The sequence below is a fragment of the Bactrocera dorsalis genome, chromosome 5 (assembly GCF_023373825.1).
Source record: "Bactrocera dorsalis isolate Fly_Bdor chromosome 5, ASM2337382v1, whole genome shotgun sequence".
Classification (NCBI taxonomy): Eukaryota; Metazoa; Arthropoda; class Insecta; order Diptera; family Tephritidae; genus Bactrocera; species Bactrocera dorsalis.
The window spans coordinates 19736805-20025162 of NC_064307.1; the positions used below are offsets into that span (position 1 = coordinate 19736805).

The window sequence follows — 288358 nt, forward strand, 5'->3', positions numbered from 1 at the left end:
GCAAATAATGACGGAACAGTGAGATCTGCTTTGTTGTGCGGCGCTTTAATCGGGGTGAAGTAGACATGACTTTCGGAAAATGACACATTTTCTTGTAAAAAGAATTTGCAAGCAGTGTTCTTATTGTCCTAGATTCAAGCCTATAGTTTAATACATTTTTTATTTATGCTATTTTTCGGAAATACACTTTAACTTATTGCTGCCTTCATTCAATATTTCCTATACTTCTCAAACATAATTCACCGATTGGAGCAATATTTTTCTCATTATGACCTATTTTGATATTTTCAGCTTTGGTGGAATGAATGGAAGTATTAGGCCAATGTGATGAGAAAAGTTACTAGTCCTCGACTACACTCAATTGTCATCTCAGAACTTGAAAATTATGGCAATGGAATCGCTGCTAAGGTAAATATTGTTTTTGTTGTTGTAGCAGTTATCTAGTACTCGCAGTCCTACCTCCTTGTAAGGCTCACTTTGGTGTTCATCAAAGTTATCTAATGTTAGACCCAGAAAATCTGCGCTTGTGACGGGATCGGAGCATACTAGACTAGTAGGGAGAGAAGTGTTAGTGGAGTGGAGTTCGCAAAAAGAAGGTAAAAGTTATACTGGGACTTAGATTTATAGACATATAAGTATATGTATAGATAGGTAGGAGTTAACCTGCTACAGTATTCAGAACGAAGTTGCGCAAGTGTTTCTATAGATTCTCGGAACAACTTGAGCTCTTCGACTGAAGTGGATGATGTTTTTACTTCAAGTACGAATTTCACTGAGGTGTTGATAGCTCCATTGTTAATGGCGGGCAGTGCGTGTCTTAAGTTTGTCGCGTCCGAAATGTCAATCAAGAAAAGACACATCATTAGGTCTAGGATGCGGCTTTGCGAAAACATTCCAGAAGGAGCTTTAAGAGAAGTTCACTAAGTAAGCGGTAGCAATCGGGTCTAAGTAAATGAAAGTACAACGGAGATATCTAGAGGGAAACTGAAATCGTCCGAGGTGTAGTATTTTAACACATCTGACATGCGTCTTCGTATACGGCTCACTACATTCTGACGACCATATCGATGTGGCGTCGTTTATGACTGGCCGACCGATTGTCTAAGTTAATCCATTCAGATTAAGATTGCAAAGAGAATTTGTCAAGTCTAAAAATAGACACCGATATTTTTGTGCCCAAAATTTTTTTTAGAAATATCCTCTAAGGTTCAAAGGGGAGAATCATAAATAGTTTATTGCTTAAACTTCTCAGGTATAGTTTTAGATGAAGAATTTTCTCTCAAGAAGTAAAGAGTTTCTTTCTTTGCTCTATAATCGGTAAATGAAATCTCTTCCGAGCAGAAAAAATCTTTGATTTCATTTAAGTTTTCATTGAAAAACATTGTCTTGAGAAAACCTTTAAGCTATATAATAGTACGATTCGGAGATCCTAAACCGGAATTGGTATAAAAGGTTTCCATTCTCCCAAAAAACCTTCCTAGTTCACCAATGAGTTCAAACTAGAGCGCATGAACTCCTGATTTTCGCTCTGTGCGTTCAATATATGTAGGCTGTGGCAAAAGTAAAATGATCTAGAAAAAGACGCTTCTATAATCGACTATATATATGTGATTAGATCATTTCTAATTTACCACTGAACTTTGTGAGAGAAATTTTTCTTAGAAGATTCATCAAATGTTCGGTCTCATCGCTTTGAAACTGATAGAGTCGTCAATTCTTATCTTTCATAAAGTAAAAGGCACTAAAAATAAACGGAGAAATATGTCAACCAACTAGGAAGAATGGGAGCACCAACCATCATCAGCCATCTTGGTCCATATTGCTTAGAGTTCTTCATTGAGAACTTCATATCGTCACCTAAAATGCAAAAGAACGTAACATCACATTTCATAAGTTTACAGTCGAAGGAAAAACGATATAACACAAGCCACTCAGATTGAGGAAAAAATAGTTTTGGTTATAAAATGGTTATGTATTGGTATGGTATTGGTTACATATTGGTTATATAATGGTTACATATTGGTTACACATTGGTTATATAATGGTTATATATTAGTTATAACTGACAGCGACAGCTGAAATTTTGTAGTAAGGAAGCGCAAGTAACAAAAAGACTCAATTTCGATTTTTTGATGATACATTGTTTTGCATTTTTGCTGACGATATGTGTTCTTATTGTTATAAAATTAAGTATTTAGCCTTTCATAAGCTTCTCACACAGTTGTGCATTGAGATATCAATTCATATGTTCATATGCGATTGCCTTTAAGACTTGACTATTTAAAAGTCCGTCCAAATATTCATCGATAACCTGACGCTGGCTACCTGTTTGCCGTCGGTCGCCAAATCAGCGCATTCGCCAAGCATACTCATGCATTATTTCATTCAACGCCAGATTCTAATCAGCGTGTTATTGCAATTTATGCAGTGGGCATTGTGTGTCGCATCCCAACGTAAAAATGCACACATATATATGCAACTACACATACTGAATACTAAACTTAGCCGCAGGCGATTAGATGAACAGTGCGCATGCGCAGCATTCGGCTCATTCATACGCGGCCTCTGTGACTTTCGCATGTCTCCATAGAATACGCCAGCATCGCAATCGTGATGCGCCATAACTTAACCGTTTGCCGGCTGTCTGCTGCCAGCTGCAGGTAATTTGGCTGCAAGTGCAATGTGTTGCGCGTTGTTGCCGCTGTTGTTGTTGCGACCACATAATCGTAAAGTGTGCGATCTCGCAACTTAAATTATTGCACAATTACGGCGCATACCACGCTGCTGGTCAGAAGCATCTCGAGCGCGTCGCATCTGATGGCGATTTGGTGGACCGCGTCACTGTCGCCAAGCTTTGCGCACCGCGATATGTGGAGACGCGCGCACGCCACTGCCGCCGCGAGATAGATGACCAGCAGCCGCGCGGCTTAAACGCTGGTCATAGTAAAAGTGAAATAACTTTCCACTTATTTGACGGAATAATCTGCCGGAATGACTGAATGAGCGCATGAAATGAACGGTTTTATGCGCCAGACGGCATACATGCGCGCGCACACATACATGAATACATATGCGTATATATGTTTGTGTATGCGATTTATTATGTCGTGGCAATCTGGCGGGCAACGAGCGCTGCGCCATTTAATGAGTTTATTGGCGATGCGCTGCAGTTCATCTTGTCGTCTTGCCGTCTCACATGGCATGCCACTTGCGATCTGCCACGGCGTTTGGCATAATTCGCTCTTTAATTTCGGACGGCATGTAAATCGTGCGCTGACATTTGCGTCGCGATCAGATCGTAATTTCCATAGCGGCGCTGTGGCAGTTGCTTTAATATTGCTCATAACTTTTTGCGGTTTATACTAATCTGGCGTTTCATTGGAAGCGCGTTGTTGTTATTTTTGCAAGCGCTGTGCGCGCCGCAAATGGAAATATATCGCAGCTTCCGACAATTGTGGGAATAATGCAAATTAATGTGGCAATATCACGTTTGTTGGCTTTTAATTGGCAAAATTTTTCCAAACCGCTCAAAATTTTAATTGCCAGTTGGGCAATATTATTGACAGGGTGCACTAACGATGTGGAGTGTGGTGGCTTAGAGTCAATATTTTATTATTATTTCAATTATTTCTCTAATAAATGCAGTAAGCAATCTTCCCTGAAGGTTTCTACTTTGTCATAGATTGAAATGTGGTGAAGAGTGTGAAGAACTATAAGTACATATATACAGATATGCATGTACGAGTATACTAAATATCTTAATCAAAGTCCAAGCACGAATAAAACTTATATAACTGATATTTTAAAGTATTATTGAGAATGCTCTAACTTTACTTGATTAATATTTCAAAAATGAATTATTACCGGCACAACAAGCATTCTATTCAAATCTGGAGAATTTCCATTTTATTTGTGCATTTATTAAAGCAAAGCAATGCATCCGAAATGAGCTGCAGAGCTTGGAATAATAAGAAAAAAATTTAATTTTAATTTCTTAATAATAAAATTTTCCATGCTTTGCGCATTTCCGACGATTGTGCACACAAACACATATATAAATATACATATACATGCACAGCTATATACATATGGATAAACACACAATTATATATACAGCAACGGTACTAATTATTGCCTAAGCGAACTAGAAAATTCAGCTGCAAATCAATTTGACTGACACATCCGTCAGCCATAAGCAATATGCATGCGTGTGTGTGTGTGTGTAGCAAACAAACATTTTAATTATATGTGCATACACATAAGGCATAAACCAAATGCATTTTGTTGTCTTGACAGTGTTTGCCGGTTGTGACAAATGCGCATGCGCGCACCAACGCCTTGACATTAAGCATGCAGCGGTGTTTTGTTTTGTTTTTTTTTTTTTTGTTGTTTCTTGTGAATAAGTGACATTTACCAGCAATGATTGCTGAGACTTATCGCTTGTTCGAGTATAATTAGTTTGCTTTATTTCCATACACATGTATTAGCATCAACACAATCGACGACAAGCGTGAAATTAACGCTCACCAAGGGGCGGCGCATGCAAATCCCAAGGTGCGGAGCTAAGAGGTGACTGGCACTTGGTGCGGGCGGATATGCGGTGAGTTGTAAGTGGCAAAGCATCGGCAATTAAATCGATTGTATAGTACTATATTTAACATTTTCGCATAAGCAGCAACAACAATGGCAACAAGCAGCTGCCATACAAAAGCTGTGATGTGAATGCGCGCTCCCAGGCTTTAGTTTAGCAAGCAAGCCAAAGTCGAACCAATTATTCAAAATGAATATAGTAACAATTCACATGGATATTTGTTTGTACATATGACTCCATTTCATTTTGACTACAGTGAAACTCGGTTGGAAGAAATTAAAGTTTATAATAAGTAAATTCAATTTTATCATTTCGATAAATTGTTGTTAGGCGTCCACACAACATTTTTTTTGACTACAGTGAAAGTCAAATACATAAAAAAAAATTTATAACAAAAAATTTTATTATTTTAACTTCGATAAATTATCGATAAATTTCTGCTCGCAATTTTTTTATTATTATTTTATTGCACCTAAATATTATAAATTATAGTTTATAAGAAAAAATTTAAATTTTTTGGCTACGATATATTATCGATAGCATTAGAATTTATCGAAAAATTTTTACTCAAATTTTTAAAATACTTCTCAAATCATCGCTAACATTAAAAATTCCAGTTTATAGTAAAAAAATTAATTATTTTTACTTCGATAAATTATCGATAAATTTCTTGTCAAAATTGTTTTGACTACAAAACCCAAATATAAAAAGTTATGGTTTATAATAAAATGCAAAAATTTTTCACTTCGGAATGTTATCGATAAATCTATAATCAAATTTAAGATGAAAACTTAAAGTTTATAAAAAGAAATTTAATTAGTTTGAAATCGATATGTTCATACTCAAAACATGTTTTTGACAGCAATGAAACTCAGATTTGGAAAATTAGAGTTTATGAGCAGAAATGTAAACATTTTTCACTTCGATATGTTATCGATATATCGATAATACATTTTTTTCTACGTGAAATCCAAATATAGAAATTTTATGTTTATAATAATAAACGTAAAAATTTTCTCTTCGATAAATTATCGATAACTGCCTCTCAATTTTAAATTTAACGAATATCTAAGCTCAAAAATTCAAAATATGAATTTAGTTCCTCAGATAAAGATATTGAAAATATTCTCGGTAAGCAACTACTAAGCATTCCAGCAAGTTCTGCGCTACTTTCAAGCACAATAAATCTGCGCAGCACTGTTACTGCTTACTTAAAATATATCGGTGGGCAACAATGCTTACTTGCCGTTGGCAATATAATTGTCGGTGTTTGATTTTTGGGCTTGATATCGTTGCAGTTGTCGGTTTTGTTGTTGTGGTGCCTCAAGTTACGCTGCAAACAATGTGTTGACAATTGCTGCAACAGTTAAACTCAGGCATGTTCGCGCTACAAAACGCTTAGCAGGTGTGTGAATAAAATTATATGTAAATAAAATAAAAATATATAATAAAATAAACTGAAAATATCTTAACCTTAAAAAAAATCTAATTTATATGATATTATTAATTAAATATTAAAAATTCGAAAAAATATTTTGTTTTAACATGCAAAGCAATTACTCTTATGGAGGCGGCTTGGGAGTGCAAAGTAAACTGGTGTGCATTTGTCACTAATTTTAGCTCTGATACTAAATCACCATAAAGCTTTACAGGCTAATGGGAACAGTTTAGGTATAAAATTGCTTTGGAAAGAAATATATTTGGAACTGTGAAAGAATTATTTCAAGTTCAAATCCGAGAAAAAAATATTCCAATGAATATGAAATCATGTTTTCAAATTTTCGAATCCGAATCCTTATATATTGGAATGGCACTGTGGTCTCTATAACTTTTTTCGAAATTTTTGTTGTCCATTCCGCTTACGTAGACTCGACTGTAGTGGGAATTTTTTCTCAATTCTTAGAAAAAATTGTTTTCTGATAAAAATATAGCCGCTTGCCAAAAATGACTTGCATCGGATCCAATAACTCTCTCGGTGCCCATAATCTTAATAGAAAATTTTCGATCTTCAGGCTGACTTAATAACTCAAATATCGGTCAATATGTGAGTTATCTTAATTAAATTGAAAGTTCGGTCAACAAACATGTCTTTCGCGACACATTTTAATATAAAGTTTTGCCACCACCTGAATGCATTTCGCCGATTTTGACCTTTGAAAGTTCCAAGAGTATGAAATGCTCGGTTACACCCGAACTATTATTGAACTTATAGGACTATATTCAGAATTAATTAAGGAAAAATTTTATTAATGATCACTCAATTACACTTATTTTTTCTATTTTAGATGCGCAAACTTCGACAAAAACTGAAATCCGAAAATTCGAAATCAGCGTGCTTGAGAAGTTCCACGTCGAGACAGTGCCGGTAAGAAGAGAGCAGTCAACGGATTGATATAAAATCACTTAAAGAGACATGTAATCATGCTAGTATTAAGAATTCAAAGATATCTTTGGAAGAATCACCAGAAAATGTATATATAATTATCTCTTCACCTATGTATTTGTATATAATATACAAATTTTTATATGAAAAATATATTATTAAATTTATTTTAGACACATGCATATCCACTTAAATTTAAATCCTCGAATCTGCTAGCTATAAAACCAAAAACCAAAAAACAAAAAAAAAAAAAAACAAAAGCAAACTCTTCATCAATATTCTTATTAGCTTAATCGCTTAGTCAAAGTGGCGCCATGTTTTTCCTGCCGAGCGAGTGGCAGGGCAGCCAATGTAAGCAGCAATCCGCCGCAGAGCCAATATTGAACGAATAGCTTCGATGTGCGTCAAATGCATAAAAACCAAAAAAGCCAAATTATACACAAGCACACACACACACATACACATACTCACACATACAGGACATTTTCAGATATTCAGATTTTTCTACGACTACTCGCTTACTCGGTACACTCACTGGGCACACGCTGGTAAGTACGAGTATATTGGTGATTTGCTTTGGCTAAGCACATATTGACGTTTGGCTGCTTACACTCCGCTTTATGTGCGCGCCTTAACGGTATTTCGCTTTGGTTTTTGCCTTTTAACTCCCATTCAGTGCGCACACATTTCCTCGCATTGATAATATTTTCCGAAAGGATAATGTGCATATAAAATTTTAAGACATCGTTTTATGGTGATACACAACATGTTTATCGCAAAATATCCACAAATTCAGCAGGCAAGGTACTCAAAGGACAACACACACACATGCGTACTCATACAATCACACACACACATAAATATGTATGTATAAATCTGCAACTGAAGTCCTCCGTCTGTGTAATTTGTACAACTCAAGAACGAAGCTTAAAGCTCATAAATACTTGTGTTAGTGTTAGTGTATAAGTGTGTGTATATTTGTATTTGACTTTCAGCTCATAATAATTGAATCGACAGCAGCCATTTAATGCGGCTTAATTACATTATAAAACTTGAATAAACATCCCAACAAGCGGAGACCTGCGTTTAAGTGTGGAGGAGAGTAAACCACCCAAGCCAACAACAACACGCTGGCTATATGCAGAAATCACCGATTTGCACTCAAGTCTCGGCTGCATTTTCGGTGATATTTTACTTGTGATAAGGAGAGAGAGAAGCGACCTGCTCGCATACTTCGCATGTGTTTCAAGTGTTTCGCATTTAAAGAACGCCTTAAAGCCATCAGCGAGGTATAGAGTTCCTACGTGACATTAAAGAATTGTAGGAACTTAATACCGTGCTCTTGGAGGGCTGTTGATCAACAAGCAAACTAAAAAGTTTTTTATTAACTCATACTGAATAAATGAGTAACGTGAAATTTAGTGAAAAGTGAAAAAAACTGTATGAAACCGAAAGCTTTAAAAAGCTTTGGAGGCATTAATACAAGTAATTTAAGTATATTTAAGTGTTTTATAAACTGAAGGTGAATAAATGAAGTGATGTCTAGTGAAGAGTATATAGAACTCAGTAAAACCAAAAGCTTTCAAAAAGCTTTGCACCATTAATATTTTAAGTATGTTTAAATATTTTATTAACTCATGGTGAAAAAATGCATAAAAGGAGTAGCGAGAAGCTTAAAAATTTGTTTAAAACCATAAGCTTTCAAAAAGCTTTGCAGCCATTAATATTTTAAGTGCAAGTTTGTGCGGTTTTAAAAATGTTTGTTTTTCAAGCCTGGCGACTTCATTAGACTACAAGTGACGTTAGGAAAAAACCTTTTTTATAAACTTATTTCGCAAAAAAGTTTTCAGGTAGTTTCGAAGCCATCAACGCTGTAAGTGAAAGTTTGGTCGATGTTAACAGTGATTTATTTTTGTTTAATGAAATCTGTTGGTACAATATAGTAATAATGTTTACATCTGAGTATAATGGAACATAGAGAAGAAAAGCTTTCAAAAGCTTTAAAGCCGTTAATCAACACTTTAAGTGAAATTTTGACTGATTTTTACATTGTGGTTTTTGCGTTCATTCATTAAAACTGATTCCAAAATATGGCGACTATTGGTCAACAAAAAAATGTTATTAAAAATTTAAAACTTGTTGATAATGGTGATTAAAAATGCTGTTGTTGTTTTTTCAAATAGTCTTAATAAAAAATGTTCGAAGAACATACTTCAATCCACCCGTGACAAACCTTGCTTTCGAACTTAGCAATATCTTCGTCTGACTTTGGCAGTGGTTGACTACGTAGCTTGGTCCTGATACGAAATACGAAAATGAAGTGAGATTGGATGTTCAGTTGACACCCTAAAGATACAGCTATCTGTCAGTTAAGTTCTGGTTAACTTAACCAGGACTCTTTTTCTTTCGGTAAAGTACCTTTTTTAAGTAGAAATTAACTTGCAAATGGCTTTTAATGAAAACAACAAAGGTTCCCCAAACGATTGGCACACCGTTCGTACACTTGGTTCTTACACTCGAATACTTATTGTGAATATTTCGCACAATGATGAACAAAGAACAAATGGTTGAGAATAAATTGGAGCTCGTTTGAAACAACTTATAAGACCATTCTCATGAGATCAAGTTATAAATTAAGTTGTAAGATATTGACGAGAAGAAGGTGAGCAAGAAGGCCTTAAAAAATGCCAACCAATAGAGGTAAGGAAACTAACAAAGTATTAAATAAGAAATAAACCTCTGTCTGAAGTCGTTCAGGTTGTTACTCTCAACCCGTTAAACTAGATAAGTCTATTTAATCAGCATTTGATGGTATATTGGTGCTAGTCCTACGACAAAAGAACTCGAAGCGGAATGCCGGAACCGTATTAATTACTATGTATATTGTCTCATTTATCATAAAAATAATATGACGCCCAGAACAATTGAAGCTTGGTTTTTGAAATAAAATAGTATGAAACCAATAGTTTGATTCTTTGCGATACCAGATGGAGTTCAGTTGCCAAGTCCGAGTGGAGTTAGTCATCGTATAAGCTGCCTACGCTTGACGCGAATATTAACCGACTCTGCGGCCTCACTATGAACACCTCCTCCAGTGTATCATACTGTGGAGACCCTAGATGCTTACAGCGTAGTCTTGCCAATGCGGGAGGGGCGTCGCCATCAGACAGTGACTAGTTAGTATCCATATCATCTTCTTACAGTATCTTCTATCGAGTGCCAATAGGAATTTTGTGTATTTCCAATCTACCGTTTTGCATATGACTTTTGGTCGATCCATCGGGTTTTGTTTTTCTTTAACATGCTTCCCTCAATATCGTCGTATAGACAATGAAGAGTGATAAGTATTTAGTATAAAAAAAGTTTATTTTAGTTTTATCAAAAAACACAAGCCTACGAGTGGTACAAAGCCTTCAAAGGCAGTCGAGAAATCGTTAAAGATCGTCCTTGTTCTGGACGACCTTCGACACCTTCAACTGAGGAAAGTATTAAAAAGTGAAGGATGTGCTTCTTGGAGATCGTCAGGCAAGAGTTAAAGAGATGGCAAGAGTGCTCTACATTTCACGCAAGTCAATTGGACTGATTTCGGTGGATATTTTGGTTGTGAAACGCGTTCTTTGCTCGACTCGTCCCAATAAAGCTGAATTTTTTTCAAAACGAGTACGATTTTGTGACCGAATTTAAAGCCAAAAATACAATGAATACTATTGATTAACCACCTTATTTACCAGACTTGGCTCCGTGTGATTTTTTCTTGTTCCTCAAACTGAACTTGCCGCGTTCCGTGGAACCCGTTTTCTATCGACCGAAGAGAGAAAACAAAATTCGCTGAAGAAGCTGAAGACCCCCCCAAAAAGTGCTTATGAAAAGTGTTTTGAGGACTGAAAAAATCATTGTTTTACATCTGGTGGGGATTACTTCGAAAGCGACGAAGTAAATATTGACGAATAATTAAATATTTTTTTTTATGTACTATTTGCGGAAAATTTTTTGTACCAATATATATTAACGATGGAAGAATTACAGGTTTACTTCTTAGTTTACTAAGTTTTTAAGAAAAAGTTCAACAACCTTTTCGATACTATAATAATGAATACCTACATGGTTTGTGTAATCTCTACAAAGACAGAAGTAGCAGCCCTGCAGTACTGACTATGGTTAAACTACAACCATAAAAATATATCTGTGTACAAGGAACGTTCCAAAGTAAACAGGACTTTAAGAAAAAGAACAGAACGAATGGTTTTTTGGCAAACTCAATTTATTTTCTACAAAATAGTCTACTTCTCCTTCAGTACAGCTTTTTGCACGGTCCAAAAGCATGTCGAACGAGTGTTTTAGCTCGTTGCCCGGTATGGCCGGTGCAAGCCTTTTGAATGGCCTCTACGTCTGCATAACGCTTTCCTTTCATGGCAAATGCATTTTTCCGAAAAGGAAGAAGTCGCACGGTGCCATATCAGGTGAATACGGGGAGTGGTTAATGGTTAAAATGTGATTTTTGGTCAACTAAACTTCTTTAATGATGTCCGAATGTTCGATTCTGAGCAATTTTTGCTCGGTAAAAGTTTTATCAATGGAATGGAATGGAATTACATCAAAATATATGCACAAATTACAATTAATATATGTGTATAACAAATAAAGTTACTCAAATGCGACGGTAGCTCAGCAAATGTCTTCTTTAAATAATTACGAATATACAAGAGAGAGAGAGAGAGACACAAAAATTTGACAACTCAACCTACGTTACTCAGGATCTAATGTTGAATCCTGCTGAATATGCAGGATCATGGAAATATGCAAATGTGCTTGTAAGTATGTTAAGAGACCTTTTACCGAATACAAATACTCAATTCATTACACGGTAGAAATTAAAGAGGGTTGCAAATTCTACACCCATCTCTCCTTCACAGACGTATTATAAATTTTAAATTTTCCGCCAGGATATCACCATAAACGGCAACCCTCATTTGAAAATCTCGTCACTTTTCCGTTAGATGTCACCTATGCTTGCGTTAGAAACATATCCTGCAACATAATGTTACCATAAAATTTATAGGAACGTATTTCTAATTAGAAAATTTGTCTAGGCAGGAGCAAGGACATGCAATAGAAACATGTAATAGAAAACGATATACGAAAATCTCTATCAATATGTTAAGCGAGATTATAAAAGGATATTTATTTATATGTGAAATTGGCAAGAGAAAGTTTGGTCAGCTTCGTTTACGGCTTTAATCCGAAAATTCATGTTCTGTAAAGACCCATTGCTGGCTCAATGGGTATGTAAACAAGCAAAATTTATGCATTTGGAACCTGCTGCCATTATTATTATTCCAGTAAAAACAACAATTTGGTGTTTGGGTCGGTGGAGTAATCGGTCCATATTTCTTCAAAAATGATGCCGGTGAGAACGCAACCGTCAATGGCGACTACACTTCACATCAATCAATGGATTTATTAAGAGAACACTTCGGTGAGCAGATAATTTCACGTTTTTAACTAATCGATACCAATAACGTGTGATATAACATCGTTAAACTTTTTTCCTGTGAAGATATATAAATCTAAAGTCTATGCGAACAAGCCCGCTTTGGTTCAGACCTTGAAACAAAACATCACACATGTCATTCGTCGGTTACAAATGCTCGAACATCAATGGATGGACAATCTGTGACGTAGCCGCGGCCAAAATTTGAAAGCGATAATATTCAAAAAATAAATGCCAGAGAACGCTTTTTCGAAAGATAATAAACATTTCCCCTTAAATTCGAAGTTTCTAAGTTTCTTCTTAAGAAAAGCAGAGAACCTTTCTTTTATCCCAAATATTCTACATAATCCAATAAGAGCCCAGTTATTGAAATAATCTCAGCTCTGAGCTATCTAAAAGGTCAGTAACAAGGAGAGTAAGCTCTTTTTTTATATCTTTATATTCATATCTGAAATAGATTATATAATATTAGAAAATGCATACAATAAAGGTATTGTTGAAGGAAGAATGAGGAGAATATTTAGATTAGGAATTATCAAATAGAAAGTTTTAAACATTAAGTTACTGCTCGACTGAAGTTACCTTTTATAGATTGGAATGCGAGGAATTGAATGAGAAAAAGTGAGAAAGGTCTAAGTTCAAAAGTAACCAAACACTTCATACTCTTGCAACTTGCAAGGTTCAAAGCTGGAGAGATACATCAGATGTTGGCAATAATTGTAAATGTAGCCAAAGGGTGCAACTTCATTGTTCGATAAACTTAACAGAAGTAGCAAAATTGGGAATTGATGATAGTGAGTCAGTATAATGCTAACCGAAAGTTTTAAAATCTGTCCATGGAAAATAGGTTTAGTATTGACTCGAATGACTTCAATAGGTGTATTTTAACTCGCCAAAAATAGATCGGCATTACTACATAAGTATTGTTAACATAAACAGATGCTCCTGAGTTTCATTAAGGTCAAGGACAAGTTTACTTCGTTAGGAGAAAAATACGTCCACTAAATTTAATCCAGGTAATTCACATAATCACATATTGGCTGATATATGGGGTATAAAGTCAAATCTTTATGTTAGGTATTTGTGGCTCAGAGAAGAATTGACCCGATTCAACCTATTTTTGATATACAAGATGATTCCCTTTGAATTTCATTTGTATATCTCATACATTGACTGATGTTTTCAACAAAAAGTCAGCCATAGGGGTTCAAGTTTCCGGTATCTGGGGACTTGAATAGGTATTTAGTTCGATCGATTTGGACTACTCGCAGTCATAAGGTGGCAGACTTAAAAGGCAATATTTTTACCAAGTTTTATGCGGATATATCTGAAAATAATCCTGTATATCAAGTTTAGTTGAAATTGGTAAAGTACGTACGGGACATGTGATTTCACATAAAGGTTGGCGCCGTTTCGTTCGATAATCTGTTTTCATCTAGACGGCAACTTCATAATACCCCCCCTCGCAGAAGCCCCCTCCTTATTTGCGAAGAACTCGGGCAGCCACTTTTCACAAGTCTTTTTTAAGTTCAACTTTACACCAACAAGGGCGTTCGCCATGGACAAGAACAGGTGGTAATCACTTGGCGCTATGTCCAGGCTATAAGGAGGATGCGACAAATCCCATCCGAGCTCCCGTAGCTTCTGACGAGTCATAAACGAAGTTTGTGGTCTGGTGTTGTCCTGGTGGAACACTACACTCTTTCTGTTGGCCAATTCTCGACGCTTCTGGTCGATCGCCTGCTTCAGGCGGTCCAGTTGTTCGTAGTGAAAGGTAGAATTAAGCATCTGGCCATATGGGAGCAGCTCACAGTGAAGAATACCCATTTTTCGTCGCCAGTCACTAACCGCTTCAAAAATGGGTCGAGTTCGTTCCGTTTCAGCAGCATATCGCAGGCGTTGATTCGGTCCAGAAGGTTTTTTGTGTATGCAGCCTACTGCAGATAGTTTAAAATGGTTTGGTGACTAGCTCCCAACTTCTGGGCGATGTCACAAGATGCCACATGCCGGTCTAACTCGATGTTTTCCATGATTTGATCGGTATTCGTCGACACAGGTCTTCCGCCGGCTGGCTTATCCATGGTGTCGTCTTCCCCCGCTCTGAATCGTCGAAACCATTCCTATTTATCTCAAATAGTTTTAGATGAAACGCACAACCGTTAAGCAACGTCTTGAAAGACTTTAAAAACACGTTGCTAAGAGGCTATACTGGTATAAAGGAGTTCCGTTTACTGAAAGATATTATGAGTAGCGCTAAGTAAATAGTATATAGTAACTTTTCTTGGATACCAGAGTGTCAGGAGTTTAGTCAGGATTTTTTGGCACTTCCAATATGTTGCTAATTTACGAAGCCTTACAGCCAAAAAACAGCTGCATGCCAAAAAAATATATATATTAATATAAAATAGTCAAAATATTGGGTTTCGACCCAATGAGGGTGCATACATCTGTCTATAATTACATCTACTCAAAGCTTTCTAACATAAAAGCAGCAGGATATGCAGCCATAAGCCCCTTAATTGAGTTATATCCGCCAAACATATGCAAAAACTCAACAAATTTCCCCTATATCATTTCAGTTTTTAACTCAATTATAGAATTTCTTCAATTACTCAGGGGTTGCCTTTGCAGAACATCGCAAACGGCGGCAATAAACTGTTCTCACTCGGCAGAACACTCATTGATGATGAGCAATTACTGTTGATTGAGCAACGCGCACGCTATCAACCGCTAGAGGTCGCCCATTTTGAGTAATTATTGCTTGCCGTCGCATACCACAACAAATCGGCAAATGAAAAAACAAAAAAGAGGCGGAGCTCTCAAGTGCGCGCTAACGCCAAACAATACGCGCTCAAGAATTCAATGCCAACGCTTAGCCACACACAAATTGATTGACGTATGAAATCACTCACATTCGCTAGCGCTCAAATGCTGCAAATAAACAATAAAATCAAAGCGCTCGCTACGAGAAGGGGCGCTGTCGATTGCTGTTTCGTGTTGGTTGACTCACGCGCTGCCACCAAACTGTTTATTGTTGTTGCGGCGCTGGCTGCGCGTTGGACCGAAAGTGAGTGCTTTGCGTGCGATGCGGTGCGCGTTGACACAAACAGCTGCCCGTATATGTGAATATATATGTGTTTGTAAATATGTTTATAAGCAGATCCGTTCTAGTTTGGGTGGTGTCGTAGATTGCGCTTTGCAGCCGCGTTTCCCAACGTGTTAATTCAATTGTCTGTGGGGTGTAAGCGCGCGACCAATGCTCTACTCGCCGCATAGGCATTGAAAGGACGCATGAATGACCTGACCGTCGGTCGCGGTGTCGCATCATGACGCAGCGTGTCTTATCCAGCTGGCCATCTGCCGCTAACCCAGTAATTGTTGTGCGCGCTGTTTTTGTTTGCGGCGCGTGATTTCACGTTGTCCAGCCGTGCACCCTTCCAACCCTTTAGCGGCTAGGCCGCCAGCAACCCTTCCGATACAACCCTTTCGCCCGGCCGTGTCATAGATAGGAATACGTTAAATTTCTAACAGGTTTTCACTTGTCAAAAAAAATGGGTTTCGAGAATTTTTCAAATCCAGTTTGCGCGCACATACAAATTATATATAAAAAGTACAAACATACTTTCAATTATGTATTATGTACATATACGCATGTACGCTTTTGTTTTTGTATGCGTATTTTGTTGTTGTGTTTTCGCTTTATTTTCGATTTTCGAGAGCGTAATTAAGTGACTCCTCCGTTGCGCCCTTTCGCTGTTGTAGCTGCTGTTGTTGTACGACAAGACGCGGCGCCTCGGCCTGTCCTCATTGTCGTCGCGCGCTCGCCTTTTGGGCCCGTGGAGTGTCGTCGCTCCTCGCGTGTGCCTGGCCAAATTGTGGCGATTGTGGCGCGTTGGCCAACTACCGCTTGCCAGGCGACGCATTCGCCCAGTTACGCAATGGGCAGCGTTCGTGTTGGAGGTGCGTGTAAAAGTGCGTGGTCAGTCAGTCCATTCGTGAGTCTGTGCATACGTACGTACGTGTGTGCTTAAGTCCATCCCATGACTGGTCAGTGCAGCAGGCGTTGCATTGCTTTTGTTTACAAAATAAACTGTTATATTTTTTAGCCATTATGTACACATGTTATTGTTGCTATTGCTTTAATTTTTATTGCTGTGATTACTGTGCTGATTATTGGCGTGTATAAAATGCATATCGATTGCCATAAATCCATAAGGATGTGAGACATTTGTGCTTTGACGCTTTTTGTAGGTGTGTGTTGTGGTCATATGATAACTATATATACATATGTAGGCTATATAGCTTGATTCATTGGTATGTGAATGTGAGGAAGTGCGAGCGCTTAATATAAAATCGATAATGAGCGTTTAATTTCAACAATAAAATTTGAGCTTGAAACAAAGCAGTGAGTAGCTAACATTTTATATTGTATGTGTGTGTGAAAAGCTCTAAAATTAATTGACTTCGTTGTTTTAGTGACCTAAAAATATTTATATAGAACATACGCACATCATGTAATATACAATATAAAACAAAAATAGATATATGAGTGCAAATATATATGTGAGTATGACATATGTATTTAATATGACCACTGCTACAAGGGCTATATATGCGTGCATCAAGCATTATATATCTATAAATGTAGACATATGAATATGGCATACATATAGCAGTATATACTATATATGTATAATGTGTATCCAAAGCAGTATATATAATTGGTGATGTCACTGTGCATAACTTAATTAACTGGGACAGTGTGGCATATGAGTAAAATATTTGTTGTACTCGTAGGGCATTTTTTTTGACATTAAATACTAAGGATGGAGGACATGTGTATAAAGTTTCACGCAAGTGGAGGAAAGTTCGCTGATCGCCATTTCACTTGGGAGTGGCCAGAAAACACGATTCTTTTGCATATGAATCAAGCAGGCTCACGACTTACGGTCTTTGACCAAGTATCCTTCTGGGTAGACTAAGAACATCCGTTTTGAAGGCGAGCTAACAGTGAGAAGGCTAAACATCCCCTGAATAGGGGTTGTGCGCTGGGTTTGGGACCCGCCACGTAAAAAAACACCCCCAGGCGAATATTAACAACAAGGGCCTCGGATGAGTGACCCACCTTTTGATGATCGGACGCATGGCAAAACGAAATAAGAGACTACGAATTGAGGGCATGCAGGCACCTGGAATGTCCCGGTCCCTTTAATTGGGAAGGTGTTGCCGCTGCCCAGCTGGCTGATGTCCCTCGTGAAAATAAAGGCTGACATCACCGTGCCGTCCAAGAAATGCGATGGGACGGACAAAGGACAGAGACGAGTAGGTCCTTGTGACATTTACTACATGTGGCCATCATAAAGGAGCGCAAGTTTGGTGTTGGATTTCGTGGTGGGAGAGAGACTCCGTCGCCGAGTACTATCATTCACTGCGGTGAATGAACGTCTATAGCCACAATCCGCATCAAAGCGAGTGTTCTTCAACATATCGCTGAATTTGCGCCCACGCACCGACGGAAGAGAAGGACGAGGTGTGACCAAAGATGCCTTTTTATGAGTGCTTGGAGCGCACTTATGCGATGCTGCCCCCCTCCACGATGTCCAAAATCGCTACTTTGGCGACTTTAACGCCCAGGGTGGGCAAAGAAGGTATCTTTGGCACTACGGTCGGTATAAATTCAGCCTCCACGACGAAACATCCCCAAATGGGTTGAGGCTGACTCGACTTCGCCGGGGCCCGAAAATATGGTTTACTCTGCTAGTACTAGATTCCAGCATAAGAAGATTACATCAAGCTACCTGGCTAGTCTCCGGATCGAAAAAAAAACCACCAACCAAAATCGATCATGGGTTGGGATAGGACGGAAGACACCGTCCTCCAGTGGTGTTTTAGGATGTGCGTTGCGCTCCGAGGTGCCTAACATCGACTCGGACGACTATATGGTTGCAGCCAAATTCCGCAACCCGCCTCTGGTGCAGCAAATAAACCCGCAAACGCCAACAACAACCAAAGGAAGGTTCGACGTCGAGAAGCTGCAATCACAACAGGACAAGACCGCCGAACGTTTTTTTCTTTCTACTCGGCTTCGACACTCCTGCTCTCCTGAGAGGCATTCATCAACAATTCCGGTATAGAGGGAAACTGTGGGACGGGCATTTTCAAAATTCCTTAACGTACAGCTGCAACCGAAAACCATTGGTTTCGTGTTGTAAAGTGCAAAAGAACAGCTGGTACGGACGAGGAGTGCCGTGTCGCAGCGGAGAGAAAAACCGGCTGCCTACCCGCAAAAACGGTTAACGATCGACCACAGAAAACTACGTGCGGGATGGGATAGATACTAGAACCGAGAGTTGAAGGAGGGAAGCGAGGGGACGCATTTGCAGACAGAAGAAGAAAGAGGCCGAAATGCGTGAGTAATGAACACAGCTCGATAAGCTGGCCGACAAGGGGTAATGACCTCGAAAATTCCTACGAAAAAGATTCGGCGGCTTACAGAAGGTTTCAAGACCGGAGCATACTCTCTGGTAGAACCCCCCAAAGGTGATCTAGTTAACCGATGCCCAGAGCATACTTAAAATTATGGATGGGAAAACTTCTCTAGCCTGACTGAATGGGCAGTGAAAAAGCACAAACACCTGGGAGAAGGCGAACCCGATCCCCCAATCGATGGACGATGGAGCCGACTTTCGCATTTCCCGACCCATGGAAGAAGTTCGAATAGCAATCAACCCGCCTGAAGAAAACAACAAAGCCGGCAGGGGCCGATGGATTGGCCGGCCGAGCTTATTCAAAACAACGGCGGCGAAGACCTGATAATGGAGCAATCGCATCAGGCTTCTTTGTAAAATATAGGTCGGACGGAAAGCATGCCCAACGACTGGAAGTTTAAGTGTGTCTATGGCCCAATCCATAAAAAAAGGAGACCCCAACAATCGTGCGAAAATACCGTTGGATTAGCCTCCTTCAACATCGAATATAAAGGTTCTATCGAAGCGTGTATTGTGTGAAAGATTAAAGCCCACCGTCAACGAAAAACATGATTGGACCTTATCAGTTGTGGCTTTAGTACCCTGGGGCGAAAATAAACAACTGAACCAGATATTCACCCATGCGCCAAATCTTGGAAAAGACCCGTGAAAGGAGAATCGACACACACAACCATCTTAGTCGATTTCCCAAGATGCTTTCGACAGCACGAAAAGGGGCCTGGCCTTTCTGCCGCGATGTCCTGAATTTGGTATCCCCGCAAAAACTGATACGGCTGTGTAAAAACTGACGTTGAGCGGCAAAACCAGAAGCTCCGTTCAGGATTCGGGATGAACCTCTCAGAAAGCCGTTCGGATACTCAAACGAGGTTTCAGGACAAAGGCGACTCCCTATCGTGCGAACTTTTTCAATCTGCTGCTGGATAAACATAGTTCGAAAAAAAAGCAAAAAACCTTTTTGGGCAGACTCTTATCGAGCGGGGTAAAATCTTCTATAAGAGGTGGACAGCTGCTGGCGTATGCCGATGATAGTTGATATCATCGGCCCTCAACACTCCGCGCCGTTAGTTCGTGCTTTCTCTTTTCTCCAGAACTGGCAAGAGGAAGCCAACGTGAATGGGTCTGGCATGAAAGACGGCAAGGACGAAATATCTTCCGTCATCAAACAAACAGTTCGTTCGCACTCGCGGACTTGCACTTCACGTCACTGTTGACAGTCATAACTTTGAAGTTGTAGATAATTTCGTCTATCTTGGAACCGCACCCGTAAACACCACCAACAATGCCAGCTAGAAATCCAAACGCAGGATAACTTCCTTGCCAACAGGTGCTTAACTTCGGACTGAGTAGGCAATTGAGAAGTCAAAGTCCTCTCTCTACAGACAAAAAAACTAAACTCTATAAGTCTCTAATACATCCCCGTTCTGCTATATGTTCAGAGGCTTGGACGGATGAACAGCGGAATGAGTCGACGTTGCGAGTTTTTCGAGAGAAAAAATTCCTGCGAAAGATTTATGGTCCCCCCCCTTTGCGCGTTGGGCCACGTGCGAATATACGCATTCGATGGAACGATGAAGCTGTACGAAGATATACGACGACATTGCGACATAGTTCAGCGAATTAAAAGACAGCGGCTACGCTGGCTAGGTCATGTTGTCCGGATGGATGAAAAACACTGGTCCAAGCTCTGAAAGTATTCGACGCCAAGTACCCGCCGGGGGAAGCAGAGGAAGAGGAGAGACGCTCCACTACGTTGGAAGGACCAAGTGAGGAGAATGGACCTGGCTTCGCTTGGGAATATCCCAATTGGCGCCACGTAGCGAAAAAGAAGAAACGGACCTGGCGCGCGCGGTTGTTAACTCGGCTATAATCGCGTAAAGCGGTGTTCCTACGCCAATTAAGAGAAGGGCTCTCTTTATTTGAAACTCTCGTTGAAACTATTATAGAAGTACACACAAAAGTCAAATGGAGGGAAATAGTTATAATGGTTTCAAAGAAAGACAATTATAGCAAAAATGCAAAATAACTTAACATCGCTTTTAATAAGTTTCAATGATATTGCAAAAAAAAAAAACGTTGAGTTTTTGGTTAGAAAACGTGCGATCCCATGAACGGTATCCAATGGTTACTGATTGGTTATCTATACGGTTACATATTGGGTTTATATATTGGTGGTATATATTGGTTACAATTATTGTATATTCTCAAAGCGGAAGCTGAACATTTTGTGTAACATATATGTTAAATGATGTATGTATATACATGATGTAAATAGAACGTTTTTTCCACATATCATGAGGTATATCAGTGGAGTATATAAAACACATTTTTTTCGGAATTTTTCGATGACACATCTGTCGCAGAAAATGGCTGGGTGAAATGAGTTGTTGTTTGTTTAAACTGGAAGTCCACAGATATTCTCATGTGTTGGATTCATCTAAAACACAAGAGCCCAATTTATTTTTAAAACAAAGTAAGTGAAATGGTTATTCACGTCGAAAAAATTTTGATTAAAATAAAAAAATAAATTAAATGGTCTTTTTTTTTTAATTTCTCCCCATGTATTTTATATATGGCAACAAAGTTTGCTCAAGGAGAGTCTTATAGTTTTGTTCACATAACTGTTGTTTGTTAAGTCCTAAGAACTGAAAGAGTCAGATATAGGGTTATACTATACCAAAGTGATCAGGGTGACGAGTAGAGTTGAAATCCGGATGTCCTGTCGGCCCGTCCGTCCGTGCAAGGCTGTACACTTGAGTAAAAATTGAGATATCGGTGATGAAACTGGGTGGTACAACGTATTTTCTTGGAGCCATAAGAAAGGTTAAGTTCTAAGATGGACCAAAATCGGCCCACTGCCACGCCCACAAAATGGCGGAAACCGAAAACCATATAAAGTTGTCATAACTAAAGGCCATAAATAAAGATAATTAAAGTGGAAATTTTTGGAACACAAAGGATCGCATTAGGAAGGGGCATATTTGGAACGTAATTTTTTTGGAAAAAGTGGGCGTGGCCCCCGCCCCCTACTAAGTGTTTTGGTACAGTATCTTCGGAAAACTACTATAGCTATGCAACCAAACTCTATAGAGTCGTTTTCCCTTCAGTCATTTTCCATAGACAGTTCAAAAGATGGAAGAAATCGGATTAATAACCCACGCCCCACCTCCCATACAAAGGTTATGTTGTGAAAATCACTAAAAGTGCCGTTAACCGACTAACAAAAAACGTCAGAAACACTAAATTTTACGGAAGAAAAATGGCAGCAGGGAAGCTGCAGCCCAGGCCTTTTTTTTTAAATTTGAAAATGGGGCGTGGCGTCGCGCCACGTATAGACCAAAAAACCATATACCTCAGGAACTACTCAACCGATTTCAATGAAAATTCGTTATATACTATTTTTCTTAATCACCCTGATGATATGTACGAAATAGATGATGAATCGGTTGACAACCACTCCTTCTTCCAATATAACGCTATTTTTTTGGGAAATTCCATCTGATGGACCTTCTCTGTGGTAACTATTTAACATTAGGAACCAAATGATGATAGCGGAATAACAACTTTACCAACAAAATACGGGTATTTGAGCTGGAGGTATCCCTTGTGGAAAAATTGTTCATTGATCGGACTATAAACGTTTCAAAGGTCCCTGATATCGAACAACGAAGGACTCAGTGCCTAACCCTAAACCTAATTTTTCCAGCGCGAAAATATGCGGTAAATCTCTCAGAATTTAATTCTAACATTAATTTTACAAGCAAAATCAAAAAAAATATGTAGATAAATGACGGATAATGAAATCTCGATCATTCACTTTAATCATGCGGAGAGTAATAAAGAGGTTCGGTGACACCCGAAATTAGCCCTTTCTTAACTTGTTTTTACTTGCGTTTGTCTTACTGTAGAGGACCCTTTTTTTTAGTGATTTAAAATGGGCGAATAAATCTACTAAAACTCATTTATTTATTTATAAACAATGAATGGTCTCTCAAATTTTGAAAATATTTCATGTAAAAGTTTTCTTTAAAAAGTATTACCATAATTGACCTGCTTTAGACGGGAGCAGTGTTCCGTAAATTTTCGCTTAGTAAGGCTCGGCGAGAGTATAAAAAATGAATAATATTTTCTATCCGTAAGCTATTGCCTATCCAATGACCTTCCTAAACTGATAGAACTTTTTACTAACAAGTTCCACAACATTTCAACTAATCATTCTCAAATCAGTGGTCCGCTTAAAGTGAGACAGTCGATTAAAGTGATTTTTTTATAACTTCAAATGACAGTCTGGCACTAATCAAACGATAAAGAATGCACCATGGATATATCATTACACATCTATGTACAACTGGCAGACCACTGAATATTTTTTTGCCAGTTGAAAATTGTCCAAAGCGTAACCGTATACACAACAGTCGACCACAAGCTTCCAGCCATTATTTTAGGTATTGTAAAGCTTGATCCATTTCGAGCCTTCCTCGAAAAGAAAAATACAGAAACTCTAAATTTAATGAGAAGTGTTTATAATCATTCGAAAGAACCCTTTTTGGCATTTATTTTGAAGACCTTTTCTTTCAAATAATTGCCGCGGCTACGTCTCAGATCCATCCATCCGTTGAGTTCAATTTTTTATGACTCGTTCGAGCATTTCAACTGGTAACTGGCGAATAATACGCTAATACGAAGCGCGATTTTCCGCATAGAAATTTACATATCACAATAAAAAAAGTCTAACGCTAAGACTAACATGCTTCAATTTCAGGCATCAAATAGTCGGCTGTCATGGCGCGATAATGGTCCCCATTAACGGTTACGATCTCACCGGCATTATTTTAGCGGAAATATGAACCGTTGCTTTCTCTGGATGAAATGGCAGTTCTTGAATATCTTCACAAATGCCCGAATATCGCTTGTTTGCATACCCATTGAGCCAGAAATGGATCTCATCGCTGAACAACAGTTGCTTCGAAAAAGTCAGAAAGATCGACCGGCTATTGAAAAAAGTACATTTTCCTGGATACCTAACATTTTATAAGATATAAATTTTTAGTATTATTTTTTTGTTCAAATGAATTTCAAAAACTTAAGAGAATGAATTTTATGTATGATAATGATAAGAATCACAGGATGGATGAAGAATTCTCACCGCGAGAAATTTAGCGGTGAATCGCGAAAAGTAAGGATACATATGTATATTTCAAGCAGGATGTGTATGTTTAAGTGTATTGAGACACCTTTTTATAGCATTTTTTCTACCATTTTATCTTCCTTTAAAGGTCAAAATAAATTTTCAGTGAATTTTCTGGCGAGAAATAGGGAAAAGTGACATGTCACAGGGTGGAGTGAAGCGCGGAAATTGAAAATATGTTGTTGCCATAGCAGTTGCTTTTACTTTTTATAATTATTGTTGTAAACATAACGTTTTCCACTAATAAATGTCACATGTGGACATTTTATACATATGTACGTAACACACGTACCCACGCACACACACACACATACAAACAGAATATTGCTAGTATAAGTTGACAGTGAAGCCAACACACAAGAAAGGTGGGTAAACGTGAGAAATTGGACACACACACACATTTACACACATTAATATGTATTTTAAGTACATAAGAAATTACATGACTTTGGTGTTCCTAATGATGACAGTCATTTGCTTTGGTTCTTGCCGCACCAACAACACTGCTTGCAACCACTCTACTTACAACTGCCACTACTATTGTCCCTTCTGACGCTGCTGATGTTGCTAATTATGAGTACGAAACAGCAACAACGACAAGCAAATGAATCGGTGTGAGACAAAGGGTGTGAAGGAGGTAAGTGAAGGGGTGAATACCATAAACACACAGACATACATACAGACGTATTTACACGTGCTTACATGTAGGTGCAGCAATAGGGGAGGACGCACATGTGACACAACAACAAGAAAAAAATTTTGAACAACAAAAAGAAAATAATTATCGAACCGTTAACAAGCATTTAATTACAAGCGAACTTATGCTTGAACACACACACACATGCATATACAACATTGTTTGTTAGAATATGTGCATGCCACTGTGTATATTCGCCTTAACGGCTGCTTAGTTGCACCAACAGCGGCAATAATAGCAACAACAACGCGCTAAAGCGCTACACGAATGCACCTACGGCGGCACCGCCATCAAGCTCCAACGCACAGTCTCCTCATGCCCCCACTCACCACTCCGTGGCCGCACGCAAGCCGCGCCACAGTTCACCGCCTCCACGCTACCAAGCGGCGGCCCGCGTTCGACGTCTGTCGCTGCCTTTGCCTTGGCTGTTGCTGTTGTCGCTAATGCCGTCGGTGTTGTCGGTGCCGTCGGTGCCCTATTCGGTGTACTGGCACTTGCGGAGAAATTACCGCGCAAGCGTCTTAAGTGGGCGGAGTTTTTTATCGGCGTTCCCCACCTCGCGCCGCGCACACAGGCGGCCAGCCATTTTTGTTGTTTTCTTTTTTTTTTGCGCAATATTTTTTTACGCCACCCTAGCGAATTTTTCTTTCCCCCCCGCCAAGAGCTTGCTACTTTGTGTTTGCTTGTATGTGTGCGTGTGTGTGTGTGTGAGTGAGCGCTTGTGCGCCTGTTGACGTGCGCTCACGCTACTCGCTGTTGTTGCTTTCATTTTCATTTCCCTCGCTGTATATTCAGCTGTTGTTGTTGTTACTTCTGATTTTTTCTAAAAGAAATTTTTTCTCGCTCCGCTATCTGCCGCAAACTCATTTGCCGTAATTTGCAGCGACAGCAAATTACGCTCAACGCTCACAGATACAACAACAACAGGCCGCTCATTACATTTGGCTAGCTGCCTAGCTCGCTGCAATGCTGGCTGGTGCATTGCCATTGTTATTAGCAACAGCGTACAACAACAATAGCAAATGGCAGTGGCAAAATGTTGTTGTTGGTTTTGTAAGTGAGTGTGCTGTGATTATGTTGCTGGCTAAGGCATATGCGCATTTACTTCTTTGTAGGTGTGCATACATGGATGTGTGTGTGTGTATGGGTGCTCTTGTGGTTTTAGTTGTAGTGGTTGTCGTTTCGTTCGATTGCTTATTGAAGCCATATTGAATATTTTTGCGCTTAGCTGTTGTTATTGTTATTATTATTTCACGTTGTTGTGATTGTTTCGTGTTGTTGTTGCTGTTATATTGTGTAATTGTTGTTATTATTTCTTTTTTGCTTTTTTGTTATTATTGTTGCTGTTGGCCATGTTGTTAGCTCGCTTGCGCATGTGTTTACGCTTGTAAGATCACTTAAGTGCAGAGGCAATAAATGTGGTGCCAGAAATACCAAGGGTTAATTTTGAAAGACCCTTGAAATCTCAAAGTTCAAAATAAAGCTTTGTTGAAAGTCTTTGAGAAATGCGGATGCATTTTGCTTTCTGATTAGCTCTTGAACCACTTTATGTAAGTAAAAAGGCAAACGTTTGAGCCTCGGACTTCGGCTGAGTTGATTTAATTATGTCCGTCCACTCAGTTAGTTTTTGAGATATCGTTCTGAAATTTTGCGTATGCCTTTTTTCCTTCAAGAAGCTGTTTACTTCTTGGCATCGTCGATCTTGGACCTCTTCAGCATATAGCTGCCATACAAATTGTTCGATCGAAATCAAATTATTTTATGAAAAACTTTTTATTTGACAAGATATCTTGAAGATATTTGGCATAGATTATAGTCCAAATTGTCAAATAATCTCCAAACATGCTGTTCCGATCAGACCATCAAAAATCAATTGAATGTCTTTCTCAATAATTGGGTCTATAAGAAACGCATTTGTGAAGCTTGAGCTCAGTCAAAAGTTACATCTTTTTAATTTAGGAGTGTATTCCTAATTCAAAGCAAATTAAGGTTTAGACATTTCAACCCTTTAAACAGCAAAACTAGCATTTTATTTTAACCACTTTTTAGAAACAAACATTTTAAGTAACTTTCCAAAAAAAAATCTGAATGATTAATTCTCGTTTTAACTTATTAAAAAATGTTACTTAGAAGAAAGATACTTTTTAAGAGATCCTCTACAAGGCATAAATCAATTCTATGAAATCAGTTCATGGAGTTAGAAAGTTATATCTTTTGAAATATTCGTAATAGTAAGAAGAGTGCTGAAGAAGTATCATTAGTTAATAAGATATATTTGCTTCAACTATTTCTATGAAAAAACTCTATAAAGTTATTAAGGATAATGAATAATCTTCTTCTGTATATGCTTTTTAATTGGGGTGTTTTTATACGTGGCGGGTCCCAAACCCTGCGCACAACCCTAAGTAGGGAATATTTCGCCTTCTCACTTTAGCTCGCCTTCAAACGGATGTTCTTAGGCTACCCAGAGTATACTTGGTCAAAGACCGGAAGTCGTGAGCTGCTTGAGTCATATGTAAAAGAATCGTTTCTGGCCACTCCCAAGTGAATGGCGATCAGAGAACTTTCCTCACTTGCGTGAACTTCTACACATGACTCCATCCTCCGAATAATCTTTTTACCATGTTGGAACATCAATCGCCTTCGAAGTAATCCCCACTAGATGTAATTCACTTTTTTCCAGTCCTCGAAACATTTTTCATTAGCATATTTTGGGATAGCCTTCAGCTCCTTCAGCGAACTTCGTTTCATCTATTCGACCGACTGAAAACCGGTTCCTAGAGCGGCAATTTCATTTTGGTGATAGATGGTGTTCATTACGTTTTTGGGTTTAAACAAATCGTGGTTCGATGCAATGGAGCGTCATCATGTAAAATCCCTGAATTGTTTTTCTATAATTCCGGCCGTTTTCGATGGATGTTCTCATGCAAACCGCCTTACTATGACCAAATAGAACTACTTGTTTCTCGTCTGTCCCTCCGGAAAAAATTCATGATGGAGCAAGCCAAGAATATCGAAAAAACAATGAGCTTCATCTTGACTTTTGAATACTTTGGCGTGGTTTCTTAGGTTTCGGCTTGTGTTTTTACCTTCATTCCGACGAATGTTGAATTGTTTGCATGTCAAACTTATGAACCAATGCTCCCATGAATGTGAGATCGGAATACGTACGATCAAACACGTCTAAAGGGACCTGTTTACGTAACCCTTTTTGAAAAAAATTCGCTTTCTCAGGACGAGTTGAGCAAGAACGCGTTTCATACTCAAAATATTCACCAAAGTCATTCGAACAGACTCGCGAGTGACGATGTTCAAGAAGCAAATCCTTAACTTTTTAATATTTGCATCGGTTGAAGAGGTCGAAAGTCGTCCAGAATGAGACATTAATTCAACGATTATACGCCTACATTGACATAATTCAGCAATTTAAGAGACAGCGGCTTCGCTGGCATGTCATCCGAATGGATGAGAACACTCGAGCTCTGAAAGTATCCGACGCAGTACCCGCCGGGGGAAGCAGAGGAAAACCTCCGCTCTATTGGTAGGACCAGGTGGAAAAGCACCTCCCTTCGATTGTAATCTTCAATTGGCGCCACACTGCGAAAAGAAGAAAAGCCTGTCGCGTTGCTGTTAACTGGGCTATAACCGCGTAAGCGGTTTCTACGCCATTAAAGAAGAAGACTTAAGGGCAGTCGTACCAACTAAGCAAAATATATTTTGTTTTTTGTCATAATGTATATTGTTTAAATTTCATATATATAATTTTATTTTTTATTTCATTAATTATTTAATAAAATTTAATTTAATCTTAATTTTTTATTTTATTTTTAATTTTATTTTATTTACTTTATTTTAATCTAATTTATTTTAATTTCATTTACTTTATTAATTTTTTTATTTTCATTATCTTTCGATTTCTCTCTGTTTTTCTGTGTGATGCCCATATTTGAATATTAAAACGGCTTTAGTGACAAACGTTAGCAAGGAGTATACAAATTCTAAGAAAATTATATTTTTTTGCCTGAAAACAACCAGACTGCGAGGTGTCTAAGCAATCTGTCTACAGTTTATTTCCAAGTCATTAATTTTGATACAGCTTTCTTGATTATAAAGCTTTAGATGATGTTCAAAAAAGCTTAAAGATCCCGAAAATATTAAAAAAATGTTAATAATGTTAAAACTTTATTACTTTTGATGCGTGGTGGGAATGAAATAAACAAAATATCCAAAAAAAAAAAATTTCAAAATTTTTAGTATTTTTTATAAAGCTATTTCTTAATGTTTTATAAGAAAGCTAACACTTAATCGCTGCCTCATTAGCCCTACCCAAACTAAACTAACATGAAACATCAATCACTATAATAAAAACAATAAAAATAAACAAGAATTTTTATAATATTTTGTTTTTGCTTCTAAACAGTGTTTCAACTTAGTTCATGTATCTACATATACTCTCATATATACATATACATATGTGTTTATATGTGTGTATGTATACAAGTAAGTTGGAATAAAAAGCGAATCACAACGATTTGTATTGCTGTCAATCCACAAAGTGCAAATATGTATGTACTTATTAATATTTATATATAATACATGAACCTACACATATGTATGTATATACATATATACACCAAAGAGGAACTATTTCTAGGGAAAAAATGCATTTTTGCATGCAATTACATATCTTAGCAAATATACATACATATGTATATTTTATATTTGTATACATATACATATGTCTCAGTGTATGTACGTGCGAGCTTATGGAAAATAACAGCAGTCAACGTGGAGCACATGTTTCCAGCAATCATGATTACAGCGCTATAGCCAAGGCGAAAAAAGTCGTACTATATAAATATATACAAACATATTCATATATATATATATCTGTATAAATATATGTATGTATATATTTATATCAACCGGTATGCCAGTCCGTGTTCTTTAGCACTCATTCAACTTTTTAAGAGACACCGCACAGCGCTGCTTTTTTAATTAGCATTCTGCTGCTACTCCTACAATTTATTTCCCCACAGCAGCGCTTGCGACGCACACGCACACTCACTTACACATATAGAGATAAATGCAATGCAGGCTGTTATTTCTCCTCCGCTGCACATAGCTGTGGGGTATTTAGCAGCTAACTAACTCAGCTTGTGTGTATGCATTGCGCTACGAGTTCAAAGCTCACCTGTATCTGTAACAGCTACACACACACACACATACAACCACATGTAACTGCATAGTTCAACTTGTAAACCGCCCTCCGCGCCACACTTTTATCAATTTATCTACACCGCTATACGCTTGGGTGTGTGCGCAGTTTGGCTGCAAAGGGGCGCGCAAGCAGAAAATAAAAATGGCCGCGGTTTTCCAAGCCCTTACCGCCGCCAAATACCCAGCGCTCATTCTAAAAATTATAGAATATACTTATACACACATATATACTGTAAGTAACTGTTTTGTTGCTACGCTGCGCCGTGCTTTGTCCATTGCTCGTGTTGTTGTTGTGTGTGTGTTTCTAAAAACCACCCTCCGCTGGCTAGCCAAGCATGCAGAAAATTTTCCCCATTTTTTCACGTTCAACTACTTTGCGCCCTCTTTAGCTGGCATTTTTATTACTTTTCTTGCTTTTCAGCGCGCGTTTTGTTTTTATTGTTTTTGCGCGCGCTGCGCCTTGTTTGCTTGTTACTGTGCGAACGTGCGCTTAGTTAGTTAGCGCGTGGCACGTCAAATTTGCTGTCGACCGTGCGCGCGCTCTCGCTGCACGGCGCGCGCGGCGTCTCTTTTCGCAAGTGTCTATTTGCGGCAGAGCGCAATACGTGGCACAGCAGCAACAACAATAATAACAACAAAAATAGTAATGAAAACAACAGAAATAGTAATAAAAACAACAAAAATAGCAATAATAACAACAACACTTGTACTCTTAGGTATTTGCGCGCTGCAAGAGCACCCTCGTTGGGTGGTGCGCGTGGCAGCGCTTCGTGTTGCAAGTTGCTTACGTGGCTAGTGCGCTGTTGCTGTTGTTGCTGCTGGCTTCTTGTTTTGTTATTTGCGCTTGCAGGCGCTGTAGAGGGTGGCAACTGCAAACTCAAGTTGGTGTTCCATTTTTAAAAATGAACACATGGCCACAGGCACTCACACATACACGCGCACAGACACATTTGCGAATTATTTTTGACACACACACACAGACATAAGCGAAAAAAATTGTATGAAATCAGATTTTCAACCACCACAGCTGTTTGTGTGTGTGTGTGTAGCGCAAAAAATAGCATACCCACACACACAGAGGCGGCTATAAAAAACTTTGTTTCCCTTGTGCGAAGCAGTTCGCAAAAAGCAAAAAAAAAGTAGAAGAAAATATGTGGAAAAAATTTGAAAAAATGTAGAAAAAGCGCACGCTATTTAGGGGAAACGCTGCGCGGCAACAGCAAATCCGGAAAATGAGGCATAAATTATTTTTATAGGTGGAATATGCGCGCGCGTTCGCTATGGTTAAGTGGCGGCATGGTGGTGGCGCGGCATTTACCACATACATACACAACTAAATATATATATCTACATTATAATTATTTATGTGCGCGCTTGTGTGTATGCGCGCGCCTTTGGCGGCTTGTCGCTGTTTTTAATTTAATTTCTTCCTTTTTCTTTAGCGCGGACACTGAGTGTTGTTGTTTTTGCTGCCGCCACATTTTGCGTATCGAATTTTTGTGGCGCATTTGGCATGTCAGGCCAGCAGCAGCTTCATTGCCGCCTTGGCAATCGCGCACGCCTCAGTACACTTTCGACTTTGGCATATCGTTGTCGCCGGCCACGCATTCGCCGCTTTCTGCAACAACGCACAGCACAAGCGGCGCTCGGCGCTTGACGTCACTGTGGCATCACTGATTTTGGCAGCAGCGCGCACACACAAACAAAAAAAGAAACACAGCGCGCTGCCACAACGCGCGCTCATTATTTTGCCGCCGCTTGGCGCACAACATTGCGCTGCCACTTGTTTCTTGCAACACGCTGCGTCGTGCTCCATTTTTTCCTCTTGCACAATTCGATCTGCAACATTTATTTCAACTAACACCGCGGCGTTTTTTTCACAAATTTAACTGTTGTGCTTTTTTTGCGACTTTCGGGCGCTTAATCTCCGCGTGCGCATAACCAACGCCGCGTCCAATCGGCTGTGGCTCGGTTATCATTCGGTAGTTCGTGCTGCCGCCACAACAGTCGGCCGGTAAAGCACATATGTTGAGTTTATAACGCGCTTTCGGTTGCTATTACTGCTTTTTTTGTTGTTGTTATTGGTGATGGTGTTGGCGTTGGTGGTGCTTGCGCTGACGCTGTGATGGCCGTTACTGCCGCCCCCTGGCATGCTGTTAACAAGCGCGCACACACACACACGCGCGCGACGTGCAGCGGGCAGGCGCGCCTCAGCAGCAGCATCTCTGTGACGGCGGCGCTGACTAGCCGGCCGGTCGGTCGGCCGTTTGGCGTTGCTTGGCTGTCAGCCAGGCTCCGTGGCTTATCCTGCATCCTGGCCTCGTGCAGTTGTCCAACAGCAGCCGGTGTTGGCAGTAGTACATCAGCTTGTCGTCGTCGCTGACACATTGATAAATAAATCTTAATCAACTTCAAAATTACTATTCAGTCAGCGCCAGAGCATGTAACAACAGCAGCAACAAGCTTGGCGCAACATCATATTAATTCCACATAAAAGCAAAATGTCGTCGCAATGCTAACTAACTGGTGCGCCATGGCGTCGTAGCCAGATATGTTATAATCCGAGTGTCAGTTGTTTAATTTACCGCGTACGCTCGGCCGTTCAACGCTCCGCTCGCTCGTATAACAACAACACTAACTTTGCACTAACTTTTGCTTAACTGCAAATGATTTATGGCCAAGAGACAATGAAACCGAATCTCCGTATACAAAAGTGCCGCTAACACTGGTCGCAAATGCACCTATGATTGCATATGAACGTCGCATAACGGTTCTTGTTGTCATTTGTCGTTTGGTGCGTTCGAGTTTTCATTTGGTTTGGTTTTCGGCTGCTATTCCGTTTGTTGTGTGTTGCCGGCTTGTTGGTTGTCGCCTGTCAGTGTTTTCGACTGCCGGACGGACAGACGCTCACATGTGCTCGCCTATACATATGTATGTATGTAGACGCGCGTGTATGTGGCAACGTGCAACATGCTGTAATTTCCGTGTTTAGAACTGTGTCGGTGTTGCCGCTATTGTTGTTGTTATAATTATTGCCGCCGTTGTGCAAAAACTCGACTCAAGTGTGGCAAACGGATCGGTGAATGTTGCTAAATTCCTGTAAATCAAAATGTGGCACATGCGAGTGAACGCGCTTGTAGAAATAGACTTTCCGGTGGGCTGTTGCAGTTGGGCGAGCAATCGCGGAGAACCAATCGGGAATGGCGAGAAAACAGGTAAATTCAGCAGAAAATAAGATTTATAATATTTGTTAAAATTAAATACCGCTGGCAAATATTCAATGTCTGTCTACAAGATCGGCAATCTTGAAAAAATAATAAGAAAGCTGCTGTTAAAAAAAGAAATTCCACATTGACAAATTTGATAATCAAGTTGTGAGTTTATTTAACTCAATATTTACATATTTGTGAGATGTTGAGAAATTATGCATTTGAAAATCAGATTTGCATTTTCCGAATTTTTTTAAATAATTCAAATTTTTTTAAATTCATATTTTTTTTTTACAAAAAATAAAATTCAAAAATAAATATATTCTAAATTCTTCAAAAATAAAAATTTAACCGAGGAAAGGAATCTTGTATCATTTTTAAAAATATAAATATTTGAGATACAAAATTTCTAAAACTTTTTAAAAAAATTTGTACAATACTTGAAAATATGATTATTTTTTAATTAATGTACATATTTATAAAAATCAAAATTTATAACAATTGCTTTAAGATTTTTAAAAATAAAATTTTTGAAATTCGGAATTCTCAAAAATTTTAACTTTAACAATTTTTAAGAAAGTTTGTAGAATTTTTGAAGATGGTAACTTTGGAAAAGAAATGTGCAAATTTATAAACATTTATAATAATTATTTAGATTTTTCAGAGATATAAAATTTCGAAATACGAAATTTCCAAAATTTTAATTTTAAAAATTTTGTAGAGTTTTCGAAGATACAAACTTCCGAAAATAAATATACAAATTTATAAAAATTTATTTGTTTAACTTTAGGATTTTCAAAGGTACAAATGTTCGAAATTTTGAATAATTTTAATTTTAAAAATTTTTAAGAAGGTTTGTAGAATATTTCATAGTATACATTTTTTAAAATAAATATACAAATTTATACATTTTTCAATTTCAAATAATGTATATCTTTAAAAATTTTACAAATATTCGTTCTACATTTAAAGCTAAAAAAAGAATTTATTTCATTTAATTCTTATCAACTTTTAAAGATAACAACTTTTGAGATATCTAACTTAGCATATTCTGAATTGAAAGCAAAATATTTCCAAATCTTTTTTTACGAGTTGGTCAAAGCAAAAACAAACAAACAAAAAAAAATATTTCACAATTATTTCTCATTGTTTATATGAAATGATTTTAAGATATCGTTTTAAAAACTATACAAAAAAATAATTGTAAAAAAGACTTAAAAAAAATAAAAAATATTGTAAGAAACATTATAAAAAATTAAAAAAAAAAATTAAAGTTATAAAAAAGTAATAAAAAAAATATTTTAAAAATTAATTAAAAATATAACAATAATATCAAATATAAAAAAAATATATATAAAAACGTTAAAAAATATATATAGATAAAAATTACTATAAAGATTAAATTACAATAAAAATAAAAAAAATTCTACAAAATATACATTTTTGAAACTTGCTAATATATAATAAGATGAGCTAGGTTGAGTTTCGAACGGATGAAATAATAAACGAAATAAAACTACAGTTGAAGGAGGAAAAATATAAAAAGTGCCAAATGGTAAAAATAAGCATTTATTGTCTGTATAAATTGAAAAATATAAAAAGATCTTTGCTAAATAAGATTATAAAAAATGTATAAAAAATGAACACAGAATAATTGAAAAAACTAATATTATATTAGTTATGCAACTGTGGTCTCTTAATACAACAGATATTACAAGTAATACAATTATAATTTTTTAATACATAAAATACAAAGAAAGTAGGATTATGCTCAATGTAAACAAAATCTAGTTTGTGTCGGCTTAAATTAAAATAGCGTTAACATAATACAATAATTACGAAAATTTCCCCTTTGCCAGCTATTCTTTAGCGCTTTCGAAACCAAAGTTTCTGTTCTGAAAACCGAACAATAAATTAATAAATTTCAATATAACTTGTATTACTCAATATTTGACAATTTGCAGTGAGAGTGATAGCCAATGCGATATTGTCCATTAATACTTTAGTACTTTTTACTTCATAAACTGAAGTAATTGCATACAGTCAGCCTTCAGTTATTAAGATATCGTTTCGAAATATTGCAAACGTCATTTTCTCTTCAAGAAGCTGCTCATTTGTCGGAACTGCCGATATCGGACCACTATAACATATAGTTGCCATACAAACTGAACGAACGGAATCAAGTTCTTGTATGAAAACTTTTACATTTGACAAGATATATTCACATAATTTGGAAGAGATTATTTTCTAAGGCAACAACGTAATCTCCGAAAAAATTGTTCAGATCGGATTACTATAGCATATAGCTTCCATACGAACTGAACACATAGTTACTAAGGGAAATGCACCTGTGAAGGGTATTTAGCTTCGGTGCAACGGAAGTTAACGTTTTTTCTCGTTTCATTGAAAAATAATAAATCAATAAAAATATATGATAATATTATGTTAAGAGTGACATTGCTAAATATTTACCAAAAGTTGGCTTATTTCTTTGAAGCTGAAAAATACTTTTCTACGGGAAAAATCTTAAATGCTTTTATAATGAAAACATAGGAATCTTTTTAGATTTTAATAGGAACATGCTCACTTTGCGCATGTCTTTCATTCATTCTTATGAAGTGTTTAACGCTTCCTACTTGTGGTACATTGCCTCTATTCATGAATTAAATAATCACATAGCAAATTGGCGATTTCAAGGCCTTCTTGTTATGCCAGTTGCTACACAATGTGACAAAAAAGTACCTCGAAATTGTAAATAAAACGCAAAATAGTTAATTATTCATCAATATTTAAGTTGTCGCATTCAAAGTAATCCATCCCCACCAGATGCACTACACGTATGTTAACGATTTTTCCAGTCCTTGAAATACTTTTTATAAGCAGGCCTTCAGCACCCCCATCTCCTTCAGCGAATTTTGTTTTATCTCATCGATTGATTGAAAACGGGTTCTATGAAGCGTTAATTTCAGTTTGAGGCACAGAAAAAATCACACGGAGCCAAATGGTGAATATTTACGGTGCTTGATTGATGTCATGGGTGGTATTCATTGCGTTTTTATTTTAAATTCGGTCACAACCGTGGATAGAGGTGACGGTGCATTATTATCGTGTAAAATCAATGAATTGTTCTTCCACAATTCCGACCGTTTTCGACAGATGTTCTCACGCAAACGTGTCAGAAAGTCCAAATAAAACCCGTTGTTGATCGTCTGTACCTCCGGAATAAATTCATTCTACAGCATCATGGTTTTTCGAAAAAAAAACAATAAGCATCACCTTGATTTTTGAGAGGCTTTGGCACGATTTTTTTGGTTTCAGCTCGTTTTTTTCCACCATGATTGCTGACTAGTTTGTAAATTCTTCAAGAATGTGGGTTCAGAACTCGGACGATTAAGAATGCCCAAAAAGACCTGTTTGAGATACTTTTTTTTGGAAAATATTCGGCTTTATCGAGACAAGTCGAGCAAGAAAGCACTTCATACCCGAAATATCCACCAAAATAATTCAAGCGATTTCACGAGATCTCTTGACAATCTCTGTAACACTTGTCTGATAATTTTCAAGCACCATGTCCTTCACTTTTTAATATTTTCATCGGCTGAAGATGTCGAAGGTCGTCAAAAACGAGGCATGTTCTTTACGATCTCTCGACCGTCTTTAAAAGCTTTGTACCACCCGTTGGCTTGTGTTTTTGATAAAGAAAATTCGCTGAGTGGCATAGGACAAAGAAACAGAAGAAATTTAATTTGACTACAAAGCAAGACTTTAGATTGAAGAATTGTTTAGCAGCTATAAAAAATATCAATCGCTAAAATTTTGAAGATACTCATTTCTTCATGAAATAAAATATTTTTTTTAACTGCAGCCAAGTTTTACACTCGTCGCTTGAAAAGTATGTTAATTAATTTTTTTAAACACCTTTTATTTAAAAAAAACTTTTTTTTTATGGAAAAACACCCAAAGAACTGGCTTTCAGGCGGTACTCAAAATTATGCCGCCAAACAAAAATGGATACAAAAATAGAAACAAAAATGAAAATAGAAAACAAAGTGTAGAAAGCAATAAAGTAAAATCTAGAAAACGAAAAAAGGCCAACTCACTAAATTTCAATAAAATAAAGTGAAACAATACACTTATCTGCCCACTGCCATCTACGCTGACCATCAACACTTTCATCACGCATCAACATCAACAATTCAGTTTCGGCAACAACAACAATAACAACAGCCATAACATCATTGCACAATAAAGTGAGTGACAGTGCAATCGCCGAGACAGCCGAAACACTTGTTCGTATGCTTGCATGTGTATGTTGTTGTTGTTCATGTGGCTTGTTGTTGTCATGCATGCAGCACAGCATTCAACAGCGAGCAACAAGATAATTTTTTAACCTCAACACAACCATCATCAACAAAGACATTACAATCAAAGTGAGACTCGACGCGCGGTGACTCTTCTTCGATCGTTTCGTTGCTCATTTGATATTCTTTCACGCGCGTTGCAGCGCTCGTACAGAGTATTGTTGCCATATCCACGCAGCATTAGCGTCAGCTATTGAAACAAACCAAAAACCAAAAAAAACACAAAACACGAAAAAACAATAACAACAATAAGCCATATTGACCATAATAAAACAACACACGAACAAACGCATCTACAAACAACAAAAGCAACAACATACGGCTTGAGGTTTGCATATTGTGTGTGTTGTTGCTGTTATTGTTGCCGTAGAACACCACTAAAGCCGCAGCTACAAAAGCAGTAATATCTTCGCTGAAATTGCTGTTGTTGTTTGTGCGTTGTTGTCTTCTTTATGTGGAAGATAGGTACGAGTGGCTTGGCTTGTAAAAATCAGCGCCGTACCCACACACATACATATGTTTATATATGTATGTATGTGTGTAGCAATGCCCCTTTCTTTCGCCTAAATGCATTTGTTTGTTTATTTCCCCGTTCATATGGATCGCATGGAATAATATTTCGTGCATCAGGTGACCCATTTAACGTGAGTTGAGTTGGGGTTTCGTTTGTTTACGATTTTTATATTTATGCGTTTCGTACCTGTTGTTGCCAAAGTCGTGGCTTTTCTATACGTATTAGCACGGCGTGTTTGTATACATGCGTACATACATAGGGTATAATAAGTTACTCATATCTACCTTCTAGAGAAATCTTGAGGTGCTGAAGTGTTGAGAAGCTAGTGAATTTGAAGTTGTGAGTGGTCCAGCTCTTTTTGTTGATTTTATCAATACGTAAAAACTTGATTTTGAACGTTCAGTTTGTACGCTGGCTATATGCTATAGTAAGCCGATTTGAAAAGCTTCTTTGGATATTTTAGCGTTGATTAAAATAATAAGCCGTGTCAAATTTCGTGAAGATATCATTTAAAATAAAAAGTTTTACATACAAGGACTGGTTTTTATGGGCCAGTTTGTATGGCAGCTATATGCTATAGTTGTCCTATAACGGCGATTTCGACAAACGAGCAGTTCCTTGGAGAGAAAAGTACGTGGGCAAAATTTTAGATTGATATCTCGAAAAATGAGAGACTAATTCTGGATGTTACAAGCTTCGTGGCAAACTTAATATACCCTTTCCACGGTATACAGATATAAATACTCCGGAAAAGTGGCTGCAAATTACTAAAATTTTCTATTTACTCTGCTAGTATAGAGAAATCTATAATCGAATAATATAATGAATTTTTTCAATCGATTAATATAATATACTTTTTTGCTATCGATTAATCGATTATTTTCTTGAAATTTTCTATTCACAAAAGTTTGTTGTAATTACAGTAACTTATTTATATTCTTTAATACCCCAGCTTCAGCTCAGCTAAATTTTAAGATTCTCTCAATATCTGCTCTGTTGTATCCACACCATTTAAAATCGTAAGCAATGAAAAACTCAATTTCGATTTTTTCAAAATACGTTGTTTTGCATTTTAGATGACGGTACGACAGTTTGATCGTAGAGATTATCGATAATTATATATAAAACATGAAATAAAATGTCCATGTTAATGGTTAAATATTTTTAATTTTCGGTATTCTTAATAGCAAAGGAGTTTAATCATCCAAATCTTTGCTCTTGTGAGTTTAATGTGATACTTATCGACTATTTCAAGCAAAATTAAACGATTAATCGATTATTTGAAATAAAACTTACACTATCGATTAAACCAAATCAGTACTCGATATTTGAAATATTTTTAATCGAATATTTCATAGGACTGGTTTTCTTAAATCTTTCTTTTCACTGCTTTCAATGGGTTTGGTTGTCAAATATTTCATTTAATTGATTATTAGAAGTTAGAGAATGTATTTCAGCTCAAGAAATCGAAGCAAAATTAAAAATTTCTGCAATTTTTAAATGTTTTTTAATACTTTTTACGTTAAAGAGCTTTGTTAACGATAGTTCCAATAAAATTATCGATTATTTAAAGTACATATTTCATATCTAAAAAAATGTTGTAAGGATTAATGACTGTGTTGAGCAGTAAATAGTGTTGTATGACTATAATAATATCGTCCAAAACTCGCTAGATTCTTAACTTCGAGGAACGAATTCATACTGTGAAACGAAATACTTGTATGAGAAAGAAAAGTTCTTGATTTAATTTCGCTGTCTCTATAATTAATATTTTTGCTCATATATCAAATATATATCAATCAGAATTAACATAATATGAGCTCCCTTTCATTTACATTCTTGTCAAAATCAAGAGCTTATTATATACTATATACTTTCTGAAACATATTTTATATGACAATATTACTTTATTCAGGTGTAAGTTTTTTCATGATGAAATGACAAACAAAACTGAACAGAAATAACATGACAGTTTGTCACGTCTCACGCGTCACAGGTTTACAAGTAACCGATAAAGAGATTAGTTTCCTCAACCAATAAAGCTCAACTATAAATTTTAAATATTATTTTACATAGCGGATTATATACTCACTACATCAAAATACTCATTGTAATTTAATTAGTAAACGCTCACGGAAACTCACATTTCAACTACTGGGTAAACAATTACCTATATATGTATGCATACCACACATAAATATATGCTTAAGTAAATATGTATAGTAGATACCTAAAGTACATTTTTATACTACGCTGATATGGGTAGTTTTATTACCCGAAATTGCTTTATTGCTGTGGTCGGGTTTTCTGATGCTGATGGTAAATTTCTAATGGCTCTATTCGGCTATACATACATATATATTTATGTATATATATTTTTACACATTTATTTTAGAAGATCGTACAGTACTTAAGGTTTTATGAAACTTACAGTATCTAACAGAAATTGGAATTTTTCAAAGAAATATCTGATAGGTTACTCACTACTCAGTACGTTACTGAGCACATTTGAGTAGTTCTGTGTTCACTGGAGAAATTATCAGATGCCAAATGAGTTTCGTTTCCCAATTTTCTTGATACTCGGTATAAATATATAGCATATATGAAGCGACTTTTTCGATCTGTACTTTAGGTCTTGTAAAACCAAATTCTTATAATATTCAAAATTGTTTGTTTTTGCGGCGTTTGAGTCAAGCGAATGATTACTCGAATGCGTTGTTGTTTTCAGTTCGCTCAGTGAATTTCTTTTTGTGTTTACAAAATGAGTAAGCTATGTCTCCGGAAAGCTGCCATATTAGTGGTTTTTAGTCATACAAATTTACTGATTGTCTAAGCCTTGAAGGTCTTATTGTCAAGCTGAGACATTAGTTCCTGCCACTGTAAGCAACATCTTCCTTATTACTATCATTCGACAATTCTTTTTCCAAAAATTCCCACCCTTTGTTATGATTCCAGAGGTGATCCGTTAAAAAAAATAATATTTTAAGACTTAAATGAGAAGATTTATGTTGAAAGAGGTGGTTAAAATATTTTATAACATTTCCACCTCTGTATCTAGTTCTTCCGAATTATTGATTGTATTCTTGTTGTTGCTATCCCATTCTGTATTTCTGGGATTTCGATATTAAAGGGAAGTAGTTGATATCTCGAGATGGCTCATGCGTATCCAGGAATGATCCGGCAAAGATGACTCCTCGGACACCTTCCAGTCATCAACGACCAGACTACCTGATTCTGTTGATAGCGAAAGATCTTCTTCCCAACTTTGTCACTGAGAGTGGGCAAAGTGAACGAGTTCCTCATAGACATCAGAAATTAATGTGTTCAATAAAGCGAGAGTTAATTTTTAATGTCTGAAAGAAAAAACAAAGCTGTAAAAGCAGCTGATTTTTGAGCTACTGTGTTCCTCAGTTCTAAAAAATAGTTTCCAGTAGAACACATTTGAAGTTTTAAACGAACGTTCCAGAGCGCCCGCAGATCTTAGGTATCATCCCAACAAATTTTGGAGTCGATTTTGAATGGATAATGGGTTTAAGTAGCAGCTTCTTCTTGACAAAAATATCGCCCGCATGCCTTGAGCTACCACCCACTTTTGAGAGTCGCATTCACTGTTGCTAAGGCGATTTGAAATCATACTTATACATATAGATATATGTATATTATATATGTATGTATGTATATATATATTTCCTTCTATAAATATTTGCACAACATTTCCGTGTCCGCTCTCAGCACTTTAATTTATTTCTAATGCATCGCATTAAAAACTTTTCCATTTGCTAATCCATCATCGTGCGAAGTTGCCATTCAAAGCGAGAAACAAAAAATACCAAAAAAGGTTGAGATAAGAAGCAAATTACGCCATTCAAGATTTGAGTGGAAACGGACAGCAGCAATAAGATTCTCCTAACCAAGTGGGTATGGCACCGTGTCCACAGTCCGTCTGTCTGTGTGTGTGTGTGCTTTGTGTAGAGAATTTGTTTGCGCTTATCCTTGCTGGCAATCCACTTCAATTCATTTCAAGTTTTAATGTAAATTCACTGTGGCCAAAGCAGGAAAAGGGTTAATGCGCTGCAGCAATAAAGAAAAGGCGCAGCCATGGTAAAGACTTAGCGCGTCCGCTCGTCTAAGACGGGGCGCAATACAACGAAAAAGCACAGCACCTTTCGGGTGCTGCAACTAATTTCAGCATTTTGTGGGGCGGATTTTTGTATTTTTGATTAATGATTCAAAGTTTGCTTATTTTTAATTCAGCTACTCACAGCTGAAAGGATGCGCCGCGTCGTGCAACACTTCCTTTTGTTCGCCAGTGCCGCCGCTGGAGAGCATATTTATGTGCGGCGAAAGTAAGCGCAAACGACTCTTAAGAGCGTCCAAGTAATTTTCCCTTTTTTTAATTAAAATTCAAAATTATACACGTTTAGTAGTGAGCGCGAGTTGGCTGTGGGCCGCCTAAGGAGTTGTGCATTGCTTGTGTCGGGGTTCTTTTCTGGGAATTTTGTCATTTATAAATTGGAAAAGTTTCTTAAGCAGAAATTTATCATTTCATGCTGTAAAATAAGTGATTTGTATGTCTTTATGTGAGTTTGGTTGTATTTTCGGTTGCTGTTTCGTGCAGCAGCCCTTTTATGCCAGCCCGTAATAATTATCATATTTTTTTCCTGGCTTTCCTTCTTATCCTTCTTCGCTATATTTTCTTTCGATTTGTTCTGAAACAAAGTGACAGCGCAACCATAATTTCCTTCGCTCGTGTAATTCATCAGCAACCCGACGCTGAGACTGTCAGAGGCAGCCAGTAAAGGCAACAAACGACTAGCGCTCGGGATCGGAAATATCCTCGTTCCTTTCCTTTTCTTTTCTTCTTTTCTTACCCCCTTATTCAAGCTTATTTTTTATGATGTCACTGTATTGCTTTCTTTATTTCGTTTTATTTCTGATTTTTTGCTTGCTTTCAGTAGTTGTTGTTGCATTTTGCTGTATTTCTGTAGTTGTTCTTGGCGCTGTTGGCAGAGACAAACAAATTAAATGAGGATTATCATATTGGCAACATCGCTTTTCTGTCTTAGAGCATATATTGGTGCACTAGTGTGGTTCTGAAATAGGAAGGAAAACTCATCACATGTTCTAGATCCCCATCTAACTCCATAGCTGTTGTTATAATCCTGGAACTCTTAAAAAGAGTCTTGGTTCTGATTCATGACGAGTTTGTGGACCTTGACCATACCTTTCTGAGTCATCTATGGGGCTTATTATACATTTTGAATACGAAATCGCTTTTAGGTTTATTTTTTTGCAATCGACTCTGCAAAAAGAAGGAGTGAATATAACTACAAATGTCTTTCTTTTAAATTCCGAATCTACGATTTTTTCTTCATTGACTTTACAACCGTGGTCGGTCTGTGCCGAGATTACGAAACTTCGGTAGTTGCCTCTATCCTCTTCGAGATCACGCAAGTTGTACATCCCAAGTGCAGACAGGTCATTATGTACTTTTTCCTTCCATTGGAAGCATGGTCCATAAGTCTCGTATCGGAGAAATTTTTCGATGGATCGTCATTGGAACGACTTAACCAGCGCAATTATATCCATGTCGCTATAGAGTTTATATAGTTCGTGATTCTATTTTCTTTTGTACTCACGCGAACGATTCCAAAGACCTTGCGGAGAACAGTTCTCTCGAATGCTCGAAGTGATTTCTCATCTCGGCTCGTCATCGTTCATGTTTCTGCACCGTATGAAGGAAAAGTCCTTCTCTTAAGAGAATAAGAGTCTTTAATTTTTGTTCCTCGAGAAAAGTTTCTGTTATTTTTTTATCCAATATTTCAGATGGCTGAGAAAAGTAAACAAGGAACATCCCAATCCTTTTTTTGCGTCTCGAGAGTAGTTCTTCGAATTTTCATGAAATATTTTTAATATGCTTGCAGATCTCAATCAGAGTGGAGACTTTCCGACGTTGTTTGTAACGTTGAGTTTCAAGCTTCCCTTTATAGCAGCAACCTCGTCGAACTATGAAAAAAAAGCCGAGTCTCTCACTATTTCTATAAATATATGATTGTTTCTCGCTTAAAAGTTAGATGACAGACATCGAATAATTAGTCTAACACCAATTTAAAGCAACTAAGAAGCTTCGCGTAGATATCTATATTTAGATAAACGCATTCAATGGAAATCAAAATACAAAATTTCGAATCCTTCGGCCAGTGTATAACCTCTTCGTGTATCGTGACTTAAAGGATTATTGATTTTATTTCTCAAGTACCTTTGAAAAGTAACTTTTAATAATAGGTTACCTCGTGGGTTATCAAAACTAAACAAATTATACACTCTTTCCATAGGTACCACCCTAATGTGCATGCGAACACTTGTAAATCTCGACTTCTTTCCACATTTGTGCCACATGCGTGGTCTGTTGTTCTTTCCGACACTCGCTCCCCACAGCTCTTGGCCGCCGAGACTTCTACAACTATTGCGCCAAGCCCACCTTAAGCCCCACCATCTGCATTTTTTATTGTTACACATTTAGCCTCTTTTATTTCATATGCATATACACATAAATATAGATCTGTATATATATTTGCTTGCCGCAGCCAACGCGCCTCAAATCCACACGTTGCGTCTGGCTTGACCCTACGTGCTTGATCCTCGTTAAACGATCGGCACAACTGCTCCGCTCAACCGCAACCAACAACAGAGATTCGCATTTTTTACGCGCTGTGTTGTTGTTCTTGCCTGCCACACAAGCAATGCCTTGCCGCGACTCCTGCGTACTGGGCGCGCCCCAGCACCAGCGCTACCGGAGCCAGTGACGCAGCCACGCAGACACATTCAGTCGCACAGCGAAAACAACACGCTGGAAATATATTCAGATTTGTTTTCCGGTAACATTGCTGTGCGGTTACCCATTCATTCTCGTGTTAGGGTAGGCAAGGGTTCTTCTTTGTGCAAATTGCCAGTTGTGGCCTTATGGTGCCAGGCTGCTAACCATCGGCTGCATCTGCTCGCTCGCCACTCTTTGTTGTTATTGGATTTGCTGTTGTTGTCTTAGGTTCGCGTCCTTCAATTGTTTGGTTTTTGCGTACTTTTGCGTTGTTGCTGTTGTTGTGTTGATTTTTTTGTGCCTCCTTACTCATTATTGCTTATACTTGTGGTCTTTCTTCTCAAGATCTCTGACTTCTTGCGCACATTTTTTGTTGCTTTGCTGTTGTTGTGATTTGTTTTTGTTTTTGTGTCGTGTATTGTCGATTTCCTGAATGAAAGGGAAACAATGGGAACTCGAAGTGGGTTTGTAGGATCACTTTCGATTTTCAACAGCCGTGCGTCTGCGCATAGCAGTAGTTGGACGTGCATAATGAGTACGTATTTATTTACAAGAAGTGCGTTGATCTGTGATAGCCGCAGCCAGCCGCTCAAGTTCGTTAACTGCACACATGACCGCGGCCACGACGACAGGTTCACAGGAGATCACCGGTGATCGCAGTTGCGCGCTGGCAGTTGCAGGGACACAATCTCACTGAGATCTTCGACAGATAGGATTGCTTGTGTGTGTGTGTGTGTGCATATCCGTTGTGAAAATCGAACATGTGTTTCGGTATTGTAAATTACACTGTTGTATAAAAAAGGTGAGAGATGCTGTAAGAAATGTAGTGATAAATCTGTTGGCGGAAAATCACGTGCAAGCTGTTGGCGAGGGGGAAGCCGAGGCATTATTTATATGTTTATTTGTTGGGAAAAGAACAGACAGCTCGTTATGTACATGTATAATCGCTTGTATCTCTAGACGCTCTCGGTTTCAAGCTGTTTGTTTTCGCTCGACGTAATGTGCGTGTAAATAATTGAAAATCCTACAGATGAAGATAAATTGAAGGCGGATACGCTTGGGATAGGTAATGTCTGCGAAGATCGATGGACTTGTGAGTTGCTCATATCTGTACACATATTGTAAATATACATACATACCTACATTATGTGAATATTTTTCTGACTTTTTGGAAAAAGATTTCATTTATTGTTGCAATTGTACAGCAAGTGTTCCACATGTGGCGCAGAAAAATAAGAGAAATCGTTTTGCTGCATTACGCCGATATAATTAATAAGTGTTACGGTCTTTAAGGGACTATAAATTATGTTAGTATTACGGGTTTCTATGAGCGTGCAAGTATTTCCTAAATCAATGAGTAATTAGGCATAAAAAACTGTTTAAAATGTTGTGCTGAATGAAAATGGAGTAGGTACATTTCCAAGAGAATAATATGTCGTAACATCACCACATAAGTTTATAGGCGAAGAAAAAATGATATAATAGAAATCACTTATATTGAAACCAAATTTAAGTTTTGGTTATAAAATGGTTATATATTGGTTATATATGGGTTATAAAATGGTTATATATAGGTTATATATTGGTTATATATAGGTTATAAAATGGTTATATATTGGTTATATCTGACAACGGAAACTAATAATTTTGTGCTACATACATATATGTTATACGATGTAGTGAATCGTTAGCAATAAAAACTCAATTTCGATTTTTTTGATGATACGTTGTTTTGCATATGACGGTGACGATATATGTACATATATTTTTCAGAGTTTGCGAGAAGACAAGAAAGAACTTTAATTTCGGCTGAAATGAAGTCACAGTCCCTTTACAGATGACTTTTTACAGCACAAAAGGGTGCAAAATATCCTTAACTTGATTTTGATCGTTCAGTTTATATGGCAGCTATATGCTATAGTACCAAACAATATGCTCGGTGATTATAGTCTTGCCTTGGAGAATATTAATAACAAGTAAATATAAGTCGAATTTCGTAAAGATATCTTTTGAAATAAATAAAGTTTTCCAGGCAAATACTTGATTTTGATAGTGGATATCGGTGGTTGCGACGTATAAGACATCGGTTTAATAACGGTTTTTTTAAGTTTAAACCTACAACATCCATTCACTAGCGTTTCGTTTACTAATAGATTATCAAGATCCACGCCAGGCCTAGGAATCTTAACCTTTGCCAGCAGAGAGTTAGTGATTACAAATGAGACCAAATATCTTTGTCACACTGGATTTCAATCTTCGGTGGATGTGGCATGTAGATCAAACCTTTGTTAAAGCCCCCATAGTATGGTGTGCCGGCAAATTTTGGGCCTCTAACTTGCCTACGTCTGCTCTTCGCCAGCAATGCATACGTGGCTGACGGCAGCACTAAGTAGAAGTCACGCTGTCATGGAACTCAGACCACTTCACCTAGTAATCATTCAAATAGCTTACTATACATTACTTTAAGTGATAAGAGAAGGGTGTGGCAGTGGAAAGTTAGTCTCGTCCCAACAAATGAAGGCCTTAAGTGGTGAAACGACACTAGCTCTTCTCCCGAGGGACATCACTATCAAAAGGGTAAACTTCACAAAGAAGTTAGTAAGGCTGAATCTTTCTTGATCTACTACTAAGAGATATCACTATTAAAAGGTACTCTGGCGGCTCGCAAACGTCGGAAGACATAAGTTGTAGGACCGCGTATCAAACTTTCCACACCTAAGGGTCGTTTTGCGAGCATTCCTAGCAAAAATACTTGCTATAAGTCGGTGTGTAGAGACAAATCTCCAAAGCAACTATCGCAATGAAAGTATTGCCATACCCAGCTAGATGGTAAAGTGGCACTTAAAGCGTTCGCAGCTCACGAGATTCCATAGCTTGGCGCTGGAGTGTATAAAACAGCTAAACAGCTTATCAGTTTGCAAAAAAGTGTAACCCATCTGGAAACCAGGTTACATGTAGAGGTAACCAGGAATTAATTAGCTGACGAGCTTGCCTGTTCTGCAACTGCTTCCAGGCTGGTAGGACCGGAACTCAACATTGCGGTTGGTCCCCATGTCATAAAGAATCAAGGCCCTCATCGCCTCAATAGCGGCCTGAAGGATACTGAAATTTATCTGCCAATGTTGTTCGTTGTGACAGAGAAAAGCGAAAAATAGATCTTATATCGCGGCACAAGCCCCAATTTACTTCTTTCCTTTATCAACAGCAAGACAACAACCAGAAATTTGAATTATATATTTCAAAGTACACATACATACGTTTAGGTTAAGATTCCAGCAGCTTCTTGAGAACCTATTGACCTTTAGAACTCTCTAGTTGATATTAATCAAGTTATGTTTTAAAAGCTTCATTTTAGTTAGAAATTACTTGTTCTCACAGGGATATGTTTGCGATAAGTTCGTCAATGGATTGTTACGCTTCTTCAACCGATTGATTTCTATACCTTAGGAAGGTTTTCTCAAAATTTTTAGCACTAACTTAGGCAAAAGCTTACAAGTTATGCCGGAGAGAGCTAGATTAGTTGTATACCTAAGTAAAATGTCATCAAATTTGACCCGAAGTCGTTAGCTCTTTGTCCAGTTTTAGCATTGACACCCTACATTACCAAATCACTAATCAATGTGTTGAATAAATCCATAAGTGATACTGAGATGCTCTGCTATCGCTCTGATGGTATTATGGACAGTTTCAGGCACTACTTCTTCTTCTTTTTCGATGTTCATCTACTGAGGTGGTTGAACGACTCGCATCGGCTTGCGATAACTTCACGACCTTCACTGAATGCTTTGAGCTACTCAATACTGTGATAAAGTGGCTCTTCCCGAAACACTTTGGTACCACGAAATTGCAAGCAAACTCGTTATTAAATTTTTTTCCAAGTAGAGGTCAAAGGAGTAATCCTTTACATTTGATTTCTAGATTTTTTTTCCTGAATTTGTTTCTGCATTTGAAGAGCATTCTCAATTAACCTCAATTTGTATTCCCCAACGAAGAAAAATAGAGAATATTTTCACATTGACAACTTTGTAACAATACTTGATTTCTAAAGTACCCCTCATAACACACACACACACACATACGTCCACTCAATAATTGCAAGCAAGTATTTTTCAACAAAACTGTCATACAAATATTTTTATTGGTCTAATTGATTCTCGAGAAAATATTCCACAAAACCGAGAAATGAAGCAATGAACTCGATATTTTGTTCATGTCCGTTCGACAACTTCTACCTTCGGCGCAGCGCGTTGGACATTGTGTTACTGCTTGCTGCTGCCTTGCAACGGTTGCACATTGTTGCAACATACCGGCAACGGCTTCCGATCGCACGGCGCGGCCAGTAGCTGGCTTTTGTCATTGCTGCCGGTGTTGCGGCGGCGCACACAGGTTTACTTCTGTGTACACGTGTGTCTGGGCGACCGGGGTTCGCCAGCAGCTGTTAGACAGTTGAAAACAAGGACAGATTTTTTCACTTAAACTGCACCGTTGTTGTTGTACAGCTTGTTGCGCTGTTGCATACAGCGTAATGTTGCTCCATTCCATTTCATGTATCACAGTTGCGCCACAAACCCTTCGAACCGCGCGTTTTCCTTCGGTAAATGTGTGTGTACGTATGTATGTTAAAAGCGATTTGTTGTAATTTCGCAACGATTTCGATTTTTCCCACAGGGCACATAGCTTTTGTTTCGGTCACTTGATTGTTGTGCGGAGTTGAACGACTGGCGTCTGATAGGTCGTTGCAAGGACTGACTGACTGAAATTTCGTAATCACTGACAGTTTCGTTTGAGTTTGGGCTGACTTTTGGTATTTGAGACTTGTCTTCTGAAATGGTGGTTGTCAAAATGATAGACCTACATATGTATATAAGTATCTAAGTGAGTACTCATATCTGTGTCGGCGGACGATTTTAGTTACTAGAGAATCCAAGCTTTCTTAGGAGCTTGATACTTATTTCTGCAAAATTTTTCGCCAAGACCATTTTTGAGGTAGTTACTTGTCTGCAAACAGAGGATTAAAGGAAGATATCAGCAACCGTATAAAGAAGGCTTCGCTTTCGGCTTTCGTAATGCGATCAGAACCTCTTCGATCATAAGGCGGCGTAGAAGAGTAAAACTATTCAACTCAAATATTAAGTCCACACTTTTATAAGACTGCGAAGCAAGAAGCCGCTTAGCTTCTGACATCCAAAAATTGCATGTTTTCACAAATCGATGCCTTGTCAATATTAGCGGCATTTTCTGCTCGGTTACTGTATCCACTGCAGCCTTATGGTCCCGCACAAATGTGACATTACTGCGGTCTGAAATTCTAAAAAAAAACAATTTTTCGGGAATTTTATGAAACGACATCCTGACACCTGAAATGATACCGTCTGGAGCGCCCAAGGAAGCCAATTGAAGGGCCGACTCGCTCTAACCTTATGATTTTTGACATCGAAATATCTAAGATCCAAAAAATTTGGAGTCAAATCAAGAGGTTAGCGTGAGCTCGTGTATTAAAGGTTGTATAGCACTGGCATTCTCAAATACTATTTACCATCATAAAACAGTATTTTTTAACAAACATGCGGCAGTCAGGAAGGATATGTTGAGATGTTTACACCTCCTCTTCTTTTATACAGCTTCTGCTGCTTGCGTCTGTTAATTTACAGTCATTTCTCAACCTTAAAGCATGAACACCGATAGGCCATAACCCCTGTTCCACCACATCCAGGGAGCTCGATCTCTTACAATCGGTCTTGGTCCAAAAGCATCTTGCGACAGCACATGAACAGATGGTAGCTCAGCGGTGGAAGAGCTTTCATGAAGCACATCTAAGCAGTAGTAGAGCACTCAAGAAAATTAATAACCAATCCCTTCTCAGGGTTAAAGGGTCAACTTTTCAGTTCAGTTCAGTGCTCGCTGCCCATCCGTAAAGAAGTTCACTGCTGAAATTGATAGAGAGTCCCTTACAATATACTCTTCCCCCCAAGAGTTGACACATTCGTGAAGAAGGTTACTACCCCTTTCCTCCAAAGGGTCGAGTGGCACCTTTTTAAGGTATGTGCATTGATGTGACTGACATTGATGTGTGTAAACTGACATTGAGCGGGACCAAAAGCTCCGTCAGGATCGGGAAGGACCTCTCCGAGCCGTTCGATACCAAACGAGGTTTCAGACAAGGCGACTCCCTATCGTGCGATTTCTTCAATCTGCTGCTGGAGAAAATAGTTCGAGCTGCAGAACTTAATCGAGCAGGTACAATCTTTTATAAGAGTGTACAGCTGCTGGCGTATGCCGATGATATTGATATCATCGGTCTCAACACCCGCGCCGTTAGTTCTGCTTTCTCCAGACTGAACAAGGAAGCAACGCAAATGGGTCTGGCAGTGAACGAGGGCAAGACGAAATATCTCCTGTCATCAAACAAACAGTCGTCGCACTCGCGACTTGGCACTCACGTCACTGTTGACAGTCATAACTTTGAAGTTGTAGATAATTTCGTCTATCTTGGAACCAGCGTAAACACCACCAACAATGTCAGCTTTGAAATCCAACGCAGGATAACTCTTGCCAACAGGTGCTACTTCGGACTGAGTAGGCAATCTGTCTCTCGACAGACAAAAACCAAACTCTATAAGTCGCTCATAATTCCCGTCCTGCTATATGGTGCAGAGGCTTGGACGATGTCAACAACAGATGAGTCGACGTTGCGAGTTTTCGAGAGAAAAGTTCTGCGGAAGATTTATGGTCCTTTGCGCGTTGGCCACGGCGAATATCGCATTCGATGGAACGATGAGCTGTACGAGATATACGGCGACATTGACATAGTTCAGCGAATTAAAAGACAGCGGCTACGCTGGCTAGGTCATGTTGTCCGAATGGACGAAAACACTCCAGCTCTGAAAGTATTCGACGCTGTACCCGCCGGGGGGAAGCAGAGGAAGAGGAAGACCTCCACTCCGTTGGAAGGACCAAGTGGAGAAGGACCTGGCTTCGCTTGGAATATCCAATTGGCGCCACGTAGCGAAGAGAAGAAACGACTGGCGCGCTGTTGTTGACTCGGCTATAATCGCGTAAGCGGTGTCTACGCCAGTAAAGAAGAAGAAGCATTGATGTGATGCTAGAAAATGGTTAGCCAAATAAGCAAGCTCCGTTGGAGAATTTGTTGGATTTTAGGGAGGGGTTTTGAGAACCGAATAATATTACTTAGTCGAGGCAATTTAAAGATTTTCTCATGTTTTTCTGACGTAATGGTTAATTTTAGAGAAAACTTATTTTATTGAAGACTATTTCAACCCGTTATGAGAATTTTTCACTCGGCAAACTATCTAGTTTAGAATATATGAATATATCTATGTATACACTAATTAGTCATTCTTTGCGATATCAATCTGAAATTTTGCATACTTTCTTTTTTCCTCACAATGCTATTGACTTGTCGAAACCATTGATATCGGAGCACTGTAACATATAGCGGCCATACAAACTGAACTGTCGGAGTCAAGTGCTTGTATGGAAAAATTTTTCATTTTAAAAGGTATATTCAAGAAATTTAGCAGTTATTATTTTCCAAGGCAACGCTATAATCTCCGAAGAAATTTTAAGGATCAGACCACTATAACATATAGCTGTCATACAAACTGGCCGATCAAAATATAAGATCTTTAAAGTTAATACTGTGAGTACATGTGCCATAAGAAATGCATCTGTGAAGGGTATTTCAACTTCGGTGTTGCAATAAACGTTTTTGTTGTTTTTGTCAACTTTTTCGAACCTGTGGTAGTTCCGACTATGCAAAGCCAACAACTTCGAGAGTGTATTACATGCGAGGTTCATAAGAACTATCGAACTTTTCGTTTCAACACATTTTAACACATACGTACATAAATATATGTGCGAGTACTTTCAAATATATGTACAACTTACTATATATTACATAGTACATACATGTATGTACATGTAGGTTGTTAGTCAGCTTCAGGTAAGTGCGCCTGCCAGCGCTGAAGAAGCACATCTTCCCAAACTTTTACACATAAACAAGCCAAATGTACACATATATACTTATATATATATATATATGTATATACCATACATACATGTATGTATGTATGTGCACACATACACCTGCATGCAGGCGCACTTTGGCCGCGATGCGAAGTTATTTTGTTACGGCGACAGCGCATACCGCCTCTCGAGCATTTTATTTCTTCGCATGAATTGCTCCAATACCACATGCTGCCCCCACCGCGCCGCCACAAGCCGCGACAAGCCTGCTCGATTAAGCGTTCTTTGTTATTTTTGTTGGCTTTGGGTTTATTTCATTTTATTGCATTGTCTGCCACATATTGCCTGCGTTGGCTTTGTGGTCCTTTTGCAGTAGAGCGCCGCTTCTGCTTGTTGTTGTTGTTGCTGATTGGAGTTGATGCTGCCTTTTATTATTTTCGGTTAGTCTGCGTTCACGTGTCGGCTGTCTGCCCCAAAGTCGCATGCATTTCGGCTTAAGAGCCGCCGTTCGCCCGGAGCTGGAGTTCATTAAATTGTGTGTGTGTGTGTGTGTATGTGCGCCGCTAGGTTGGCTCCACGGCATTATCGGTCCATGGCACTGGGTTTCGGAGTTATTTGCCTTTTTAGTTTCATGTGTTTTTTGTTATTTTTATTTTACAATTTTTACTGTTGTTGTTGTTATTGCGTTTACCCACTTTGCCTTTGCTGCACTTTTATTTTTCATGCTGCTCCGCTCGCTTTTTTTATTGCTCGCGTATTTGGCAAATTTGCCCATCTCGATGACTTCGTGTGCGCCGTCGCGTCGCCGTCGCGTCGCGTCGCTGCCGTGTTGCACTTTATTTGGTTTCGCTTTTAATTTGTTGTTGATTTTTTCAGCTCAGTTCAGCTGAGTTGTTTGCATTTCGTGCTCTTTACGTTTTTCACTTATTTTTCCACATTGCAATAAAATTTTCATACCCTGAACGGGGCATACTAAGTGTGACAGGTCTGTATTAAGCGATATGGAGCCTCAGTTTTTGAGATAGCAATCTGAAATTTTATACACGTTCTTTCTTTTCTAAGAAGCGGCTCATTTGTCGGAATCGCCGATTTCGGACCACTTAGTATATAGCTGCCATACAAACTGAACGGTGGGAATTCAGACCTTGTATGGAAAACTTTTTAATTTCAGGAGGTATCTTCAAGAAATTTGGTACATATTCTTTTCCAGAAAAGCTCTACAATCTCCGCTGAAATAGTTCAGATGGGACCTCTAGAGGGTATAGCTGTCATACAAACACAATGATCAATATGAAATCCTTGTATGGACAACTTTTTTATTTTCGAAGATATCTTCATGAAATTTGGCAGGTGTTATTTTCAAAGATAACGCTATAATGTCCGTAAAAGTTATACAAATCGGACTGCCATAGCATATAGCTGCCATACAAACTGATTGATCACAACCAAATGCTTGTTTGGCAAACTTTTGCATTTGACGAAATATCTTCACGAAATTTGGCTCGGATTATAACCTTAAGCATCGCTATATTATCCGAAGAAATTTTCTAGATCGGTCGACTATATCATGTAGCTGCCATACAAAACGACCTCTAAAAATCAAGATAAGTTTTTTTTCATACCCTTTAATGCTATAAAAAATTCACCTCTGGCGGGTATTATAGCTTTGCTGCAGCCAAAGTCAACCTTTTTTCTCGTTTTGTTGTTGTTTGCAGCAAAAATGAGGCGAAGACGAAAAGTATTTTGCGTCCAAGGTTAAAGGCAAGTGTTTGCGCAGGTTTGTGTGTGTGTGTGTGTTGTGTATACTTATTGCTGGCAAGCGCTACGATCCCAGCATTTTTATATTTTCAGAATCTCGAAATAATTTCATTTTACTCCCATTTTCGCATTTTGGGAGTTTCTTGTGCGATTTTTACTCTTTTTCTTCAACAAAAATTCTCAGGAAGCTTCCCTAAGCCACACACACACACACATACATGAACGCATGCATTAAAGCAGCGCTTATGCCGGTATGTGCGGTTGTGGCACTGCGTGTGGAGTGTGTGTCATCAAACAGGCTTCAACGAACTGGAATGGGTACTTTGGCCCGGCAGAAAGCCCAACAAATTTTATTTTCGTATTTTACTTGGAAACTGCGGTCAAACTGTCTTTTTGCTGGAGTTTTTGTTGCTTTCCTGCATTTTTGACTTGTTCAAGATTCTTGTATACTTACTGGACCTTTTTTATTTTCTGGACCTTTTTTTTATTTTCTGAACTTTTTTCGGGATTTTTGTTTCTCTTTTTTGCTTCTACTCCTCCTGCCGTAAAGTGAGAGATTGCCCAAAAATGAACGAAACAAATTGCTCTGACAGTAACCGAAAATAATATCAAGGAACGGGTTTCGTTGTCGTTCGGCTGTCTTAATGCGGAGTCATATTTACAAGACGGATCAACATTGTGGACCCGCAATGATGCGTGCAACAAAATGTGGCGCAAACGCACATACATACATCCTCATATAGTTTGTAGGTTTTGGTATGCTTCACGGTGTTTTCATGTTAATAATTTTTTGTTTTGGTATTTTGTTGCTTTGGTTGTTGCTGTCGCCGTTTAAACCATACTCGCTGAATTCAACTCAAGCGAGTGATTTATTACGGTTCAAACTAAAAGTGATCAAATTTCGTTGTCATTCCTCACGCGCACCGCACCACACCACAACACACTGTCACACACATATATACACACAAACTTACATCCAACCATGTATAAGCTTCTTCTCGTTTTTTTTCGAGGCTTTAAGTTATATTTTGATATCAAGTGCAGCATAGTCATCTCTTAAGTTCTTCTCGATGAAGCTGAAACTGTAGATTTCAAGTTGAAGTTGAAGTATTGCTGCCATACATGCATGTGTGCGTGTGTGTGTGTGTGAAGCCATTGAAGAGCTGTCAAAATTTTGGCACACCACGAAAATAAATTCCAAATTTAAAGCAGCCTGCTCGCATACTTACATATTTAAATTTTTAGTTCGTGAAACAGTGTGTCTGCGAAGTAATCGGACATAATTTCGTGTGCATTTTTAATGCTCGAGGTCTGCTAATATTAACATAAAAAATTTTAAAACTAAGAAATATCAAAATAAAAAATTTCAAAATTAAAAGATTTCAAAATTAAAAAATTTCAAAATAAAAAAATTCAGAATTAAAAAATTTCAAAATTAAAAAAAATTCAAAATTATGAAATTTAAAGACTAAAAATTTTCAAATATTAAAAACCTAACTTTCATCGGTATAAATACGATTTTAGGATTTTAAAATTAAAAAATTATAAGTTAAAATATTTCAAAATTAAAAAATTTCAAAATTAAAAAATTAAAAAATTTCAGAATTATGAAATTTAAAGACAAAAAATTTTCAAATAATAAAAACCTAACTTTCATCGGTATAAATACGACTTTAAAAAATTTCAAAATTAAGGAATTTCAAAATATGAAAATTTCGAAATTAAGAAATTTCAAAATTAAAGCATTTCGAAATTAAAAAATTTCAAAATTAAGGAATTTCATAATTTGAAAATTTCGAAATTAAGAAATTTCAAAATTAAAAGATTTCAAATTTAATAATTTTCAAAATTTCGAAATTTAAAAAATTCAAAATTAAAAGATTTTAAAATTAAAAAATTTCAAAATTAAGGAATTTCAAAATTAAAACATTTCGAAACTAAAAAATTTCAAAATACGAAAATTTCGAAATTAAAAAATTTCAAAACTAAGGAATTTCAAAATATAAAAATTTCGAAATTAAAAATATGAAAATTTCGAAAATAAGAAATTTCAAAATTAAAACAATATTTGAAATTTCGAAATTAAAAAAATAAAAAATTAAAACTTTCAAAATTGAAAGATTTCAAAACTAAAAGTTTTCAAAAATTAAAAATCTAATTTTAATTCCCCAAATCAGATTTAAAATAGAAAATTTTTGAATTCAAAATTCATTGTCATTTTGTAGGAAATAAATACCTAAAAATACTAGTTGTTTTCTCCATTTTCTAAATTTTGAATTTTCGAAAATGTAAAGCTCCATGTTATAAAGTACCTTATACGACGGGCACACTAAAGCCTTACTTTCACTTGTAGCAAATAAACTACAAAAATAAAAGTTTTTCCGAATTTAATATGAGATAATTGGGTAAATAAAACTTTTTAGTTGCTCACACACTCGACACATCTCTATCTAAATGTATGTATATATGTACAGTTATGAAACAGACTCACCTGAGCTATTGTTGGGCCAAAGATGGCCAGTTGACGGAAAATGCGGCCGATATAACGGATGCTCTGCGCTATGATTAAATAAACCGTAAATTTGGCTAAATTAGACCGCAGGAGTAAATTTGCTGAAGCGCCACAACAACAACAACATCAGCAACAAAGTGGCCAACTAAAAACGAAAATAAATAAATGCAATGAGTAAATAAATACAAGTGATATATACAGAGTGAGATATAGATATATATTGTATGCAAATCTGCTCTAAAGAGTTCCGCAGTTGTAGTTGTATTGTTTGGCTGGAGTTTTTGTTGCAAATGCGGTCATGTGAAAATATTTATGTAAATTTCTAAATTGGCAGTCAGAGACAAATACTCACATTAGGCTATGATATGCTCGAAACAAACATGCAGACATACATACATATGTATAGTATCGGCGGTGGACATAGAAAACTGTGATGCACGTGTTTGAAAATATGCCAGTCGGAGATTACGTAGATAAACATACATATGTACATGCAAATATTTGTTGTTGTTGCACATAGAAAAGTTTTCAATTTTAAGTGTCGGTTTAGCAGCAACCGCTTGTGGCCCTGCAGCGGTTGTTTGTTGCATATTTTGTTTGGTAGCCATTACCGCCGGTCCCATCGCTAGGCGCAGCTCCCCTCCTGCCCGCGCTGTCGTCATTCTGTGACCACAAAAATTCCAAAATGCTCCCAAGCGTACGCATTTTGGTCAATTTGCATTTGTGGGTTTAGTATGTTTTGAAAAGCATTAAATTTGAAAACAATAACAATGCGCTTTGTTTGAGGGGTGTGTTAGATGAGTAACTTTGTTCCCATCACGGTTTGCTATTTGTTGCAAGTAATGCGTGAAATTATGCACATTGCTATAGAGATGTGGACGCTTACTTGTAATTAGTTACGCATAACATAGTAACGCATGGCATAACATAACATATTTAGTAGGTGGCTAAAACAGCTAAGAAAATCTGTTATGTCAAAAATTATTATTTTTTTTTGAATTTAAAAAAATAGGTGGCAACACTGTTTTTCAAATTTATTTAAAGTTAAGAAAATATGTTAATTTAGCAACAGCTAAAAAATGTGTTATGTCTTATTATATTTAAATAAATGGGTGGCAACACTGTCTTTAAAAGTTACGAAATTACATATGTTCATTTAGCTACAGCTAACAAAATCTGTTATGTTTAAAATTATCTTTATTTAACATAAAAAAATTAGATGGCAGCACTGTTTTTCAAATTTATTTAAAATCAAGAAAATATGTTATTTTAGCAACAGCTAATAAAATCTGTTATGTCTAAAATTATTTTTATTCTACAAAAAAATTAGGTGGCAACACTGTTTTTCAAATTGCTTTAAAATTAAGAAAATATATATTTAAAAATAAAATAAATAAGTTTTCACGCTTAAATACATTTTTAATGAAGTATTAAAATTAGGTGGCTGCACTAAATTTTCAAATTTTGCTGTTTTGCAATATTTTTAGAGATATGGCAATAGACATTAATTTGAATACCTTTCTGAGTCAAAACAGCTCCGATTTGTAACAAATCTACACTCCATGTCGCGGACTCCTCCTCCTAACTTTTTTAACCATTAATAATCACATGCATGTCCTCTATGCTGACCAAAACAGCAATAGTTCGAGTACTAAAAATGCTCTTTAGTTAGAATGTTCCATTGCAAGACACTCTAGTCGAAACATACTCGCAAACCGTGCAACTTTTGACTATGTCGCATGCAACAAAAGAGCGAACCTTCAGCAGCGTTCAAACTGCGCAAGCTCCATTTTGAATTTTTTTTTGGTTAAAACAGTCAAGCAAAGCAATTCACCACTTCAACTGGCTCGAGAGCACCTGTATGAGCCGAATTCCACCGGCGAACCGGTTGTCAGAGGACAACTCCATGCCACTTGTGGCTCCGTTGCGACGTTGCTTCGTTACCAAAGACGAACCAGTTCAATGGTTGGATGAACGCTTGACACACTGTTGTTGCTTTTGTTCGTGGCGGCGCAAGAATGCTTTTCAACAAACAAACGAGCAAACAAATAGCAAAATAAGTCCATTTTGAGCTCTTCCAGCCACGAAGTGTTTGGTGTGCGACAATTTGCTTCACCACGAAAGCACCCATGCCGTTAGTTATCAGGTGTGTGGTGACTTTGCCGCTTGCGAACTGCTCTTCAACGCATTTGTCTCTGTGTGTGTGTGGTTTAGTGGATATGGTAGTGTGGTTGTCGGAATTTGTGGTGTGGGCTTCCGAAAATTCGTTAACTTAGTGGGACACATATAAACTTGTGTGTGCTCATATGCGTTATTCTATGGCGCAGCAAGGATATGTGGGTGCTTTTTGGGGCAGATATTTGTGGTATATTTGTATGCAGAAGTGTTGATGTGGCAATAAAGAATAAAGGGTAGTTGTAAGGGTTGTGACGCTGTCTGCTTGAAGTGATAAATTGAATGAGACAAAATAATTTTTGGATAATTCAATTTGAATATTTGTGTATTCATTTGAAAGTTTTTGAATCACGAAAGGGTAAAAGAAGTATTTTAAAAAATTTGCAAAATCATATTTGCATTCACAGGGATATCCTTAGCAATGAGTAAAACTTGATAAAAATTTTTAAAGAATGAAAATATCCAAAGATCACTTTTCAAGAAACGTTTATATGAAACAACTTCAAAAAATAACAAAAAAACAATAAAATTTTCAGTAATAATTTTTTTTATAAGAAAATTATAGTAGAATGTTCAAAAATATACAACAAACTTTTTGTAAGTAACTAAACTAAAAAATGTATTTACATTTTTTTCAGATTCTTCCAACCGCCAAGCTGAATACAAAAACTACATGATTTTTTAAACAAACAGGTATGTAAAAATTGTGATTATTAAAATTTTTGATTATGTCGGTTTATTAAATTATTATCACTTTATAAACTACATGTGAAGCTAGGTTAGGTTATACTGGCTGGCTGTCACGCCACACATTAGCCTTATGGTCTTTAGTAATGCCAAATAGAGGTTCACTAAAATGAGCAGAAGGCTGTTGTTGTGGGAATATACAGAGTTAGGCATAAGGAAACATTTTAAGTTTCCGAACCACTGCAATATATTTCAAGCTGAGGCCTTTGCTTTTGCGAAAGCCGTGGAGCTGGCCTCTAATGGCAGTTCCATAGTCAACATCTACTTAGACAGCCAAGCAGCAATCAAGTTAGTAACCCCGTATCGCATATCGGCCAGAAGTGTCTTTGGAAGCAAGGCAGCAGTGGAAAGTGCTGCCAGAAGCAAAGAGCTTCACTTCTACAAGGTGCGAGGCCATAAAGGCATCGAAAGCTATAAAATGGGCGAGATTGCCAAGAACAGTGTACGACAAGCATCCAAAAACATGATCAACATCGGGAAACCCATGCTTTTTTATATCAGGATCTCAATAGAAGCATGGCAAAGAAAATCAAAATCCGAGGGAATGAGCTACCTGGGTGCAAAACGGTAGATCGGAAGTACACAAAATTCATGTGAATGTGGCTGACAGATCGGGAAAACTGCAGGAAATATCTAGAGTAAAGCACCAGGGAAACAATTACTCTATTATTAACTTGTTTCACATTGGCAAGACTACGCTATAAACATCTGGAGTCCCACGGTACGATACACTGGAGGAGGTATCGATAGTGAGGCCGCAGAGTCTTGATAATTGAGCTTAAACATTTGTCATGAAGGCCGTCAACGAGTTTTGAGAACTTTAGGAGCTCCTTGATATCTAATGCTTATACTTCATCTAGTCTCTAGTCATCTAGTCTCTGGATCTCCTAGAAATCTAAGTCAAGTTTTTGACAAAATGTACAGAATCATAGAAGATATTCCAGCGTCTCTATCAGTAGGCAATGTAGCACATTCTGCAAGTATTTCTGTTACTCATGTCCATCCGGCTAGCATGTGCTGCCAGTAGTTTAAAGCATGTGTCTTTCTCCTCGGGTATCTTGCTCATGCTCTTGGAGATTTTGCGTGTAATTAAGGCATTCCAGCTCGCCCGCATCCGTCTATCAGCTCTTTCGTAAATTCATTGTATTTAGTGACTTTCGTGTTTCACGGACCGGTTCGGTACCCAATTGGCTGGTACTTTTGGCATTTTTAGCAGCTATTTCGCTTTCCGGCAGCTTTCATATCTACTGTCGTCATGTTTCCTAGGACATTCTTTGATATACGATATGATATTATTGCCTTACTTGAATATCGACGCTATATTGATCTTCTTTGTGTTGTTTACTGCCTTGTTAGCTATCTCAGCTGCTTTCGTGACCGCAAAGGCTTCCACCTGGAAAATACTGCAGTATTCCGGAAGCTTAAGGTGTCGCCTGAGATCCAATTCCCTGCAATAGATTCCGGTTCGAACTCAATTAGTATTTTTTGATCCGTCTGTATAGATGCTGTAAGCTCTGTACTATTCACCCTCTTTCAGTGTAACCTTCTCTCTCAAATAAATAAAAATCATAGAAAATTAATAAAACTTTGTATTTTTTGTATGATTCGCAAAGAGAAACCGCCAACCCGCCTCCTGCCTCAAACACACCTATGTCTGAATAATGACGCCAATATTCCTAAATGTGTACATGTATCAACGACCAATATCCGCCAATAATCCTTTGTCTCAGCAGACACTGCCAATTTACTCACGCTCTCCGACTCCTGGGCGCTAAACTCTTTTTGTTTTTGCCATGTTATACCGTAACGAAACAGCAAGGTCCTTTTACTCACCTGCAACACGCAACGAGCAACGTGGAATGCCACACTGCCACACAACAACAATAACCACAACAACAGCAATGCAATACAACGGCAACTGTGAGAACAGCTCAGTAATGGCAACAATTGATCTCACCAATTCTGAGCAACTTGCCGAGTGCAGTGTGGTGTAATTTGTTGCAAGTTGTTCTTTTGTTGTTTTTAATGGCGCTGATGGTGTCGTTGTTTGGTGGTTGTGGCGAAAATTCACGTATGCAACTTAGGCGCGTAGCCCAATTCAGTATGAAATTCTCATGCGAAGGCAACCAACGCATGTTGCAAGCCATGTTGCAAGTAACAAAAGTAAAAGTAGTGCATTTTTTTATTGGAAATTTAGTTGTTTTCGACAAAACTAAACACTGCAACACTAAAATGTGGCTTGCAACATTTACTTACACCTTGCAATAAACACATTTGCTGCCTGCCACAACAGCGGCGCACTCTTCGGTTGTTATTTTAGTGAAGTGTTTAAGGCTTTGTGGCCAAATAACTGCAGTACTTATATAACGGCAACTACAATGCAACAAAGCCTGCCATACGGTGGCATGCAGCGCAACACGTCAGCTCGTTTCTATTTTGCCAACATTTTGCACATATTTTTGCTCGTTTCGTTGGAAAATATTTGCAGACAATGCTCGAGCGGCTTTTGACTTTGGAGTGCTTTGAAAATAGACTCACACAAAGCGTTCGATATGGTTCGTAACTCGGCGAACTGAAATACTCCGCACGCAACGCTGAAACACCGACACGCACACACTCACACACATACATGCACATGCAAATGTGCAAATGCAAAAATGCATAGTTACATATTTCTCGTCAAAGTTGTTATGCGCTCGTGTATGCTGCCAAGTGCACACTGACACACACACACACACGCATACATACACATATACATGGGCATGCAGGTGCTTAGCGCTGCCAAGTGAAGCGAGTGGAGCGAAGTGGAGTATAAGACAAAGTGGTCGGTCGCCAGGCGCGTTAGTTAATGTCGCATTCGCAATTGGGCTTTCGCATCGAACGGCGGCGTCGGCGGCAAACCAGCCACAGCCACATTGCCACTACTGCAACATTTTGCATTTAGCATTTTGCCGATTCGCTTTCGTCTTTCGTCCAAACGACAAGTCGCAGGTTTACTTTGGCCATTTGCCGTGTCACGCTGACACTCGTACAGTTACTTTAGTAAAGTCACAAGTGGATGTAACGGTGATGTTGCAAGTGCCACATATACTAGTTTGGCGTAAAATTCAACATTTTTAGTGATTACAATGGAAAAATTAAAAAAAATAAAGCGAAAATAACTGCAACCTGCAACTATAAACGTCACATAACTTATGGTGTTCTATATAAAACCAAAAACAACAATAATAATCATCACAAAAAATAAAAAAATAAAATATTGCCATTTCCATCAGTGCAACATTGGCAATAATTTCACATGCAAATTGTAATAAAAAATTAAAACGAAAAATTAATTTGCCATGTGCTGCCACCTAATAAAAACATAAAAACGTTTGCGGTGACGAATTGTTTAATTTCGATTTGCCGCGGCGACGGTGTCTTTGCTTGCTTGCGCCGCATTTAAGTGCTGCAACAAATAATAAATGCCGGCGGCACTTCAAAGCCAAGCGATGATCAAACGCTTGCAGCAATTACAACAAAAAACAAAAATGAAAATGAAAAAGTTAATTAAACTTTGTGCAAAAAACGAAAAAACAAAAAACTTCAAACACAAGTGTCAAAGGAAATTCAATAAAAATTGCATTTTAATGAGGTGAGTGCTGACTTGGCTTCGATTATATTTGCTGTGACAAAAGAAATTTGCATAAATTCTATACTCTCAGTGATGAAAATCTATTTGGGCTTCTTATAAAGTGTTTTTTTAGTTTGCAATTGCGTTAGATTGACTTGATAGTTGCTTTCAAAGCTTAGTTTTGCTTAAGTGAAGACTTAAGAAATGACGTCGTGCATCGAGTCTCTAAAAGAAGCTATAGGAGAATTTTGTAATCGTTCTTTATTGACCGCTTACGTGATTATAGGAAAAGAAATGACAGAAGTCATTATCTTTCCTAATTGAAGCTCCATTATAACGTACTTGCGATCCAACTGCTGGATAACAGTCAACAAAGGAGGAGTCTAATGAGATACCATCCATTAGATGGTCCCTTTCGTTTCAATTGATCTCACCTTCAATTTTTTTGAAATATTTTTCATTTTTATCATTGCTCTTCAAGTTCAAATTCAAGCAAGTTTTGTTAGTCTTGAAAGGAATAAGTAGTTTATATGAAAGAATGTACTCCCAAATTTTGCAAACAAAAGTCTTCTGAAAACACACTTCTTGAGTGATATGCTAAATATGTACAAAGTACATCAGGATACACTTCAAACTTTATAAAAAATTTCCGAAGTTTATGCAGATTTAAGTGATGTTTACCACAAAGTTCGTAGAAATGGAAAATTCTGAACATTCTCAACTCATTCAAACATCTGAAACATATTGGATAATGATTTATTTCAAAAACATTCAAAAGTATAATAAGTTTGAAGATCTGCACAGACCATATAAAGATAACGCAAACAAACTAAGGCAATTTTTGAGCATACGGAATAAATTTGCGGAGTCTTAGGATATAGCTCCATACCGCCTTCATAGGTCTTTGGGTTTTACGTTATATTCAGTTCAAAACAGGAAAAAAGTTTAACTTCAATTGCAACGAAGCCATAATACCATTCATTGGTGTTTTTTTTATAGCACCAAAGTGTATAAAAAATGTATCTTGTTTTTAAAATGACATTTTGTCTGGCTGCTTTATTATATAGTAGTCCGAACTGAAAAAATTTTTCCTAGATTTTAACGATATTTTGTATAACAATCTGTGCCGAGTTTCGTGAAGATATTTTGTGAAATAAAGAAGGGCTTCATTGAGATCGATTAGTTTGTATGGCAGCTATATGATATACATAGTCTTCCGATCTTAGTATTTTCTTCGGAGATTGTAGCACTGTCTTGGACAATAATTCGGTTCGAATTTCGTGCAGATAACAAATAAAAAAGTTTTCCTTACAAACACTTGAATTTAGACGGTCAGCTTGTATGGCAGCTTTATGATATAGTAGTACGATCTAAATAATTTCTTCGGAGGTTGTGACAATGCCTCGGATAATAATCTGTGAATTTTCGGGAAGAAGTAGTCCGATCTAAGTGATTTTTTCGAAGATTGTAGCACCGCCTTTGAAAATAATTTGTTTCAATTTTCTTAGAAATATGTTGTCAAATAAAAAGGTTTTCCTTACAAGGATTTAAATTTAATAAGTCACTTTGTATGGCAGCTATATCAATAGTAGTCTGATATCAGCAGAACAAATCCTTATGAAGAAAGGAACAGTTGCAGAATTTCAAATTAATATCTCAAAATTTGAGGTGCTAGTTTTCGTATATACTATCAAGTATATATAATAATACCTTTAGCTAGTATATAATAATATAATAAACGAAATTGCGATCCTTAAGTTTAACCCACTGTTTGGGATACTGTTTTCAGTTGCCCAATTTCCGAATATGTTCGTATGCCATATTCTACAAAGGCTCATTTTGACTTCAAAAGTAAAAGTATTATAGTAAAAATAACCAATTGAGTGTTAATAAAACTTGACGGATATTATGCTATCGGCTTAAGCTGCTTCGAGTAGAAAATGCTCACACAAAATTAAGTGCAATAAATATTTGCTAAAGTGAATCTTGAGAATGAACTCTTTTCTGAACCATTTTTAAACTGAATAAAAAAAGCTTGATGAAACGAATTCGACCAAAATTTTTGAGAACTTAATTTTAAATCAGTCCCCATAAGCATACAAATGCAAAGTGCGCTTTAGCAAATTATATTATTTTTATATATTTTGATCCCTTAGAGAATCCTTAAAATGTGTAAATAGTGAAAAATCTGTGAAGTTGGATAGGTTTAAAACCAACACCATTTAGTAAAGTGACAAAAATGGCCGTACGTGATGGAAAATTTTTGAACTCTAATTTGATATCAGGATACCTCAAATACTCCACAGATCTTTTAGCACGTCTGTGGCAAATTTTTCTTTAAGCTTTGTTGAGTAGTATATTTAGCTGTGAACATATTCAGCAAGAAGATGTCAAATCTGTCACAAAGTCATTATGTTTCACAGATTAGTAATCCGTATGACAAAAGATTCGTCGAATTGCTGTCATCTTATTCCTTTTCTATTTACCTTTCAAGAATTGATTAGTGTTTAAAACGAATATTTACGATAAGTCGAATGTTAAAACTTCCTAATTTTTTTCGAAGTGCTTGCTGAAACACAAAGTATTGAAATCGCATTACTTTTCTACTGAAATAGCTCATGAGAAAAGCTAATAAATACATGAAACTATGAAAATATCAAAATCGCACATAATTCCGACGATATATAGGTATTATTCTATCAGTTAAAAAATATCTCGGCTTTAATTGAAGTAATGCAAATTCTAAAAGCACCTAGGTTATGGAAGCTCATATGGCCCACTTACTAATTATTTGGAATATGTTAATATACAAGTTTGTTTGCAATTTTTCTTTTCGAAATTTACCAGATTTACATTTACAAAATTTATTGTACTTTAATAATCGAAGATTCATTTTGAACAATTTTGGATTCCCTTGAACTCATAGGCGATCTCAGGAACACCTCCAAAAAATGTGTCAGGCCGCAAGCATATAAATTCTAAAAGCACCTATGTTTTATATATATATGCATATGTATAAGCTATGAGCTCATTAATAATTTTGAATATATTTACGTACAGTGTGATTATTCAGATTTCTATAAATCGTATATCTATAAGCGGTAAAAAATTTGAAATCCTGATCAAATAAGCTTTAAGAAGAAAAAAAAATAGTTGAACTCCATATAAATAGATATTTGAAGATTCAAGAAATGTCACTCGAATTCGGTTGGTTGTCACAAGAATTGTCGAAGGCAGTGGAGCAATTTACTTAGTACCAACCATTTCAATTCCAATTTGTTATTCCGACCTTCGACTTTTTTGTATAAAAATAAATCAGATGATCAGATAAATACTGCTGACGTAACTTAAAAACTTAAAATATTATTAAATTTTCTGATATCGTAGTTTTGCAGTTAATTTTTTAGTCAATTTTTCAGTTAAAGTCTCAGTGTTTTACTGCCCAACTGTTAGGCTACGATAATAATTTTTTCCCACGTCATTTATGTGAAAATAAAAAGTTGAAAACAAGCGCCTTTTTAAAATAATATTTATAGCCAAAATTTCACTCTTCAACTTCTTAAAAGTTCTCAGCCTTTTTTAGTTGAAAAATGTTGCCAAAAAATAGCATACCTTGTTATATACCACAGTTATAAGCCAGAAAAAAATACTTATTTTTGAGATTTTTTTTCTATTTTTGAAAATTTACAAGATCTAAATTTACAAAATTTAATTTTAACAATCAGAGATTTTGAAAAATTTTGGATTCCCTTGAAACCGTAGCCGATCTTCAGAAAACTTCCAAAAAAGCTGTCTGGCGGTGAAGAAGAGTTTTATATTTAAAATAAACTCAGATCTGAATACAAAAAAAATAAAAATAATTTTTATAAACTAGTAAAGATAATAATCGAAAAACTAGTCAAAATTTCAATTTTTGCCATAATGTCGACTTTTCAAAAAACAAAAATATTTTTTGTAAAAAAATTTTCCTTTCAGAGTGACTTAAAAATTTGAAATATTAACAAAAATCATAAGCTTTCGATTAAACCTAATATATGTATATATCAAAAAAGGTCTGTGAAAAATTTCCAATCGATCGGTACAGCCGTTTTGGTGAAATTTTTCTCATAGTGTTTTAAGTTTTGAGAACCGGTTACATTAAATTAAAAAAAATCTTATCGATATCATATATCTCCGAAACTATTTACCGAAAAAAACTTCAGATTTTCGAAGAATATTCTTAATTGAACCATATATGTAGATACTATATAAAGTATGATCCATTTCGGGGTTACCTACTTTTTTAAAGAAACTTCCCAGAAATTTCAAATTTAATATGGAAGTTTTATTATCAATCGAAAGAACATCCTTTGGCATTTATATTTTACAGATTATCGCTTTCAAATGTTAGCCGTGGCTCTCAGATGGTCCATCCGGTGAGTTCAATTTTTGATGACTCGTTCAAGCATTTCGACTGGTAACTGGCGAATGACACTCGTGATGTTTTGCTCTAATGCCGGAGTCATAATAAGATTGTCCGTATAGACTCCAGATTTCATATATTCCCACAGAATACACGCGATCTTGGTGGCCTATCGACCGGCCCAAAATGTGAAATTATTTGCACAACGAAGTCTTCTCTCAATAAATTCATTGTGTGATGCGATGTGTGAGAAGTACCGCCGTCTTGTTGAAAGTAAATGCCGCTGATATCACGAGCTTCTATTTCAGGCATCAAATAGTTAGTTATCATGGCGCGATAACGCTCGCCATTGACGGTTACGTTCTCATCGGCATAATTTTTAAAGAAATATGAACCGATGATTTCACCGGCCCACAAACCACATCAAAATTTTGTTGAATTTTTTGGATGAAATTACAGCTTTTGAGTCTTTTCAGGTTTACACACCCAATGAGCCAGAAATAGGCCTCATCACTGAACAAAATTTAGCTTGAAAACGTCGGATTTTTCTTGGAACTTTTCAAGAGCCCATAGAGCAAAGCGGTGTCGCTTGGAAAGGTCCAGCGACTTTAGTTCTTATACAACCTGTATTTTGACGCCTTTCATTTTAAGATATAGATATTAGTTTATAACGAAATTTAAGAAATGCACTAGAACCCCTGATCTATTTTGTCCTCTCCTGTTTATGCAACACTTCGTTGAACCCTTGGAGTCAAAGAGTCTTAGTAAAGCTCCCAAGTTAATGGTTGTAAAACAATATGTTCTCTCATTCGAAATTGAGGCATTTATATTCGAGATTTGTTCATTTACGTAAGAAGTCTTCCAGCAGTTCATTAAAAAAGAACATGTAACATATTTAGTTGGCTGCAAACACGCGATGTTTCTTTGCTTTTTATTTCTTGAAAGAATTATTTTTTCCTTAACATCTGCATGAAAAGCGCAAAGCAACAACAACTGACTTATGTACATATATAAGTAATAATATGACTATAATGCCTTTACAATGTATGCTTTGCATTAAACAAACTAAAACAGATTTTCGACATCCGTGAGACACCTCAAAGCCAAAGTACTTACGTGTCTGCATTTGTAGACTGATACATATAATATACATATATATACATATATGTATGTATATATGCATGTTGGTGTGCTAATAAATGCAAGACTTTTAAATTGGTTTCCAGAAATGCATCGTGCCACAAAATGAAAGCAACAACAACAACAACTAATCGTGCAAATTGCACGTCGATTGGCATTAATCTCGTGCCGCCTCTTTGCGATTCTTACAACGTCCACACACAAACAGGCATATTTATTTAGTGTTATGTGTGTGTATGTGTATGTATGTATGTGTGTATGCTCATATGCATGCGTTTCTTCAAATATTCCCCACTCTATGACTCACTTGCGGCTCCACTTTAATTTCAAACTCTGGATAAGCCTTGCTTCTATTTATATATGAGCCTTCACGCGCACACATACATATACATATATGTATGTATACAGCCTAAAATTTTATTTGGTTCGTGCGACAAATAACTGGTGTTCGTTTGCTTTTACAGTTTTTGTTGTTGTTACTGCTGTTTGACGCAATTCGCCGAGCAAATGCCAGCAACTAACAACAACAACAAAATAAAATAAAAATAATAATACAAAATACAACTTTGGCCGCCACAACTCCCTTTTATGGACTAAATGGACCACAACACACACGTATGTATATGCATATGTATAAATATATATGTTTTATATACATATGTATGTATGTATGTATTTTCTTAGGGGCTCGACCCAAGCTGAGTCAGTCAGTCAGCCAGGCTGCTAAAAGACTGGCTCAGGAAGTCGCAGCGCCACAGGAATGACACAAGGCGCATATATACACACATACATACATATAAACACACATATAAACATACATAAATACATGCTGGCAAAAAACGGATAAGCCGGAAAGCAGCACAGATCCCAAATTAATGCAATAATTGAAGCCAATTTAATGTAATTTTGTTCAATTTTGTTTTTCTCGTTATTGTTGTTGTTGTTGCTGTTGTTTTCCTTATATTTGACTTTTTATTTGCTTGGCTGCTTTCCGTTTTTTGCTTAGTTGTCGCAATTGTCGTTGTTGTGCGCTTTGGTGTAACACTCATTGCTGTTTTTGTTGTGGTTGTTGTTGTATATTTACTGCCGTTGTTCCTGTTTGCAATGCGCGTTGTGCGTTAAGTGTTTGCTGTGGTTGTTGTTTGTGTGTGTGTGTGTTACCTTAGTTAACTTTACCTTTACCTTTTGCTCGACTTGACTCGACTCGATTGCATTTCATTTGTTGGCTTAGTGTTGTTTCTCTGGTAGTTAAGTATTTGTTGTTTGAACTATTATCGCATTTGTTGGCACTCGGCACGCTGGTCTTTGGTCTCCGATCCGATGGTCCTCGCTACGCCGTGTGTCTCATGAGGCTTTTGCTTAAACATTTGTTATTTGCTTACTTCACCTACCTAAATTTGTTTATTTGCGGTCCCACATATACATACATATATATATATATATGTATATATATATTTAGTTGCATATGTGCGTTTGTGCGGTGTGTGCGTCACTAAGGTGTGCACGAAGTGAATTTCGCAGTCACATTTTATCGCATATTTTCGCATTTTTCTGAACTTTGCACGAGCAGCTTATAAAATTGGCGAAAAGAACGTGCTTTTATTGCTTTCTGATTAGGGAGTGCACTCACGTGATGGTTGGGATAGAAAATTTTGTTATATTTCTTAATATTTTTAAACTCTTATATTATTTATTTATATTGAAATTTTTATCAGAAACTATTTCAAAGCAACACCTTAAGCTGGGTTTTATATTATAATCCGTAAGAAGCTTATTGGCCTCTCCTCCAATGGCTTCTTCCAACCCACAACTCCCTCGCCGGTATACTTATGTATGTGGAGAGGAGAAGCTGCCAGAGTTCGGTTTGGTGACTCCATGATCCAAGTGATCCGGTATGTAGATGAAGTGTGTGACGATTTCTGAGTCTTCAGACACATGTTCTTTTAGGAACCCAGATTCTCTTAGGCTGATAGCAACTTTCGCAGCCATACTCTTTCCTATAATGTCTACGGGCACTATGTGCAAGAGGACGTTAAGTGCCATGGTTGGAGTGGAGCTTAGTGCACCATACATGCTGATGAGCGCCGCTCGTTGAACCATCTCGAGTTTCTTTGCAAGTGTGATCCACTATATAAAGACTTTAGAGAACATAATGGGCTTGACTAAGGTGTTGTAGAGCCATAGGACCATTTTCGGTGAGAGACCCCAGCTTTTGCCAATGGTTCCTCTACAGCCGTATAAGGCAATCGATCCAACCTTAGATATTTCACTGAATCCGCCGTTTCCTGACGCGTTGTTTTTTTTTATGAAAATGCAATTTTATTGTAAGGAAATGGTTAGAAATGAATCGTTCGAAGTATTGCCCATCGCTAGTCATAACTTTTGTCATCTTTTTGCAAAGCTCGAAAACCATTACGAACAAACTGTTCATCTTGTGATACTGTCCAAGAATCAAGCCACTTTTCGATGTCGTCTTGAATATTGAACTGCTTCTTAGCCAGACAGGGAAGAGACTATGCAATATCTGGGTAACATAGCGGATGATATAGGACTTCGAAATTAATCGTTTCCAGGTAGGTTTTAACGGGTTTGGCAACGTTAGGCCTTGTAGCAGTATCACTTCTTCGTGCCTCTCCTGGATTTGAGGTTATAAGAAATCCAAATTTCGTGCTTGTAAATCATTACTAGCTCATGTAGTCGCTTTGAAATGGCTTGGCGAGGGACTCTCAATGCTAAGGCAAGTTTTTCTTGCATATGGCACGGATCTTCATCGAACAACGCCTCCAATTCGCAGGTTTTTGGCCTTGCCTCACGCGGACGGTCGTTAATTTCGAAATCGCGATCTATGAACCGATGTAACCTTTTTGGTGTTCCCGCTGTGCTTCAACCGCCGAGGGAAAGTTCGAAGCACAAAAATTCTAGGATTTTTGCCATCGTTTACCCTGACTTGTGACACGGTATATTGCTTTGGTGGATAGGGCTAACCAGAAATCATATCGATTTTCTTCTAGTAGTGTATCAGGTCGGAGGAACGGCTCTGCAGATCGTTTTTTAAATAGTTACTGCAACTATATTAAACAACTCCTCTGCTGAAAAAAGTTTCTCATCTTTTCTGAAATCCCTCAACCATGCTCTATGTCCAAATATTGCTTACATGCTCAAATGAAATATAGTTGTCCTGCTTTACTTCACCTCCAGTCTCCAGCGTGGTTTTGTTGTCGTCGGCGCAGTGGAATTTCTTGAGCCAAAGGAACACGCTTCCAACCTTCCCTGCCATCTTATCAAACCTGGCATAGAAAATGTCATCTGCCTCTTTAACAATTGGAAGGATATAACTTCAGCTTCCATCTTCATTTTAAAATTTCGCAACGCTCAATATCATGTAGTCGCTAGTCGGCATATCTGATTCTGACGTTGTATAGTAAGCGCAGAGCATGTTCAACGAGGTATGATAATCTTCAGTTAGGATCAGGATTTTGACTTCGTTTAAACTATCGTCCATCAAATGACGGCATGGATGCGTTTGGCTTCTGAGTTTATCTTCGAGAAGAGGGCTTCCAATATCTTCATCTGTCCAAGGCCAAGCGATTCACTGAGGGCAGTGAGCAGCAGAGTCAGATGTCATTTCACTATCTCACTTGCTGCCAGCGCTGCTTTGGACGTAGTCGGTCTTTCTTCTTCGTGCTTAACGTTCAGCTTCTCAGCTATGTTCCTACGCATACTTCTTTTCGCGGGTACTCGATCTCTGTCAAACGCCTGCTTCTTTCAGTGATGTACTCATCTATACGCAATTTTTCACCCTCTAATGGCAAACCGTCTCACGTTCTCTTACTTTAGTTTGAACTTGCACTCGAGTCGGTTACATATCCTGACTGCCGCATTGTATCGCCCTCGCTCGCCTGTTTAGGGACGTTTTATACGTTAAAGCTCTCTTTTCTTGGTCCGAGTCTTCATTAACTGTGGAAACCCGCTTTATGGCTTGGCAGTAGTATCACAATCACCGCGAGCTGCCATCTAACTTAATTTTAATTCTACCAGTTCATTTCACTTATACCACTTATTTGTTCAATGTGCCACCCTTCAACGATTAACGACTCATAAACAACTCTTATATATAAACTACTGTAATATAACTGTATTTCAATTGTGTAATAAAACAATTTAATTTAATTGCTGCAACCGCACTTTTCAATCATCTTCACAAGTTGGCAAACTTGCGGTCAAACCGGAGACACTCTTCAACAAACAAGGTTTGTCACTTAGCAAACCTTCACACACACACATACAAATACTAAAGCATTCACTCAAACCCACCTGTCTGACCACTCAACGCACTCAAAGTCTTCTAATTGTTTTCAAATGAGCAAATTGTCGAGTCCACCTATTGCGCGCTTGCGGTTGCATTTCGGCTCGTGTCTGTTTTCCTTTCGGTCAACCGCAAAATTACACACCCACACGAAGTGTATGTGTGTGTGTGTCTACGAATTTCTTCATTTGGAAACTTCGTCAATTGGATAGAAGTGCATTGGCAAGGGTGATAACCCAGAAGTAATTACAACAAAATTGCTCTAAGAAATGTAGAATAGTAAAATTTTACAATTTTTCTTTTACACTCTTGCTTTACTGCAGCATAAAAGCGTTGTAATTGCAGTATTGTGGTTTGTAATTAAAATTAAACCAACCATTACTTTGGCGCAATTGCTTTCGAAGATCGTTTAGTAAGAGCGAGTGCAACAAATGGACGCATGCAATTAGGATGAGTGAGGGTTTTTACTATTTTATTTGTTGTTGTTGTTGTATTTTTTTTTCAAATTTTATTTGTTGTTATTGTTGTATGTAGTTTTGAAATTTATTTTTTGTTGTTGTTTTTGTTGTTATAATTTATTTGTTGTTCTTGTAATTTTTCATATTGCATTTGTTGTTGTTATATTTTTTTCACAATTTATTTGTTGTTATTGATGTAGTTTTAATTTTTTTGTTGTTGGTATAATTTATTTGTTGTTGTTGTAATTTTTCCATATTGTGTTTGTTGTTGTTATTCTTTTTCACCTTTTTACTATTAAAGTTGTTGTTGTTGTTGTTCCAAGCCATGCATATTCACCTGCTCGTGCAATTGTGCTCACTTGCAACAACAGCAGCAACCACTCATTGACGCAGCGCATGCATTCCAGCTGTCAACTGTGGCGCCGAACGTCCGTCCAATAATAAGAATTCAAGTAAATTGAAAGTCTAAGTCATCAAAATGCGATGCTATCATTAAATGGCAGCAAATCATAATTCATTTTTTCTACACAAACACACACACACGCATACATGCACATACATATATAGGCGAGCAAACATATTTTCTAGCTAAACTATTGTGCCACCAGCGCCACACCAGCCAAATATTAATAGTTACACATACATACATACTTACATACATGCATATACATATTGTACATATACAGCCACAAACACATATACACATATGTATATGCACCTATAGGTTAGATTATATAAGTTACCTGCCTGCCACTCCTTGCGACGGTCCGTCCGCACAGGCGTTAATAGAGTAGAGAGCCACAATTTATGATAGAAGCTAATGCATGGCCCAGGCATGACCAGAGCTAGCAAACCTACAACACACACACACACACACCCAACTAGTATATAGTGGTCGAAAAGGTAGCAAGGGCAAGCTGATAGTCAAGTTAGTTAGGATAAAAGCAGTAAAGATATGAGTCGTTGCACACACACTCATACACACACATCCAGCTGCACGTGTATTAATTATATAGACAAGTAATCGCATTCTTTTATTATTACTAGTGCCGTTGTTGTTGCTGTTGTTATGCAATGCACAGTAGGTAGCCAGCTTGGTAGTCAGTCTCCGGCAATTGCCACTTTATAACGCCAAGTGCCCGCAGCAACAGCGCTAGCACCAGCAGCAGCAACAACAATAGCAATAATGGGGTCTAGTCAGACAAGGATGAGTTCCTTATGCAGTGTGGAATAATAGGAAAACACCTTTGGCACTCAATCAATTGGAATTCCTGCTCTGCATACGAACGCTGTTGGTGTGAGTGTCGGTGCACTTAAGCGATTGTATAGTAGGCTACTATGTGTGTGTGTGTAAGTGTTTGCTTACATAAATGAGGCTCTAGTGGGGTGTGCGGGGTTCTGGTACCGCCTTGTGGTATTCTATGAAAATTTTTATGGGGTTTAAGTCAAGCTTAGGTATACTAAATGTGAAAATCATACATAAGATATCGAACTTGGAAGAAGTCGTGCTTGGTAGAGTACAAAAATCACGAAATAAAGTTCGGTTTTCATCCTTGGATCAAAAAATTCGCACCGCCAACCGAGACAGCCAAAATTCACTTCGCAACTTTAGCCACGAGATGGCTTTTACTATGTAATCTGTGTAAAAAAGTCGTGTAAATATTTCGACGTTCCCTCCTTCCTTCCAAAATCGACTTTTGTAGAAATAAAAATCAAAAAGTCTTCCGAAAGACCATTCTCTGGTTTTTTATTCAAGCTAGTCGGTGTTTTAGGCGGGCTTAAATGTTTCTCTGTGGTGCTCTAAGCAAAGTTTATGGAGTCTGTTTCAAGCTTAGGAATTCAAAATGTGAAAACCATAATCTGATGTAATTGAGGTTAGAAACAGTTGTTCTGAGGGAAGTAAAAAACAAAACCAAAGAAGAGCTCCTTTGCATCGATTGGATACTTCGTCTACTGCCTAGTCGAAGAAGCTCGAGTTCAGTGCGGAACTTAAGACTTGTACATGGACAACTGTGGAGACTTCTTACTAGTTAGAGAAATTTGGTTGAAGGATTTAGGTCTAGGAGACTGATATTTCGAATTTCTCACCCTAATTTGCTCTACAACTGACTTTTATAGAGCAAAGATCATCTCTCACTTCTGACATTTTTACATCGAATTCAAGCATCTGATCCACCGTTTAGATGAGATAATAACACTCACAGTCAATAAAAAATGCTTGGAGAGCGGCGTAACGAACAAGCTGCTAGAGCAAAGCAGCGCTGAATGGGAGAATGGGAGTAAACTTAATATAAACTGCATCGTAGGCAGCTTCACGTTCGCTTTCACTGTTACCTCATTTGGAAATTTAAAAAAATGTGGCTGTATTTTTAATAAGAAAATTTTAAAATTTTTGTTTGATTTACTTTTCAAAACCAGTAAATTCATAATTTTTCAATTTTCACACTATAATTAAATCACTTTCTCAACCCAACCCTCCAAACGCGTCTCTACACCACGCCTCTGTCCTTTAGCATACACAAATTGACTAAGAGGCTTCGTCGCTCATGCAGCGGCGCATAAATATTGATATCCAGTTTGCTTTCAAATATGCTGTGATATATTTAGAATAACAAAAACCAACAACAACAAAAATGAAGAAAAAAACTAACTGCCGTCAGTGGACAGGCGTCCGAAAAACACGTATCGTAAAATGTTGCTATGCCGCGCGGTGAACAGCATGAAAACCGGCAGCGCGCGGCGGTCACATCGATCACTATTGACAGCTTTCGAAGAAAATAATAGTGAAAAAAAATTAGAAAATCAGTTGAAATAAAATCAAGGTGCATGCACACAGACTTGTAATGGAAAAATATTTTGTTAAAAGAAAATAGAAATATGAAAATATGTAAAGGTATGTATTTTAATAAGCAATATGCGCTGCGACAGCGCGCGCACTTGTCCGATTGGCTGAGTGCCTGACTGGCCACTCAATCATGCTACAACAACAACGCTGGACGCATGTCACATGCAAACGCATGCAAATGCATTGCAATTGCAACAAAACGCCGCGCCGCACAATGTATGTTTGCAAATGTGATTTGCTGCAAATCAAAGGCGCGCGCGCCAGCGGTGCCGCGCGGTTTTACACAATTTTTGGAACCTTGCGCGCGTCATTGCAATGCCAAATGCGTTTGGTTGGTTTTACATGCGTGTATATGTGTGCATGTGTGTTAAAGCGCAAAGCGGACATTAAATGGATTTTGGCTCACAACAACTTGACATTTCGGTTGACAAGCGCGGCATGCAAAGCGACGCGATGGGACGCGTCCAATCACAAATTTCGCTCCGCGAATATGTCGCGCAGCGGATTTATTATATGTGAACAACGACGAAAAATTAATGCCAGCGTTGCATGACGCCGCGCATGGCTTTATGGTTTACCGACGGTTGGAGCGGCGCGCTTCAAGTTTATTAGTATGTTGACGCAAATTAACAGCGACTCGCGCGCTTCCACTGTCAACGTGTGCCGCGCGGTACGGCGCAACCAACCGTTGCTGCTAATCTTTGCTGTAGAGCAAGTTAAAAACCGTGCGCCATATAACACATGGCACACAAACAAACGGCAAGCGACAAACAGCAACAGTCCACTGACAACTTTGTAACGGCAATAACAGCAACAACAACGATAGCAGTGGGCAATGTTTTAACGGCAAAAGCCAAATAATTTGTAAATGTCAAGAAATTTTGACAGTTTGTGGTGATGTTTTGCAAATTACGTTTGTAATTGCAGCGACGAACAGTAAACAACGTAGCGCGAGTGGCGGACGACGGGCGGCGCGAGCGATCTGTAGACTACGCGCGCGCGCGCGGTAAGCGCCTTAGTCGGTGATCGTGGCCGCTCGCGTTCGTTGGCAAATTTTGAAATGAAGCGAAATGAAATATCAAAGGTGGAAAAATTTGCTTTTTGCATGCCGACAAGTGGTGCCACACACAGCTGGCGCGCAACACCATAAGCGCTGCGTTGCACGTTCACTCGCCGGCTTGTTTTTACTGCAACGAAATTACGCTAATCGAAATGACAAAGTGTATTTTGATCAAAGCGAAATTTGAAGAAAACACGCAGAATTGGCTGCCTGGCTGGCTGCTAGCTGCCTTGGGGGCCCCATTGGGCATAACGCGCGCACATATTGCATTAATTTGCGAGTGGCAAGGCAAAAAAAACAAATCTCTTCTTATTTTCGCTGAGTGTTTGGTGTGCTTTCGAAAAATCGAAAACGCTTGATATGACAGCTTTCGGAAATAGATTAGTGATCGATTGAAGTGTGTTTGTAGTTTGACCTAAATTTTTCGCATAAGTGAGAATTTTGAAATAAAGTGTAGGTAATTTCTTCCAAGTAGTTTTGAGATAATTTTGTCCAAATATATGAGTAAAACATTCAACTGTAGCTGGAGAATTTTAACTTCAAGGTTCACATCCAATGCTAGCTTCAGGAGCTAAAGTTTTTCTTAATTCGTGGAAGAGAAATGATTTTTGATAGAAATGCCTAAATGCCTCTTTGAAAACGATTCCAAATTCTCATAGAAAAAAAATCGTTGAAGGTAAGCCTCGTTTAAGAGAAAATATTTCTGAAAAAAACCTAAATATCTCTTTTTAAAAACTATTCGCTTTCCCCGTAATTCTCAAAGAAAAAACCCATTGAAGTTAACCCTCGTTTAAAAAGAATGATTTTGGAGAGAAATGCTTAAAGGCTCTTGGAAAATCAATATCTCTTTCATGACATTTGCAATTAAAAGATTCTTTGAGGATAATCCTCTTTGAAGAGTAATAATTTTTGAAAGAAATGCCTAAAAACCGTTTTGCAAATCAATTTTCCTTTCCAGAAAACTCCAGAGAAAAAAGGCTTATATTCAAAGGCCTCATTTAAGACGAATAAGTTCTAAAATAAATGCCTAAAGACCTCTTTGCAAAATTATTCACTTTTCCCGGAATTCTCAGAGAAAAATGTCCATATCATATAAGCCCTGTTTAATAGAAATGATTTCTGAATGAAACCCTCTTTGAAAATCGATTTCCCTTTTCTGTAATTTTCATAGAAAAAATCCTTTGAAGATAAGTCTGGTTTAAGAGACATGATTTCGGGTAAAAATACCTAAAGATGTCTTCGAAAATCGAATCGCTTTTGCCGGAATTCGCAGAAAAAAAAAATCCATTTAAGGTAACCCTCGTTTAAAAAGAATGTTTTCTGAAAGAAATGCCTAACGATCTCTTGGAAAATTGATTTCCGTTTCCTGAAAATTTCCGAGAAAATAATCCTTGGTAGAGATGCCTAAAGACCTTTTTGGAAATTGATTTCTCTTTTTCGGAGCTTTCAGAGTTCACATCCCTCTATAAAAAAGTCTCGGCAACGAGATAACTAGTTAAGTGACATGTTTTGGCAAAATAATCTTCAAAAACTTCACGCGCCATCTTGAGCTCGTTCTGTGGAGCTGGCATAAAAGTAATCACAGGGGTACTCAAGCTGTTTGGATAATCAAATTAAGATTAACTGGAGTAAAATATAGGAGTACGATGTCCAAAAACAATACTTTGGTACTTTGATGAACTACTCTAGCATTTCATCAGGAAACTGGGAGCTTTGGGTGACACACTAATTCTTGTATTATTGATTTTCTATAGGTTGAATGTAGTTTAGATATATTCAGGATTCATTTGAGACATTGACCAGTTTTATGTCGAGAATCTGGGTCATTCAAGACCAGTAGCCATTTTCCGATCTACATACATATATCGGCAGTATAATGGGTTGGAGACCTAATGTTTTAAATAGGGACGCTGGGAAAATATATTCATATATGCATTATGAATATAATGCATTTTCAAAACTTTGTCCTCGAGCTTCTATATTTATATTCCAAAAATGTTGATAATTAGAGTCTGACGCCTGATATATATCAGTCGAATTATGCTATAGTCGTTGCATCCAGCTCTTAGAAGTTCCGCTAAAGGATATCTTGCTTGGCTCTCATATTATGAATATCTTCAATACCTGAAGTCATCTTGATCCGCAACTAGTCTCTGATATTTGTAAGATCCAACAACTTGTTTGCCTAGGGAGTAATACTAATTTCTGACTCTTTCAAATTTTTATTTTTTGTAGGTTTTTTTTTTGAGTTCGTAATTTATGCTTGCTTAAGTGGTATGAAGTCCAGCTAGTCGAATTCCAAGTTCAAAATATAACTGAATTGAAAAAGAAGCCGTTGAAGTGAGCGATGATGATACGGCTGTTTGTATTCTGAAAGACATAGCTACATATAGTACAAAAAGGTATCCAACGAGGGTGGTCAAATAAAACAGTGACATATTAACGATTATGACGACCATAAATTGGACGGAGCGCTCTCAAAGTAGAGGCCACTGACTCTGAATTTCGGTCTTAAATTTTAATAATTTCGACTCGTTGTTTGATCGTCTATCTTTCCAAATTGAAATGGCTAACCATACTGAAGAGATATATCTAAAGAGCTGGAAAAAATATGGCGTCGTTTGCTGTTTCTATTGGTCTACTTTTGTAGCGTCCCTTTTAAAAAAACTGGTTAGTATCTTTATTTGTGTTTGCTTTCGATAAACTTTTCTTTTATGTAGTTTATAAAAAAAAAATAGTTTTCTGATCTGCTCCTCGGTGGAAATATGACCAAACACTTCTTAAAGTTTCGAAGAGGCCAATAGTTATCCTGGATTTTAGATTGTGCTCTTATATCCTCAGCCTAGTTTTATCTCCTTAATTAAAAAAAAATTAACAGCGATATCTTATTGACCAGTAAACATACTAAGTTGTCTATTTCATACAAAAAGTTCTCGAACAAAGTCATTATTTCGACTGTTTCTTGGACCTTAAGTCACCTTATAGATTCTTGTTGTGCTATCAGGGCTTTATACTGAATCTAGATCACTCGGCGAAACCATAACCTACATATGTAGTATGTCAATGCTTTTGTTTAGAACCGGTTGCCTTTAAAATCTCGGTCTTTTGAATCGGTCAAGGCTTCGGAACCCTATAAAAGTTACTCGTATTAAGGCTGAAAACAAAAAAACGTTTGGGATAACTTACGATTGCCTCACGTTATTTTACAGTTATCAGCTGCTTAATTGACATAAATACCTTTGGATTTAAACTTAGAACGAGAAGTATACAAAAACCACAGACTTTTCCAGCAACTCTTGTCCGTAAGTACGATTTTGTAATGGACGCCAACCGGTGGTGCACTTGCAAACAATCGGTTTAAGTGATCAGCTAGTAGCACTAGCTGAGAAAGTGTGAAATGGGTTTTGCGGCGGCACAGCACACACACACATATACACAAACATATCTTGATATATCTTCAGGTGGTGTGTGGCTCTAAGCGGCGGCACGCATTATACGCGGCGCGTACAAAACAACTTCAAAGTGATAAAAGCCGCCAAAAGTCAAGTAATACCAGCAGAATGCGCAAGCGGTGAGATGCCAGGCGACACACACACTCATACACACATACATATATGTATGTATAAAGAATGGTATGTGTGTGAGAAGGCAAAAAGCCTAATTGTCTTTCAAAACGCAATCAAAGCCGCGACCGCAGCTAAGCCGCAATCTGTGCTGAGACCAAAGGAATGGAAAAAAACAACAAGAATAACAAAAACACGCAAGTAAATAATAATATTAGAACCTGTCATGCCAATGGCCAACAATAACTACAATAACAACGATGTAAAGAATATGACAATGGCGATGACGTTGAGGTTGGCGAACGACGCTGATGTGCCGGACAGCATTGATTGTGATAGAATTTTTACGATAAATAAAAGACGCGGACTGCCAAAGATGAAGAAGAAGCAGAAACAATAAAAACAAAACAACAAAAATAAAAATAAAAAAACAACAAAAAAGGTAAAAAAGTAAACACTTGAATGGCATTTGAATTGAAGGTGCGTGGACTCAGCGTCGAAAGAGCAAGCGGCGCTGACTTCGGCGAAAATAAAAAGCAAAAAGCAACAGCAACAACAACAGTAAACTGCGAGTGACCGCGCGCTCACTTGTGCCAAAAGGGTGAACTAATGACAGTTTAATTTACTTCTTATCGAAATTAATTCTTCTGCCGCGTCATCTATTTTGTTTGGTCCGACACACAAACAAAAACAACAATAGGCAACAACAACAATAAAAGTCATCACAAGCCACTAAGCACTTGTAAAGCTGTTAGTTGAGAATACAATTAAATATGAAGAGACCACGCAACCGACCGCCACACAAAGTCCGCCAAAGACACAATGCCGCTGTAGAAATGTCATCTTCGTTGGCTATCTGCGTGGACAGACGCAAAGCGTCAAGGTATTTCAACTCAATTACGACGCGCATATTTACTTGAAGCCGCACTGTTACGCGGAACAATGAAATGACAAGACTTCTCTATATATACAGTTGTGTGGAAAGCTGTTTTTTATACCCAAGCAATATGTTGCTGGCAAAGTATTATGGTTTTGTGCAGCTTAAAGTGCTTTCTGGAGTCAAAATTTTTGTATAGAAAAGGGGTTATATAACAATCTATACAGAATGATGAAATAACTTGACATAGTTATGAATATTTCTATCATAAACTACGTGTTAATGGTTACAGCAGGTTAAAGTTGGCTCTCTCAACTCTCTAAATGTTTCAAAAGGGCTAGGTGAACTCATATTTTTTCATATATATAATATTTTCACGTTTTGTTTTAAACTCGAGTTTATTGGCAACAAACACTACTCATAAACTCGGAGTTTAACGTGAAAAATTTTTCTTTTGTCGCTTTTTGTACATATATTTTGATATTTTTAAATATTAAACGTAAACTCTACTTAAACACTTTTAATATTTTGGAGTTTATGGAAGCTCAACCTCGGAGTTTACCGTAAAACTCAGAATTTACCGGATAAATAAAATTCTTTTGACGCCCTTTGCACATTTATTTTAGTATTTATACCAATTCTGCTATAACTCTTCTTAAACACTGCTTATTTTTGGAGTTTATGGAAACGCAGTCTTGATTTAAAAAAATAGCACTGCACTGAAGAAACTGACCACAAATAAATATAAATTTTTTAATAGTTTAAACTCTTCTGGCTTGTAAAAACTCGAGTTTATTAGCATAATCTCGGAGTTTACCCTAAAAAAATGTTGCTTTACTTCTTTTGTTCTTTGCATATATTTTGGTATTTTTGAAAACTTTAATCGTAACTCTCATTAAACACTTTTTATATTTTGGAGTTAACTATTTATAAAACATTTATAAAGCACTGGACGAAATTGGTCGATATTATTTTTTAAAAGTTTAAACTCTACTGTTTGCTAAACACAACTCAAAAACTCGGAGTTTACCATAAAAAATTGTTAATTTTACTTTCATTTAGCCCATAATTTCGTATTTTCGAAAAATTTATTTTAAACTCTTATTAAACTCTTGTTATATTTTTGAGTTACTGAAAACAAAACCTTGATTTAAAGAAAATTTACAGCGCACTGGACGAAATTGAGCGCTATTAAGTTTAAGCTCTATATTTCCTAAAAACTCATGTTTATTTAGGCTAAACACAACTCATAAACTCGGAGTTAACCGTACAAAAAGTAATCCTTTTACCCTCTTAGAGCATTTAATTTGGCATTTTTTGAGAATTATCTTTAACTCTCATTTAGCAGTTCTGTTTTTCGGAGTTTATGGGTACACAGCCCTGAGACTCCTAAACTCAAAAGCTTAAACTCGAGTTTATGCCATTTAAACTGTTTCACTCAACTATTGACTGGACTGTCGGATACCAACTTCCTATCTGAGTAGCCTTAGTGAGGCTTCCATGAAATAGTATCGGCTCGCAATTAGTTAAACTTGGAAAGAGACTAGATTTTATTTATCGACTTAGTTATCAACGATAATTCTTCGATCATAAGCTTGTGTTTACATAAGTGATCTGCATCTTACATAATCCCACTTCCCATCTCTACCTAAATCTATAACAATGGGTTGATGGCAAGAACTCTGAGAGACCTTCAGAAATATAAAAATTGGACCACAATTTCAAAATAACCTTTCTCAAACGCGCGCTGCCGATTTCGCTTCAACTTCAGGCGCCCTTTGTCATTCACGTTTAAACTTTTAAGTCTCTACCAACCTGCACGCAGAGTTGACCAACTACTCTGTTGTAGACACAAACTTTGGTGGCACGTTAACAACATGTCAGCGTTGTAGAAACACGTTTCACATTCTTCTAATGCTAATCGCCTTCACCCGCAGAAAAGAAAATGGAAACAAAAAATTGAAACATCCTGCTGCCACAAATGCCAACAGTACGGCAAGCTGGCGAACAGGTGCAAATGCAACGCGTTGCGACGCTATGTTATGCAAGCTGTAAGGAGTCCATGAGTCCATTGTCTGCACAAGACACTTGCAAACAGTGTAAGGAACGCGAAGCCGTGGCGAGTTAATAAGTGGAAGTTAGTAATTGTCTAGAATTGTCGTTGTGGGGACAAGCGAGAGCGCAGGCGCGCAGCCGCACCACTCGATGCGACTCATGACATTCGCTTAGCATTTTTATTGCGCCGCTCATTTGTGTACGTTGTGTCATTCGTAGAAATAGAGTTGTAGTTGCACGCCTAGACGTGAGTGCTGGCATAGAAATACACCCCTCGTCCTAGCGCTCTACCGCACTACCGCTATGCACTGTTATGTCTTCTTTGCTTGTGCGTCTTATGTGCGCGGTGTCCTTTGCTGCCGCTGTCGCCGCTAAGATACCGCTGCTGCTGATCACTTGGTGCCGATAATGCGCATACTCTGGCATTCTGGCGCTTTGGCCTCTATCACCTTTTGCCACTCAAACACACACACAGAGGCGCGCACGCACACTGCCTCGCGCGTTAGCGGCGGCGGCGCGCCTTCGCCAGTCATCCGATTCAAATAATTTTCGTGTTTTATGTGTATTATATACGCATTTGAATATTAACAATATAATATGCATGTTTATGAGCGCATAGCAAGTCGCGGACGCATGGCAAACGCAGCATAGCACAACGGTTAGATCGTCGTTAAATTGCGTACCCACACCTCTAAGCAGCGAAAACGCCAAAAAAACAAAGAAAAATTTGAATGAAAAAAATATTATAGAAAATAGACAAGTACGGCTGAAGGCACACAAACCCAGCCCCGCTTAACAGTCGGGTCGGACCACGTACTCAGGCGGCGCGGCAGGCAGGCCGTCTGTTAGTCGCTTAGTTTCCTGTTCGTTTGCCAACAATTTATGTCAAATAATTTTTTCATGTTCAACTATTTAACTGCGCCCATTTGCAGCGCTCGACGGTTACGAGCAAAAAAAAAAAACAAAATACAACAAAAAACGCTTACCGCGTCTTGATTCAGCTCTTGTACGCACATATTAATATGTTTGGCTCTTTGCTGGCGCAGCAGATGTAAATTTTTTTCATAATTATGCAGTTTACAAGCGAATGGCCATTAGGTCTGAAAATTGCTGTCAAAAATGCTTGTTTAACAGACGTTTTTCTTTTTTATCGAACTATGTAAATTTTAGTTGTTACACGGAAGCATTTAACGAACTCGAAATACCAATGAGTGGGAAAGCAGCGAGTAGGGGGGCGTATAGCGAACATATGGATATATTTATATGTATGAAATTTCATCTTGAAGCACTAGTTCCAGAACTACTTTTGCTGTAATGCAATATGGTTCATTGCTATCAATCATTTATAACCGTTTCTTATAGAAAAAATCGGTTTCAGCCCTATATAGTCATAATATGTATAAATTTTACTTTTATATAGTTTCGGAAGGCCAAAAACAGACTGAAAATCTTTGAAAAGTCGTTTGGAAAGTACGTTTCTTCAAGAAACTAAGTACTACTTTATATTTTGTTTATTTTGTCTAATCTCTATATTTAATATTGCTTTTCGAGTTGAGAAAAGGAGCTCTAGAGAGTCAACCAGATACACCAGATTGTTGAATTAAGTTTTCATATATAGCTAACTACACAGAAAAGATTCTTCAACACAGAACCCGTTCACAAACAAGAAGCGTTAAACTCGAGTTTACGTCCTTTAAATATGTTTCAAGCACATTGTCTATAATTGGTTGGAATTGTTTCTAAAATGTCTACAATACATCTAACTGAAACTTGAAGCAGAAACCTTTCTCTGGTTCTGTTTCTGTTAGATCATCGAATCATATTATGTTAAACTCGAGTTTACTCGTATGTCATTGAAACATTTCTCGATTCCACTGTCTCTAAGTGATGGAATCGTTCCAAAAGTACTTACATATATCTGAATATCTTTCTGAATCTGGAAAGTTTCAGTTTCTGTTTCTGTAAGATCCTCGCATCATATTACATTGAAAATTCGCTGAAACTTCATTTGACTTTCCATTTTAGTTATTATATTCTAAGAAATCTTAATCAATATCATATTTTAATTAAGAAAAAGAAACAACAGAGAGACCAAAACACACTAAATAATTTCTTTGGATTGTTATCATTGGTAATTTTGATTAGGCTGCGCTTAAACCACAAGTTTGAGACCAGAGAATTAGACTAACATGCACTGTTGTGGATTTGAAAAAAATGCTTCTGATGATTATGTTTTTATGCTTCTAATCAAACTCATCTCTTTTCAATAATTTGTGTAGTCAAAATACATACCAGAAAAATAGCCCTTCTCAACAGCAAATGTATTAGGTTTGAATTATTTGCTGAATTTGCTTCTAAGGGGTTAAATGGACAAAATAAGAAAAAAATAGTAAAAAAGAACCCTTACTTGCGGCAATTTTTCATTTGCAAGAGAATGGAGTATCAATGTTTTTGAATCTAAAGATTGCTCTTTGATAAGTAGAAGGTTGGACTTTAGAGATTGAAAGCAGTTCTCAAAGTATTTTCCAAGAATACTGCAGCTTTAATCTACCGAGGGTTAATAAGAATCACAATCTGTTTTGAATATATAGACCCGACTATCATTGGAAACGCGAAAAATGTTGACTCTCTGTTGTGTTCTGTCAGGAAATTTAATTTTTTCGTTCATGTATTGAGTGACAAAGATTTTTATTCAAATTTATGTGAACTTAAAATTCGACCAAGGCATTGATTCAAAGAGGGGACAGTGTCGGATACAGCATAGCTCCACAAAAGTTAGTTCTACCACTTCTACTGACTAAGGACACTTTGAACATTTGTTCTATAAACTCAAAATGAACTTCTAAAGATGGCATAAGCATACTAGCAGTGTTAAGAGAACCCTTACTGAAAGTATGGGAAAGAATTTAATTTGCTAAAAAGTAAAATTAATGACATATTCATTTTTATGTGCTCGTATATGTTATTTTAGTCCAATTTGATGGGATTTATCATCAGTTTTTCATGTCAGAAACACACTAGGAGGCGACGAGTACGCTTTAAGGAGACCAGAGTCTCTAATATCTTTTTCAAGTATTTTAGTTTTAAGTTAACTAAAGTAGGTATTTGAACTCTGGACCTACATCATAGTAGTCACGCGATCAATTACAGTTACAGTCTTGTTTTTTCTTTTTGTATAGAAAAACACAAAAATGTAATGAAAATTAAAATTTTTTGCTAGCTTTTGCCAAATCATTACTTTAATCCGTATCTAAACCGCACAGCAAGCTTTAAATTCATGCCTTCGACTTAAAACTTTAATGCTAAACGATCGTGTTAAATGAGACGATTGATTCTGCTTAAATTTTGCAGCTGCAAAACGGTTTGGTGTTTTGTTTTGGCGCTCGCAAGAATGATTGTCAAAAGGGAACAAAAGGGTCATTGAATTTGATGTTTGTTTGTGGTCATAATTTAGACGCACATAAGTATGTATATGGTATTGTATGTATATACATATGTTTATGTGTGTGTGTTATGTTTGATTATTTAAAGCTTTTCGAAGAATTTCAACATTTTATGCAAAGTGTGCTGAGAAGTGTTTAACAAAATTTGTCAGACAGCGTGGAAGGGCATAGACCTAAGAACAGATGTGATATATGTATGTATGTATATACGAACAAACTTATAGTATTTATATAATCATTTACGTATTTGTGTATTATTGAAATTTTTTTTCGCAATTTTTATTTCAATTTTTTTTTAATTAAAATTTTTTTTTTAATTTTATTTATTTTTTTTTTCTAAACTTCTAAATTTTTTTAATTATTGAAATATGTTTTTGCAATTTGTATTTCAATTTTTTTTTAGTTTTTTTAAATTTTATTTAATTTTTTTTCTAATCTTAATTTTTTTTTTTAATTTTCTTGAAATTCTTTTTAAATTTACTTTCTAATTTAGTTTTGCAAAATTTTTTTATTAATTTATTTTCTAATTTTTTAAATTACTAAATAAATTTATGTTTATTTAATTTTTTTGCATAAATTTATATTTTTTATCGATTCTGTTTTTATTTTTCTTTAATTTTTATTATTTTTTAATTTTGTTTAATTTTTTTATAAATTTAATTTTTTTTCTGTCCACAATTTCTAAAATTTTCTAAAAATTAATTTATTTTCTTTTTATTTAAATTTTTAATTTAATTATTTTAAATTTTTACTTACATTGTTAATTTAATTTCGTTTCCTGTTACATATATTTTTTTTAGTTTTTCAAATTTTCTATCAATTTAATTTATTTATTATTATCGTTTTGTTTTTTTTTTCTTAAAAATTATTGTAACAAAATGTGCTTTTAGTGTTATTTTCAATCAATTTGATTAACTAATTTTTTTTTTATTTTGTATTACTTCTTTTTAATCTTCTAAAATTTATTTATTATTAATTTTTGTAGGATTTTAATTTTTCTATAATTATTGTTAATTATAGTTTTTTAATTTTTTTATTTAATTTTTTATTCTCTTGGAATTTTTTCGCATTTTATGATATTGTTTTTAACTTTTTCGTGTTATTCATTTATAGTCTTTTAAGTTTTTTTATTAACTTAATTATTATATTTTTTTGATAAATTATTATTTTTTTTATTTTTTTATTATTTTGTGAATTTATTATTTTTTTAACTTATTTACTTAATTTTGTTTTGTTTAAATTTTTTACTTTTAATTTCTTTATTTTTAAGTTTTTTGTATAAATTTTAATTTTTTTATTTTTTTATATTTTTTAAATTTATTTATTATTATTTTTTGTACTTAATTTTAATTTTCTTATAATTTGTGTTAATACAATTTGTTAATTTTTTTAATTTTCTTTTCCTTTTAACCTTTTTTATATCCAACGAATTCGTGAAGAATTTTGAAATTCGTGTCGCGCGCACAAAGCCACAGACAAATAAAAAATTATTTATGTACCCTTGTAAATATACATATGTATATATATGAAAAAAATACTTATGTGTGTGTGTTTATAGATACTTATGCAAATGGCATACCAATATAAAAGCTCATCAATTTTGCATAAAGCCGAGCACGTGTTAATCTGCGCCTCATAGCGGAACGTGAAATGCCACTAAAATAACAGCAAAAGGTGAACTAACGTCAATTTTTTTATGTACGCCAATAAAATATAATTTCGTGGCCAGTTGGCAACTGTTGGAATGCGCTAAAATTTATGCAAGCAAACACTGACACACACATATGCATAATACAAATGAGCAACTTCAAGTGCAAACTTTGATGACGTTTTTGGTCTTCGCTTTGCTTGACGTTCGCTGCACTTATGTTATGCGCCGCTGCCAATATTGGTACTTATTTATAACTGTAAATTGCATAGATATTTTAACATATTTGCATAGAAATTTATGTCTTTGTTTTTGCTGTTTTTTTGTGTTTTTTAGTACCAAGCACGGCCAATTTAGCCGGATGATTGAAAGCTTCTACGAAAATGCCGTCTAATTTCGGCTGTCTTGCGGCAAATCTATTAAATTTACTCGCTGAAAATCTTACAAAATATACTTTATGTATGCACATATACACACACATACGCACATGGCTTGACATACATACACACTCACAAATATATGTATTTTTTATGCATATCTGCCAGTGATCCGGCCATTTGCATGCTTCTCCTTGTCCGCTTGGGACACTTTTGTTCAATTCCCCTGACATTTACGAGTCATAAATTACTTTAATTGCTTGTACACGCTAATGAACACATTATTTTTAATACTATGTACTCAAAATCTATTTGTATTTTCGTCTTTTTCGTCTTTTATTGCAGACTTCAAAAACGAAACGCTCATTTGTCCGCCGTGCAGTAGGTGATAAAGTTATAGGAGGTAAGTGCCTAATTACTATTTTGGACAACGGGCCATTCATAGGCTGTACCTTTAATTTTGACTACAGGAAAATTGATTTCATTTGAGAAAATTCGTCGTAATATCTTTTTAATGATCGGGTATTAAAAGTGTGTTTCATTTTTAAAGTTTTTGTCATAAAAAAATATTTTGGAAGAAAGTTGCTCTTATTAGCGAGAGAATGTCAAAATAGTTTATTATTTATGTTTAGCTTTTAGCCATTCGGCTATAAATCATAAGTCTTTAAGGCCTGTTTATTAGTTCAGGTATTTTTAGTGCTTTGATCTGCTGGTAGCTTTTTCTTTCTTATTTCGCCAATATAGCAACAGTTTTCAGAAAATATAGAAGGACAGATTTAGTAAATAAAGAAAAAATTAAATAAATATAACTAAAAAATGTATTTAGAACCATTTGAATACATTTACGTATTATCCGTTCACACGGATAAAATTCGGATAATGCGGATAGACGCTACAATTCGGTTTATGTGTATTAGAATGTATATAAATTAGTTTTTGGAGTAAAAGTCGTTAAACCGTTTATTGAAAAATTAAAAAATCAATTTTTGGGATAAACAAATATTTACAAAATGAAAAAAAAAATATCAGAATGTAATAAAATTAATTGTCCAGATAAACGTATTTAACCAATACCGGATATCATAATATTAATTATACGGATAAACGAATATTACTCGAAATACTAATTTATATAGTCAAAACTAAGAAAAAATATTAGAATGTGATAAAATTAATTATCCGGATAAGCGCAAATCACGAAACTATCCGAAATTCATGACATCAATTTAACTGATTGCTAAAAAATGTACTTATTTAGCAAGAAAGCTTCCCCAGCGAATCAAATTTGACTGGGATTGACAAAAAAATACTATATAAGCCGATTAAATGAATTGTCTATACACTTGTTATAAGCCTCGTCTGGGATGGCCTTCAGGGCTTTTAGCGAAGTTTTGTTTTTTCGGTCTCGGATGATTTATGGAGCGTCACTCAAGACGCGTTCGATGATATTTTGTCATCGCCTCCGTTCTCAAGCATCTCGTTTGTGACGTCTACTGTCAGAATAACCTGACTTACGAAATTTATGGAGACCGAAAGTGGCAACTGGAGTACTGTTTGATTTGATAAAAGGAATAAAATTACTTCACTTTGTATATATTTCTAGCCAAGGGTCTTCAAATATCAAGAAATGGTCTCAGAAATCTTATAGTTTACAGTCTAGTCAACGATCTTCAGTTATCAAGAAAAGCTCTCAGAAGGCTTATAGATAACAGTCCAAAAATAATTCAAAACAAATTTCGCTACATCCTAAACAACAAATTAGACAATATACTCAGCACTAACCGTATTTTGCTTTAAAGCCGGTCGATGGTTAAAACAGCTAGCTACACTTCATTAAAAAGTCATTAAAAAATTTAACTAAAAACAGAGTTAAATAGGCGAACCAGCTTTTAAGCGCCAAAATTATTCAGCGATATCCACAAAATTTTCATAATCCGCTAGAAATGCGTAATTTTAAGCAACAAAAACGTGAACGCACCAATACATGCATTTTAGATTTACGCTCTTTCTCAACAAACAAAATAATTAAAATTCAAAATTCGCCGTTATTCAAAGTTCAGGTTTCTTTGACATCACATGCTTGTTATGTATTTATCAAACTACTTTTTTGGCGATAATAATTAAAATTCTGTGAGTCGAAGACTTTTAAAAGGAGCTGAGATTCGTATCGGTGCTAGAACGGGCATACATATCTACATATATGTGGACATACATACGTAAATGATGTGAATATATTGTTGTAGATAAAAACGGCGAATTGAAATTGAACAAAGAAAGCTAATTAAAATGATTTATAAGCACTTAATTTATCGAACGCGCAGACTTGACAATAAAAAAGAACAATAACAACAACGAAAGCTTGAACCGATAGACATTAGCATGACAGCATAGAATTCATGGCTTCGCTGACAATTTGTTAGATAAATATGCAGTTTTTACCTCGCTTCCCATACGACAACACACCTGCGTAAGCAATTATGTGTGTATATGTATGTGTGTTAGTAGGCAGACATACCTAGTTTGGATGTTAACTGAAGATTTATAGACATCACAAGTAATAAAATGTCATTGAAAATTTCAGGAAGAAACTTGTTTAAAAACCAAATATAGACATAGGTAGTATCCGAGGCGATTAAAATTCAAATGAGTTTTTTTAAATTACTTCGAAAATGGAGAGTTAATAATCCGGCGGTATATTTGGAGTTGACGCTGTTTTTTAATTTAAATAAAAAAGCATTTTAAGTTGAGCCGTGTTGAAAAGTTTCAGAAACTCAGCTTCAAGCTGAAATTCGTTTAACTCCTTAAACGTGCAGACAAAATATTTTACTTGGAAACGAAAAACTTGCACACTTGCGACTAATTTTTTTTTGGAGAAAACTGAAATTTAAGCAATTTTATACGATTGTTTACAAATTAATTTTAGTAATCATAGGCAAAAATCAAATAAATACAATTAAAAACTAATTCTAAATCCTTTAGGATATATTTACGCATTATCCGTTCACACGGATAAAATCCGGATAATTTGGATAATCGTTTTTAAATTAAGTTTTCGGATAATATTAATTTATCCGAATATCGGAAAATAACAAAATTATTTTTTTTTATTTAACAAAATTAAAAAAACTATAACAGGAAATAAAAACCAACTTAAGCTCAACGCCGACATATTTACGCGTTATCCGTTAACACGGATAAAATCCGGATAATTTGGATGATCGTTTTAGTACTATATAACCATATCAGAAGTATTTAAATGAAGTTTTTTAATAATATTAATTTGTCTGGAAATCGGAAAATAAAAAAAATAAGTTTTACTGGTAAACAAAATTTAAAAAATTAAAAAAAATGTCAGAAAATAATAAAACTTATTTTGTGGATAAATGTGTATATAAACAACGCCATGAATTCATTAAATAAATTATACGGCTAACCGAATATTAACAATTATCGGAAATTATGAAGTTTTCAGCAAAAATTACCATATTTTTGTCTCCAAAAGAATTATGTAAAAGTATGGTTCTATTCACTTGTCGATGAGGGTATCTCCCTCTCCAAGCTAACAGCATTCTGTGTTATTAATCTGCATTACCGTTAAGTCTTTACACATGTTTTTAATACAATGCGATATACATACATATATATGCATTTGTACAAGTATGTATGTATATGTATATTGTTTTTTTCTGAAAGTTATTAGACGTTTTTGAAAGACATAAATCTTGTCCCAGCTTTTAAGTTGAACAGCAAGCGTTAATGGTTATATAAATGCGCCAAATTACTGTTACTAACGGCACTTTGTTGAGAATTAATTAGCTTGCAAGTTTTATATTGTTCTTTGTTCTGATAATTTGTATAACAAATAAGGCAATAAATAAAACTGAGTTGTTCATAAAATAAATAATATAAACAATTATTTGAATAATTTATAAACTTCCTTAGTAAAATATTATGTAATATAAATTTTTGGATAAATAAAATATTGAGTATATTTATCTTGATAATAAAATTAGCTTAAAAAATAAAAAAAAATCAACGAAATTAAAAAGAAAAAAATTCAACAAAATCGTTAAGAGATTTTAATAAAAAATACTTTGAAAGAAAAGTTAGCGCAGTATTAACAATGAGTATTGATATTATAAAAAGAATTAGTAGAAATTCGAAAATTGTCTTTGTAACTCCTAAGTGTCGAATAAAATAAAGGTAAACAATTAGAGATCTGGCAACGCCCTCCCAAAAAATTTCAATAAAAAGAATTAACAAATTTTCGAAATTCTCTTTAAGCGCCTCAAGTGTCGAATTTAATGAAGAAAAATTTTGCCGGTCTGGCAACACTCCTCTAAAAAATTTTCGGTAATAAGTATTCTTAAATTTTTAATTCGATACTAATTTGAAACACGTTAAAAATATAAAATCCATAATCTGTGTTGCAACTTGTTTATATTTTTTATAAAATAGGTGGCAACTCGCTTCGAAATTTATTTTTAACATCAACTTTTTCAGATTTTCTAATGCAAACATCTCTGATGTGTTGTTTTTGCGAATTAAGAAAAAATTTACCAGTCTGGCAACACTCTAAAAAAATTTCTGTAAAAAATTTTTCAAGTTTTTTAGTTTGAGACTAATTTAAAACCCGTAAAAAAATATAAAATCGCTAAAAAGTGTTGCCACTTGTTCACTTTTTTTATAAAGTGGCTGGCAATTCACTTTGAAATTTATTTTTAAATATCAACTTTTACAGTATTCCTTATGCAAATACCTCTGATGTAGTGTTTTTTGCCTTGAAAATTATTTTTAGGAATAAATTTAAATACAAATCAATAATTTTACTTAGCACCAGAATTACAGATCTGCCAAGCCTTATAAGAAAATTCCAACAGTAATTTTTTTGGATTTTTTAAATTGCAAATAACTTGAAAAACTTCTAAGAAGTGTTGCCACCTGTTCCCTAAATTTTTATAAAATGGTGGCAACTCGCCTCGAAATTATTTCCAGCAGTCAGATTTTCTAGACTACATTTATTTACCTTTAGTGTGGTTAAAATCTTTAAATAGTGTTGCCATCTATTCTTAATATTTTTATAAAATTTCGAATATTCTTGAAAAATTATAATGTTTAGAAAAAATACAAAAAAAAATATTAAAAATTATTTTTCAAATTGTTTAACATATATTTATACTAAGTATATATTGTAAGCAACTTGACTTCAAAGGCCGCAAGTATTGTTTTAGTATCTCATTTCAGCGTTAGACTACCGTTTACGGTAAACACCAGTAGCGTCAATAGAAATCTCCACTTCAATTCATCAGACACACACACACATACATACATCTAAACACAAACATACTCATATTTGCATATGTCAAAGTGGTCATGCCACGACTTAGCCCCGACTGCTAACGTCATTACTCATTTAAACGCTTAGCTGCACACGAGTATATACTTACATACACATGTATGTATGTATATGTTTATGCATATACCTGTATGTGTGTTTGCAAATATGGACATCGCTCTAAGCCGTCCGTCACGTACCGTTTTACGCAGCAAACAGTAGCCAGTGCAAATATTTGAGCAAAACATTCAGGGTACTCCATGTAAAATGCGATATGTTTGGTCAACATGACCAACACGCACACGCACATACACTCACATATCCAAAAGTAGACAAACGAAAACAAATTTCTGAAGGACCGAAGGTGCTGGCCGGAAGAAACGACGTGTAAAACCTTCGATAGCAAAGCAAATTATGAAATGAAGTTTCAGTAATTTTAGCTGCCGCTTGACCACGCCATTGTCACCTAAACACATACACACGCATGTGGCGGTCTATATGTATGTGTGTGTTGGCTTCACAAGCTGCTTACGGTATTGTTGACGCGATTTTCAAATGTCAAATATTTTTCTTTCGTTGGTGAAATTGTCTATTAAATATTTATTCAATAAGTGCATGGCCGAGCTGGCCTGGGTCCAAGGTACGCGCTCATAGAACAGGCTACAAGACGGCCACGGTGCGTTGTTGCTGCTGTCACTGGTGTTACGCCAAAACTATAAAACTATTGTGCGCCCTAAAGAAAATATACTGTCATGTGCCTCTGTACGTCTTAGCCGGTACCGTTACATGCTTTAGCTGTATTGACGCGCTTCTATTTGTGCAGTTGAGTGCTTGGCTTCGGCATATTGACTTTCCTTACAAGTTTGTCCAACATATGGCCGTCAGCCATTTGTGTACTTTGGCCACAGCACGCTTGGCATACATACATACATACATACATTTGTATGTAAGTGTGTATTACGGTAATGCTATTGGTTTATGATATAAAAGTGCTTATAAATAATATATGGGGTTTGTGTGTATGGAATTAGACAGATTTTTGTATAAATATAGAGTCAAACTTTACAAAAAGAAGTATGAGGGGCCTTGAAAAACAAGTACGAGCCGTTTCAGACATACTAAGTTTTCGGTAGAACTGCAAAGCAACTACACAAGACTCAGTATTTCCATTATCAACATTGGATAGGTTTCCAACTCATAATTATGCTTTAACTACAGATTAGGTGAGAGTAGTGCCCCTGAGTATCTAGACTTTTTGAAAACTATATTATTATTGTTCTTAGACGATAAGTGTGCTTTGAGGAGAGCTTCTCTTCAGAATCACCAAATCATATTTCCCAGAGCATCCGTAATTATTATATATCTATTTTATATATCAATCTTTATCTCTATCGCTATATCCATCTCTATCTCTACCTCTGCCGCCATCTCTATATCTGTATCTATGATCTCCTATCTTACGTTTTGTGTATTATGGACTACTTGGAATATATTTAGTATCCTGTTTAGGGTTTAAAAACTATGTAATATCTTAATCATCAGGCTTTCTAGTATTTCTGCCTGGTTTTCTTCAGAACAATAGGCCGTCACGCTGGATTTTCGCCAAAGAATAACACTAAAATGCGGAGTTTAGTTTAAAAATATTGGTACACCACTAGAGACAGGCTTAAGGTGAAAAGAATATCTTCGGGTTATAGAACGACCAATATTAGCATACATCTTCCCATCTTTTCCCTTGGCAATTACTATAACCTCACGACAGTGAAACAAACCACAACATCCAGCTCGTCAGGCATGATATCCAATACTCAAACCATACAAGTATCTCAGCTACAGAGGGTTGGAGGGTTATTCGGTTGCCAGATAAATACAAAAAAATTAAATTCAGCTTAAAAAAAGTTTAGGGATAATTTTTTTTTATTTATAAAATATTATTAATTTTAAATATAAATATTATAAAAATAGATTATTATTTTTTTTTGGTTGCCACTTAATTTTAATTAAAAATTGTTGGAGAAAATTTTAAAAATTTGGAAAAAGCAATATTTTATTCGTACAAAACATGGAAACTTTTAGAAGATTTTTTTTTTATATACATAGCTACATACATAGCATAGTTGCCACTATAATTAAATTTGTACAAAATTTTGAAAAATTATAATTTTAAGAGAACATGTAATAAGAGGGAGGATGGAGTCATGTGTAGAAGTTCACGCAAGTGAGGAAAGTTCTCTGATCGCCATTCACTTGGGAGTGGTGAGAAACGATTTGCCTATGACTCAAGCAGCTCACGACTTCCGGTCTTTGACCAAGTATCCTCTGGGTAGCCTAAGAACATCCGTTTGAAGGCGAGCTAACGTGAGAAGGCGAAACATCCCCTGCATAGGGTTGTGCGCTGGGTTTGGGACCCGCCACGTAAAAAACCACCCCCCCCCCCCCAATGAAAAGGAACAACAAGCCTCGGATGAGTGACCCCCCTTTTGATGACGACCATGGCAAACGAAAGAAGGACTACGAATTGAGGGCATGCACCTGGAATGTCCGGTCCCTTAATTGGGAAGGTGCCGCTGCCCAGCTGGTTGATGTCCTCGTGAAAATAAAGGCTGACATCACCGCCGTCCAAGAAATGCGATGGACGGGACAAGGACAGAGACAAGTAGGTCCTTGTGACATTTACTACAGTGGCCATATAAAGGAGCGCAAGTTTGGTGTTGGATTCGTGGTGGGAGAGAGACTCCGTCGCCGAGTACTATCATTCACTGCGGTGAATGAACGTCTAGCCACAATCCGCATCAAAGCGAAGTTCTTCAACATATCGCTGATTTGCGCCCACGCCCCGACGGAAGAGAAGGACGATGTAACCAAAGATGTCTTCTATGAGTACGTGCCCCCGCCACGATGTCAAAATCGTGATTGGCGATTTTAACGCCTGGGTGGGCAAGGAAGGTATCTTTGGCACTACGGTCGGTAAATTCAGCCTCCACGACGAAACATCCCCAAATGGGTTGAGGCTGATCGACTTCGCCGGGGCCCGAAATATGGTTATCTGTAGTACTAGATTCCAGCATAAGAAGATACATCAAGCTACCTGGCTGTCTCCGGATCGAAAAACCACCAACCAGATCGATCATGTTGTGATAGACGGAAGACACGTCTCCAGTGTTTTAGATGTGCGTGCGCTCCGAGGTCCTAACATCGACTCGGACCACTATATTGTTGCAGCCAAAATTCGCACCCGCCTCTGTGCAGCAAAAAACGCACGCCAACAAACACAAGGAAGGTTCGACGTCGAGAAGCTGCAATCACAACAGACAGCCGAACGTTTTTCTACTCGGCTTGCACTCCTGCTCTCTGAGAGCACTCATCAACAATTCGGTATAAGGGAACTGTGGGACGGCATTTCAAACTCCTTACGTACAGCTGCAACCGGAACCATTGGTTTTCGGAAAGTGCTAAAGAACAGTTGGTTCGACGAGGAGTGCCGTGTCGCAGCGGAGAGAAAACAGGCTGCCTACCTAGCAACGTTACGATCGACCACAACACGTGCGGGATGGGATAGATACCGAGAGTTGAAGAGGGAAGCGAGACGCATTTGCAGACAGAAGAAGAAAGAGGCCGAAATGCGTGAGTACAAACAGCTTGATAAGCTGGCCGACAGGGGTAATGCTCGAAAATTCTACGAAAATATGCGGCGGCTTACAGAAGGTTTCAAGACCGGAGCATACTCTTGTAGAACCCCCAAAGGTGATCTAGTTACCGATGCCCAGAGCATACTTAAATTATGGAGGGAACACTTCTCCAGCCTGCTGAATGGCAGTGAAAGCACAACACCGGGAGAAGGCGAACCCGATTCCCCAATCGATGACGATGAGACGTTCCATTACCCGACCATGAAGAAGTTCGAATAGCAATCACCCGCCTGAAGAACAACAAAGCGGCAGGGGCCGATGGATTGCCGGCCGAGCTATTCAAACACGGCGGCGAAGAACTGATAAGGAGCATGCATCAGCTTCTTTGTAAAATATGGTCGGACGAAAGCATGCCCAACGACTGGAATTTAAGTGTGCTATGCCAAATCCATAAAAAACGAGACCCCACGATCTGCGCCAACTACCGTGGGATTAGCCTCCTCAACATCGCATATAAGGTTCTATCGAGCGTACTGTGTGAAAGATTAAAGCCCACCGTCAACGAACTGATTGGACCTTATCAGTGTGGCTTTAGACCTGGCAAATCAACAACCGACCAGATATTCACCATGCGCCAAATCTTGGAAAAGACCCGTGAAAGGAGAATCGACACACACCACCTCTTCGTCGATTTCAAAGCTGCTTTCGACAGCACGAAAAGGAGCTGCCTTTATGCCGCGATGTCTGAATTTGGTATCCCCGCAAAACTTATACGGCTGTGTAAACTGACGTTGAGCGGCACCAAAAGCTCCGTCAGGATCGGGAAGAACCTCTCCGAGCCGTTCGATACCAAACGAGGTTTCAGACAAGGCGACTCCCTATCGTGCGACTTTTTCAATCTGCTGCTGGAGAAAATAGTTCGAGCTGCAGAACTTAATCGAGCAGGTACAATCTTCTATAAGAGTGTACAGCTGCTGGCGTATGCCGATGATATTGATATCATCGGCCTCAACACCCGCGCCGTTAGTTCTGCTTTCTCCAGGCTGGACAAGGAAGCAAAACGAATGGGTCTGGCAGTGAACGAGGGCAAGACGAAATATCTCCTGTCATCAAACAAACAGTCGTCGCACTCGCGACTTGGCACTCACGTCACTGTTGACAGTCATAACTTTGAAGTTGTAGATAATTTCGTCTATCTTGGAACCAGCGTAAACACCACCAACAATGTCAGCCTAGAAATCCAACGCAGGATAACTCTTGCCAACAGGTGCTACTTCGGACTGAGTAGGCAATTGAGAAGCAAAGTCCTCTCTCGACAGACAAAAACCAAACTCTATAAGTCTCTCATAATTCCCGTCCTGCTATATGGTGCAGAGGCTTGGACGATGTCAACAGCGGATGAGTCGACGTTGCGAGTTTTCGAGAGAAAAATTCTGCGAAAGATTTATGGTCCTTTGCGCGTTGGCCACGGCGAATATCGCATTCGATGGAACGATGAGCTGTATGAGATATACGACGACATTGACATAGTTCAGCGAATTAAAAGACAGCGGCTACGCTGGCTAGGTCATGTTGTCCGGATGGATGAAAACACTCCAGCTCTGAAAGTATTCGACGCAGTACCCGCCGGGGGAAGCAGAGGAAGAGGAAGACCTCCACTCCGTTAGAAGGACCAAGTGGAGAAGGACCTGGCTTCGCTTGGAATATCCAATTGGCGCCACGTAGCGAAAAGAAGAAACGACTGGCGCGCGGTTGTTAACTCGGCTATAATCGCGTAAGCGGTGTCTACGCCAATTAAGAAGAAGAAGATAAGTAATAAGAGTAAATATAATTGATGAATTTAATATGCAGAGTAATTTCAGAAATTATTCAGGCGGGTTGCCACATTTATTTTTTTAACAAAATTTTAATTACTCAAAAATTTAACAAAATTATTAATATGAATGCCTAATATTATTTAAGAAAGTTTATAGAAATATATTGTTTTATGAAGTTGCCACTTATTTTTTAATAACATGTTTTTTTAGAATACAAAATAATTTGTTATGATAATCTTAAAAACTATAAAAAATATGTATATATGTATATATTGCTGAATGAAGTTGCCAACTAGATTGAGAAGTAAAGATACACGTATAAAAAGTGTTTTTATAAATTATTAGCGGTGTTGCCACACTTATTTTTGCACAAAACTTTTTGATACACAAAAATAGAGCAGAAATTAGGAGCGTACAAAATATTATTTAACTATAGTTGAAAATTTTTTTGGAGTTGCCACTTTTCTGTAATTTTTTTCATATTTTTTTTGTAAAAAATAGAGGCAATATAAATAATTTGTTAATTAGTTTTCAAAAAATTCAAATATTTTGGAAAGTTTGAGCTATACGCAGAAAAAGAGTTGCCGCCTTTATTTAACTTTCAAAAATTTTAACTAAAAAATTTGTTATAGGTAATTGATTAAAAAATGGTATAGAGGCATGCAAATTTACAGGCATGTAATTATGATCAATTTACGTTGCCACCTGTATTTATGTTGAAAACTAAAAAAATTTGAAATTACTCAAAATTACGTAGCTCATTTTCGTTCCCTTATATCTTACTTTTAGTTTATCCAATTGTATTTTTTTTTTTAATTTGAAACCAGTACAGCCGCCGGTTCCGACTACATACACTGCTCTACATATACAGAGTATATAAAAATATACCGCAGAAACCTTTCACTTTCAAATCGCACGCTATTATTATTTTATACCTGCTTATAAGTATGTATGTGCTTTTATAAGTATCACAAAGTCTCTATATAAGTGTGCTAATCTTGTGATTTCGACAAATTCGCACTGCACTGCAGTGACAGGCATTCTTTTCACATTCTTAATCCGTTTCAATGACATTGCGAATAAATAATTCATAACGGGCATTTTGGGTAGCGCAACGACGACGAAACACTGTGTTGAAGGTGTAGCGGCGGTGAAGTGTAGATAGTGAACAACAGCAAGTAAATTGGCAACAAAATCTATAACGATTGCAAGCCAAATTGGAAAAGCAAGCCAACTGAGAATAACAAAGCCAAACTCGCCACTTTAGGAATTACCGAAAACATTACGGGAAACGAAACGAAATGTCTCGATAAGTGAATAGTGAATGGCACAATGGAACGAGCTATCAAAATAGATATGTATATACAGATGTGTGTGTGTGTGTGTGTGTCGGCAAACAATGAAATTCATATAAATTATCACTTGGGCTATGAAAAAGCTATAAAATTTGCAATCATGACAGAGACTGAGGGCGTCATCCAAGCCAACCAAAAACTGGGTGCAATCACAATTGCAGAGCAGTATCGCCAAACTCATGCGAGTTTATAGACATGTGTATGTGTGTATAGTAGTCTAATCATGACTGTGAATATCAATTGATTGTTGCACGATATAATAAATGATCGAACGCGCTTTGATTTCGATTAGCGCAGGCGGGTTTCCACACACGAAGGCACAGCTATTGATATGCAAATGAGTAATATGGCGGTGATTGCATTTTTATACCGGCTATGAAGTAGAAAAATACAATAAAAAAATATAAAAAAAAATAAACAAATAGAGAAACATTAATGAGATATGCGAAGAGTGTAAGCAGTGTTATCTAACGAGTGTCGTTTGGCAGTCGTCAGGGCTTCCGGTAGAACTTGTCGTAATTTATCAGCGTTAAAAGCTAAATAAATAAATGAAAAATAAGTAGAAAAATAAAAAAACAAAAGAATAAAAAAATAGTAATAGAAAAAAAGTAAAATAAGGTAAAAAAATAAAAAATAATAATAAAAAAACAATAAAAAATAAAAATAGTAAAATTGAAGTAAATAAAAATATGCACAAAAACGCATTCGCAGCAAGTGATAATTAAAAAATACATATGAACATACACATATATATATATTTATACAAATATAAATAATTAGTATTAACAGGTTTATTAAGCGCCTTGTCAACATATGACGGGTGTTTGTCAAATCGCACGATGAATGTTGACGTCGCTAGAACTTGGAAAAAAATCAATCTATCTGATGGCATTTAAGTTGTCACTTTAAAGCGCAGCTTTATTAGCATTTTTATGTTGGCGTTACGCACACACAATACACACACACTCATACATACATAGGTGCGCGCTGACTGTGAAACCTGTATGATTAGCAAAATGTTGCACAGTTGTGATTTGAAAATTTACATGCGTTTTAAATGCCACGCATGCTACAGCTAATTATATATACGTATGTATTTAGCAAGTATGTGAATAAAGCACAAAATGAATTGCCATAAAACATGCAAGTAGTTTACAAACTGCGCGTTATGTAACCAGTACTGCACCCTTATGTGGTAGTTAGAAGTTGTGGCAGAAAAAATATTGTGCACATAATTTAATTCACAGCAGGGTGTTTATACATGTTTGGAAGGTTTTTGCATTAAAAAAGTTTAAATATATCAAAACAGGTGGCAACGCCATACAATCTTTATAAAACTTTAATATTAGTAGAGTATAGTTGAGAGAATACAAATATTTATGAATTTAACATATTATAAAAAAGAAACATCGGAACAGGTGGCAACATCAAAAAATACACATATAAAAAGTGGCGACCTCAACTTTTTTTTAATACAGGAATGCCCATTATCTTTCAATTATTTTTTTAATGTTTTTAATATTGATTAAAATTTTGAGCAATGTGGCAACTCTGTGGCAAAATAATATTGACTGAAATTATTTGAATGTCTTTTAATTAGCTTTTTTTAAACAATTTTCATTGAAATTCTGTGACCACTTCAGAAAGATCCCATTTTTGCTACAAAGCAGCTCCCAACCTAAAATATTTAAACAATGTGGCAACTCTTTATTAAACTTTGGTTACTAAAAATCACTGAATTAATAATCCACACTTAATTAAAAAAGTTTAGTATTTAATTACTCTCCTTTTCCACTGAAATTTAGGTGGCAACTCCAGAAAATGAATAATTTTGCTAAAAAGTAGCTCTCAAAAAAGTTATTTGTATAAATAACTCCATGCGTATATAATTTTTTTTTGTTTTTATTTTTGCATAATTTTATAAAAAAATGTTAACTATGTGGCAACGCTTTATAAAACTTTGGTTAATAAGAATCTCTGAATTAACAATCTACACTTCATTTAAAAACTTCAACACATAATAAGTTTTTTTCTCTGAAATTTAATTGGCAACTCCAGAAAAATAATGATTTTGCTACATATAAATATACAAATTATGTGTGAATCGACAACATAGGCTTTTAATTTTTTGTAATTTCGTATGAGTTCTGCATATAAATATGAACAAGGTGGCAACCCTGTGTCAAATTTTAGTTATTAAATTAATCTAAATTGGCTTATATGTATTTCTTTTTAGACTTCCAGCTTTCCATGTGATTATTTAAATAACCATTGTTTAAATTAAGGTGGCAACTCCATAGAAATAACATTTTTGCCAAAGAATTGATACAAATAATACTATATTTTTAAGTATTCACCTTAGACTTTTACATTTTTTTTAATTTTGTAAAGTCATCTGGCAACTCGGTAGCAAATTTTAGTATTTCAAATATTAGATAGTTTATCACCCGCAGTGTATTTAAATAATTTTTTTTATTAGTATATTTTTATAAAATATTTTAGTGGCAACTCTACTCATCAAAATTTTCAAAAGAACGGTTTTACAAAAAATATTATTTTCATTTTTATGAAGTTATGTATTTCGAATTTTTTTTCTAATAATTTTTATTTTATAAATAGCTTAAAATAATCAGTGGCAACTCTATAAAGTTTTAATTTCTGCGTGAAAGATTGTTCATTTAATCTTCCAAAGACACTGATACTACAACAGGTTAATCTATTTTTTACAATGCGTACTGAATTTTAATAAAAATTATGATGTGGCAACCCTTTCAACTTTTATTTAATTTCCAATTTTTTCTTTAACCTATAATAATAAAAAAGACTCACTGAACAAGCACATCTCCTATAAAATTTAACAAAATTTGCCCTCTTTCTCACCGAACAGAGCCTTACTGCTTCAAAATGAACCAGTAGCGTGTTGCCACTGTGACATACGACTTTACCATGGTGTAGACGAAGCGCCTATACATTATATATACATACATATTGAAATGTATATACATATGTCAGCATAAATATCGACTTGTCAAAATGATGAATGTACCATGGTTAATCAATTGCAATTAGATGTTAAATTAATAGCAAATTAAAACGTCGTAATTAACTGTGAAACGCGCGTTTAGAATCGTAAACACCAAACATGTTTGGAAACAGCATTTTTTCAGTTTTCAAACGTATTACAACAAAACACAGAAATTAAATACTTGTGACAAGAAAATTTTCCATTACGTTGGAAAAATGTTGACGGGCCAGAAAATCTAAAAAATAACATGCAATAATTTTTTTTGCATGTTTCATGGAGTTATTTAAATATGGTGGAGTTGAGAAGAGTTATGAAATTGATTGATATGTGACAAAAGGATTGATTGATTTTTTAACAAAATCTTTTAGTTTATCAGCAGATTGTTCCTTCTGTAGGTTAGATTACTTAAGGTCATAGCGCTGATTTTTGCATCAAAGGTATTGCGGAAGCTTGGACAGCGGTGAATGTTGCAACTTTGTGATCTCTAAAATTCTTGGATATGGGTGACCAGACCAGACCAAATGGATCGACGAAGCGCTTTCAGTCTATCACAAATTTGTTAAGGCGGTTAATATCAGTCCAAGTAACTTCGCTGGGTTTGCCGAAAATGTATCTACGGAGATCAGTCTAGAAAAACTGAATAGTTGAGAAGAAAGTATCTAGATGATTCCGTCTCGCTTTCTTCCGTACAGCTTTCTCAATTTGTATCTGAAAACACATCTATGGGTTTCTCGCAAAGTATTCCTTCAGAACGCCTCCAATGAAGCCGAAATAAACCGTGCTAAAGAGAGGTCAAACACTCTTTGCATTGTCAGAGAGCTCAAGGCCAGCGCCATCTCTAATAATATTTTGTAATTATCATTCTTAGGAATGCTGATCTTTATATACATATATTCATGTGGTTTCTGAAAACTGGGTTTATAATCTACTTATAACACTTAGCAACCCCTTTTATTAGTCATTTTTAGTTCAGAAATAGGAAATCTTAACTGATGATGGTCTAGTAAACTCCTTTAGATCTTTGATGTTAAAGCAATTTCGTACAGCGCACAGCACAATTTCAGAAGTTTCGAAGAATTTGCGTAACACATGGGAAGTACTGAAGCAGATTACATGTTCTAGTGTTTTCAGCCTATCAGTATTCGGTGTATTATACAAAGATATTTGATACATGATCTGACAAAATATACTTATAGTCACTATTTAAATCAATACAGAATTTACCAGAGAAATAATCCCAAGTTAAAGTCGGACTAAATCACTGAAGAAGTCAACAAGCCTTTCGATGTTTAACTTAGTCGTTTCAATGACAGTCAAGTCTATATAACCGGTTACTTAACCGGTCAATTTATCTTAAGGGAAACTTAGAAAACTTTACAATTTACATCCCAGACGAGGCTTATAATAAGTGAATGGAGAATTTTAGGAATCTATTTTGAAAACGATGGTAAAAATTTGTAAAAAAAAAAACGTGAAAAAATTTCTGTTTTTTGTCAACTTAGAAAAAGGAAGACTCTTGTACTAAAGTTGAGTCACTTTACATGCAAATTACTCAACTACTTAAAAGCTGATTGCTGGATTGATTTACTCCGAAATTTTCCAATATCTGTGCAAGTAAATTCATTGAATCGATCTGCAGATACCAAGCCAATGCTTTCTGACATATGCTGCAACTCCAGGTGACGACACGTGTGGCTATAAAGACATGCATACCATACGTTTTATCTCCGCTGTCTCCACCTTCACTCTATATGCAAATAACTAAATGCACTTTAAGGCATTTGCATAAATATTTCATTTAAATGCAACCCAAGGCGACGGCAGCGCAGATCATACCTCCGCGTCGGCACGCCGCGCACTAGCGCGCCCGTACGCCAAGCGGCGCTGTGTGGGCTCCCTCATTTGTGCGCCGCCTACTAGCAGCAGCTCAGCAACTTGCAGCGCCTCCGAAAGAAGGTGCAGATCAAGACAGCAAATTTGATAAATTCCGCGAGCTGAAACTCTTTTAACGCGCGCTGTGCATATACTTATTGATAACATATGTGTATGCCCGCGGCGCGCAGGCGCGTCTGAAAATTTTCATATCATAAAGAATTTATGGCATTACAAATGTTATTTAGTGTAAATATCAAAAAGGTAGCAAGGTAAAAATTGCCAACAGCCTCTGTATTCCAGTCCGCAATGAAACGCTCACTAATCATGCGACGCGCAACAAAAACAACAATAGCGGCAACGGCACTAAAAGCTGCAAAGAAATTTGTTGCGTTCACATTTTGTGCGACCTGCGGCCTGCACTTACGTGTAGCGATGCGCCAAGCACATATTTGTGTGGTTGTGTGTCTGCCGCTCAACCTTTCGTTGACGTCTTCGTGGTCAGTGCGTGCATGCGTGCGGGTTAACGGCTTATCGGATGTTGCATATCAGCGACGCTTCTTTATAGCCCATATAAAATTTATTACACACATACAAACATACGCGTGCGCACGTTCTCCTGCATTTTCGTGCTCTTCGCGCATGTTTGTGCGTCTGCGCGTACGTGCGCGCAGTGGCCCGCATTCCGCCGCCGGCATTCGCTATGGCACGCCAGCCACATGCAACAGCAATTTTACGCAGATTCGCAGTGGCGCGACGAGCGAGCGCGTTGGTCGCAGACATGCGCGTGCGCATTTAATTTCGCCGAAAATCCAAATTGTCGTTAAGCATTCGACGCGCACAACAACACATATGCACCCATACAAATATACATACGTGCGCGCGTATCCTCATCTCGTTGAGCGGCAGCTGTTGCTGTGCCATCAGACATTGTTGCATGCCGCACATCAACGTGCAAATTAAATGCAAACTTAAATTTTTTCGCCTTGCGGTCGCCTGCTGCTGTTCGGCTGTCCTTGCTGTTCTTTTGTCGATATCGTTGTTGTTGTTTTGCGTTCGCTTTTTACGGGCGCTTATGTGCTGGCCAACGAAATTTGCAAATGTTTAGTGCTCGATCGAGAACCCATAATCAAGTGTGCTGTCCAAACAGGAATTCGGCTGCGAATTATATGCCCATATATACATTTGTATGTGTAAGTATGTGTAGATGTGTGTGTGCGCACGTACCAGTGGCAAATGGCTGCCGCGCAGATAAAATTGCAGCCTTGCGGTGAATGCGCTCTCCACTACTCCTCCATTTACCGCTTGCCACTCGTCTGCCTGTCACTTGCCGCTTGCTATGCTTCTACTTGCCGCCTGCCGATTGCCACTTACCACTTACCACTTGCCATATGCGGCACGTACCACGTCTGCGACGCGCTAAGGAGTCGAATTATTAAGAAATAAACGCATGCAAATGAAGGCGTTGAAATATTGCACGCGCTCGAGAAAAAAAGCTTTCCACAAACAAACCGAAATTAAACAACACAAAGTGAATATAAGTGGCGATAGCGCGCCGCGCGTACGGCGTAAGGTGCCGCAAATATTGTAATTAATGGCCGAAAACAGCTCGCCAGATCGAAAGATCACGAAGTTAGGTGTTTTTTGTAGTCAAACGTTCGTTTAAAGGGTGCTAAATGAGTGATTTCTCACGCGCTTTTTGCAGCTGAAATTTTTAATCGCTCAAAGGCGTAAATGTACGAAAGTGTTTTTGTAGCCCTGTGTGCATATTAACAGGTAGTGTTGTGGCATGTGTGAACAACTAATGAACATTTACTTAATTTATATGCAATTAGTGGTGTATTTGGTGTTTTTAGAAGCGTGGAGTGATGTGGAGTGTTGGGAAAATAAGCGTGGCATTTAGATAAAATATATAGCTGAAGATCTTTTGATTTGTCCTTGAGTAAAAGTACTTAAATTTGATATATTTTCTTATTTCTTTTTTAGCATTTTAACCCTTTACTGATCGCCTTGCGGTTCATTTTGACCTTGTTGTCTGAAAAGTTCTTTCAAAACTATTTTCAGAAATCAGTTAAAGATTAAAATTAAATGTTTTCCGATCTGTTTTCAAACCTACATACCCAAATTTTTCCGCTAATAAGGCTATCGAAAAAAATTAACCCTAAAAAGCTTACCTTGTGGGTCATTTCGACCATACACTGAAAAATTTGGAAAAAGTTTCCAGAAAGGTACTCAATAGGAAACATGTTAACTCTACTTTCGAAACACTAAAAATCATATTGACTGTGGTTTCGAAAAATCCCTCTGACATTTTTCAAAAATTTTCAAGGGTTAAATTCAACTAATAAGTTTTTCTGACTCTTTTGATTTGTCTTCAAGCTTATTTACTAAAATGTTGCATATTTAATATTTTTCAAAATTTTTTAACCCTCTAAAGCGCAGTTTCGGTGTTTTTTTATCATCTTTTAATTCCACTAAAAGTTACTGATAACTGTTACTGATACAGTATGCCAAATATGGGTGTCCAAGCACTCATCGCTTACTAACTCCTTCTAAAATACTACATCAGAAATTTATTTTGAGCAATTTCTTCGAGAAAGTCAAGCCTCTTACACACTACAACTACAGTCCAATTTAATTTCAACTCTGAGAAACCTTGAATTAGTAATGTTATATGCCCAACAATAATACCAACTAATAAACTATATAATTGCATATAAATTCCTCAACTGACACAAATATTCAAATATACATACAGTCACAACTATATAGTTGTTGCCCTTAAAATCGCTTGGTGCAAAATGCGCATTCACTCGCCGCAACCCAAATAAGCGAAATGAGTGAACCGGCTATGCGTCCGGGCGCCGGCTAACAATAATGATGACACTTGTGAAGTGCCAATTAATTATCATAGCACATATGTTTATTTACTTAATTTACTTAATGATGCCAGCGGCGGCTTAACCCCCATCAGGCGTCTTCAATTCACACTCAAACAAGAACAGCCGTCAGTTGTCCGCTATTAGTCCGTCACAGGCACAATGACCCAGGCGAGAATCGCTGTATAGTTTTTAACTACTAAATAAATAATGAAGTTTAAGTATTTCAGTAGTGCTAGGAAAGTAATTATTACTGGCATGGTTATACGTTATCGATAAATCGATAAGTGGTGAAATAAAATTGAAAAGCTTTAGAGCATATAATTAAATATTTATCGTTAAAATGTAGAAAAGATCGATAAAGTTAGTTGGATTATTTATACGAGTATTGTGTGCGGAAATAATTTTGTAATACAAGTAAGTACACTGAAAATAATTAGTTATAAATGTTGATGCACTTACCAAAGCTGGATTAAGCCTGAAAAGGGAATAAAAAAAACGTTAATATCAACGAAAGACAAATTTTTAAAATTGACTAGTAAAATAGATATATTAATCGAAAAAGTTCGATAATTTAATCGATTTATCGATAAAATTTATCAAAACAGCATAAAAGTAAATTAAATTAGTCCATAAGTTTCATACATTAATCAAAAATTATCGATCATTTGTTTCGACTTATCGATAAAAAATCTCAAGATAGCTCAAAACAAATTCTTAAATACAAATAAATAAACTAACTTACGAATAAAACAATAAAAATGCATTTACTTAAAATCTCATTTTTTTTATTTCAGAAATTGCCTCCCAGGAAATCCAAAATTTAAATCGAAAGGTAATTAAGATTTTATTATGTTTTTGTATTTTAAATCGAATTAAATTTAATAATCGAGTGATGTAAATGAAAATAAAAATATATAAAATAATTCAAAGACTATTGATTTGAAATAATCGATAAAAGTTATCGAAAAAAATTATTATATACACAAAGGACACTAAATTTTATTTCGAAAATATAAAATTTTAAAAAAAGACAGACTGTAAAATTATTCCTTTCCACTACAAAATTTTTGAAATATTAAACTTTTTTGAAACATTCTTAAAAATTCAAATTATCAAAAAAATATTGTTTACAATTATCGATTAGGAAATATTTTTTCCTTTTAAAAGTGGTGATTAAAATCCCACTTGTTAAAAAAAAATTTACTAAAAAATTATTTAAAATTTCCTACTGTGTTGCTTTCTTCATGCAATTCTACAAATGAAGGTAGATTTTAATTAATACAGATGAGAAATATTCTTCCATATTAAACAAAAAAACTAAAAATTTCCTACTGGGTGGTTATTATACAAATTAGTTTTCACTGTTAAAGTTTAGATATTTAATCATAACTTTAAGAAATTGGAGAAAAAAACTAAAAAAAAGTATGTAAAACTTCCTACTGGGCTAAAGCATATTAGGAAAAATTTAATAAAAATTTTAAAAACAATTCGTTCAAAATTTCCTACTGGGTTGATACGTTCATTTTATTATACGAATTAATGTTTAATGCTGTAAATTAATAATAATGAGAAAAAAAACAATAACAAAAAATTAACTAAAAGTTACCTACAGGGTAGGGTTGTTAAGTTCATTCTGCTTTACAAATAAATGTTTACTAATAAATTTTTGTTAGTATAATTCCAAAAACAAATAGCAAAAAATTTAATAAAAATTTCCTACTGGGTTGATAATTTCGTTCTATCACACAAATTAATTTTTACTAGTGTAAATTAGACAAATAATAATAATAAAAAAAAAAATAATAATAATAATTACAAAAATTTAACTAAAATTTCCTACTGAGTTGCAATGTTCATTATACTATACGAACTAATTTTTGCTAGTATAGTATATATACATATATATAAAAATTTTAAAAATTATTTTTAAAATATTTAAAAAAAATTAAAAAAAAAAAATAATTATCCAAAATTTGTTACTGGGTTGCTATGTTAATTTTACCAAACACATTAATTTTTACTTATATAGATTAGAAATATTTAATATAAATTCCAAAAATTAAAAAAAACTGATTTCACATTTCCTACTGGGTTGTTTCATTCATACTGTGCCACATAACATGCAAATAAATTTGTATTAATATAGAGTAATCTGTTTGACCGCCACACTGGCAGCTTTTAAATGGAGCTGTGCGCTCAATATGCTCGAAAGTATGCCCTCATGTGTGTAAATGAAGCCGCCGCCATGGCGTGAAGGCTGCCAAGTTGAGTCCAAACGCTAAATGAAGTTGCTGGTGATAATAAAATTATGAACAAGAGCAAAAACAATTACTTAACTACTTAAATGCATAATTGGCGACACTATAAGTGTGTGTGTGTGTGTGAATTAAAATGAAAGTATATCTGTATGTGTGTATGCATATGTATGTGTATTTGTGGTCGCCACGTGGCCGCGTTGGCTGCTGCTGACGGCTATGCTAGCGGAGCTTAATATTACTTCTAAATGTCGACAAGCCCCCGAGGGCCAGAGAGCCAGTGTATTATGCATTATTTGTTATGTATCGCTGTTGTTGTTGCTGTTGCTGTAGCTGGGTGAGGTCATCATCATTTTAAATATTTCATATTAATTGCCACTGCAATTAAGTATGAAGCCAGCCACATCTCAGCGCTGTCAGTGTCAGTGGTCGCTTGATGTGCGCTATGGTATCACTAACATGCCGTTGTTGTTGTTGACTTTATTGTTGTTGCCCACAATGTTGATGTTGCTGTTGATGTTGATGTTATTTGTCAATGTTGTATGTTGTTGGTCGGTCGGTCGGTTGCTAGATATTTATGAACACTCATGGTTTATGCTGCTCCCTTAACTGAAAGTATCTGTGTGTGTGTGTGCTACACCCGCAATTATAACGCATACACCGGCATATGCATGTTTGCTCACATACTGCCACATAGTTGCGATATTTATGGCAGCAACATAAATAACTTGCATAATTTATATGCACAAAAATACACAAATATCTACATACATATGTACATATATACTACTGAATAAATATATGAAATTGCATATTTGAGATGCCATCATGCGAATTGGCGCATACATGCCGCGTACAATGTTGCATTGGTGGCATGTTGCACGCTCATTGCGAAAATAAGCTCACGCTGTGCGCGTGCAGAACTTTTTGCAGGCGCGCGTATGTGTGGGTTTCTGTGTGTGTGGGTGTCTGTGTATGTGGGTGGTTGGGCGCACTTCCAAGCTACACCCATACATGCATATGTATGTGCAACTTTTGCGATTGCGGCACTTTGTCACGCTTACATCATCGTTTATCGCTGCAAGTCAAAGTGCATTGGCGCTGACCCAATTTGATATTTGCTTGGCATTCTGCTCTTTTTGCATAACTTTTGAGTGGAATTGTTTCAGCTTTGCAACAAAATTGAGATTATGAAACGCCGATTAAAACGCAAGTGTGTTATTTATTTACAGTTAGTAATAAATGAATGTGTCAGTTGCAAATGAAGTAAAAAAAATCTCACCGAAATATAAGAAAAATGGAAGAGGGCTAACTTCAGTTGCACTGATACTATGATACCCTTCATAGCTGCATTTTCATAGCATAAAAGAGTTAACAGTTATTTTTCTTGATTTTAATCGGTCACTTTATATGACAGCTATATGCTATAGTAGTGCGATCTAATGCGGCAAAGGCAAAGAGATGCTCCTTTGTTTCCCTGGTTCCCAGCTCTAAACATTTCCTGCAGTCTTCTCGCTCTGTTAGTGCCACCCTGCGGACATGAGTCGCCACCAGACAGTGACCAGTTAGTATTGCCATCATGTTCCTACGGTGTCTTCTATCGAGTGCCAATAGGTATTTTGTGTGATTCCAATCTACCGTTTTGCACTTTTTTTGGACTTTTGCATTCAGGCAGGCAGGCATTCCATCGCGTTTTGATTTTTTTTGTCATGCTTCTGTCGAGATCTTCATATAGGCAATGTATGGATTTCCCAATTTTGATCACGTTTTCGGATGTTAGACGTACACCATTCGTGGCAATCTCGTCCACTACTTCATTGCCTTCGAAACCTTTCTGGCCTGGCACCCAGTAGAAATGAAGTTGCTTACTTCTGGCAATACTTTCTACTGCTGGACTACATTCCAAGACACTCCTGGCCGATATGTGATATGAGGTTCAATTTTCATCTAGCTGAGTAACATAGAAATCCATTGCATATATCTACTCAATGTAACTTGATTTTTCTGCAAGAGTTTGCCCTCAGAAAAAAATGTGTTTTAACTAACTGAATCAAGGTTTTATGTTTATATTGTATTAATCATCATTGAAAACCCTTTTCTAATTCAATATTTTCTAACCGAAAAGATATGACTACTTCTTATGTATTCGAGGTGTTTTTCGCATTCTTCAATTTATTCTATAACATGCTTCCTTCATTGAATTCATCGTTCAATGTTAAGAGAGTTCATTGAACAGACTCATAAAAATATTCCATATACCGAACAGCTGACTATGAAGCCAGTTTCAGCTTTGGTACCTGACGTACGCTATTTCCAAAACCCCATTCGGCCATCTGGCTCATGAGGGAGCGCACCTGTACATGCGAAACTCGGAAAACAATGACAGTCACTAATATGTAAATTCACGGTGTACGTATGTATACACTAAGCGTTCTTGTAGTAAGACCACAATATAAATAGTTGGAAATATTTTATTTCTAAACTTTTTAGGAAGAACTTAGAGGAATTCGAAATAAAATAAAAAAAATTAAATTTCGAAATTACACAATAGGTGAAAGATGTTTTATAATTATGTAAAAAGCAGAGATTCTGAATGCTTTCAGATTACAGCACCAAATCTTATTGAGTATTTATGAATGTTAAGAGAACAAACAATGTACTTGAGTATACTGAAGATTCCGCGTTTGTTTCAAATTCACTATTCTGTCATTAGCAGGAAGTTTAAGGCTTAATATTCATTAAGATATTCGAGCACGGCTTGATAAATTGTTTCTGAAAACTCTACCAGCGTGCTAAAGACAACTTTATGGCAGTTTTCAAAAGAATTCTACATTTATCTAATGTAGCCTTACCTCTCTCTTCTTATCGAACATAACCTCACCTTCTCTCCCACTCTTTTATACTAATTTATTGCTTTACTTTAATGAAATCTTACAAAATGATTGCCCAACGAAAACTATTAAAGCGAGTATTCTAAAAGTATAATTTTCAAATAGAGTTGCCACATGTTTTCATATATGAACAGATGCCATACATATGATTGATATTATACGATATATATTTTAAAGGTACGATGCTTCGAATTTTTTCAGTTTACTAAATTTAAGCAAAATTTGAAATGACGTTGCCACCTTTGATAAATTAATTAGGTAAAAATATAGAAACTAATAAATACAGTTTTAGTTTGAATAATGATATTTAAAACACCTAGATTACAAAATAAAGTAATACAAATTTTATGATGTTGCCACCTGTTTTGACACAAACACTTTAAATTTAATCAGAAGTGTTTATTTCAGTGATTAGCTTTCATACGGCTGGAAAGTTTTTATTAGAAAAATTATAAAAAGTTACACATAATAATATTTTTGTGGTGTTGCCACCTGTTTTGAAGAAAATATATTAATTTTAATTAGAAGCGTTTAGTTCGGTTATAATTTTTTTATTAAATTAAATTCGAGCATAACTTGAAATAACGTTGCCACCTTTTATAAATTAATTAGATATAAAAAAATAATAAATACAGTATTAATATGGATAATGATGTTTAAAACACCTAGATTACAAAATCCAATAATAATATTTTTATGGTGTTGCCACCTGTTTTGACAAAAATATTATAAATTTAATAAGAAGCGTTCGGTTATAAGCTTTTACATAGCTGCAAACATTTTTTTTAGGAAAATTATAAAAAGTTACACTAGCGAAGTTGCCACTGTTTTTAAATACGAATTACTGCTATTTGATATTTTATATAATTTCAAAGCTTAGAACTTTTATAATTTATTAAAATAAGTACATATAATTTAAAATGGCGTAGCGAATTTTTCCAAATATTATTTCTTTCAAATATTTTTTTTTTAACAGCAAAATAATCTGATAATCACGAGCGTAACTTTGGTGTCGGATTTTTTCCAAATAATTTTTTTTGCTAGCAAAATATGTTTATGAAATTGTTAAAAATATATTTGTGGATTCATGCAATTGCCCCACAGTCTTTTTTTCGCGCCACACTTACCGCTAATACGCTCATATACTCGTATAGTTAGTATAGGAATTTTTCGAATTTGTCTCATGTGATTAAGACTATGTTAACCCAAAACAATGGCCTCATGTGACTTTATCAATGCTCTTTTCAACACTCGTGCGCTGGTTTCGGCGCTCGTTGGGCGTCGCTTAGCCGCCACAGAAATATTTATGCAGATGCAGCGCTAAACTTAATCCCCAAATGACGCAACGGCATTTTCTACGCATTTATTTACATATTATTGGAAGCGCATACACCAAGGCACACCGATCACAACAACACAATGTCATTTTCATTTAATTTAATTTTTACTCGCCTTATTTTGTTTCACACAACAACTGCAGTCGCTGTTGTTATGCTTGTTGTTGTTTGGCAGCGTAATTTGTGTTGACTGTGCCAAATCGATGCGAACGCACGCAAGCCGCGTCAACAATGGCCGAATAAAATTTAATTCATTGCTCAGTTGGAGCTAAATAAATGTGTGTATTGGGCTCATCTACATGCATAGGCATTCATTTTAGCGGCATTTAGGTATGTCTGTGGGGCAATGTTGGGCCAACCGCTGTGCCACACCGCAAATAACATGCCACGCCAGCAGAAACTTGCAACACAACACAACGCAACAAACAGCACACACAGCAATGTGGAACGCCACATGTCACATGCCGCAATGTTAGTTGTGCCAACTTGCGGCAAAACAACTGGTTCATTTGCATTTATGCTGCGCCATCGTAGATTCATCAAATGCGCGGCGCGTCCACCGCCCTGGGTGCGCGCGCGTTAGTTCTCTGATGTGCGCGCTCCCGCCGCCCTGTGCGCGCGTCAGCTTCTTCGTGTGCGCGCTTGTACGTTTGTGTTGTGCTGGCACTGGCAGCGCTCTTTAATCTTTATTAATTGCAAAAGTCGCACATAATGTGAACTGATTAATGCTAAACATAGTCGAAGGGCCAAGCGCGCACCCGTTTTGTGCTACTGTACTTATTACGCGCGCGGCATCTAATATGGTGAGCGCCATCGCGCGCGCATTTGCACAACAGCGTCTTGACATTCAGTCGAAGTGGCGTGAATAAATGCCGCGCCATGAGAAACATGCAAATTAGAGAAAGAAGAAAGCGCTTTAATTTGAGATTTTCGTGTTTAAAACTACAAAATTTTTGTGCGCGTTGCAAGGAATTTGCCACCAGAAATTTCAGTGAAAGGAAAGGGTAACTCAGAAATATTTACGCGCGATTTACATACGCTTTTTTTGTGTGTGGCACTTTAAAGGTGCACTAAAAGATGCTGTAAATACTGGCGCGTCTACTTGCAAGGCATTCAACATTTTCCCACTTGCCTTTAAATCCTTTCTCACCCTTTTGCTGGCGTTTCCGCACACACAGAAACACAAAAGGGTAAGTCATTCAAATTTGAGCGAGGTAAACGCGGAAAATATCAAACTCTACTTAGCATACGAATGTGCCCATTTGTGGCGCTGAGAAATATCGTAAAAATATAATAATGCATAAAAATATTTTTTTTTTTCGTGTTTTTTTCGTTTTGAAAAAAAAATACATAGAATTGAAAATAATTCTCAACCACTCAAATTCTAAATGCTACAACTGCCAACTGCCAGGCTCAGGCTCAGGCGGCTGACGTGTCCTTTGAAGCGCACACAACAGCCATTGACTTTCGGCTCTTCAGCTGTTGCGCCGCGCACTGCCACACTGCTTTGCTGTACAATTGTACAATAATAGGTAGCAACAACAACAACAGCAACAGCGACAACGGCAAGCGATATGCCGGCAATGATAGCAATAAGCAGTAAGTAGTAAGCAATAAAGGCGCACATTTCAAATGCCAACCCTTTGTTGCATGTTGTTTGTTGGGATGGTGTGCTGCGCGCAGAAAGGTGCGCCATGTGAACTAAAACTCAAACTCAAGCAGCGCAAGCAAATCACCGACCACGCCACCGCTTTGCCGGCAGTTGCCACATGACAGTTTGGTGGTAGCGCGCTACAATCACAGATTCCGCCGCGGAGATATGCGCGCTTGTGGTATAACAACCAACAGAAAATAACGCTGATTATAATAGGAAAATTGAAAAACTAGAAAAACCACATTTTTTTCTGGGCGGCGCGCGGGACATTCGGAACATTTGGAAAGCGAAAATGATATGCGCGCATCTTGTTAAGATGATCAGCGGCAGCGGTAGCGGCGGCGAGTAGATGTACAAACAATAAAACTGAATGCAGGCAGCAATAAAAGGTGAAATAAAAATCGTGTATACTAACATATTTACATACAAGTATGTGTGTGTGTATGCGTGCATTTGAAATAAAATGTGAAAATCCTAATGGAAAAGGAAAATGTCGTCAATGTCGTTTGGGTTGCAAGTCAGCGCCGCTGAGATACGCGCATTCAAATGTAAATTGTTAAGTGAACGCCGTTGATTGCAACAACAATTGTTGGTGTGAGTTGGCGCGTATTTACTGCGCGTATGCTCAGAGATGCGGCGGCACATGTAAGTTACAGGGTTTGTGATATGGTTTGGTTTTATACTAAACATTAGAAGACTCGCTGGTTTGAAGATGAATCACAAAATTACTTAACTTGGGGAAAGTAATGCCGGCTTGTGTTTGAAATGCGTTGAAAGTGCAATCAATCGACAAAAAAATAGTTCTTAAAATGCTCACAGATCTCTTGTCTTATAGGGTGTACCCAAGCAATTTAATTTTAGCCTACAGAAGAGGTTCGCTCTTCATTACATGAACTAGCTTCTATTTCTAGAACCCTCAGAAAAATCTTTATACTCCGACAGCAATTTTGCTAGTCGTTTCTAAAACTTATTTGGAAATGGAAACCAAATTTCTGATCAAGAACTGTCGCCTCAGTTAGTATATCTTAGAGATTTATCGAGTAACCCCAAATAGCTATCAGAGGTTTTGTAATGCTTTATAGTGCTGCTTGGCAATTCAACTCTAAATGTCATATTCTGTCACCTCAGTAGAGTTGGTAAACAATAGAGTCTAGTTTGTTCTCGCTTCTTCTGCCACATTCATCTCTCTGAGTAAGTTTCAGAGTTGATACTGAACTACTTCCACAAAATCACTAAATCTTATATCTCCGAAACTATTTTGCGTCGATTCTTAAATTGAAAGCGTACAAAATACAGCTTCTTCAAGAACTGAAATCGTTCGACTTTCGCAAATGACATTGCTTCGTTCTATGGGACGTTCCAGGAAGATCCGACGTTTTTGAGCCATATTTTGTTCAGCGATGAGGCCCATTTTTGGCTCAATGGATATGTAATCAGGCAAAATTGCAGTATTTGGGATGAAGAGCAACCTGAAGAGATGCAAGAGCTGCTATTTTATCCAGAAAAAACAACGGCTTGGTGTGGTTTGTGGACCGGTGGAGTCATATATCCATATTTCTTCAAAAATGGTAACGTTTCAATAAGACGGCGCTATTTCCTATACATCGCATCAATCAATGAATTTATTGAGAGAACACTTCGGTGAGCAGATAATTTTACGTTTTGAGCCGGTCGATTGGCCAACAAGATCTTGGCTTAGACTTTTTCTTGTGGGAATTTGTAAAGTCTAAAGTCTATGCGGACAATCCCGCTTCGTTCAGGCCTTGGAGCAAAAACTCACGCCTGTTATTCGCCAGTTACTCCTTCGTGTGAGACATCGAAAATTGGACTCAACGCATGAAAGATATAATCTTCAAAAAATAAATGCCAAAGAATATTCTTTCTCTTGATAGTAAACATTCCTCAATTGACTTGAAGTTTCTGTATTTTTTTTTAAGTATGGAACCTCAAAATGGATCACCCATTATATATAGTCGATACCTCAGCTAAAAAAATATCGAGTTTTTGTTATTCACGCATGGATATAACCGCTTAAATAAAGTTAACCAAAATTGCACACCCTTTATAGGCATATTTAAATACATTTAAAATTTTCCTAAGCAATCCAGCACTAGAACATACATATTTATCATAAGTCTCTGTCGTGCTTTCGGTGTTTTTTCTCATCATTCCCGTTATTTACAAATGTCATTTGGCATTTTGTTTACCGTTGCATTATTTACGGCAATGCCGTTGATTTGCCACCACTGTATTGTTGTTGTCCTTAACTGCAAGAACCACTGTACCACTGTGGCAGTTCGTAAGTACCGACAAATACTGTGAGCATGGGAAGAACATAAGTCTCCAAACACTCGTCGCTCTCCACCAGACACTCGTTAGAGTCTTTAAGCCAAAAGGTAAATATTTCAAAAAAGTATTCAAAGTTGTTCAACACCAAAGCATCAATTTTGTGTGCCTCCTATTAAACCGGGTTGTTCAAATAGCATTTTTTACTCACACATACACACACACCCATATTAATTTACTAACAGCGCGCACGTACGACTTTACCGCGTGTGATTAATAGCGCGCCATAGCTCAAATGTCCGAGCGCGCGGTCGCTGCAGCTCTTTAATTAAAATTATTCGCAGCCGAGCGGTGTACTAAGTGCTTTAGTCAGATAGTTACCTCAGCGTTGGCTGGTAATCATTTTATAATTCACTGCTCTCTGTGTGTATGTATGTGTGTGTGCAGCCAGCTGATGTCCTTTGTCCTTAATTCTAACTCTATGCTGCTTTTTCACTTTTTTCACTGCCCTCTATTAAGTTACCTTTTTCCTGCCACACTGTCTGATCCTATAAGTTATGTAAGCGCATTGCATTTTAATTTACACATTTTTGTATTTTCACTTTCAGAGGAAATTCTCTTACATTTAATTGCGTTCTTAATGAGCGGCCAGCAGCTGACCTTTCTGCCGCTGCCGCATGTGGCCGCTTTGATCCTTGTTCTTAATTCGTTGAGGGTCACTCTGTCTAAAGGTAGCAGCCATATAAGTATATATATCTCTATATAATGTTGTTATTTTTTCTTGTGTTTGTTGTTTTTTTAATCGCGTGAACACATCAAAGGGTCGCAGGGGTAATTAGCCGCATTTTAGCTGCTTCGGAATGACAGTGTACACGACCTTTTTCATGCAAATTTCAGAGTTGACGCCTGTAAAATTTTTATCTTGAATACGCCCTCGTTTTTGGGGATTGTAGGGAAGGAGTTGTGAGCTAAAATGTATAAAGTTGTTAGTGTGTTAAATTTTCGGTGGATTAGTGGTAGAGTGTATAGCTTGTGTTCCACTAAGTAGAGGTTCAAAATAGGCAATCCACTATCGTCAAACATTTAACTTGTTAGAAATTGACAAATTATAGATCCAAAATAGCAATTGCCTTATACTGCTGTAGAGAAGCCATGGCAAAAGGTGTCATACCGAAAGTGATTCTCTAGCTCTACGACACCATAGTCAAACACATTATGTTCTATGAAATCTTTATATAGCGAAGGGCTCTAGAAAATACCACACTTGCAAAAAACCTCAAGAGCGTTTAACGGGTGGCGGCCATGTGTGGTGTACTAAGGTCCACTCCAACCGTAGCACTCAAGCCCGTAGACATCATCGAAAAATGTATTGCTATCAGACTCAGAGAATATGGGTTCCTAAAAGAGCACGTATCTGAACACTCTAAAATCCTCACACACTTTGACTTCATGTCGTATAACTTGGATCGCCAAACCGAACTCTGGTGGTTCCTTCTATGCCCTTATACCGGCGAGGGAGTTGTGAGTGGGAGGAAGCCGTTGAAGGAGAGGGGCAATAAGCTTCTTTACGGATGGGTAAAAGTTCGGTGCAAGGTTGGTGGAGGGATTTTATGTCAGCAGCTCTCTATCAACTCCAGCTTCAGACTTCCTGACTATTGCAGTGTCTTCCAAGCCGAGGTTGCAGTCACGAAGGTAGCAGTACTCGTATGTTTACTGCTCTGAAGTACAGTCTTTTTCGTAGACGTGACCATTAATTCAGATAGCAGGGCGGCGATACTAGCCTTGAACTCGTTAACAGTGCGTTCAGAGTTGGTTAAGGAGTGCCTCATCTCGCTATCAATAGCATCGCGTTTCTTTGCGATAAGAATCGTATTGGTGCCAGACCACAGCGAAATCACAGAAATTTATAAAACTGATGAGCTAGCAAGGAAAGGAAACCTAAAATCGCTATCGGTAGAATGGGAACGGGTCGGTGCTCCTGTATTCTCTTGTGCTCTACTACTAGATAGCTCGGTTTCTTGGTAGCTTAGTCCACACTGGGCCACCTTTGGTACATACGCTGTCGAAAAAACCTTTTGGCTCAAGATCGATCGCAAGAGATCTAATGATGTCTTTCCTTTCAATAAGACTAGTTTTGGGGCTTTAACAGACCATTGCCTTGTTGGCATCCATGGTGTAAGGTTGGGGATCTTACCAGGCGCTATCTGCAGAAACTGTATGGAAGAAGATTAAATGGAGACAAGTCAAGACTTCTTTCTTTCTTGTCCCGTGTTTAGAAGGTCAATACTTATACACTTGGCTCCGCATACCTTCAGATAATCCACCGAACTATCGGGAATAGAAATAACACGCATCTGTAAATTTGTATTGACTACTAAGCGTTTTGTTAAGTTTGAATACTGGAGTTCTTTTTTTCTATGGATTCACAAAGAACTACATATAGCAATCCACGTGTGATCTCTTTAGATCAGCCATCTAACCTAACATTTGTTGTATGAAGATCTCATACTTCTTCACCATAAACAGAAAAGTTATGGAATATCTTAAGTATAAAGCGATATTTTTATACCCAAAACAGGATTTTTGGCGGAAATTCTTTGAATAGCCCATATAAATGGGCTCCAGAAACTGTCAGGGAAGTAAGAGTACAGTTCTATACAAATACACCCAATCTGTTAGAGTAAAAAGGTGGAATTAAACTAATATTTATATTTAGGCATATTTTAAGGGTACACGCCAAAAACAAAGTCCTAAAGAAACTCGACTAAAAGATATCTTTCGTATAATGATAGACCGTATGACAAATGTCAAGCAAATTCCAAAAATGTAGTTTTGAGAAAAACGAGTTTCAGCATTAACCTATGGAGCTGATAGTAGTAAGCGGCTACATTTAGGCAGTATGTAACTCAAAAGCAATTCGAAATATCGATAATATATCTAAAGTAATCGTACTTTTTTTTAATTTCACACCCGGCGAGTCCCTTGAATAATACGTACAATATATTCTTTATATTAGAATGTATAGAGAGGAGTAAAGTTTGCTGCATCGCCTCTCTATAAATCACCTCATTTCTGCACACTCTCCAAACTAAAGTTGACACTTTTCAAATTCCTCTTGTCATTAGCGACTTGAAAAAGACCAGCAAAATTTATTAGCGAAATTGCGTGCGTCAAGCGTTAGTATCCAAAAAATGCACAGATCATAAAAAAAACTCTAATTAAATAATTGCGCACCCATACGCAAGTACATATGTACATATGTATGTATGTATACATGTACGGGTAAAGTGGGTATTTATCAATCGATGCCAAAAAATTGAAAAGCGCGACAAACCGCAAACATATTTGCACGTCAAAGCGAACAAAACACTTATGACCATTGCTAAAAGTAAAAAATTCAATAAACCAAAATAGATTTTAGATGCCATAATGCGCGCTGCTAAGCAAGTGACTGCAAGCATATATAGTACATACATACATATACATATATATGTGTATGTGTTCATCATTTGTATGCGTTTGTGTTTATGTGTGTGTCATGTCAGATGCTAAAGAATTGCTCGGCCACACTTGTTTGTCATTAATTTGGTTCAAGTGTTTTCCTATGTTAATCGCCCTAACGCCTTGTAGCTTGTCAACCGCACACACACACTCATATGTATACATATATGTGATCATAATTCCTGCCGTTCGATTTGTTCTGCGCGCAAAGCCATACAACTCGAATCGCATTTTGTTTCATTTCACTTTAAATTTTTACGAGTTTATCATCCATATTTATTAATACGATTTTCATATTCGATCATAAAATTTTGATTTCTCCACCGCGGATGTGGTGCCGGCGTGTGTATGAGTGTATGGGCGTGTGCGAGTATGTGCTTATAAGTGTGTGTACTATTAAATTGAAAGCCATAAAAGTTAGAAACTTTCAAGCGGCAAGAAAAATAACAACAACAAAAATATCAAAAAATAAAAACAACAACAACAAAATCTAAAAACCATCAAAACTTAAAAAAGCTGCCAACAAAATTTTAAAAATCCTAACAACAACAACAACAAATGGAAAAGCAACAACAACAAAAACAAAAAAATTCGACAAAAACAAAATCATTAAGAAATAGCTTCGAAATTTTAAAAAAGTCTAACAACATTTTAAAAAATCCCAACAACAACAAACCCGCAAAAAACCACAACAAAAACAAAATTTAAAAATGCTACAACAAATTCTAAAAATGCAACAACAACAAAATTTTAAAAAAGTCTTCCCAAAATATTTAAAAAAGTGCTATACCAACAACAACAACAAAAATGTGTATAGAACTTGTTGTCAAGCGCTTGGCAATTTGCTGAAGCAAGTCGAAATATTCATGTTACTTGTTCTTAAGTGTATAAAAATACACACATACCCACACATATACATTAAAGTATGTGTGTTATTACTTTCCAAATGCTTTTCGCTCGTTTTCGGTTTGGGTACCCTGTGTGTGTGTGTTATTACTTTCCAAATGCTTTTCGCTCGTTTTCGGTTTTAATTTTCTGCTTTTCTTTTTTATGATTTCGCGCTTTAATTAAGATTTGCTCGTGTAGCGCTCACTCAGCGTGGCCAAAGCCACGTAGAACAATGCAGGCAATCATGCCCACACACATATACATTTTACACACAAACACACATCCGTCGTACTATACACACATCTATGTGTGGGCTCACTTACATATCTCTTTCGTGTTGGAAAACAATTATATAGCCGGTTTATCGATTGCAGTATTCACTTTTTTTAGAATTTTTGTTTTTGTTTTTGTTGTTGTTTTTGTTTATTGTAGCCGGTTTGCTAATTGTATCTTTCTGCCGACAGCTTGTTAAATTAAACGTTTTTGGCTACTGTTAGACGCGGGTTTTGCGCCTCCGGCCACTGTTGGCTTATTTAGTTCTTGGCGCTTTTTGTTGCTGGCGTTTTTTCTTAACGGTATTTTAACCTTTTGTGGCAAATTTGATATCGATTTAATTGTGGTGCACGCTTGAGCGCTGCAAATTAACGGGTTCGAAAGAAATATGTTGCTTTAAATTTCTACTCACTGATGATTGATGATATATATGTATTTATGATATGGTTAATTGAATTAAATTTAAAAAAATATTATATAATTTTTACAAATGATAAACATGAATTTATATGCTGCTGCCGAATGAGATCTTCGAAGTATTTAAAAAACAATTATATTAAATATTATTGTTGTTGTTGGATTAAAAAAAAATTAAATTTTTTCTAATTAAAAATTTAATTAATTTTTTTTAATTTTTTTTTTAATTATAATAAAATTTTTTTATGATTTTTATAGGACATACGCCCTTCTGAATTTGTCTACAGGATGGAATAGATTTTTTTTCCATCATGAAAAATCAATTTTATATCCCAAATAGCTTAGCCTTACATTTCCGCGTTGCCATATTTCGCAATTCTGTTCTTTCCAAATATTTCAGATTCGAATCGGGCTTCATTGACCGTCTTTATCAACGTTTTTTTTGCGTTGTAGCAACAGAACAGAAAAGGTTCCCAAAATAATTTCGAGAACTACTATCAAGTTAACAATCTATAACTTGGTAAAAATCCAGATCCATTTCCAATACGTAGTCCTGATCTTGGAACAGTCTTCACAGTCTTTTCCTAAATACCCACCACGATCCGTTTAATTTGGCTGCTCTTCGCATAAGCTCCATTTTATTACTGGAGTACGCACTGTTCTGAATATTTTTGCCTTCCTAGAGTTTCTTGGCCTGTTCCTTACCAAATTTTAACCTAATATAAATCTAAGACCTCTGTGATACTATAACCTGTGCTGATATCACCAATTTGTAGCTGTCAAATGATCGTTTTTGGGAGGCTCTAATTAAGATTAAAGAGTTCGCATATGGAAGCTTTGTGATATGACTTGAAGAAAAAGAAATTCAGAGTAAGATTACGTCTTGAAGTAAGAGAAATTTAGAGTAAAATTCTATTATATTGTTAGAATATAGTCTACAGCTACACTTGTTAAGCCAGTGTCTACTAGATCATGTCTAGTTTTGAAAATTACAGTCTGGAATTAGTACTTATCTAATTATAACTAACCGTCGATTCTTTCTATGGTGGTATGGTGGTAGTTGTTGATGCGGCATAAAACATCCCCGAAATAATTTGGAGGAACACTGCCAAGTTGACAGTCCTTGGCCAGATAGCACTCTGGCTACGTTACAAAGTTTCCTTATACCGAGTTGCTGATGAGTGCTCTCAGAGAGCAGAAGTGCTAGTAGAGTAGAATCGTTTGGTTGTCTATTGTTATTGCAGCTTCTCCGGGGCGAACCTTCCTTGTGTTTGTTAATGTACGTTTTTTGTTGCACAAAGGCGGGAGCGTATCTTGGCTACAATAAGACAGTGGTCCATGTCAATGTTAGTATCTCGCAGCGTCCACACGTCTTAAACACTGGAGATTGGAGATGTCTTTCGTATATCACAATATGAACGATCTTTTTGGTGACTTTTCGATTGGGAGACAGCCAGGTATCTTGAAGAATGTTTCTATGATGGAATCTAGTACTACAGATAACCATATTTCGGGCCACGGCGAAGTCGATCAACTTCAACCCATTTGGAGATGTTTCATCATTGAGGCTGAGTTTACCGACCGTTGTGCCAAAGATATCTTCTTTGCCCACCCTGGCGTTAAAGTCACGAAGCACGATTTTTTCATCGTGGCGGGGGCAACTCTCACATGTTCGCTCCAAGAAAAAGACATCATTTGTCACATCGTCCTTCTCTGCCTTCGGATGGTCTCACTCACTTAGTTCTCACTTTAGCTTGCTTTCAAACGAATGTTTTTTGCTGCCCAGAGTATATGTGGTCTAAGACCAGAAGTCGTGCGCTGCTTGAGCTATAGAGAACTTTCCTCACTTGCGTTAATTTCTACACATGGCCTCATCCTCCAAAACTGTTGCTCGAATAAATTTGAGAAGTTAGAACAATATTCTATGTAGATATGTTAGAAAATTAAATAAGTTAGTAGAAAAAAAGTTTTTTTGAAGGTTTGAAACCCATATAACCCCTTAATAGAGGTTATCAACAGGCACTTTCTCGGGCATCCTAAAGGAAAACTCCTCGATTGCTTGGTGCCATATGTAGTTTAACCTATGGTTTATCCTTGAAATTAAGGAACGGTTAGACTCTATTCGATACTAAGCTTCACTTCTTTGTTGTGCTGCTGCTTTGAAAGCCCTCCTGTAGCTCTTTATCGAGTGTTCAAACAAAACACAACAAAAGTCAGTGACTCCTTTCATTGCTTCTCCATATTAAATTGAGCTATTGAAATGTACTTCATTTGCATAATTATTTGTGATTGCCAAATACACCAGCATGCAACCACAAAGTAAATTTATTGAACTGCGTCTATTTGGGAGCTACAAACCCACAAACATGCATGTGATGCAGGTAGAAGCCCCGCAATACTGCCAATGTCAATTAAGAGAAACACACACACGTACATATGCGCATAACGGTATCTGCATACGCGTCTAGGGATGTAACTAGCTATAATAGCGGTAAATCCCTTACGAAAGCTATGCATCATCAATAAATAACCGATTAAATGCAGCAACAACAGCAACAAAACCAATAATTATTAAACTTCTGTGTGTTTCACATGTTTCAGTGTGTGTGTGTGTGTGTACTTGTTGCACACAAAATGCCCGATCATGAACACTAAACCGTTATTAACTTTCCACACAACGGCAGAGTTTTCGAAGTTGCAGGGATTCCGACTCAACCCAAGCTGGCTGAGCGGCTGAAGTGACATGAAGTAAGGACGCACAAGCGCCAGCTATGCATGCATGTATGTGTGTGTGTGGTGGTTATTATCCTTTCGATACAATTGAACAGCGGTGCATATTTTTGCAATAGAATTTTCGCATATCATTGCCATTTATGGCCGCTCGTCGACCGCAGGCGGCATTCTCTATTCAAGGGTTCCCACTTCGGCCACGCAGTTGTCTCGGCGCGTAGTAAGGGCTCAACCGACTTTGTGATGTCTCACTGTCAGTATGCTTCGTTCATTGCATTTTGCTTGCATTTTGTTGCTGTTGTTTGCATTTTGTTGCTGTTGTTTTCATTTTGCTTTTGTTGTTTTCATTTTGTTTCTGTTGTTTTGGTTGTTTGCTTTTGGTGGGGTGGTTTGTTTGCGACTTTATTTATTTATACTTAATGCTTTGAAACGTGATAATGACATGCTAATTGATGTTATTGATTCGTCATTGAAAGGATAACACACAAAGCAGCCAATAAAGTCGGTATTTACATGAAATTAGTGAATATTAAGTGATTTCAGGTAGCAATGAGTTTACAGTTCTCCCTTTAGTCAACAATTTTATAGACTGTGAGACGAGTTCTATTCACTAAAGTTTTGAAAACATTGCTTGAGGAGATGTAAAAAATCGGAAAGAATAAATTATGCAAGTTTTTTGAAAGAAATCTATGTACAGCAGGGGTATTTTTTAGAAGAGTGAAGCAGAGTATCGAAGAAGACCGGAATACAAGCTGTGTTCATTCACTTAATGGAAGGTTTTGCGAAAGGATCTTGGTTTGCAAGCTTACAAAACAAATTCGTGCAGCAATTAAAATGGAAGAACCTTCGGTGAATGTACCCAAAACGAGATGACCACCGATTCCAATTTTCATAAAAAAAATTTTATTCAGCGATGAAGCTCACTTTTGGTTGAATGGTTAAGTTAGGTACGGTTAGATGTCTGATTAAAGATCGCACGTGGACTATATGTAGTCCTTTGTGAAGCCAAAGGAGAGAAGAACCCCTGCGTTCGAACTTATAAATTACCAAAACGCTTAGTAGCCAATACAAATTTGCACAGCCGTTTAATTTCTGAAGTCTCCCAAGTGCTTAAGGCTTAACCTCCCGAACCTCCCAAAACACGGGATAGTCAAGAAGGAAGCGTTTTCTTCAATATATCTTCTGCAGATGTCGTCTTGTAATATCCCCAACCTTACAGCATGGACGCTAATAGGGCAATGGCCTTTTAAAGCCCTACAACTAGGAAGAGGCTGGCCTGACTGAGGACAAAGCGATTACTAGATCTTTTGCAATCGATCTTATGCCAAAAGGCTTTTGCGACAGCTCACATATCCATGGTGGCCGAGCCCTGGTCAAGTTCCCGCAAAGCCTTGTTCTCTGGACGGAGAACACAAGATGATACGGAGCATCCTTGCTAACTCATCGCCTTTGTATTGCAGCTTCAGAAGTGCTTGGGGGTCATATTGAATCGACATTGTACATAATATCCTCTCATAATATGATTTTTATACTTATATTCATCAAAATATTAATATTAATTCAAATTTTAAATTCTTCTTTGTCATATTTCAGGGGCCAACATGAAAAATGGAGCATAATGGGTAAGTCACATCAGCATAATTAAATAAAAGCTTATGTAACTACTTTAATGAGCTTCATCAAAGAGTATACTTAAGTATTTCTTAGTAAAGATATATTAGTAGTAGTGTTACTAGGTTAGGTTAGGTTAGGTTAGATTAATCTGGTAGGCCCATATACCACCACGCATAGACCAATTTTGGTTCTTTGCGCTACCATATGGACTCCATGAGAATAAGTCATGTTATAGGATGCTTGCGTTTGACGCGTAGTCTTGCCAATGCAGCACAAGTGCACAACAGATGCTCCACTGTTCCCATGGAGCCTTGCCTAGACAGTTCCCGTAGTCTTCTCGACCTGTCAGCCCCATTCTGCGGGCATGAGTCGGCACCAAACAGTGATTATTTAGTATTCCGATCATGTTCCTACAGTGTCTGCTAACGAGTGCCAATAGGAATTTCGTGTACTACCGATCTATTCCGATTGCAAAAGATATGTATATCGTTTCCTTCGGGAAACTATAGTACCTACATATGTGAGCTGTAAGTAATTTCATGTAGAGACGAAAAAAGGTTCTGTAAATAATTTGTTTTAGGCTTTAGTAGAGAAGATTGCTGAGGCATAACAAGTACGGTATACTATTTCAGTGAACGATAATTAGTTTACAACACACTTGAGATCGACACTTTCGACTGTTTTTTTATTTAAATTTTAACACATTGGTAGTTTGGTCATAAAGACTTTTTGAAAATATTGAATCGAAGGACTCTAGGAGAGGCATTATTCACCTGAAACACTTTATATGCAGCTCTCGGCTTCTATGGGTTATTGAAAGGGTTTCATGTTCACTTTTCGGCTTCTTTTTCATTTCTTTCTAGATCAGCATGATCAAAGCGCAAATAGTAACTAAGCTTAAGCATTATTTAAATCTGTGAAGTGTTAAGTAGTCGTCGAGATGATAAAAAGCTCTGCAGGCAATTATAATATATATTCTACTTCAAATTTGTATTAAAAATATATATTTTTAATAATGGCCGCCAATGGCCGATGGTTCTTTGGTCAGAAAGTAATAAAAAGTCGTTTTTAAAGCGCATTGATTTATAAATATCATAAGAAAAAATATTCAAAATATATATGAAATACTAAATAATAACAATATTAAGGTCAAATATATGCTTATATATACATTTATATACACAATTTTTATATAGATTTTCACAAAATCCACACTCGCTTGCAAGCATCAATGACCTCCACTTGCCAATTTTTTCAAATTCAATTATTTTCTCAACATAATTTCACAAAAATACTCACACACATACGCAGAGCATTCAACAAAATATACATAAACACATTTGGACATATGGACATATGCACATTGACATTTATTTTTAGCGTAATTTCATTTCACTTCATTACAAAAATAAATGGTGTACACTTTGTGGCACGTTTTTCACGCTTTAAAAATAATCGAAATTAATATTATTTATTTAAGAGCGCAAGCGAAGAGAAATTTGCGAAAAAAGTTCATTTGCAGTCTTTGCCAATGGCAATGCCGTCAGTGTGGTTCGTATATTCTATGCAATAATGGCGCATATCAAGTAACAGTACGGCTTATAAGTATGTGTACGAACGTAAATTGCTACGCAGATGACGAGTGCAACTGGATGTGTGGGTGTTCGGGGCGAAAGTGACTGCCAAATTATCTGGTGGCCTTCTAAATTTCTTGCTGTCATATTTAGTTGAAAAAAAAACAAGCAAATAAAACGGTTATGAAACTTGTTGCATTTAGCGGCAGTGGCAGTGCGAAGGCGATATGGCAAATTAAGCTGTGGAGGGGAATTACAAGTGAAGAGTGTGACGCTGTGAAAGAGTGTTCAATAAACAAAATGTAGCACGGAAGGTATATAGAGTTAAATAAAAATAGTTTTCACTATTTTTTATATATGTATGTATCAATGATCAGGATGACGAGAAAAGTTGAAAGCCGGGGACTGTTTGTCTGTCCGTCCGTCCGTCCGTCCGTCCTTGTAAGCTTTACCATGAGTAAAAATTTAGATATCTTAATGAAACTTAGTATACGTGCTACAACAACCAAATTTATCTGGCAAAAATACTATAAGGACTCCTATAGTGTGAAAATGGATGAAATTAGAAGCTAATCCCGTTCACTGCCCATATAACGGTACTGTCGAAAACTACTAAAAGACATCAAATTTTACATTCGGAACTGTATGAGAGGGCTGTATGGAAGTCGGTGTGAAAATTAGACCATGGGCGTGGCGCCGCCCACATTTCGATGAAATCACATACATATATCGGGAGTCAACCGATCGATTTTGACTTAATTTTGTACTTGACTTCTTCTCATAGCAACAGTACGAAAATGGGGAAAATCAATTAATTCTCATAATTAAAAAAAATTATTATAAAAAAAATATATTTTTCTAATATTTGTATGCCAAAATAAAATGTTATAAAAAACGTCTCATAGCAACTGTTTTAACTCAAAAATTTATTTTCCATTGACTTTAATTGTTGAATTTTTTTATGAATATTCAATATTTTTTTCCTAATTTATTTATTTTTTATTTTGTATTTATAAAAAAAAATTATTTTTTAAAGAAGTTTTACAAAATAAAAATTTCTAAAAAATATTTTTGCAACAACAACAATTTACAAAATATTTTATTGCCATTAATTATTTTATATATACATATATAAATAAAATAAAAAAATATTAAAAAAAAAAAATTTAACAAAATAGCAACGGAATTTTTTTCTATGAATTCCATAAATTATTATTAATTTTTGTTTTTTATTTTATAAGAAAAAATATTTAAACAAATTTTTTTACAAAAAAATAGTTTACATAAAATATTTTAGCAAAAACAACAATTTTATAAATAGTTTTTCTCATGAATTATTATTTTGTTTTTATTTAATAAGAAACAATATTTTTAAAAAATATTTAACAAAAATTAAACAAAAATTTTTTGCAACAACATTTTTTTAATACAATTTTTTTATTTTAATTTCTTTTTGAAATTTTTTTTTTTTAATTTTTTTAAATATATACATATAAGTTGTTATTTCTTAAAAAAAAATTAAAAAAATATAACAAAATAAAAGTTCATACAAAATATTTTTTGCAGCAACAACAATTACCCAAAAAGTTTTATTTTCCTGCATTTGAATTATGAAATTTTCTTTAGCAATTTATACGCTACGTTAACTGCACAATTTAATTAAAAGCAAATTTTTATTGAAAAGAAAATATTTTTGAACATTAATGTGCAGTTATTTGTACGCAAACGAGTATGACGCTGGTGGAAACCGCGCGCACAACATGCCAATGAATAATGGCATCATTGAAATAATCTAGAAATAAATTAAATTTTTCTTCTTGCTCATAGTTGTTGTTTGCTTCACGATTTCATTTAGGCGCAAATGTGCATTTCACACCCGCCGTAAGTGGTGTGGTCACCGCGGCATGCCACTTGCACACAGCACATACACAACAAAATATATAAAAATATGAGTGTTTGTACATGTGTGTGTGTGTATGTGCAGTTGTGTGTGGTGCTTATAGTCATAAGCGGAAAATACCGAATTTATTATTGGAATAAAATCTCAAGAAGTCAGCGCAGCGGCAAAGTGCATGCAACCAACGCATCGCGCGGACGCCTGCAGTGGCGGCAGCGGTGCGGCTGGTGTAGGCCGAACGCGTTCCACCTGCCAAAAGGCCACGTATGTACTTATATGTATATACACTGAGTTTTTGTTGTTTTCGTATTGCTTGCTCTTAGCTGAGTTTGTTGCCACCATCAGCGGCGGTACACCACCGCCCAGCGTTGCTGCTGTTAATGGTACTCGTTCGAGCATTTAAATTTTCAGCTTTTCAATCTAAAAATAATTGAGTCTTAAAAATAGGAAATTTAAATTAGTTCAACAATATCATATACACATAATTTTTGTGATTTTCCAATTTAGATTTATTCTTTTTCATAAAGATTTACGTACAGATATATACTATATTCTGTATGTAGTTGAGTTGTGTGCGCACAAAAACGATTTTATATTTTTGGTTGAAAAAAGAACATATTTTGGGTTCAACTAAAAATATGACAGAATAGTGTGAACATGAGTATTTGTGGCAAAAATGTATATATATGTACATATGTATACCTACATATGCATAGGCATACAACATCTGTATATAGTGAACACTTAGGAGCAAATGTCGAGAAACAAGCTCATTTTTCACTCAGTGAATTTTCTAATAAAATCACAAAACAGTTAGGTAGTAATGCATGACATGCCCGTGATGTCGAGGCAGAATCTCAATCTCGCAATAACCCACAGGACCGTTTGAGCTTTCCTTATGCAAAGAACTTCTACTAAGAAGTCGAACAACTTCGAGGTTTTATGAACATTTTCTGTAAAGCCTGAGGTATTTATTGATCTTCTTCTTCCTTGTTGAACATTTCTTATTGACATACATACATACATAGTCGTAGACACAAGCAAGCAGTAGAAAGGTCCTTCTCCACCTGGTCTTTCCAACGGAGTGGTGGTCTTCCTTCCTCTTCCTCTGTTTCCACCGGCGGGTAGAGCTGGAGTATTTTCGTCCATACGGACGACATGGCCTAGACAGCGTAGCGTCTGTCACTTAATTCGCTGAACTATGTCTATGGCATCGTACATCTCATCGTTCCACCGACTGAGGCATCGTAACGCCGACTCATCAGATGTTGTCATCGTCCATGCCTCTGCACCATATAGCAGGACGGGGATGATGAGTGACTTGTAGAATTTGGTCTTTGTTTGTCGAGAGAGGACTTTACTTCTCAATTGCCTACTCAGTCCGAAGTAGCACCTGTTGGCAAGAGTTATTCTGCGTTGGATTTCGAGACTGACGTTGTTGTTGGTGTTAATACTGGCTCCAAAATAGACGAAATTACCTACAACTTCGAAGATATAACTGTCAACAGTGACGTACGCCAATAGCTGTACACCCGTATAGAAGATTCTACAGTCTCGATTCAGCCCTGAAGCTCGAAATATATTCTCCAGCTGTAGATTGAAGAAGTGGCACGATAAAGGGCCGCCTTGCCTGAAACCTCGGTTGGTATCAAACGGCTCTGAGAGGTCCTTCTCGATTCTGACGAAGCTTTTGGTATTGCTTCCACAGCCGTATTAGTCTTGCGGGGATACCAAATTTAGACAACGCGACATAAAGGCAGCTCCTTTCTGTGCTGTCAAAATCCGCTTTGAAATCGACGAAGAAGCGATGCGTGTAGATTCTCTTTTCATCGGTCCTTTCCAATGATTTGGGACGTTGTGAATATCTGGTCGGCTGTTGATTTGCCAGGTCTAAAGTCACACTGATAAGGTCCAATCAGTTTGTTGACGGTGGGCTTTAATCTTTCATACAATACGCTGGATAGAACCTTATAGGCGATGTTTAGGAAGCTTATCCCACGGTATTTATGCCCTTCTCGTGTATTGGCCAAAGCACACCTAAATTCCAATAGTCAAGCATGCTTTCGTCCGACCATATTTTACTTCTTTTACAGCTTCTTTGGCTGATGCATGCTCCTTATAAGTTCTTCGTCGCCGTATTTGAATAGCTCGTCTGGCAATTCATCGGCCCTCGCTGCTTTGTTGATCTTCAGATGGGTAATTGCTCTTCGAGCTTCTTCATGGTCGGGCAATGGAACGTCAGCTTCATCTTCATCGATTGGAGAATCGGGTTCACCATCTCCTAGTGTTATGCTTTAGCTGTCATTCAGCAAGCTGAAGAAGCGTTCCCTGCATATTTTCAGTATGCTCTGTGCATCAATCACTAGATCACCTCTGGGGATTCTACAAGAGTATGCTTCGATCTTGAAACCTTCTGTTATTCGTCGCATTTTTTCGTAGAATTTCGCAAAAATATGTGTTTTCTGAAAATTTCCGGCAAAGTTTTGCTGAAAAACACTAATTATTTTATTAAAGTCTTAAATTATAATTACTACCTTCAATTTTGACTCAGCTAATCCTCAGCTAATACAATTTTATATACAATAACTAACCACAATTGCAGCTGTTATCAATAAATACGAATTTCGAAACAAAATTTACCACTTTACTGGCACATAAATAAATAAATTTTCATATCTACATTTATGCATCTTCGAAGCGTGATCATTTTCCATGTCACCGATCAGTGATCGCACATCTATTTTTAGTGCTTTGTAGTCATTGTCACAAGAAATCATGCCAATTATTTATACTATATATATTCCACACACACACACATACATATCAGCGAACACGGCCGGCAATAAAGAGTTAAACTGTTAAGTGCTTAATTGATTGATGCGACAACGAGCGGCTCGATCGGCAACAATTGATGATCAACGGCAATGATGAAGAGCAAACACCAAGGCGCGGGTGGACGCGCAATAAGCTGACTGCAACTCGACCCCGAGCAAAGTGAGCGTGGTTTCCTTTTAATCAATCAACTAACTAATTGCGAGCAATCTTAATGATTGGTGATATCTGTGCGAGGAAACTACTGATTAGCTGTAAGCGATGCAGCTTTAATTTTGTGTATATTTGCAGGAAATTCATGAAAATTTCTTTGAAGCATTTAAGTGTGGTTTTGATACCCTGAACACTCTGGGTATGTTAAGTTTCCAAAGAAGTTTGTAGTCCCCAGTAGGAAACTTCGAAATATACGAGTAAAGACGGATGACTAGCTGAAGAACATATGCTTGTGCACGAACTAGTTCCTCAGTTTTAGTGCTATCAGTCTGAAATTTCCCACACATACTTCCCTCAATAAGGAGCTGCTTCTATGTTGGAACTGTCTATATCGGACGCCTATAGCATGTAGCTGTCATACAATCTGAACGATCAAAATCCAGTCCTTGTATGGAAAACTTTTTTAGTTTAAGAGTTATTTCTACGAAATTTTTCACGGATTTTTATCCTAAAAAATTCTATAATACCTGAATAATTTTTTCAGATCGGACCACTCTAACCTATAGCTGCCATACAAACGGATCGATCAAAATCCAGTCTTTGTATGGAAAACTTTTGTGTTTGAAGAGATATCTTTAAGAAACTCAGCAAGAATTATTGTCTAAAGCAACAGTACAGTCTCCGAAAAAATTGTTCAGATCGAATCACCATAGCATATAACTGCCATACAAACTGGCCGATCAGAAACTAGTCTTTGTATAGAAAACTTTTCAATTTGAAGAGATATATTCACAAAATTTGGCACGAATTTTTGTCTAATGCAACAATATAATATCCAAATAAATCTTTTAGATCGAACCACTATAGCATATAGCTGCCATACAAACTGAACCATTAAAAATCAGTCTTTGTATGTAAAACTTTTGTATTTGCGAAGATATCTCCAAGAAATTTGGTATGAATTATTTTCTAAGAAAACAGTACAATATCCGAAGAAATTATTTAGATCGGATCACTATAACATATAGCTGTCATACAAACTGAACGCTACAAATCAAGTGATTGTATAAAAAACTTTTTCATTTGACGAGATATCTTTATGAAATTTGGCACGAACTATTGTCTACACAAAAAAAATAATCTCCAAAAAAATTTTTCAGATCACGCCATTATAACATATACCTGCCATACAAACTGAACGATCCCAATCAAGTTTTTGTATGAAAACTTCTTTATTTGTTTAGGGTATTATACTTTCCTTGCAACAAAATTACAATTTTTATTGTTTTTGTTTCCTTATCATATATTTTTTTGTTTTTATATTGAATTATTTGTAATTTGCCCGGTCTCGGCGTTTGATTAGCTCAGCCTGTTTTTAATTAAATTAGCGCTCGTTAACTTTCTCTTAGTGTTTACCACTAATAAACGCGTCGCTTAATTTCCAAGCGCATCACTTTCCCTTGACCTCGCCATGCAAATCACATGCCACAGCGTCGTTGTAGTTCGCCTTGGCTGCGGCCACTTCCACTTCAGCGTCTTGTAAGCGCGCTGGTGGATTTCATTTTCATAGCCAATTAAATGTATGGCGAATTGAGCGCAATGTTAATTGTTGTTGTTGCACTTAATTATTACTTGCAACGCGCCAAACAGCATCGAGAACAATCAAGCAGCCGAAAGAATTCTTAGAGACGACGATGTTGCAACGGCATCATTATACATTGTACAACATACAGTGGTTGTTGGCTTTGCTCATGTAGTTGTTGTGTTTGTTGTTGCCATAATCGCATTGCATGATAGCTGCACATTAATTAAAAAGAAACTAATATTTTCATGAGTCGTGTTAATTGAATTATCGCGTTCGTACTTTGTTCGACAACTACTTGCGGCTACCACATACACGTATGTATGTATTTATGTACGTATATATGTATTTGTGAGTACACTTGACTCTAGTGGCGTTGGAAACTGGCGTATATTGTTGCCATGCCGCCCTCATTTGTTCTCAACTCCGTTTCGGCTTAATTGGAGCACGAAATGCTAATCTGCTGTGGAGCCGAGATAACGGTGAATGCGATTTTAAGTTGCGGGAGGGTGCGTCGAGTTCGTTACCGAAGTTTTATAAGTTGGTAATCAAATAATAATTTATATACTTAAATAAGTAAGCAGAAGCGATGATGCCTTCTTAAAACCGAAACTTCTTTCCGAACACAGTGTGCTTCACTTCAATTACTCTCGATTATTATTCAAAAAAGCTGTCATATAAAGTGTGGAACATAAGTACACTCGACTGTAAACATTTTCATTTTCGAAAATTCAAACACTCTCCATACAAAAAATTTAACCTCCAAAAGTACCTTCACTTAATATCCAAAGCAAATATAATCATTTTTGGAATGGAACCTTATATCCGTCCTTTGTAACACAACATGAATAAGAACCCATCGATCCTCACACATAGTATACACGGAAACTTAATAGCCCAGCATCGTTTTCATGCGGTTTTCACTCGAATTTCGTGCAGACCCGTCCTGAATACGTGGAAAAACCAAAAAATATTCATTCACATAACAACTTTGTTGCATGAATTGCGTAAAATTTGAACGCTTACTGATATCAGGTTCTCTCAAGAGGCAGCAGTTGTCGCACCGTTACGAGCGCAATTAATTGCCTTGCGGTTATTTTGGCACTTTTTCGGTGTTCTTCTTTCTTTTCGTTAACTTTTATTAGCGCTTGTCACGAGTGCATCGATGCAGTGCAATAAAATTTGAGTGACAAACCCGAAAACGTGAAGGCGAACTTGCGGTTGCGCCGCACAACGAACAATGTCAAAGAGCGGAAGAATGTCTCAGTACTTCATTTGGCTCCGCAGAAACTCCCGCATGTTGTCGCTAGGCTTTTGTGTGGCTTCATACATTCAGGCGAACCGCTCAGGTTACACAGATTTCAAGTGAAAGCAGCTGGAGAACTGAAACAAGTGAAAAGTGTGTAAAATTGTACGACATACTCATATATATTACGCAATATGTAGAGCTGTAAGGAATGTGAAAGCATTTCAGAACAAGTTTAGTATGTGAAATAGTGGAATATTTCGGAAATGGTTCAAGCTTTGATGTTAATTAAGCTTGTTTTATCGAAGCACCACCTTAAGGTTTTACCGAAAAATAATTTAGCTTCAAACTTTGTTTTAGTGAGCCCGTAGACTAATCGTGGAATTTAAGGTCAGTGGAGTATGGCAATAATGATTCCCAAAGTTCTCAGACTTAACTTTTGAGCGCATTCCGACCGAGAAATTCGTCTAGTTCAAGATCTTTAGTATCTTTGGCATATGATTATCTTATTCAGAATTTGAACTACACGACAGAAGTTAGCTACTCTCATCCCAGCGGATGAAAGAATTAAGTGGTGTAATACCATTGGCTCTTCTTTCAAGGGACAGCATAACCAATAAACTTCACCAAGAAGTTTATGGTTATCCTTAGCAGTAAGACTGTATGGAATGATTCCACTCTTGAGCTACTGCATGGGTATAGTACAAATAAGAGGTACACCAGTGGATCGAAAACGTCGAAGGGAATTGGTGCAGGAGTCGCAGAACACACGCACCAAACTCTTCATATCTATGGGAAGTTTCCCGAATATTTTTCATTCAAAAGTCTTTGTCATTAGTCGGTGCGTAGCGACGAACCTTCAACGCAACTATCACAAGGAACGTTTAATCATACTTAGCGACAGTCAAGCGGCACCTAAAGCTATTTCAGCCAATGAGATCAAATCGCTGGTGCAGGAGTGTAGAGAACGGCTTAATAGTCCAGCGGAACGTAACCAACTGCACTTCATATGGGTGCCTGGTCACAAAGTTATAGCCGGGAATGAACTGAACTAATGAGCTCACCTGCACCGCAGCATTCACTATCATGTTAGGACCTGAACCCTAATAGCGGTGAGTCCTCATACCAAAGAAGCTGCTCCGCAAAGAAGAAGGAGCAGTCAGAGAAAGTCATTTGCAACAACACCAAAGTATGCGCTATGCCAAGTTTGGGGGGTTACAACCTCAGCACTTGTGAGGGGTATTCTAGCTTCGGACCAGCAGAGTTGAACGTTTTTTTGCTCTCTTATACATATTAACACATTCGGAATGGCTTGTTAACATAGAAATCAGGAACAAAGAATTGAATCTAAACTATTGCTGTTTTGTTAGCTTTTTGTGGCAATTTATTGCATGACAACTGTCAATTTGCACTTTTCCCTGTCATTAGAATGAAATGAGTGGATAATTTAGAAAAACTAATATACACATACTAGACGTACATACATATTTATTATGCATAATATACATATGTATATGAATATATACCCATTTGTATCACATACATATCTCTATATGTGATCTATGTGAAATCTGAAATCGGCAATGGCAAAATGGCTCAAATGCTTATTGTTGGTGGGCCAATCACATTAGTGCGGCAATTCGCAGAGAGTTAATTTCAATTGGCAGTCAATTGCCAGGCCATTATCCGATGTTGCGCGCATAATTGTCATTCCCAGTTGTGCATAGTTGCATTTTATGCATAAATAGACGGTTACCCAAATATTTATGTACATACAAGCATATGTCAGGGCATTGTAATAACTATAACAAATAACAACTACGAAAATAATGCCGCAAATAACAATAGCAACAACATAATTTCACATAAGTGCTCTGGCCAGCGGTGAACCAGTGATTTGTGCTCATATTGACAGTTGTGGCACTGGAGGAAGTGTACTATATATACATGTATGTATGTACATATAGTATGTATGTAGTAAGTACGCTTATAAACATACATACATATATATATACATATTTATTTATTCGTATATACATACGCACATACGTTACATGCTTTTTATTTCGCCATCAATTGAATTTATTGTATGCAATCAACATTTTGACTTCCAATCCAATATATAAATGTTTCGTAAATTCATGTTTGTATGTGAATATGTTTGCATATATGTAACTATGTATGTATGTACAATATATACACATGCTGACATTCACCGACTCAGACAGATGTGTAATAGATGAGTTTGAAAGTAAAATAACACACTCAGCGCCTATATAAATGATATAAATGTGCTTTAATATTAAGGCATACATACACATACACAAAAATATAACTACATATATATGTATATGTACATATATAACGTTGTAAATACAATGGCAAATTGCAACTGCTAGTCAAATTATCAAACAGCAAGCCGACGAAACCCAATCAACATTTAAATTTGAGTCGAATTTATTTTCGAGTTGAGAATTAACAGATCGCACGAGCCTCAAGTGATGTTTCTCAACAGTAACTTGACTGAAAAATGTTGGGCTTTTTGACAATAACACTCTTTTGAGTGGAGATGATACACTTTCTCAACTTGAGAAAAATATGTGGAACAATAATTCTCAACTTGAGAAATTTATTATTCTCAACTTGAGAAAAAACATGTGAAAATTATAATTCTGAACTTGAGAAAATTACAATTTTCAACTTGAGAAAACTATTATTCTCAACTTAAGAAAAATATAAATCCTAATTTCGGAAAATAATTATTCTCAACTTGAAGTAAAAGGTACTGTTTTCAACTTGAGAAAATTACAATACTCAACTTGAACTCTAACGTGATTCTCGTTGGGCTTGCATATATTCAAGAAAGTTCTTAAAATGTTCTATCGATTACCATATCCTTCTCAAACATTTCAAAAATATTTTCTGCATGTTCATTGGGTATAATACATAAAATAATAAATATTTAAGTATTCGTTTGTAATTCAACAAATGTATGTAAGTGTGCGCTGTCAAGCTCCAAAAGCAAATGGCAACAAGTGCATGTAATGGCTGTTAAATCGACAGACTGGCAGGCAGACAACCAGACGCAGATCAGCAATGGCTGCAGGCAGTAAGTCAGAGACACGATTATTGTTATGCGCACACACACACACACGTACGCAAATAGCAGTTGTGTAATTATATATACACACATACAAATAATTTCTAAAATTATGAATTTCGTTTTAAGGGCACAAATAGTTGGGAATTTCGCTAAATATGTCCGCCTTATATGTTCTCAATGTCTGTCTGTCTGTCTGTCCGTACGCTGTAGTTGGCACGGCATGGTAATCCAATGGTTTCACTGTCAAATAACAAAGCAATAATTGTTTGTCAACATTCGTTTAGTGTGCGGTTGTGCGGTTTGGCAGGCGAAAATTTTATCAACTTTCGGTTAAAATACAGAATATATATATTAGGGTGTTACTTAAGTGCATTGAAAACTTTTCAGGTGCAAAGTTTGAGATTTGAGATGCGAGGCTAAAGGAACTGAGAGCAACAGTTTAAATTTTAAACCACTTACTACCCCTAAAAATCGCCAATTGGGTTAGAAACCATTTTTTATTTTTTTTTTAATTTACTACTCTCTTATCAATTATGATTTAGAAAATCGCTTACTAGCTTTTAAAAAACCACCGTAGTACAAAATTTCTTAAATCATTGACTTTACCTTAACGAAATTTAAAAATCATTTCCAATACATGAAAATATTTTTTAAGGAGTGTTGCCACCTGTTTAGAAGTGCAATACTTTAATTCTTCTAACTTTTATAAATATCGAAAAAGTTATGAAGATGAGAAGATGGTTCACAATATACTCGAGCGGTGTTGCCACCTGTCAAAATTTTTTAGATTAATAAATTTATAAAAAAATTAAATATTTTAAAAGGAGCAGATTGATAAAAGATTGCTATTAGATATATTTTTGAGCAGAGTTGCCACCTGTTTAAATATTTAGTAGTATGAAATGTTTAATATAAGTATTCTTAAAATATGGAATCAGATTAAAAATAGTTTACAAAGTTTCCAGGTGAAATTATACTCGAGAAGAGTTGCCACCTGACCAAAAATTTTCTTTTTAACAAATTTTATGGAAAACTAAAAATTTTTATATCTGCAGGTTTACTAAGAATTGCTGTTAGATATATTTTTGAGTAAGGTTGCCACCTATTTAAATATTTAATTCAGTGAAATAAAAGGTTTCCCGGTGAAATAATACTCGCGAAGAGTTGCCAACTGACTAAAATGTTCGATTTTAACAAATTTTATAGAAAATTAAAAGGTTCTCTATGAGAAAGATTACTGCTAAACATATTTTGAACAAGCGTTGCCACCTGTTTGATAATTAAAGTTAAAAAGAAATATGTTCTAAATATCATCAGTATTAAAAAATTATTATAATTGTTTTCCAGGTGAAATTATGCTCGAGAGGCGTTGCCACCTGAATAAAATTTCGATTTTAACAAATTTTATAGAAGATAAAAATGTTTTATATGAGAAGGCTTCCTAAGGCTTGCAACTGAAAATGCTTTTGAGCAGAGTTGCCACCTGTTTGATAATTAAAAATACCTGTTTGATAATTTAAATTAAAAAAATATATGTTCTAAATAACATCAGTATTGTATAATGGTTATAAAATCAATGTCTTTGATATATATTTTTATATAGAGGGAAATTTGTAATATAACAACACTTAATTTTGGGCAGTTAAAAACATATTTTCTCTAATTTAACAAACATCATGATTTTTTAAGTTAACGTGGTTTAGTAGGAATAATATTTAACTGTGTTTGTATTTGAACCCATAACATAAAATAGTATTTTCAAAACTACCCAACCCTTCGACTGCCGCTACCACCTTACCCATAACAAATCTTTTCTAATCTCTATTCATATTATTCCAAGAATTACTTCCTACTTTAAAACTAACTCGTCTTTCATTACATAAAAAACTAAGCAAATGATGACACTGGTTTCTTATTTTTTGTTTTCCAAAATTTAAACCTATAATTTTCGGTTCCATATGAGCCGACCTTCTCTTAGCCGTGTTAAGCCAACTAAAACAAGCAGCAGAATTTCAAATTCAGTTAAGCCAGAACGCGAAGTTGTTAGCCAAGCCCCAACCAGATTCATGTCAAATCGTGTCACGTGAGTTGTCATGCATGTGTCATTTGATGAGTGTTTTCCTTTTTAACGTTTTTCCTCTCACATGCAACATTATGCTAACTATTTAAGCAGGGAAACATTTTTGCGGTTACAAATTTCTTCGGCTGGAAAAAAATTCGGAAAATTGAAGGCCAACATACGTAAATTACAAAAAAAAATATAATATATGAATATTAAATTTAAAGAAGCGGCAAACATGCAAAGGTGAAACAAAAATGCCACACAAAATTTTAACAAAAACGTTAGAAGCCAAAATGGAAAGCGCCAGGGTGGCAGCGAACTAGAATATCATGCAATTCTATATATATTTGTGTATGTATGTGTAAGTGCTGGCATGTACAGCAAGTCAAATGTATAGTTTGAGAAAGCAAAACACAAAAACAAAAAAAAAAAAAGTAACAGAAAAAGAATTCAGCACGTCATTTGCTTATTATTAAATTTGAAATAGAGCGGACAGGTTTGCGTGTAGCGATAATTGATGATAAATGTTGTATAATTAGAAAAATACCCAAAAATTATGAAAGGAAAAAAAAAACAATTGTAATAATAAATGTACACGGGCGAAAAAACACTATTATCGAGTGAGGAATTAAGAATAAATATGCATTTACGTAGTGACATTGAAAATTATGCCTTATCGCCACATGCAACTACAAGCAGCAGTTACGAAACAGTGGCATTTACAAACATACATACATATTCAAATATACAGGCAAACATAAATTTCAATATATACATGTGTTAGTACATATATACTTATTTAGTTTCATAATGTACGATAAGAAAGCATTTGACAAGTCTCCTTCCCTTCTCATGCCTACAACACCTTTCTACGGGGGGAACTAAAATTGGTGAGTGGGTAATGACGGTAACTTAGGCAGCTGGCACTTTCTTCGTGCAATTATTTACATAAAATATTTAAGGCAATAAGGCGAAGAAATATTCAGAACAAGTTCACTGTCATAGGCAATTTTACGAAGCCCATAACCAAAAGCACGAGGAATTGAAAAGTACCAATTTGTTAAAATCCTGAAAACAATATGCCGAAAATCATAAAAAAGCTAAAACTCGACAAAATTTAGAACGCTAATGATTTCTTTGTGCGATTCAAAAGACATGCTTAGCGCGACCGTTTTAAAAAAATGGATTTTTTTGAATAAAAACAAACCTTCACTGCAGCGATTCCGTCCTCTTCGTGACTTACCCAAACCAAAACTTAGAAGGTCGAAAAAATTAAAAAATGATTCAAAATTTTAGTGTTTAAAGACAAACTGCTGGAATTCATTTCTTTGATCTAAGTAGGTAACTCTAATTGACCTCCAGAGTGTACTTAAAGCGAAAAACAGAACAAAAATGAAAAAAGTGGAACGAAGGATTCGGTAATTTGTTTCAATATCAGAGATATACATATATTGTATAGTCGAAACAACTCAGTTGAGAGACTTAGATTAAATGAAATTTATGGATTGCTATGAAATTCTCTTTTTTTGGTTCCATCTGTGCACAAACTACAATAAACCGTTGTTTTTATGGATGAAATGGCAGCTCTTGAATCTCTTAGGTTGTTCTTCATACCAATTGCGTCAATTTTGCTTGTTTACATACCCATTGAGCCAGAAAGAGGCCTCATCGCTGAACAAAATTCTTGGAACTTTACAAGAGCACATAGAGCGAAGCGATGTTGCCTGGAAAGGTCGAGCGGTTTCAGTTTTCCGCAAGCTGTATTTTGTACGCTTTCAATTTAGGACCTCTAATTGGACCAGTTTCCACTTTTTACAATTTGCTAAGGCTTCTGCATGGGTCCAAGAAATAAATAAAACTTTAAGAAAAACAAATAAAATTTGGAAGTGACATTTATACACTCAGCTGGCATCGTTTAAATAAATAAACCTATATTTTTTTATTTTTTTGTAGTTGTTTTCGTATATCACATTTGGTTTGAACTAAAATACATTGAAGATAAAAGTATGGTGAGAAGTGACATAGAATTGCACCAGCAATGACATTAAATCGAGTGCTTCCATTTGGAAAATAATAAAATACACACATATTAATATATATTTTTATATACTGCTATAAATATATATATTTATGCATATATATGTAAACATTTATGACAAAAATTAACGCGGACGTGCGCTGTGATGTGGCAACATGCATTGTGGCAGCTGGCAAATGAGTGCAACACAGCCGCCACTAAGCGCCCACAACATCTGCCCGCCTGCGAGCAACAATTAATTTCTTGGTTTTGTTGTTTGTCATTATTTGTTGCTGTTGTTGTTGTTGTTGTTATTGCCACTAGTCCGATCACGTAACTTGTCGTTCGTTCTGAGCTAACAAAAAGTGAATGCACACCAGGCCGATTAATGTAAATATAGCATTTAGTTAAATGCAAAATGAAGGCAACAACAAAAACATTAAAAGATTAAAAATAAAAGAAATAATAAATAAAATTAAAAATGCCAGCTAAAAACGTTTGATGCGAAGAAGAGTCAAAACAACTTTAGCCAAAATGCTTGGCATTCATTGCAATGGAAGACGGGCGGCTTATTATGAATGTGAAGTGGTTGCGGCACTTGCGGCAGCGCTTGCCATTCACTTGCCACAAGAATAGTAATGCCAACAAGCACAACAATAGAAACAACAGCAAGCCAACGCACTGTTAGAAGTGAGCGCAAAGAGGCCACAATCTGATTAAAAATATCAATTGGAAGGCCAAAGCCGACGCGAAGGCGAAAAATAAAAAAAAGATAAAAAAAATAAAAAAAAAAATTTAAAAATTAAAAAAAACTTAAAAAAAACTTAAAAAAAATTAACAAAAAAAAAATTAAATAAACTAAAACAAAAAAAAAAAAAAAATAAATAAATTTGCAAAAAAATCTTCACCGAGGCAGACAGGCACTTGTTCTTCTGCGCTTATGCTATGAAGAGCCAAGCGCCATGGATGCGTTCACTGCGCGCAATTGAAAATTTCAAACTAAAAATGCCGGCAAAAACAACAAATACATACAGTATGCAAATATATATATATGTGTACGATAAATAAACTTAAAATTTGTGGCATGCAACAGGGTACAACAAATGTGGGAATAATAAAAATGCGCAGCCGTCAGGCAAACGAAGCGCATCAACAAGGTTTAGGTGGTAAGCGGCAGTCACATGCGGCATGCCACAACTGCATTGGAGTTATATGGTACATAATGCAACAAAGCAGCGATTGGTGCTTCTGATAGTTTTTAGCAAAAACATTATTTTATTTTCCAAAGTTAATGTAAATCTGGTAGTGGGTTGCAGGCAGCTGTGTAAAAATTAACCGTTATGTGTTTATATGGTGTTCTTTTGGCATGATCATGCTATCTGGGGTACAACTATTGAAATAACTCATAATTCTGTAGAGGTTTACATCATCTTGAAGACGTTTCTTATTTTGGGAATTTTAACGTCGAATACACAGGGTCAGGAAGCATCATACCCGAATATCAACAGTATTGATGTGAAGACCAATGCTGAAGTTTCACTCTCCTCCAAGATTTCAGCACTTATCTCGAGAATCATTTAGAAATCTTCAGCCATTTTCAGAATTTGATTATTTTAAACTTAAAGCGGATCGAAAACTTTATGCTTTAGACCGAAACTGGACAACAGCGGGCACTAGACAATATTCAGACTGAAACTCCACCCATCTGGCAAAATAGAGTTACCAGATTTATGTTCTCATGAATAATTGTAGAAGATACCATAAGCTCTATGGCAATTAAGAATAAATACCCATTTCATGTACAACTTTATAGGGTCAAGATACACGGTCTTCACAGATATAAAATTGGAATTCTCTAACGAACGAACGAATATTTGGAAGTCGTAGATATGAGTAAAACTTTTCGTTCTCTACCTTTCATTGGGGCGTTTTTTACGTGGCGGGTCCCACAACCCAGCGCATAACCCGGTGGACAGATGTTTCGCCTTCTCAGGTCATGTCGTCCGAGTGGATGAAAACACTTTAGCTTTGAGAATATTCGACGCAGTACCCGGCGGTGAAAGCAGAGAAAGATCTCTACTCCGTTGGAAATACCAGGTGGAGAAGGACCTGACTACATTTGGAACCTCCAGCTGACGCTAAACAGCGAAAAGGAAGAACGACCGGCGCGCTGTAGTAAACTCAGCCATAATCATGCTCAAAAGCTATGGTCTCGAAAACCATTTTGTAAGAACCCATGAAATGTCCAAGTACGAAATATTGTTTACAAAACAATAATCGGAGATAACTACACCGAACCTAGTTAAAACTAGAGCTGATTACAGCACTGAAATTTTTGGAACATATTTTTGCAGGCTTCTTTGGAAAAACCATGCAATTTATACTCTTTATATCAGTTCTTAAAACTGGGTAAAATGCAATTAAGCTATCCTTCTTCTTTCTCAATGTGATTTTAAAATACTACTGAGAAAAGATAGAGGAACTTTTGAAGATCGCAAAACATCTATAGTCTCAAGAAGAATGTAAAATACCACTTTTGTAACACATATGTTCCTCATAATACTAAGGAATAGATTTTGGTGTGTGTGAAGAACTTACTCCAAGTCTTATCTAACCAACACCCGATAGACGGATAGATAGCGCAGTAAATTATTAGAGGCAGACTAACTACAAACGTAGAAGACTGCAAGATGCGAAGAGTACTAAAATCTACATTATTTTAATAGCCCAAGTTGTAAATGTGGGATACTTTAGAGGTTTCCTTTAACATGTTTTAATGCCCGTCCAAGGAAATTATTGTACGACACGAGTGTTAAGACCCAAAGACCCATAAAAAGAGAGGCTAATACAAATTATGTACATACTCGTACAAGTAGATCCATAATAAAAGGACCAATTACTGGTTTTTGCTTCAACAGTTGTATAAAAATCTGAAAAAAGTACGACTAAACTCGTGATCTGTCATCGAAACATCCTTCCAAGGGTTAGTCCTCGGACTTATTACTGTGCATGGTTATAGCGCTATCACACAGGAACACAACTGAAATTTGTTTCAGACAACTGAATATGCAGCAACATATACTATATTCAGATATATCAGTGAACGAGCAGCTTCTAACGGCATATCCACACGTCGCATGCGCTTGATGCTAATTAACGGCATATGCTGCATATAATTACTCCAACAAACAAAGTGCAGCATGCAACACAAACTACAATAATAAAAGTGTAAACAACAACAACAATATTAGCAAGTAATGTGTGACAGAATGTCGAAAAAGGGGAAAAACAACAACAGCAGCACATTAACACGCAAAAATAACTGAATATTATTAGCAGAACGTGTGCATAGAACGGTAGTGGAGCAGCCGAACAGGTTGCCGCAATAAATAAGCGTTACGAACATCATGGAGCAGCAACATGAAGGAACAGCAGAACAATAAATCTCACTGCACTAAGAACAATTTGAGCTGTTGCTGCCACGCAGGCGCACGCTAAAAGTAGATGTTGCCAGATTGTGTGGAAATTTTGTGGAAGAGCACGCATGTGAAATTTTGCAAGAATGGATGTACGAGTATATTACCTGCAGAAGTGTAGAAGTGGCACGCAGGCTAACGGTGTCACGCTAATTAGAAGCTTATGTAAATATATGTTCATAAGTATATGGTTAATTTAAGGTTAGGTTATGTTCTTAGTAGAATGTCTTTAAAAATTCGAGATGGGGTGACTAAATTGAACTTCTTCAAAGAATGATAATTTTTTAAGGTTCTCATAGAGTTATATCGAAGAATTTTTGAAAAAACCGTTTTGTAATATTATCTCCTAGTATTCGGAAGGTTGTTTACATAAAATGGTTACTTGGAACTGAAACAGAAATCTTTGGCAACCAATGAATTGAAGAAGTGAAAATTCGGTCATACCATTCTTGATAATATAATGTTTATAATCATATACGAGTATAAGTAACTTAAGAGGCTCTCTAAGACCTTTGTTTGGACAATTCCACTCCGGAATTGGCTCCAATATATACCTGAACTCATCTCTGTAATGATATAAGAACTGATTTCATGATCATTTTTTACATTTTTGAATATATCATTGTATAATCAGAATTAAAAATATATATTTTATGCGGGTTGCCACCTTATTCTAAATACAAATTATTAAACAATTTACATTAAGTTGATTATGGTATAGCTGAAACTTACAAAACATTTTTATATTAATATCTTAATTTAAGTACAAGCTGTAACGAAGTTGCCAGACTTTCTAAATATTTATAAAAAAAATAATAAAAGTTATGCAATATGCATATCAAATAAACAGTTTTTGTGATAATATTAATAAAAATAATACTTTTGAAATATAATTTTTTTTTTAATTTCGAAATTTTTCAAAACATTTCTTTATTATTTTTTTAATTCAAAAAAATATTTTTAATTAATTTTTAAATTTCAAACCAACATTTTAAAACTTTGTGATATCTTAATTTTTGAAACTTCGAAATTCCAATTTTAATTTTGAAATTCTAAAACTATTTTTTTTAATTTTTGAAACTTCGAAATTCCAATTTTAATTTTTTTTTTGAAATTTTCAAACTGACATTTTATTTGATTTGAAAACCTAAAACTATGTTTTTGGCAAATTTTGAAATTCACATTGATTTTTAATTTTTGAAAACTTTAAAAATTTAATGAAAATAATTTTTTTTTTAATTTTAAATCTAAATTTTAAAATTTTATGATATCTTAATTTCGAAATTCTAATAATAACTTTTAGTTTTAAATTTTCGAATCGACATTTGTTTAAATTTTGAAAAATTTGCATTTTTTAATTTAAATTATTAAATATTGGCTTTTTGAATAAAAATAATTATTTTTTCAACTTTAATTTTGAAAGTTAATATTTCTTTTAATTTTAATTCGTAATTTTAAAACTTTATTTTTTCTTTATTTTTGAAATTCAAAAATTATTTTTTTTTGAAATTTATAAACTAACAATTTTGTAATTTCTTAAAACTTATTTTACTTAATTTATTATTAATTTAATTTATTTATTTAATTTCAATTTTAAAATTATTTTTTTTATTTTAAATTTTAAATTTAAAATTTTCGAAATATCAATTTTATTTTATTTAAAACATTAATAATACCATATTCTGTGTAGTTGTATCATATATCTTTGTTCAGTCCACTAAATAAAAAAATTTTTAAATTTTTAAAGTTTTGAAAAATTTTAATTTTTAATTTCATATTTTTTGAATTTCAAATAATATGTAGTAGCAAGTTAAACCCCTTTATATCGTAACAACCATTTCATTTGTTGTTGTTACATATCTCTTTGTTCAACCCACTAAATGGTATAGAATTACCAACCTTCAAAATTATAGTATGCCACTCAAGCGCATAGCAGTCTTAGAACAATAACAATGCGCGACTGAAAAAGCGCGAGCAGAAAAGGCAAACAGATTATTTTTTTTGCATTTTTTTCGCAGGAAATTCCAAACAAAAGCATTTTTTACGCTTTATACAGCTATCAGCAGCTTTGTAGATACGCTGGATATGCACAGATGCATAGATATACGTGACAGATACGTACGTATGTATGTATGTCTGCATGTTTGTTGATGCTTTTGAATTTAATTCAGATACAAATCAGTGGAGCTCATTATTTTGTTGCACAACACTGCCCACATTTGCAACTCAATTTCATATGAGTCTTTTCAGCCGCAGCAAATGACATGTATACACTACATTCATATATAAATGTGTGTGTGTGCATATTTGATTTGAATTTATTTTCACATTTACAGGTATTCACATATATACATATGTATGTATGGGTGTTTGTTGGCATACAATGCAACCTACACAGCAGCAACAGCTGAAGGCTGCACGAGTATGCATAAAATATAAATGAATGAATAAATGTGTGTGTGTGTGTATGTGGCAGCGTCCACCAGCACTCGGTTGGCCATACAAAACTACGAAAATACCTGCATATCTTTCATCTGACAAGCTGCGATCTTAATTCATACGCGCAATCGCTTTGAGTTGGCAGTTGGTTGGCTGGCTCTTGGCTGCTGGCGAGCTGCTTGCTGTTGCCGGTTGCCAGTTGGCGGTTCGCGGCTGGCAATGCGAAAAGCGCTGGCTGTTCTCAGCTTCCACCGCATAGCGCCGTCGACTTTGCCGCTCATCAGCATAAATTCAAATATATTAATAGCGAATAAAATGGAAATGCATACACATGTGAGGCTTTTATATACATACATACATAGGCTCATGTGTAAAATAGTATAAGCAAAATAAAATATAATTTTATACTCTCAAGCGCGTGCGATTGCGTGCGTTTTGACCATTTCAAGAAATTAGTGAACGCATTTTAAACACAGTCGGTGAGTTGAACTTCCGCCTGTTGCACTTTTCTAATCGAATTTGTTGCAAGGTGCCTGTGAGGCAGCAATTCGTTCGTATGAGATTAGATGTTAACGCAGTGAAAGCTCTTAAGACGCTTACATTGAGGAAACATAAATTTATATGTAAGTGCTGGGAGCCATGTTTGCGTATACAGGGAGAACACTCACAAAACTCATGGGTGAATAATTAGTAAGAGAATATTCAAAAAAAGGACACGTAGCTTTTTAGGTTACTTCAAACTTACAAAGTTCTTGAAAATCACACAAAATTATAAAAAAAAGCTAAGGGGCTTAAAAAGTTCAAAAAACCCAAAAAGCTTAAACCCCTAAAAAGCTTTAAAAACATAAATATTTCCCAGTTAAAGACAGCTAAAACCCTAATTTTCTAACTCAAAAATAAAAAAGCTTGGGAGCTTAAAAAGCTTAAACATCTAAAAAAGCTTAGACCCGTAAAAATCTTTAAAAACTTAAATATTTTCCAGCTAAACATTTTCTAACAAAATTATAAAAACGAGCTAAGGAGCTTAAAAAGCTTAAACACCTAAAAAAGCTTAAACCCTTAAAAAGCTTTAAAATCTTAAATGCTCTAAAATATTTTCCGGTAAAACACATTTAAAACCCAAATTTTCTAAATAAAAACCTTCAAGAGCTTAAAAAAGTATTTTCTTCCTCTTGAGTTTTCCCAACAAATACCTTAAGAAAACTTCAAATAACCTTTTGGGCGGTCTTAAGCATACAGAAATGTATATTTCTTGCTTTTTTTTTATCACAAATCGTTGCCATGTGGCTAATCTTAAAACCTAAGCTATGAGCTTTTTATTTGATTGTTCTAAAATGCTTATACGAAATTCCCAAACAAGCTTTTGTCTAAGGAAAAACAAAACTCTACTTTGAGCCGGTTAAATTTTTTTGCAAGGAAAGTTTTCACCTTTCAGTTTTTATAAACTTTTAAAATCTCATTTTTAGTTTGTTATTAAAACCTTGTAAAAGGCAATATTTTCAGAAGATGGACATTCATTTTTGATATCAGCTCGACAAATAAGAGTCTTTCTTTAGCAATACCAATCGTTTTAAGGATCTCTTAGTGAAGACCGTAGTGAAGATTGCGATTGGAGCCTAAGCTCGTGACTAAGATCAAATCTAAATTAGGATAAAATGCCTCCCTGACACTTATGAAATCCTGAATTTTTCGAAAAATATCTGTTATAGTCCTAGAATTGAAATCAGAAAATGGTAGGAATACCTAGATGAACCGTAGGTGAAGATATGGATGTGAGATTACTTACTTAAATCCCCTAGTGATCTAATGACAACTTTGAAAACTTATATACACTCGTATTCATTTTAATTCAGTATCCATCTATAATTATCAATTTTATTTCCATTACAGGATCTGGACCCACAATCCATAAATCCTCCTTTAACAACTTAAGAGCGTTTATTATCGATCCAGAAGTTTCATTGGATCAACAGGTAAGCAAAATATAAAGATTATTTTTAAAAACTTAAAGAGATTAGGTTAGATCGTAGAGCTGATCATGGCACGAAAGGTAAAGCATGATCCCATTTGGACAGCTGAGCAGGCTGGTTATTTGTGACTCCCAAAACTCTCAGATATGAATCATCAGATCACCATATAGATCGGCAAAGCGCTTTGATCTTACCATAAATTTGTGAAAGCGACTAATATGAGACCAAGCCACTTCGCCAGCTTCGCCGAAAGTGTGACTATCGAGATGTTTTAACCACAGCCTGGCAAAAGCTGGACAGTTGCGAAGAAAGTGTCTAGATGATTCCACTTTGCCTTTTTCGATACAACTTTGGAAATTTACATCCTATGATATAAGTAGTTCAGGGGACCTCTTGCGTTCCATTATGAGCCAGAAGAATTTCGCAGCTGCACAAGATTTTCTCAAGCTCACAGTAGGTCCATTGATATAACACAAGAGCACAAGAGGACCGAACCCGTTGCCAATCTGATAAAATTCCACTCAGAAAGCTCATCGGTTTTGCAGTTTACAACTATTCCGCTGTGACCCAGCATCCAAACACTGCTTCATTAGTTTTGAGTGCTTACTGTAGCTCTGCTATCGATGCGAAATCGCACGTGTTTGAAGGAAGCTGCAAGTCGTAGCGTGATGGCAGCTAACTTCGTTTGAAGCTGCAGTGGTCGGATAGTCTAAAGCAAGAGCGCTGGAGAACTCCCGACAGAAGACGTTACCTTCGACCTTTCTCTTTAGCTTCAATGCATCCGTGAAAAAGCTCACTGCACCTTCCATCTTTCCAAAGGCTTCGCTTAAGTGACCGAAGTAGTAATACTGACTATAAGACTCCGCTGGATTTAGCACTACTTGAGTGGAGATAACTGTGAAGAAATGTTTAAATTTCTTCGTTAAAGTCGGCATATTTTTCACAACTCCTCAAGCGCTTTGCCAGTTTTTAGATATGTGGCACATAAATATTGTAAAAAATTTAGTGGCGCATTCACATGTTGCTCTTGGCTTGTTGGATAACTGCTGAATGCCACAAATCCAACCACAAATGCACATACACACATACATATAATACATAATATATGTACAGTATATGGTATACAGTTGTAGTGCTCACTTACTTCTGCTTATCTTGTCAGTTGGATCTTATTTATTTTTGTGTTATTTAATTAGTATTCTGTGCCAAGAAATCCGATATTGTTTATGGCTTAGCTTCACACTGACAGTGATTGACAGCGAAAAAGCGCTGCCAACGCTTAACTGCCAGCCCAAATACATATACATACATATATATAAATATGTATGCAAACGTACACACGTGCTTGGTCGCTCGCATGCGTATAGTTGTTGTACATGCATGTAGATGTAGTTGTGTGTGTAAAAGTGGCATGCAATTGCGAATTTTTTACTTTCAACTTTGCTGCTTGTGAATGGCAGCGTTTGGAAGTCGTGAATTTGCAGCTTGCAGATACTTTGCATCGCTCGGATATTCATGGATGCAGACGATGCGTTGCGGTTAGGTGGGGGGCGCTCATTGCAGTTTCGAGGAGGTGGAATGGATGGAAATGTTGAAGGAAGCATGTATGGAAAAGTTGGAGTGTGTGGATATAGAGTACATATGTACGAGAGTATACTATATGAATTGGTACATATGCCGGTATAATGTATATTAGAGCGGGTCGATTTATAGGGAGTCAAAAAAAAATAAAAATCGTTTATGCTGGAAATGTTCCTATGTAAATGTGTTAGTATGTACACCTGTATACATATACATATGAATATTAGAGCGGGTCGATTTACAGGCATCAAAAAAAATTAAAAAAAATTCATATGCAGGAAATATTTCAGGAATCATTCTAAACAAATTTGCTTAAGAGACTATGGGTCTAAGATCGGTTTCAAACCAGCGATTATTAGGGTGAAGTTGGTTAGGAATAAAAAAATTTTGTTCGTCACTTTCTGAGATATCCTCATAAAATTTAATAAGTAACCGAATTTTGCATTATATTGATCTTTTGTCAAAATCTGCCAGATCGGACAACTATATCATATATCTCCCATACAACCGATTGTTCAGAATTTTAAACTTCGCCATAAAAACCGCAGACAGCAACTGTTTTTAGACCCATAATCTGTTACGTAAACTTCCTCAACATGAACTGAAGAATATTTCCGCATACGCGATTTTCTTGAAAAAAATCGACCCACTCTAATGTATACGCTCACCCACACACCCGCCTGCCAATAAGCGCGCCTACTTCGCCTCAGTTGTCGGTCAAAGCAATCATGAATGGGGCTCATCGACATGGCGCGAAAGTGCAACATACACATATACACCAAAACACACTCACACACATGCAAATACATAATTTATATGTTCATGTGCGCAGCAATCTTCAGCGTGGCCCACGTGTGCACGTCCACAATTTTATTGGCCTACAATGAAATCAACGCATGTGAATGCCGCCACGCATCTACATACCTATTCATGTATATGTGTGTGTGCTTGCTTGTGCCAACTTGCATTTGCTTGCCGCTGGTTCGTGCATTTGTGTTGTTTGGGTTTCGTTGTTTGTTTTGCAATTATGCAATTTTTGTTGAAATTAATTTAATGGCATGTGCTGAAATGTTTGCGTTCACTTTACGACCGCACACAAACACACATACACCACATACATACATATGCACTCACACACATTCGGCGGCAGTCGGAGTTGGCTCACGTTTGGCACATTCAGCATTTTTAGCTTTGCTTTACGCGCTCGCTAATGACTAAGTGACTGATTGACGGCATGTCTAATGGTCAGTTGGTGTTATCAACTTCCTTCATCGCTTATCGCTTTCATCATTTTGGCAATCGCTTCTGTACACATACATACGTACATGTGTTTACAGATGTTTGCTCGTGTTCGTACATATGTATGGTTGTTTGTCGGTTGTCGATACTTCAGTTTTCACTTTATTCTCTGGCTAAGTGTTATATTTATATTCAATTTAGACATATTTCGTGTGTGATTTCATGCGAAAAAAATGCAGAAAATATATTTTTATATGAAATGTGGTGTTTGAGCACTCTGATTCAATGTATAGGGTATTTTTTAAGATATATAAACTTTTCTTAGCGGGACAGCTGTCAAATAAGCTGTTTAAGCATCATTAAGACGTGTTTTGACCAACTTTTTCCAACTTTCCGATATCATTTTTGTAGTACGATTTGTGCTCTGCTTCAAATACAGGTACTGCCTCAGTTTCGGCGATCACCTCTTCAATCGACGAAACTTTCTTCGCAGCCAGCTTTGGAGTCCTAAGAACAGTAAATTGTCATTGAAAGCCAGACCTGAAGAATACGTTGGATGCGGAAGCAGTTCGAAGCCCAACTCATGGATTTTTGCCATCGTTTTCACTGTTTCCTGACACGGCGCATTGCCTAGGGAAACAGCACTTTTTCTGTTCCTTAAATTCGGCGATTTCGTCCTTCGAACGGTTCAATAAAGCTATGAAATGTCGTTGTTGTAGCGGCATAAAACATTCCTGCAGTAATTTCGAAAGATGGTGTCGAGTTGACAGCCTTTGGTCGGATAAAAATCCGGGTCCGTTCCGTTCTTTAGACCTGACTGTCGGCGGAGAGCTATGTAGTCGCTGCTGCTGGCCCTGACTTTTTCAAGGTAGTCAATGAAAATGATTCTAAGCGCATCCGAAAATAAAAACATCATAATCCGGTCTGGTGGTTCTCCACTCTTTATAGCGGATTCATCATGTGCAGTCCACTCGGATGACTATCGATTTGGACTTCGGAGTGAGTCATGTTTCATCCATTGTCGCTCCGAATCATCAACTCGACTTTGATTTAGGTCAAAAGTGAGCTCGCGCGGCATCCACTTTGCAAAAAGCTTTCTTATAATCAAATATTCATACATGAACTGAGCATGTTGTTGATATCTTAAGAGTGGGTGCTATCTCGAACAACTTCCCTTTACGATCATCCAAAAAAGTGCTGAGTTATTTCTATTTATGCTTCTTTCAAACAGCTTCCATTTGTGACATCCTATTACAACTGACATCCTGTAATATTTTGAACCTTATTAGATGGAACCCCTTATTTCCTCAGGGAAATCTTAATCTTAATGAGGGCGAAGAGCTCCTTAGACTACCTGCTATTAACTTTGGGCCAAGAGGATCTTGCGACAGCGCAAAAACTAATGATAGCCTAGCGCTGGCCCAGCTCAAGCGAAGCCCGGCATTCCAATAGTAGAACGCACAAGGAGAGCGAATATGTTCCCGTTCCGTTCTGTCGATTCAAAATTCCCGAATACTGGATTTCTACATAAGTCGTGGCATTCCGATTTTGATTCCGAAAAGCTTTTGAAAAGCCGCAACTTTAAATATTATAGTCTTAGCCTCGAACGAAGTCCTTCTCAAGGTCTTCTACATTTAATACACAAGTTAATAAATATTTTTGTAATTTCACCCATTGAAGTTTCGCTTCAAAGACGTAAATATTTACCTCAAATACAACTTTAAAACCCTCAACAGTGCTCAATTATGCTTAAGTAAGCGAATATTATGAATTTATTGAATATACGTACGTAGAGTTCCTCTTTTCTAGACGCAGCGCTATATGAACATAATAGAAAATTGCTTCAGTCCACGAGTAGCATAGCTGCAGTAAGCGACTCTGCCTACTCCTCCGCATGTCCGAAATAAATGCTCTAACATGTTAAATGTCCCACAGAGCACCGCATACGACCGACCAGCAACGGCCCAAAAAGGGGGCGGTTGGCAAGCATAATGGATTGGAAAGCTAGTCATTTGGTTGATTGAAGCCGCTTACAATGAATAAATGAGCGCGGACAATAAGCGCGTCTCCAGCGCATTACATACATGTCCATTGTACAAACAGTGTTGTATTTTGTTTATTAATAAACCCGTAAGAGTCGCTGAATAATATATGAGTTTGGGTGAATATTCGTACATGTGTACGTGTATTTATGTTTTGTACAAATTTTTATGGAATTAGTAGTCATATTTGATCAGTTACGTTTATTTTAGTTCGAATATTTGTTTGTAGAGCTGTAATTGAGTACCAATCCATTACTGGAACTCTATGTTATTCGCCCTTTAATAACTTCGTAAAAGGTGGGTTTGAGAAATTGTATAGCTCGGAAAGAACTTGAATGCTTTGTTGACTACATACTTATTTCATATATGTTTCAACAGACTCTTTTTTCTAATAGATTAGTAAATAGTTTTCTTGGAAAATCTTAACGCAGAAGAGATGAAAAATGGAGCCAATATGTTCAGTGTTTTCCCTGAAAAGATTTGGAAAACTGTGTCTAAAGATTAGATTTCAAAAAAGTTCAAAAGAAAATGGTTTTTTGCCTTACGAAGCCCAGATAAGTGGCACCTAGGCATCAGTAGGTCCATTATGCACCCGGATGGTAACCGATATAAGATTTATCCAATAGCTCAAAGAATTTGATTCTTTTCTACCTCAAATGCACAATTTCTCTTAAGTTGGAATATTCAGAGCCGTGGAATATGACCCTTCTCCTCACGCTGAAGGCTGGCTATTTGCTTAGATAATATTTCAGCGTTTCATCCTCGCGCATGCTCTGTATTCCGTCGAATCCACATTTCTTTTCTGAAGGTTAGATCTTAAGGATAGATGCCCTGTGATGTCTCTTACAATGTTTCTAAGCTCGCTTTTGCCTAGAAGTAGGAGCTTTTTGATCTATCCACCCTCAACACTACCCTAAAGTAACTTTGTGGTATGCCCTGTGTTGCTTGTGCTCCAAGACCTAAGTTGTTCTTCTAGAATCCACTGCTTCAAATAATCCTTGAAGAAGCTAAATTGCCTCCAGCAGCTTAGGGGATTTGTATCTCTAGCTGCCTCCGAGCGGGCCAGCTTATCTGCCTTTTCTTTTCCTTCTGTTCCCATAGGACTGGGTATCCAGATGATATTAACTGAGTTAACTACTAAAAGTCTAGTAATTGCCTATTTGCATAACCTAACGCAATGAGACTTAGTATTGGCGTTACGAATGGCCTTAATTGCCGCTTGGCTATCCACTAGAATGTTTATAAACTTGCTGGTTAAATCAAAAGCCAACTTAACTGAAATTTTGTCATTTAGTTTGAAGCTGCGTTCTGTGTATCGATTAATATAGAAGAAGCCCGCTCCCTATGATCCATCGGTGAATATGTAGATCTCGCTATTGGAACTGTCGTTCCTGGAACCATTGACCCAATCTTCTCTACTGGGAAATGAAAACGATGTTTTAAGTTCTTTGTAGATCTCCTTTTCTCTGTCGCATTGCCAGTTTAACCAGAGATCATTAACAAAGTCAATTATGATACCATGCCTGTAGTGACGCCTAGCCTGGCATCAAAGACCTAAAACCATGAGTCGGCTGGCTGCGAGTATCCGTCTCATACCGCACATGAATGTACATACATATACAATATTAGCCGAATGTCGAGGAAAGCCTCCAGAGTCTTTGTTGAAGTGGTTTTCATTGCGCCCTCAATCCCTAGAAAGCAAGTCCGTTTCACCTATTCCAGGGTCAAAATCCATATAATCATAATCATAACACTAGATTATGCTCAAATGTTCATAAAATTCTTCTTACGATATATTCTCAAGTATTGAGCCAAAAGTTTCCGGTTGTACATATCTCTGGGAACAATTTGCTGTTGGAGGTTATGGTTACCATCTGAACTAAATTTAACAATTTTTTATTTAATGCCTGAAGCATGATTTTACAGCAGGTGTGTGATTTCTGTACCTGCCTATACAGAGTTGAGTCTTTGGTTCAAGGGCTCATCGTGGCGAGATCATATAGTTGTGGAACAAGGTTCTTGAATTGACCAGGTGAAGCTTGAAAGACAGTTTCAATCTTCAATTGTGACTCTTATTTAGAAGTCATGACTACAATATTAATACTATTCTTCATCTAAGGCAGAGCGTACATAGATACTAGTACAAATATGAACAATTTCAACATATACCATCTGATCAATTTTGAACCGGACAGCTAAAAAATTTTCATATATTTTGGAACAAATCTTTATTATCGCCTTCAAAATAGGCACTTGAGCCAATAAAGTAATCCAAGCCTCATTTTTCCTTATACTTGTTATAATTCTCGGTTGGGTTCAGTGCTTCAGTGCTTTCAGCGAATGTTGGTTTCTTCGAATTTGTTTTTTGAACCGTCATTCGTCAGATTTTTGGAGAGTTTTAACATTAATATCCATCCCATCATTTTTATTTTTATTTTGGTTTTAAGTAGGGGTAAGCATCAAAAGCCGCAGTGTGGATCCATCCAGTCATCAGTAATGATGCGTTTGTTCAAATTAGGGTCCTCAGGTACTTTGTCAAGCATCTCTTCTGAGATCTCTACTCGACGACGTTTTTAATTCAATGAGTTTTGATTGATGCCGGTTTTGCATTGACACACTTCATACCCAAAACATTACCCAAAACATTACCCAAAACATTATCCAAAATATCAACTAAAAGATTAACTAAAAGATTAACCAAAGGATTAACCAAAAGATGCACCAAAACATTAACCAAAATGGTGGAGTTGATCCATGAGAGATATAAATCGATGCAGAAAAATGTATCGATTCGGTTTCTGCGCTCAGTTTAAATGTCTCAGTCCGTGCCAAATTTGATCAGATGCTAAGCCATCAAACCAATAATGCAATTATATAAAAGTATGATATTAGAAAATCGAAGTTTACTATGAAAACCGCACCGGACGCATATATGCACTCATACAAATGCATTTGAGTACGTGTCTACAACAACACAAATGATCGTATATAACTGCTATTTACATACATATGTACTATACATACATATGTATATGCTTATTAAAACATTATGGGCGCGTCTATCAAACAATTGCCATGTATGTCATGTACCTCAGTTAAACCTAGTTGTTGTTATTTATAATTTTTCCAGCATTTTAAGCTTTAAAGTTACCTTATTCTATCGCACTGCTTCCTATTTATTCGTAGTTACGCATGTCGCCTTCCAACCTTTTGTTGAAATGCAAATTCGCCTCTATTTACTTGCGGATGTTGCACGTTGCATTGCATGGTGGCCGCCGTGCATTTAAATCAAACGCTCAAAATGCACACAATTCAATACGACAATGACTGCTATTGTTATTATAGTTGTTATTGCTGTATTGTTTTATTATTATGCACTTGCTGCTATTTGTACGACTTTGTGCTGCCATATAACTAGTTGTTAGCTTGTTGTTGCCACATCATGGCACAACAATTTCATTAACATTTTATGCAGCTCATTTATGGCAGTCAGCATTTAGCTACCGTTTGTGCTATTTTTTATTGTTGTTCTATAATATTAATGCATTTTCGTAGACAACGCTGCCGTTGCGTGTGCGTCAGTGGCGCGCTGGTGGCAAGTTGCGTTGCAACGGCAGTGCGTGTTTCACAATAAAACGGACTTGTACGAAGTTTACACATTGAGCATATTAATAGCAACAAATACAGAAAAAAAGCAAAAAAAAACTTTATCTCCCTCCCCTCTCAGTCGCCTTTGCTGGGGTCTAATGAGGCCTGGAAGTTATGACACTAAGATTTCTATCGCTCTTTATAGCAAAAGGACTTCTGTGTTTTGCCCTTGCTTTAATGACACATATGTACTTGTGAGTATGTATTTGTAATTACATTATGCAATTTTATCGTTGTCCTCTAATCGGTGCTCTAATGGGTGCTTTTAATTATTAATGTTAATATGGCAACGCTATTAGTTAAAAGGTATCATTTAATAACCGCTAATAAATTGTGCTTTTATGGACTTTTATTGTGTTCTATGATGGTTAGTTTGTTGTTGTAGTATAGTAGGTGCTCATTCAATTTATAACGGTGTATTTATATAATTAAAAAATGACGAACGTTAACATTGGCTACTCCGAAACTAGAATACACTTCACAAACGCCAAAGATTCCATACGTCGGTTTGTATGGCAGCTCTATGCTATAGTAGTTCGATCGGGAAAATATCGGCGTAGATTATAGGAGAGCTTTGGTAAATAATCCCTGAAAAATTTTATGAAGATACCTTCCCATATGAAAAAGTTTTTCTTACGGGGACCTGATTTCGATGAGTCAGTTTGTATGGCAGCTATATGCTATAGTGTTTCGATCTGAGCAATATCTTCGAAAATTTTAGCTCTACTTTAAGTTATAACCTGTGTCAAATTTCAAGAAGATGTCTTGCCAAATAAAAGAGTTTTTCCTACAAGGGCTTTCATCTGAGGCTGGTTTCTTCTTTTCATTGGTAGCGTTTTTTTTTACGTGGCGGGTCCCAAACCCAGCCGTGGAAAATGGGAGCTTCACCTTCTCACTTTAGCTCACCTTCAAATGAATGTTTTTTGGTTACCGAGAAGATACTTGGTCTAAGACCGGAAGTCGTGAGCTGCTTAAGCCATATGTAAAAGAAACGTTTCTGGGCACTTCCAAGTGAATGTCGCTCAGAGAACTTTCCTCACTTGCGTGAACAAATGGCTCCTTTCTCCGGCTATAATCGCGTAAGGAGTATAAAGAAGAAGATACAAGAGCTTTGTTTTGGCCGATCAGTTTCTATTGGAACTATATGCTGTAGTGATCTGATATCGATGGTTTCGGCAAATTACTTAGTAGCTTTTCGTCTCCAATATTGAAAATTACGATGTAGCAATCATAGAAGTAGGCAACATGTAGATTAGAGAAACAGTAAGCATCAGTTCGATTATTGGTCAAGCAAGCAAGGTGACCTATTTCGGCACGCGATTGGGTCTCCTTGGGAAACGCAAAAATCTTAATGAAGTTCAAACTTAAGCATATTGCGGTCAGGTATTCATCGACTTCCACTTTCAATCAACCATCTGTTCATTTTCTTCACGACTAACCGATAATCTTTTGAACATACTTGTTTTGCCAGCTTCTGCAAGTATTACCGACTCTAGTTAGAGCACTCTAACCTTTCGAAAAGGCCACAAAGTAACGTCCAAATGAGGTTCACACGGTCCTAACGCTTAGCAATAGCCTTTAAGATATTAATTAGAAATAAATATATTTACATATGATTGAAACTTTATTTATAAACTCGCTAGGCTTAAACACAGCTTTCTGCTGAGAAAATTTTCCATCAAGTATGAGTATATAATTTGTAATGAGATTTAAGTTCAGGCATTTACCCAATAAGATTTAATTGGAAATGCAATTAAGGCACACATTTTCTACCTCAATTTCATTAAAATCTATTAAAAGCTAATAAATAATCCAACATTTTCCTTCCAGAGAAAATACACGACCAAAATGCTTCGGTTGAAAGCGCCTGAGGGGAACATGGAAGAGCACAGGTTCAATGGGTTGCCATGCATGAGAAGAACGCAGCCAACCACCGGCCTGGTCGAGCTGTGTGGCAAGTAGCTGCATATGGCTGCAACATACGGTGGCGGCACCGACGGCGGAGACGGCACCTGGAAGACACGGAAACATGGTAAGAGCACTAAGCCCAATTTGAATTTACAAATTTTCCAGTTAATTTAATCACGGCGAACTCTTTCTCAAGTTGTTTGCTGATGTGGGTTAACATATTAGATGGGTTTATGTTGTATGTGTGGGTAAAAGATAGAAAGATATTACTAGGGTGGGAAAAATGTTTTGAATTTATAGAAAATGTAATAAGTTGTAGCAACTGATTGAATTTTGATTTTGTTCTGGTTTTAGAAAGTAAAATTTAAGAAAAAAATTATGAGAAAATTTTCATAAAGTATAAATATAATTTCAATCAAAGTCGATAAAATTTTTTTTTTTTGTCACAAATAGTTGAAATTTCTTAAAAATTTCAAAATCTTCACAAATATTTTTGAAATTAATCAAAAATCTGTAATTTCAAAAAAAATAAAATTTAAAATTTAAAAAAGAATTTAAATTATTAAATTTAAGATAAAAATTAAAATTAAAAATTTTAAAAAAGATTTTTTTTTAAACTAAAAACATTTAAAATTAAAAAAATATTGTTTTACAAAAAAAATTGAATTAACTAATAAAATTAAGAGAAGACGAAAAGTTGCCAAACCGAAAAGCTTAAAAACTTAAAAAAATATATCTAAACAATAACATAAAAATTGGTAAATTAATAGAATTTTTCAAAAATAAAAAATTTTAAATAAAAAAATGTTTAAAACAAAATTTGAATTTAAAAAAATATAAATAAAAAAATAGATAAACAAAAATTTAATTAAAAGAAATTAAAGAAAATAAATTAAATAAAAAAATCAAGAGAAGACGAAATGGTCCAAAAGATCGGAACTTTAAAACTTAAAAAAAAAGTTCGAAACTACCTTATTTTTTATTTCTAAATAAGATAGTAAATAGTAACTATTAACTATCATTTGAAGAGGTCTTAAACCGTAAAATGTGAAAGTTCCTCAAAATTTAAAAAAAATGTTTTAGAATTCTAAAATGAAATAGCGATAAGTTTCGCAACCTACCGACCCACCCTCGTAAGCATTATCTCATGCATGACAACATGCGGTATACAACGCTCCTGCCAATAATATGTTGTGTGTATATATGTATAATGTACAGGTACTTGTTTGATGTGTCGATATGCCCTGGGCGATTGCCACGATCTTCCAAGCAATCTCGTAGGAGCTACGGAAAAATCGACACTCAATTTGCATAGGACAACATAGAACACGTGCAGGCGCTGACAAATCGCTTTGCAGACCCCATCAAAATATCATTAAAAACAAAATAAATAACAATAAACAGGAGTAGGGGAGCTTTAAGAATATAGACATACATACATATATATAGAATGTATACATTTGTGTGGCAGTGTTCGCATAATGATTTTCCACGACGTAAGGTGTAGCGTGTTGATGTCACGGGCTTCAAAAATAGAAGATAATGATTAAAGTAAATACCATTTGCAATTGCAAGTACAACAGAAGTGTTTAGTAGTAACTGTTTGTTTTAAGAAAACCACATTTTTGGGTAGCAAAAAGATAGTTTTCTATATAGTTTTGCTGAATTGCAAAAGAGCTGCTTACATTAAATTTGATAAAAAAAATGTGTCTATTAGTTATAGAGTCTAGACACTGAATACCGATCCCATACAACCCACAGCCAGAACTATTATTTTTTTTTTCGTTTTTTCTTTAATTCATTAAAGAAATTTCGTTATTTTCACAGACACACATGCAGCTGCATTACGATCGCAGCCAGTTCCTTCCCAGAGTTACTCATTACCCCCGTATTTTTGTTGTATTTTTTCGCCTTTGCTTAAGAATAAATCACGCACCTTAACATGTGGGCGGTCGTAAACCATTTGTCTGCCACAATTCAATTTGATTGATTTACATAGATAATGAAACAAAAGTAGTATTGAGAAATAAATAACAACAACAAATAGGTCGCTTGTGAAATTGTTGCTTAAGCAGCATTGGCTAGACCTTACAGAGGCACTACCTGTTTGGCGCACGTGCATGCTAAGTAAGCGATAATCATGCCGCTTAGGCATAGTTATGTAAATATGTATATTTATATATATATAAAGATATATATGAATTTGAAATTTTCTATATATATATATATATGTGTGTGTCAATCTGCATTTATAGCCGGCTTAATGCCTCACAGGTGTTCAAGCGCTTTCTTCGCTACTTCTTTGTATACATGTGTATGTATATCTGGGTATATTGTAAAAATTTGTATATAGCGGCTTATATAATTTAACTCATTCACATTAAAATTCCAGCGAATTAAATTTTAAGCATATTGATATGAAGATTTCATGTTGACACGCACACACACATAATATAAATCAATAAATCGTGGAAAGTTCAATAATTTTATCGCTTAGTATTTATATTACTTTATAGAAAAGCGCTTAAAAAAGTTGCTGCGGCTTAAGAAGCGCTAGTCAAAAATCCATAAATGTTAACACGCTGATTTTCTGAATGCATTGAGCGCTGATTCGGCGGCACATAATTTATGGCCGTGGTGGAACACACCTTAGCTGGGTAGGCGACAGCGCCAGATGTGCGCGAGTACTCAAATATGCTATATATATGTACATATAGATATATTTTTTTTATATTTAAATTTTTTTTATGTATGTGTTTTGAAGATATTTCTATAGGTTGGTTATAAGCCCAGCACAACTATATACTACTCCTACTTCTCTACACAAATACAGTGATTATACATCACTACATAGTATGTAGATATACGTAAGTAGATACATATACACACATTTATACATATATACATACATACATATTATCATAATACGCTTATGACTTACTCTTCCATCTCTGCTTTATCCATTGTCTGCGGCCTTATAATAAAAACAACTCGACAATTTGACAGGCACAAGATTTATTGACCTTCTTCAAACAAATTTATAAAAAAGCTCTCATCCCATAAATTGTAAAAAGAAAAAATGTTGAAAAGCAAAAAAAATACGAGAAAAATGTTAACCTGCACCACAGCTATAATACCCTTCACAGGTGCATTTCTTTAACATAAAAGCACATACAAATATATTTTTTCTGATTTTGGAGGGCCAGTTTGTATGGCAGCTATATGTTATAGATGGCCGATCTAAATAATATTTTCGGAAAACATAGCCTTATCTAACGCAATACTCTGTACCAAATATCGTGAAGACAACTTGTTAAACAAAAAAGCTTTCCATACAAGAACTTGGTTTGGATTGTTCAGTTTGTACGGCAGCCATATGCTATAGTAGGCCGATCTAGATAATATTTTCGCAGATTGTAGCCTTATTTTACACAATACTTTACGCCAAATTTCTTGAAGATATCTTACCAAATAAAAAAGTTTTACATATAACTATTTAATTTTGAACGATCAGTTTATAGCGCAGCTATATGCTATAATGATTCGATCTCAAAACTTTGTTCGGGAATTATAGCGTTGCTTAAGACAACAATCTGTGAGAAACTTGATGGAAATATATTGTCAAACAAAAAAGTTTTCCATACAAGAACTTGGTTTGGATTGGTGAGTTTGTATGACAACTATATGCTAAAGTGATCTGATCTGAATAATTTCTTCGGATATTACACGATTGCTTTAGGAGATAATGCACACCAGATTTCATGAAAATATCTTATCAAATAAAAAAGTTTTCCATACAAGGATATGATTTTCATCGGTCAGTTTATATGTCAGCTATACGCTATAGTGGTCCGATCTGAGTAATTTCTTCCGTGATTGCACCCCTAGCTTAACCAATAAACCTTGCTAAATTTCGTAGCGATATTCCGCCAATTAAAAAAGTTTTTCTTATAAGAACTTTATTTTCATCGGTCAGTTTGTATGGCAGCTATATGCTATAGTGGTCCGATATCGGTGATCTCGACAAATGAGCTGCTTCTTGAGAAGAAAAAGTCGTGTACAAAATTTCAGAATGATATCTCAAAAACTGAGAGACTAGTTCCCTTCAGGTATTACAAACTTGGTGGCAAACTTAATTTACACCGTTCAGGGTATACAAACCTAAATATTTATAGTAGGTATATGAAAAAGAGGCATATTAGAATTTAAAAATATTGTAAAACACTATAAAATATGAATATAAACCGGCGACAGCCACAAAACCAACGAAAATAGATTTTAAAGTAAACGAAAACAACAAAAAAAACGTATATTAGAAATTATGGCTAAAAGAGAAAATTCATAAGGCACGCAACATACATACATACACATGCAGGCAAGTGTAAAATACATTACAGCTCATGCGAAGAAAAGGGCATGGCATAGCTTGGCGGCTGTGTTGCGCCACATGCAACATGCAAGCGTATGTTATTGTTGCATTTGTGCTGTGTAGCATCCCGCCTTTGCCAGCGTAAAGCAAAAGCCAGCAACGCAACAACGCGGGTCATTCCGTAAATCATCCAACAGTTCATTATAAAAACGCATATAATTACGAAATAATGTCACAATGTCATAACAAAGCTATACAACAACTCTCCTCTCCTAAGCATATGTCACATGCTCATATATTGCTATGAGTTTTTGTATGTGTATGTTTGTGCGTTTGTTGAAATTTAAGCGCAGAATGTTTTAGAGATTTGTAGCTGTCATACAGTTTAGTTGCAGCGAATGTCAAAAAGTGACCCACATTTTAGTCAAGCGAGGCGGGAGGCCAGCTGTGCACGCCCAGTTGGTGAGCTTCTTGGTTGAGCGAAAGTGAAGGCGGCTGCTTTTGGTGTTGAAAGCGTCGGTGGAGCTGATCAAGAAACAAAAAAATATATATTTACTGTTTTTTTTTAGATGATATAATGATGATATATTTAACTGCTTCGATTAGGGATTTTGGATCTATGGCTGACTTACTGAAGCCTAATAAGGAGTTTCAGCCGCTTTTATTTTATCAATAACGTTTCAGTAGCTCTTTTTGTCTTGCACGCGATGAGTAACCTTAATATTGATTGTGAACATTTTCACTTCAATGGAAAAATACGGTTTTACACAGATCCATCGGACTAAATATAATATTATTTGGTAGGAGCGACAACAAGTTTTAAGTACCTGAGTTACATATCAAGCCCTGAACTTCGCATGAGATTTGCAGGCACTGTGAAATCCCTGTGGCCTAGTGTAGAGCACATGAGATCCTCTTAACTTCTTTCTCTCGGTACGGTTCAGCTTGTTGCAATCGTAGAAGTTCGTACTGGTCTAATTAATATCTAAGCCATTGCCCAATAGGCGTGCATGCGATAAGACAGGCAATTTTATCTACAAAATTATTCATTGTTAAGGTTTTGCGAGATTGAGTTGGAAACATCTCAGCAGTCATATCTCCTGCCAACTTGTCGAAATAGTCGAAAGTGATATCAGACGGCTCCAATGGCTTTGTCGATTTCTGAGGGTATTTTCGATCGATTCCTAGAATATTTAAGTATCACGATGGACCGGCGTTCTTAGCTCTGAAAGTGGTATCGGTTATCGGAATGACCTTTTAACCTAACATAACCTGACCTAACATATACATACATAAATATATATAATTACTATATGTACAGCCTGATGCCTCTGTTTGCTGAAATTTTTCAACTTTACTAACGACTTTCCACTTAACAAGGGGCTTCAATGGAAGTAAAAGCTTTCAACTTCTGACTATTGCCACTTATCCCTTTTATTTTAGGTGGGGAGGCTTTTGAACAGCACAGTATTCTTTCACTCAGAACAATATAACTACTATAGATTGTATCGATAAAAATTAGTGCGAGTATGGACTCCAGGAGGCAACACTGGTATTCATGTTTCCTGTCAAATCTTGCAAAATAATCCAATATCAGTCTGTGACCCTTCGTTGGTTGATGTTGATTTCCGCTGCCCCAACATTTTGAGAAACCTGCTTTTCACTTCGCCCTTTTAGTGGCTGTTAGAGGCACGGATGATTGATATGATCACTGATAATGCATTTGTTCATCATCAAGGGACAGCATACTGCAAATTTCAACAGCGTCCCGTGATCCCATATGTACTCGTATATAAATGATCAACAAGAGGAGCTGACTCGTTTTACCATAGTCACGTACGACTCATCATAAGTAAAATAAATGCCAACTAGTACCTCTGTTATTGAGATATCGGTCCTAAATTTTGCACACGTTCTTTTCTTATCAAAAAGCGTCTCGTTTGTCGGAACCGCCGCTATCGGACCACTATAGCATATAGCTGTCATACGAACTGAAGGATAAAAATCTAGTTTTGGTATGAAAAATTTATTATTTGACGAGATATCTTCACGAAATTTTGTTCTAATTAATATCCTAGCAAGTGCTATTATATCCGAACAAATTATTCAGATTGGGTCACTATAGCATATAGCTGTCATACAAAGTAATCGGTCCAAATGAAGTCTTTATATGGAAAACTTTTGTATTTGAGGAGGTATCTTCAAAAAATTTGACGAGACATATTCCTAAGTTAAACCTTAAAATCCCCGAAGAAATTATTTAGATCGGGTTACTATAGCATGTGGCTGTCATACAAACTGACCGATCAAAAACCAGTTCTTGTTTGGAAAACTTTTGTATTTGAGGAGATATCTGCAAGAAATTTTACAGAAATTATTGCCTAAGGCAACAGTATAATCTCCGAACAAATTGTTTAGATCGGATCACTATAGCATATATCAGTCTTTCAAACTGACCAAGTAAGACTGTAAGTCAAGATAAAGAAAGAAACTATTTTTTTGTCAGTTATTTCATGAATAGTTTGACTGCAAACTTAATCTTCAAAGCAACTTAAACAAAATATCTCTTAAAAAAAACAAAAACAAATTTCTTATCTCTCTTTGACTTTTTTGTTACACTAGACTAAGAGAAAATCATTTAAATTCAAATTAACTTCCTATAAAATGTATATACATATTTAAATATATATAGTTACTAGAGAGAAAATCAACAATAACAATTAATTAGTTACTATGTGCGGCTTTTCTTAATACTATTACTGTAATCAAAACATTTTTCTAATATTTTAATTTAATTTAATTTGATTAGTTAATCCACTTTGCAACAACGTGGCTTAGTAAACTTTGTACGATTCGATTAGAGTGACTGACTTGGGTCTATCAAATGGAAATTAATGCCATGTGCTTTCTAGCACGCAGCTGTGCTTTACGTTAATCAATTTTCTGTTGTAATTGTTATTGTAATTGTAATTTAAGACCCGCGCAGAGTAACAGACAGGCACTGATAAGACGTTGAACATCAACCGACAAACAGCTGTAAATATCTACAAGCATATACAAGTGCATATATGTATGTATATAGTAGTATATATATATGTAAGTATATAGTATATATATGTATATATAGTTACAAATAATCACATCTGTATATATATGCGTATGTATGTACTTATTTGAAGGGACAACGCTGTCGGTGATATCATCGGCCAGCGGACATAATGGCTGGCTGGGCCAGCGTTGAAATGAAATGAAATGTGAAAATTCAAGTGCTTCACTAATAAATCAACAAACTGGTAATAAGTAATGACGAATTATGCGCTCAGCGTTTAAAAATAAATTAATATTATCATGCAGCTGGAACGGTGTAGTCGAAAATAAATGCCGTAAAGATGATTTAATTTTTGCAGCTTTTATTACAGTGTGGTTGGAGTAAGCGGAAAAAACAGAAAAAAAGTAAAGAAGAAGACAGCTAAATGTTAAGTGTAGTGTCAGCAATATTTTCTATGCAAATATGTATTATATATCTATATACTATATCTGATATTTTTGCGTTTCATTAAGTGGGCGAGTTATGACACGTGTTGCTTGGAGTCAAAAAGTTGATTTTTTTAAGCGTTTGGGAATTATTCTGCGGCTACGGCTTACATGTCCCTAGTCCCAAATACTCACTCATCTTTTATAATGCCATCAAACTGGCAAACTTAGAAATTATGATCTTTAACGATGACTAATGAGCCAATCTATCGGTTGCTTGAAGCTTGAGAAATCTTTTATTAAGATTTTGTTATCAAGTACAGAGGTTTAATGTAAATTTACATGCAAGAAATCATTTTTTGTACACTTTTACCCACTATAGTTAAAATTTACAACGCTTTTTTTATCAATATGTATGTAAATAGGCATTAGAGATATTTTATTGAGCTGCATGATTGAAGGTAACACCTAAACTTCATCTTCTTAAGATCCACCACTGTTTTTGAAACTAAATTAGGTAACAGCTCTCTCTCTCTCTCTCGGCTTAAATGTAGTAGAACATAAACAAAGAAAAGAGACCCCGTTAAGTGCCTGGAAATTTTTTAGGGAGTGCTCATATCAATGGTGTGAATGGGAACCTTTATTCTTACTTCAAATGAACCAATTCTTGTTAATTGCTCTGGATTCCTTTACAAGAAAATAGTAGACTTGATTAGAGACCATTTTTTGTTAATATATGCCAAGAATAGAGAAAAACTGGGAAACTTAACTACGTGCGATATTATTTCCGATGATTCTGGTTCAATTTGAACCACTTCGAGCAGCTTTTCTGAAGGCGTTCGATATACACAGGTGAGATGGTTCGGTATATTAACCTGTGTAAGTGCTCTCAACACACAAGATCATTGGAAATTCTCTCTTAAGAAATACTTTGGTTGTTATTCGTAAATGTTGCGAGTCAATATTCAAGTCAAAACGAAGAATTATCTGGCTGGCACTTTCAAATTTCGCTCCATTAAGGGCAAAGTCTGGACTATTCTGAACTTTTAAGCAGGTATCGGCTATTTACAGAATTTAGATAAGATCAGAAAAATATCTTTTTTTTGTCAAAAAACGGAATTTTTGTCTTTTCCTTGCCAAGTTAAGAACATAATTCCAAATACTCGGTCATCAGTTGGTCTATCCACAGAGTCAAAATTCGCTATGAATGCTGGAAAATAAGAGCTATTCTGGGCGACGCTATAAAAAATTTAGACACAATTATTGGATTTTGTTTTCTAAATTTAGGTCGTAGACCAGTGCACTTGGCAAGACCACGCTGTAAGTTTCTGAGTTTCCCACTAATTCTCTTGAACCAAAAAAAACTGAACTCAATTTGGTATTGCAAAGAACCAAAACTGGGTCGTAGACATTCCAGAGTATACCAGTTGAATTGGTCTTATATAAGATGGTAATTAACATTTTAGTAGGTAGCTTCTTGCTTTGACAAAAAATAAAAAGGCAGATGACTTAGATCTCACAAGTGACAGTAGTTCTCCGTAGTTAATGCAGATTTTATTAGAGTTTCGCTGAAGAAATATAAGAGGTCTGAGATATCCAATAATGAAAAAGATGTATTAAGGTATGAAAAAATCATCATTAAGGGGCTTAAGTAATAGTAGAGATACATATTTGGCTGTCATACTTTTATTTAAGAACTAAGGTGGGAAAATACATAAGTATAATTTGTATACAATTTTTATTCCCCAAGTTTGACTTAAAGTTTGTGTAATCAAAAAGGGAACTTCGAAGACTTTATAAAATACATTTCTCTATAAAGGATTAGCGTGAAGATCTACATATACGCCCTTCTGTCTGTATATACTTGTAAAAAAAAACTCCATTTTTGAGATATCGATCTGAAATTTAACAAACGTCTTTTACTCTTTAAAAAGCTGTTCATAACTCTAAATTGTGAATATCGGAACACCATAGCATATAGCTGCCATATAAACTGAGCGATAAAAGTCAGTTCCTGTAGGGAAAACTTTATCTTCGCGAAATTCTAAAGCTTATAGCTGTCATACAAACTGAGCTCTCAAAATCAAGTTCTTGTATGGAAAACTTTTTTATTTGACAAGATATTTTCATGAGAGTTGGCATGTATTATTATCTAAGACAGTGCTATAATCTCCGAACATATCGTTCACATCAGACTAATATTGCTTATAGCTACCATACAAACTAATCAATCGAAATGAAGTCCTTATATGGAAAAAATTTTGTTTTGACGTGGTATGTTCACCAAATTTGACACAGATTATTAATCAAGAAAATGCTACGTTATCCGAAGAAATTTTTTAGATCGGATCACTATAACTTATAGCTGCCATACAAACTGGCCGATCGAAATTAAGCACTTTTATCGAAAACCTTTTTATATCACAAGATATCTTCACAAACTTTAGCGTTTAAATCAAACAGATACTCAGATTCCTTTAAAAACATATAGCGACCTTATCGAGCATAAGATTTTTGTTGCTGCTTTTAGTTTTTTTTTACCATTTTGGGGCACTTTCTTTTACCAAACGCGGATTTTGTGTTAAAAAAAATATCAAAAATATTAAAACAATTAGTTTTATGTTACCTAAAACAATAATAAACAATTTACGATGCTCAAAAAGTGTAATAATCTTACAAAAAAATTTTTCAAGCAGTAATTACGCAACTTTAAGGATACATGTGTATTTTCAAAAATGGCCACTTTGTCATGCTCACACAAAAATTGTCGCAAACTGTCGACACACAGTTGAATGAACTCATTTCGAAAACACGACATGTGTAACGAATACACACACGCACGCACACACACATTCATTTTTTTTTTTTTTGAATGCTGTCTGGCCGTGGAGAGTCTTAAATATCCTGGCATGCAGGAATTTCGTGGTATCTCATAACAGTGCATGCAGCGAATGAGGCGTTACAAGCGACCATAGCGCTGCCAATATGACTACGGACATTTTTCTGCGCAGAAAAAAATTCGAAAAAGAAATACAGCAACAACACATGTGTACACATATTGGCTGTAGCACATTTACCGTTGCTGTTTGCATGCCGGCGACGCCCCCACATGCGCGCACACATAGAAGCGTGTGTGTGCGACAGTCGACCACACAGTGCCGGTGGCAGGAGTCAATGACAGCGGCATGAGCGAAGCAGACATAAACTCTATATAAATATGTATCTATCCTTGCCGGCCGCTCTTATCCTGTCAACCACAAAAACAAAACAAAAGTCACATATGAATGAAATAGAAAGAAATGAGCGTTGGAAAAAATGGTTATCTGTTACCGTTACACACATATACTCCTCTCACTCTGTGCCAGCATATGCACATAAGCTGAGCCAAGCCACCGCTAACCACATGTGTAGGTACAACAACGAAAAAAAAAGAAAAGAAAAGAATAAAAAAAATCAGCTAGGGGTAGGTTTGCTATTTTTTTGCCGCATATTTTTTTTTTTGTTTTTGTAATGCATGTGCTCATATGGGTGGATTTATGCGCATAAAAAATATCTAAATCCACACATATGCACATGTGTGTGTTAGTTTGTTATATGCGTGTGTGTTAGTCCGGCTATAACCACACCCGGTTGCATGCCACACGGCGCGGCAGCACTACACCAAGCTCCTTCTGACTTTATTACATTGATCCTGCACACATTTTTTCGAACATTTATGTGTATTTAAGTAAACACTGGCTCAATGATTGTGTTCTGTGCGTATGTATGCGTGTGCGTTGAAAAAAATGTCTTTGCAACACATTTCTGTAGCTGGCTTGTGGGGCAAGCGTTATTGCCGCTTACTAATGGCAGCTTTCCTACCCACAGGCGCGCTGCCGCGTTATCCTTACACTACAGTTACATATATTTGTAGCACACTCTCAACATTTCGTTTTTGTTGTTGTTGTAATTTCTGCTGACTTTGTTACTTTTGTGCGTGTTCACTTGTTTTATGCAACATCCTTTGCCTGCCTGCAACCCGCCACTGCCGTTTCGCATTGTTGTTGCTATGCAGTATTTACTGCTTTTGTTGTTGTGGGCAATTTGAAGTGCGTAGCGTGTGTTGCGTGTTGCGTGCGTCTTCATCATTTACGTGGCACTGCCATGTTTGGCTTCATTTCCAAGGGAAATGTCTAATAAAAATGATTTATGCTTAGCAGCCAACAGCCAACAACAGCGAAGGAGTGAAGCGCTTTCCACGCATTAGTCGAATTAGAGACCTTGTTGAATTTCTCAAAGTTTTCCCAACTGCTATTTAACATATTTAGCATGGCTTGGTTTATTTTTAGTTAACGCGTAGGTTTTTTTTTTGGGGTTTTTTTTGGGTTTTCATGTCGAAGTGCGTAAACCGTTAAAGAAAATCGATATTTAGGACTTTAAGGCAGCTTATTTTTTGTGAAAGTTTAGGTGGAAGATTTTTCGGTTATTTCGGTTAGTTAAAGGTGCTTCTTTTCAGCTTCGATTATGGCTCTCTTGCAATTTAGGTCGCAAACTAATAAATTTCCACGATAAGGCCTCTAACAGAATATCATACCCAAAACATACCCAAACCGTACCCCAAACATACCCAAAACATTAACCAAAATGTCTTGTGTTGATTCAAAAGCGATGAGATCCTCTACTATCTTTCTAATGCTAACATGATGATTTCTAAACACTAGTTCTTAAATTTTTTCAATGTTATCGGCATTAACAGAGGGGATGAGTGACTCGTATGAGGCAAGTAATGATGATTTCACGACCTCACCGATAAAGTAGACTCTACAAAAGATCTTTGGAAATTTTGCAACGATTCCGTAGCCGTGATTCCATCGGAAACTAAAAATTCACTCTCTCTCGTCTCGCATGATGTAAATTTCCGGGGACTTCAAGACCATCATTGAGCTTTGTGCCACTCAAGTCGCATTATACAAAAATATGCCAACCATTCCGAGGTGGTTTAATTTCGGAATTTCATTGTCCATGCCTTAACTTCGTCGATTTCGTTCCGAATATTTGAAGTGCTTTGCTTTGATAAATCCCAGAGCAACTGTCTTCTATCAGAACAACGCCAGGTCACAGATGTGAAAAATGTCCCGATTTTTTGCTGCAGATATCAGGATTTCTAATATAGTGGCTTTATGAAGTAACTTTATGTTTCCGAATCGATTTATAATAGAAAACAAATTTTATGGAATTTAGAATAATAATAGAAAATAATGTCATGTAGCAACACCTAAAAGAAAACAATGCAATAGCATCCTTCCTCCTTCTACTATCCTTTATTGTGTTACCTATTCTGTCTTAAAGCGTTAATTTTATCAATTTTATTGAATTAAAATTTTCAAACTGGTGGCAACCTTTCCTAAATATTTTTCAGCATTCTTAAATATTTTTATTTTGCTGCTCCCTTTCTAGTATTATATTATCTCATAATTTTATTTTAATAGTAAATTTCCAACAGGTGGCAACCTTTTTTCAATTAGTATTTAATATATTATTTTAATAATTTTTAAAATTTTAAAATATCTTAGGAAAAACTTCGGCTGCATTGCTCATTTCCTTAATTTTGTTTAGTTAAATTTTTTCCTACAGGTGGCAACCCTATTACATTAATTTTAAATGTATGTATTGTTAATGCTTTAGAATTTAATATTCACCTTCTGGTATTATTTTATCTCACATTTTAATTTTACTTGTAAATTTCCAACAGATGGCAACTTTTTTAAATTCATATTTAAAATAATAAAACAACCCTTTTCTAATAATATTAAAAACATTAAAATAACCAATGAAAAACTTAGGGTGTATTGCTGATTTCATAAATTTCGTTAAGTTAAATTTTTTCTACAGGTGGCAACCCTCTTAAAACGCTTTTTAGCTTATGTATTCTTAAACTTTTATAATTTGGCGCATATTCTACTATTATTTTATCTCATAATTTATTTTACTAGTAAATTTCAAAAAGGTGGCAACCTTTTTTAAGCACAAATCAAAATATTAAATTAATAGAAGAAAATTTTTCGACTGCATTGCTCATTTTATCAGTTTTATTGAGATAAATTTTTTCTACAGGTGGCAACCTTCATAAAATGCTTTTAAATTTGCAGGATTGTGAAACTTTTTCCACTTTCCTCTTCGTTTTAGTATGTCACTGATATGCTAGTAACCCTCCGTATTCTAGTTTTTTTATTTATTTGTACATTTCCAACGGGTGGCAACATTTTTTGTTCTAAATTACTACCGTGAGCCAGCTAAGAAGTAAAAATATTCAAGTCTCTTCAGATTTTACTGAAGTATCGATCTACATACTCGTATACATATACTACGATCCTGACGAAATTTTGTTGTGCTACACAATTTCGTGGAAGTCCACCTCCATTATTTAATTTATTTAATTAATTAATTTGATTTAATTTTTTTCTTAAATTTATAATTTTTTTAATTTTATAACGCCGCAGTTATCATATTACTGCGGCTTAAAATAAATATAAAATGCTCACGATCACAGTGAGTCATCGCTTTGGTGGCGCCCAAAACTGCGAGCTCCGCTTATTTCAAGTAATTTTCGCCGCTGACAATGCATACAACTAGCAACAATAAAATTGAGTCAATTTCACATTTTAACACTGCAATTATCTGTGACAAATTACCGCGCTGGAGCTGCACCCATTTTCACAGCGCCGAAACGCCTCCAAAGCAAACGATTTCAGTTCCGTGCTCGGAACAAGCAAATGAGGCGCTTTGCCCAGCTGGGCAGCGCCGAAGTCCATCTGAACCGGCAACGTGTGGCCCACACAGGCGGCTGAGCGACCACTTATGCGCCGAAATCCAACATTGACGAGCAATAAATCAAAGGCGTTTTATAGCTTTGCCGTGTTAATTCTAAATGGCAGCACAAAATTGGCTAACTGAGTTAGAAACTCTTTGCTCTGATGACTGGTCGTACATTTTTATGGTGTGATGTGAGCTAAACTGAATGCAAATGCAAACAAAGTCTGGAGTTGAAAAATTGTATAAATAATACAATATAAAATATATAAAAGAAGTCGAGAGCGTTTATTGTCAACTAGCTCACAATCGCCGGCTATTTATTAAACTGCGCAGCGCAAGACCCCAGGGGGCAGTATGGACATGAGTAGGTACATATGTATGTACACATGTATATACATATGTATGCATGAATGTGTGTGTGTGTGGCCCTGTTGAACGGGGTACGCGAACAACTTTATTGACACAGCTAATTTTGATTAATTGAAGAGTGCGAGTGCGATTGCGAGGGAGGCATGTCAGCAGTCAGGGGGCCAAGCGCGCCGGAGCGCAGGGGTGTCGGTGAATTGCAGAAATTTGTTAATTAAATGCGCTGGAATTTTGCTCGTTTCGTTGTTTTTTTTCAAGCTATGTATCTACATATGTACATACCACTTTAATTGTGCAATGGACAGTGGAAATGTGTTGAGTGATTGGCAGCCTGTTGCTGGCACTGACGTTGCGAGCAAGAAGTTTACAGCTAATAACACATATAAGTACATTATTTATATAGATATGTATGTACATTGTTTGCTATATAAAAAAAAGTTTCTGCAAACCCAACTGCTAATAGAAACGTTTTCGGCGAAGGACTGGCCCATTTAGGACTAGTATTGGTCCAAGTTTCGTTTTTATTATTATATTTCTTTGTTATTTTATGACTCTGTGAGCAGCTTAGACGTGGTTTTTGAAGGAAAAGTGGACCGTTTATAAAAAATTTGTGATATATTTTCGCAGTTTTATGTCTGGGACCACAAATTTTTATATAAAAAAGTTTTGAGAAATAACTAATCTACATTTCTGGGTTGTTTTTTATTAATAAAAAAATATTTGCAAACCCAACATTCAATAGGAGTGTCTTTGGCATATGACTGGTCCATTTAGTATGGGTACTAGTCCGATTTTGAAAATTTCCTTTTTTAAATTTTAACTTCTCATGACTATATGAGTGGCTTAGGTGTAGTTTTGGACTGTTAAGATAACTCTTTAATAAAAATTTGCGCTATATTTTCGCAGCTTTGGCTCCGAGTCTTGAAATTTTTGTGTAAATATTTTTAAGAACTAATTAGTCTGCAATTTTGTCAGAAAATAATATATTTATACATAACTTCGCACATATGTCTGTACACAACCTACACCTGCAAACATATTTTCATTGTCATACATGACCACAAGCCCGCGTAGTTATGTATATAAAAATTATAAATTCTAATTTTTTGTTGTTATTATATTTCATGTTCGCAGTTTTGTTTTTGTGTCTACGAACACTATGCCTATCTATACACAAACAAACACCGCTATATATAGAGTCTAAAGCGTACATATTTATATGTATGTATATATATACTGTACATATATAACTATATATGTCCATATGCGCCATGGAATGCGGTGGCGGCCGCCTGTCATTTAGCAATTTTTGCCTTTTATCCACAATGAGATGGCACATTAACATAAATGGCAGCGAAATGGCGCGCAAATTTGCGGCACAGCAATAAAACGTGGTGAAGAAACGCACGGTTAAGCAGTGAAATGCCAATAAAATGACGTGTAAAAAAAATTACGCGTCCATAAAATTTATGCTGGGCATGTGTATGCCTACATATTTGAGCGTATGTGTGTCTTTGCTGCGTTGAGCTTGAAAAATTTGCCGTTTTTTTAGGTTCTTGAAAGCAATATATCGGAAGGTTTGAGTAGATCGCATACTTGCAACATTTTTTTTGGACCAAAAGGGTTTAGAAAGTAGAAGTAGTGACAAAAATTGTGATGTTTGGCTTCTAAATAGTTTCTGTAGTACATACTAAGTCTTCAGCAGCTCATAATTTGGATGAATTCGAAACGCTAAAGATTTTTGAAAGGATCATTTAAGAAGGACCGCATTTTTGAAAATTTTTTTTGGACCAACTGGGTTTCGAAAATAATGTTTCTTGAAAAAATTTGTATGAAATACACCCAATAGTTCCTGAAGTATTCAAATTATGCTTCAGCAGTTCATAATTTTTAAAGATTTCCAAATTTTGGAACAGCTTTTTAAAGCTTTAAGCTTTTGGAGCTTTCACACTAACCTCAATTTAATCAGAAAAACTTCAACCATTCAGAACACCTTTCGAAGGTGTTTGTTATCAATTCAATAGAGCTTCTTGGCAACATAAGATTAAAAGTTGATACCTTAAAACTAATACTAAGTAAAGCTTAGCCAAAGTTAAGCCCAATATAAATATAAGACGAAAAATCGTATTTGGCTACTCTTGTGGGTATTGGGAACCGATTTTAAACTATATATATGAACATTTTTTTTTACAGGCATCCTCTTCTAACATTGGATTGGAAAGCTTTAAGCTTTCTGAGCTTCCCTTCCAACCTCGTTTTGCTAAGTCAGAGCTTCGAATGCTTAGAAAACCTTCAAAAGATGTTTAATATTCATCTTACGAACTACATAAGACCATAAGAGTATTTTAGCAAAGGTTCCTAACATTGTTCCAAGGTCAGCAAAGATAAGCTAGAAGACCATGCTTTAGAAATATATGAAACACAACAGATACCCTTGAGGGTTTTTGGGACCGATTCCTTACTACATATGTATATAAGACAATTAAAGTGTAGAGAGAGCCTTTCCTTGCAATGGACAGAGTTTTATGAGTTCCATGATAATATTAGAAAGAGACGTAAGTTTCTTCACTGCAAAGAATAGCTGGAATAGAATAAAGTAAGGATTTTTATGACATCATCTTGGGATTTCCAGGTTCCAAGACCTTAAGCTTCAATAACCAAGATAAATTTATTTTTCGCCAATACAATCAGCTCAGCAGAATTCTTCGAAAATTGTTAATACTATATAGATAACAACAAAAACCTATTTCCCATATTATTTTACAATATAAATATCCGAAAGAAATCGAAATTATTTAAAAACCCGCCATTAATCCATCTTGTTACGCTGCCATTTTAAGACACATAAAATACCGTTACTTAATCTCATAGTCGCTGAAATGAACTTTCGAAACACACAAACAGCAAACCAAAGACAAACGACAAAACAACTAGAAGAAGAAGAAGAAAAAGTTTTGGTGCGAAAATTGTGCTGACCTTCAAAGTAGTAGAACAACAACAATGCGCATACACGATTATAAACTTTATATGGTAATAGCAACAACAAGAAAAACTATAACCGAAAGAGTTATAAGCACAAGAATCGTGGCAGTGAAACTTCGAAATGGTTATTCATGGCAAGATTTCTAGATATATACTCGTATATGTTGTATATATGTATATTGTATACGATATATATGTATGATATATATGTGTGTATGTATATACATATGTATGTGTTTATGCATATTTATGGCAGCAGAAAGCTATAACAGCGAACAGCCAATCGGCAGCTACTTACTCGCCGGCTTTTTAGCCATCAAGCAGCTTGAAATGCTAAAAAAAACAGGTTGTTGTTGTTGTGCTGATGATTTGTTTTTTTCCTGATGTTATTGCCTTTTATATTACTAATAGTAGAATTTTTAGCTTTTACTTGTTGCTATTGCATATCATACACTCATATGTGGGGGATATTAATAAGTACCCCGCTAAGCAGCACTTGGTTGAGGGAAACAGTAGGGAGGGTCAATTTTTTTTAAATTGTCAGATATTGTACTGTTGCCTTGGAAAATAATTCGTGCCAAATTTCTTCAAGAAATTAATTCAAATTCAAATATTTTTCATACAAAGACCGGTTTTTGAAAGATCAGTTTGTATGGCAGCTATAAGCTATAGTGAACCGATATAGAAAATTTTTTCAAATATTGTTGCATTGCTTTGAATAAGAATCTGTGTAAAATTTCGTAAAGATATCTTTCCAAATAAAAAAGTTTTCCATACAAGGACTGGTTTTTGATCGGTCAGTTTGTATGGCAGCTATAAGCTATAGTCAGCCGATCTAAAAAATTTTTTTCAGATATTGTAGCAATTTAATAAATAATAATCTGTGTAAAATTTCGTGACGATATCTTAAAAAAAAAAAAAGTGTTCCCTACAAGTATTTAATTCCGATCGTTCAATTTGTATGACAGCAATATGCTATAGTGATCCGATCTGAAAATTTTTCTTAGATAATATAACTTCTACAATATTCCGTGCCAAACTTCGTGAAGAAATTATTTAATGAAAAAAATTAATGCAGAGTTTTTTTGGTTCACCCTAGGAGTCCCTGAGGGGTAAGCGAGCGGTTGTCGGCAAACGTCAGCTAATCAGTCATACAAGTCACTAAATCGCTTTGAATGCTTATTTGGTTTTAAGCGTTGTTGGTAGTTGCCAGATTATGATTGATATGCATATAGGCTTATACATATGTACATATATAAATATATACTGGAATACACATGTTTGTACATATATGACTATATTATTTCTGTAGCTCAACTTCTTCGCACTTCTTTGGTCGAAGCTTCCTCCCAAATGACCATACATATATTTATAATGCATATGCATATATGTATGTATATACTCGAATATATATATAAAAATACACATACACACTCATACACATGCGCATATCACTTCTTGCTTGCATTATCGCCTTATTGCTGTTTGCTCATATCGCAGGCACTTGTTTTGCCAATTCTCTTCTTTTTTCTTTATTTTTTATTACTCTTATTATGTACTTCCCACCGATTGCTTATGCTTATCGTAGCAAAGCAAAGAAAAAAACGGCGAAGAAGTAGCAAGGCAACAATAAAAACAACAAGCGGAGAACTTAAGCGCACAAAGCCTTGCAATCGTTCTGTAATCGCTACTGCAGTCGTGTGCAGAAAACCAACAGCGAACCGGCCATTAGAGAGCTACGTAAATACGAATTAAGAGTCATCATATGCTTCCTGTTTCCTTTGCGCCATCATTCAACGTACAAAAACTATGAATTTGGCTCGAAGCAATTTTTTACTATCCTTCCTTATTTGTTGGCTGTCACTGGCTTGATGAATGTTGCATTACGACCAAAGGGCCTGTAGGAAAAAGTTGATGCGGTACGATATATATTTTAGTACCACGGAAAACTGATAGGCAATTCTGACAAATAAATAGCAACATGGAAAAGTTAAGAAAAGTTTTAGTACTACCTTGAGGCTGCAGCAATTTTTAGTGCAACAAAATTAGTACTAAATTTTTTTATTGACTTAAAAACGTTTGGAATTCAAAAAATACTTACAGAATGTATGTTTATTTTTAAAGCAGAAATTTAGTACAGAGGTTTTCAGATTTTCTATCAAATATTTCCAAGTACTAAAACTAGCTGTGGGTAAAAAAAATGGATCCGCGCTACTTAAAAGCATTGAAATTATATTTAGTACTAAATTTTATTCAGCATTATAGCAAATAGTACTAAAATATATGTAGTACTAAATAAAAAATTCCAGTGAAATTAATACAACATTTTCCGGTGGAGTTTTTTATATTTTAGTACTCATTGCCAGAATGCTCAATAAATTTTAGTACTTAAAACATTTAGTACTAATGAAAGTCGTATTCTTTATTTAGTACATGCTGAATAAAATGATGTATTAATTCACTTTTTATAAATAAATACATAAGGAATACATATATTTTAGTACACTAATTCAAAGATGTGAAAAAATGTTTAGTACTAATTGACTAACAGTGCATGTAGATGTCAATAGATTGCTTCAGTTATCTGTATCGCGCGTTATAAAAGCGCGATCGAGTTAAGCTACATGGCGTTAGAAAGAAGCAGTCTTGTACTAAAAAAACTTCTCCGATAGTTTTTTAATTGCTTAACTTTATATTGCTTTAGCTCGCGTTTAAGATGGACTTGGCGCAAATAGAATACAATGCTAAGTGTTCTAAAATTACTCAGCGCAAAACTTCTGAGCTTATAAGCCAATTTAATACAAATTAAATATTTAATATTAAAACAAATTTAGTACTAACTTGCAGTGTACTAAAATACTCTCTTATTAATATTAGTAAAGTAATATTTTATGCAAAAAAATTTTAATACAGTTTTCAAAATGTGTTTAACTTTTGATAAAGTGTACTAAAATTTAGTAGACAAATTTTTTTTTATTTTTTTTTGCTTTTTCCATCAATTAATATTCTATTGAATAAAATTTTTTACTGTTTGACTATGTACTAAAGTTTAGTACCTTCCTATGTACTAAAATTTAGTACACAATTTTTTTTTAAATTTTTTTTTTGATATTTTCATCAATTCCTGTTCTATTGAATTAAATTTTTTACTATTTGGCTATGTACTAAAATTTAGTACTAATTTTTTTTAGCATTCGCTTAAGTATTTTTTTAAGTGTAGCACAACAAAAAAATCATTTAAACTTAATTTTTTTTATAACCGCACTGATTTCCATACGCAAATGTCTATTTCCTGCAAGGCTACTTACAGTCAGCTTCGTACCAAGTACATAAGCTTATTTGCTTTATTCTCGATATATTCAAGCTGCTGCTAAGCATATAAACTGTTTACTTGAATGCAGCTCGCTGTTGCCACTCGCCGTTGGTACATATACACATATATATACACTGTATACAATCTCATTTATATATCACATTATTATGTAAATACATATATAGGCAAGTACTAATTCAGCAAAATAATGCTCGAAAACTAAGCGTCACAGCTCAATTAAATATAATTTATGTACATTAAATAAGAAGTGACATAAAAATATATTTCAAAAATTTCACGCAAATTTAAAAGTAATTACATTTTTATATCATTAGCTATAAAATTGAGGTTATAACAAATAATATTTTTAGCAGCAGGTGCAGTAATCACTGCGAAATTTATATTTCTGCTGAGTTGACCGCAGGAGGTAGATATTTTTATATATATTACATATGTACTTTATATTGTATATACTTATATTGTACTGCGGATGCCAAGAGTTTACTAATACAATAGATGCATATGTTATATTAAGGTACATACATTTGTGTGAGACAAAAAGAGCTGCAGCTATAAATCATTTCCCACTGAGTCAATTCACTGTTCGATTTGTCATCATTTAATTGAAGAAAAAAATTTAAAAAGTTTATAAATCATAATTAATGATGAAGTTGTGCTATTTTATATACTTACATACTCATTAGGGTATTAAAAATTAATATATAGAAGCATTTTTATGACAACTTCAATGACTTTAAACGTTGAGTTTTAGAAAAAATTGTAGAAGAGCACGTTTGTAAAGAATTAAATTTTTTACAAATATTGGATGTAAATAGTAAGGAAAAAATAAGAAAATGAATAGCGAAGGAAATTTCTTTAAATTTTTGTAGAAATATTTAAAGCGTCTACAACCAGTTTTTCATATTATAGAAAGTAAAAAAAAAATTAAAAAAAATTAAAAAAAAATTAAACGTTTTTTGGAACCACCCTAATATATTAATATATGTTATTTAAAGGTGTCTAAAACCAATTATTCAGTATACGGAAAGTAAGTAAAAAAATATTTAAAAATTTTGAACCACCCTAATACATTAATATGAATGTTTCTAAGGTGTCTACCAATCAAGGTTCTTAGAATATAAGGAATAATCGATTCTTTAACACCCTAACCGATTTGAATACTTTTTATACAAAAAAATTACATTTCTTGCATAAAATATAACTTAGAGGTAATTTTTCAGGGGTCCAACAAGCAATATTTCAGAGTACAGGGAATAAAAAAATTTAACCATCCTAATATAATAATATAATATATATTTTTGAGGTGTCTACCAAACAATTTTTCAGAAAACAAAGAGTAAAAAGAAATAAAAAAATTTTCGAACCACCCTAACACGCATATGAGAATTGTTTGTGCAATAACAATAAGTCGCTTGCATGAAATTTAATGTTTAAAAAACTTTCAGAACATATATCGAAAAAAAATTGTTTTGAACCGCCCTAATACTCATATATGTAAATATTGTTTTTTGTGAAAACCGATACGTTTCATAAAATGTATTGTATAAAATTTAATGTTTACAAAATTGGATTATATATATCTTTTGTTATTTTTGTTGTTGTTTTGAGTATAGAAATACATATACAGTTTGTATGCAAACATATTTCTAGACATACATATGTATGTATATTCTTCAGCACTCGCTCACTTTCAAACAACTTGAGACCTCTAACCTCGCTTTATTTCACTAATACTTAATGAAAATAATTAATTAATTTAATTTAATTAACCGTTATTTTTTATTGGTTTCAGTCACTAAAACACCGCTGATGATATATGAGGTTGAAGTTCTGTCCATTAAATGTTGTTCTAAAACGGCTTTGGCATGACTAACTGCTGATTACGAGTGAGATGCGAGCATTGACGAGTGTGAATGCTGACGACAACAAGCGAAATTGTCGAATGCAAGCAACAAAGTAACGCTTACTGTATATACATATGTATGTATGTATGTACGTATTGCAAACATATCGATAGCAGGTGAGTAGATAATTTTAGCCAAGCAAATATAATATCTTGTGTATACATACATACATATGTATTTAGTGTTATGTGTTTAGTATTTATATGCAATTATACGCTTAGATGCGAGTGAGAGTGCTTTAGTCGGCTCAAAGCGAATTATTATTGATTTATCTGTTGGGTTTGATGGAAAATGTAAAATTAGTTTTGTATAATTTTTTTTTATTTTTAATAAATTATTTCTTATAAAATTGTTGTAAAAACTTCTCTGAAAGCTAGTAGTTGAAGGAAAGTTTACTGCTAAGGGCAAAAATGAGAAAAATACTCATTTTATGTACATGGGATTTGATGTTATTGAGATTATTAAAAAAAAACTATTTTTAATTTGCTTTATAAAAGATTATAGCACTAATTATTAAAATTAAAATTTTTTCAAAATCAGTTTTTAATTTTTAGAAATTAAAATAATTTTTTGCTTAATTTTTTTAATTAATTCTTTTTTTAATTTTTTTTTAATTTTTTAGTAAAAGTAAAAAAAAGTAATATATTTTTTTTAATGGTAATAAATGAAAAATAGTATTTTTCTTTAATAGTAAAAAATGAAAATAATTTTTAGATGAATTTTTTTTTTATTTTTAATAATGTCAATTTATTATTTTTTTCAGGTTTTAACATTTCTTCATTTTTTTAATTTTTTTCAAATTCATATTAATTTTTTTTATTATTATTTTATTAAAATATTTTTTTTTTTTAATTTTATTTAAGGGTTTTAAATTTTTATACATATATTTGAAATTATTGTTTTCAATTTTTTGTTTTTTTTTTTTTAATTGATAGATTTTTAATGCTTATTCCAATACTTGCTAAAGTAAAAGCTTTTCAAAATGATTTTTAATGTTTTAGTTAAAAAACATTTAATTTAAATTTTTAAATATTTTTAATTTAATTAATTTTTTTTGTATATTTTTCACTTAATTTTTGTTTTTTTTACACTCTTTGAAAATTTGAAAATTAATTTTTGTTTAATTTTTTAATTATTTATTTTTTTTTAATTTTTTAAAACTAATTTATATTTTTTTGTTGCTTAGAACAATACTTGCTTAAAGTAAACGCTTTTAAAAGTGAATTAAAATATTTTTTTTTGATTGATAAAAAGTATTTAATTTAATTTTTGAAATAAATTCATTTTTTTGAAATAAATTAAATTAAATTTATTTTTTTATATTTTTCATTTATTATATTTTTTTTTTAATATTTTAACTCTATTTAATTTTTTTTTTAATTTTTTTTTATCTTTATTTTTAGTTTTTTATTTTCTTATTTATTTTTTTTTGTTTTTATTTAATTTTTTTTTTTACTTTATAAATATTTATTTTACATTTTCGAGATTTGAAAAAATATTTAATTTAATTTTTGAAATATTTTCAATTTAATTTATTTTTTTTTTCGTTTTTTTTATTACTTATTCAATTTATTAAATTTTTTTATTTTTTTTGTATTTAAACTTATTTTAATATTTTTAATACACTCCACATATGTATGTATTTATGTAATTTAACTTCAGATATCAGTGTTAATGACCACAATCGGTTGGAATTCAGGCAAAACGTTTATATATAATATACATATATTAATAAAAAAAATGTATGCATTATATGTACGTATATACATTCTTATGTACATATGTACATATGTATATGGTACTCTCTCCAAGCTTTCATAGCAACAGTTGTGCTTGATCAAGCACGACCAAAAAGTCGTATACACACAAACATATGTACATGTACATATACATGAATAAAGTTTCATTTATGTACCTGCCTATTATATGGACACAAATTCGTACATGCATATGTACATAATACAAAAATCCATATGTATCGTTATAAACATATACTACGATTACATACATACATTCCTATATATCTATGTGTATCAATCACCTTGTCCATTGTGCAGATCTTTCAGTTATGTAATTTTCTATTTTAATCACTACTTCACCATTCGCTGTGTACTAGTTACCAGCAAGTATTTACTACCTGCAATTTAAGGTAGGTTACCGGTACAAAATTTATTGCCAACATTTCTAATTTCTACTAAATGCTGTTAAAGCTACTAAATACTAAAGTAATGGCACTTGTTAGAGTTAGTAAACAAGCAATTACATTTAAATTAATTTTACTGACGTTGCGCGCTAATCAGCTTCATGGCTGATCAATTTACATATGCAATAAAATAAATTTAGGTTGGTGTATACAAATAAACCAACAACAAAAGGGAGTAATTTTGGGAAATTAGAAAATTTATTGGAAATGTGGGGTATTTTCAGGTCTACTAAATACGAGTTTACAAGAAACGGGTTCAGAGTTATTACTTTTCTCGCTTTGATGATTGGCTTATCGTGGTATCAACTGAATATAATTGGCATTGTAACGATTAAGATGCAAATAAATTTCGATCTAACTTACTTTCAAAAACATGACCAAAATCTATGAAACTGTCTAAGAATTGCTGAAATCCGCTTCGAAATTCATTCATTAAGTTTTGAAAGAATGAAATATAGCATCTTGTGCTTTTCAATCAAAACGTTAGATTAGGTTAATCTGGTAGATGAAGTTCAGTTGCTAAATCTCCGATTTTATTCCAGATTAAATCTTAACAAGTAGCAAAAAAATGTTTAGGATCAACATGTTAGCTTGCCAAAAATTCCATTTTATTAGTGAATTTCATACTAGAGAATGATAGAAGAACTAATTGATACGATCTTTTTCATGTTTTCTGTGAACCTTTTTAAAGGATCTGCTTTCAGTTTCATTTATCTCGGTCGGAAAATATAGCAAGTTGTTCTTCGCAACAGTACTTTTCGTAAGAACTACCTGACTGATGATATCCGTAGTTGTGTTCCTTGAGATAGCTTTTTTGTTATTTTATTTTTTTTTCTAAACAGACCTTGTTCCGATAAAATTCGGGTCAGTTGCGTTAGCATGGAATCGGCAGTCGTGGATATTGCTTGAGATAGACCTCAGTTGATTGGTAGCACTTCTTTAACTAACAAATATCAAGGCCCGAAAGTGATACACATTATAAGGAACTTAGGTGCCTATGGAACGGACTCTGTAAGGTTTCAAAGTATGCTTTGCTTATTTCCAGCTCTAGCTCACCGACCCCCAACGAGTAGTTATTTTTAATATATTCTTCTAATATGGAACGGTGGTTTCTAATGGTGTAAATTCTGTTTGATTTCCCTTTAATTTGTTCAAAGCTTCAGCGTAATGTCAAGAATTCTTATGTATATCAGGAATTTCCAAAGATCTTTGGAGGCTTTTAGCCAACTTTAGTGATGAGCTGTTTAGTCGAAGAGACTGAGACCCATATCGTCGTCTTCCACTGACTCCGACTCCTCCTTTTGGCAGAGACAGCAGCAGCAGCAACAAACTTGCTGGGGTCCTTAATGAACTACTTGATGATATGATCTTTGGGGATTTTCAGCAGCTTTTTCAGCTCAAAAGTATACTCTGCCCTCATCTATTTGAGTACACGTCCTTCTCTTTTCAAGAAACTACAAATTTGTCATGATCACTGGTATTGGTTTACTATGGAATGTAGCAGCCATACAAACTGAACGAACAAAACCAAGTTCTTATATGGAAAACTCTTTTGTTTGATACGATATCTTCACGAAATTTCGCATGGAATATTTTCAAAAGAAATGACAATATTTCCAAAGAAATTTTCTAAATCGGATTGCTATAGCATATAGCTGCCATATAAAGTGGCCGATAAAAAAAAAGTTCATATATGGAAAACTTTTTCCTTTAAGAAGAAATCTTCAAAAAACTTCGCACAGCTTATTACCCAAACCACAGCTACAATCTGCCAACATATGGTTCACATCGGATCACTATAGCATATAGCCGCCATACAAGCCGACCGTTCTAAAACAATATAAAGATCGTTTTATACCCTTCTATGCTATAAGAAAACACCTGTGAAGGGTATTTGAGCTGTGGTGCAGGCGAAGTTAACGTGTTTTCTCGTTTCTTCCTTCTTCTTGCTTCATCTCCCCGCACACTTGTTGTATATCACCATAAAGCCGCCCCACTCCCCGCTTGACTGCCGCCCTGCATTATCATTAAAATATGCTGTGACGTACAAAGTGTAAATTACTGTTTACTGTTTGCTTTTCTCAGCGCTACTGTTAAACAAAAACCAACAACAACAACAAAAACTATATGCATGAGCAAGCAAATAGTGGCAAAAAAAGCATAAAAACCATATCGCATGCTGTACAAATAAGAGAAAAATCATCAAAAAGTTAAAAAGAAAAAATTATAACAGCAACAAAAGCAAAGCAAATAACCGAAATGAGAAAGTAAGTTTGTTTTTGCTGCTTGTTGTTGCTGCTGTTGTTATTATTACTGCCACTAAGTGCTTTGGTTGCTGCATGTGCTAGTGCTGCTGCTGCGGCTACTGTGGATACGCGGCACGAATGATTGAAACAAATAAAAACAACATTTAAAACAACAAAAACAACAGCAACAACAACAGCAAGAAGCATGTGGCATACAACAACCAGCCGCGCGGTGAAATGAAGTTTCAGAACGGAAAAAATGCAAGCAATGAGGCACAACTTGCAATCAAGGCTGCATGTTGTTGTTGCTGTATGCATGTGTGCGTGTATATATGTACATATTTGTGGCATGCAAGCATGCTGATATGTTCACTTGTTGTTTTTATGTTTGTGGTACATAAATGAAACGTTGAAAACGGCAAAAGATGCAGAGAACACTAGACTCCAAACGAACATACATACAAACATCTATGTATGTGGATATGTATGAGGACATACATATGTATATATAAATATACATACATATATTTGTAGTAATAACAAAAATCGCGCCGAACGCGACGCTGCGGGCGTTGCGCCTAGTGCAGTGTTGCTGATATGCTGGCGCGACGCGCTGCCACCGCCCCGCCCAGCTCCAACTCGAGCGCGCCGCTAGTGATGCCGCAACGCTGGCACGGCGTCTGGCCGTCAGCATGCCTATTTGATTGCTGCTGCTTCGCCTACCAGCCAAGCGCTTGTTGATTGCCTGCCACCCGGCCGCCATGCCGCCTTGCCTTTGTCACTCCTCGCGCTGTTTGTTGGTTGGTTTGTTTGCCTAGCGCGTCTGCTGCCAGCTGCCTGCCTGCGCTGGATCGCCAACTCGCCAGCTCCTCCAGCAGTCAGCCAGCAATATCAACAGAAGAAAAACGACCAACAAAAATAACAAAAAAGCAGCAATATTAAAAGCGCAAGAAGCGAGCATATCAGGAGACAACAGCCTACAAACACACACACACACAAACGTACACAGGCGCATGCACTCAAATATTGCAGTGCAAACACACAAACCTGCGCGTTGTGCACAACAACAAAGGAAAAGGGAAGAAATGGTTGAGAGTGAATTACAAAAGCAAAAAAAAAAACAATTCCGAAAAAAAATAATAACGAAAAGCGAATAAAATCGTAAACAGATCATCGAACTCGAAATGTGGCGTTTCGCGTTTACACACACATATACACAAGCGTTTTGTTTGGTTGTTGCCTGTTGTTGTTGTTCACTTGCTCACTTTGTACGCTTTCGTTTATTACGCGTATGCGGCATATCTCCGCGCGCACACACACACACGCGCGTACGCCAGCATGTTTACTTTCCACAAACACACGCACTTACACGCGCGTATATGTGTTTGTGTGTGTGTGTGACACTTGGCGCGAGACTCTGCGTAGAATCAAGTTGATGGCAGCAAAAACAAAAAAATCCCCCCAAAAAAGTACAACAAAAAAAGAGTTGAAATGAAATGCCCATATTGTTGTGCAGCGCTACATTGTTTACAGCGCGCTGCGCTATTGTGTTAGTTGTTGTTTTATTATGCCGCGCTTAAGCCTTGCGCGTTGCGCCTCGCCGCCTGGAAAAGCTCCGCGCTCGACGTTGCCGCCATAAACATCTTTCCCACTGGCTTTTCAATTGCTTTCCATTTTCCCTTCTTTGTTCTTGTGTTTCGCTACTTTTATTGCCATTGTTGCTATTGTTGCCGCTGATGTCGCTATCAGCAAAATGTTCGGCCGCGGCGCGTTCTTCTTGTTTTTTAATAAATGTCATATCGGCTGGTAGATAAGTGAAGTTCGCTTCGTGCCGCGCAAGCGGCTCAATTCGATGCGGTTTGCCAGACATGCCTGCTTTTCATATGTATCTACATATATGTATATCTGTGCCAGTATATGTTTGTGTGTTTGTATAAAACATATATGTCGTTTCATTGATTACACTGTTTACTCGCGCGCAGTTTACTATCGTCCCCCAAAAAGCTGTTTAAGCGCTGACAACTTATCAGCAGAACGTCATTGAATAAAAGCAGGGTCCCAACGCCACGTTTATTGCTTTCGATATCGAATAAGTGTTTCGGTAGTTATAGTAGTAAGAGGTGCAACATTTTATATAACTGCCTTAGATACGCTTTGAACTTAAGCGCGGCGAATCGAACAAACAATTGGCATAAGTGGTATAAACTGGCATAATAAAATAAAACTAGAAAAAGTAGCTGATAAACAGTTTTGTGAGAAATAAAAGCAGTTTAAACGCTGACAACTTATCAGTAGCACATCTTTCAAGAACAAGGTCTCATGTTAACCGTTACTGCTTTCAATATCGAAAAAGTTGGTCGATAAAACTCCATTTACAGTCTAAAGTTATCAAATTTGCCATCATTTGGTGCAAAGAGAATCGAACAAACATTTAGTATAAGTGGTATAAACTAGTATAAACTGGTATAATAAAACAAAAACTAAAAAAAGTAGCGGATACACGAGTTTATCAAAGCTGTCTTGAATTGGCCACAATTTAGGGCACGCAGAGTCGAGCAAACAACTGGTATAAACTGGTATAAGAAAATATAGCTCTACTATTACTACTACTACGTTACTATTGGTTATAACGTGGTTATATAAGATATTCGCAAATGCCTTTGTAATTTACTCGACTTTTTACATTTTTGCTGTTTTCCAATGCAATTTTTTCAACGAGATGGAGGAGAAGATAAAGATCGTAAACTTAGCGCGTAGAGAAGTGCCGGATCGTAACTGGCTCATAAATGGAGTACGAGGTAGAAAATTTTCAAAGCTGTCTTCGATTTGCTGTAACCTTATGCACGATAAATCGAACAAACCACTGGTATAAGTCGTATAAATTTGTATAATAGAGCTAGTAAAACAAGCGCTTATACCAATTTAGTGAGACAGCTACAAACTCCTTTGTTATGAACATACTTTTGATTCTACTTCTTTTTAATTTTAACTCACAACAGGAAACTTCTGTTTTGGGAGCATTATGCCCTAAAATTTCAGATTCGTACTTCGTAAAGCTTTAATTATAGTCACCTTGGAGCTTTTGTGCTTTAAGCTCATTATAGTAGCCGCGTACCCCGAAACATTCCACAAAACCCAAGTTGTGAAGCAAATTATGCACCTTTGAATATATTTGTGGAAATTAAAAAAAAAATTGAAGCCCTGAAGTGTGATAACTTTCCTAAGCAAACCATGGCAATTGCCAAACTTATCATTTACAATGTTACCAGTAGGCAGCGTAATGGTCTCAAAAACTAATAGAAGTAAAGTAAAAGAGGTTATATAATTTCAGGGTTTCGTTGGAAACAGTGCCAAAGAGAGAAAATTGGGCTTGAAGAAGATATAAGTTCCGGAGCCCCCGATTCAAAAGTTCTTGGAGCAAAAAGTCTGCAAAAATGTGTTGCAGACCACCAGGCCGCCTCCGGGCCGAGAGGAATTGTATATACTCATACATACAGTATATAGTATATAGAAGATATCTTAAATTGTGCAGAATCAAAATTAAATTTATTTTGTTCAGAATATTTTTAGAAGCATTTCGTTTAGTCTTGTTGGGAAATTGTCCATACTTATGCGCTTATGACTCCTAAGAAGAAAAAGTTCTTCCAAGTATTTCGAGATTCCCGATTAAGGAGTCGTTAGACAATACACAATTTTCATGAAATGATATGATTTAAAGAAGATAAGGTCAAATATTTATTATATATATTTATAGAATATGTAAATACAATAAAATAGTTTTAGCTTTGTGCCTGGAAAAAGAAGATTCGCCCCACTGCCAGCTGTTCGGTCTATAACATAATACAGATACACTGCATTCGAGATTCCTGCATGTATACCCAGATTAACCAAAAAATAAATTTAACTTCTTAAAATCATCTGCAGTTATAGGGAAGAGAAGCAAAATAGAAAAAGAGAGATCGAAACCCCGTAAAGGTCGCAATAATAAGTAATTTTGTAATTTTTTCTTTAAAAAGGTTTATGAATGACGGTGTTATATTACATTGTTCTCAAAATATCGCTTTAAGAATAAACTAACCTAACATCATATGTTTGTTATCAAGCTTTTGAAAGCCATTTGAAGGTTATAAAAATCTCCGAAAGAAAGGTACTATAGCTTTGCTATAGTGCAACCTTTTCTGCTATATTATAACTTCAAGAAGTCCATTCGATTTCTTAGAAAACCTCCTCGAATCCGAACTCTTCTAAACATTCAAAATTTTAGATTAGCATATTTCTAAGGAGACCCTATAGGAACAGAGTACTAGCACATGGAGCGAATTTTTAGACCACATTCTTTCCAGATTTTTCTTTATAAAATAATTCTAATATCGAATTATTTATTCCCAGTTTGAATGAGGCTGTAATATTTGTATACAAGATACTGGTCAGATATGAGCCGGACTAACTAAAAAACTACATTTCTATTTCAAATGTTGGCCGCGGCTACGCCTCAGATGGTCAATCCGTTAAGTCTAATTTCCGATGACTCGTTCGAGCATTTCGACTGGTAACTGGCGACTTGTGATGTTTTGCTCCAAGGCCTGAATCGAAGCGGGATTTTTATTATCGCCTTTATGAAACAGTACAGAAGCTTTAGCGAATTTAATTTCTTTCAGTTTCAGCGCATTTTTGAGCATCATACGCTAGTTTGTTGTAGTGTTTCGACGTCATATTCATAAATTCACGTCCCGTCAGTGCGTTTGTTGAATATAGGGTCACAGCTACCTTGTCAACCATCTCTTTTGCGACCTCGACTCGTCTCGAACCAATGTCGTTTGAGCAGAAAATTTAGGTTCATCGGTACGAGTCTAGCATTGACTCGCTTCATACCCGAAATATTAACCAAAACTTTCAACAATACAAAATCTCAGCATACGTATTTTGTCCATGAACTTAGACGAGTTCTCTGAAGAGGATTTTTCAGTTTCGTAAACCGGAAAAAGTCATAATGAGTCGAATACGATATTAAGCGACGATCGTCGTTTCGTGTTTAGCAAGAAAAAGAGTTATATTCGTAACGGCGTATTCACGGCTTTTGGTGTCTAACATTGATTAGCTTCATACTCAAACCATTAATCAAAACGTTTTGAGTCTATTCAAAAGAGAGGTTGGAACCTTCCTAACTTAAACATTAACCAAAATGATTTGAGTCTATCAATAAAAGATGTTGAAATCCCTTTCTATCTCACTGATGCCTACATAACGATTTTCCAGCAATGTTTCTTTACTTTTTTCGATGTTATCGTCATTAACAAAAGCGAACCCAGTCCGGGTCAAATCTGATCAGTTGGTAAAAATGATTCTACAATGAATTAGAACTCAAAATTATTAACACAAGAGTATTCTAAGAATATTATAATCTTTAATACTCTTTCGCAGCTGCATAAGGTCTCCCATATGAACGTTAGGGGTATATACACATAAGCTTCTTTCGACTTACATAAGAAAAAACTATGCTATTATACTTAAATGAGGTTAAAATAACTTTTTGGTCATCAAACTGAAAGTGTTATCGCGATTTGTAATCGATTAAGAACTAATCTCAAGTCATATTTCGCCATATAGGCAGATAACATACATACAAACAATTTCGGAAGATTTATGAATATCACAATATGCGCGCATATACCTTCATATATACTATATATACATATATGTACATAAGAACAAACATATGTAATATATTTTTAGCACGAAGAAGGCGCGCGATAACCACAAGCTTATTGATAGCTCAATAAATACGCTACCCACAATAAATACACAAACCTACACACATTCATAGAGAAATTTACTATCGATCAAGTATTTACATGTCTGTATGTAACGTATGTACATATATGCACAAGTGCTAACACACAAGTGCAACGGCAAACACATCCCCACATAAAATCAAGCATTCACTATAACTATATTTAAATGTATGTATGTATGTATATGTGTGTGTATTGGTGGATATGTGATTGCCCGTATTGACTTGGCAGCGACAATCACCTGCTATAGTGGCCAGTTGCCACCAACGGAAAACACTTGTCCACTGGACATTGTTTCGCGTTGCGATTCCGTTGCTCGGCAGACTTTTGCCCTGTTGCATCCACATGAATGTGGCGCAGTGCAGCGCGCCGCTACGCGCACACGAGCAGCAAATGCTGAAGGCGATTCGAAACCGAACCAAACACAAACACACACACACACACAGGTATGTATGCATGTATGTAGTAAATCCGAAGATATAATACAAAGCAAGGCAGAAGAAATAGAGAAAAGCAAAAAAAAAATAAAAGTTGAAAGAAAACACGAAATAAAAGTGAGCTACAACAGCAACACAGTCGACGCGCAGTTACTCATACGCGGCGCGCACATGTAGATATGTACATACATATATATTAACACATATGAGCGTAGTACTATGTGGCGTTACGGCGCAATGTTAACCATTTCACTCTGCATGCGTCAGCGATAAGCGCACACACGCGCGCACATGCACTACCACACATATGCCGCCACATATATACAAGCATGAACTCCTTGCCACTCAGCGCGCCGAGCGCAGCGCTGCCATTCTCAACCCGCTGCCCGCAAACTATGTGGCGCTCTCGCTCTCACGCTGCCGCGCAGCCATACTGCTCTCTGCGCGTAGTCAGCGCGTTGTGTATGACGTCCACTTCGCTGTCGTGATGTATATGCATGTGTGCAAGTTGTTTACTCGTGGCAATAGTAATCCAACCAGATAGCGAACCAGCGAACCCACTCAGCCAGTTGAGTTCTGTTCTTTATACTTTGAGCGTGCGAATATGTGGCCAACGCCACGTATGTGGCTACATCCACTCCGCGCGCTCATACACAAACACGCGCACTCACATATATATACGCTGCTGACGAATGGATTGCAAGTGAGCGGCGCACTTAATGCGAGACCGAGTCACCACCACCACCACCACTAGCGCAGCGAACACAACACAACACAGCAACATCGACGGTTCAACCACCAGCGCCGTCAGCACCACCACCATCTTGTGTGCGCGTTGCTGTGTGCAGCGCTGCAGCATCTGCCGGCTGCTCAGCCGCCAAGTGGGCCGTCTTGTCATTTGGCTAGGCTAACGTTCGCTCGAAACTCACAACTTCGGCCAGTCTGCTTGCGACAATCGAGTTGCGAACCACGCGCGTTGTGCGCGCTTCTAACGTGTGCTCGTGCTGGCGTTATTCCGGTCTCGTTTTCGTTTTCAACTAAGCATTTTTTTGTTGGCGCTAGTCACTCGTACAAGTAGATAGTAGATTCTAAGTTTTGGCGCTCGCAACGATAGTTCGTCAAGTTACCACCTATTTGAGACGCGAGTCCAAAAGCGCTTAAGCTAAGCTAGGCGCTCGATCAACTAGCCAATCGTTCGACACTTTGACTTCGCCTTAGCATAGACGACGCGTGGCAAACGCTGTGCTCTTAGTTTCATATCGGCTCATAGTTGACGTAGTGTTGCGCTGCCATCGCTCCACCGAGCGGCAGCAGCTAGACCTGTTCTTATTGTGTTTGTGTGATTTTAGTTGACTGTTATGTGGTTTTGTGGTAAATGGAAAGATCCGCTGGTGTACGCGGTTTTGTCGCCAGCTTCCAGGCATGGCGATGACTGCTCCAACAGAGTGCAGTGGAGTTGGCGCTGGAGCGCGCTGACTCGCAGCGTAACACTGTGCGCGGCGCTAGCGCCTGCATTGCTTTTGTTGCATGGAAATTACGGTTTCTGGTTTTGTGTGCTACTGGAAGTGAAATGCACTTGCTGCATCGAGTCCTACTACCCGTTAGAATGTGCACTGTATGCGCGCCACTGACACTGCTGGGAGGAAATAGTACGCGCGCGTGTGTTCTAGCTGGAGCGTAAGTCTCTTGTGCAGCAGCAAATGCATACATATTCATTTTTTTTCAATTACTATGAGTCAATCATTGACGTTCGCTGTGTTTGTATGGTGAGCGCACTCTTTTTGTGACGAGCGCTCGAGCGCGCTTTGCTCCAGCTGAGTCAAGTATTACTACAGCATATTAGTTTCTAACTCTTTGCTACACAGTCGTCAGCATTTTTTTCGAAAATCCCAAATTTGTTTCTTAAATAAGCGGATCTAACCATAACGCGCTGTAGTCTCTAACGCTGTTGGCGTACGCGTAGCAATATATTATTTAGTTTAAGCTGTTGCCAAGCGTTTTCCATGCAGTTTGTCAATAATGCAGCAGCGCTTAGCTAACGGTGAGCGGTACACTCTACTGGAATTTGACTAGTATGCGCACGACTCTTAGGCGCCGACCGCGCTCACCAGCAGAGAGCGTACATTAATCCACTGTAGGTTATTGGCGTACGCCGCGCCGCGTTGGAGATCAGTTGTGAGCTAAGCGCTTAGCAAGCGGTTTAAATTTGAAACGTGCTTGTCGCATATTAGTTTCGGTTTAGTGGGTGTTATATTTCACGAAGAGCAGCACGTTAGTTTTTCCACACACAAAAAACATCAAATTCACTTTTTGTATTGAACGCGCTCAAAGGTCACAACGCGTGCAGGCAAGCTTTGCCACACACTCCATCTATCCAATTTGCATAACAGCGCTATTAATCGAAATATTATTAGACAATCATAGCGTTTGGTAAAAACCACAACCAGTGGCGTTTACTTTCAACTGGCCGAAAATCGCTTTGCCACGATCACTTGCATGCAGTCGACGCCAACGTGCCGTGTATGTATACACTGCGCGCGCGTTACGTTACTATGCGCTGACGCGGCGATCGTGACGTCGACGAGCGCAGCGCCGGTGTTCTTGCTTATACCACACCATGCCATGCTTGAATGGATTTTCATTAGTATTTGTCAGCTCAGTCGCTGTGGAACGATCAAACGTTGCGGTTATGGATTATGAAATTTGTGATACAAGTGCGCGCTCCGTTTACCTATTTGAAGGCATACGCGCTAGCTACCGTGGCTCGACGTTGGACAAAGCGTTAACGTTGCTTGCTTGCCAGCGGCAAATCAATTCGTGCGAACAAAACGCGTCGGAATTTCGAAATATTTTATGGAAAAGTTTGTAAAATGTGTTGAATTGAAAATTTAGTTGAAAAAATACACGAAAATCAATGAAGATATTGTTACACAAAATAAAGTAGCAAAGGAAAGAAAAATATAAAAAAAATATGTCAAAAATTATAAAAGTAAAAAATATTGGAAAATGAAGAATATGCAATATCAAAAATAAGTGAAAAGTGAATGCTAATGGCTTTATTCAATTTATGAAAAAAAAAAATAAATCAAATTAAGGCAAAATTATGAAATATAAATATTTAGTCTGAGGTTTTAAAGCACTACTCTTTTTAACCCGAAAGATATGTACAACTAAGAATACACCTTAAGTAACAAGTTCTAAGTAGTCATTTTCGAAAAAAAGAAAAATAAGTAGTCGAGATTTTCACTGTAAAAATTCTTAGAATTTGTAAAAAATATTTTATACATTATATATATTCAACTATTGTTATTAAGTGAGTCTTAGAAGAGATTACTTTATAAAATTTCCTCAAGCATTATTTTTAGTTCAAATTCAACGAAACAGCTTTACCAACTCAAAGTTAAGGGTATATATTTTCCGCTCAAATACTCCATCAGAACAAATTCCGTATAGCGGGCATAATATCTTTAAATAAATACAGCGACCGCCTGGTTTTTGCCATCAGCGAGGTATAGAGTTCCTACGTTGTATTTAGAATTGTAGGAACTTCATACCGTGCTCTTGGAGAGCCGAAATACTACAAATAAATTAAAACAAAAAACAAGAAAAAGTTGCCAAAAACTAATACAGGAATAATCGTAAAAAATAATAGAATATTAGAAAAACTATAATACGAAAAAATACACCAGAATGGCAAATTTATAAAGCGAAAAATAGAAAAAATTGTTTAGAAAACCCAAAAATACCCAAAAAATATAAAATAACACAAAAATTTAGACAAAAACATTAAATAAAATTCTAACAACATTTAATATAAATCTATGATTCGGAAAATATGGACCAAAAAGGCAAATTTTTCAACAGAAATAGAATAAAAAAAATACAAATGCATAAAAATATAAAGAACAATCCTAATTTAATTTAATAGAACTCTAAAAACATAATAGATACATATGATAGTAAGAATATTGACCAAAACGGTAGAGAATACCGAGGCAAAATACCTTAAAAACTAACTGAAATATACCCGAAAACTACCAAAAACAACGTTGTATAAAAAAATACTTTAAATTATATAAAAAAATATATTAATAATATTATAATAATTGAATTCATACGAATGACCAATGTTAAAATATACGAAAAAATACCCGAAATATACCTAAAGAAAATAACTCATACTAAATATACCCGAAAATTATCAAAATAGATCGTTCTATAAAAGAAATATATTTTAAATTATATAAAATAATATTATAATACTATAATATAAATTATAAAATAATTAGAAATAAATAAATAATTAATAAAATTGATTTCATGCGAATGACCAATGATAAAATATACGAAAAAACACTCGCAAAATACCTTAATAATTAACTAAAATGTACTCGGAAACAGCAAAAAAAAGTTTTATGAAAAATATACACTTTAAATTATATGAAAATATAGCATAATTTAATTTATAAATTATTTATATAAAAATATTGATTTCATACGAATGTTTAATGATAAAAAATATAAGTTCCTCGAACAGAGGCTAAAAACATTTAAAATTTAAACTAAAATATATACAAAAAATTGGCAGAATGGCAGAGAAGCAAAAGAAATTCAAAAGAAAAAAATATGAAAATGTTTAATATAATAAAAAAAAATTAAAATTAAAAATTAAACAAAAAAAAAAACATTTAAAAAATATATTGTAAAAAAAATATTTTATATCAGAAATGAAATCAATCTCATTGAAAAAAACTCAACTCTCTAGTCATAACTTATACTAAAACGACAAAAAAATATTGAAAAATTTAATAAAATTTCAATAATGACAATAAAATTAACTCTATGTTGTAAAAAAATTTTATATATATATGTAACTGAAGCGATCCCGGAAAATTTCGAATGATGACAATAGAAAATTATTTCTTAATACAAGAAATAGACAGTTTAATTGGACCGATCGTCCAAATTAAAACAAATGGTAAATCTTAATAAGAAAAAAAATATATTTTTAAGCCTTTCAAAATAATGATAATTTTCTTTACAAATTTTTAAATTGAATAAATAAAATTAATTTAAACGAAATCCGATAAAAAAAACTTCAATATTCGGTTCCTGCTTCGAAATGAAATATCTTCATAACTAACTATAAAAAATATCTCTAAAGAATTTTTAAATACAAAATTAAACATTTTTACAAAATAAACTTAAAATAAAAAATCGCCTGAAAACCTTCTTCAACAAAACAAAAAAATAATATATTCGTAATAATAATTTTTATTTAAAAATAATATTATACGGGTACAATTCAAAACACAGTTTTCAAAATGGCTAAAACTAAAATTAAAAGAAATAAAAAAAAATTTCTTTGAAAACACAAAAATTTAAACAATTAATGAACAGATCTTAATACAATAAAAAATCCATGAAATGTATGCTGAGGCACTTACATAAACGTGAAATATTCCTAATGAGGAGCAAAAAACAAATATCTTTTGGAAAAATAGTAGATTTCTCTTTACTAGACCCCATATATTTTATAACTAAATATATATTGTGACATTTGTCGTCTTCAAAGTAATTCCCACCAGATGTAATACACTAATGCCAACGACTTTTCAGTCCTCGAAACACTTTTTGGGCTGGCTTTGGGACGCAGCTCCTTCAGCGAATTTTGTTTTATCTCTTCGATCGATTGAAAACGGGTTCCATTCTGATGATTGTTGACTTATTTACATGTCAAACTCATAAACCCATGTCTCATCGGCAGTTATAATGCTCTCAATGAATGTGCCATCTCTCTAACACTTGTCTGACGATTTTTAAGCACCATATTCTTTACTTTTTCTAAAATATTTTTATCGGTTGAAGAGGTCAAAGGTCGTCAAGAACGATACATGTCTTTAATGAGCTCTCGACCGTTTTTGAAGGCTTTGTACCGGGCGTAGGCTTGTGTTTTTGATAAAACTGACTCAATGCAAGCCTTTTCCAACCTTCGCCACAATTCCACACACGAAATTTGATTAAAATTGTAAATATCGCAACGTACTACTCAGGTGGACCAACTTAAGCAGCTGCTGTAAATAAAAAATGGTTGACAGATCGCACTCATATTTGGCATAGTAATTGAAGACAATCCTACCAAATTAGCAAGATACATTTTATCATTTACACGGGGAATTCAATTCCAATTTCTGGATGCTTTTAACGTCACAATTTATGTCATATATTTTACACTCATAGTCAATTTTAGACTGTGGTGATAGTTAAAATTTCCTAACACGTAGGAATTTTCGTGTTGTAGTTAAGAGGAGTAGTAGAATCGCTCTACAGAATAGCCTTTAATGCGCGTATTGATATTAATGTATTCAATTGACTCAAAACGGATTCCCACGCTTCATGACATGACTCCTGGCAGTCGGAAAGCATTGTTTCATAGAGGTTAACGCATTATCCCACATTCTAAACATTTCCGCACCACAAATTTGATTCCGCCGAAAAAGTAGAATTTGAATAAATAAACAAAATTTCAATGATGGTAAATTATGTGTTGTGGATTCTAAATAGAGAAAGTAGGGTTATATTCTTTGTATATATATTAAAATATTAAAAAAAGGAAATTAAAAAAGATTAAAAAAAAATAAAAAATATACTTTTAAAAAAATTTTAAAGAATTTAAAACAAAATTAAAAAAATATATATAAAAAATTATGAAAAAAATTAAAATATAATGATAAATAAAGAAAAATATCTTAAAAGTAATTAAATAAACAGGAATAAAGCATATAAAAATTATAACTGAATTTGAAAAAAAAATTTTAATATTTGGAAATAATTTTTGCTTTTGGTTATTGAGCATAATTGAATTATTTTATAAGAAATTAACATAAGAAAAGAACTTAAAATGCAACAACAAACTCTAGGTAATGACATTGGATAAATAAGACTGTTTATTATTATTATTGTTGTTAAAGCGGCAAGGTTCTTCTTCAAATGCTGTAATAAACCTAACCTGTACCTAAACTTCTACCGTATCTGCTTTATTAAAAATTACCATTAGTAATAAAAATGATTACTTGCATTATTGGTCGAAAGAGACTGGCATAGTAGTCATCAAACCGTTATAAACCATTTGAAGAAGCTTGGAGTCACTAAGAAGCTCGATGTATGGGTGCAACACGAATTGATTCAATAAAAATACCGCAAGACTTTTTTGACAACCTAATATATTATATAGTAATTACACAAATAATTGAATTATTTTTCGTAACCGAAGTATTGGTACTCATCTGAAATTACAAATATCGAAAAATTTTCAAAAGTAATCATGATTACCAAAAGTAATTAATAATACTCCAAACCAAAATTTACCTTTAGATGTATGTAATTAAATTGAATTTCCTTTAACTGCTAAGATATAAGTAATGATTAGCAATTAAGTATCAAAAAAATTAGTGAAATTAATTGCGATTACCAACAATAATTAATATTAATCCATGAAAACTATCCTGAAATGTAATTACATTGATGGCGTTTTATTATCGCGGTATAAAAAATTATTTGTAATTACAAATATCGAAAAATTTTCAAAAGTAATCATGATTACCAAAATTACTGCCGCATAAGTAATGATTACTAGTTAAGTATCAAAAAAAAAATTAGCGAAATTAATTGCGATTCCCAAAAATAATTATTAATAATCCAAACCAAAATTACCTTCAAATGTAATTACATTGAATTTTTTTAAATTATTTTCGAAAACACAGTTAGTCAAGCAAAAGCAAACTAAATATAAGAGTGACGCACGAAAATTTCAACAAAACAGAAAACTTAAAAAACAAACACATTTCCACGTCTCATGTTCAACATCTAGGTAGCATTAACTACTATTTATACCGCAGAATAATGGGTTTCTTTGTAAATTGTAATCTCTCGCATCATTTAAACACACTCGCAGTAATTCACTTTCCTTACACTTTTGCTTTTTCAACAAATTCTCGGTATTTACTACACGTTATTATTTGCCTTTTCACAAACACATTTCTTAAAAAAAACCAAAAAAAGGAAACATAATAACAACAACAAAAAGGAGAAAAAATGTAATCGTATCTTCAAGTGCTGTGATTGTGCACGTTCTAACAGCGCGACGGCTAAACAGGCTGGAATAAAATTGAAAAACAAAAATTGAAAGAAATTGAAATAGATAAAAAAAATTCAAAATTTAATAATATAAGAAAATTAAAAGTAAAAAATTTAATAATATTAAAAATTAAAAAAAAAAATCAAAAAAATGAAGTAAAAATACGAAGAAATTGGATAAAGAAAAATTGAAATATCAAAAGCTAAGAAAAAAATAAAAACAATTTACCAACAAAAAATAAACACTAATGCATTAAGAAAAAATAAAAAATATATACATTTATAAACACATAGCTATTTTATTACGGAATAATAAAAACCTAAAAACAATAATAATAATAAATAAATAAAAAATTCTAAAGTATTTTGATTACGTGTTGTTTGCAGTGCTCTCCAACCAATTGCTTAAATATGCTGTATGCACACACGCACACATACATAAACTCATGCGCATGCATAACGACAACTGATAAAAATAATAAATAATCTAAAAGCGAAAAAAATATATAGTATGCAAGTAGCCACTGACGCATCGCTTATAAAATATGTGCAAATATGCACATACATACAAATATCAACAATTTTCATACATATTTACGGACAATGAGTAAATAATATTTGACATACCATCACTAATGGTTAAATAATTTGGCATAACGAATTTTGATAGCGACGCGCTGAGGGATCGCAGAGGCAACAAATAAAGTCAGCTATAATGCACGTTTGTGCCTGACTTATTTAAGATTACCATTAGTAATACAATTCATTACTCGGTAATTATAAAATGAATTTAATTACTTTTTATAACTGAGTTATAAGTACTCATATGTATGTAAATATCGAAAAATTTTGAAAAGTAATCATGATTACCAAAAGTAATTATAAATAATCTAAATTACAATTGCTTTTAAATTTAATTACTTTGAATTTTTGTTAATTGCTAAGATATAAGTAATGATTAGTAATTAAGTATTATACAAATTAACAAAAGTAATCGTGATTACCAAAAATGATTAATAAGTAATGCATACCACAATTACTTTGAAATGTAATTTCATTGAATTTCTCTTAATAGCTGAAGTATTAGTAATGATTAGTAATTAAGTATGATTAGTAATTAAGTATTATACAAATTAACAAAAGTAATCGTGATTACCAAAAATAATCGAAACCAAAATTACATTGAAATATTTTATATTTTTTTTTTGATGACTGGATTATAAGAAATAATTAGTAATTAAGTATCCAACAAATTATCGAAAGTAATTGTGATTACTTAAACAGTTTTAAATAATGCAAACCGCAACTACTTTGAAACGTAATTACGTTGAAAACGTTTTCATAACCGATAATCCAAACCACAACTACTTTGAAATGTAATTACAACGAAGACGTTTTTATTACCGCGATAAAAAAATATTGGTAATTACAAATATCAAAAAGTTATCAACAGCATTCATGATTACCAAAAGTAATATTAATTAATTCACACCACAATTACTAGAAATGTAGCTACATTGAGCTAGTTTTTATAACCATCAGGAACTCATGAAAAGTAATCATGATAATCGAAATAATTATTAATTAGATTTTCAATTTTTCCAATTCCACTTAGTTTGAAATGTAAGTCCATAAGTTTTTTTTAAGTATTTATGATTATTTAGAAGCTTCAATGTTTCATCGAATAAATCGAAAAATATGTCTGCGACTGATTATTAGAGAGTAAGAATAATGTTAACTAACTATTGGAGAATTGTAAAAGTAATGATTGCACTTAAATACTATAAACTGCTAATCATAACAAAACTGAATCGGTTTCCATAACCGAGTAATTAGCAACAAATTGTAATTACAAGTAATTAAAAAATAATCCAAAAGTAATCATTAATAGTTAATTTAAAGTAAAAAAATTAGTTAAACTCGTTTTCCATTACAAAGTAATTAGCAACAAATTGCAATTACAAGTAATTAAAAAATAATCTAAAAGTAATCATTAATAATTAATTTAAGGCCATAAAATTAATCGAAATCGTTTTCCATTACAAGGTAATTGACAAAAATATGTAATTACAAGTAATTTAAAAGTAATCATTAATAATTAATTTAAAACAATAAAATTAATTGAAATCGATTTCCATTACTGTGTAATTAGCAAAAAATTGTAATTAGAAGTAATTAAAAAAATAATCTAAAAATTATTATTAACATTATAATCAAGTCATTCGTTTTTTAAGTTATTTCCAATTACTTTTAATTCTTATCGAATTTAATATAATCAAATAATTTAAATTTGGATTACATTTCAATAATTTATAATTGTAATTGGCAATTGCTTTTTAAGTAGTGAAAATAATGGAATGAATAATGAAAGGTTGGTGTTAAAAAAATAATTAGTTACACTTAACGGTAACCAATACATTTACTAATTATTATTCAACAGCTTTGTATTCATAAATGTCGTTATAAATAATACGTGAAGGCTTTAATTAGGTTATATCTGTCTACATTAATACGAGTACATAGTACATACCGTGTATACAATGTATAATTTTCAATGGAATTAATTTAGCAGAAAAACTTAATAAACTAATTTGAGAGGAGGTAACCAATTATCATTATTATATAATATCTGTAAGCCGTGGTTTTCAGAGAGTACTTTTTTCCCATTTTTTTAATAAATCGAAGTGATCTATTGAATTAGAAATTGCAGCGCAGTCATTAAGCAAAGATCGCTTCTTATACTTACAAGTATTTGAAATTAGTATTTCCGGCGAAGAATGCTTAACAATTAGCATGGCTGATAGAGGCATAATTAATTGTCTGCCAGCAATATACTTAAAATAATAAAAAACGTGCCAAAGTAAGTATCATAAATCCCATTTTTCTTTTAAGAACATTAAAATTTATGTCTTGCTTCGATCAGTCCATTCATTTTATGATGTCAAAAGCTAATCGTCAACAGCTCTCAACAGCTGTCAGCAGTCCAAAAATATTAGGGGAATTCTTCGCAAGCAAGATAAAAAATATTAAATGTTTGACGAACAGATTTTCAGCAAATATTCGCAAGATTAATGAACAACTGGTTGCTTGCATATTTTGATAATTCTTTATAATGCTATTCTTTCTATGATTCCTATGGAAACTGACTTCTTGTACATACTTTTGAAGATTGTATTTCTTTTTCCCAACTATAATCAATTTTGAATGATTAAAAGTTTAATTCGGTGCCTTCGGTAGTTTCTTTTATTAGACGATTTTTTTATCAAGTATGAAAAGTTGTGCTCTGGGTTTACCTAGTTTGACGCAATATTTCGTATAGAAAGTATCATGTAATTAGAATGTCCATTACTGGACGAACCGAAAGAACCCATTTAATGGATCTACAGACACAATTTCAAATATTTTTGATATTTCCACTTCTGGTCAATGTATTCGGCCTACTGAGCGTATTATTGGCAACACCATCAGCTATCTTGAGACCCAGCATTCATTATTGGATAATATTCGACCGAATAGAACACGTCCAGCTCGCAGTGAAAAAAAATATGGCAGCCATAGCTGAGAGTGTAAACGAAGACAACGAAGAGTCGATTCGGCGTCCTTCGCAGCAACTCGAACTAACTTATGGAACCACTTAATGCATTTTACGTAGAGATCTTGGCGTGGTTTGTGGACCGTAGGAATCATCGGTCAATATTTCTTCAAAAATGATGTCGGTGAGAACTTAAACCATCAATTGCAAACGTTATCACGCCATGATAACCGACTATTTAATGCCTGAAACTGAAGCTCGTGATCTCAGCGACATTTGGTTTTAATAAGATGGTGCCACTTCCCACGCATCGCATCAATCAATGGATTTATTGAGAGAACTTTTCGATGAGCAGATAATTTCACGTTTTGGGTCGTAAGATTGACCACCAAAATCGTGTAATATCACACCGTTAGATTTTTTCCTGTGGGGATATGTAAAGTCTATGCGGACAATCCCGCTTCGATTCAGGCCTTGCAGCAAAGCATTACGCATATCATTCGCCAGTTACCAGTCCAAATGCTCGAACGAGTCATCGAAAATTAGACTCAACGGATGAGCCATCTGAGACGTAGCCGCGGCCAACATTTGAAAGAGATAATCTTGAAAAGTATATTTCAAAAAATGTTCTTTCAAATCACAATAAACATTTCCCATAGAATTTGAAGTATCTGTGTTTTTTCTTTAAAAAAGTAGGGAATCTCGTAATGGATCACCATTTACATAAAATGTCTCTTCAAAACAAATCACAAAAAAAGTGGATACGACCTTCAAAATTAATTTTTCAACGTCAAAAAATCGGATCACCGAACAGTATTTTTTCAGCCAAAATCTTTTGTTAAAACCTTTTTACTGATTTCTGAGAATTTCAAACGGTTCCACACGTTAACAAAAATATAAATTTTCCACTTGTTGATTGAATTACAAGTTGCACAACGAGTAAGAGGGTTCTTTTTATGCTAATAATGCGAAATACATATGTACGTGTCATTTGAAAGTAATGAGCTTAGACACTTGTATCGGGACCCACCCACAAATGGGTGTGGTGATTTTTGTTTTGCGCGTGTCATGATATTATCATCACAACATTTATGAGCTCAAACAGAGGTAGAAACATTTCCTTCGATAAAAAAGTCGTAAACAACTTGTTGCAACAACAATAAACACTAGTTAAATACAGTATTATGCAGTACAATCTCTTTTGTTGGGATCTTAGCTAATCGATGTTGTTAAGAGTTTACTATAATTGTAACTTCAAGCTGAATTTCGAGGTTAACTATGAACTCTAAAGGAAGTGAAATGGATTTTTGAAATGGAAATTTTGAAAAAATTTGATTTATATTTCGTTTCAAAAGATTTTCTTGTTTTTTTTTCAATTTAAAATAACAGTGTTTCGAAATTCGGACACTGAAAAGAAGTTCTTATGAACATTTTTACTCAACTCTTGAAAAAAACACCAGTAGATACCCTTGAACTCTTCTACAATTTAAAAATATAAAAATGATTTTTATCAATTTTCCTTATTTCCTTTTGTTTTCCATTTTTCCTAAAGCCAGCTAAGTCAATTTGCTTTTTCGCTCATAAATCAAAACTACGCCAGCGAAGTTTAGCTTTCAGTTCATTGTCTTCGCCTGCAATAGCCGCACTTTAAAGAGTTTTGTCCAACGGCCTCTTTATTTTGGCTGTCATTCTTCATAACTTCCTTTCACCAGCTTCGCCACTGCCACGATACTTTCCTCACCAGTGCTTTTTGCTTCGGTTTTTCATGGAGATTTTCATGGTCAACGAACAAACGGTAGCAGCGAGTTGGAGAAGTAGCAGCAACAGATTTTAGGTACATACATACCTACCTATACATATAGTACATATATAGAAATATTCACATGAGCAAACAGATTCTTAGCACAGTGTGTGCAGAAGTGATTAGGGGATAAGGATTTTAAATTGTAATCTAGAAATGTTTTCTAACAAGTGACCGTCGCGGCTAGCTCAAATAAAATCCAGCCGACCACTTTTTGCAGCAACTGCGGTCGTTACTTAGCAATATTTCGCAGTCTATTCTTTTCCAAAGCGTCAATCGTCTAGGAATTTCTTTAAATAAATTGATTGTTTCGCATGCAGCGTTGTCTTGTTGGAAGTAAGGGTCGTTCATATCAACAACCTCCAACTCAGGCGCGAAAAAGTCATAAATCCTGAGTTAATAGCGTTCTGTGACTGTAACAGTACGACCGGCTTCATTTTTGAAGAAATATGAACCAATGTGGTCTCTTTGCTTATAGAGCACTGCTAACAGTGACTTTTTGAAGATGTAACAGCACCTCAACATTGGTTTATGGATTACCATTACTCCAAATGCGACGATTCTGTTTACCAACGTACCAATTCAATCAGAAATGAGCTTCATTGCTGCAAAAAAATTTCTTGTGAAAATTGGGATCAGTGAGCATCTAGTTTTGGGCCCATTCACCGTATTCTCGTTGCGTTTGATGGTTGTTCGGCTTCAATTCAATTCAAGAACTAAATACTGGCCAGCTGACCAAAGAAATATAAGTTTGTCTCGTCTATAATTCTAAAAAAAGGTAGATAGAAACGAGAATGGGCTAGGAGCAATCATATTATATAATACTATGTTTAGAAAAGAATTTCAAAGTTAGCAAAAGTTTCGTCTCAGATATCGTAGAACTGCCAACAAGTCACGTAACAGTCTAGAAGACCGCCTGAAGCGAAATCCTTGCCAAACTAACAGATAAACATCTCCAAGTCTCCACAAATATCTCCCTTCCGCTTTTTGCTCTTTATTCAATGGTTTATAAAAAGTGTTACAGTAGTCGGATTTAATTCAAATATGCGCCGTTTTGTTCGATAACCTGTTTTCATATAGACGCCAACTTCATAATAACCCCCTCGTAGAAAACCCCTTCCTTATTTGCGAAGAACTCGGACAGCCACTTTTCACAAGTCTCTTTTGAGTTCAAAATCTCACTAACAAGGGCGTTCGCCATGGAGAGGAACAGGTGGTAATCACTTGATGCTATGTCCGGGCTATAGACGGATGCGATAAAACCTCCTATCCGAGCTCCCGTAGCTTCCGACGAGTCATCAACGAAGTGTGTGGTCTGGCGTTGTCCTGGTGGAACACTACATTCTTCCTATTGGCCAATTCTGGATGCTTCTGGTCGATCGCCTGCTTCAAGCGGTCCAGTTGTTCGCAGTAAATGGTCTGGCCATATGGGAGTAGCTTATAGTGGATGATTCCATTGCAATCCCACCAAACACATAGCAAAACCTTCCCGGCCGTCAATCACGGCTTGGTCACTATTTGGGACGATTCACCGACCTTCGATCACCACCGTTATCGCTTGATATTTTCATATGTGATCCATTTTTCGTCGCCAGTCACCATCCGCTTTAAAAATGGTTGGAGTTCGTTCCGTTTCAGCAGAATATCACGGGCGTTAATTCGGTCCAAAAGGTTTTTTTGCGTCAAATAATGCGGCAGCCAAACTATATATTTATTTGATTAAAACTTCGAAAAGTGGTTACGTAATGTTTTTTTTCTCGGTGTAAGATAAATTTTCCCACGGCAAATCCATTTGTCTGTACCATACATCGATCTTTCACTGGTAGTTTCTAAACAAAATGTTTCCTCTTCCTTTCTGGGATCATGTGGTGCTATATCATTCTTTCTTTAGGCTATGGAGGTATTAAAAAGAAAACTCAGTCTGACTGCCCTCTCATTGTCGAATCCACAGAATTTTATATACCTCTGATCCCTCTTTCAACAGTGACTTTCGTCAAGCTACAGGTATTATTTGTCGTTAGCAGACCTTTAGACCTAAAGTCTAAAGTATCCACACTCTTTAAGATGATCGAAGCATAAGCACATAAAAATCTATGCATACAGATGTACAGTTACTTTGAACCGTATTATATTTATATAAAATTTATTTATTAAATAAAGCGGCGTGACACTTAGCTGGCTGGTTGAGTGGCAGTGAAAATAAACCGACAAGAATACACAAACGCGCGAACAATGAAAGACGACAGAAAAGATGGGTGTGGGCCGCGTAGCTACTGCCTGCTGCTAAAGTCAGAAACATGCCGGTATCAACAATACAACAACAACTGCAGCAACATCTAGTGTGGAGCTGAATATCAAGTTGATGTGTCGGCAATAAAGCGAATGCAAATGCAGGCGGTCGATCGTAAAGTCGCAAAGCGCGCGATCCGTTCATCCGACCGTCGGTTTTTCAGCGTTCAACTGATCGTAAGTTTGGTCTATGGGAGGGTTTGTCGGGGAAATGCGTCGTTTCCACAACTCAAAAGCGAGAAAATCGAAATGAAGTGATAAATAAAAAAATATAGAAAAATATAAAAATTATAAAAATCGGTTTATATGTATATCTGTATATTTATAAGTGTCTATATGTGTACAGTTATATCTAAGAGCCCTAAAAAGATAAATGTGTATGGAAAAGCATTCCAATAATATTAACTACTGCAATAAAATTGTATAAAATATGGTTGCGTGTATGAAATGCCTGCAGAGCTTTTAAACGCTCGGCCTGCGCCTACGCTGCGCATTGGTCAGCGAGTGATAAAGTTGGGAATGGTAAGCAAAAACAATAAATTTCAAAATAATAAAAAATAGCAGCACATTTGATATCACTTGGCCAGCAGTTGCAACGCAGATGAAAATATAAGCGAAATTCAATGAGGGAATAGTAAGAAAAATTCAGAGAAATAAAGGAAAAATTCCTAAATAATTAAAGAGTATACAAATTGAAGAAATTTAAAAAAATACAAAAAAATTTAAATATTTAATAATAAAAAATAGAAGATATGTATATACATTGTGACAAAAAATGTGCCGGAAATTGTAAATAAAACGTAAAATATTTAATTATTCATCAATATTTATTTTGTTGCCTTCATAGTAATCCTCACCAGATGTAATGCTGTGATACACTTATGCGAACGATTCTTCCAGTCCTCGAAACATCCTTCATAAGCGCTTTTTGGAACGGCCTTCAGTCCTGCAGCGAATTTTGTTTTATCTCATCCATCGACTCCATCGTTCCACGGAACGGGAATTTCAGTTTCGGAAACAAGAAAAAATCATACGCGGCCTAGTCTGGAGAATACGGTGGTCGATCGATCGCATTCATTGCGTTTTTGGTCGTAAATTCGGTCATAATCCTGGCTCGATGCGATGGCGCATTATCATAGTGTAAATTTCATGAATTATTCTTCCTCAATTCCGGTGGTTTCCGACGGTTGTTCTCACGCAAACGCCTCAATATGGCCATATAGAACTCCTCATTAACCGTCTGTCTCTCTGGAACAACTTCATGATTCCCCAAATCGCGAATATCCAAAAAACGATGAACATCGCCTTGATTCTTGTTGGACTTTGGCGTGGGGGTTTTGGTTTGGGCTAAATTTTTTTCCCTCCATAACGATGTTTGTTGACTTGTTTGCAGGTGAAACTCATAAACCATGTCTCATCGGCAAATCTAATGCTCTCCATGAATTTGAGATAGGAATTCGCACGATTTTTTTGAATCTCTTAAATTTTTTTATTTAAAAATTAATAAAAAAATTATATATTTCCTTACATTTTTTTATTTAAAAAATTAAAAGTTTCATTAATAATAAATTTTTTTAAATAACATTTTATTAAACTTTTAAAATTTTTTTTTAATTTAAAAATTTAATTTTTTTAATTTTTATAATTATTTTTTTAATTATCTTAATTTTTTAAATTATGTTTCCTTAAATTTTTTTATTAAATTTTAAAATTATTTTTTCTTAATTATCTTAATTTTATAAATTATTGTTTATAAGAAAGATCACTTAAATATTAAAAATTCAATAAATACCTTTATAAAAAAACTGTTAAAATTTTAAAAATTTAAAAAATTTTATTCCTTTATTTTTTTTTTAATTTTTATAATTTTTTTAATTACCTTAATTTTATAAATTATTTTTCCTTAAATTTTTTTTATTAAAAAATTTTTAAAATAATTTTTTTTAATTATCTTAATTTTATAAATTATTATTTTTTTGAAAAAAGATCACTTAAATATTAAAAAATCAATAAATGCCTTTATAAAAATAACGTTAAAAGTTAAGATTTTAAAATTAATTTTTTTAATTTAAAAATTTTTTTAAATTATTATTTTTAATTAATAATAAAAATAAATATTGTAAGATACAAGTAAACAAATTTTACAAAAAATATCTGGAACTGAAAATCAATGAAAAAAAGAAAATATCCAAATCACCAACATTTTACCATATATAAGAGTAGTAGCTGAGCTCCCAGCCAAGCCTTGCATGAACAGTGCTTAGGGCAGCCAACGGCACCGTAAACATATTTACATATATCAGTGTTTTTGTTGTTACATCATTTATTATAAATAATAAGTTACGAAATTCCACAGAAGTGAACTTTGTGACGGCGGAGAAATTCAACGAAATTCCAATCAGAATCAAAACGCCACATACTTTTGGCAGTTAATGTAAATTTACATGATTTTATATGAACCCAAACACATAAATACTCATACATATATACATATACATATACTTACGCATATATAAATATACACATACGCATACAAATATATACAAATTTACACCTTTAAATACATGCACACTTGTATGGGTGTACCGGCGGTGGGCAGCAAAAAAGGCAACAACTCCGCCTTTGCTGAAATATATTGTTTGCTATGCATAGTTATATGGAAGTTAGTAAAAAGGTAAAATATTTATTAAATATGCTAAACACTCGCCGACGAATTAATATCAAATAATAAATTCTAACGACCACGATAAAAATTCCAATTCAGTATTGAAGCGCGTGTTGCAAACGTGCTCACATACATATTAATAATATATACATATATATTAACATATACCTGCACAAATATAGAAACGTGCGTATGTAATAAAAATAAATTGCAGCCGAAATAGTTACAAGGCGCCTAGTGACCGTTAGTCGAAGATGGTGAACGAAAGTGGGCGAGCAGTAAAGGAAAAGAGCTTAGACTTGCTTACTAGAGAAAGTTCTTACTGATCAATATAGCTGGAACCATTTTGATAACAGAAAGTTGTAGATTTCTTATAAACTGTAAGCTTTATCCAGAACTTATTAAGCTTTCAAGCTTGTCAGACGCTTTTATCAATAGCCTTTTCCCTTGATAGATCACTGGTGAATCGTGACAAGCGTCATGTTATTTTGCGCAACTCGCACTTTAGATTCTCGGAGCAACTCGAGCTCATCGTCCGTTTATTCATCTGAAACTTCTTTGTCCAAGCGACTGACCATCGGCCGGCCGATGCTTTGTATGTTTCCAACAGCATTTCTGTATCCCAGCTGACGCTAGCTAGCGACTTGAGAATATGATTTTGATCAGACTGAAAGTCATGCTACCTATTTGAGCTCCCTCGGACCGAGCAGGTCCTATGTAGGGACCAGAAGTTCCGGTGTTGTGTGGCAATTAGGTGTGCGGTGACAGCATAGGGCTACATAACATGTAATAGATAGAGAGGGGATATGTGTCCAAAGATCTTAGCAGATTCTTAAGATGGATCCATTATTGCATATGTTACTCCTAACCGAGGTGCAATATGTTTGGATGAATGCTGTTAAGTGTTGATCCAATGGTCGATCCAATGGTTCCAACTAAACCTAAAACTTACGAATCCAAGCAAGGTTATATCGTCAAAATAACAGCATATGGAGAGATAAAATCCGTGTCAATTTCGATATTGCAGAAACGGTTATCGTGACAATCGAGGTTAGCAATGCTGCTGGTTTAGCAAAATTAGCTACTTTCCTTGTCATAAAAATCCAGCAAATTGCGACATTATATATCAATTTCGAAACACCGGAACTTCAGAGTGGAAAGTGTCTAGGTAAACTAAAAATTCTTTACCGCAAATCGCAGCAATCTCGTCTTAAAATAAATATAAAACATGCTAGGCTGTTATCTGCTAGCTTCTAACAGCTTGACCATTCATACTATATCGACTATATCGTGTTGAGTGTAGATATGTAAACATTCTCTCGGCTTAGTTAGCACCTTAACCGCGGTTTCACGCCACAAATACACCTCAGCGTTCCATGTTCAAATATTGTCTCGTTGTTTTTTTTCGTTTTTGCTACTAATCTATCTATCTTTATGTATTCATTAGCAGTTCTATTATCGATTGAAGGGTGCTAATTATACTATGAATATATTTACATATACGATTTCGAGGTGCAACACTGTACAACACTGCTCATGAAAGTAGTGTATTGATATTTCTATAAAAAGAAATGTAAACACAACGGGGAAGTACTTTTATATTGCCTGTGAGAAGAAATATTGAATAGAAAGTAGAGTTCAGCGTATTATTTACAAAGATTTAAAACAGGTACTACTTATGAAGACGTGTTTCTAAAAGTACTCAATTAAAGAGATTACAAACGACGGCTAGTGAGTTCAGCAAACTTCAATGTTCATTTTAGGGAACGAAAAATTTTTAAGCTCTCTTTTTGAACTCTATTCAGCATTATTTTTTGAAAAACATTTCCAGGTTTGAGTTTAAACTATCAACACAACCTTGATGTTTGATCTCCTTTGACGTGGTTGATTCGGCCTCGGCTTACCTTTGCCATGATATTCGGTGGATTGATCGTTTGTTTCTAGGCCGTAAGCAAAGATCCAAGACTAATCGCCAGGAATAATACGTTTCATGACGTTTCCTGGTAGTCAGAAAGCATTATTTCACAGACGTTAACGCTACGCTGTTTTCCTAAAAATTTTGTGATTTTTTGCTTTCTCTTTACCTTAGGACCAAATGAACTTTCAAAATAGTTTTTACTGAGAATTCCTATATTCCAACGACGCCAGTAAGATCTCTGACTAGTAATCGTCGATTCTCAAGCACCAATTTCCTTGTTTTAGTGACGATGATGGCCGTTCTGTACGTTGTTCGTCGTCAAAAGAGGGTTGTTGACCCTCTACAACCCTCCTTTATCAACATTCTGAATGTTTCGGCATCATACGAGTATACATATTTGATTTTTAATGGAACATCAGCGGCTTATAACAGCTTATTACCTCCCAAAAACAACCCGGGCTGAAGTATTACGTCAATATGGATCTAGATCTATATCTTATCTCAAAAATTTATTTATATATTCAAATATGACCGGTTTCCAACACTATGAACTTCTAACTTCGAAAGTTTTAGATCTATCAGAGTATATTTTAACGTTATATTATGATATACCGTCTGATCAAATATGATCCGCATTGGCAAAAAAAAATAGATTTTCAACTAAGCCCCGTTTGTGATGTCTTTACATTGTTGGAGAGTGATATAGAGCTCTTCCGCTATATCCTGATGCCAACACGATGATTTTCAAGCACTGCTTCCTTAGATTTTTTTTTTTGATGTTATCGTCATTAATAGAGGTGTGCATCACAGGTGGTAAACTTTCGATGACTTCATGATCTTCACTGAATGCTTTGTGCCACTCAAGTACTTCTGATCGTAATAAAGTAGACCTACCAAAACACTTCTCCAATATTTTCAAGTATTCCATAACCATGCAACCATTCATCTTCATCTTTATTGGCGTAGATACCACGCGGTTTTAGCCGATTTTACAACTGCGGACCAGCCCTTCTTCCTTCTCACTTAGCCAGGTCTTTCCAATGGAGTGGAGATCTTCCTCTGCTTCCCCCGGCGGTTACTGCGTCGAATACTCTCAGAGCTGAAGTGTTTTCATCCATGCGGACGACATGATCTAGCCAGCGCTGAACTATGTCAATATCGTCCTATATCTCGTACAGCTCATCGTTCCATTGAATGCGATATTCGCCGTGACCAACGCGCAAAGGACCACAAATCTTTCGCAGAACCTTTCTCTCAAAAACTCGTAACGTCGACTCTTCAGATGTTGTCATCATCCATGCCTCTGCATCATATAGCAGTATGGGGGTGATGAGTGACTTATAGAGTTTGGTTTTTGTTCGTCGAGAGAGGACTTCACTTCTCAATTGCCTACTCAGTCCTAACTAGAACCTGTTGGCAAGAGTTATTCTGCGTTGGATTTCGAGGCTGACAAGAGAGACGAAATTATCAACAACTTCGAAGTTCATAACTTCACCAGTGATTTGGAAGACAAGTCGCAAGTGGGACGACTGTTTCTTTGATGACAGGAGATATTGCGTTTTGCTCCCGTTGACTACCAGACCTATTTGCTTCGCCTCCTTATCCAGTGTGGAAAGTCAGGCAGAAGTAAAGACGCGGTGATGCTTATACTAACGAAAATTACTTAATTTTAAATTTCTAAAATAAATGTGGCATGACTGCCTCCAGAATAGAAAGATAATAAAGCCTAGGTCTGCTTCGGCTAAGGTAAGTATATTATTTTTAGCACAAACTACGGCAACATTTTAATCTTCGTTTACCAAAAATTTGAAGCCTTTATTTCTGTGGCATTATAAAAAAATAACAACATTTACTCTCAAACACTTTGCCAAAAAATCTAAAATGATCGTCATTAACATAAATCGACCTAAGCCACTTTAGCGATTCGCCTCAAATATGTGCAAATGTTTGTCAATGAAAAATGAAATGTTATCACAACAATGACTATATAAATATTAGAAATTATATGGCAAAACAGCTGTAAATATCAATAGCAACAACTACTACACAGCTAGCCGCACAGTTGCCCGGAACGTTTTGCTTTGCCGAAGACTTTTCAACACTTTCGAAAATTTCCAGAAAAAAATGTGCCAAAATATAGGTTCGGTCATAAAAGTGTCGACAGTGAATTACAGGCATTCGTTATATTGCAGCAACGATGCATATTGCTGATGCTTGTTGTTTTTGCTGTTATTGTTGCAAGCTGCTGCTGCTGCGGCATACGAGCGGCAGCTGTTGGCAAATGGTGATTGCTAGTGCAGAGAGGCGCAAAAAAATAAGTGCCGAAATGTATAACAACAACAAAAACATATATGCAGAAACAACAACAATATACAGAAACAACAACAATATATTCAAAAACAACAATATATTCACAAAACAACACATCAGTAATAGCAACAACAACACATCAGTAATAACAACAACAATCAAAATAACAAACAACCAAATCTTGGTCCATTAGACAGTCCGACCAACCGCCTGCCTGCCCGACCGGACCGGTAATGATTCTGTTTTTCTAATATACATCATCATTTGCTATTGCTGTTGTTGTTGTTATCCCGATATTTTTCCTTGTTGCTGAACACATTAAAGTTGCTCTCACTTTGGCGTCGAAAATGAAGCGAATAACGACTATGATTACATTGAAATGGTAAATTGCACAAAAAACAACAACAACTACCAACACTAACAACAACAATAACAACCAGCGTAGAACAAACCTACAGATGTTAACTGTTGTACAACATTTTTCTTGACAACATTTATGGTTGTTAAAATGAGAAAAGCGTAGGTATGCGGCTGCCAGCAATAAATGGCGAGTATTAAAAAATAATTATAATGGCGACATAGAACAGACACCAGCGGACCAACAGACCAGCAGACCAGCAAGCAATATTAATAAGACGACAATATGGTTGGGAATATGCAGACTTCTGCCCGTAAGTGAGTTAGTAGTGGGGTGAGTGCTAACTGCTGCAATTTAATAATGAAAATTTTTTAGCTTAGAATTTTAATTTTTGCTTTTTAATTTTTTTTGGAAATACTCTCTTTTAGGTTAAATTAAGTAGAGAGAGTGTGTATATTTTAGTATTTTTTCATTATTTCCTTTTTTTGTCAATTAAAATAATATTAGGCGCGTTTAGGTTGGCCAGTTTGTATGGCAGCTATATGTTATAGTGGTTCGTTCTGAACGATTTCTTGGGAGATTGGAGCAATGCCTTAGACATTAATGTGCGTCTAATTTTATGAAGATATCTTTTCAAATAAAAAAGTTCTCCATACAAGATCTTGAATTTGATTAGTCAGTTTGTATGACAGCTATATGCTATAGTAGTCCAATCTGAACAGATTCCTCAGAGATTATAGCATTACTTTGAAAAATAATCCAAACGAAATTTCGTGCGGATAACTTGTCAAATGAAAAAGTTTTACATATAAGGACTTGAGTTGCATCGTTCAGTTTCTATGGCAGCTATATGCTATACTAGGCGGATATCGGCGATTCTGAAAAATGAGCAGCTTCTTAGTGAGATAAGGACGTGTGCAAAATGTCATGTCGATATTTCAAAAACTGAAGAACTTAATTAGTTGGGACCAATATCTTCTATACAAATTAGGAAATAACATAAATCACTTAATTCGAGAAGGCACCTATTTCACAAATTTAATATAATTGTAATTCGTGGTTCCACTTCATTCATTTTCCTGGCATTAGACTTAGTTTTCTAGACACTTCCAACAGATTTTCCACTCTAATTACCGAAAAGCTTGCTTGACATCCGTTTCAAAGACCGAAATCCCTCATAAGTCGTCTTTATACCTTCGGTCATTCACTACAATCAAAGAAAGAAAGTCCAAAACAAAGCTCCGAAAGTCCATTTGACATTATCAAAATACAACTATTCGAATTCGGAAAGAATAGCATCGTTTATAACATTGGCTTTGAGACAAGCCTAATCATCCTAACAGAACCAAAGATCTTACAAGTTCACGAACCTTACGAATTGTTTCCTTGTGGCAGATACTCGCGGAAAGTCTAAAACAGAAGTTCTTTATTGTCAAATTGGAGCTCCGAATAGTCCTATCGAATTTGGTTCCAATAAAAAAGTCCAACTTTTTCAAATCAAAGTTTCCAAGCCAATTGACATTACCAAGACTCAACTATCGAATTCGGAAAAAATAGTGTCGTTTATAACATTGGCTTTCAGACAAGGCTAATCATCCTAAGAGAACCAAAAATAGTACAAGCGTATGAGCTGTACGAATTGTTTTTGTTGTGATGCATATTCGCGGAAACTCTAAAAAGGAGGTTCCTTTGAGTCTAATCGGAACTCCAAAGGATCCAGTTGATTTCGCCGAGGCGGTTCATAATACGACCATTGAATTTGGATACAATAATATCAGTAATAGCGAATCGTTCTGACAGAACTAAAGATCGTTCTGATAGAACCACAGATTGTTCGAGTTCATGAACTTCAGAATTACTCGTTTATATTAGAATCTTTATTGGAATTTAGTTTAAGCCTCGGTTGTGGGCAAGACATACAATTCTGACAAAACCGAAGTTCATAAACTTAATCAACTGATTGTCTTACAGCGGATTTTGACGGTATTCCAAGAAAAAACTTCCAGAAGTATTATATTGGAGCATTGAAAGTCCAATTGACATTACTGAGACACTACGAACGAATTTGAATATCTCTATTAGCTTGGACTATGAGACAAATCGTAGGCAAATCATACTGTTAACACCAAAGATCAGCTATAATTTGAGCCGGCCTAACGTAACCATGATATCTCTAAAGTGTCAAATTAGAGCACTGAATAGTCCAACGAGACTGCTATTGGCACCGGCTAGGAGGCAAATCGTCCTGCTAGAACCACAAATCACCCAAGTCTAATTACGGTCCGAAGAAACATTCATCTCTCTCGGTTAATAAAAATTATCTTGCCAGTCGGATTAAAAAACAAATGCAGTCTAATGAATCTCTCTGTAAGTATACGAGGAAGCTCTGAGGATCTCTTTCGGTCTTTTCTCCATCTCTAAACAAAGTATGTTTGTTACTATACTGAACAAAAATGGCCACTGGGGTGTTAGTTTCAGAAGCTCTGAGGCCCAAACTGAGAGCCTGCTGTGCTTTAAATTCAATACTGGGTAAATTGGATTTTAAAGACGTGGGTTTTGAGTAAAATTCGCACCAGATTCCTTCGGCAAATATTGAGCTCATAGCGCCGATAACAAATTGAGGTTATTGGACTGAGTCTGTCACAGTATCTTCAACTACAGTCAGAGAGTCAATAATGCCACTGACTTTTTTCAGATTTCCAGCTTTAAAATCTTGCAGCTGTCAATAAAATATTTCAATTCAAAGATGATTTTATGAACCACCCTTTATTATAAGTGCATTCCGTCGAGTACCAGCACTTCACAGCAAATACATGAGGCATTAACAAGGTAAGATTAATGCCACCGAATCCACACGGCAACAAAGTATCTTTCGAAGCAAACAGCTTACATTATCCACATTCTAAGCGAGTACGAGCGCATAATCGGCCAACGAATGTACAATCTACGCTACGCTAGTTAGCCGTTTATTACATTCCCTAGACCCGTCTATTTGGTCTTGCGCAGCAATTTGACGCTCCGCGTGTCAGGCGATCCAATATGAAAGGTTTCATCAATACATTGCACTAAATAAGCGCCTTAATGCTTCTGCAATAATTAGACAAACTGTCTGCAATGAAAAGCCAAATGCTAATGGAATTGAACGGGTACGTACTTAAATGTATGTGTGTGCGTGTGTTTGCATGCAGTTGCAGATACTATATACATGTAGTGGCAACCAGGGACCGCATACCAGAGATACCAGCGATACAGTAAAACGAAAGCGATAAGCACAATCTAATAAGGTAGCTACCCAGTAGGGAAAATTTATGGTTGTGAATTGAATTTTGATGGATTTGGAAATGGATGATACTTTCAGTTTTTCTTTCTACAAGATTTTTATAAAACTTAAGAATAAATTAGCTTAAAGTCTTTATCATTCGTTCCGTTTCGATTTACTCGACATTCTCGATATTTTGCATCACTTATCTCTCTCAGACCAACCGTATTGCTTCAACACTTGTAAGAAGTCTAGCGATTTCACAAACATTTGTTACATCTGCATTGAATTTACTTTGTTTTCCTTCTTTGACACTACAACCGAAGATCGGTCTGGGCTGAGAACCGAGCCAGTTGCCTCTATCCTTTGCGAGTTCACGCCAGCTGTAGATCCCAAGTGCAGAAAAGTCGCTTTCACTTGGTCCTCCCATTGGCTGTGTAGGCGTCTTTGCTTTCGTTGTCCACCCATGGGTCTCGAGTCAAAGAAGCTTTTGATCTCTTTCTCTCTCTCTCTCTCTCTTGATCTCAATGCTTAGATTATTGATGGAATTTTTGTCGGTTCCGAGATATACACAGTCCTTAACTTTTTGAAATGTATAGCTTTCAACAGTGATGTAGCACCCAGGACCCGAGGAATTTTTTTATGTACCCTCAAGGTATTTTGTCTTGCCCTCATTCACCACAAGACCAACATCTTTCGCTTCCTTTTCTGTGCTGCGGTGAAGGCTCTGTTGTTAATGCCAATGATGTCAATATCATCTGCGCCTCCCAGTACTCTGCATCCTCTCCTCGTTTGATATCGAACGGATCGGAGAGGTCCTTTCCAATTTTAACGGTGCTGATTATTGTGCTCAACGTCATTTCAAATTTAGGCATGGCTTCGAATACACAGCTCCTATCAGAGGGTGTCGATGTATTTGTCAAGAGTCTTCTCCAGGATTTTATGTAGTGTGAAAATCTAGTCTATGGTGGATTTGCCAGCTCTAAAGCCACACCGAAGAGTTCCAATCAGTTTATTTACAATGGGCTTAAGTCCTTCCCACAATACTACCAAAAAATCTTATACGTGATATTAATAAGACTGATGCCACGATTCTCAAAATAACGTTTCTTTACTAGCAAAAATTTCTGCTTCCTTTTCCTACAGGGTGTGTATATAAGTCTATAGAAATGCACATGCAGGCAAATCAGCTAGTCAGCGCTATTCAACAAAGCACAAAGCGCTGTAATGCATATCTGCACATACATACATACATACACGCATATGTATATATAATCATAAGTACTTATATGAGTGTAATACCAACATTGTTGTTGCTTGTTTGCACAATTAGAAATATCTAATTGGCATTGGTATTAAATGTCGTAACTAAATACTGTACTTTAGCATTTATGCATGGATCGAAGTGTGTATACATATGTACATAGATATACAGTCTTAGTGCAAGTGCATATGACCACAGCAGCACACATCCAAATGGATATATAGCTGCCCGTACATATGTATTTATAATTAGTAGTTAAGCAGAGCGGCGAAACAATTGCACATTATCTACAAATATTACGAACTCTTGCACAAGTGCATAAATACCGGCATGCAACAGACCTTGGGTATAATTTGCTATATCTTTTGTATCAACTTAACACATTGCAAGCCAAATGAATGTAATCATTACTAGGTATTCCTGTTAGTAATGATTAATGAAATACTTTGCGAAAGACACCGCCCACCAGATATACAGAGAATAACCCGAACTTTCCTTAATTGTTTTAGTTAGCCAATGTTTCAATGGATCCATATTTGAGTGATCGTCATGCATCCAAATCAAGCAGTTACAAAACACTATCCTCTATGTTATAAGACATTGCTAGCATTCATAGCTTATATGGAATTTTTTGGAAAGTCTCTTAATTTTTATTTTGGTTCGATCGATAACTTTCCGTTTTGTTTAAAACATTTTCTTAAATAGTCTCATAAGGTTCGGCTTCGAGATCTTATCATGTCTATTGAAGCATAAACGCAGATATGTCGTGAAGTTAACGAAAATACCCAGCCTTTTAAATAATGTCTTGGAAATATAATCTTCAAACAACACAGTTACGGAATATACGAACACTTCTGAACAAAGCGATCCATTGTCGAACAGATTGGCGAGTGAAAAAGTTGGCGGATCTTGAATACTTTCTGTTGAAACTGTATACTTTCTAAGGCTATTCTACAGTGGAGCTCTGTCGTTGTTACGGATTTTGGCAAGACTGGAATCTTTGGTTTTCATATAGAGTCTATTTTGATATTTTTCTAAGTAATTTAAATGCTTTTCGTTCCTTTTTTATGGAAGAAGCGAAAAGCTTGAAACCCTATGTTCCATCTAGACACCATGTGAAATCATATACAAGTATTCCATTTAAAGACTAATTGAAACACACAACAATGTACTCGTATAATAGCTGAGAGCCACTACACGCCACCTGTCTGGCCAATTAAACCTGGTACTTCTGTTCGCTTACCTTATTAATGAAACGAAACAGAGTTCATTTAAATCTCCATATGTGATGGGAACAGGCAAAATATTGACAAATATCTGAAAACAGGTAATAATTATTATTTCTGGTCTTCTCAGTTACTTTAAGTGCCTACAGTTATTCGAAATACCATCTGATCAAAAATTACCCGGATTGTCAAAACAACTAATTTTTCCTATATTTTAATAGGGATGTCAACGCTTTTTACAATTTTCCATACACTTGTAATAAGCCTCGGCTGGAATGGCTTTCAGTGACTTCAGCGAACTTTGGTTTTTTCGTTTTCAGCTCGTTTTGGGAGCACCATTCGCTGGATTGGTGGTTTGGTGGTTTCGACGCGGTGTTCACAAACCCACGTCTCGGGATCAGTCGAACATCTCATTGACAACCTTTCTTGATGTCATTTGGACAAAAAATTCAAGTTCCATACCCCAAACATTAACCAAAATGTTTTGAGCCGATTCTTGCGAAATGTTGAAATCTTTTGATATTTCTCCCGTGCCAAGACGACGATTTTCAAGCACTGTATCTTTCATTTTTTAGACGTTATCGACATTAACAGAGGTGGATGGACCACTCACAAGAGTTACATAAGATTTCAATGACTTCAAGAACTTCTCCACATGCGAACTTAGATCATTTGATATACAATGAGGTGGAAAGGAAGTTATGTAGGGAGCTGGGGGCACCAGACAAGGGACAAAACAAACTTCTGGTGTGTATGTGTAATGTAATCTTCCAAAAACTTGAATTCAGTTACAATTTCAAACCAAAACTAATGAAGGCTTCCTTTCAGCGCAGCACAACAGTGCCATCTGGCGAGTATCCCCCTCATGTTCTTCAATCAGAAATACGTTAGGAGTTGTTTCCAGGTTTTCTTTCGCAAGATCATATCAATTCTTATGACTGAGTTATCTGATAGGTAGTCGTTGCGAAAACTTATCGATCTTTTACAGGATCTTTGTTCTCACTTAAGTATCCTCATCATCATGAATTCCAAAGAATTTGTTAAAGTCCTCTATATCAGAGTTGGTGATATTATTATAACTTCTAAACTCGGTAACGCGAGCTGCTTGGTCGGGTTTCTCTGTAGAGGAAGTAAATTTTTGTTGGATTGGGATGGAGAAGGTGTTGAGAAATTCACAGAGCTTTAAGTGTACATTTTTTTCGCTATCTCGTTTCCGCAATATTATCTCAGGTATCCATGTATAACAGTTGCGATAATAATTTCAAGCGTTATCCAAAAGAGGGTCCCTTTTGCGGAAAAGTCGAAACTCTAACGTAATAAAAATAATATTTCAAAAGCCATTCATCCTAAAGGGTCTTCTAATGCTATTTATATGAGATTAGCAACCTCTAAAAGAAATCGAAAGAAAACGATTTAGTCCATCAAACGATAATAGCTGAGACTTAGCGGTGTTAGAGAGAACGCATGTATGCTAGCAATGAGTCTAATTCGCCGCTAAAAAGCAAAAACAACTACAACCATCGTTATCTTGAGTTCGATCGAAGTCTCAATAGGGTCAGTAGTATGAAAACTATTTCTAAAATTACTTTTCAGTAATCAGAGACAATCCACAACATATCATGAAAGCTAAACAATGCTCTCACATACATACAAACAACATACAATTGTACATATGTACATACATACATACATATCTACACATAATATATTTGAGGCTGATGGATTAGCATACAAAAAATGTTCTTCACTTCCGTCTCGCATTCAAAGATCGCTGAGTATACAAGTAACAATTAACAAGCAAACATACAGCAACAACAACAACTACAATAACAACAGACACATTGAGCACGCCGTCACTAAGTCTACCTTGACAGTTAGGCTTGGCTGGACTGTTGATCTATTCGTACGCTGCTAAGTACTTCAAATGTTGAGCGAAAGCGTTAAATACACCAGCGCAAACACACACAGGCATACACTCACACACACATATGCATAAGCATTAACGCCAACATCGGGCAATAGCGACACCAACACACTTCACAAAAGTCAACTGATAGCTAAACTGAGTAACAACAAAAACAAATATACAACAACATATCGGTTATGCCAACTTAGCTTTAACAACAACAACAACTACTATACTACAATACTAATAACAAAATATTCACAATGTCAACAAGAGAATAGCAACAATTGTTTGACAACGACAGCATACATACTCGTAAATGCCAACAACAGCAACAACAAATAGCAGGTAAATAACAACAAAATATGCATAAGTATGTATGGGGGTGTTGTATATGTACGTGGTACATACAACAGAGGAGCAAACAACAAGCAAAAGCGTTAACCTCGGCTACACCACAGCTATATACCCTTCACAGTTGCATTTCTTATAGCAAATATATGTACATATAACTAAACTTGGAAACCTTCTAACGGTTTGCAAGTTCATTCTAGCCACAAATTTGGTATCAAAAACCTTCGAAAGATCTTTTTTCTTGCTTTTGATCAACCAGTTTGTATGACAGCTATATGTTATAGTGGCCCGATCTGAATAATTTGTTCAGAATATTGTATCGTTGTCTTAAAAAGTAATATATACCAAATTTTGTGAAGATATCTTGTTGGTTTCCATACAAGAACTTGAAATTGATCGGTCAGTTTATATGGCAGCTATTTGCTATAGTGGTCGGATCTGAATAATTTTTTCAGAGATTCTAGCGTTGTTTTCAGAAATAATATGTATTAAATTTCATGAAGATATCTTCTCAAATAAAAAAATTTTCCATATAAGAACTTAATTATGACTGATCAGTTTGTATGGCAGCTATATGCTATAGTGATTCGATCTGAACAATTTCTTTGGAGATAACAGCATTGATACAGACAATATTCCTTGCAAAATTTTTTGAGGATATCTTTTCAAACAAAAAAGTTTTCCTTATAAGGATTTAATTTTGACCGATCAGTTTGTATGGCAGCCATATGCTATATTGGTCCGATTTAAACAATTTCTTTGCAAATTATATTATTGATGAAGACAATAATCCGTGCAAAATTTCTTGGAGATATCTCGTTAAATGAAAAAGTTTTCCATATAAGGACTTAATTTTGATTGATCAGTTTATATGGCAGCCATATGCTATATTGGTCCGATTTAAACAATTTCTTTGCAAATTGTATTACTGATGAAGACAATAATCCGTGCAAAATTTCTTGAGGATATCTTTTCAAACAAAAAAGTTTTCCTTATTAGGATTTAATTTTGACCGATCAGTTTGTATGGCAGCTATATACTATAGTAATCCGATCTGAATAATTTGATCAGAGTATTAGAGCGTTGGACGTTTTGACGTCTCCCTCTGGGTATTACAAACTTTCTGACAAACTGAATATACTCCGTTCAGGGTATACCTATGACTATCTATCTACAAGCTGCTGAAGAGGGGCGTAAGAAGAAGAAGCAGAAGAAGTAAGCGTTGAAAAAAAGCTAAATAAACAATGGAGTGCAAAAAAATAGAAACAATGTTGGTATTCAAGTGGTTTTTAATGTTATTTCCTCGCAAAGGTATTATTGTTGTTGTTCTCTAGTGTTGTTGTTGTTGATGTATGCAGTGCCAAGCAACAGCCCAGCACAAGTGCGGTGTCACAGGTATACCCAAAGCAAACGTGGAGGCATATAAAGGCAGATACTTGTACTTCAATTGCCGGCAATAACATTTGCAAGCAACAACTACATACATATTTACATAGCTATATGCATATACATATACAATATGTATATGTGTGTGTGGAAACCAAATATGAATACAAAAACACAAATATGATTGCCAAGAAAGTTGTGGACGCAGCTTTTTCTGTTATTCTGTTGTGTTGTTGCGCACAACAATTGCGCATGCCAAAGCATGACAACAACATGCGGCGAACAACAATTGTCAACAACATTCTGTGAAAATTCTCTGAACACACCGAACTGCGAATTCGTTCAGGCATAACTGGAGAAGCAGCTAGACAACAAAGTAGGGCTATTTTCACTGCCAATTCTCAAGAAAACACACATACATATATGCATATGTAGAAGTGTGTGTGTGTGCGTGCGGTAAGCCACGGCCGGTCTTGAGGATTCCTTGCCAAGTTTTCAGCTTGATTTCTTCTTATTTTTCGCCATCTATGCGTCTAATTAGCAGCTAGTTGCCCTTACACTTAGCAGCAACTTTGTTGTTGTTTGGCTAATTTGATGGCAGCCTGATTGGTGAGGCACTTTAACCGGTTCGCTGTGGATTGCACCAAATACGGTGGCGGCGAAGCCAAAAAGGCGAGTAAAATGTCCGACAAAGTAAGACATCAAATTCCATAAATACGCAGGTTAAGCAAATTATGCAACATTGTTGTTAAAGAGAATTGTTAATGCTGTATCAGAAATATGGTAAAAGAGGGTTGCCATTGAAGACGAAAAATTTAAATTGCAAAAGATTCAAATTGGAAACAACATATACATATATACGTAGATATCAATTAAAATTAAATGTGAACTGTTTAAAAATATCTAGTAAAAAAGAGTTGCCACTCTATAAAAATTTGACAAAAAAAAATTGAGAACATGAAAAATTATTTCCAAACGTTTTATGAAATATAAACGAAGTAAAATTCAAAAAATGGTTTTGTATCAGAAATGTAATAAAATAGGGCCACTGAATCAAAAAAAAATATATCGAAAAGTTTAAATTGAGAGTTTATGATATGTGCTATATAATATTAGCAATGCAATAACATTAGCTGTTCAAAAATAGATAGTAACGCGGGGTTGCCACTTTATTAAAATTAAAAAAAAATATTGTGAAAAAAAAAAAAATATTTACAAAATGATTTTGTATCAGAAGTATAGTTAAAGTGAAAAAAATATTGAAATACAGTAAACGAGGGTTGCCACCGACTGCGAAAAAATATTACGAAAATTTTAAACTTAAAATACTTTATATACGCATACTATATATTATTAACAATACAATTAATACTAACTGTTTAAAAAATTTATAGTAGCTTAGGGCTGCCACTGTATAAAAAATTAAAAAACAATTTGAAAACAAAAAACGTTATTGCCAAAAGTTTTGTGAATTTGTAAATAAACTTTAAAAAATGATTTCAGATAACATAAACGTAGCAAAAGAGAGTTGCCACTGAATCCGAAAAAAATATTTCGAAAATTTTAAACTTAAAGTATAAAATATAGACTATATATTGATAACAATACACTTAATATTAACAGTTAAAAAATATATATAGTCGGGTTGCCACTGAGTCCGAAAAAAATCAATTACAGCAGTTTCAAATTAGAAACAACCCATACATATGTATGTACGTTTAGAGATATTGAATTAAAATTAAATGTGAACTGTTCAAAAATATGTAAAAAGAAAGGGTTGTCACTGCATTAAAATTCGAAAAAAAAATTTTGAGCAAACAAAGCCTTACCCAAATGTTGAATAAAATTTTTCAGGCAAACTTCAGATTTAAATTAAAAATTATTCTTTAGCTGAGTTGCCAACTTTTATAAAAGAAATAAGGTTCAAACAGTTCAATCTATCACAAATCGGTTTAGCTGCCTTACTTCTATTTCTGCTACATCACCGGGATGTCTAAAAGTATAATATTCTGAGCTGGTCTGAAGCTCAACCAACCAGTACTGAACCACAAGAGCTCAGAGCTCATAGCCGGAGCTCCTGCCTGTTCCCATCGTGCAGTTAATGAGACTAAAATACCTACCGAACAATTTTATCAGGCTTTCAGCTTTCTGCTGTGCTGCTGTGGCCAGGTCACCAAATAATCATGTCACAACTCTTTGCCAGCGATGAGCCTCGGATGCCGGTGTTTGGACATTCCTTTACTAGACTTGAGCGCACAGTTAGCGTTAGTGAATAGTCACCACAGTGAAGTAGGCTACGCTGCGGAGCAATCGATCTACTGCTTCCTTTATGACAACCACTTCTATTTGGAAGACGCTGCAGTGGTCAGGAAGCCTAAAACTGTAGATGGTGGATAGATTCAGTACTTCTCCGCCACTAGTAGAGGTATACACTTAATCAATAACACTAGTTGTATGATGCCTTCTGAGAGAATCAAGCTCTTGCGACAATTCAGAAAGAAACTAGTTTCAGGAGGAGAGCAGATCCGTGAAGACATTACTTTCAGAATGACCTAATTTTACGATGAGACCAAAATGTGTATAAATCTATTTTACTACTCTCAAAAATATAGACTTGTCTTTGTTTTTAAACGGCAATCCTGACGTGAAGATATCAAATCTGGAAAGGTCATTGAACATTGAGGGGTTCTTTTCACCAAACTTAGAGTATCAAATGATATTGGGGTCACTAAGCTCGAATCGGCAGTCCGTTTTAACCCATCACGTCATGATTTTTTCTAACCTCAAACAACATGGTGGATTTTGAGTGGTTAACTCCAATTTTTAAACTTTTGTTTGTAATATTGACAAATTTTCTTGAAACTTCATACTCGGAGGTTTACGGGGTCGATGATTACGATAAATATCGGCCAAAGAATTTAGTGGTATTATTATGGTGATACTAAATGACCTGAACTTATGGAAATCGATGGGTTAGATTTAATAAGCCGAAGTTTTGTATCACGCCGGCATTAAAGTTAGTTTCTTCGGAGCATTCTTTCGAGTATAACTCCTCAAAACTATGAAAAGCTTAACATATTTCTAATAAAGGACTTATGTGTATGTACCATGGTTTTACAGAATGATTAATCTCCCGCAAAAAATCACATTATTCAAATTGCCACAAATGCATTAACGTCAACTTATTTAAAATATATACTTAACTGTATATACACATAAGGTTATGTACATAATCGTGTGCATGATTTGTTACACAAAATGGCTTTTCATATAAGCGAGGCAAAAAGACTTGTCGGCATGCAAAGCGATACCTTATATAGTTCCATGGGATTTGTCAGGTTTACAATTCACCTTTCGGCCTGCCCCACATGGCTGCTGTTGCTGTTGCTTTGACACGCACATATTCATCTAATGTAATGCGCTTAGCATATTTAATAAGACGGACAATGCGATACGTGCTCATAAGCGGAGAAGCGGACAAAAAGCAAACCAAAAACGAAGTCAACTATGTTTTAACAAACACGCGCGACCATTTAACTAGATTTTATTTACATATTTACGGCAATGGTGTGGTAGAAAATTATATTCTCTCTATATATATATACATTTGCGCTTAGAAATATTAGCTTTTTGAAACAATCGCGGTCTTTCAGACGTATATGTGTATTAGAGTGGGTAAAAAAAATTGAATTCATTCTTGGAGGGCCTCTCTTAGACACCTCTAAACCATTTTTTCAGAGTACGAAGCAAAAAGAAAAACATTCGATTTTTTTGCACCACCCTAATGTGTATGTATGTTATGTGGCGTCTTTTTATTTGAAAAGCTATATTTACCCTCATTATTTATTCGTACTTCTTTCTCGGTAAATGAAAAAGATTTCCATAGAAGTACTTGACTCCGATTGTTCAGGTTGTATGACAGTCCGACGGTTGTATGTGGTTCCGACAAAAAGCTTCTAATTTAGAGAAGAACGTGTGCCAAATTTCAGATCGATATCTCAAAACCTGAAGGGCTAATTTCAGTATATACAGACAGTCAGACAGTCAAATGGACAGACAAACTGGCCTTTTTAAATCACCTCAGCTTTCGCTGATCGTTTATGAGGTCTCCGACGTATGCCTTCGTGGCATACCCTGTTCAGGGTATAAAAAATCGAACTTTTTTGTCCAAGCTGTGTCTCGCTATTTTATAGTCTTCTAACGGGTGATTTTTTTGAGGTTAGGATTTTCATGCATTAGTATTTGACAGATCACGTGGGATTTCAGACATGGTGTCAAAGAGAAAGATGCTCAGTATGCTTTGACATTTCATCATGAATAGACTTACTAACGAGCAACGCTTGCAAATCATTGAATTTTATTACCAAAATCAGTGTTCGGTTCGAAAATTTTTTATCGACAAATTTTGTTCAGCGATGAGGCTCATTTCTGGTTGAATGGCTACGTAAATAAGCAAAATTGCCGCATTTGGGGTGAAGAGCAACCAGAAGCCGTTCAAGAACTGCCCATGCATCCCGAAAAATGCACTGTTTGGTGTGGTTTGTACGCTGGTGGAATCATTGGACCGTATTTTTTCAAAGATGCTGTTGGACGCAACGTTACGGTGAATGGCGATCGCTATCGTTCGATGCTAACAAACTTTTTGTTGCCAAAAATGGAAGAACTGAACTTGGTTGACATGTGGTTTCAACAAGATGGCGCTACATGCCACACAGCTCGCGATTCTATGGCCATTTTGAGGGAAAACTTCGGACAACAATTCATCTCAAGAAATGGACCCGTAAGTTGGCCACCAAGATCATGCGATTTAACGCCTTTAGACTATTTTTTGTGGGGCTACGTCAAGTCTAAAGTCTACAGAAATAAGCCAGCAACTATTCCAGCTTTGGAAGACAACATTTCCGAAGAAATTCGGGCTATTCCGGCCGAAATGCTCGAAAAAGTTGCCCAAAAATTGGACTTTCCGAATGGACCACCTAAGACGCAGCCGCGGTCAACATTTAAATGAAATTATCTTCAAAAAGTAAATGTCATGAACCAATCTAACGTTTCAAATAAAGAACCGATGAGATTTTGCAAATTTTATGCGTTTTTTTTTAAAAAAAAGTTATCAAGCTCTTAAAAAAATCACCCTTTATAAATTTAACCCTCTTAAAAGATTTACTTACCGTAGTCACGACAGTCGGGTCTACCTAACCGGAACTGGTCCAAAATTTTTATATGACCAAGGCTTGAAAGTATGTTGGGAGACCAGAATTTTATGAATGAGAACTTTAGATATTATGTCGTCCATCCATACGAAAGAAGATCCCTCAATTTCATCAATCTTCTTAAGGTTCTATGGAACATGGGCGAAGAAAAGTAAAATCAATAGTCTGAGAACTGTTTAAGGTTAATCAGTTCTGCCTTAATCCTGTTAAATGAGATTTTTTTTTGAGGAAGAACTTTTTATCTAAACAACTTAGAGAGCAATAGATTCAAATTTTATGGAGCTTAGTACTTGAGCAGAGTTTTTGCGCACTTGGCCGTCATGACTTCGTCTAATAAAGACGATCCAAAAACCTTCCTTTAATTTTCGTATCATTTTTTCTATTAAGGCTGTCCTTTTATTGTTGTAAATCGGAATGTTTCTCAGAAATCGGGTAGTCTCAGTGACTTTATAAGCTTACAAAACAATGGTCCACGAAAGAGAAGTCTCGTGAAGTGGCAATTTAGTTATTGATACGTTAATGTCTTGATATAATACGGCTCACGTCAATGAAGTGATGGTTCCACGAGGTCGTTGCTATATCCTGCTGGAGCCATTCCTAATAAAATGATGGGGAACACTCCAATATGTCTACCTGTTTCTCTCACCAAGGCAAATTAAAGTGGACTGGAGAAAACGAGAATAAAGGGAAGACGGAATATCTAGTGTTAACAAATAAACAGTTCAGGATTCTGGAAATAACAAGCAGGGAATATTGCAAACGATCCGAAGGTAATCAATAAGAAATAAATATAATAGAATCGGCTGCAAGAAGCAGCAACTAACAACGAAAGCGGATAATATTCTTCGAATGGATGAAAAGTCTGGAGCTCGGAGAGTATGCAAGACGGTTTCAGTTTGTGATAAAAGTGGAAGAGGCAAATTTTCTAAGATGAAGAAGAGCTTTGATTCAACCAGAAAGGATTCTGAGACAAGATATTAGGAAAACACTTAGCTTTATATAAAAATCGTGAACAAGGTCTCGGTTAACCGTTAGCCCTAGTTGCTAGAGTTTGTTTTTTCAAATTTATGGTAATTTCAATTATAATGAATAATAATAATAATAATTTAAAAAAAAATGTTTCTATCGAAAAACAAAATATAATTTGAAACGGTGTTGCCACCTTATTAAAATTTAAAATTTCAAAATTTGTCTTAGCAGGATGTAAGTACAAAGACAAGAAACCACTCAGGTTTAAGAATTCTTTTTTTCAAAATATTCCTTTATGGTGTTGCCACCTAATTGGTGCATATGTAGAATGAATACTTACTAGGCAGTTTTTAATAACAGGTGGTAGTAAGAAGAGATTTCTGGATTACCTGTGTAATTTTGAGCTTGTAAAGAGTTGCCACCTGTAAGAAATTTTAAATTAAGTATTATTAAAAAAATTTTATAAAGTGTAAAAATTATTTTAATTTTCAGTAAATTCAAAAATGTAAAAAAAAATTTAAAAAAATACAAAAAAAAATATAAAAAAAATATAAAAAAAATGGCATCTTTGATGGTATTTGATTAAATAAGCAAAAATCCTCAATCAAAATCTAATTAAACCTAACTGTAAATACACATACATACATACATATGTACATATAATCGAGCTTCCTTGCAGCTGCATGCGATCAACTGGAGGACCAGGTACGCGGCGTATGCTTCCTCCTTACGCACCCATACACCTTTATAATCATTCATAATAAATATTACGTAATTCTTCAGTTATGTTTTGACTTTTTATCTTTCGAAACATAGTCACGTACTTATGCATCTTGTTATTGTTGTTGTAGGTTGTTGCTTCTACCCAATTGTATGCTTATGAGCAAGCGAGCAGCAGCCGCTTCGCCTTTGACCAGCGAAGTCAGTGAACTCTGTAGATCGCAAAAAAGGAGAAAAAAGCAAAAGCAGTAGCAAAATATGCCGCCAGTTGTGATAATTCGCGAAGATAGCGAACAGACAACAGCAGGATCAGTGGCAAAGGCGGCGAAATAGACGTATGGTAAATAAACCAAAATGAAAAAAAAAAACACAACACAACACAAATGTGGCATGAGGGATTCCGTCAAGTGCGTACAACGGGCCGAATGACGACAGTTTGACGTTGAAATGCCAATGAACTCGGCGACAGCCCGTTTGCTTAATACAATATGTAATCGTGCGCCTGTGTATGTGTGTGTGTGTGTGTTGCATACATGTGTTTGTATGTACTGACATTCCAGCGTGCACACACTTGGCACCCAATGGCGGAAGTTTAACTTGCCACAACACAGAAGCCATCAATGCGTGCGGACGTCACTGTCACCATCGCCCTCACAAATGGACACAGGCGCTTACTTGAACACAACGCATATGTATGTTTACATACATATTTGCATAAAATATTGACTTTTCAGTTGCATCGCCTGATGGCATGTTTAAATTCTCAGCGCCCTGGACATATGTGTACACACATGTCTTCCAGCGAGCTAACAGTGAACTTTTGGATACGGAGTAAGAGAGATGAAACAGGGTAGGACTGCAGGGGGTGGACTCTGGTCTCTTTGATATATGTATGTACATGTAGTCACCGAAGTATATATTTTTCTCTATTTTAAGTCGGGTCTGCTAAAGGATACCCCTTCCTACGCTGTGGGGTTCCAAAGACTTCCAAGTCGATGAAGCCAACGAATTTCTGCAGTTCCAAACCTTAAGGTACTTTCAGAAAAGTACTACTTTTTTGAATTTGGCTGACAAGAGTCTAAATATTTTGATTGAACTCAGGTAAACCATTCGAATAGATTAAGTTAGGTTAGGTTAAGTGGGTTAGCTGCTGTGAAGGATCCGGTAGATGGTTATAACTTTTGGATTGCTAAATACTGGCCTTAAACAAAGCCAAAAACACTTGAAAATTGTTATACTTTGATCGTCGTTATCTTCATTCTATAATTATTGAAAATAATTTAAAGTATTCCGTCGCCTTACCCTTCTGGTTTAACTTTTTCAGCGTTAAAAAAAATTAGAAGGTATCTCTCCGTTATAATTGATAGAATACTTGTATATACCATAAACTACAACCCCAAAACAATCTGTCTCTATCACATATATTTCGCTAGAAACAACAGATCTTTGGCAATTGAACCGTGAACGCAGAGATCTCTACGTCTACCATACATTCATTACACTCCAGCCTACTCGTTGCTGGTTCAAGTACCAAATGCACCTTAGCTGAGTTAGTCAGTTTCGAGTTAATAACTTAGTACACTTATACCAAAAATTAAAGTGTGGCAAGTCTTTTGGCGATAACCAGTACCTTTACCTTTTCCTCAATCCTCTTTAGTTAATCAACTGCTAATTTCGTACACAACATGTGAAAATTTCCAATAATTATATATACAAACATACAATACTTAAATGAATTTAGTTGTTCCTCTTTTAAATATTAATAGTTGTACAGTATTCCTCGCTTAAATGACCCCAAGGTAACAAATTATATTTGGATAATATGCGACCGAATAGACCACGTCAGGGAAGAAAATATAAAAGCCGTAGCTGAGAGTGTATACGAAGACCATGGAGAGCCGATTCGGCGCCGTTCGCAGTAACTCGTACTGACGTATGGAGAGACTTGGCGCATTTTAGCAGCTTGTGCACGAACTGAAGCCGCTCGATCTTTGCAAGCGACATTGCTTTACTCTATGGGCTCTTGACAAGTTCCAAGAAGATCTGACGTTTTTGAGACAATTTTTTTTTAGCGATGAGATCCACTTGTAACTTAATGGTTATGTAAACAAGCTAAATTTCCGCATTTGAGACGAAGAGCAATCTGAAGAGATTCAAAAGCTGCCATTTCATACCAAAAAAACAACGGTTTGATGTGGTTTGTGGGCCGGTGGAATCATCGGTCCATATTTCTTTAAAAATTATGCCGATGAGAACTTAATCGTCAATGGCGCAGCATGATAACCGACTATTTGATGCCTGAAATTGAACCTCGAGATCTCGGCGACATTTGGTTGCAACAAGACGACACTACTTCCCAGACATCGCATCAATCAGTGGATTTATTGAGAGAACTCTTCGATGAGCAGACAATTTCACGTTTTGGGTCGGTCGATTGGACACCAAAATCGTGTGATATCACACCGTTTGACTTTTTTCTGTGGGGATAAGTAAAGTCTAAAGCTTATGCGGACAATCTGGCTTCGATTCAGGCCGTGGAGCAAAACATCACGTGTGCTATTCGCTAGTTACCAGTCAAAATGCTCGAATAAGTCATCTAAAATTGGACTCAACGGATGGACTATTTGAGATGTAGCCGCGGCCAACTTTGGAAAGAGATAATCTTCAGAATATTCATACCAAACAATGGCCTTCCAAATGGTAATAAACATTCCCCATTGACTTAGAAGTCTCTGTGTTGTTTCTTTAAAAAAGTAAGTAAGAAACTTCGAAATGGATCACCATTTAGTTTTGACGCCAAATTAAGCGGAGCACACTGTACTTACGCAAAAATAAATTTGCCTGCATCGGATCACTGCGCTCATTTCGCCAGAGCCAATTTCTCGCACATTTTCCCCGGTGCCATCACAATGACGGTTCTGTGTCGCTGCGTCCATTGTTATCTGTTTGCTGTTGTTTTCATTGGCGTTGTCTTTTAAGGTGTTCATTCAGAGTAATTTGCAAATCAATTTCGTTTACTTTGTGCTCATGTTTAACAACATTTTTATGGTTTGACACACACCCTCTGCGAGAAAGGCCGCAGCTGGCGACGCAAAGCGCCCTCGCTCAAACGCTGAACAAAGGCAAATATCTGTATGCTTTGCTGTTGTTTGTTTGGTAATAACGGGCACAGTTTGTTGGCATAATAGCACAATGGACGGACGCACGGACAGACAGACTGACCAATAGCCAATCATTTGGACAAGTGTGTTTACGGCGCCAAGAAGAAAGGTGGTGAAAGCGACACAGACTTCAATATATACATATATGTATACTAGGTGAGATATATATATACATACATATTATATATAGCATATATGTATATCCATATCTGCATGTGCGTGTTTTCGTGCAACAGCATGCAGTAGGGTGCAACGCGCCCTAATTTCGCCAGTTGGCTGGCAATCGCGCCGATAACGCATGCCAAAAACCACCGTTCGTCAACCTGGCCTGCCTAACTGTAAATTATACATTTCATAATTTCGAACATTTTTGCGATAATCGCATGTAATTGCGCCTTATCTACACCTTTCTATCCTGACATGTGAGCAAACAAACGAATGAGTTGCCGTGCACGTTGCCCAATAACGAAGGCGTCGCGCGTCATAGCCGTCACTGCCAAAACGGTCGGCCAACACCGCGCTATGTTGCACGCCCGCTTGTATGCGCTGGCATGCGGCATTCTGCGGTGCTATGCGTCAAACGCCGAAGAAAGAAAGTGCTGACCACGCTGCGCTTTCGCTCGATTTGACGCCCGATTTGTGTGTGTCCGAATGCGTTCGCTCGCAGTGGAGGGCACGCGCCCCCAAATCGAGGGTTTCGCGATCTGCAACGCGCGATAGCTTGTATCGGTGCGTTGCAACGGTAAATTCAGTGAACTTATTGCGGCTGAACGCTTCACTGGACATGCGATGGCGAGCCAGCCGGAAGACTTTTGCACGAAGTCTTCGCATTGACTGCGAATTTTTACCTAAACACATCGATATCGACTCTGCTGCATAAATAAGCGCACACGCAATGCAGCCCTTGTCGCTTAGCGCAATTTGCGCAAACGAACACGCAATGCTGCACTCGGCGCTTGGCAGGAGTGTGCACTTTCTTGTGCCCATAGTCCTGTCAATGACGGACATTATCAGTTTGACACTTGTAAGCGGGAAACGGATAGGAAAAAGAGGGTGCTGCCGAACGTTTAGCCGCATTTACGGCGAAATGCATGTACACTCCTTATAATTCTGCGGTAGGATGTTGCATGTTGCATAACATGTATTAGCTTCTCGAGCGACTAAAAATTAGCACAAATTCATTATCGAACGAAGTGAAAACTGTTTGCAAGTTAAAGACAAGATGTTTAGCTAGGGTGCAGCGTAGTTTAAGCTGCCTTGATAGGGGTTCGCTAAGGTACTCTTTCTGTTTACTGAGTTAGTAATTATGTATGTCGTGTTATTATTCATAAAATCTTAAAGAGCCTTCGTCTCCTAAGAGCCTTTGGAATAAGCTTTCGAAAATATAAATACTTTTTTAACCCTGGACGGTCATCCTTTTTTTTGTACATTAACGTCATCCTTCGTCAATATGACGACGACTTATTTCAAATCCATTTTCAGTAGGGTGTGAGTCGAAATAATGAACGCGTTTTATGTTTTTTTATTTATTTATTTCATTATTAATAAATACAAGTCAAAAATAAAAAGGAAAACTTGTATCGCTGTGCGAAAACGGAGATCAACACGAACAATTAAAAACATATTTACAATGAAAATAAAATAGTTCGTAGTCATTTTGACGAAGGATGACCGTCTAGGGTTAATGGTCACTAGTACTTTCCATCTCTCTTTCAACCCTCCTGAGCTGACATAAATTCCATCTTAAATTTGTAATTCTAAATTTAGCACGTATCAGACTGGATTAAACTCTCTAGCTCATATTGAATTTTAAAAACCTAGGTAGAGGACCTCTAGGCTGAGGTGGAATTAACAGGACGATCCTAACAGGGATCACACTTAGACGGCTTAGAACGCCAATACGTTGCGAAACCTTAACCTCCAAATTGACAGTAGATTTCCTTCTTCATACTTTAGGAAAAGGATCCTGCAGTGACCAAGGAGTAGATCGTCAACCAACGCCTGATAAATGCTAAATGTACGGGAGTTTCCTTAGTGCAATGCCAAAACGTAAAATGCCAACGGCGATCCAAGTTCCCATTCCAACATCAACGCTACTAGGGTGCTCCCTTTTGATATAGCCAGAAGCCGAAACGAGTTTGATAATGAAATAACTTGATGTCATTTCTAGAAAGGACATACACTCCTTGACTGGCTTTAAGATTTTCACCAGCGGCATAACTTACCGATAAACTAATACTTTGGACACGTACTAAAACTTGGACTGTCTAGAGGAAGCAATTGCCCAGATGCAGTCTGTTTTGACCAATAGGAAAGGAATTGTTTTCGAGTGTGACTCACCAGAAACTTCGAAGCTTGGTTAAAAGGTTCTAATGCATCCTTCTAATAGTCTAAGTGTATACCTAGGTACGTTTTGTGAATAAAAATTTCGCCTCAATAGAAGCTTGTAAAAATCGCCTGTCTGAGCTTTCCAATAGACGGGTTCTATGAGAATGGTATACTCGTATTCATATCACCTTCAAAACCCGGCAGAGTCGGTACTTCAAGTAACTATGAATAGGTTTCGCATCAAGTTTAGTGGACAGCGTCGCAGTTATTATTGCTGCTGTTAAGCAGAATACTCGAATGAGTCCATCCGCCATCGTGTACAACTATTGGAGCTAAGTCCATCCGCTTTATGGAAGATTTTGCGTAAGAATTTGACTTTGTTAGCTTACAAAATCCAACTCGTGAAAGTATTGGAGCCGAACGATCATCAAGCGGGCCGAGTATGCGGTGAATGGCCCTAAAATGAGGTGACCATTGATCAATTTCTTAACAAGAAAGTTTTGTTCAGCCATGAAACTCACTAATGGTTGAATGGTTACGTTAGTAAACATAATTGTCGCATTTGGAGTGAAGATAATCTAGAAGCCATTGTTGAGACGCCCTTACTTCCTCAAAAGGTTATTGTTTGCTATGTCCCATGGGTAGAGGTAATCATTGGTAGATACTTCGTTAAAAATGAGCGATAATGTTACAGTCAAAGGGAAATGCTATAGACTCACTAGGAAAGACTTTTCCGTTCCTGATTTGAAGGATGTTGGTATGGACGATTATAAGTTACAGCAATACGGCGCAACGTGACATACAGTCAATGAGACGATCAGTTATTAAGGAAAACTTCTGAGCAGCGCATTATCTCTCATCGGTTACGAATAAATGCAAAATGTGGTCGAAAATTAGACTTCTCGGCTGGAATTTATTTGAGACAGCCGTGGCGGTCACTTCAAATCATTTTTAAAAGATAATGGCAAACCCTAAGCTAAATGCTTGACAACAACTTTAAATTATATGCCTTTTGTTTCTTCGTGAAAACTACATGTCTTAAAGTCACCCCTGACCAATCTCCTCAAAGACACAAGTCTCTAAAGTTTTATTAAGTTACAAGGCCAAACGCATAAATCTTCAGAAGAGAACTCGTCTTTGCCTCCTGATTATTTTATTTAGCTTCAGACCTATGTCCTTTAGTTTTAGGTGACACGCACAACCGTTAGGTGAACGGAACTATTATACCCTGTGCAACAAGGACTCACAGTATAAAAAAATGAATTCTGTTTCAGATAATTCAATATTTTTTTTGAAGAAACACACAGAATATTTCCAAATATTTGAAGAAAATTCGAATTGAATTAAAAAGGATTAAAATATTTTTATTAATGACAGGGGTTGAAAACTCGAAAATACAAAAACAATTTCAATTATACAAATATGGAAAAAAGATATTCAAATGTTGAAAAAAATATATGCAAATAGCTTTATTATTTGTCCCAAAAAGTGAGATGAGAAACTGCAGAATGAACTTTCCCCTCTTACAATTGAGAAATATACAATATAAGGAAAGAATATAGATATACATATACATACTTACATATAGTAGATATACACTTATGTAGATATGTACTATATGTAGTATGTGTAGTATGTGTTAGTAATGCGTTCCGTTTGCTTTTTGTGCAGGGGTTCCTCGATGTCATTCTACTAAATCACTGAATTATGCGCGTATTGTAAGGATAACGTTTAAATAACAACAAATACAGTAAGGAGGGTTGTGTGTGGACATGTAAATATACATGTGCATGTATGTAGCTGCTTTGCTTTATAGAAAAAAAAATCATTTACTATAAAACTACCTAAGCGCATTCAAATAAGCAAATATTTGTACTTTCATGCAGCAATATGAATAATTTTTATTCTATTTGTATAAGTGTGTGTGTGTGTGTATATGTAACTGTATGTGTTATTCAAATTCATATTCAATTCGTTTTTTATTGAAAAAGGTCCCAACAAAAATAGTTGTGGTCCATATGAAATGCATTGGACTCACTGAAATCGCTGCGAGCAGCAAAGCTGGTCGCGCAGGCGCTTCAATTATTTGATAACAGACACACAATGGCAATGACAAACCGCCAAGTTCAATCAACTCTTCGCGCGGATTTGAATGCTGAATTGACGGAAGTAAGAAATCGAGCGCGCAAAGGGTTAGTTGAAGTTGTGAACAGGGCAACAAAGGCGGCCGAGGGCCAGCTACTGAGCTGACAAGCCTGGCGTTGGGCTAGCGAACAGACTGTGACTGGGACAGTACCAGAGAGCAGGAGAGTTTACACGCAATATTTATAGACGACGTTTCAAGGGGCGGAGGCGCGAAGGGACGGTATATATATACATGTAGATTTATTTATATATGTGTAAGTGTGTATGTATGTGTAAGCCCGCTGTGTCCATTTCTGGAATCGACAGCTGGTACTGCCTGCGAAGCGGCAAAGATGACGTTTATGTCATACGTATGTGCGTTCCATAGCACTTACAATAGCAGCAACAACAAAAACACACAGCAATATATACATGTATGGATATGAATATGAATAAATGTGTGGAAAGGTAGTCGAGCTGGTAGCAACGGCGACACGAGGCGCTGTGTTGATGCAACTCAACCCTTTCACACGGACAGCTCGTCAGTCTTGGCTTCCCTGCCGGCCCAGCTGATGGCCGTAGTGGTGGTGGTGGTGACAGTGTGCCGGGTGATCGCTTGTCACCGCTGTGACTTTACTGTGACCTGGTGCTCGGTGCCCGGTGCCCGGTGTCTTGTGCTTGCGCCACCGCTGTCGCTATAATTAATAATGAAAATCCCTTTTCAATTTGACGAAGTGCATTTGTCATTGCATTTAATTTGCGCAAAGTGCTCGCTTGCTGCCTGAGACGGGTGTGTACAATCTGCGTGTGTGAACGAATTGTCCGCATTTGAGATGGAGCGACTGCATTCAACACTTGGTGAACGCATTGTTTTGTCAATTTTTTTTGATGTTGAAGCTCGGGCAGTATATTCCGCTTCGTATTTAAGAGAACGAATGTGAACACGAAAGACATATATATGTATATTAAATAACTGACGGATAGTTTTTAGTTCCTTCAAGTTATCTGGTATAGAAAACCATTTTCCTTATCAATGGCATTAAACAAAAATGTTTGAAAATGTGGTTTGCTAAGTGTAGAGCTTTCACTAAAAATTTTGAACTGAAAAGCTTTCACAAAAGCTTTTTTCTTCAATGAATTTCAATGAAAAGCTTAAATAAATTTTTTCCCCAGTCTTTCAGCAGTCGTCAATTCGATTCTCACTATAAAATTGAAGTGGAAAGCTTTCACAAAAGTTTTTTTCTTCAAAGTTGAAATCAAATTTTTCTTCACAGTCAATTTTCAGAAGTATATTAACAGTATAATAATTTTTACATAAGTATGGTTTCAGTTGAGCTTTCACTAAAGCTCCACAAATAAAAGCTAAAATCAAATTTGACAAAACAATGACTTAAGATAAGTGTTCACTAAAATTTTCAAGTTCCAAAAGCTTACATTTTTGCAGCAAGAAGTCAAATTAAGTTTCAGTAGCTTTTAAAAATATATGTCGAGCTTTCACCAAAGCTTTTTTATCCAAAAGTAAGTTGCTGTTGAAGTTGAATCATACATTTTTCAGGTTTTACCATAACAAAGTTAAATAAAATCCCAAAAGCTTTTTACCAATATCTGAAAAGCTTTCACTAAATGTTTAGCATACAAAAGCAAGCTTTAACTAATTGGAGTTATTTTCATAATATACTGTTACAAAAAATTCAACCAAGATATTAATAAATATAGAGCTTTCACTAAAGCTTTAGAAAAGAAGATGAAATGATATAAGATAGAGCTTTTACTGAAGCTTCACCAATTATCAATCAGGTAAAGATATGGAAACCTGCAAATTGCAAACCTTTCAAACGAATACTTATAAAAGTAGAGCTTTCACTAAAGCTTAAGAAAAGAAATATTACAAAACTTTGCAAATAATAAACTTATAAAAGTAGAGCTTTCACTAATAAGCTTTTCACATAGTAAGATTTCACGGTTTCTGAATGTAAATATTCAAAAATGAACGAAATATAACAAGGTGCCGCACAATCACTGATTTCATTTCTGACAAAAAGAGCTTTAACTTACGCTTCATCATCTAAAGCTCAGCTGACTTTTTATATCTATTTATAAAATATTATGAAATATGTGGTAAAAAGGAATCTGAAATTGACTTTCTACTTTTCACTTGTGAAAACAGCTTTCACGAAAGCTTGCTCAAGAAAAGCTCAACTGTTTTTCAATACGAATATAGAAAACTGATTTAAATCGAAAAAAGTGCAAAATTGACTTTCTAACGGTATAAAAAAAGCTTTCATGGAAACTTAAGCATCGAAAGCTCAACTGTTTTATTATAACTTTAAAAATATTAATGAATTACAACCAACCATTCCAAAAAAGCGCTCATAAAGGTAGAATCTTCACTAACAAGCCTAACAGTCTCGAGCTCTACTGTTTGTTAGAAATAAAAGGAAGGAGCTTTCACTTAAATTCTAACACTCAAAGCTCATATGAAATTACAAACACAACTGCGCGCTAAAAAACACACACACAACTACAATGCAAATAACTGTAAATGTCATTTGCTGAAGTGAAATTTAATTTACACGCTGCTCCAAAGCCACTCCCCCTCTCCTGTGCCATTTCAGTAACAAGTTAAAAATTCTCTTTTAGGTCTTTTAGGCGTGCGCCGGCTTTTGATGCCATATGCAATTGATTTTCTGCTATCAACGAGGTAATCAGTTACTGTTGGCGACGGCCAAACGCTATTTGCCTATTTGCGCAACAAACACAATCGAATGATTTCCGTTTGTTCTAGCCAGGAGAGGCGGATATTGCAGAGCTAACATTTTTACAACTAGGCGGCTCGCTGTGTTGGTGTGTATGTGTTGGTGTGTATGTGTGTCTGTGTGTGAGTGTGTGTGTGAGCATGTCCGCTTCAGTGGGCGCCTTTGGCTAATAATTGATTACCTCCGCGCCGCTAGTTGCTGCAGCGATAATAGTAAATCAGCGGCACAAGCAGCAGCTGTTGCTACCGGCGCTCCGCACACACACACATAAATATATATATTTGTATTTGCATGCTTTTAAACAATGCGCACCTTTATCTGCATTTTTTTGTTTGTAAGCATGTAATGCATGCCAGCCTGGCTACAGCTGCTTAGCCAAGCCGGTTGATGCCAAGGTACGCGGAGCGCACTCCTCTCGCTCCACGCATCCGAGTGCTGAGATTTTCAATTTGACCATTTTATTTACGTATTAAATTTGCATGGAAATCTGTCTGTATTGACCGGTCATCGCCAAAGCAAACGACCATTTGGACAACCCCTCAACACTACTACGCTCTTACACTCATCCTGCCAGTCGCTCGCTGGCAGGCGCACTAATGCACGCTGTGCCTGCTGGCCTCTAGCGCTAATGTGTCCTCCATATCATGTCACATGTGCGTCTCCATCCATGTATATGTATGTGTGTGTGTGTTGCAACTAACTAGCCGCTTCACCTGCTCTGCTGGTCAGCAGCCAGTGTGCCTGCCGCCAGCTGCCGTGGACCTTGGAACGCTTTGCGCATTTTAAATTCGCCTCTCCCCACACGCACGCCCAAACACTATTTGCCCAGCATTGCCGTTCGTATTTGCGCTCGTGTTTGCATTTGCTTTGGCGCTGGTGTTTGTGTTTGTTATCAATTGCCGCGTGTCGCTGTCATTGTCGGGCGATACGATATGCCATCGATATGGCATCATCAGTGTGCCTCAGCGCAGGCGGCCGTGGCGGTAGCGTTTGCATTCCAATTTACGCTATCGATTGTCGGCTCCATCACTAACCCGGCCTGGCCAGCCGCTTGCTTGCCTCAGCCTTCAGCCCTCAGGGCCTGGCAGGCTGCAGGCGCTCGTTCGCAGTAATCTTGTGCGCTTTTAGAATGCCTAGTCAACATTTCACTTTGGCTTATTTGTTGTATCCTTTACTTGCTATGTGTACGCAGGCCCCTCGCATCCCCCTCCAATTGACCGGCGTGAATGACCGGTTGTGAATCAGTTACAATAACAACTATAACAGCGTTGGTAAGGAGCGCGGCACAGCAGCCGTCGGATGTCAACGTCAACAGCATGACCATCATGGACCATGGACAAATACTCCACTATGCTATGTCATGCCATGCCATACTCGACTGTGCCGTGGTATGCAGTCCAGTGTTTGTTGTCGTTGTATGTTTAATGAAGTTATATTTAAATTAATTTTAAGTGGAAAATTCAACGCAATCTACGCTATTTACACATGCAAATGACCACCCCGATGTTATCACAGGTGTCGGTTGCCGTTAGCCCGCGTGGTCGCTGATATTTTGCATTGCCTCGAGTTAAAATTAAATAAAAAATACTTAATTAAATTGTGTGCCAGTGTTTGTTGTTGGTTAAAGACAAAGATTTGCATGCGAGCGTAACCACTTATGTGCTCTACATTGGCAACCCTAGGTCAAGAGATCTTTTGTACTGGGTGAAGGAAGAGGGGGCAAGAATATTTTATTATTTTTTAACTTAAGTCGTCTGCGTCTCACTTTAAGTTGGTGGAACCGGAGATAGCTTACAAGTTATAGCATTCTTCATGGAAGCAATACTTTACATGATTGAGATCCTTGAAAATTCCATCCATCTAATCCTTTTTGAAGCGTAAGAGAAGACGGAACACACATTGTGTGCTTTTTCATGGTAACTAGTTGCAATATTCTTAGGCAGGTAGAAGCAACATTTTACAGTTGCGGTTCACATAAATCGAGGAAAACTAAAAGAAAATCAAGATGTATAAAGAGCTCCTTCTTTACTGCACGAGCTAAGAGAAAGCTAGAAAGTGGTTTACGAGGCAAATCAAGGAACACTAGAAAAAAATCAAGAAGAATGGAACGTGAAGAACTCCTTGTTCACTGAGTGGTTCACGCAGGTCTCAGCTAACGATATCAGCTTTTGATCTGAGTTGTCGTCTTCTCCCTTTTTAATCTCTTTGGATCTGAAGACAGCTTATGAAATTGATAACTAGTAGCTTAACATCACTTGGTGAACTCGTTTTCTCTCCAACAACTACAACCTGACAATTAATGTACATAGATGAATCACTTACTTTGGGCGAGCTCACCACAAAAGGTTAGATCTTGGTCGACAAGCTGAAGAGTAAATGACGCAACTTGGTTACTATGCTTGCTAATATGGAAATTATCAGACAAGCATGGCTTTACCCAAATACAGATACTTCATTCTTAACACAAAATATTTCAAGCAAGCGGAAGACCTTTCAGATACTTTAATGGAGCTGTGGAAAGGGGAAGATGGAATCAAATGAAGAGCTAAAGCTTATTGTGAGATCTTGGTATTTAGAAAAAAATGTAGTAATGGATTCATAACATATAAGAGGTCATCCAACTTCATCAGCCCAGGATCGTTCTCACGGCAGTCGGGTCTACGTAATCAGAATGGACTCTAATTTTTAATCCGTTCAAGGACTGTCAACTTCGCAAAATTCTGCCGCTACAACAACAGGGTTAGATCTTTCGAAACGGGGTCGTAGTAAGTTTATGGTCCAACTGAATGGATATTATTGACGTTGAAGAAATAAATATGAATTAGTTCAGAAGACTTGGCTGATTTGAATATTTATTCAAGGAATCCATATAAATAACGATTGTTTTATTAGACGTATGGTCAATGACACAATATTTTTTCCGCAGTTGATATTTTTACAGGTTTATTTTCAGTTCGATTTGCCATTTCATAATGAACGTACATAGTTTGGAACAAAGATTGCGAAATGAAAAATTCGTTACCAACTTAGTGGTTTGATTCACGTGACGCATGTATCCAACATTTTGTCAAAATAATCTCCTATGAGAAACGGTAATTCGAGCAACTATGGACTAGGTAGTTGGGGCCGCATTCATACATTTTAAGGAAATTTTTCCGGAAGGATCTTGGTTTGCGAGCCTAGAAAATCCAAGTCGTGCAAGAATTAAAACCGAATGACCATACAGTGCGTCTCAGGTTCGGTGAATCGACGCAAACTGCCATGGCCGCTGATCCCGATCTAACACAGGAATTTTTTATGAGCGATGGTGCTCCACAAACCATCGCTGAGACGGCGTTACATCCTCGAAAAGTGCGTTATATGGGCAAAGGAAATCATTTGAATATCCAAAATGAAGCCGGGCGTAATGTTGTAGTCAATTGAGAACACTATGAGACCTGATTTATAACTTTTTTATTCCTGAATTAGAGGATCGGCAATATTGATGTGGAAGACTTTTAATTCCAACAAGAAATCCAACTCAGAATAACTCTTGCCAACAGGTGCCACTTTGGGCTAGTAGACAATTGAAAAGTAAAGTCCTCTCTCGGCGACGAAAGACCAAACTCTACAAGTCCCTCATTATTCCCGTCCTGCTATATGGTCCAGAGGCATGGACGATGACAACATCTCGTGAGTCGACGTTGCGAGTTTTCGAGAGAAAGGTTCTACGAAACATTTATGGGACTTTGCGCGTTGGTCACGGCGAATATCGCATTCGATGGAACGATGAACTGTATGAGATATATGACTACATTGACATGGATCAGCGAAATAAGAGACCATGGCTAGGTCATATGTCGGAATGGATGAGAACAGTCCAGCTTTGTAGGTACTTGAATCAGTACCCACAGTACCCGCCAATGAAAACAAAGGTAGACCTCCACTTCGTAGGCGAGATCAGGTGAAGAAGGACATGGCTGTACTTGATATCCCGAATTGGCGCCAAATAGCGAAAAGAATAAACCACTGCCTCGCTGTTGTTAAATCGGTAATAACCGCGTAAGCCTAGTCTGAATTTTTCGATCAGGAGATAAAAAAAAATCTACTAATCATGGAATCTTGAATTAGAGATTTGGTAAGCCAAATAATGGTGTTCTTTCCGTTTCTTTTCCAGCAAAAGTCTTCTACCAGTTGATCTTCTATTCCAGCACGATGAGTCTACTAGGATTAGAATCCGATAATCCAAATGATGTACGTAACCAACATACAACATACTATAGAATAATTGAACATTAAACAGATGAAGGACCCGTATATTTTAGGCAAAGTCTTTGAAGTGAAAGAGCTCAGTTGGTAAAAGCGAATATTTTAGTGCAACAAATCTCTCACGACTACTTTTCGTGCTTGGTAACTGCAGATTCTCCAAACGTTGCGTCAGACAATGAAATCAAAGTGAAAAGTGGAGACTGGAGCTTTAAGACATGCAATAATCCAATCGCCTAAACACAGTTCGAAGTTACGTCCAACGACTCGAAGCTTTGGCGTATTATACAACTGGATCTATATACATACATACATATATTTAATTATTATCAATATATTGACAACATAATAACATAATAGATACTTAAACAATTACGCAAATCAAATTTTCCATTCAATTAATCAATTTAAATGGCACATGTGTGGCTTATCAGCTGCATTATTGCCTGAGTGAATTTCTATAAATAATTAATATGTGTTTCATTGTTGGCATATTGCCACATTTAAATTTATTACTTTGTATATTGTATATAAATAAGTACATACATATATATGTACATATATATGATAAAGTGTGTCAACGTACTACGCAATTGCACGTTTACTCATTTCTTGATTAAGGAAGTACAACTTGTTGTTGTATACTGTTAAGTGTTGACACTTCACAAGGCATTGCAAAAATTTGCGCGAAATATTTCGAAAGCAATGCTGAGTAAAGCTGAGGAAATGTGTACAGTGAGGGCTGTCGGAATTTTTTTCTTGGAATGGAGTACTTTGGCCCCCTGCCTGCAACTTTTTTTTGAATGGGCTTGGAATCTAGGTAGAAACAGCGATATGAAGAAGAAGGAAGGGGTGCAGTTACTGAAGCGAGCATGTTAGACTTTAGGGTTAAAACAGTATCCATAAAAGAGGAAACAAATTCCAAAATATGTTAGCTTTATGAAGGAAGGAAGTATAATATTGGCTCTCTTCCCTTAGATATTGATAAGAGATACTCTATCAGTTTTGCGAAAATTCCCTCAGAAATAGTTATATATTTAATATCATAAAGACACGAAGAGACTACGAAGAACTACGTAACCCAACTCTAACCCCACTTTCTTTAGTTTACCCAGAATTTCTTTTACAACTCTTCACATGTTCATATCTCAACTGAATGGAGGATAAGTGAAAGCAGTAGCATATGCCGACGACATGGTGTTGATATTATCAGGAATGTTTCCTTTCGCAATCAGTGAGATTATGGAAAGAGACCTACAAAGGTTACACATGTGGTGAACAAAGAACTGGTAAGCTCTAGTAAAATGGAACTGATGCTATTCACGAGTAAAAAAGAAATACTTCAATTTAATATTCCCACACTGAGTGGTACAATAATTTCTCTGTTCATCACAGCTAAATATCTAGGGGTTGGATGCATAAGGTCGCCATTGAATTAATTCTCATCTATGGAGCATTGCTTCGGTGGCCACCAATGAAATTTGTGAAGTTTACGGAGACAATGCTGTATAATTCGTGTAGCACAACAATGGTTCGCTCGCTTCTGTTCTGGAAATTTCAATGTGAGAGACGCATCGACTTATCGTTGAAAAGTTTGGAAAGGATTAATCCACAATGAGCTGTTCCAGCCTAGTTGAACGATTGATTCTACATTTTACTGTCAACAACTGATGAGATTGAAGCAAGCAAACGAAAAAACGCTCAGAACTGATCAACAGAAACGTTCGTCTTCCATCAGGGCAACGCTAGACCACACGCATCTTTGATGACTCGACAAAGACTGGGAGAGTTTGGAAGAGTTGGGAAGTTTTGATGCATCTACCCTATTGGCCTGACCTTGCACCATCGGACCACCATTTGTTTCGTTCTTAAATGGAGTTAAGTTGGCTACGAGAGAAGCATATGAAAGTTAATTGTCGCAGTTTTTCGCCGAGAAACCAGAAAAGTTTTACAGGGATGGAATAGTGTCTCTAGCGGAAAAATGTTAAAGTTCATTATAAATATAAATAAAAAATTAAGTTTATTAGAAATACGAAAAGACTTTTTCGACTACCCAATAATATTGTATCATGAAATTAAATGGAATACAGAGAGCAGCCTGAGCAGGAGTTGCCAAAGCTATAAATTCATGCCCGACTGATATGGTCAATATACTCAACCATCAACTGCCAACAAAAGTTTTAATTTTGAAAGGAGCAGCATGTTCTGTTTTAAGAACTAAGGACTTAGGTGCTTGGAACTGGTAGGTATGGGCATGGTGTTATCTTGGACATCATTTAAATTTAAATAAATCAGACTATATGTTCCTAAAGTTGGATTTCAATAGTCATTTTTGGATGAGGTTGGGGAAGGAAGACTCTACCAAGGATCTTGACATCTTTCTCTTTATCCGTCTATCACACTCAGTCGGCGCCTTCCAAGCGAAAGTACCGAGCATAGAGAAGTCCTGTGAAGTTCTACTGAATAACAATGAGAGTATACTGAAAGCAACTTTATACACGGATAATCAATCAGGCGGCATTGCTGACCTTGAAACAGATTGATTCCACCGTAACTATTGCAGGAAGGCTTTAAGCTCAAAGGTCAACTCTACTTGCCCATAATTTGCGATCCTGGTCACAGGAACATTTTTGACAACGAAAAAGCAGACGAATTGGCCAAGTTAGGAACTTTTCTAGATGAATCCGAATCGTAGTCAACACCATGCCCGCTACGAACGACCAAAAGAGAGTTATGTACGCGGGATAGGGAATGGGGATGCTTTGAAAATTGGTCTGACTTATTAGAATATTTGATCGCAAGCTAAAAGAAAATAAGCAAATAGTTTGCCACTTTCTTTTTGAATGCCCAGCTCTATAACAAACCCGACATAGAACACTTGGAAACCATTTCAAACACCAAACCATGAATGGTTGTCTACAAAAAACAAAACGTATGTAAGTCAAAGTCATTTCATTGAGAACACCAAATGCTTTGAACGCAATGATGAAACGGAATAATTCAGTAAGGTCATACTATGATAAATCAAAATGGCTAGAGCTAATTGAGCCTGGAGAGATTGTACTTCTTTTTACCTAACTTTTTTGAAAGAACTTTCAAACTAAAAATTAACTACTTTTTCTATCAACTATTTAAATTTTTTCTAATTGCGCCATTATTAAGTCCCAGCATTCCACTTCACAACCACTCATCCACTATACGAGCTTGCGTGTCTACTCTCTCTAACGTTAAATATGAACTTCGACTTCTTCTGCGATAAGCTGTAGCTCACCATCTGAGCTCATTATCATACAATGGCGTTTGGACAGTAATCGGATAACATAACAACAAATCCTAAACATGCATTAAATATCTACTTATGCTGATGTCTACGAATATGAGTGCATACAATTACACTAACAAAAATTTCAACGCATTTTGAGTATGAACTTCGAATAGTTTTTGAGCATTATGAACCAGGAAACCATCTGAAAATTTCTACAATATTGTAAGAGACTCTCAGGAGTAAAGAGGATAGAGAGAAGAGATGAGTATTAGCTGAGATTGTACATAAAGCAAGAACAGATTTCTTGAAGGAATATACAATCTGAAGACCTTAATCTTATGCGATCATAAGTACAGAGTGGCTAAAAATGGAAGTAGGAAACCTTGTATGGAACAGGTTGACTTTATTTGTAGATTAGTGTATTGCTTTTAGAGTCTGAGGTTTGATAAACTTCGGTATCAATTCCGATAATCAATAATCTGGAATAAAGTTCTCTTTCCATATTATTAGTCAATTGGTAAGTCGATAAGAATTAGAAACCATATTTTACTAGTTCACTCTAGTTCTAATTGGAATACACTTGAGCTGAGAACTGTTGGTAAACCCGAGAGTTAAGCATTTTTTGGACTAAGAAGTTTGGGTATACGTGGTTGGGTCACTATCGGCTCGGGTACTTTTTCAGACCCGCAACTCATCAGTAGCCACCGGCCGGTGGTTTGTTGTCTGTCTAAGAATAGAAAAAGGTAGTTAATGCAAGTTTGCGGACCGAGACTCTCAGCAGACGGCCACCGTAACCAAGAAAGTGACAGTGCCAATGTTTCCAAAATGGACTAATAAAAAGTTTGTACTTAAACTGGTTTGAGTCTGCGCTCATGGCTGGACGATGCAACAAGCCGGAAGCGCATAAAACCATAACTTTACTGAAACGAACTTTTTTTCATCGAAACATCTTCAGAAATACCATAAATATTAGACTAAGTTTTGTGAGGAACGTCAAGTCAATGCTGTCCAACAAACCGCAATTTTTTTAATAGTCTATGGAGATCAGCCCACTATGAAGTTAGATACCTTCATAATATCCCACAATCGTTTCTTCGCGTGCATTGTAGAGTATCACCGCAACATTTCTTCACATAACCGTATTTCATTTTCGAACTTCGTTTCCTTGTAAGATACCGTCGGCAGGATTACATTACGAGTAGATGCGCTGTCTGGCTTCACGGCATTGTGCAAGCATTTGAATGGATATTTTGCGCAAATTTGGTATGCATCTGATGGACAAGAGGCGATCAAGAGATCAGCGACATGTGAACAGACTGCGATTGCGACTACATGCTCTTAGAATATGGGAATGCCCAGCAAACTGCCAACGAATGTACAATTTCACTTGCGGAGCTCGCGTGGCTCACACATGGATGCAAATATTTATGTAGACAGCGTTGCCAACTTTTGAACTGTTGTAACTGTTTATCCAACAGCCGACTGTTAAATGCTCAGCGGCCGTCGCTGCTGCAAACGTTGCGGCGTGCCGTGAAGACGAAGCTGAACCGGAGCTGACTTGTAGCGGAAGAATTTCCAATATTACTTAGAACAAATTGATTATCATGGCATTTTCAATAAGTGTTTATTTGCTATCTCAGTTTACATAAATACAATGGATGCCGTTTGCGCGTGGCGACTTTGTGGTCTTGGCGCGAAAGGGCGCCAATACTTAAGACGTAAATTGGTGGAACAATTGACCAGAACTAAGTGGAACGGTCGCTGTACGCTAGCCGTTGGCAACAACAGTTAGAGCGGCCTTTTATGTGTGTCATTGGTGTTGACTGTGGTTGTTTGAAGTAAAGGTGAATTGTTTGTACACTCAAGGACCACAGAAGAGTTTTACTTAAAGTTTGGTTTTAATAATTTTTACAAAAAATTTGTGATTTGCAAATAAAAATGCCTTACTAAGGGAAGGCTAAGAGACATGATCCGGGAGAAACATATTTTCTGGTTTTTTTCTCTTCTCTCAACAACTTGGTATCACTTAAATTTAACCTCGAGAACCCAAAGCAAGGTCAACGTAATGTAGAACTCCAGTTTCCGCTGTAGGAGTCGCGAGGAGCTAGGTAGTCTCATTCGAAAAACGTAGCCAAACTTTTCGAACTCTCTTATCAGATCAGATTTTACAATCCTACATGTTGGATAAAGTTATATTTGTGACTCACGAAGAAGAAGTGGTTAGTCAACATCCATCTACTCTGTAGATGATGGTTTCCAAACCAAGTCGAATCACAATTGACAGAAAAAGTTTGTTTGTTTCAAGGTAGCCACTTCGAAGACAACGATCTTCTCTAAACAAGTAACTTCTAAAGCGAAGAAACGGTTTACAAACATTCAACATCATATATAGCTGAAAGGGTGGAAAAGAGACCAAAATGGTCACCAGAATAGCGGTGAATAAGTTTTTGTCGAGCTCTTCCAAACGCGATACAGTCAAGAAGGAAGTGTTGAGTTGTTTCCACCTCATATTCTTCCATACAGCTTCCAGCTTGCAAGCTTATCAGTTTTGCAATTTCTTGCGATCCCGCTATGGCCTGACACTCATACCAGTCTTATCAAAAAGACAGTTGTTGCTATTGAGAACGATCAACGCTGAACGCCTTGTTAATGAGTTTAAAACTTGATATCTGAGTGAAGGAAGCTGCACTCTGGATCTGCTACTATTTCAATGGCTGTAACCTCGGTTTGGAAGACACTGCAATAGTCAGGAAGTCTGGAGCTCGAGTTGATAGAGGGCTCCTGACAGTAAACTACTCCACCAACCTTCCACACAAGCTTTGACCTATCTGTAAAGAAGCCCACTTCGCCTCTCCGCCAACGGATTCTTCGCACCCACAACTCCTTCGTGGGTATATAAGCAGAGAAGGATCCGCCAGAGTTCGGTTTGGCGATTCCATTATCCAAGTGATCCAGTATGAAGTCAAAGCCAGTTAAGATATCCAAGTTTTCAGATAAGTGTTCTTTTAAGAACTCAAATTCTCTGAGTCTGATAGCAACTTTCGCAGCCATAAAACTTTCGGCGATATCTCAGGCATAATGTACTCGTACAAGATGACGTTAAGTGCCATAGTTGGAGTGGAACTTAGTGCTTGTCTGATTTTTAAACAACAGGAATTGTAGAAATATTTTGGGTGACTAAGGAGTGATCTCTTTCAAACAAAGTCATTTAATGATTAGCATCAGACATATAGAAAGTTCGATGATCGCCTTCAAAGAGACCGAGACTTTCAACTAAAAATGTGTAAAGCGACCAACTGAGCTCACTACGCCACAAAAAAAAACGTGTCAATCGACTTTAAACAAAGTTCAGAAATATTTCAAATAGTCCACATTAAGACTTACATTCCTGAGCGGTAACAACTCTCAAAACTACAAATTAAAATGTAACAAAGTAGCATCGCAAAGATTTCATACTTTGTGCTTACAAACTTATAAGTGAGCAACTTTACGCGGCATCAAATACATTTCCGAAACTAGCAGTATTCTTATCAACTGCAACGCAGACGCCGAAATGTACCGCAAATAAGCCATGACTATCTGAAGCAACAGATCATCCGTGAAACAGGTAGAATGCCAAGCTTTTAGTATTCGGCAACGGCTAAGCCTCAATTATCCGCACAGAGAAGTTGCATCAACAAGTTCGCTATATCGAATTTAGAACTTTTTGTTTATGCAACAACCCTGATTACAGATAACTGCAAATTGGACACTTCGCCAATATTCACTCAAGCACACTCACGAAAGGTTTTATTGCATACTACATTTGGACTTCAGTTCAGTTTGGGATAGCGATGGATTCCATGTTTCGGGTTTTGATACGCTTTATGTTTGTCGAGATTGTTATTGTAGGAGGGTTATACATCAGTTCAAAGACTTGGGATTCTAAGAGCAGGGAAGGAAAGCAAAGACAATTAAGAAGGTTCTAATACTCCGTTCCTACGACAATCGGTTATGAATGGAACGGAATGGAACTGGATTTTTATCTAGTCAAGGACTGTCAACTCGGCAGAATTCTATCGCTACAACATCAAGAAGGTTTTAATAGCGTTTTCACTTGATGGTATAGATTATTAATAACCCCAAGATTCAACTGTTTGCTGAATTAGCTTCTGTACATATTTATAAGACAATGAAGGTTAGAGAAATTATATGATCTTGGGATTGTGCTTGATCATGCGGATTCGACATATCTCAACATTCAGGGATTATTTTCAGTGTACCGCGGGAAGTGTTTATTAGTGCTCTGGAGAAGTTTGAGATCGAATCGAACCCTAAGCATATCACATATTGCCTTCTCTGCGACAGAACTGTCGATGCACGTGCACTCCGAAAGATCAATATGGACACCCAAATAGGTGGGGTCCTGTCTCCCTTACACTGGATATTAGTGGCAACTGACCAATAGAAAGAACTCGAGAGATGAGGCGGTCGGGTGGAAGCCTATGCAGACTTATGGTTAAAGGAAACTTCCTAGATTTACGAGTGGTAACAAAAAGGGCGGAAAGAAGCGGCTTAGTTGTCAATCCATATAAAATTAAACTGGTCTAATCTACAAGGATACCGGACACTTGAAAGGTTCAAAGACGGTTATTTCTAAATCCTCTCTCACTTCGCCTGCATCCCCGATAACTTACTACTCCTGGTGGCATCTTTTTCGCACATATACACTTCTGAGGAATATGGTTGGGAGGGACTTGCGAGAGAATAGACGCAGTGAGCTTTTTCACGGATGGATCGAAACTCAAGAGAAATATTGGAAGGGGAAGATTTTCTAGCGAGCTCTCAATCAACTCCTTTCTCCAGACTGCTAGACAACTGTAGTGTCTTTCAAGAAGTATTGACGGTCATCAAAGTAGTAGCAGATGTACTTCTCCGAAGTGAGGGTCGCTGGCAGTGAGCTCAAAGCTAGTCGAGGCGTACATGAACTCAGCTGCAGTAGCATCAAGCTACTACCTTATTAAACTTGACTTGGAGCCACAACGGAAGAAAGTATTCCCTTACCAAATTGCATAAGTATGGGAATGAGCAGGTGTTCCACAATTTCATAAAGGATTTCGGGATTGCGATGCCACTCCGAACAGTATTCACAACTATCATCTCTAATAAAAGTACTCAGTCGTACTGCTGCCGGCGTCGCGACTGCTTTTTAGAACGCCACAGATATTGAGTATATCAAATTTTATTCTATTTTGCAAATATTATTATAATCGTAAAATCCGCATTGCCATTGATGGCAGGACCAGAAAGCCAGCACAATGGCATTTGCGTGCATGCAGACGATGATGCTGGCGCTGATCCCGGACGCTGCTAATCCAAAATGCCGCCTAATCTCAAATGTGCGCATGCGCACTGTCTTTCATTTCGTTATTCGTACGAATAGTATGTGCATATACATATGTGTGGCTGGATGTGCGTCGGCTTGTACCGCAACTGGCACGTAAATATCAAATTTCACTGGCTGCCTCGTCGTTTGGTGACAGCGGCGGAAATTTGCGTTGTAAATTTGGTATTCTCTGCGAGTCTCATAAAAATGCCTAAGAAGTTGCCTTCGATGGCAAATGATGATAATAAACCGGCACGGCGTTGAATGCGCTGAATGTGCCATGGATTTGCGTACGCCGTGGAAACTTTTTCATTTTTATTGCTGATTACGGCTTTCGCGGGCAAATTGCCTAGCAATATTAGCCAAATTAAAATGTTAGTAAATATAATTTATGCGCATGTAAATTTACTCTTGTTCAATTGGTGGATTTGTCGTAAATAAACCGAATCACGTCACATTAATGTTGCGTGAAAGAATTGTGTAGACACTAACGCGCATATTTCTATAGATATGTGTGTCTTTTACTGGAGCAGATATGTCTAAGTGGCCATGAATAATTGTGGAATGCGACCGTTATCGAGTTCGTAATGTTTCTTACTGAAGAATTCGCACTCATTATTTATTTTTTTTAATGGGCAAAAATCGTGTGTTAATTCTCTGAGCCATAGTTCTCAGCCATACCCAAAATTAGTATATTCTCCAGTAAGTTAGCTGCCATGTCATCCAGAAAAAAAGTTTGATGTGGTTTGTGGCCCGTATAGTCACAATAACCGACTATTTGATGCCTGAAATTAAAGCTTGTGATCTCGACGACATTTGAACTCAACAAGACAGCGCCACGCTTCGCATAAATCAATGGATTTATTGAAAGAGCACTTCGGTGAGCAGATAATTTCACGTTTTAGGCCGGTCAATTGGTCACCAAGATAATGTGACTAGGCATTAAAGCCAATATCCCGAGATAAGTCTATAACTTGTGGACTAGATCCAATCATTCAATAAAGTAGGTAAGTATATTGACTAAGTATTATATTTTTTGAAAAAGCTTCAAAGAAAGACACAAGCAAATCGAAAATTAGCCATTTTCTTCAATGACAAGATAATGTTTATGGTCCTGACGTTGTAATAACCAGTCACGCTCAATTCCATCTTCGTCAATATCGTTCCAGCAATTTTCATGTCAAAGGAGTACCAGGCTTTGTTAGGTCGTCGAAAATGTGTATAAAAAAAAATTAAAATCGTCGATTTCCATCTTCATTTAAATAATACTTCCGATTGCTCCGTTTATGTTTATGGAAAGATACTTAAATTAAGAAGCTCGATGTATTGATGCCACACAGCAAAAAAACCTCATGAACCGAATTTCCTTCTGCTGATTGCAGTTGAATCGCAAAAAAATTAAGCCATTTCTAAAGCGGATGATTTTTGGTGATGAAAAGTGAGTCCCTTACGAGAGCGTGAAGTAAAAACGATTGAGTTCGAATAGCGGTGAGACGACGCAAATGTGAACCAAGCCACGCTAGATGGTTAGGACATCATCAACCACAGGGTGCTTCCCTACGGCTAAACTCTTAAATCGGACCTGTTCGGCCAATAATGAAACGTCTAAAGAATAGCCCAAACGAGCACAGATTTGACCATAGGCCACACACATCAATAGTGACTGGCCAAAAGCTGCGAAAGCTTAGTTTGGACTAGCTTATCCGTCTACAACCCAGCGATTTTTCAGAAAGGATTTCGGCTTGCATCTACTTGTATAAAAATTGTTCTCACTCAAGAACTGTAGTCATTGGCTTACTTGGAACAATTTTTAAACCATAATGATTTTTCTAAGAAAATCGTCTTCTCCGTGAACTGAGTAGTGCGGTAAATAAACAAAATTGTCATTTCTTATGCGAAGAAAAACCACAAATTGTTCATGAACAACTATTGCATTCAGCAAAATTGACAGTTTGGTGTGTTTTTTTCTCTTTAGAAATTATCGGTCAGTACTTCTTTCGAAATGAAGCTGGGTTCACCGGGACAACTTCTTCCAATAGCGGCCATAAAAATGGGTGGCGATATACTTGTGGATTAATAATAATGAAGTTTTTATGGTCGCAATTGCAAGAAGTTGATCTTTGCAAAATCTGGTTCCAACTAGACGGGACTATGTGCCACACAGTACGTGCAACAACCGAATAATTGCGAGAAAAGTTTGGAGATTCGATTATTTCAAGAAATTTTGACATTGAATGGCCTGCAAGAAATTTTGATTTAGAACCATTAGACTGCTTCTTGTGGAGTTATTTGAAGTCATCGATCTTTAGCATTAAGCCAGACTCTCTTTAAACTTTAGAAGTCAATATTGAACTTTCTATTCATGACATATTACTTGATTTAGTGGTAAAAGTGGTCGGGTTCATCGATTTCGGTTGAGGTTTCCTTTTTTTAAATGAGCCTAGACTGCAGCATCTGACAGATTTACACACCCTTATAAAAAAAGGCATATTTTTGGAAATTCCCGGCAAACATTGGACTCACAGAGTAAAGATTTTAGCTTTATTAATCTAGTTGAACTCTGCTTATTATTTCAGCGCTACCCATGGATCCTCGACAGTCAAACGTTATCGGACTTCTAAAGAAAAGATATAAACTGCAGATGACTATAGACGGTAAGTTTAGAATGGTCTGATAGCTAGACATGATCTAAGGAGGCAATAAAAATATATCACCAATAAGTGAAGATAACATTGGAAATTATTCTTTGACGAAATCGAAATAAACTAACACGTAAGTTCCCAAAAGACGAAACTCTGAAATAAGTTTTCATCTTTTGGGAACTTACGTGTTATATTACTTCGACCTCATTCACTTTACTTCGACCCAGTTCGATATACCCATCTATAAAATTCTCTTCTTTATTTATAATTTCAACTAAAAAAGCTGAAAACTTTTCCTTCAGGTTTCTTGAAATGCTTCAGAAGTTTTTTATATTCGATCCTACGTCAACAGAAATCCGTTGCCGAAACTAATCAAGGATAGTTCAGACGACATTTAGAATAATTTCTAGATCTGCTAAAGGTAAAGTAACTTAAGTTTTGAATACCCTCCAATACCAACACCGTCTTTATATAAAGATCGCAACCTTCCTCGCCTTTCATTATATCTAAACTTATTCCACAAATGAGGAGAAATGAAAATATTGATTTCATCATCAACAGAAAACGAGTTCATTTCCAAATTAGCATGAACTTCACATAAAACCAATCAGTGCGTCTGAGGGCGCTCATAAGATTTGTCAAATTGTGACAAATATTGACGACAAGAGCAGCCGTTAAACGACCGTCAGTGCGCGCATCTTCCGATGCAGTCGAGTGTTCTCGTGTATACGACCACTCATTTTCTTGTAGCCAGCGAGTGTGTCTGACAAGACAGCAACAACGACTGGCAGTAATTCGAGTAGCAAGAATATTTAACGACTGCAACAACAGCAGCGACGGTTTTGTAAAAGCGAAACGCAGTCTTGTAGCCCGTAGGAGTGGCGCTCGCTGTACGAACAAATTTATTGGTAGTCCCTTAAGGCTTTGACATATAGTTACCACGAATTATTTTTAGATTTATCGGGCGGTGCTCATATATACGTAGCTTTCGCGTGTTGTTGACTCTTCTGGTTTGCAGGTAGCGGCGATGTACTAAGCACAGCAGTAACTGGAGCCGGTGGCAGCAATTCGCATCGCGTTGCAGCAATTATGACCTTTTTGTAGCACGTCATAGTTATATACCTAACATGGATTGAAGTTGCAGCGGCAGAGATTGCAACAGGTACGTCTGCCATTTTTAGCTGCCGCGCAACACATTAAGTGAACTTGTGGAACACTGGAGCTCGGTTAGCTGGCAGAGTGTCCAGCCAAATTACTTTTAAGCAATCGGTAACTTGCATTTTGATACTTCTACGTCTTTAAAGCACATCTTCAACCACTTTTGACGCTTCCAAGCATCAGGTTCTTCAAGCTTCAGACAAGCCTTCCTGGTAACTATTAAGATCGCGTAGAAGCTCGTAAACAGTAGCCACTAGATTGTCTGCTCGGCTACGCGTATGAGTCCACGACAATCTTGAAGGCAGTGGCGCTTTCTAACATCGCTCAAGGACACGGCTCAATGTCTGTAACTGTAATGTTGTCTCATCGACACGACGTAGCTGCCAGCCATATATTACGCCACTTGGTCTGTAATCAACTGACAGCAGTTGATTTTGATACAATGCCTTGATTTATTTTTAATAGCTCGCCTCTAGCCGAGCCACGGTGTTCTAGCTGCGGTTAGCGGTTGTTTTGTTCACTCGTACAGCGGTTTAATCGGATAGTTGACGCAAAAAATTACTTGGCTTTTGACTGTAGTGGTTGAAGAAGCATGTTGTTGTTGTAGTGGACAGAGTTGATTTTGCTTTTACCGATCCAAACAGCGTTAAGTCCAGAAAATAACAGCTCTTGTTCGTGTAAAATCCGTCTGGTTCCGGTAACGCTGAACCGACTGTTGTGTGATTTGGGTTCCAGCAACGTCTTCTTGTTTGATTGATAACAATTTCAAAGCCAGACAAAGTAAGTTCCTTAAGGATGTAATTTTTCCAAGTTCCATCGCCTTCAGTACCTTCATTTCATTAACAGTTTCTTGATTCCTTTGTGATAACTTCTTGGTTTGTTCCTGAACTCTACTCTACTTTGATGAGTTGGAAAATCCCCAGATTGATACAACTTCGGTTTTAAGGAATTGACCCGGTTTTCCTGGTATGCTTTCTGGTATCCTTTCTCATAACTTTTTGGTAGTAGATTAGAGTCCATCTACTTCGATGAATTTGAAAATCGACAGATTGATTCAAGTTCGGGTCTAAGGAGTAGATCCGTATTTTTATCCAACTCGGAATCAAAAAATATTATTTGGATAATGATTCCCGTTGCTACTACAACAACATCAGCGGTATGCACTTTCTTTAGATCACAGAAGTTATGTATGAATACGATATACTATATTACGTTGTTGCTTCATGATTTCAAGTTTATCTTTTTTATGAGTTCCGATTTCCAAAGCGATACGAATACGACATATACTTTTTATGTATTAATTTTATAACCTTTTGTCTCAGAACTTCAACAGCTTGGTTGGAAAAACTTAGTTCGAAAGGCTTTCATTTGGTCCACATCTTTTGGCAGGCATTTAAGGTTGGATGTCATGGCGTTCTTTCTTTTCTTAAGAGGAAATCAGCATAACCATCAGTAGGAAGATGACCTTTTCGACTTGTCCATCATGTGTCGCTATTGCGCCTTAATTAACTCTAATTGTCTAATGAACAATTTCAAACTTTCCTAATCTCTTTCCCAGTCCTAATGGCCTTCCTCAAATCGCTTGGATTCTAAGTTAATGTCACAAAGGAAATATTATTCGGATAGAAATGAGCTGGAGAGTTCGGGGGCATAAAGTGATATCTAAGTTACACATTTCCAGCTAGTCTCGTGGTCTGATACCAGAGAATAATTTCTCTAATCAATTTTCCTCAAAAGTTATCATATACACTGAGAGAATCCCTCCGACCGATTTTCCTCAAAAGTTACGAAAATGTCTGAACGCTAGTTAGATCTTTGCTTTTACTCGATGATCACTCTACATCAGGTCAAAAGAGTTTACTTATCGTTGGTTTTACTACTCTCACAGCTCTGGTGCCCAAGTGGATTTTCCAAATATTACCTGAACATTCTTCACTTAGTTGATATTTTAGTTGCCACTGTTCGAAGTCATGTTCGAAAACCCTAACATCCGAAAGCCAACCTCCGTACTACCAAAATTATAACCGCCGGTAGAGTTCACCTACTTAATTCTATCATTTGTGGTCTCCCTTCTGCACAACCACTGACACTGACTAATGAATCGCCACCGTTGTTCCGCTATTCGGCTACAGGTGTTGTGTACTTTTCACATGTACTGTTAAGTAGCATAATTTTGCACCTTTTTGTTTGCCATTCTCATTCTTATACCGACAAAAGTATTGTTGCCTTTCAAGCATGCACTTGATTGCTAGCTGTAGCTAGCTTGTAGACGATTTAGCTATCGCCTCTGTACCTACGAGACGAGTAGATACGAGTAGCAAACGACAACCGACAGTTGCTCGAATTATTCTCGGTTGCTTGTTGTTGCTGTTGTGTTCGATCACTTTGTGTGCCAAGTAATTGCCAGTAACACCTGCTTGAGATGCTGCGCCGCCGCCGCTATTGTGGCGATGCGGTCGTCGTCGTCGTTGATGGTAATGGTGATGTTAGCGATGACGATGGTGGTTGTGAAGATGGTCGGCGGTCTTCGGGCGGCGCAAAGTACTATGCTGTTCGAGCTATTTGCAGCAACAAAGGAAAACAATTGATGGCGTACTCATAGATATCCACATGTACGATGAGTATATCTTTGAAGTGGGGTTATGTATGCCTTTTATGTGTGTGCATATGTGTGTGTATTCACTATCAGCGTCCAAAATGAGAACAGCAATAAATACAACATGCATATAATAATGCAAACAGCCAAACAACTACATATGCATATTCACATATATGCACACACATATACTGCGGCGCTCGCTGGAGGATGGCACTTTTGGCCTTGGCACAGCTTCAAGTTGCACGTTTTACCTTCATCTTTTACGATACAATTCCAAAGTTTTTGCTTTTGCCACTCGCTGCAACGCTTTATGATGCTTTTGTTTGTCATTGTTGTTGCACCTGATGATGTTGTTGTTGTTATTTCATAAACATTTTGCTGGTAGGTGGCTCATCACTTCTTTGTTCGTAGATCTTTCCTACAACACTCACTCAGCCCGATTGCTTGCCACCACCGACTTCACCGCTTGCTATTGTTGTTAGTGCTGTTGTTGATGCAACGTTGTTTATGGTTTGGTTTTTTGTTAAGATATTCGTCGTAAGTTATATTGCCATCATCATTAACGGCGGCATGCAACATTTTACTGCCACTACCATCGTTTTACACTGTTCGGCTCGGTTATTATTGCTATTGCTTGCCGTTTGTTGTTGTTGTTGCTATGCTTATTGTTATTATACCCTTCAGTGGTTATATTAAGTTTGTTAAGAAGCCTTTAGTAGCGAGAAGATAAAGTCGGAGGCCCTATTTTGTATATAAAGAAACAACGGAACGAGCTGAGCCGCTGACCCTCTGACTGTATGTATGTCTATTAGTCGTTCAGTTTTTGAGATATCGCCATTAAATTTGGCACATGTCCTTTCCTCCTTCAGAAACTGCTTATTTGTTGGTATCGTCGATATCGGATCACTATAACATATAGCTGCCATACAAACTGACCGCTCGAAATCATATCCTTGTATGGAAACCGTTTTTAGTTAAAAAGATATCGTTACGAAACTTGGCATAAATTATTGCTCAAAACAACAGTATAATCTCCGAAGAAATTGTTCATATCGGACCATTACAGCATATAGCTGTCATACAAACTGACCGATCCAAATCATATCTTTGTATAGAAAACTTTTTTATTTGACGAGGTAGCTTCACAAAACTTGGCATGGATTATTTTTATAAGCAACGGCATAATCTCTGAAGAAATTATTCAGATCGGATCATTGCAGCATATAGCTGTCATACAGACTGATCGCTCCAACTCAAGTTCTTGTATGAAAAAAATTTTTATTTGTTAAGGTAGCCTCACCAAATTTTACACAGACTATTATCCAAAGTAACTCTACATTCTTCTCAAAAACTGTCCCGATCGAAGCTCTATAACATATAGCTGCCATACAAACTGACCACCCAAAACGAAGGAAAATACATTTTTAGGCCATTTAAGGTTATAACAAATACAACTGTGTATGGTATTACCGCCGCAGTCGAAGTCAAAGTTTTATCTTTTCACTGTTGTTGTTGCTGCTAGTTGTTCTCTTTACTTGCAGTTTGTTGTTGTGCTTCATAGCTGCTAGTTGCTAGCTGCTGCTTGCCGGTGATGGTGTAGTAAATTGTTGCCAATTGTTTATGTTGTTTGCGGTTGTTGTTATTGCTGTTGTACCGTGTGCAGTTACGTTTACTAACTTAAGACCCGTTGCAGCTATTATTTCGTTATTAAATTGACATCATTCTTTCCATAGCATATTCTCGGCAACCTGTAGGTGTGTGTGAGTGTGGGTATGTGTTGTTGTTGGCACGGTTGCTCGTGCGGCAGCTTTGGCGGTTTGCAGCCGCCTTGCATCCGTCGGTTAATTGTTTCCTCGACGTAAAAATATTAATGTCAAAAGCATAGCGTCACATTTTGCTGCAATGCGGGCGTTCTCTAGCACGTCTTCAAGCTAAATGGGTTATATACTACACACCTGCACATACCTATATGTGGGTCTTTCGGTGAGTAGGTGTTGAAGTACTCTTTTTTGGTTCTTAGGAGGTTTTTACATTCACTAACTGCACATGTGAATATCTAGTTTTCGAGAGTTGAAATCTTGATTTCTTTTATTTTGATCAGAATTTTACAAATTGTAAGCAATTTTTACCTAAAATATGGTCTATAACAATATTAATATCTATAACGACAACCCTAATTGCAAAAAATCATATTTGAAACCTGGCCAACCAGTCAAATCATTGGGAAAGAATGCTATGTATTTAACGTATTCAGAAAGTCAAGTCCTGCTAAAACCGGTTGAAACCCTTATTGGGGAACGCTGCCGACCTTTGCTCTTCAATTTGAAGCTTACGATTACCGATAAATGCCCGGTATTTACGACTAGACACGAGCCAGTAATTTTCCATCATTGCAGAGCTCGACCTCAAGTTGCAAGCACATATTTGGAAAACAGATGCTGGGAACTTTTGCTTCATCCGCCTTTTAGCCCAGAACTTGCACTTTCTGACTGTCATTTATTTCGGTGGAGGCAGAACGTCCTCACTGAAATTAAGCTCACATCAGAACAGGGTATCAAAATCCATACATTGCCAGAGGGATTGGAAAATTTCGATGTACATAACGGTGACCAATTCTTAATGGCTTCTTGGCATAGACGATAGACTTGACGTAGCCCCACAGGAAGTAGTCTAACGGCGTCAAATCGCACTACCTAGGCGGCCAATTGACTGGGTAATTTCGTGAGATAACACGTTCACCAAACTTGGTTTTCAGTAAATCGATTGTGACATTCGCTCTATGGCTAGTGGCGCCATCTTGTTGGAACCACATATTGTCCAAGTGCATATCATTCAATTCGAGCCAAAGATGTTCAGTTATCATTGAACTGTAGCGATTTCCATTCACAGTAACATCATCACGGAAGATGTACGCCCCAATGACGTTGCCGGCCCATAAACCGCAACAAACCATTATTTTTTCGGGAAGTAATGGTCGCTCGTGGACTACGTGTGACTGCCTGACCAATAACGCATATTGTGCTTTTTGACGAAGCCATTCAACCACAAATGAGCCTCATCGTTGAAGATGAGTTTTCGATGATAATCCGAATCATTTTCAAGTTGCTGCTCAGCCCAATTCACGAACATACCATGATTCTGGTGGTCATGCGGCCTTAGTTCTTACGTCAGTTTGATCTTGTAAGGACGCCACAGAGATGCCCAATGCTTGAGAACAACGTGTGAGAGACTGGTCTTTTTGGGTCTTCCTCAATTGATGCGCTAGCGGCAGCAATATTCTCAAAACTACAGGCACTTATTTGTCTTACTGGCACGGGAACATTTTATACTGTGCCTGTGGATTAAAATTTTTCCACTAGACGCTCAATTGTTGATCTGACAAGAGGATTATGACGACCATAAATTGGACGTTGTGCTATTAAAGTTGAGGCCACTGACTTTCAATTTCGGTTGTAAATTTTAATAATTTCGACTCCTTGCTGGATCGTATATCTTCCTGTGATAAAATGGCAAACCTTACTGAAGAGAAATGTCGAAAGAGCAGCAGAAATATGGCGTCGTTTGCTGTCCCTATCGGTCTACTTTTGTAGCGTTCCTATTGAATAGTGTGTTTTTCAGGTATTGAAACCGAGAAAATATGTATTATGGAAGGTTCAGTAAAAGAAATCTATTGTTTTGTAAAATTCGCTAGTGTCTATCGAGATATATCAAGCTCAGTCTGGCAAAAGCTGGGAAATAGAAAAAACACTAACAAGATGATTCCGTCTCTTCTTCCTCCGCATAGCTTTGGCAAAGATCGTCCGATAGAATATTTAGATCCACCGCAACCTATTGGATAGTGTCCAGTCAGAATACCTATAATTGTGGCGTAATTGAATTTGCTAAGAACCAGTAGGTCGGATGACCTGTTATTGTTCACTCTGGGCCAAAAGGATCTCGCAAGACCAGTTTTGTAATTGCTTGACTCAATATTGTTTGAGCACGCGTCCAAGATTAATGAAAGTACACAAGGCGGCTGAAAACCTTAATTGACGCAAAAAACTCCCAGAACCAAATTTCCGTAGCAACAAAGCCGATAAATTTCTGAAGTGGACTGTTACTGGTGATGAAAAGTGGATCACGTAGGATAAAGTCTAGCGAAAAAAGACATGTTCGAACTGCGGTGAGCCAGATCAGAAGGTGGTCAACTCAGACTTGATGGTGCTATAATACTCAGCTTGAACTGATATTATAGACTTTGAGTGAGATTTCTTCTAATGAAAATATATTGGAAGTTCCAGCGCCAGTAAATTAGTTTGATGGGTGCTCAACTGATAGTAGCAAAAGCTACGAGGTCTGATCGGAGACTTAAATATGGTACCACACAGAGCAGTTATCCCTTGGAGTTCGCTCCAATCTTCTCATTGGATTTTACCGTCTGGGATGATTCGTTCAACTATAGTTGCACTAACAACAAGTAATCGCCCAAAGGCTGCCAATTTTGGAAAATAGAAGACAAATTATGTTGCAACAGAACACCGCTAGTCCACGCATGCCGATAGTGACTTGCTGCACTTAGTTTTCGTATGATTCGGACGTGTTCCGGTTTTCTTTCACCAGAGAACCTTGTGAAAACCGACTGTTCCAGTTTTTTTCCAACAGGGACGAGGGTATCCATGAGAGTGTCATTATGACATAACCTACACACTGTGGCAACAGAATGACTTAGATTCGTTAAGAGAAATTTCCCCATCATGGATGATGGAGTCATGTGTAGACGTTCTCTGGGCGCCATTCACTTGGGATTTGCCAGAAGCGATCCTTTTACGTATGTGTCAAACAGCTCACGACTTCCCTTCTTAGTCCAAGTATTTTGGATAACCAAAAAAATATCCGTTTGAGGACGAATAATCCCACCCCAGGGTTATGAGTTAAGTTAGGGACCCGCCTGGTAAAAAACACCACCAATAAAAGATCTATTACTGATACCAAATAAACTAATTTTAATCTTATAAACCTGCTGACGTGATTTAGAGACTCCAAAGCTCCTTCAGGTCTCTATTTTGTAACAAATTCACCTGGCAATAAATGCAAATTCTAATTGACAGCCGCTTTGCCCACATACATGCATACATAGAGATGTACATATTTAATTACAATTTGTGTTTATTGTAAATCGATCGGTGTTTCCCCCCGCCCGTGCAACAAATCACTTAAGCTCATTTCAACAGCCAACAGCACGACCATGCAACATGCCAAAATAACGGCGAAAACATCGATTAAAGGCCTAATATAAACAGACTCAATTTGCTAGCGACGGCACAGCTAACTAAATTGTATTACGGTATGCATGGACGCATCAACCGCAGCTGCAAACACACACACACACATACCTCTATGCACTTGCAGCCGCCACATGCCACACGCCGCTGCTGAAGCATCCGCTAGCTAGCGGCCCAAACTAAATAAGTAAATCGCTGAAGCAAAATCAATGCGGGAACGCGGTTTATTGGCGCATTGTGCAACACTGCGGCGACTCCACTACGTAGACGTATGTATGTGTGTATGGCTGTGTGTATTGTTGGAATATTGGGAATATGTAATTTCAGCACAGTGGGCAGTGGACGCTGCGTACGCTGGCAGTGGTCCCGCTGTGAGGCTGATTGCGATTGCTACCCGGTCGCGAGATTGCCAGCTAAACTTCGTGTGGAGTGTGTGTGTTTATATGTGAGTGCAATGAAAGTGCGTCCATCTATATCTACAAACTTATGTATATACTTGCTTATGGAGATATGTATATATACGGGGGTTGTCCGATAATGACTTAACCTCACCATGTGAGAGCTACACTAACGGAAAAGGAATTTGGTATTCAGATTCATAAGAGATCACTGTCACAATTTCAGCCGGATCAGACTCATTAAAGACGTCGTGTACGGGAGAGAAGAACAATTTCGGTCGCTGATTCGATTCCAGCCTTTTAAGGAAAAATCATGAAATTAAATGAAAGACCGCTTGGATGTTATATACGTTGTTACTTCTACTTCGTTGACGAATGGTTTTACGCGTTTCAAAGTGGTCACACCTCGGTGTTTGATGAGTCATAGAGTTACGAAAAAGGCTAAAAGGAGACCTCCGTGGTTAACGTAGCAAACTTCCAATGATTGAGACCCTAAACAACCCAAACCAGTTCGAATCGACCACTGATGATATTAAAGTGAGATATCTGAGAGAGTTAGTATCTCAAAAGATCGCGTCATCCATTTACTTCATAAAACATTGGTCATGAGACCGCTGCCGGAATGATGAGCGACGCGTTAGCTCTCTACGGACAGCAAGCGCTACTTTGAGATCACTTCGAGACAGGGTAAGCGCGACGATTAAGCGCAACCCATATGGTCTTCGACGTTTCGTGACAATGAGTTTATTCACTGGTTAGGTTAAGTAAAGAAGTCGATGCTAATAAGGATCACACTTGGACAGCTAAGAAAATCGGTCCGTTGTGGTAACAAAACTCCTATATATTGGATCATAAGACTATTACAAATCGACAAAGACCTTCGAACTGTTGCCTCACCCTTCGTTTTCTTCCAAATTGGCTTCATGCGACTATTTGTATTTACAAATATAAAAAAATCTCCTCCAGGAAATATATTTTTCAAACGGATTAAAGAAGTTGGAGACTAGCTGGATCTAGCAAATCGAGCTGGCAGAAGGCTATATTTCCAAAATTTTGATTTCGGTAAAGATTTATTGGACTACCTATGCTTCGCCACGCCCAAAGAGGTCGAAATGAGGTAAGAACTACTGAGAGATTTACCGTTTTCTCCAGATATTGGTTTCGTATGACATCCTTTTGTTTCCAAAGTTGAAATGGACACTCGGTTCGTAGGAATTCGTATGAGGAAACTTTAAAAAGCTCTAGAAAATATATAATTCAGGCATGTTAAAGAAGGTTTCTACCTTCTACCGGAATTTGGATCCAGTTTAACGAGCTAAAAGGAGACTTCGTTGAGAAAGAAGATGAGACTTTTCAAAATTGTCTTTTATTTGGCCACCCTCGTAGCGACTCCTCCAAAGTTAACCCAAGTCATAGGGAACTAACCTACACACCAATTAGAGCGACCGCGTGCCCATATGGAAGCCAATGCGTCCATATGAATGTCTGTATGTGCATGCATCCTCTATCTGTCCGTCCGTCCGTTGGAGCACCCCAGCGCACAGTAGCCACCTGAGGCGCAGCACTAAATCATTATGGCAAACGTTTAGGAATACAAATTAAACAAACAAATGCTCTGCTTAATAAGCGTCGATTGTTGAATGAAAAGCGACTTGTATCTACGCTAAACGCACACAAACAAACACACACACACATGCGCACACGCAAACTTATTTATATTCGCATTCATTGGCGATTTCAATCGAAATTGAGAAATTAAGAAATCCATCACGAACGCTAATGCAATAAATGAAACGGGGAAAACGCTGCAAATCAAAGCGTACATATATACATACACCCATTATGTATATATAGTGCCCTGCGGCTTGCAGGGCGTTCTGTTTGCGGTGACTAAGCAAACAGCAAACAGGAAATCGCTAGAATAATAGGTGAAGAAAATAAATGGTCGCCGCTGATTCAATTGTGTGCTGGATAAATTATTTTACAGTTTGTAATTGTAATTAGTTTTAATAAGCCGCATTTATTGCCTGCCAATCGCTTTCAATGTAATTATGTAAATCTTTTTGTTGGTTAGGGAGAATGACGCACGGCTCGGCGTATCACTTTCACGGAGTGCCTCATTACTTATTCCCTTTATTTAAGCGCGTGGCCGCTGATAAAAGTGCATAAAGAATCTCATTCTTAAACTTTGACTAATGAATACTTGATGCGTTATGCAGGAATCAAAGTTCAATCTAAACCGCAGTATAGAACCGACTGTAATGAGTTTCCAAGTTAGAGCAGGTCTATGAAAAGGTTGAAGAAAAAGTCGCAAGCGGGTTTGGGGTAGAAGCCAGAAAAAATGGTTCTGCTTCCTTTCACTAGGAAATACAAAATCCCTGCAAGTAGATTCCTTTCCATAAATGGAACAGAACTCTTTCTCAGGACCGCACCAAATACCTTCCGGTAGTCTTGGGCAGCAAACTGCTTTGAAATGTGAATGAAAGATTGAGAAACGACATAACCTGGATGCTTTCTCCCTCTCTCATGACTGGTGCTTCACAGTGATTGTAAGACTCATACTGCTCTACACAGCAATAGTATAGTGGGCACGATTACGAAGATCTACATACCAGAAGCCAATGGAAGGGAACTAGTGCTAAATCTGTCGCCTATGGCCTTCTTCAGTGAAAGCCGTGTAGCAAAATCGGCAGGGGGACTACTTGCAGCAGAAGAATTTGCATACAGAATCTTCCGGCTTAGCTCGGTGACCGCACGACCCTATTTCTTAGTTGGTAAAGAAGGTTGAGGGTAAACAAGGAAGAAGATGGTGGTCGTAAAGGCATGTTAGCACTGCGCATATGGAAGATGGAATTTTTGCGGGTATGTACTGTAATATTCCGGACCACTGCAGTATATTTCAAGCAGAGTTCGTTGGAATTGGAAAAACCACGAAGCCAGCCTATATTGCATCAGGAGTCATAGGGCTTACAGCCTATGTGAACAACTAAACATGATTGGAATACTCACTGGACACAACTTGTAGGACCGGGCTGACAAATGAAGAAGACGGCAGAAGCAAGGCGTTCAGTAAAGCATCTCTTGTGCACTTGTCTCGCAGTCTACGTTTTAAGCATTTGACAACGTCACAGTAAGGGACGGGGAAAGAGGAATCGTTAGTGAGGCCACAGATTCCGCTGAAAATCGCGTCAAGCGCCGGAATCCTGAGGTCTGACTACTCCTCATGGATGTCGCAATGGAACGACATCTAGTATAGCAATGAACTAAAACTGGTCTATGCGTGATTCATTAGTGTACCCGACTAACCAAACTTATTTTTGAACAGAAAATGTTTTAGGGAAATGCCATTTTTTCGGCAAAGTATGATTGAAGCTGAGCTAAATACAAGAAGGAACACATACTAATTACTGTTCCTACGAGAATTGTGTCTGGAACAGAAAAACCTAATAAACAACTAAGTGGTTAGAAGTTCAAATATTTGTATTGCCTTTAAGATCTGTAATGCCTAAAGACCTATTCGACCCAAGTACCCTAGCCAGAATAGCAGCGCTGTTAAAGGGGCTCCACAGTTCCGATATTTTCCTCAGTCAAGAGTCGTTACTGCGATGTTGTCCCATATTTTACTCATTTTGGTCATTTTTCAATCTAAAGAAAATTAATTAATTAAAGCAATCAATGAAGTTCGTGAAGTCATCGAGAACTTGTCTTATATACATAAATATTGCATCCATCTCTGTTAATAACAAAAACATCGCAAAAGGTTAAGAAACAGTGGGAGAAGATCTCAACATCTCTCATGGAGCGACTAAACACATATTGGTTAATGTTTTGTTTGTGAAACGTGCCCATGCTCGATTCGTACGAAAAGATCTACAAAAAACGGCGTAAATGTCGCAAAGAAGATGCTTTAGCTCGGGACCCCACATTCTTTAAAGCCATCGTTACAGGTGGAAAGCCGTGGGCTTATGAAAACGATGTCGACTCTGTTAAACAATCTAGTAAATGGCGTCCAGCTACTTCAAAGTCAGTGATGCTCGTCGTTCTCTTTGATTACACTGGCGTATTTCATCATAAATTCATAACGAAAGGCTAAACTTCTAATAAGCAATACGTCGGCCGTTTCGAGGGTCTCTGTGAAGCAATTCGGTGCAAATTACCGGATTTGTGGGCTGAAATTTCATGGATTGATCACCACGCGCAGCCATCACATTCCAATGTGAATCTGTCTGACTCTTTGGCCAAAAACGAAAGAAGATCATCATCGCTGATCCACCGACCTCAGACTTTCGAAACTGAAAAATCCGCGTCGGAAACCTCTAATTTGTAAAGTTATAATCGGTTAGACCAGGAACGTGCTGGTCGGCCACAAATGTTCAAAGATGAGAAACTGGAAACATTACTCGACGATTGTTGGCAAATATAAGAAGAACTGGCAGAATCTTTAGAAGTAACTCAAGCAGACACTTCAAATTTTTTCAAGTCATCAACATACATTCAAAAGTAAGGAAATTAGGTGCCATATGAATAGAAGCCAACAAGCGTTGAATGAGAATTTTTCTCGTCTCATGAATACTCGAAGAAGTTATCTTTCCGGTTTTCACTAACAATTAATTTGAACTTATTCTGATATATTGCTCCCCAGAATGTTTTGCATTGAATATCTGCGTTCGCAGCTTAAGTTTCGCACTGTTGCCAAATTTCTTTGATGGTAGGACATTATGCTGAAAGCTCCAATGGTTAAGGGAGAGTTTGTATTTAAAAACCAACTCTTTTGATTCTAACTCAAAACATTACAGGGTCCGGCACTCGAAGTGAAACCAATTAAAAAAGCCATAAAATCGGTTTAGAAAATTATTTTTATTTTTTTTTAAGTGCAAAATGTGTGAAAATAATCATAAATTCCGGACCAATTCACTTTTGCTCGATATAATCACCTTTTGCCTTAACTATGGCCTTGAGACGGTCAAAAAACGAATCGCAAGCTGCCCGAATGTGACTTGCCGGTATTTTGGCCCACTCACGGACAATGGCTTTCTTCAGCATCTCGAGACTGGTGTTTTTCTTACTTCGGACCTTGCTCTCCAAAATGGCTCGGAAAGAATAATCCATTGGATTCGCATCTGGTGAATTCGAGAGCCATTGTGTGCTCGTAATGAAGTTCGGAACTTTTTTTTCAGCCATTCTTGGTTCACTCGCGCTTTATGAGACGAAGCTGAGTCTCGTTGAAACGTCCATGGTTTGCGACCGAAATTTTTGTTTGCCCACGACTTCAAAGCAGCTTCCAGAACACTTTCCTGATAATATGTCGCATTTACTTTGACGCCAGACTCGATGAAAACAATTCGAGTGTTAACAGTAAGAGATGAAAACATGTCGATCCCACTTTGAAACCAAAAAAATCTTTGGCTGGCAATGCCATTTTATAATTTATACCAAATAACATTGAACTCATGTAATTGGCATTTAAAATAATGAAAACCTTGCGACCGAAAGGTCTAGATAAACTATTTAAAATAATTATCTTATTCGTAGTCATCAGAAAACCTCCACATTTTGCAATTATTACAATTTAATTACTGTTCGGTGCATACTGTTTGGGTGGCAGATATTCATACACCAACTACAATAACAAAAGAATTTTATTTAAAAATCGCTACTAACTACAAAAACAACTCGAAATGCCGCGAACCATGCGGCAATGTGACCAAGCCCACGAAACTCGCCCACACAACAACAAAAATTTAACATGTTTAATAACAAAAACACAAATTTAATAATAAATAAAAGCAGCAGCAGACACCCACAGTCACTTTGGAGAACACGCCATATTATGGCAGTCGAGATGCAATTTTATAGGAAAGGCCAATTTATACCGACAAATGTACACATCCAAAGTATTATTTGCTATCTCATTTAATTTTATTGCCAAGCAACAGAGCTTCTAAATTTTATTTGTCTTAAATGCTGCCGGCATCGACGCGGCGGAGAGCTTTGATGTGCCGCTCAAATGAAATTTGAGCTTTATGACGGAATTGGCAAGTTTTCATATAATTGCAAATAATTTCTACAACTGATTGTAATTAGTCGGTAATGAGCTGCTTCATTAGACACCCAGGTGAGCCACTCGTTGCTTTCAAAAAAGAATTATATGAGTTTGGATAAAAGTTGGTATGATGGAGTTGGTAACAGAGAGAGAATGCACCAAGCCAATTATTGATATACTGTTCTGATGTGAACCGTACGTCAATGAGGAAATTCTGTATCGACCAGAAGAAATGGTAGTCAGAAGGGGCGAGGTCTGAGCTATAGCGCGAATGAGACAATACTTCCCAGCCGCTATTTTTCAAACTGTTTTGCCAGTCTTGCAACATGTTTTGCTCCAAGACCTGTATCGAATCGGGATTGTCCGCATATACTTTCGACTTTACATACGAGGTATGACAATTAAGTATTGGGACTGATTCCATAAAACCCGTATATTTGAAAATTATTCTAAAACTCTGCCATCCCCTTCAAAGTAGTCCCCTTGGGCAGCTATACAGCGATTCCAGCGCGTTTTCCATGCTTCGTAACATTTCTGGAACGCTTCGACTGGGATGTCCGTGAGTACCCTCGTCACGGCCGCCTGGATGTCCGTAATCGACTCAAAATGGGTTCCTTTGACCACCGATTATTTATCAGGAAACAAAAAAAGTCACAGGGTGACAAGTCGGACGAATAAGACGGCTGCTGCCACACGGTGATCCCAAAGACAAAGGAGCCAAATACTGGGACACGCTGAGGGCGGTGTGGCACGGCGCGGTGTCGTGATGAAGGATCCAGTTACGATCGATGTCTGGGCGCACCCTGTTGACTCGTTTTCGCAATATTTCGAGTACTTGGCAATAGTAGACTTGATTCACAGTTTTCCCCGGTGGAACGAATTCTTTGTGGACGATTCCACGGCTATCAAAAAAGGCAATAATCATCGTTTTCACCTTCGACTTGCTCATGCGAGCTTTTTTCGGGCGGGGGGTGCGCAGAGACACCCATTGTGAGCTTTGGCGTTTGGATTCCGGGTCGTATTGGAAAAACCAGCTCTCATCACCTGTAGTAACTCGATCAAGCAGCGTGGGATCGTTTTCCACTTGTTCCAAACAGTCTTCTGCGAAGGTCATTCGATGCTGTTTTCCATTTTCGTGACGAGCACTACAAACACACGTCTACTCAACTTCACACAGCAGGCGAACTAAACAAGCCATAGAGATGGTACATATATCAATAGGGAGGGGAGGGATGCCGGAAAAAGAGAAAGGGAATTTCAAGGTCACAGGTTTACTACAATCACGGCAATAAAATCAGTCTCATAACTTAATTGTCAAAGCTCGTATTGCCGTTGGAAAAGTCTAACAGTGTGGCATTACCTGATATTGATCGACCGGCCCAAATCGTAAAATTGTCTGCTCACCGAAGTGTTCTCTTAATAAATTCAAATGTCAAAAGAAAACAAATGTTGTGTAGATCACGAGCTTCAATTTTAGGTATCAAATAGTCGGTTATGATTGTGCTACCACAGCCGTCATTGGCGGTTGCGTTCTCACCGGCCTCATTTTTGAAGAAATATAGACCGATAGTTCTACCGGTCCACAAAGCACACCAAACTGCGTTTTTTTCGGAATGGAATGATAGATCTTTAAACTCTTTAGATTTCTCTTCGCCCCAAATGCGGCAATTTTGCTTGTTCCCCATTGAGCCAGAAATGGGCCTCATCGTTGAACAAAATTTGGCTCGAAAACGTCGGATCTTCTTGGAACTTCTCAAGAGCCGATAGAGCGAAGCGATGTTGCTTGGGAAGGCCGAGCGGCCTTAGTTCTAGCACAAGCTGTATTTCCCATTGGAATCTCGACGTAAAATGCGCCAAGTCGTTCCATACATCAGTCCGAGTTGCTGCGAATTTTCTTTACCGCGTGCTGGACATGGTCTATTCGGTCGGTTCGGTGAAACTAGGCCTCAGTTTTCGAAATATTGATCTGAGATTTTGCAAACGTTCTTTTCTCTGCAAAAAGCTTTCCGTTTGTCGCAACCGTCGATATCGGAACAATATAACATATAGCTGTCATACAAACTGAACGATCGGAAACAAGTTCTTGTATGGAAAACTTCTTCATTTGACGAGAAATCTTAACATAGTTCGGCACGAGTTATTTCGCAAGACAACGGCGTAATCTCCGAAGAGATGGTTCAGATCGGTTCACTATAGCTTATAGCTGCCATACAAACTGAATGATCGAAATCAAGTGCTTGTACGGAAAACTTTTTTATGTGACAAGCTATCGTCATGAAATTTGCTATGGATTATTGTCAAATACCGCTTTTAATTCCTAGACTTTGTAGCTAGAGCTCTGAACAAATTCGTGTCCCAATCGGTACCAGATAATACTGCCATCTGAAAGATATACGACTTACCTGCTTTCCGTTGTGTCATACACTTAAATGCCAACCATATATTTGTTCCTTTTTTTGCAATAAAAACCACGTCTTTTCGAAAATGAATTGTTCAACGTGTATGTGTTTGTATGTGTGTTCGTACTACTCGATTGCCTGCAATTCTACAGGCCATAAAGTAGTTAGCATTTGAATTTTATTGCAAAAGTCAAACCCCATTGTTACACTTTATAGTAAACCAGCTACGTGTGCGTTTGTGTGTGTGTGTGTGTATAACTCTTTGCCATTTTCGCATTGTGGCCGTTTAACGGCGCAGCTGTGCAGCGCTGGCAGTTAGCAACAGTTGCAAGCACACACAGCAGTCACTGCAACAGTTGCAATTTCCACTTCCGCAGATACAGTTGGCTGTGCAAATGACGGTTATTACTCGCATAGAGGCGGAAAAACTGCAGCTCCTCACGGCGCACGTCCCCCACAGCCCCCTCTCCAACGTGCGACGCACATGCAACAGCAGCTGCAAATCACCAACGGCAAGCGGTTGCGGCAGCTAAATGCAGATTGTGCTAAAACTTTCCGGACTGCGGGCCGCTCAAATGAGCCAACGAGCGATTTGTTCCTCCGCCTTGCTGCCTTACTGGCTGCCTGTACACCTCTGTGCGTCCGTACGTTTGCCTTGCGGATGTGCGTGTGCCTGTGTGCCTGAGTGTGTGTGTGTAATAGTCATATAGCTTTTCACGCAATTATCCACTTCTATTTGCCACTTCCCTGCTTTGGTGGTGGTGCTGGTGGTTACGAGTGTTTTTTTGCAACCCACCAACTTTTGCAAATTCTCTTTCCCGTCGCTGCTTCTTTGCGTGCGGCTGGCTGCTCCCGTCGGTTGCGTAATTGTGGACCCACTTGGCCAGCACTGCCAGGCTAAAATACGACACGCATCGGAGGGGCAAGCGCAGCCGTGACTCGAAAATGCAGCGCTAACTTTGGTGGCAGCAGGCGCAGGTACATATGTACCTTCACTTATAAAGGGTGATTTTTTAAGAGCTTGATAACTTTTTTTTAAAAAAAAACGCATAAAATTTGCAAAATCTCATCGGTTCTTTATTTGAAACGTTAGATTGGTTCATGACATTTACTTTTTGAAGATAATTTCATTTAATGTTGACCGCGGCTGCGTCTTAGGTGGTCCATTCGGAAAGTCCAATTTTGGGCAACTTTTTCGAGCATTTCGGCCGGAATAGCCCGAATTTCTTCGGAAATGTTGTCTTCCAAAGCTGGAATAGTTGCTGGCTTATTTCTGTAGACTTTAGACTTGACGTAGCCCCACAAAAAATAGTCTAAAGGCGTTAAATCGCATGATCTTGGTGGCCAACTTACGGGTCCATTTCTTGAGATGAATTGTTGTCCGAAGTTTTTCCCTCAAAATGGCCATAGAATCGCGAGCTGTGTGGCATGTAGCGCCATCTTGTTGAAACCACATGTCAACCAAGTTCAGTTCTTCCATTTTTGGCAACAAAAAGTTTGTTAGCATCGAACGATAGCGATCGCCATTCACCGTAACGTTGCGTCCAACAGCATCTTTGAAAAAATACGGTCCAATGATTCCACCAGCGTACAAACCACACCAAACAGTGCATTTTTCGGGATGCATGGGCAGTTCTTGAACGGCTTCTGGTTGCTCTTCACCCCAAATGCGGCAATTTTGCTTATTTACGTAGCCATTCAACCAGAAATGAGCCTCATCGCTGAACAAAATTTGTCGATAAACACATTTCGAACCGAACACTGATTTTGGTAATAAAATTCAATGATTTGCAAGCGTTGCTCGTTAGTAAGCCTATTCATGATGAAATGTCAAAGCATACTGAGCATCTTTCTCTTTGACACCATGTCTGAAATCCCACGTGATCTGTCAAATACTAATGCATGAAAATCCTAACCTCAAAAAAATCACCCGTTACAAATATGAAATATATATATATACATCGATCTAACTATATATTGCTGCATTCCAACTTCAGTCCATCACTCATAGTCATGTGCGGTCGTGTATAGTCCGCGTCTTGAAAAAGTGCGTTAGCTGTAATTATGCATGCGAATGGCGAATGTGTTGCAAGTAGTAATGCATGTTGCATATGCAACACGCAATCGCAATCGGCTGGCGGGTAATTATCGCTTACACACAACAAAAGGGGTGGCCATGTGTGGGAGTTGCATACGCCTCTGCGTTGCCTAGCGGAAGTTTACGTTCGGTGCGAATTGTCGCGAGGCTTTCAGCCGTAACAAAATCCAATCGTCTTAAAATGCCTGGGCAGGGGCAGAGGGACGGCGGTAAAAAATGTCGCAGGTGCGTAAATTGCGCGTTCTCAAGCAGAAAGCTAACATTAATGCGTTCACATTTGCATTTAAAGAAATATATACGCGTTTAGCGAGCGTTTCATTTCTAACTAGCACCCTTCTGAACGACATTTTTCAATGTGGAAGTCGGAATGAACATAAGAACCTACAGAGTCACGCTACTCCTTTCTTTTTGAGGCCATTCCAAAGCTTACTTCAACCCTTAAATAAAGATAATTCCATATAAGGCAAGAAATTACGTGATAACTATCGACTCAAGATCGAAACCTTTGATTCCTAGGCGACTGCTCAGTTTAGAGGACAAAATTTTTCTACTACGAAACATAGTCTCTGTTTGTCATTAGAACTCTTACCGTTGCACGCGTTGCCTAGTTGTATTGCTTGGAATATTTAGTATGCTCGCCTAATTAATATAAGTTGTTACCTTTCATTGGTAAACTCGAGTCATACAGCACCAAAGCCAGGCTCCAGAAAAACAAAAAAAAGTGTAGTAACAACTGCGTATCTAAACAAATCATATAACGGACTCCTTAAGCCCAGGGAAATATCAAAAGATAAAGCCGAATCATTCTTGCGAATTTCCGAATAAGCTGAAAATAAACCGATCGAACAGAATAGAGGATCCATTCACTTGTGCCTAGTGTGGCATCAAGAGGATAAAATGACTTTAGGATTATATCTTGTATATTATTTCGTATACTAAACGAACCTTAGATCCAAAGGGAACTTTATTAAGACTGAAACTTATTACTTCCCTTTAATAGCTTGATGTCATATATCGCTTTGAGAGCGTAGCAAAGAACTACCATACCCCTTTAAACTAAGTAGTCCCTTTCAAGCTTGTGATTTCATCGTGTAAAGAATTGCCGTTGAATAAAGTTTAGAAATCCTTCAACTTTATTGCGAAAACTCATGTTCTACAAAGAATGTGAGTCGAGCACTTCTCTTAACTTATGGTCACCATGGCCTACTTAGCGTACTATTCGCAACACCATTACCCACCTTGAGACCCAGCCTTCATTATTGGTTAATATTTGACCGAATAGATTACGTCCTGCAAGCAGTAAAGAAAATATATCAACCGTAATTGACAGTGTACACAAAGACCGTGGAGAATCAGTTCGGAGCCGTCCTCAGCAACTTGGACCGAGGCTTGAAACGACTTGAAGGCGTACAAAATACAACTTGTGCAAGAACTGAAGCTGTTCGACCTTCCCAATCGACATCGCTTCGCTTTATAGGCTCTTGAAAAGTTCCAAGAAGATCCGACGTTCTCGAGCCAAATTTTGTTCAACCTCCGGCCCATTTTTGGCTCAAAGGCAATATAAACAAGCAAAATCGCCGCATTTGAGAAGGTGAATAACCTGAACAGATTCAAGAGCTGCCATTTCATCCAGAAAGAACTACGGTTTGGTGTGGTTTGTTGACCGGAGGAGTCATCGGTCAATATTTCTTCAGAAATGATGCCGCTGAGAACGTGGCCGTCAATGGCGAGCATTATCGCGGCTTGATAACCGACTATTTGATGCCTGAAATTGAAATTCGTGATCTCGACTACATTTAGTTTCGACTTCCCACACATCGCATCAATCAATGGATATATTGATAGCAGATAATTTCACGCCAGTCGAATGGCCACTAAGTCTAAAGCCTATGCGGACAATCCCGCATCGATTCAGGCCTTGGTGCGAAACATTACGCGTGTCATTCACCAGTTACCAGTCGAAATGTTCGAACGAACCATCGAAAATTGGAGTCAATGGATGGACCATCTTAATCGAGCCGCGCCCAACATTTGAAATAGATAATCTTCAAAGAAATAAGTGCAAAATAATGTTCTTTCGAATGGTAATAAACATCCTCCACTAAATTTGAAGATTCTGTGTTATCTCTAAAAAAGTAGAGAACAATTTTTGAACATCCGGCTGACTTTTTACCACATATAGTATATCAACCAATAAGTAAGTTATCTCAATAAGATTGAGATATCGTATTTTTCGAATGATAGAATATCTTTTCTTAATACAAAGTCTAAGAAGCACCTGAATCTATTTCCCGGGTTTTGATCCTTGTAAATTGCGACAGTATACAAGTAAACTGCTCGGTTTCACACAAACTTAGTCATCCTTACTTTTTACCAACATTTTTTTCAAAAATTGTTGCAGATTTTCTTTACTCAAAACAACACGTAAGTTGGACTAAAGAAGTTGCCCAGAGCCACAGGACATTTGAACTTTACTCTTGGCTTCGAACACACAACAATTAAGCAATCCTTATCTGTCGCAATAAAAAACTAAGCTGAGATTTATAAGGTGAGTCTTTTCTTTGAAGAAGGAATCGATAAAAAATCACTGTAAGTCCTCGAACTAGTCTAACTCGGAAAGAGCGTTTAAAAAAGGTAGTAGCGGAGATAACTATCGTGGAGTTTAACTTGCGATAGACTCTTGGTAACTGAATGAAGTCTGGCGTTAAGATTTTATGGAGAAGATTGTCAATGAATCTGAAGCAGGTGAGGAAAGATGTGTTGTGGTATATTTAGAAGATTCCACTGCTATCAATCGCTGGATAGGATAAGTTAACTGAAATACTGATCACAATACTGGTCTTCAACTCCAACTTTTGAAGTAAACGACAGGTAAATGAAAAGGCTTTAACCAAAAGTATATACGAGATCACGGATAGGAAATTTCATATCGGCCAGTATTCTGTAGAAACCTTCGATCAACCATAAACACAGCTATAAGATATATAGATATTATTATTAGATGACGATCTAAATATGACATTTCAAGTAATAGCATGGGATATAAAATTGACCAAAGTTTTCCGAGTGATCTCCCATAAGTTTAGATAGAAAGATAAATAAATGAGGATTGTTCCGCGATCTAAGGACTATTATGCCCTCTCCTAAATCAGGTTTACTTAAAATTAATTTAATACTGAAAGTCTAAAGCAAATATTAAAAAAAAATATTCAATGCCACAAAACTAGTGTGAATTTCAGCTTAACCTAACCTAGTATCTCACTAACCGAATTCATTAAAGCATTTTAAAGTCAAGTTTATCGCTGATAAAATTTTTTCCACTTTTCAATTTCAGTTTGCTAAATTTATTTCAGTTCCATTAGCCATAGAGCATTAACAAACCTGCGTTTGAGGTTATGTGCTCGACTATACGTGTAATACTCGTATACGAGTATAAATTCTACAGCTCGTGTTCCGTGTTCAACGACCTCAGCGCCATTCGCAAGCGTTGTTATCCGAACAAAAGGCATTGCGTGGTAAAGTGACCAACTCACAAGTTAGGTTAGACCGAAGGGAAACGGTAGCTAGTTGGTCAGTAGTTTTGCGGCGCCGTAAAGTAGCAGCGTGACCGAATCAGATAAGAAATTTGACACATTTTCACCATATATTTTGACATTTGACATTCAGGATTAGATGTACAAATGCATAGGCGGCTTTCAGGCGACATCCACGAGTACCAGCATACACAAACATACATACATACATAAAAACTTTGAGTGTGAAACCTGTGGTGGCATTGCCCTCGGCTCATATCAGGGAGCGTTGACTGGCAGGGCGTGTTAGTGGCAATAGTTAATGCAATTCTGCGCTGAAATGCGTGTCGTGCCCGGCTCATGCACGCATATACCTAAACCTTTATATATTTGCCAGTAATCGAACAGATGTTGTGCGCTTGTGCTTTGCATTACATATTTACTTTGTGCGCCCTTGTGGTCGATATGCTTTTTAAAGTGAAATTAATTTTTATGAAAGCTGTTTTGATGAAACTTTTTCCATCTAATCACTAAAAGGTTTCTTTAAACCGCATTAACTGAAAATATAAAGCTCGTTAGGTGAAAGTTTAAAGCCTTTGGGACAAAAATGTGAAAGTTTTGAGCTTTTGTAAAAAAGTTGTAAGCTTTCGTCAAGACAACTTTTCGAGATCCGTATGAAATCTTTAATGTTTTGATATGGAAGCTTTAAGTTTTTTGAATAAAGGTCTTAAGCTTTGTGTATGAAAGTTTTAAGCAGAGAAATATTGGATGTCTTAGATCTTTTGAGCTTTCAAGTCTTATACATCTTTGGTCTGTTTGAAAACTCTAAATTCAAAGTCAAGGAGCAACCGAACTCGTTTTTGTTTTTACACATGCATGCCATTTAAAAGTACAAATCCACAATCCAATGAAGATCTACGCATCCGGGTCCTATTTTATATTTCCCACTTACATCAATAGTTGTTATTATGCCATATGTGCTTGTTAACTTTTACCCAATCATTTTCAATAAACCGGATTGTAAATTGACACCTTGGCTATTTGTCTTGATTTTATGACCCATAAAGTGACCCCAAATAGCATACTACTAAACACGAACGGAGCAATTAATATAAGTATACGAGCATTTTTACATGCAATCGAGTATACATAGAGTTATGTGTATATAACACCGGCTTGTGATTAACCTAAGAATGCATTTGTGGACCAAATGAGTAAAATCTTATTGGAAAGAGTAAATCCTGGTTAATAATAGTCTGCCCTTCAAGCGGTTTGAGGGGTCAAAGTGAGCTCTTTTTCGGAAAATTAAGGCTGAACTGACTCGGAAATGACGGTTCTGACAAATCACATA

The 288358-nt window shown here is 36.4% G+C and overlaps 3 long non-coding RNA genes across 5 annotated transcripts; 2 read left to right on the top strand and 1 right to left on the bottom strand.

Annotated features, from left to right (window-relative positions):
* Positions 1 to 29115: 29115 nt before the first annotated feature.
* On the top strand, positions 29116 to 110669 carry LOC125778597 (uncharacterized). Of its 2 annotated transcripts, XR_007422796.1 has the most exons (4): positions 29116 to 33270; positions 60026 to 60080; positions 90267 to 90324; positions 110631 to 110669. It is a non-coding gene; the product is annotated as an uncharacterized LOC125778597 (long non-coding RNA). The 2 variants fall into 2 exon arrangements; XR_007422795.1 differs by lacking the exons at positions 29116 to 33270; positions 60026 to 60080 and adding an exon at positions 60117 to 63768.
* Positions 110670 to 129659: 18990 nt separating this feature from the next.
* Positions 129660 to 187831, top strand: LOC125778599 (uncharacterized). Of its 2 annotated transcripts, XR_007422799.1 has the most exons (4): positions 129660 to 129690; positions 153954 to 154036; positions 164374 to 164575; positions 187561 to 187831. It is a non-coding gene; the product is annotated as an uncharacterized LOC125778599 (long non-coding RNA). The 2 variants fall into 2 exon arrangements; XR_007422798.1 differs by lacking the exon at positions 187561 to 187831 and having other exon boundaries at positions 164374 to 164849.
* On the bottom strand, positions 178794 to 179130 carry LOC125778598 (uncharacterized). Its single transcript, XR_007422797.1, has 2 exons — positions 178966 to 179130; positions 178794 to 178902 (listed from the first exon to the last, which is right to left on the bottom strand). It is a non-coding gene; the product is annotated as an uncharacterized LOC125778598 (long non-coding RNA).
* Positions 187832 to 288358: the final 100527 nt, after the last annotated feature.